This window comes from Vulpes vulpes, chromosome 15 (assembly GCF_048418805.1).
Source record: "Vulpes vulpes isolate BD-2025 chromosome 15, VulVul3, whole genome shotgun sequence".
Lineage (NCBI taxonomy): Eukaryota > Metazoa > Chordata > Mammalia > Carnivora > Canidae > Vulpes > Vulpes vulpes.
In genome coordinates, this window is record NC_132794.1 from 74292755 (window position 1) to 74581112 (window position 288358).

Here is a 288358-nt window from a genome sequence, read left to right on the forward strand (position 1 = left end):
CTCTACCAAGCAGCCTGGGCCCAGGTAGGATTCCTTGTGATGAGCCACATGGTTCTTTGACATCTGCACACGCTATGCTGGCCTCTCAGGCTGCCGGAGCCCCCAGGGGAGCCCCAGGGCTTCCCGGGGCACGTTCAAGAGCTGTGTCTCTCTTCGGCCCCCCGCACCTCCCGACATACCACCCACAGCCTTCTCAGGCAGACACTGACTTTTGTCATGCACCACCTAGGACCTCAGAGCCAGCACTCCCAGGAGGGTGTTTTATTATTTATTCACTGGGCAGGGAATATACACTGGGTCCCAGAGGCCGCCACGCTACCGGCTTACCAAGTTGCCATTACACGACACAACTCCAGGGGCTCTCAGGAAGCCCCTGGGGGACCCGCCGAGGACAGCTCAGGGACCTCCGGGAGGAACTGGGCCCTGAAGAAGAGACCGGCGGCCTGCCCAGCCGTGGGGAGCCTCTGTCCCACCGCCCTGCAGAGCCGGAACCTTCCAGACACATCGGGCATCATCTAAATAATGGTCATGCTGGTTGTTCTAGATGTTCTCAAAACCACAGCGTACCAGACAACTTAGATACATTACAAATATATAAATTAAGAGGTCTACATGTATACAAAATCTTTCGATGGGAACTTAATTGCATTCTATGCCATGCCAGGAGCTGGTATTAAAAATAGAAGGTATTTATATACAGGCCCTGCCTCTCTCGTGTCCACCATGGAACCCTCTGGTGTTGTCAGGGCCTCTGGGCAGTCTCAGCACCCCCACAGGTAACCCATCTGCACTCTGCATCTTTCGGGGCAGCAGGGGGCTCACACCAGGGCTCTTCTCCTGTGTCCCCATCTCAGCCAGGCGGCGCCTCCGAACCCACGGGCTGCCGGAGGGGGTGATGCTACTGTCAGAGGAATAATCCATGCACTTGCGGACGATCTCGGGACTGGTGCTACAGTTCAGCCTCCCCTCCTCGGCCAGTGGGGATTTTCTGGAAACGCCTTTGCGTTGAGCCAAGGGGCTGCTCCAGGGACTGGAGCACGGGGAGGCGTTGGGGCTCAGAAAGAGATTCTGGTGGCCAGAAGGGCTGAGCTTGTTGGTGATCACATGCCGCCGGCCAGCCATGGGGGACGTGGGGTTGCTCTCGGGGTCGGAGGAGCTGTTGGCGGAAGACTCGTCACCCATGTACTGCAGCTCCTCAACTCTCTTGTTGAGGGACTTGTTCAGGTGGATGCTTGCAGTGGGCTCCTCATCCTGGTTCTTGTCTTTGAGAGGTTTCTTTTTGGGTGGCTTCATGCCAATCAGGATGGCTTTCATGTTCTCCCTGCCCTGAGATTCTGTGCTCATAAACTCATGGGCTTTTATGGCCGCCTCCACCTCCTCAAACTCCACGATGGCACATTCCTGAGTCCCCACCTGGCTGTACCGGCTGCTGATCCTCCGGATATCAGGGGGCAGCTCCCTCCCGGGCTTGAGGATCCGTACCGACGAGATGACCCCGAAGGTCCCGAAGAGCTTGAGCAGGTGTTCCATTACCTTCTCCTGCACCCTTCCGTTCTTCGGAGGGGTGGCCAGGGCCCACAGCTTGGGGGACAGGTGGAGATCGTAGACCAGGAGCATCTTGCTTGGGAGGTTCTCGTTGGGGAAGAGCGGGACGGGGGTGGTCCTCCTCACCTTCCGGTGGTCTTCATTCAACTCGAGGGTCACCGAGTACTTCAAGGCATGCGCCGTGGTTCTCCAGTCCCGGGTAAGGTGTTTCACCTGAAGAAGACAGAGCACATCTGGAATGGTACCTATCGTCCTCACCCATCCTGCATCCTCTACAATCCCCCCCACTCCTTTCCTCACCCCTCTGGAACATGCATAGCTAGAAGCACCAGCATTCAAAAGTCTAGTGAGTCAATGAACACGCTTCTGGCAATGTCAAGCAGTGCAGCACAGTATAGACCAGTGCCGTCCAACAGAACTTTCTGCGGTGGTGGAGATAGGTTAGTCCACCCAAGTTTAACGGCTAAAGCTGCAGGTCCTGCAACGAGGCTGTTAGATACGCGAGTGTTAAGGCCCACCTCTGGCTGCCGGTTAAGACCTGACGTTTTTCAGCCTCCCATTGCCTCAACGCCCTCCTCAGCTGTCAAATGGAGAGGCTAAGTGTGTCCACCTCACAGAGTCGCCATGAGGATCAAACGAATAAATCAATAGATACAGATCGACCTCCGGACACACGTTATACAGACAGATGCAAAACTCAGTGTCTAGCTCATAGCGGGCACTATCATGAGCTACCATTCTGACGGGATTCAGAGATTGTAACACCCACATGCCTCTCTGAAGTCATGTTTCTCTGTTTACGCCATCTGATACACAGACAGTTCCAAAAGTTCTTTCATATTCCACTGCGGTATGTCCTGAAAACGATGTGGACTCTTTCGACTTGGAATAAAACCCAACTAGGGCCCCACGGAGAATGATGAAACAGTCCCTCCCTTCCTCGTCCTCCCTGAGTGGAAATTGTGCATATCGACGTGCAGTATATGAAGGCTATATTTATATTGTAAAACAGTAATTTTCAAGAGGCCCACTTCCGCTGGAGGGAATGCCAGGGAAAATGAGTCATCCCATCCCACAGCAACAGTGGAGGTGGGTGGGGTGGGTAACCTGAGCCAGGAATGGCAAGATCACCCTGAGTGCTCTGAGGCCAGGCCAGTGCAGTCACTGCAGAGGAGCCCTGAGACCCAACAGGAACTTCCCAAAACTCAAGAACAGAAGCTCGCTAACAGGGCGGCATGGGGGGAACCTGCAGAGCTACTGGTACCGGCAGGCTCCTGCAGGCAGTGCGCCGTCCACTCTAGCCTGTGGGCTGTGCGTGAAAAGGCCCAGATGTGGGCTTGGGTATGGGAACCACAAGTCACCTGCACAATCAATGAGCTGATCTCTGTGACACACACCAAGGACAGAGGGTCAGCAGAGGTCCCAGCAAAGGGCAGCTTTCAGGTGATCAGAGTCGATCAGGGATCCAGAAGGGGTGAAGATGAGGACCAAAGGTCACTGCCAGGTTGTAAGGAAGTCAGGCAGTAGCTCTCTGAGGATGAAACAAGGGGGAACCTTCTCTAAAACTAGGCAAGAAGGGAGCAGTCAGGAGAGGAAGAAAAGCCACTGCCTAAGCCTGAAGCCTGAGCAAGGAATGCTCAGGGGAAGGCCAGCGCTGCCTTACTCCAAGGGCCAGAGAAGCTGACCGGAGGCCACATTCAGTGGAGAGGGAAGCGAGCTCTGGCAAGGACCCAGCACCCCTCCAGAGCCAAAGTCGCTGGGCCACGTTGGTTATGGCCTGAGCATCCTCAGCCTGCGTCCACGAGCCTGTAGAAGGAGTGTCCGGCACCATCTCGGACCAGGATCCAGGGAGGTGCTGTCCTTGTGCAATTTACTAGAAGAACCTTGTAAGATTTTCAGAAACTGTCATTTCCGTGCTTGTCCTATGTGTCTCCTATTATGATTAGCAGGAAAAGTCCTTAGAATGAAAAGGGCCTTTGTTCTCATTTTGGAGGTGTTGGGGAGTCCATGTCTACTCTGGCCAATTTTCAACAGAGCAGAGCCCTCCCAAATACAGTCACAGTGGCAGCTTCCAAAGGAAGGGAAGGGAAGCCCGGGTGGCTCAGCGGCTTAGCGTCGCCTTCAGCCCAGGGCGTGATCCTGGAGACCCAGGATCGAGTCCCACGTCCAGCTCCCTGCAGGGAGCCTGCTTCTCCCTCTGCCTGTGTCCCTGCCTCTCTCTGTGTCTCTCATGAATAAATAAATAAAACCTTAAAAAAAAACAAAAAAGGAAGGAAAGTCAGGCTGGCTCTAAGGGTCCCTGGGGAGGAATAAAGGAATGTGCACTGGCTGCTTTGTTTTGGAGTTTCACAAATACTTTTGTGTAAGGGTTGGCTCACTGTTCTCGGACACATGTGATACCCTGATGTATCATCTCGATGGGACTTGGGGAATTTAACGTTCAAATACTTCCCTGAAGTTGCGTTTCGGCATGTAAGCACTTGATACATACAAGGTTCCGGGAGATCTTTCATATTTCAATGAAGAAGCTCCTGAAACTGGTGGGGATGGTTTCAGCTTGGAATAAAACCCAACTTGGGGCCTTGTGGAGAATGATGAGACAGTCCCTCCCTATAATATACACACATTGGTCTTTATCCCCCTTCTTGGCACTCAGCTGTTGGAATCCTGTCAATTCTTCATACAAGAACACTAGGAGTATCTTTTGTTCTAATGAAGCAATTGTTTTTTTTGGGGGGGGGGTGCAGTTCTGGATGGCTCCTGGTTGAGGGCCAGTCACCAGAAAGACCAAACCATGATTAGAAGCTTGGAATTTCCAAAGACCAAACCATGATTAGAAGCTTGGAATTTCCAGGTGAAGGGGGAGGGGCAGGAAATTAATAGCTGACCATGCCTACATGAGGAGGCCTCCATAAAAATCCCAGTACTGTGGGGCTCAGGGCACTTCCAGGTTGGTGAATACATCCAGATACTGTGAAGGTGACACACCCCAACTCCCCAGGGACAGCAGCTTCTGCACTCACGACCTTGCTCTGCACATCTCTTCAGCTGGCTGTCCATCTGTATCCTTTATCATATCCTTTATTAAACTGGTAAATCGAAGCAAGTGTTTCCCTGAGTTCTGTGAGCTGTGCTAGCAAATAATCAAATCCAAGGGGGAGGAGGTCATGGGAAGCTGTGATTTGCAGCCAAGCTGGACAGAAGCTCTGGGTGACCTGGGGGCCTGCCATTGCCTCCCAGAGTGAGGGCAGTCTTGTGGATTAACCCTTAAACTGTAGGATGTGATGCTACCTCCGAGGAGATACAGAACTGCTCGGCGGGGAACATCCTCCCCCAACATATACATCTGGCGTCAGCGTTAGGAGTGTGGTAGTGGCAGGAGAGCAAAGGAGACACACAGGAGGAAGTGGAGGCTGCTTCTTTACAACATCAAGTGCCCCTTCCCTCCTCCCATACCCTGAAAACTCCTACGCATCCGCCAAGACCCGATTTCAACGTCACCACTTCTAGGAAGACTTCGCAATCACCCAGGCAGGGTTACTCGCTCTGATGAACGCTACTTGTACTCCTGTTCCTTTACTGCCTGTGATCACGGTGCAATCCTTCGCAGACCTCCCTCCTTCACTGGGCTTTGCAAGCGCAGGGGAAATGCCTGCATTCGGGTCGTACGTCCTGTGCCTGCCACAGCGCGCAGGGTGCCCAATGGACATGTTTGGTGAGTGGAGACAGGACAGAGGACAAGAGGACAGACTATATCAGGAGGTGAGGCAGAGAACAGCTTCAGGGACAAGGGCTCCCTGCCAGTGCTCTCCGGCGAGGCGCACAGGCAGCCTGGCTGGGCCCCAGCTCCGACTTAGCCCGTTATGCAACAGGCCATGCGGTGCTTTGCCACTCTAGTAATTAGGCGTCCCCCACGGAAGGCACAGGGTTCTTACTCCAGCTAGTCTGTCCACACTTGGAGACACAGGGAACTCACACCACAGTCCAGCTGCCTACAGAGCAGCAATCATCAGATGCCCCACATCCCCATAGAGGTGAGGATGCTGGTGTCACACTGCAAAGGCTGCTGGAGTCTTAAAGAAGCCTCATTCCCCAGAGTTCTGGGTGTTCCTCCTTCTTATTTATCCAACTGGACAAGTGAAAAGCCTGAGTTACACACGCTTCTAGGCCTACAAGGTGTCTCTCAAGGCCACTGGGTCCCTGTGTCCTGGCACAACATCCTCCTGGCTGCCCACTTGCCTGGCAAGACTGCCTGAACTTTACTCAGAACGAGCACTTTCGTTTCATAAACTGCCGCCCGATGACATTTGTCCCAACACCCAGGCCTCTCTCTCCCCCTCCTTTTTAAAGATTTTATTTATTCATGAGAGACACAGAGAGAGAGGCAGAGACACAGGTGGAGGGAGAAGGAGGCTCCCTCTGGGGAGCCCAACGTGGGACTCGATCCCGGGACCACAGGGTCATGACCTGAACCAAAAGCAGAGGAAGAAGCAGGCTCCATGCGGGGAACCCGGTGTAGGACTCAATCCCAGGACCCCAGGATCACGATCTGAGCCAGAGGCAGACGCTCAACCACTGGGCCACCCAGGCGTCCCCCCAGGTCCCTTTCAACACTGTGGGGAGTTAAAACGATCCTAAATCCCTGTTCTTGATCATTTTTTCTCTATTTCATGCCCCGGGGTTGGGGGAAGGAATCACTAGTCACCAAGGGTCAAGGGAGTAAAAGGTATTTAGGACTGCAGCCCAACACCCCTGACATCGAGTCCACCTGCGAGACGGAAGCCTTACCTTTTTGAAGGACGTGAGGAGCTTGACGCTCACGTAGCCCAGCTTGTTCCTCCTCACGTGCTTCAGTAGGAAGGCGTCCTTCTCCAGATTTTCATCAGAAAAATAGAATTCGATCTGATCCACCAGCTTCCTGATTAACTCTTGGTCCGGGGGCTTCCACTCCTGCTCGCCATCGTCACGCTCGTTTTCGCCCCCACTTGTCGTGGCACCCCTGGGAGCAGAAGGAGAGGCCGAGGGGTTACAGGATGAATCGTTGTCCCCCAACCCACCCCCTAGTTTCATATGCTGAAGTCCCGAAGCCCGGTATGTCAGAATGTGACCTCACTTGGAAGTAGGGCCTTGCAGACGTACTGAGTTTAAGGTGAGGTCACACCACAGGGGGGTGGCCCCTAATCCAACATGACTGGCATCTTATAAAAAGGGAAAATTGGGGGCCATGAGCACATGGGAAGACGGAGGTAGAGGCCGGGGCGATGCAGCAGAAGCCCAGGAACATAGAAGGTTGCCAGCAAACCACCAGAAGCCAGGGGAGTGGCCTGGAACCAACCCATCCCTAGACCCTTGAAGGGGAGAGCTCCTCAGACCCCTTGATTTCTCACTTCTGGCCTCCAGAACAGGGAGGCAAAAAATTATGCTGTGCTAAGCCACCCAGTGGGTGGTGCTTTGTTTCCATAGCCCTAGGAAACCACACTGGGTCACACTTGAGCTGGACTCCTCTGTGGCGGTGATCACCTGGCCACTCGGGGCTGGCTTTTGTCCAATCGGCTAAGAAATCAAGGGAATAAAAGGGAAGGGAGAAGAACTGGGTAGGAAATATCAGAAAGGGAGACAGAACATGAAGACTCCTGACTCTGGGAAATGAACTAGGGGTGGTGGAAAGGGAGGAGGGTGGGGGGTGAGGGTGAATGGGTGACGGGCACTGAGGGTGGCACTTGACGGGATGAGCACTGGGTGTTATTCTGTATGTTAGCAAATTGAACACCAATAAAAAATAAATTTATTATTAAAAAATAAAATAAAAAGAAATCAAGCTTTTGTTTTTGACATGGACAGAGGGTCATTAAAATAACAACATCTTCTACTAACATTTACGTGCTGTTGTGCCATGACAGGATGCTTTTCACATTCCCTTCTCATTCTTCCCTCCCCAGTCCACCCCTAAATCCTGATTTCTAGAAGATAATTTAGCAGAGTAACTAAGAGTCCCAATCCTCGAGTTAGACCATGTAGGTTCGAATCCTGCCATCACCATTTATTAGCTGAGTCAACTCAGGCGAGGACCTCCCCTGCCGTGCCTCAGTCCCATTATCTGTACATTGGGAATCACAATAGTCATTGTCCCAACAGGACTGGCAGAAGATTAGTTGAACTAATACATAGAAATGCCCACATGAGCACCTGGCACACTCTCAGAACCCAGAGGTGACAGGTACATTCATTTGCCCCTCGGACCTAGGGTTGAAACTCAAATTTTCTGTCTCCAAAGCCAACACACATAATACTTTCCACGTTTTGTTGGGTTCCTGCCATGGAATCCGGAAACAATCTCATTCACCAGGGCCCTTCCAAATGAAACCCACACCCACCAGCAGCTCCAGTTGGACAGACTTTCTCCTCCTCTCCCTGAGAATATTAGGGTATGAGAACAAGCCAAAGAAATCCTGAGCAAAGCTTCTTTAGGGAGGCAAATCTTTCACCAAGGAATGACAAAAACTTCAAAGCCATAAACATTTAGGGGGTTTGTGATGATCTTGCATCACAGTTGACACCACTAATGAGAAGCTCCCAAAGTGAGCTCTCTCTGGCATATTTAATCAGCAAATTAAATTATGTATTACACAGTATCATATATATCTTATTCAATAAAAAAGGATTGGTTAAAAATTACATCCAGAAATAAACATTACTGCTTTCCTATGTGGCAGTGAATTCTAATAACATGACTCTCAGACCCAGAGTCTCCATTAACATGTTCTGAGTAGAGAGAGCATCTCCTGGGATGGATGCAAACATCCAGTCTACCGAAAGCATTCAGGGTGCTTCTCCTCTGTTGGGAGGACCTGCCCGGCTCCCCAGAGGGCTCAGAGAGTTCACGACAGCATATTTACACTAGCCAAGAGGTAGGGGTGTCTACTGATGGATGGACGGATGTGCAAAATGTGGTCTATCAATGCACAGGAGGGAATATTATTCAGCTTTGAAAGGGAAATTCTCAAAAAAAAAAAAAAAAAAAAAAAGAAAGGGAAATTCTGTCTCATGTTGCACCATGGACGGACCTTGAGGACGTTGTGCTAAGTGAAATACACCAGTTCCCAAAAGACAAATATTGCTGATGCCACTCAAGTACCTAGAATTGTCCAATTCATAGAGACAGAAAATAGAATGGCAGTTACCAAGGGCTGGGGAGTTAATATTTAATGGGTATGGAGTTTCAGGTGAAAAAGACAAAAAAGTTCTAGAGGTGGAAGGTGGTGATGGTTGCACAACAATGTGAACGTACTTTTTTTTTTTTAATTAATTTTTATTGGTGTTCAATTTACCAACATACAGAAAAACACCCCAATGTGAACGTACTTAACGCCACAGAACTGCACGCTTAATAATGGTTAAGATGGTGAGTTCTGTGTTATGTGTATTTTGCCACAATTTAAAAAAATGTATAAAGGAGGGCTTCAGCACAAAAAAAAGTATGCATGTGAATACTATGTTTCCTCTATGAAGAAGCAAGCAGGGATGCCTGCATCTGCTCAGGTCATGATCCTGGGGTCCTGGGATCAAGTCCTGCATCGGGCTCCCTGCATGGAGCCTGCTTCTCCCTCTGCCTGTGTCTCTGCCTCTCTCTCCGTGTCTCTCATGAATAAATAAATAAAATCTTTAAACAAATAAGTAAATAAATAAATAAGCAAGCAGTTAACATTTCCCTTGGATTGGGATTAAGCTCTTAAGTAAAATAATCAACCAATACACAAAAAGGGGGAGGGGGCTCAGAGTGTAAAAGTCAACTATCACTATGATAGTTCAAAGCTGGAAAAGGTACATACATGTATGTCCTTCAACTCAAGCAAAATTTTCACTGACTCTTAACCCCCCACAACAACAAAAAAACAACTGTGGAAGAGTCAAGATGAGACTAAAAATGGAAATAAATCTGACTCCCAGTTTTTCAAATTTGGAAATTATAATTAGCATAAAAAGTAGGCGTCAGTTGATTTTAAAATGAAGAGTTGAGTTATTTGCCTGCAGATAGTCTGGAAATGGTTTTTGAAATACCACACCGGTGTCTGAAGACAAATGTGTACTGAAGAAAAAAAAATGGTCTGAGAGACTAACTTTAAAAGTATGTTTTTAAAAAAAGTCTTTTAAAAGTGAGATGGCAGGGGGCACCTGGGTGGCTCAGTGGTTGAGCATCTGCTTTTGGCTCAGATGGTGATCCCAGGGTCCTGGGATCGAGTTCTGCATTGGGATCCCTGCAGGGAGCCTGCTTCTGTCTCTGCGTCTTTCATGAATAAATAAATAAAATATTATTTTTTAAAACGTGGGATGGCAAACTAAGGGAATGTATTAAGGCAGCCCATGAGCTAAAACAGGTCAAAGGCAACTTAGACATTAAACAAAGCTGAATAGTTTAGAAGTTTCTAGAAGACTATGGTAGACATTAGTCAGACTCACCCAACATCTAATAGCAAACTCTTTCTCACTTGCTTTCCTTTGTTATGGAGGCTATTAAAAAAAAACAAAAACCTAAACACCTACTTTCTCAGCCTCTGTTATAGGTAGTAGCCATTTGTCATGGGAAAGCCAATAAAACACACCTGAAAATCTCTTGGCCCTGCCTCTTCCCTTTTTATCCGTTTTGAGTGTGGATGTGATGGTTGGAGCTGTAGGAGCTATTTTACTACTGCAAAAAAAGGCCAAGGGAATTCGCCGGCCTGATTTATTGACATTAATGGCTCTTATATTATTGAGTTGTTGAACCAATCCCTCTACTAACCTACCTGCAGATTTCTGATTACATGAGGGAGATAAAATCCATTTGTTTAATTCACTTGTTAGCTGGGTTTTCTATTACTTACAGATAAATATTGTAGGATGGTCATACTGCATTGAGAAAAGTAGTCCTTAAATTATGCCAAAGGAAGGGTCAGTAGAACCATCAATGGAATGAAAAAGGAGAAGATAGACAAAACGGATTTTCACTTTATTAGAGAAAATTTATCCCCTAACTAGTAGTTAAAATAGGCTGAATGTACCATAGACAGTAACTACAAATGCATTGGGAAGTCTGAGCCCCACCGACGAGGATGAGAATAGCTGGAGTCAGAGTGAGGTGTGGGATAACGCCCAGTGAAGAGTTTTGAGGGGACTCAGGTATTAGCAAAATGGTCTAACTTACTACAAACAGCAAGTAAATCAGAGGTGACCAGGCCATCAAAGGGACCCACAGCCTAGTAAGTCCTACTCCCCAACTAAAATATGCTAACATAAAGAGTAAACTCATAAACAAAACATAATTGAAGGATGGGGACATAATTTCTCAATTTCTCCAGTGCCCCTTCTAGAGCCTTCTGTTCTTCCCAAGGTGTGCCATGGGAAGCCTTTCCTCCCTGCAGGTGACTCTCTCAAACTTGATTGAGAAAACGAATCAGACTTGCCCAGAGCTCCCTTGTGCACCCCGCCGCCCACCCCCCACCCCCCGCCGCTGTCCCCACAAACTCGTTCTGTATGTCAGGGCATCTGCCAAAGCATCCATTTGCCGCATCCAGATGCCTTTTCTCCACCTTGGTCCTCTTGCCCCCACTGCAGGATGGGACTCAGCAGACCACCTTCTTTTTAGTACTCCTCTCCCCGGGCTTCTGTGACTTGCTTTCTGATTCTTCTCCCCATTTAACTGCCCTTCCAGACTATTCATTCTGCTCCCGTTTCTCCAAGGATCTATCCTTGACTCTTTATCCCCTGGTGGTCTCTACACTTCAGCCCCTGGAGAGCTCACCCATTTCAGATCTGCCTCCTCCCACCCCTCCATCCTTCTCTCGCCCTCAATTCCTAATGCCAGCCTGATGCCTGGAGAGCCTGTGAATACTTAGAATCCAATACGTCCAGCGTTGAGCTGCCACCTTCTGCAGAGCTCGACCTCGGGAAGTACTGACGTCTAGACCTGACGAGGGACATTCCATCTGGGAAGCTCATCTTTCATGCAGTCTCATGGTAAACAATCCACACTGGGGGTTGGGAGAAGGGGGATGACTCTGTCAGTTATTTGCACCCACTGAGTAGACAGACAGGTAGGCAGGGATTCCAGAACAGGTGGGCAGCCCTGGGGAGGTGATAAAAACTCCTACGCAAGTACAGGGGTGAGCCTCTTGCACCCTAGGACTCCCTCTCTGCATAGGTGCTGTCAGCGGCAACTTGCATCTCCAAAGGGGACCTCAAAAGAGAGGCAAGGCCTGTTTGCATATCTGGGGGGCATGCTGCCTTGTTTCCCGGTTCATGCAACAGCCTTTGAATGAAAAAGACCCCGTACATCCTTTACGAACATCGAAGAAGTTTATATCCCTTAAATATGAACGTTGGTAATGTTTTGCAATTACAACTGTCCTGTAAAGACCATATATCTTCCCTCCCAAACTGCCCCACTAACTACTTTCCCCCATTCACTCTTCTCTGCATTTAGGCTCAAAATCCAAGATGCATCTTTTAGCCTTCTCTTTTGCCCCCACACTGAGCCAATTATCAAGTGTTGATATTATTCTGCAGTGTCTCGCATCTGTTCTCTTTTCCATTCCAACTGTCCTCATTACTTCTCCCTTGGACACTATTAACAGCTCATCAAAAATGAATCTTCAATAGTAAAGCAATACATACACGTAGCAAAAAATAAAACAAAATACTACATAACTTATAAGGAAGCAACGATTCCCCACTTCACCTCTCCTCCCTAGAGGCAACCTCTATTCAACTGTTTCTTTCTTAGAAGAGCTGCCCTGTGGTTCTACAAAACATGCTCATGGTTCTATTTCTCACTTGCCAATTTTCGACATTCTCTATTCATGTCCTATTACATAACTTGAGGGTTTGGGGTCACTCATCTCCCAAAGCTTCTTCTTTTAATATTTAAGTTTTTATATTATTTTTGAGCTTTTTATTAGCCTTCTAATTGTGTTGTAAAATAATACACTTAATGGGGCACCTGGGTAGCTCAGCTGGTTGAGTGTCTGCCTTCAGCTCAGATTGTGATCTTGGAATCCTGAGATTGAGCCCTGGGTTGGGCTCCCTGCTCGGCGGCAGGGAGGGGGGTCTACTTCTCCCTTTCCCTTTGCCCTCCACCCCCCAAAAATAAATATACAATCTTTAAAAATAAAAAATAAAATAATACACTTAAAATTCTGTTTCTTACTCCATCAACGTTAAATGTATTTCTCATTTCCTCATTACATATGATGTATCTGTTATGACCCTATCTTCTTCTTTGCCTCTCCTTCCATTTCCAACCTTTCAAATTCTATCAGATGTACCTTTATTTTATTGTGTATGGTTCATTATGTTTACATTCTATTCTGTAACACATTCCATGTTTTGTCTATAGATACTAAAGGTTGAAAGTCAATTGCTGTACTTATTTTTATGACTATACATATATTGCTCTGTGCAGGACAAAGGCATTTGCTAAGATTATATTTCTTTCTTAAAGTCCTATTACTTGACTGACCACTTGGATTGATCCTCTATGGCTCCTATCCTTTCTTTCATGTGGTCTGTCTTTGTCTTTGTCTTTAATTTAAAGGGCAACAGATGTTCTGACATTACCTTTCAATCTTTCTTGATGAATTTTTTAATTTCAGGAATTATATAATCTCTAAGAACTCTTTTATGTCTTTATATTGCTCCTTTTTAAAAGCATCCTGTTCTTGTTTTGCAGATGCAGTACCTTAAATTCTCTCTCAGGTACTAACCAGAGTATATATATTTTTGTAGTCTCTTTGTTTCCAACATGTCACCTCTATATCTTCTGGGGTCAGTTTTTCATTTAATTTCCAGTAACAGGTTTTCTTCATGTGACTGGTAATCAAATCATCCTTTCTTTATTAAATTTTTTTAAGTTTTTTTTTAAGATTTCACTTATTTATTTGAGAGACAGTGTATTAGGGAGACAGGGCAAGCATAAATGAGGGAGCAGAAGAAGAGGGAGAAGCAGGCTCCCCATTGATTAGGGAGCCCAAAGTGCGGCCTGACCCCAGGACCCTGGGATCATGACCTGAGCGAAAGGCAGATGCTTAACCTACTGAGCCACCCAGGTGCCCCAATTAAACAATTTTTAAACAAACTTATATTAGAATAATTCCAGATTTACAGAAAAAATGTGAAAATAGTACAAAGAGTTTCCATATAGCCCATATCAGGCTTCTTCTATTATTAATATTTTGCATTAGCACAGTACATTTAATGCACACGAACCACAATAAGGTAAAAATAAATGTTTATTTTGTGTATACGGTTCTTAGACCCTGTAAACATTCCACATTATCTATTCCATTTAAAAACTGCTTCTAAAAAGCTGTCTAACCCATTGTGATTTTCTGAAAAGCCTGCTGCTAAAATCCTTGATTTTAATGATAAATATGGGCTGGACAGTAAACAATTCTATTTCTCCAAGTCAATACATTATTAGCTGAAGTCCATACTTTATTCAATTTCCTTAGTTTTTACCTAATGGTCTTTTTCTCTTGCAGGATCCCATCCAGGATACTATATATTATATTTGGTCACCACATCTCCCCGGGCTCCTCTTGGGACAGTTTCTCAGGCTTTCTTTGTTTTTAATGACCTTGACTGTGTTGAGGGGTACTGGTTAGATATACTGTAGACTGCCCTTTCCTTTGGGATTTATCTGATTTTTTTTATGATTAGATGGTATATATGGGTTTAAGGGAAGAGGAATGCAGAGGTAAATTTCCATTCGCATCACATCATATCAGGGGATCAATCAACATACCAGATCATTGTGGATGTTGACCCTGGCTGAAGTCATGTTATCTGGTGTCTCCACTGCGAAGTTACTATTTCCCCTCACTTTCCACGCCATGCACTTCGGAAGGGAGTCACTGTATGCAGTCCACACTTAGGAAGTGGGGAGTTGTGCTCCATGACCATTTATTTTGAAAAAGGAAGGTCTGGGTTGCTTTTTCATGGTGGGTTACGTAGGTTCCCTCCGCAGTCCTATACTGTGACTGATTTTCTTCCTAGATGGTTCTATAGATGTGGGTGGGGGCATGCCAGCTGGCAGGCTTCACTGTAGGGCAGACAGGCAGGAAATTATTAAATATGAGCTTTATATGGAGAAGAACTTACTCTAGAGGTACCAGCTCTACCTTAGCAGCCCTAGCTCACCTGTTAGCTCATTCAATTCCTTTAGAAAATAATCTTATTTCTTCTTTTTCTCCTTGAAAAGTAAATAGTAGGTTGGTTGCTACTTTTCATGGTCAGGAAGAGAGGTAAGGCAATTGTTCTAAAGGCAGGCAGAATTTAAATTGCCCCTCAGATATCAGTATCCCTTTTAATTCCCGCATCCTTCACACATTTCCAGAATCTTTCCAGGGTTCTGTTTTCTGGCCTCCTCCCACCTCCCCCTACTCCACTCCTGTTGTATTTTGAGTTAAGCCTCTTCCACTCTGTGCCTTATTACATGTTTTAAAGAACAGATATGTCACTGCTCTACTTTAATACTAATACTAATGTTTTCTAGTCTGTTAAATAAAATCCTAAGTCGTTAGCTCTTTATTCAGATTCATTTCGAATATGGCTATCACCAGCTTCTACACGTATTTCTGTCTATTTCCTTTCAGATCTGCTATTCTAAAACAAAAGCAAATAAAAGACTAACAGGTCCCTATAAGTGTCACAAGGTTTCTGGACTCTATCCCTTTGTGCATGCTTCCATCACCTTGAACATCCTGCCTCTATCTCTCAGGTCCAAATCCTAACCACACATCAAGCTCCATCTCAACTGCAACTTCTCCTAGCACTTGCCTGTACTTGTATCAGAACTACTCTGCGCATTATCTTATTAGTGCCCTGAGCCCTAAGCCTGAAGGATAGGATTCACATTGGTTTCTTTCATTCTGGCACCAACCCAGAGCCTTGCATATAGTAGGAATTTACAAAGCATCACCAATGTAAAGTGAATAGCTTCTGTAAGGGCAAATCACACCTATCAGGATTCTTGGAGACAGGAAGTATGGTTACTGGTAAATATGTCATTAGTGGCCTTTCAAGAGGACTTCAAAAAAATAATGTACATTTAAGTTTTATGTTTACATTATTATAAATTGGGGGTACTGATGTGTTCATTTAATAGCTGTAAACCTGCTAGAAATGAAAAACAAAGGGTAGAAATAAGGAGGCACATTTCAAAACACATGATTGGGCGGGCTCCAGAGATCAGTGTTGAAATATTTATCGTATTTTAACTAACCTAGAGAAATAAGTACAGCATAAAATCTCCACAGTTGCCTTTCTCATAAAAATCTCAAGATAGGGGCACCTGGGTGGCTCAGCGGTTGAGCATCTGCCTTCGGCTCAGGTCATGATCCCGGAGTCCTGGGATCAAGTCCCATATCGGGCTCCCCACAGGGAGCCTGCTTCTCCCTCTGCCGATGTCTCTGCCTCTCTCTGTGTGTCTGTCATGAATAAATAAAATCTTTTAAAAAATCTCAAGATAATCTGGAGATATTAACTGAATGGTAAGCAAATGACACCTTATGAATAAAAATATTCAAAATAAAATGGTGGAATGATGAGCTCCTGACTGTGGCTTTCAACACAGAAAAGCTCTCCTGGACTCATCATCTATCCTGCAGATGGTCTAATATGGTGCTTTGGCCACTGATGCCAGGAAAATGGTGGACAGAAACTAGGAGGACATGGACCAAAAAAGAGAAAGCATCATTTATGAAAAACACCAGGGTCCGGTACAATCTGTGTATATAGTTCCTGTTGATTTGCCTCTAGAAAAAGATAATCTGAAAAGGCTCTGAAGGTAATACAAGGGCAGATTCTAAAGATGCAGGTTTAGAGACAAGCTGGAAACGTATATGGGGACGTGTTCAACTTTGGATAAGGCATTATGGGAACAATTATATTTTGGATGCCAGTAGCAGGGGCCCCATGCTATGCCTGGTGGCCCCTGGGTTCTTGCAGACTTATTACAGACATCATGATCTTCCTCTCTAACCCCACCTTCTGTCGTGCTATTCTGGCCTAAATCCTCAGGCCTGCAAAAGGAGTACAGCTAGTGGATATCTCTGCATGTCTAAACAGTATAGTTTGTGGTGTGAAGCAGGGATAATGTATGCAGAGCACTTAGTTCCACATCTGGTACATAATTGGCATTAATAAATGGAGCCTTTCACTATCGTCATCCAGAACAGAGAAAAGATAGCTTGTGCAACAACCCTGAAACATCATGGAGAGAAAGGATCCTTGATGATTCTGTTTGTTAAATGAAGGCATGCTTCAGTGATTTTTATTATTCACGATAATATCTGGTATTACGATTTTAAATCATTTTTACACATTGTGAGACAAAGCAAAAAAGTGAACACATTAATGTTATTAGTTTTCAGGATTGTCAGTGCAGAAAAATAAAAGAAGTAAAATAAAACCTATGTCAAATACAAATTGGAATTATCAACATAAACTTATTTTTTTTAACGTATTTCCTAGCTCTGTTGAAAGGGCCTAAAACCAATATTGCCCCAGTAGAAATTAGCACTCTTAATTCCAGGTCTTGGTTTCTAAACACCTTTCCACTAGTATTTGAAAAATACCAGCCACAGGGATACTTGTGGAAATGGCTAGATCCTATGCCGGGAGTAGGAAAAGTATAAGGTGAGCCCAGCCTATCTAGTATCACAAAACAAGAAAGTGCTCAAAGACTCAATGGCATGTTCCAAAAGGCTATGCTGACGCCAGTCTGAAGGGGCTCCCCTACTTAATCAGGGATAGTTTGAACATCAAAAATAATTGTAACTAATTTTTAAAAAGTGAATTAAAAAAAAAGTCCATGAATCAAGGAGGGCCAAAAGGAGGGCTCTGATTTAAATTATTTGATGTGACTATTATACCCATTCCTCTCTTTGAAAACTGGTCATTAAGCATTTAAGTTGCCTTGTTAGGAAGAACTCTTGTTCAATCCCGGATGACAAGGCAAAGCTCTCTTACTTAGAAGAATACCAGCTAATAAATGCACAAAGGATAATAAAATTAGAAAATCACTAATTTGTAATTCCCGGAGGAACTGACTCAGGCAAGGATCATCAGCAGATGCTAAAACCATAGGGCCTTGGTGAAAGAATATGCACAGGAAGCTTACATATTACTTGTTAACTGCAAAGAGAGCGACACATCTTCACAATGAAGAGATCACCTTAGTCAAGTGGTCAAATTAGAGCATCACTTTGGTGAAAGCTGCCTGAGGTGATGCAACAAAAAGTCTGTGGCATCGCCTATGAGGTGTTCTTGCCAGAATGTTTAATCTGAATCGAATCAAGCTCTTAGCCTACCTTCTAATTTACAGGAAACACAGGGTACAAAGGAGCAAGTTACACTAGATGATCAGAACAAAATCAGACCAATTCAAACTGGGAAACATTCAACAAGACATCTGGCCTCTTATTTCAAAATAGCAACGCATCAAAGAAAAAAGTGTGAATGTTCTAGATTAAAAGATCCTAAAGAGACATAATAGGCAAATGCCACCACCTGGATTGGATTCTGGTTGGAGGAGAAAAAGAAAGATCAACAAAATACAATGTGGAACGATTGGGGGGAAACCTAAATATGGAACTTGGCTATTAGATCATTTTAGGGATTAAACCAAGGAATCATTGTTAATTCTCTTTTTATTTATTTATTTATTTATTTATGATAGTCACAGAGAGAGAGAGAGAGGCAGAGAGACACAGGCAGAGGGAGAAGCAGGCTCCATGCACCGGGAGCCCGATGTGGGATTCGATCCCGGGTCTCCAGGATTGCGCCCCGGGCCAAATGCAGGCGCCAAACCGCTGCGCCACCCAGGGATCCCCTGTTAATTCTCTTAATTGCAGTAACAGTATTATGGTTTTACAGGACAGTGTCATTAGCAAGAACTCCCAAATAAAGTGCTTAGGGTACAGTAAGTCTCGTGTATATTTTCAAATGGTTCAGAGAAAACCACCCAGAAGTCCATCAAACAAATATGGCAAAATATTAACAACTGTTAAATCTAGATGGTGTGTGTATGAATGCTCACAATACTACTCCTTTACATGTTATGTTTGAAATTTTTATTTCAAAAAGGTGAGAATAAAAAGAAAGACACCTTTTTGGTGAGAGAGGGGTGGGGGAAAAGACTAAAGAACATTTTTCTTATTTCCATGTATTGCTCGTACCGCAGGGAAAAGCCAAGTATTGGGCTGATACTGGTGGTATATACAGTGAGGACTAAGGCGAGGGCACTGCCTTTAAGGATCTCACTGTTTAGTGGTGGCGGAAAACCACACAAATACTTCAACCCAATGGCCTGATGCAATGATAGAGACATGCATTTATGCAATAACTATTTAGGGGCACCCACCGCATGCCGGGTGCTTGGGATACAATGAGAGCAAGGCAAGCATGGTTCCTGAATTCATGATGCTCATAGTCTTATGAGGGAGACAGAAATATAGAGTTACAATTTAGGTAAATGTCAGGTATAACCTGTGCAGAGTACTACAGCAGCATGAAGGATAGGAAACAAACAGCTTTGGGGTGGGTGTTGGGGGCTGTGGAGATGAAGCGGTCAAGCAGGGTTTGGTTTTGGTTCTGGTTTTTTCAGTTTCAGAGGTAGAATTTAGTGATTCATCAGTTGCATGAACACTCAATGCTCACTCCATCACGTGCCCTCCTCAATGGCCATCACCCAGTTACCCATTCCCCACCCATTTCTCCTCCAGCAACCCTCAGTTTGTTTCCTAGAGTTCGGTATCTCTTGTGGTTTGCCCCCCTCTCTGTTTTCATCTTATTTTATTTTTCCTTCCCTTCCCCCGTGTTCTTGTTTTGTTTCTTAAATTCCACATGAGTGAAATCATATGATCATTTTCTTTCTCTGATTGACTTATTTCACTCAGAATAATACCCTCTAGTTCCATTCATGTCATTGCAAATGGCAAGACATCATTCTTTTTGACGGCCAAGTAGTATTCCAATGCAATGGAATACTCTTCTTTATCCATTCATCTGTCGACAGACATCTGGGCTCTTTCTGTAGTTTGGCTCTTGTGGAAACTGCTGTCATAAACATTGGGGTGCAGGTGCCCCTTTGAATCGTTATGTCTGTATCCTTTGGATAAATACCCAGTAGAAGCAGTGAAGTTTGAAGGCTGACTAGGGATCAATCAATCAATCGGTCAGACCCAGAGGAGGGAATGCAAAGGCATGTAGATGCAGAAATAGGTTCAGGAATCCGGAGAGGTTAGTGCTGTGGGTGCAGGAGTTCTAAGGCAGGCAGGGAAAGAAGCAATGGGCCCAGGGGATGACGTGGGTAGGTGCCACATCTCAACAAACAGCTTTAGGAACCTGGGCTTTCTCCTGAAGGCTCTGGAAGCCGAGAAGTGTCCCCACGGGGTGGAGGCTGCTGCTATGCCAGGCTGGCCCAAACAAGGGGGCAGCACGGGTCCTGTTCTTGGCTGTGTTCTCGTGCTCCGGATATCTGCCTGCTGGGCTCTGCCAGCTGCACTGCCCTGAAGAGCCTCCAGGGATTTCCAGGGTCAACTCTCTGCCAGTGGCAGCAGGAAATGCTTCAAACTGAACGCTCCAGGCGAGTCCAGTCCCTGGAGTTGGGAGTGACAGGTGGCTCCGGAGAGAGTGCAGGGGGCGGGGGCAAGAAGCCCACCCAAATGAGGATCACGTTCTCCTAGATCTCCACAGGGAGAACTTTCCAGGCCCAAGAAATAATACTTAGGGCTTGAATCCTTGCTAGCGGTGCAATCTCAAAACTTAGTCCCCGGTAGTGACTAAGGACTTCCCCACAGTCACAGGCAAAGGAAATCAGAAGGCTCAGCCACTCCGAGCTACTTCACATAACCTCTGAAATTATTTGAGTAGGTGGCCGCCTTCTCCTCAAGATTGAGATGTCAGTGACTATGGACCCATTATTTTTATCCTCAGCGCAGAGGCGAATGAATGAGTGAATGAATCAATCAGGCTTTACAGTATGCGCAGTGCTGATAAGGCTACTGGAGCTACTGTGTCATCTGCTACGACTCAGCTTTTCTGCTTTACACTGTTGGCTTGGGCTTTCCTCCTCAAATACCTCCGTCTCCACGGAAATGCTCTGAATCTCTGGGTCCCTAAACCCAGACCTCTTCCACTGCAGAAGGACCGGCAGTGGCTCTGGGGACTCAGTATCCTCAGGCCTTCAGTTGAGCACTCTGCCCACGAAGGCTGGAGGGTCCTGACGTCTAAAAAGTAGGTGCACTGAAACCCCGAAGAAAGAGGGTTCTTCCTAAGTTCCCGTGGGCATTTCCGAGAATTTGCAAGATGTGCCATTGCTCTACTCTGCTGGCTCCGGAGACTCCATACCCTAGCTCCTTCCAACAGCAGGCACTAAACCACCCACCCGAAAGGCACGGGCGTTGGTGGACGCAAGTCCGAGGTCTCCGGCTGATGACAGAGCCCAGGGCCCAAAGGCACGGTTAGTTAGGTGCCTTCTGGTGCCATAACGGCTCCAGCCTGCCCATCACTCAGGGACCCAACAGGCAAGGCAGCAAGATGATGATGCAAGCACCCAAGTCAGCTGGCGGAGGCTGCGTGAAAATGGGAATCCCCGGCCCGCGAGGGCGCAAGCAACAAGCCTTGAGCTGATCCCAAATCAGAGCAGGGGACACCAGGAAATCACTCCTCGCAGCCCCCCCCCCCCCCCCCCCCCCGCAGCAAGAGTCAGCCGGGCCTGGGCTGCCCGCATCCCGCATCCAGGTGGACTGAAGGCTCGGTGGGGCCGCGCGTGGGCAGGCGCCCGGGCTGGGATCTGGGGGTCTCGCGGCGGGGAGGGTCCTTGGGAAGGTCCCGGGGAGCGCGCGTAGGGAGAGCCTCCCCCGGGGCAGAGGATGGCGAGGGTGGCCCAGGAAGGAATCCCTCCCCGTCCCGGCCCGGCCCACGTCTGGGCCCCTTAGAGCAACGCCGCCACCCCCGGGGCTCGGTCCGGCGACCTAGCGGCGGGCAGCGGGTGCTGGGCCGGCGGGACGCCCGCGCCGCCCTCCCAGGAGCCGCCCCTGCGCCCCCCCCCGCCCCCGCCTGCCCGGCCGGGGCGCTCCCCCTCCCCCTCGCCGCGCACCCCCAGCCCCGGCCCCCCCAGCCCCGGCCCCCGCTGGCCCGACCCCGGGTGCTCCCCGCGCCCCCGCGCCCCCCGCGCCCCCGCCGGCCCGGCCCTTGGGCGCCCCCCCCCCCCCCGCGCCTACCCGTGCCCGCGGCTCGGCTCCTCCTCGCTGGCGCTGCCCCAGCCGGGGCTCAGGTACCGGGCCGGGTCCCCCGCGCCGCCCGCCGCCCCCTCCTCCTCGTCCTCCGGCCCCTCCACGTCCTCGGCCTCCTGAATGGCGACGCGGATCTGCACCGCGGGCCCGGGCGCGGGCGGCGCCTCCTCGCCGGCCTGGGCCATGGCTCCCGGCCTCGCGGGGACCAGTCGGGCGGCGGGGCCCGCGGCGAGGGGCCGGGGAGGGGCCGGGGTCGCGGCGCCCCGCCCCGCACCGCCGCCGCCGCCGCCGCCGCCCCCGCCCCGGCCGCCAGCGCCGCCGCCAGCCGCGCGCCAGAGCAGGCGGGGCGCCTCCTCCGCGCTCCCCGCGCCCCCGCCCGCCGCGCCTGCCCCGCCCGGGCACCCGCCCGGTCACCCGCCCGGTCACACGCCGACCCGCCCGCGTCCCCACCGGGCTCTCGGGGCACAGCCGCCCCACGCCGGGCGCCCGGGACCTCCGGGACTTGGTTCCCCCGCGTCCGGGGCCCGGGATTCCGAGTGCGGCCCCGGAGCCTCCCCGCTCCAGTTAGGGCACCAGGTAGGGACCGTGCGGGGCCCCGGAGCCGCCCCCGCTCCAGTTAGGGCACCAGGTAGAGACCGTGCGGGCCCCGGAGCCTCCCCGCTCCAGTTAGGGCACCAGGTAGGGACCGTGCGGGCCCCGGAGCCTCCCCGCTCCAGTTAGGGCACCAGGTAGGGACCGTGCGGGCTCCGGAGCCGCCCCCGCTCCAGTTAGGGCACCAGGTAGAGACCGTGCGGGCCCCGGAGCCGCCCCCGCTCCAGTTAGGGCACCAGGTAGAGACCGTGCGGGCCCCGGAGCCGCCGCCGCTCCAGTTAGGGCACCAGGTAGAGACCGTGCGGGCCCCGGAGCCGCCGCCGCTCTAGTTAGGGCACCAGGTAGGGACCGTGCGGGCCCCGGAGCCGCAGCCGCTCTAGTTAGGGCACCAGGTAGGGACCGTGCGGGCCCCGGAGCCGCCCCCGCTCCAGTTAGGGCACCAGGTAGGGACCGTGCGGGCCGAGCCGCAGCCGCTCTAGTTGGGGCACCAGGTAGGGACCGTGCGGGCCCCGGAGCCGCCCTCGCTCCAGTTAGGGCACCAGGTAGAGACCGTGCGGGCCCCGGAGCCGCAGCCGCTCCAGTTAGGGCACCAGGTAGAGACCGTGCGGGCCCCGGAGCTGCCCCCGCTCCAGTTAGGGCACCAGGTAGGGACCGTGTGGTGCCCCGGAGCTGCCCCCGCTCCAGTTAGGGCACCAGGTAGGGACCGTGCGGGCCCCGGAGCCGCAGCCGCTCCAGTTAGGGCACCAGGTAGGGACCGTGTGGTGCCCCGGAGCTGCCCCCGCTCCAGTTAGGGCACCAGGTAGAGACCGTGCGGGCCCCAGAGCCGCAGCCGCTCTAGTTAGGGCACCAGGTAGGGACCGTGCAGGCCCCCCGAGCTGCCCCCGCTCCAGTTAGGGCACCAGGTAGGAACGCACATTCCCGGGGCCCACCCGAGCTCCCGAAGCGGGATCTACGACTCTGAACTCCGTGTTATCAACGGCTTGCCAAGCGATGCCCAAGTTCCCTGAACTTTGAAAGCCACTGCCCTTCGGCACTTCTTAATGCGCCCTGCCCATCATATTGTTGAATGTATAAAGGGGGCTATGGAAATGCCAGTATGCTCGCAAATCGTTCCTAGTTAGCTTTAAATGGGTTCCATGGCAACCCTGTAAATGTGACCCAGAAACTAGGGACATAAACACGGACATAAATAAAACCTGAATGTGCTTTTCATGAAGCTCTTAATTTACCTTCTTAAACATAATTAATTATATTAATTTGCCCACCTAGTGCTCTAAAAGAACGGACCCCCTGGACCAATCAGTACGTTTTGCTAGAGGAAAGCCAGTCAGAGAGGCTCCAGAAATGGAGTCTCTTGTAAAACACTGTCCTTGTAAAAGAACACCATGTGTGGCCCCCCTGAGTGTCTGGCTGGGGCCAGGAGAGACCCAGGGGTGTAGCAAATCTTTTTAAGATTTGACTGGAGGAGCACCTAGGTGGTTCTGCGGTTGGGCGTGACCCCAGGGTCCTGGGGTCGAGTCCCCCATCCGGCTCCCCGCAGGGAGCCTGCTTCTCCCTCTCCCTGTGTCTCTGCCTCTCTCTCTGGTGTCTCTCACGAATAGATAAATGAAAATTTAAAAAAAAAATAAATTTGACTGGAAGGTGCATCTCTTTCTTTGCCAGATCTCTTTTGATTGAAGGGGCCATAGAATGAGTAAGTGAAGGAAGAAAGAGACCCCTGGTGTCTGTGCCAGAACAGCTCACAGCCTGCGTCTGAGCTACAAGGAGGAAGAGGCAAGAAGCTCACAAGATCTGTTCCAAGCAAGCTGTGCCTCCCACCAGGATTTTAAGCTGCTATACACCTGGTCCACTGTGATGAGGATCAAGAGGAGAGAGATTTGCAGCCCTCTCCACACCTCCTGTTCTGATCACTTGAGTTCCTGATTTTCACAGAGCAATCCACATTATCTCATTTAAATCCTCTTGTATGGAAAAGACAGCAAAGGTTATTATCCTTATCCACAACAATGGCTCTTATTTGTACCAAGCCCTGCAGTTTATGAAGAATTCGTACATACAGACTATCTCAGAGTTCCCAATTGTTCAATAAGAGAGAACCCTGGAAAATGTTCTGAAAATTTGGACTCCTAGGCTCCTATAGTTTAAGAACTAGCAGTTGGCAGGTGAATCTGGCCTGCAGAAGTGTTTTATTTGGTTGGAGTTTAGAAAAAAATAAATGAAATCAATATGGCCTTGTGTTCAAATATATCTGCCTAAGCTGTCTCTGATGTTATGTATTTCTGACTCCTCATAAAAGAATTTTGAATCTAGGGTGCCCAAGTGGCTCAGTCAGTTAAGCGTCTGCCTTTGACTTAGGTCAGGATCTCACGGTGCTGGGATCAAGTGCCACATCAGGCTCCTTGCTCTGCTGGGAGCCTGCCTCTCCCTCTCCCTCTCCCTCTCCCTCTCCCTCTCCCTCTCCCTCTGCCTGTGATTTCTCTCTCTCTCACCCTCTCTCTCAGTCAAATAAATAAATAAAATCTTTTTAAAAAAAGAAAAAAGAATTTTGAGTCTAGAAAGAATGTCAGACATCATCGAGTCCTAAGCTTCTCCTTTTAGGGAATGAATGAGTATCCCCAAGAGTACAAATCTTTCTGCTAGGGCTCCACTGAAGGAAGAACCACACACACACACACCTTGGAATATACTTGGACTTGAAAGCAAAACTTGCATAGAATTTTTAAAGCAGGGACGCCTGGGTGGCTCAGCGAACAGCGCCTGCCTACAGCCCAGGGCGTGATCCTGGAGTTCTGGGATTGAGTCCCACATCGGGCTCCTTGCAGGGAGCCTGCTTCTCTCTCTGCCTCTCTCTCTCTCTCTGTCTCTGTGTCTCTCATGAATAAATAAATAAATAAATTTTTAAAAAGAATTTTTAAAGCAACTCCACATAAGTTTCTCATTTGTGGTAGTTGGCTTAGTAGGATGCCTGGGGGAGGGAAAGACAGACCACCCCTCCAACTGCATTTCGAGTAGTGCTTCATGGGAGGAGTCCAACTCAGTCCCTCTCCAGATGAGAAAAGTGAGTTCAATGAGGCTCACTGGTATCTGTTGAATGCTTAAACCAATAATCAGTGGGTAAGTTTATTACTGAGAGAAGGACCTCTTTCACTTTGTTACAGCCCCATCCTGTCTCGCAGAAAAGCCCAGCATCTGAAATGTTTGTTGATTTGATTTGATTTGATTTGATTCTCCTACCCACACACCCATCATTTGTGCCACTGGTGAAGGAACTTTTAAAGGGCCCCTCTCATTTCCAGCTCCTTCCTTCACAGAGCTGTGGCCAGAGAGCCAGGCCAGCCCCACCCAGGCCTGTATTGAGCATCGCTGCAGGATTTTTGCATCGGTGTTGAGATGATTAGCAGAGTCTCCAGCAAAATCATGACCTCAGCATGGAATTGGCATCATTCCCTTTCCCTGGAATCCTGAGGGCTCATTTTAAAAGCAAACTCAAAGTGGGAAATCGTACCCCCCCCCCACACACACACACAGCTTCTGAAGATGAAACAAAAAGGAAATACACTGACAAGTCATCAGGATGGACTAAGGTTAAGTTGAAGCAAAAATTCAACCCCGGGAGAACTTTTCTATGAAAAATTGGAAATCAACTGGAAATATTTGTGAGTGCCCCGGGCACCAGAGTTGCAAACCAAGGACTTAGAATAAGATATTGACATGGGGAAAGGGAGTGTGGGCTAAATACTGAAAGGAAAAATTGGTTATATAGGGGTGGGGGTTCAGCAAAAGGTCTGGTTTTAATGTAGGGGAAAGGAGGGTGGTTCATTCTCTCATGTAATCAGACACCAGGCCCTGTGCTAGCCTTAATTTGGTAAAATGACTAAGATGTGATCCATGAATACCAGGAGATGGAGGGAGCCTGGAAAAAAAAATGGCCTTCAATAAAAGAACGTGACTACTGCTCTAAATGCCACAGCAGACATCTGTACGGAGGGCACAGCCAGTGAAAACATCACCCAGGATGTCTTGAGGCTCCCACCAAGTGGTACCTTGCAGTGGAAAAGCCCTCGCTCTCATATCAAATAGACCCAGATCCCCTCACCAGCCTTGCCACGCCTTAGGTGTTCAGTTTTCATACCTGTAAAATGCTCTGAATGATCCTTACCTCATTGAGTTGGGTCTGTAGATAAGATTAGATTGTGGAAGATGTCTGGCGCAGCACCTGGCCCAGGCTGGATGCTCAGTATCTGCTAGTAGACGCGGTGAAGTGGCCTTCTAAGAACCTCCATAGCAGGAAAATCTCAGCCTAGATGGGGAGCACAAACATTCTAGTTGCTGAGATGGATCTTCATCCATTGTCAATTAAGTAATCAGTGTTTTTTGAGGGGTCAGACGGCAAACTCTTATAAGCTGAAGTAGCCTTTCAGAGCCAACTTAATTCTGAATACACTGACAAAACAGAGGCCCTCTCTGGGCAGGAAATCAGCACCTTCCCATAATCCATCTCTAACTTCAATAAGAACTAAGATACCCATCCACAGGCATGAGGTGTTTTATGAGACGGGTCCATCAATATAGTTCTCCCTTGCTTAATAAAATCAATCCCCAGCTGTAGATGGATTCAGAGCCACCTAAGTAGAGGCCACATTTCCCAGCATGCTTTGCATATCGCTATAATCATGCAACTAAATTCTGGCCAATAAGATGTGAGCAAAATGTTTGCTCCCACTTACAGGTTATGTTTCTAGAAATGCAGGGGTGCTTCCCTGGTCTTTTCCCCCCACCTATTAGCTGGAGCAGCCATGTGGGACCCGAGGATGAAAGCACAGGAACATGTTAAAGAGCAGAACCTAGAACACCTGGGTGGCTCAGTAGTTGAGCGTCTGCCTTAGGCTCAGGGTATGACCCCAGGGTCCTGGGATCGAGTCCCTCATGGGGCTCCCCACAGGGGGCCTCCTCTCCCTCTGCTATGTCTCTGCCTCTCTGTGTGTGTCTCTTATAAATAAACACATAAAATCTTAAAAAGAGAGAGAGAGAGAGAACAGAACCAACAACCAAGCCCTGGACTCAGTGGACCATAATCTGGACCATTCTTTGAGGAAAAGAAACTCATGCCCTGTTTGATCCTGTATTTTGAGATATTTTTGTCACGGCAGCTAAGCCTGTATCTTCACTAATACCTGAGGATTTACTAAGGTTGAATGAGATAACGAATGAAAGTACCAAGTACAGGATCCAGGATATAGTAAACACTCAATAAATTGGTATTGGATTTGAATTTGAAAATTTTGACAACTCAGTAACATGTATTGCGTGACAGGAGTATGCACATTATGTGGTAAGAATGACGTAGAATTCAAAGAGGAATAGAATGCGGTCTCCTTTTCTAGGAGCTCATATTCTAATAGGAAAATTGGATTATTTATTCTTTTGTCTCATCCCTTTTTGAAAGTAGCAGGACCAGCATTAGTAGTGGAAGTCCAGCCACTGCCACAAGTGGGAAAAACAGTGGAGGCTTCCAAAAGGCTCTCAGCTACTGTCTCTCACTCCCTTAAGTTTGAGGTCCTTCCCCCCCACAAAGCAACTGCATCTCAAGTTTGGGTCCCACCAACTAAAAGCAACATCTTGCTGCTATGACATTATTGTCGTTGTGGCATATTATCCAATTGTGTTGGCACATACTTCAGAGAGAGTATTTAAGCTTTGCCTGCCATGTATGCCTTGTGGAAGATTAGCTTGTGAAATGGATGGGGAATATGAAACCTTAAAAATAGAAGGGTTTGATGTAGCAGGAGGGAAGCGGGCGTGGGACTAGAAGAGTGTTCAGAAATGGCAGGGGTACAGGTCCCCGGCAGAGTTGCCAAGAAACACAAACAAAAGTGCTCATTATCTTATTGAGGAAAAGCCTGAAGAACTTACACAAAGCTGGACCACACAAAGCGAGAGGGCCAGCTGCATTCTTTCCGAGATGTGAGCCCACCCCTGGTCCTCTGGTTCGTAGGAAGACACGCAGCAGCCAACGCATCTCTCTGATTGGGGTGAGGGCTCTATTAGGTCAGATCTTACATGTTAGAATCACTTGGGGAACTTTCAAACACTCTGATGCCCAGGCTGCACCCCTACTCAATTGGGTTCTGGGGGTGAAACCTGGGCATCAGAATCTTTCAAGGCTCCTGAAGTGATTCCAGTATGCAGCAAGGGCTAAGAACCCCTGTGTTAGATCTTCTGAGCTCTGATTCTCCTGATCCCTCCCCTCAGCGGGTCTGGAGACTGGCTACTGGCTCACCTGACCTCCAGGATGAAGTAACCAGCACAGTTCAACCCCATAATTTTCCTAGAGTTTACTGATATATTGGATGACTCAGAGATTAATTTGTCTGTTGTACCATTTCTTAGCAGGAACAGGCTTCAGACCAGGTCATTGCAAACAGGGGCACATGTGCACAGCACAAGAATCCTTAGCAAAGCAAGTGTAGGGGCCAAGTTACAGCCTAAACCCTGCTCACCAAGTAGTGACCATGGCCTTGGACGTGGTGCAACTAGAAAGGGAAAAGGTACCTATTTCTAGTTCTCACAAAGGAGGTGAAGGGCTAGTACTGTTCCTGGTTCAAGCCTATCCGAGGGTCAAGGCAAAGAGAGATGTAAGGACCATCTGCATCACTATTACCTGGGATCTTATTAAAACACAGGTTCCTGGGCCCCCACCCCAGATCTAATGGATTAGGTATCTGGGGTTGGGTCCTAGAAATCTGTGTTTTAAACAATATCTGAAGTGGTTTCCATCTGAAGTTCAATGACTGCTGGGCTAGTATGGGATGGTCTTTCAATAAAACTTGAGTACCTCTTACGTGCTAGGCCCATGCTGCCTTTCAGGGATTTTAGCGCAAATGAGATCCCATATTTAACTCAAGCATCCCAATCCAATGGGGGACATGAACAGACAGTATAGGCCCGAGGTAGGGTTCAGATGGGTCTGGCCCATACAGAGAATCAGAGAGCAGGCCCAGAAATCTCTACAGGAGGGACTGGAGCTCCTCCCAGGGAAGGGGGAGCCAGGCACCACAAGCCAGACCCACTAACAAAGCCTCCGTTGTCAGAAAGGAGGGGTGAGTTGGGGGACAGCTTAGTGCCTGACTTGTGTTTGCATGTGAGCCAAGGGCCCACTACCAACCCCTGTTTATGCCCCGTGGTTATATATCTGAGTGTGGATTGCAAGGGCGGGGGGGCTTGTACATTAAAACTGAAAGGGTTGAGGGGCTCCAGGGTGGCTCAGTTGGTTAAGCTCCTGACTTTATTTTGGCCCAGGGCATGATCTAGGGGTCCTGGGAGCAAGCCCTGAGACTGGATCTGCACTCAGGGGAGACTCTGGCCCTCTCTCTCCCTCTACTCCTCCCTCCCCAATTCTCTCCCTCTCTCTCTCTCTCTCTCTCAAAATAAATAAATATAAAAAAAAAAAAACCTAAAGGGTTGTTTCCTTATAACTCATTTAATTATCTGGGCAGGAGGAATATGATTTTGGGATCTCACTAATTGAACATAGACACAAAGGGGGAGCCGTCTTTGCCACCGCATACAACATCTCACAGCTCTGGCACTTCCCGTGTCTCTCTTTGGCTGCAGGAGGAAGCCTGTGGCACCCGCTGGACACTGCTGTGTCCAGGGCAGAGGACATTGTTTAGCAGGAAAGTGCTGAGACGGTGGAAGGAGGATAATCTGTAGACACCAGGTGCTGCCTAGCTATACTTGTCCATTCAGACGTGTGAGCTACCCCAGGGAATGCTCACAGGTACTCGGGGAGTGTCTGGGGGACTAAGATCTTACTTATTTTTCAGATTTCTGTTAAAATATCACTTACTTGGGTAGACTTTCCTTTTTGGAGTGAGCAGTTTAGTACACAAGAAGACAAAGTCCATAAACTCAGCTGGGGGGAAATGTAGCTCTTTGGGGTGATAGAAAGTGAGTATCAGTTTTAGGTCAGGCTCTTCCATAACATGGACTTGGATAAAGATTCCAGGCAACTGGTCACCAGTCATCTGTTTGCTCAGGAATCTGCCTGCTGAGATTCCGTGTCATCTGTCAGGGGCTTTCTTGGCTGAGTCAATGCCAAGTTTGGAGCATGTGGATCTTTGCTAGGCTCCCTATGATCCCCTGTGCCTAGAGTCAATACCACTGACATACAATTATTTTCCTCCTTTTTAGTCTTGCTTCCATTCTAGAGGAATCATTTTCTGATTCAAAGAGAAGTTGCTTCATCTCAAACCCTATTCAGCTCAATCATAGCTGATGTCTTTCCCAAAACTTTGTATTACTTTTATACAGAAAGGTTGAAAGAATAATAAGTACACATCCCTGAAAACTCTACTAAATTAATAGCTGTTAAAGCTTTAGGACGCCTGGGTGGCTCAGTCAGTTAAGCATCTCACTCTTGGCTTTGGCTCAGATCAAGATCTCAGGGTTGTGAGATTGAACCTCAGGTTGGGCTCCGTGCTCAGCGGGGAGTCTGCTTGTTGGATTCTCTCTCTCCCTCTCCTTTGCCCCCTCCCTTCTATAATAAATAAATTAATCTTTTAAAAATTGTTAAAATTTTGCCATCAGTGTTGCCTGACTCTGTATACTCCAGCCTATGTCTTCTAAAAAGAAAGGCATTTGCCTACATAACAGCAATGCCATGACCACATCTAATAAAATTATCTATAGCTCCATAAAACTTATCTAATATCTAGTTCATATTCACATTTCCCCTAAATGTTCCATTCCAATAATTTTTATGCTTAAAAATAAACACCAAGATCTAGTGAAGAGTCACGTGTTACATTTTCCCTTTACATCCTTCTAGTCTATTTTGATCGAGAACGGTGCTAACAACTTTCTATGTTGTTGCTGTTGCTGCTTCACAGCTTTGACTTTTTGAAGGATTCGTGTCAGTTATCCTAAGGGACTCAGGCTTTTGGAAACAAAAGCTGGAGAACTCTGCTTCAAATTTTTTCGTGAGGCAAGAGGTGTCAGTAACCTATCCTGTTTTTCTCGCTCAGGACCGAGAGTTTTCTCTGACCATGAGAGTTTCAGTGTCTAAACCAAGAGAGTGCCACTCAAGCAAGGATGACTTGGTCACACTAGGAGTGAGGAGGCATGAAATTGGATATTTGCTTGAATGGTCGCAAGGCATAGGGTAAAACTCTAAAGGTAAGAACCCAATATGGTACAGCCACACTTGGTCAATAAATGCTTTCATAGTGTCCTGTGCTTCCGCATTCAGAGCGCTCATAGATTTCCCTCCTGGTTTAGTGTCTAAACTTCCCAGTAGATAGTAAACTCCATGAAGGTAGGGATATGTATTTCTTCCTCATGACTCTAATCCTACTGTGTCCCCATACTTCTGGTACATATTAGTGCTTGTTAAATATTTATCAAACGAAGGGATATTTGAATGATGTCCAAGAATTTCAGAAGTGAGTGTACAATACAAAATTCAACATCTGATTTTAGAATGACTAGCTATGAAATGTTTAAACAGTAAAACTGCAAGCCCTGGTTGGGAGTCTCCATACCTTAATGACTGAGTATTATAATTAGGATGGAAACCCGATGTGGGACTCGATCCCAGGTCTCCAGGATCAGGCCCTGGGCTGAAGGCAGCACTAAACCACTAAGCCACCTAGGCTGCCCTCTGTACACAGGTCTTAACAAGCATTCTGTGCAATTGTCTTGGTCTTGAGGGTGAGACTCCGAAAGTTTAAACCATCTTCAAGATCAAATTCAGACCTCTGCTTCTAAGTTCTCAGAGGCTTCATGCAATGAGGGGACAGATAAGGGGAGGGACATTGATCCATGTACCAGGGTCCTAAGGACATCAATCAAATTGTAAGGAATTTCCATTAAATCAGGTAGAAATGAAAACAATAATTCTTCTCAGTCTTTGTGTTGTTCTCCAGATTTCAGATCCTCAGCGTCATTAAATGATTGGTCTCTGAGAGGCCAAGGAGGAGTTGGGGTTGGGAGGGCAGTTGACATACAGTGGCATTCTGGACATAGCCCGAGCTTTGGGTCAAGTGTGGCCTTGGAAAGATTCCTGGACTGGGGATTTTGAGACAGACTTGAAGTAGCATTGGGCACCTGTTGGTAAAGAACTCAGTTGGAGGCCGATCTGTGCTAGAATCTTGAAGGCCCAGTGGCTAGGACTGGCAAGGTCCAAGTGGATGACTCCACATCTCAATGCATACTCTCTCATCCCTTTCTCTCCCTCCCAAAAGACAGCTCTGGTTGAGACCCAGGCCAATTCATAAAGGGTTGGCTTTTTGCAGAATTGTTAGCTCATATGCTCACCAGATAAAGAGATGTCGGGGTCACTGTGAAGTATCAAAGAGACCAATAGACAAGAGCATTTAGGGAAGAAAAGAACTTCCTCACTACAATGGGATTTTGATTTGCACAATGAGATTTTTTTTTCTGAGTTTCAACAGAATATTTTGTATGTGTTCCTCCTACTAGGGTAGGGGTTGAGATAGTGAGGAGACAGCAAACCCCATAAGGAGATAAAGAGAATGACCTTTCATGAAGCAGTGACTATGGGCTATTCACATGAGCTTGACTTGCCCTTGCTGCTGTTCCAGTGAGGTCCTGTTCAGAAACTGAGGTTTCACAAAATTAAGTGACTTGCTAAAGATTATGTGCGTGGGAGGTAGCAGAGCACGAAGACTAACACATGTGCTTGTCTGACTCCTGACCTACACTTTTCCTGCTCTACCACCTTGCCTTCTTCTAGAAGTATGATGCAGCTAAGCCTGAACAATCTCAGAAGTTAGCGGGGGAGACGGTTATCAAATCCAAGCAAAGAAGACAGCCGTGGCTGCCATGAATCTGAAGGGCATTGGAAAGACTGAGAATCCCCAACTTTTCCTGTCATGACTACCACACTGCCTTGAAATCCTGGCATGCACTGCTTTGAAATGAATACTGGGGGTCGTGCCTCCCAGGGCCATTCTAAATGAAGGAGCTTGATTGCGAGGTGGTGGGGCGAGGTACTCTACTCCTCTCCGTCATTTGTCATTTCTATTCTGATACATTCCAGATGCTCCAGCAGCTCCATTTCTCAGTATTAGCCGTGAATTTGAGAGCATTGTGTTTTTCCTTCTCTTTGGCTTGATTGTCCTTTGCCCCTGGGGGAGGGGGAAGGGTAACTAATGGCCTGGAGGGTAGCCAGATTATTCCATTTTGCAATCTCCAGCCACAGCTGCTAAAGAAAACTTATATTGTGTTTTCATTCAGCAGGGAAAAACATGTTTTGTTTTGCACTCTTGCGTAACCATGAAACATCTGGGGTAACTTAGCTTAAAACTTCCCTCCAGTGTCTCATTTAGGCTAAGTGATATAGAAAAATGTTCACCTTGAAATGTAGGCTACAACAGTGCAATAAGTCATTATGACGTGTGTTTGGATGCATACCCAGTAGGGAGTCATACGGGATTTATAACTCGGGCCCTCTTCACTAAAACTACTGCCTTTCTCCTATATTGTGCTGTTCTTCTGATGGTCAGGGCCCAGAAAATGGCACTTAGAAGGAGAAAACACTTGGGAGGGCTTAGAAAGGACTCTTCAATCCCTTCAACTGGTGGTTCTCAATCTTGAGCAGGCATCAGAATCACCTATAGGACTTACTAAAATGCAGACTGTCTCCACTCCAGAGTTTCTGATTCAGTAGGTCTAGGGTAGACCTGAAGAATTTGCATCTGCAATCAATTCCAGGTGATGCAGATGCTACTGGCCTGGAGACCATGTTTTGCAAAGCTCAGCTTTAAACTTTGGTCAACCTTTGTGAGGAATTAAATACAATACATGGGATTGGTCAAACCTCTATACAGCGGCAATGTCCAATTTCATGCTTTAAAAAAATTATTATTCATGTATTTGAGAGAGAGAGCACAGCAGGGCGTGGGGGAGTTTGGGAAAGAGGAGCAGAGGGAAAGGGAAAGGGAGAAGCAGGCTCTTCATTGAACAGGGAGCCTGACGCAGGGCCTGATCCCAGGATCCCAGGATCCCAAGATCCCCAGACTCTCAGGGGTGAAGTCAGTCAAAGACAGCCACTGAACAAATTAAGCCACCAAGCACCCCTGTTTTGTTTTCCTAAATGGGTAAAAGCTGGTGCTACAATGAGCTGACCACACAGCCATTGCTGAAGGGGGGACACATTGGTACAAACTTTCTAGAAAACTAATTGGCAGTAGAAAAATATTTATGGGCATTGACCTAGTAATCCAACTTCTAGGTATCTCTAAGGAAATAATCAGAAATATGAACAAAGACTAAGGTACAGGAACGTTTATTGAAGCTTTTGTTAAATAGTGGAGACTTGAAAGTCACATAACTATCTTATAGTTCATATACATACTAATATTCATACAATGGAGTATTAGGCAACCATCAAAGTACTTGGAGAACATTTTTATTTTATTTATTTATTTATTTATTTATTTGTTTGTTTATTTATTTTTAACTATTGATAGATTAGGGCTTGTTTTATTGATTTTTTTGTCTTCTATTTGTTCTGTTTTTTTTCTTGTATATTTTTTATTGGAGTTCGATTTGCCAACATATAGCATAACACCCAGTGCTCATCCCATCAAGTGCCCCCCCTCAGTGCCTGTCACCCAGTCACCCCAACCCCCTGCCCACCTCCCCTTCCACTACCCCTTGTTCGTTTCCCAGAGTTAGGAGTCTCTCATGTTCTGTCTTACTCACTGATATTTCCCATTCATTTTCTCTCCTTTCCCCTATGATCCCTTTCATTATTTTCTATATTCCCCATATGAATGAGACAATATAATGTTTGTCCTTCTCCAATTGACTTACTTCACTCAGCATAATACCCTCCAGTTGGAGAACATTTTTAATGAGAGGAAATGCTTCTCATATACAACTAAACAAAAACCCAAGGCACAGAGATGCATATGTAGCATGTGAAGCATATTAATACACGTATACTGCAGTGAACAGCATAACAACGAACTGAAATGTTAATGGGATGGCAATATAGTTGTGCTATGGATGTCAATCATTTCCTCCCTACCCGGTCTTCTAAAATAGTATGTCCTATGCATAGCCCCACTCTTCTAAATCTCCCCCCCCCCCCAAAAAAAAGATTTTTAGGCTCCTTTCCTGTGATAGGTGAGAGGACCCTGTAAAAACACCTGACCTATCAGGTGAACCTATCAGGGACTCCCTCACAAAACTGGAGTATTAAACCCAGAAAGTGTTGATAGCTGTGGGATGGACATATGTAGACATAGGGCTGTGGCAACCTAGGATGGGACGCCAGCAGAGGAGACTGGCTAGTGCAGATCTGCAGCTCTGTTGGTTATGACCATCTACAGTGTAGGTTCACTAGCTAAGTAGCACATATGCACACACAAAAATTCTCCCTTTAAAAAAAAAATTCGGGGATCCCTGGGTGGCTCGGCGGTTTGGCGCCTGCCTTTGGCCCAGGGTGTGATCCTGGAGTCCCAGGATCGAGTCCCATGTCGGGCTCCTGACATGGAGCCTGTTTCTCCCTCTGCCTGTCTCTCTCTCTCTCTCTCTCTATGTCTGTCATAAATGAATAAGTAAAAAATCTTTAAAAAAAATTAAAAAATAAAAAAAATTCTCCTTAAAGAGTACAGTAGGGAAAGGTTGTAAATATTAAGCTGTAATACTTTTGTCCCTGCTATATAATTGTCCCTTCCAATAAGCTCCCTTTTTTGCCTTGAGGTAAAACCCTCTAATTAGAGAGGGTTTCTCTTCCTTGCAGTTGCATCTGATTTTAACAGGTGACTTTTCTTTGTTTACTCACAAATAGATTTGTTTTATGTTAATCTCCTCATTAATCTGACTGATCTAAACTCTGTCATTTCCCCCAGCAATTCCCTGAGGGTTCCAACAGCAAAGATTAATGCTGAATGAAAGGCGCAGAGCATGGTTCTCCCCATTGCCTCAAAGACTGGAATGGGTGAGTCATCAGAAAAATTGAATTGGGAGGGGTTGCTGCAGAGCAGCCCACACTTTGTCATAAAAATTTTGCTGCAATATCACACGAGTTCAACTGTGGTTTTTCATTTTTAGAATATGAGTGAATGCCATTGAGTTGCTTACCACTGTTTTTTGACACGTCAGATTCCTGTGAAATTGCATCAACCAACCCCAAGGGTAACACAGTTCAGGACAGGACTATTTGGAATAAGCCTGTTAGGTAACTCCGATCCCTCTCAAGGTCATCATCTCTACCTTTCTTCCACCGGGAATCAAATTCTAACTAATGCATGGCTGGAATTGGTTTTCAGAATTTGTAGATACGCTGTTAGATATTTAAGAGAAGGGCTGATTCTACTGTGCTTGTTGGGTGAGTGAGAGACCATACTATGCTGAGAGCTGAACTGAAGGGAGGAGTACTCGCAAGTCACATCCTGAGGAATCCACTGTGGGGACCCAGACTGTGGATTGGTAGCCTGGAATGATGTTGGAGATAAAGTCATGATACAATGTAGAGTTTCCAAAAGTGTGTGTTTTCCAAAAGGATGAGAGGACTGTCAAGAAGGAGAAACTTACTGGCACTTTAGTAAGAGAGGAAATTCAGGGCGCCTGGGTCGGTTTGAGCACTTGACTCTTGGTTTTGGCTCAGGTCGTGATCTCAGGGTCATGGGATCGAGCCCCACAGGGGGCTCCTGGCTCAGCAAGGAGTCTGCTCGTCTCTCCCTCCCTCTGCCCCTCTCCCCACTCTCTCTTTCTCTCTCTCTCAAATAAATAAATCTTTAAAAAAATAATAGAAGTTCAGGCAGAGAGATCAAGTTCCATAGTCAGAATCTAAAAAGCTGTCATGTCCATGAAGAGAATGGTCTGGATCTGAAACCATGCAGTGGATCTGATGAGGGAGCAGAAGGCAGGCTGAGCACAAAACAAGATGACACCCCACAAACCACCCCCACCCCACTCCCACTCCCAGGTGGGATCTGTATGACATTCCTCAGACACTCCTGGCAGCCCTAAAGCTAAGGGAAGGAAACACAAATGATTAACTTACAGAGATCACAGTCCTACAAAGGCTTCAGTCTCCCTCTGTTGATCGATGTCTTAGTGATTAACAAGGAAAAAGCATTCTTATCAATAACCTAACTTCCAGAAGGAAATGTAGATACCTGTCCTTACAACCTGCAGCCATTGGCCAATACTTGAGGCAGGCAGAGTATAAAATTCCTCCAGAAAGCTCCTAGGTGTCTTAGTGTTAATGCCTTGCTAGAGGGGAAAACAACCTTAACTTGACAATGGCAAAGCCTCTGGTAACTTGTAAGTCCTCTTTAGCATATGAAAATTCTTTTGAAAAACCTTCCTTTTTCCTTACCTCTAGCTCCTAAGTATAATCAGCCACCCATCACAATCCCAGGGCGGCAGACCTTCCTGCTGATGAATCCTGTCCCCTGTCCCCTTGCTTTAGTGAAACCACCACTTTGCACCAAAGACGTCTCAAGAATTCTTTCTTGGCTGTTGGCTCTGGAGCCCACAAACTCACCAACATTCCAAAAACGACATCAGATCTGTGCCTAGAGAGATAGGACCTTATTTCTCAAGACGTTCCAACACCTGTGAAAGACACAACCTTTAATGATGGGTTGCCAAGCGGAGGGCACCTAAGTCTAAACAGGCAGCTGACCCAGGTTAGGAGCAGTCATACTCTGCTTGCTATTCCTTCATTAGGTAAAATATCACGTGTAGTGGGAATGGCTAACTAAATCGAGGATGATAGAAGATAGGAGGATGAGGGTAAAGATAAGGCATGAGAGAACTAGAAAATACTGATTGTCATTTCTTTAGGGAGTCTTTACCACTACATATATATCAGGGAGTGTTTCCTAAATACTACGTTACCCCACAATGTAATGACTTAAATAAAAAGCAACCATTGGGACGCCTGGGTGTCTCAGTGGTTGAGCATCTGCCTTTGGCTCAGGTCGTGATCCCGGAGTCCTGGGATCGAGTCACACATCGGGCTCCCTGCAGGGAGCCTGCTTCTCCCTCTGCCTATGTCTCTGCCTTTCTCTGTGTCTCCCATGAATAGATAAACAAAATCTTAAAAAAAAAAAAAAAAGAAAAAAAGATAGGAGGGTTGGTAAAGAAATAAACCGGTAAACTGAACTGTAAAGAAAGAGTTAAAAGGAGACAGTGTTTGGCTATAGAAATTCTTCATTTCCTGGTGTTAGCAAAACAGAACCTGAATGTCAGTCAGTGCAACCAGGGAACACTGTTTAGGGATTACCCTGGGTTATGTTATCTCAGTGCCCAACACACTTTTGAGGCTCTAAATAGAAATGTAAACACCATCTTGGAACAATCCTGGAAGTGTCCTAGATGTCTGGGGTCCTTTATTCTAAACAAAAGATTCATGGCAGCTGTATTCTCCATTTCGAAGGGGAAAAACACCCATTTGATTGATATGAAAATCAAATAGAAAGAAGAAATGGGAAATATGCACCTAGATGAGGGCAATAGGAAGCAGTAAGGGAAAATAAGACAGAGTTACATCAAATTGGGTACTTAGGACATCCAGCCTCATTAGCTGGGGAAGACCCGTGGAGACAGCCAGGCTGGAGTCCCAGTGGAGAGGCACGGGCGGAGCATCCTCCCTGCAGGTGGCAATCCCCATAAGGGCCCCATATATAGGGCAAGGGCGGGGTCTGAAGTTAAACATTTGTTTGCCCACCTGCAGTTCGGAGCGAACTGCATTCCTCTGTTATCATGTCTTTACATATTCAAGGAGCCTGGGCTAGGTGTGTTTGCTTCCCCTCCCGGATTCCATTGAGGGGGTGGTGGGCAGCCCAGCCTGGAGCAGAGGGGATGTAAGGCAAGATTTACAGCTCTTGGTGTCCAGACCAGAATGGTCAATTCTGACCTGGAGGCCAGCTAATGTCAACTAATCAGACTCCCAAGGTCACTTATGCCCCAGAAGTCTCACAAGCAACGTTCTTTAGTCTGTGTGCGTATCTGCAGGCGGCATGGTGGGTTATGCAGGACTAATCACAGAAACGTCCATCCATATGATGCACTAACTAGGCAGGGACAACTTCCTTGGAATATCTGAAAACCCATCCCTGCTGGTTCAGATGGGAAAGAGGACCTACTTTTTCTTCTCAAGGTCAGGGATTAAGAACCAAGAGGGGCAAGTTGTAGATGGTGAGTAGCAATGATAAGGTAGGTTACTGTCCTAGAATCAGGAAAAAGAAAGATATGAATGGTAAGCCTGCTGCTAGTGAGAATCAATCAAAATTAATAATAATCTGGAGAATATGACCTGGAGGAAAGGTTAGGGATCCTTTAAAGGACAGGTGGAAGAAGTGTGATAGTATCTTGAAGTAGACTGAATTTTTTTTTTAAAGATGATAAGCTAAGGGAGAGTCTAATCTCAGCTCTGCCGCTAAGCAGTTTGTTTCGTTTCTGTGGACCTAAATTAGTTTTTTTATTGACAAAACGAAAATTTTTGACTGGGTGACTTTTCCAAAGTTCTCTCCAGCTTTAACTAACATCTTTGCAGAAAGTAGAAAAAAAGAAAAGCATTGATCGACGTACACATGAAGGAATGAGGCCGTGTTAGGAGTAATCCCCTTCAGAGAGCATTGGAACAAGTATTAAGGAAGATTTGAAATCTCTAGAAGTTTGAAAATATGATAGATCCCTATCATGCATTCAAGGAGTGTTAATTGAGGCTGTACCATATGCCAGACAGAACAGTCAGTGAATGATGGCAGCTTGCTCCTGCTCCTGTGGAGCTTATAGGATCATTTGAGTTTGATCAAATGATTCTAGAAAAAAAATCAGAATGGGTAAGCACATCCAGCTTTATTATTCAGTTGTTTCTGCTGAAGGGTGGGATTGGGTTTGCCAGAAACGGGGAGACTGGCTTGCTGAGACAACTGGAGGCAGGGATTACATCAGATAACTTCTCTGATCCTTAGTTTCTTCAACCACAAAATAAAAGGGGCAGACTAGAGCATTCCAAAAGTCTCATTCAGCTCCAAAAATGTAATGTGGCTGCCTAGCAGTTCTTAGGTGCTTTAACTCAGCAACCCCATCTAGTGTCACTGTGTGAACTCAGTAGAAACATCCACTAGTCATCCTACCACGGATGGAGGAGGGGCAGTGAAGAGACCAGACCTAACTGGAGATGGGCTTGAGAATCAAGATATTGGAGTAAGGAAGTGACAGGAATCCTAACGGACACTGATGTGCTGTTTGCTCTGTGTCAGCCGGTGTTCCGGTGCGGGAGGCAGGGGGGCGGGGGGCTACTGTTCATGGAGTTCTCATAGCAAAACCTGTGATAGCACCCCTACTTTCCAGGTGAGGAAACGGAGCACAGACACATAACTTGCCTAGTAAGTGGCAGAGCCAACCATTCAAGCCCAGGTCATGTGGCCAAGGGCCATCCTCTTTACCATACTCTCCTGGCTCTAGCTAAGCGCTGTGGCGTGCTTCCCACCTGCCAGGCACCCTTAATGGATTCATTCATTTAATCCTCTCAGCCAAAATATGATATAGATATTAACATCGTGGTTTTGCAGATGAGAAGACATAAACCCAGAGAGGTGAAGTAATTTGTCTAAGCTCATATAGTCGATACATCGTAGAGCATCAGTACTCAACCAGGGTGAAAACCCAAAACGCGGTCAGGCGGCTGCCACCCCCACCTCGAATTTTTCTCCCATTTTCTCAAATGTCACTGCTTCATTATTCTTGGTACAAATGGGAAGAGGCAAGCACCAAGTGCCAGGCAAAGCTTTGTGTGCATGTGTGCCAATTATCTGAAGAGCAGGTTCCTGAATATTCAGAGGTTGTTAATTCGATTAATGGATAACGCAGGCTTGCATGCATTTTCTTGGTTCTCTCCTACTTCTCATTTTGGAGCAATTTTGCCAGGTAAGTAATGAAGACATTAAATGCCACAGGAGGTTTATAGGCTGTCCTTTAGGAATCTTATATCACGGTCTCAACCATCACTGTTATGTAACTACCTCCCCAGAATATATCTCCTAAACTCACCACTCTAATGGCCTTAGGGATGCATCCCCTATCCCGTTCCATTATGCTCTCAAACTCAACATTCAGTACGTATTTAGCAATACTTACAAGCACTCACCATGTGCCAAACTCCTAATGCAAAACCCTTGGGCTCTCTCTCAGAGCTGTGCTTGGCACACGGGAATACTAAGGAAACATAGTCCTTACTTTCATGTTTTATGGAGCCTCCCGGGGGAGATTGGTAGACAGTCACAACACAACATGACAAATGTTGTAATGGCTTTGGTGTATGCAGTGGCAGTTCATCTAGTCTTAAGACAAGGGTAAGAAGTAGGGTCAGGGTAGGTTTCTCAGATGATTGACCCCCAAAGTTGAAATCAACATCTTTCTCTCCAAACTGGCTGCTTCTTATCTCCACTAATTGTACTGCCATTTTTGAGATTCTCTCTCTCCATCTCCCTTTGTCCCTCCTCCTGTGTGTTCTCTTCCTCTTTCTCAAATAAACAAATCAACAAAACCTTAAAATCATTTTATTCTTTAGGGGAAAAGTAAAATTTGAATGATAGGTGCAAAAACCCCTCTACGTTAATGGTTTAGGTAACTACATCAGAGAAATGCAATATAATTATTTTAAATTGTAAGGGATGGGGTGGGGAGTAACCATTTTAGGGCTATAGTGTGAGATAAAACACTATTCTGAGCTAAGTATATTATAGCAGTGGGGCAGGGTGTGGGATCCCATCAACTTTACCAGAACAGATGATTAATGAAAGTTTGGAGAAATGGGTGGAAATCATATTTACAGAGGGCTTTGTATATTGCCAAAACCTTTTTACTCTCTGTCCTTGTTCACAAATCCAAAGTCTAACCCAATATTCGTGTCCAGTCAATTCTTTTTCTCTGTATCACCTTCGTTCTTTGCCTTCCACTCTAGTTCAATCTTCGATCTTCTCAAGCCAGACTACTGCAAGTCTGTCATCTGAACTCCAGCAAATTCTTTTTTTTAATTTATTTTTTTAATTGGAGTTCAATTTGCCAACATAGAGCAGAAGACCCAGCGCTCATCCCACCAAGTGCCCCCCTCAGTGCCTGTCACCCAGTCACCCCAAGCCCCCACCCACTTCCCTTTCCACTATTCCTTGTTCGTTTCCCAGAGTTATCTCTCACGTTTTGTCACCCTCACTGATATTTTCACTCCTTTTCTCTCCTTTCCTCTTTATTCCCTTTCACCCTTTTTTATATTCCCCAAATGAATGAGACCATATAATGTTTGTCCTTCTCCAATTGACTTACTTCACTCAGCATAATACCCTCCAGTTCCATCCACGTCGAAGCAAATGGTGGGTATTTGTCATTTCTAATGGCTGAGGAATATTCCATTGTATACATAGACCACATCTCCTTTATCCATTCATCTGTCGGTGGACACCGAGGCTCCTTCCACAGTCTGGCTATTGTGGACATTGCTGCTAGAAACATCGGGGTGCAGGTGCCCCAGTGTTTCATTGCATCTGTATCTTTGGAGTAAATCCCCAGCAGTGCAACTGCTGGGTCGTAGGGCAGGTCTATTTTTAACTCTTTGAGGAACCTCCACACAGTTTTCCAGAGTGGCTGCGCCAGTTCACATTTCCACCAACAGTGCAAGAGGGTTCCCCTTTCTCTGCATCCTCTCCAACATTTGTGGTTTCCTGCCTTGTTAATTTTCCCCATTCTCACTGGTGTGAGGTGGGATCTCATTGTGGTTTTGATTTGTATTTCCCTGATGGCCAGTGATGCAGAGCATTTCCTCATGTGCGTGTTGGCCATGTCTATGTCTTCCTCTGTGAGATTTCTCTTCATGTCTTTTGCCCATTTCATGATTGGATTGTTTGTTTCTTTGGTGTTGAGTTTAATAAGTTCTTTATAGATCTTGGAAACTAGCCATTTATCTGATGTGTCATTTGCAAATATCTCCTCCCATTCTGTAGGTTGTCTTTTAGTTTTGTTGACTGTTTCCTTTGCTCTGCAGAAGCTTTTTATCTTAAGTCCCAATAATTCATTTTTGCTTTTGTTTCCCTTGCCTTCATGGATGTATCTTGCAAGAAGTTGCTGTGGCCAAGTTCAAAAAGGGTGTTGCCTGTGTTCTCCTCTAGGATTTTGATGGAATCTTGTCCCACATTTAGATCTTTCATCCATTTTGAGTGTATCTTTGTGTCTGGTGTAAGAGAGTGGTCTAGTTTCATTCTTTTGCACGTGGCTGTCCAATTTTCCCAGCACCATTTATTGAAGAGATGGTCTTTTTTCCAGTGGATAGTCTTTCCTGCTTTGTCGAATATTAGTTGACCATAGAGTTGAGGGTCCACTTGTGGATTCTCTATTCTGTTCCATTGATCTATGTGTCTGTTTTTGTGCCAGTACCACACTGTCTTGATGACCACAGCTTTGTAGTACAACCTGAAATCTGGCATTGTGATGCCCCCAGCTAGGGTTTTCTTTCTTAATATTCTTCTGGCTATTCGGGGTCTTTTCTGATTCCACACAAATCTTAAGATGATTTGTTCCAACTCTCTGAAGAAAGTCCATAGTATTTTTATAGGGATTGCATTATATGTGTAAATTGCCCTGGGTAGCGTAGACATTTTCACAATATTAATTCTTCCAATCCATGAGCATGGAATATTTTTCCATCTCTTTGTGTCTTTTTTTTTTTAATTCTTTATTTATTTATGATAGTCACAGAGAGAGAGAGAGAGAGGCAGAGACACAGGCGGAGGGAGAAGCAGGCTCCATGCACCGGGAGCCTGATGTGGGATTCGATCCCGGGTCTCCAGGATCGCGCCCTGGGCCAAAGGCAGGCGCCAAACCGCTGCGCCACCCAGGGATCCCCTCTTTGTGTCTTCCTCAATTTCTTTCAGAAGTTGAACTCCAGCAAATTCTCTCCTTGCTGATTGTTCCTGCACCACAATACAGGTTCATTTGCCGAACATACTTCCCTGCTCAAAAATCTGAAAAGGTCATTTGGTACCCAAAGGATAAAGATTGATCTTTTTGTTCTGGCAACATTCTGCCTCTAACTTTCTCCTCCTTCCATCTGAATCTTCCACAATTCCCTGGAAAAAGCCTCTGCCTTCAGTCTACCGATAGCACCACCATCCCTGCTCGCCACCCGCTCTGTTCCTCCTGCATTCATGCCTGTGTTGACTTTTTCTTTGCTCAGTTTTTTTTTCTAATGTAGCATATTTATATTCTATTTCTTCCAAGAGGGCAATTCCAATTTTACCTCTTTTGGGAAGCATCGCTTGAAAAACTATAGAACTAGGGGCACCTGGGTGGCTGAGTGGTTGATCACCTGCCTTTAGCTCAGGTCGTGATCCCAGCATCCTGGGATTGAGTCCCTCATCAAGGCTCCCTGCAGGGAGCCTGCTTCTGCCTCTGCCTATGTCTCTGTGTCTCTCACGAATAAATAAATCTTAAAAAAAAGAAAAAAATATAGAACTTATTGTCTATACTAGTCATTTAGCAACTAGCATGTATTGGCCTTTTCTTTGGTCAACTTTATAAAGGTATAATGTACACGACTACAAGGCTACGTACCAATGTAACTATTGCTGCATCAGGATCTTATTTATCTTTTTTAAGATTTTTATTTATTTATTCAGAGAGAGAGACAGAGGCAGAGACACAGGCAGAGGGAGAAGCAGGCTCCATGCAGGGAACCTGATGTGGGACTCGATCTGGGGTCTCCAGGATCACACCCCAGGCTGCAGGTAGGTGGCACTAAACCGCTGCACCACTGGGGCTGCCCTGTGTCAGGATCTTAAACACTCATATTACCCCAAACATTTCTTTCTCTCCTTTGTGGAGAGTATCTTCACTGCTCCAGTCCTAGGCAACCACTGATTTTCTTTCTGTTACTATAGGTTAATTGTCTCTCTTTTTAGAATTTCACGCAAATGGAAATATAGGGTATGTACTCTTATTTGAATCCAAATTTTTTCACTCAGCATAATGTCTTCAAAATTCACCCATGTTTTTTACATACATGCTTGTTCTCTTTTATTGTTGAGAGAGTTCCATTGTCTGGATATACTATAACTTGCTTATCCATTCACCTGTTGATGAACATATGGGTTGTTTTGAGGTTTTGGCTCTTATAAGCATTTGTGTGAAAGTATTGGTGTGGACACGCATTTTAATTTCTCTTGAATACTCAGGAGTTGAAGTGCTTGGTTGAATGATATGGGTATGTCACCTTTATAAAAGTTTGCCAAGCTGTTTTCTAGAATGGTTTTTAACATTTTACATTCCCATCATGCATGTATGAGAGTTCCAGTAGCTCCTTCTCTATCCAACAGTTGGTTATTCTAAACCCTTTGTCTTTCTATATTGTAAATTATATTGATTTTTTTATAAAGATTTTATTTATTTATTTGAGAGTGTGGGAGAGAGCATGAGCTGAGGAAGGGGCAGAGGGCGAGGAAGCAGGTTCTCTGCTGAGCAGGGAGCCTGATGCATGACTTAATCCTGGGGCTCCAGGATCATGACCTGAGCCAAAGGCAGACATTTAACCAACTGAGCCACTCAAGCATCCCATACTGATTTTTTATTTCACTTTGCTAATACAGAGAAATACAGTTGGTTTGTATACATGGTTTTACTAAACTCACTTATTAATTCTATTAGCTTTTATGTAGATCCCATTGGCATTTCTATGTATATGATCTATATTGAGACAATTTTTAAAAAAGATTTTATTTATTCATGAGACAGAGAGAGAGAGAAGCAGAGACACACAGGCATGGAGAGAAGCAGGTTCCCTGCAGGGAGCCCAACGTGGGACTCAATCCCAGGACTCTAGGATCACACACTCCCTGGGCCCAAGGCAGACACTTAACCGCTGAGCCACCCAGGCGTCCCAATTTAAACAATTTTATATCTTTTTAAACTTCTATGCATTTTTTGCCTTTATTGCAATAATTAGGATATTCAGTACAATGTTGACTAGGAATACTAAAGAATGGATGTCCCTGCCATGTTCCTGATACTTGTTCCTGATAAAGCTTTCAGCCCTTGAACATTAAGTATGATATTGATATATACATCCTGGCTGCCATTTATCAGACTGAGAAATTTCCCTTCTATTCCTAGTTTGTGGAGAGTTTTTAATCATAAATAGATGTTGATTTTTGTCAAATGCTCTTTCTAAATCTGAGATGATCATGTGATTTTTCTTTTAGTCTCTTAATTTGGTGATTGCATCAGTTGATTTTTTTTTTTTTTTTTTTTGCATCGGTTGATTTTTGAATGTGAGGCTAACCTTGCAGTGTTGAGCTAAATGATACTGGGACATGATGTACTATTTTTATAATACACTGCAGGATAGGTTGGCTAATAGGGATATTTGCATCTACATTCACATTAGGATATTGCTTTATAATTTCTTATAATGTCTTTACCTCCTTTTGGTAAAAGGATAATGTTGAACTCATTAAGTCTAGAGAAGTATTCCCTAATTCTTTTCTCTTGAAAGGGTTTATGTAACATTTGCATTTTTTCCTTACGTATTTGATAGAAGTTATAAGTGAAGTCATCTGGGCATAAAATTTCTTGTGAAAGGATTATAATTCAATCCTTTAACAGATATAGAGCAATTTAGATTTTATTTCTTCTCTTGTGTTTTGATAGTTTGTCTCTTTTCAACTCCAGAATTTCTATTTGGTTCTTTTTTATAGTTTTTCTCTTCTGAGATCCCCACCTCTTCGTTCTTCAATATTGCTATACTTCCGTGTTTGAACACGTTTGTAATAGCTCTTCTGAAGTTCTTGTCTGCTAAATAAAATCTTTTTATAAAGGTGGGGGCACGTAGGTGGCTCAGTCAGTTAAGGGTCTGCCTTCGGCTCAGGTCATGCCCCCAGGGTCCTGGGATCAAGCCCTACATTGGGCTCCTTGCTCAGTGGGGGTCTGTGTCTCCCACCCTCTCTGGGCTCTCTCTTAAGTACATAAATATTTTTTAAAAATAAAAGCTTTTGTTTCCTAATTACAAGTTCTGGTCATCTGGGTGTTGCTTCCTTTTTGTCTTGATTATTGATCACACTTTCCAATTTCTCCACATGACTAGTAATTCTTAATATCGTACTGGGCATTTTAGATGATAAATTCTGTCATCTTATTCTCAAGCATGACGGATTTTGTTCTGACTGCCAGTTAACTGGGTAGGACTCAAACTCCAAACTCTGCTTCCTCTAGGACGATAAGCAGCTAAGCAGAGGTTTCTAACTGTGCTTTCTGCTGGGACCCCTGAGGTCTCTCAAGGCAACAACACATGTGTACTTCAGTGATCACTACAAGATTTGGGTGGTTTAGAAGCAGATTTGGGTCCTTCTCCCCTGTGGCTTCTACTTTTCCATGACTTGCCCCACTCCAGTAGCCCTTAATTTTCAACTCTTGATTCCTCAGGTGAGCAGGATGGCACCTTTCTGCTGGAGTGAGTGCATTCAGGTGAGAAGGCACACAGAAGACATCTCGCCCACCGTAGCTCACTTCTTTTAAGGCTGACTTGCTACTTCTATTTGTTTTTTTTTTTTTTTTAATTTTTATTTGTTTATGATAGTCACATACAGAGAAAGAGAGAGAGAGAGAGGCAGAGACACAGGCAGAGGGAGAAGCAGGCTCCATGCACCGGGAGCCCAACGTGGGATTCGATCCCCAGTCTCCAGGATCGCGCCCTGGGCCAAAGGCAGGCACCAAACCGCTGCGCCACCCAGGGATCCCTTCTATTTGCTTTTGATGCTCTCCTGGTCTCTGTCAGTTATTGGTTTTCTATAAATGTTATGCGGGAAGGCTAATCTGATACAAGCTTCCTTGCCACTAACAGAATAAATGCTCTATTTGTTTCCATGGGGAAATTTGGGGAGATTTAAAAGAAAATGACATCATCACTACCATAATTTCTCCAGAATTCCCAGAGGAATATTTTTGACCAAACAAGCTTTATATTCACATACACTTGACATAGTTCTCTTCTCTTGCCTCAAGTCCAGTGATTTTATGTGTGAATCCCATTATGTTTTTTCAGTATAAGACATAAATACTGGCAGGTAAGCCAGCCATAAAATACATTTAAAATAGAATTTAAGCCTAGAACAAGATAAAAATTCTTGACAGTGACAGCAAATGCCTTACATGGTCTGGTCCTGTATACCACTCCAATCTCACCTAGTTCATTATCTCCAGCCACCTGAGCCTCGTTGTTCCTCAAATACCAGAGCGCCTGCTATTTCTATCACGTGGAATGCTGCTCTGATCATCTAGGTCTCTGATCAACTATTGTATCTTCAGAGAGGGTTTTCCTGATTTTCTTAACAAGAAGAGCCAACCCTCTTCCCAATCCCAATTATGTCCTAACATCTTACTCTGCCTTGTTTTCTTCATAGCATTAATCACTGTCTAAAATTATTCACTCATTTCCTTGTATATTGTCTGGCTCCCCTCCAAAGGTAACCACCAAGAGGGCAGGAGCTTTGTCTTGCTCACCAATGTATCCTTGGTGTCTAGAATAGTTATCTGGCATAGAGTAGGTTTAATAAACACTTATTAAATGAACAAATGAAAAATAATATGGCAGGTGTTGAGGTATATTGCATTTTTTTTCCCATTAAACTCATCTGGCAACGAAAGAAATTAAGATAACTGAAAATATGCAAAAAGTAATCAGTATCATATAAACTATAAGTCCCTCATATTTAACTTTTTAAAAAAGATTTATTCATGAGAGACACACAGAGTGAGAGGCAGAGACACAGGTAGAGGGAGAAGCAGGCTCCATGCAGGAAGCCTGATGTGGGACTCGATCCCAGGACTCCAGGATCACGCTCTGGGCTGAAGGCGGCGCTAAACTGCTGAGCCAGCCGGGCTGCCCCCTCATATTTAATTTTTAAAAAAACAGTATTTCATTTTACTTTAGGACAGTGAAACATTGTACATTATAACATTATGTGAGTCAACAAACCAAACATAAATTCTCAATTGGTAAGAGGAAAAAAACCCTAACTGAATAGAAAGAAACAGAGAAAAAGGGAAGGAAGGAAAGAAGGAAAGAAGGGAAGGGAAGGAAGAGAAGTTATGGCTGTCAAAGTTGTTTAACATATAGAAATGAAGTAAACTTATGGCAGTGAAATTTGGAGATAAAGGGCATATAACATTCATTATAACTTGAGTTAAGGCAATAGGCTGTTTAAGAACTTGAGACAATAGGTACTTACTGATAGTATTTAGCTTCAGAAGATTTATATACTTAAAAATACTGTTATGTGTTTACATAATCATTGTTCAGGCTCACACTTTTATTAATATTTTATCATTCTTTTTATTAAAATTACACTGTTCAAATTAAGTCACACATGAATTTAGGAAGAAAATCACTTTGGTATATTATTTAAACCTTCTAGAATAAAATGCATGCAAGTTCTTCCAATCATGCACAACTAACAAGATGAGGTACAAAATGGCCATTTATTTTTATTCTCAATAGAAGATCAGAGTTATAATAAGTTTCTCAGAAACCATTGTAACAAATTACTTCATGGTACAGAGTTGCCATAGAAATTTTCCTGGTGAATGGCAGGTGGGACAGCTGTTTCACATGCTTATTTCCCAAATGTAGAATTCAACAGAAAGGTATTAATAGAGGAAAACTTAATTCTTGAAAAGGAATATGTTAGAAATATAATTCTTTTTGCACGTCAATAATTTCAATCTAAATTATTCAAGCTAATTGGTTTGTTGTAATAGGAACCAATGCAAATAGATTTCATTAATAATGCAATCCAAGTATATGAAACTCTACCTCTATTTAAATTAATTCCCTTTGAAAATTTTCTGTAAGAGCCATAACTTCACCAGAAATGCTCACAGGGACTGATTCACAGATCCAACAGTATTACAAATGGACAAACTAATAAATATACAACATAAAAAAATAATAATCAAGGATGAGTCTCCTGGCTCCCAAATCATTTAATAGTATCAGACTTGGCTGTGATTACTATTATCTTCAAATTATTTAGGATAGTGACGTTCTAACTTGTGAATGTCAAATAAATCCCATATGAATGCTGCTTCTGCATTAAGCTTAAATATTCAGTGTTTAATCTTGATCTGGAAATGCTGCTACCGTGGTTTGTTTCATAACTCAATATCCACCAAACGGATAAAAAGAAAAAAGAAACGAGGTGAAAGTGGGAGGTGGGGAGGTTTGTGGGCAGGATAATCTTCATGATCTTGGCAGGTGGGCATATTTTTGCCTTAGAGCTAAACACGTTTTGCTGATATTCAAGTATCCCAAAGTGAAAGATTTACAAGAGCAAAGAAGTAATTATGTGAGCGAAGATTTGAAAATCTATAGCACATCAAGTCATTTGAGGTTGCATTTTTAGCAAGACTCTTCTTTCACTTGCACTGCTATGTAGGACAAATCGCTCTGCTCACTCTTGACATCCCAATCTGCATCTGGGTCTGAGTCACTGGAGTAGGTGTCAAAGAGAGAGGTCCTTCTAGGCTGCAATCCGTCAGTCTGAGTAGTGGCATTACACAGTTGTGTTCCAAACACTTTCACTTTGGCCTGAATACCTGAAAGAGAAAAAACACAACTGCCTGTGAATTACATTTTGCTTGTCATTTATCTTTCATGTACAAAAGACAAATTCAATTATCAATCAGTTGAAGAGTCAAAACATACCAACACTCCGGTGAGGGGGCCTTTTCAGAGACAACTGTGTACTTTTATGCACTGGGCCTTCTTCACAGTGAGTAGGTACTGAAGTGACACTATAAGATAGATTATTAGCAGGGACTTGTGTTTGTTTAACTTCATTTTCACATGTAATCTAAAAATATAAACCAGAGGAGAACTATATTAAAGGCAAGCCTGACTAGTGCAGTTTTATCTTTCAAAAGTGAGTTGTAAAGAGTATAAACAATAGTTTTCAAGGTCACATATTAGGAAGACTGGAGTTTGAACCCAGGCAACTGGTTCCAAAGTCAAAGTTCTTAAGAACACTGCCATGCTGTTTTTTTTTACTATATGCAAATCATAAATTGCTAAGCATTCTGGTTAAAAGGAAATCTGTTATTATTTGCTTACAACTCATTATTTTCCCCTAAATCAATACTATTAGCATTAAATTATTGGATATCATAGCAGTAGCATTATTCTAGAAAACCTAATATAGGCTACTAAGACCCAGGTTAAAGAAACTTTGTGAAAAACTTTTGTGAAGAGTCCCTTTGTAACAGGAATAATTACACCTAATCCTACTGAGGATTCGTGTTTATAAAATTATGATCAATTTCCACTGGCTGTAACTACTTCTAAGCCAAGCATTATGAAAGTCTAGAATAAGGACATATTTCTTTACAAAACAATTTATTCCTGAAAAAACAAATGGCATTTTAGGAATTGAATCAGGCTTTAAAAAATAAATTGTTTCCATTAGAACAAAGATACCTTTGATCACTAAGAAAAATTTGCATCATACAGAGAAGCAAAAATAAACTAAAATTTACCTATAATCTCTTTATTCATAGCTAACAACCTTGTATTTTGGAACTTTTTTGGTCTTTTCTGTGTGGTTTTTTGTTGTTGTTGTTGGGATAATCTGTTGTATAGTTTTGTTTTTTCTCTAATATATCATGTTTTGGGGCACCTGGGTGGCTCAGTTGGTTAGGCACCTGCCTTCAGCTCAGGTCATGACCTGGCTTTCTGCTCAGCCTACTTCTCCCTCTCCTCCAGATCCCCCTGCTTGTGCTCTCTATCTCTCCATCAAATAAATAAATAAAATCTTAAAAATATGTTTCTATGCTATTGAATATTCTACATAATTTTTATCGCTGCTTACAATCTTTTGTACAGATATACTGTAACTGATTAAAACAATCTATATTGGAAATCTTTAGACATAAATCTTTTGTGCACATATCTGATTATTACTTTTTTTTTTTTTTAAAGATTTATTTGAGAGAGCAAGATACAGCAAGCAAGCAAGTGAGCACTGAGTGAGGGGAGCAGCAGAGGGAAAGAGAGAAGCAGACTCTCCACTGAGCAGGGAGCCTGATGTGGGGCTTGATCCTAGGACCCTGGGGGTCATGACCTGAGCTGAAAGCAGACACTTACCCAACTGTGCTACCTGGGTACCTCAATTATTACTTTGTCATATTAACAGAATTTCCAAATTGTATTTATCAACTGGAACATAAGCCAAAAGAAAATATTTGAAATGAGGCAGAGAGAGACAAAAGTTTGGAAAATATAGAAAAGGTGACAAGACAGAGTAGAGAAGATGAAAAAGTATTATTTATGATATTAATTGTAGTACCAGAAGAGAGAGAAAATGAGATAGAAGCACTATTTGAACAAATAATATCTGAAAATTCACCAAAATGGATAGAAAACATTAAGATACAGTTTCACAAAAGCACTATTTGTATTTATCAAAGTAAAAACAAAGGAAGCCATACCTATGCCCTTTACAGTAAAACAGAGAAAAAATTAGAAGCAGTCGCAGGAAAAAGGTAACATTTTCTTCAAAGGGGCAACCATAGGAGGATAATGCCAAAACTCTAAGGATACAGAAAGACTGAAAATAAAAGGATATAAAAAGATGTACTATGCCAACACTAACCTAAAGAAAGCTGATGTTGCTATGTTAGCACTACATAATACAAAAATTGTTAGAAGATCAAATATGTAAACTCAAAATCAGAGCGGTAGATTTTTAACATGCCTCTCCCAGTATTACTTAATACAGTTAAGTAGACAAAATTCCATAAGGATAGAGAACATCTAAACATGATTAATAGACACATATGGATCACTGTACCCAACTGCAGAACATTCACCTCAAGTGCATATGGAATATTTACAAAAACTGACCTATGTTTTGCCTAATACAAATTTCAATACATTTCAAAGGATTAAATTCATATGCTGTATATTCTCTGGCTAAAGTGTAAATGACCTAGAAATCTACAACAAAAATAGAACTACAAAATGCCTGTAGGTCTGGTAATTTAAAAATCTACTTCTAAATAACCCAAGATAAAAGAAATTTACAGTGAAAATAAAAAGGTATTTTAAGCTAAATAATAATATTCTGTATCAAAAACTTGTGCGACAGTTGATGCCATGCTTACAAGGGAATTTATAGTCTTATATACACAGAAGAGTATAAAAAAAATAGGCTTTAGATTGAGGTTATTAACATCACATAAAAAACTATTCCACAAAATATTTCTAATATATTCTCATTTCGGGAGCCAATTTTTACTCTATTAATACCACTCTAGGGAATTCTACAATTAGGAAATAAGCATGTGAAACTCAGATGCCCCTTTGACCATTTATATGAAAATTATAAACCCCATGATCCAATTTAACTTGTTAAGAAGTTAAAAAAGAACAGTAAATAAAAATTTTAAAAATAGAGGATCCAAGAGTGAATTGTAATGTAAACTATGGACTTTGGATGATAGTGATATGTCAATGTAGGTTCGTCAGTTCCTTTCTTTTTTTCCCCCTCAGTTCTAACAAATGTACCACTCTGGTGGGGATCATGATATTAGAGGTACCTATGTATGTGTGGGGGCAGTAGGAATATGGGAAATCTCTCTATAGTCACCTCAATTTTGCTGTGAACTTAAAACCAAACAAAATGAAGTCTTATAAAAATAATTTGAAAATACTGGAAAATTAAAAATTTAAGCAGCTGGGCAAAAATGGAAGTATTTGGTAATTCAATGTTTTGTCTTCACATAAGCAAGTTGGTTATTTTTAAGGTTTTTTTTTGCATGAATATGTACAGATATCTTTGAATGAAGTTTTTACTTTTTAACAAGTTTAATGGAAAAACAGATATGAAAAGATCTCTATTAATCATTTACCTCAGTAATATATAAATCTAACCTATCAACTAAAAAATCAAAGTTGAAGAAATAAGTACAGAGAAGGATGAATGATAGAAAATGGAAAAAAAATACCAGAGAGAAGACCAACATGGCAGTTTATTCTTTGAAAAGACTAATAAAAATCGATAAACACCTGGTGAAGCAGATCTAAAACATAATAGAATGTTTTAAGCATTAAGCAGAAAGATACTGGTAAGTTGGTCGACATTTTTTTTTTTTTAAACAGGGATGGACTTTTTTAAGTAGTTTTTTTTTTTTTTTTTTTTAAGATTTATTTATTTATTCATTCAGAGAGAGTGAGAGAGAGGCAGAGACACAGGCAGAGAGAGGGAGAAGCAGGCTCCCTGCAGGGAGCCCGACGTGGGACTCCATCATGGGCCTCCAGGATCACTCCCCGGGCTGCAGGGGGCGCTAAACTGCTGCATCACCGGGGCTGCCCTAAGTTGGTCTACATTAAAATAAGAATTTCAGTACATCAAAAGACACTATTAAGAGTGAAGAGGCAAGCCACACTGGGAGAAGAGATTTGAAACATATTTAACTGACCAATTTATTAAGAGCCCCAAATCGACAAGAGTAAGGTAATCTACTATAAGAAAGGGCATATCACCAAAGAGGCTATCCACATGTTCAATTAACATTTGAAAAGGTGTTCCCTTACTAATTTCATTTACAAAACGGGAAATGCAAAGTAAACCACCAGTACACCGTGCAGAAGGACTCGAATGTGAAAGTCTGAAAAACCAAGTGAAGGCAAGAATGAGGAAAAATGTAAACTCTCATATGCTGCTGATAAAGTGTGGATTGGTACCACTATTTTAAAAAAATACTTGGGAGTAATTTATTGAAGTTCAACATAATACTATGTCCCAGCAATTCTAAGTATATACATCAGAAATTTTATATGTGCACATATAAAAAAAGTGCACATGTTCAAAAATGCTTATAGCAGCATTACTTAAATTGCCCCCAAATGGTTACAACCCAAGTGTCCAAGTAGAGTAGAACAGATAAAAATTTTTTTGGCATATTCATACAATGGACTGCTATGTAATAATGAAAACAAATTACTGCTATATGCAACAATAGGGATGAATTCACAAATATAATGTTGAACAAAGAAGCCAGATGCAAGAATGCCTACATAAGGATTCCAATTTATGAAGCTAAAAAAAAAAAAAAAAAAAAAAAAGGCAAACTTGGTTTCTTTGAGGAGAGAAGGCTGCAGCTCAGGTGATATAGGGGCCCTTGGGTTGCTAGCAATGATCTATTTCTTTGAGTTATCTTAGTTCAGTCTGTGACAATGACAATATTTGTGAACTTTCGTGCATATTTGTTACACTTCAGTTAAACAGTTTAAAAAATAAAGTTGGATAAAAAACAAGAATGCAAAATTAACACTTATGGAAAATAATAATCATAGCCTCATGAAGCAAAATATCAGATAGTGAACAGTGCTCCTGAGAGCCCCCTTTCTCCTCAGAGAGTCCCTAATCTTTTCTCAAGCTCCATACAGATACAGAACATTCAGTTATATTTATCTACATATAGCATCAAATACCCAAAACAATACAATAATAGCTCCTCAATAACCTGGAAATTTGATTTTTAGTCAGCTGGTCCTGGAATTGGAAAAAGAGTGACTGGGGGAAGGAACCAGAGGTGGTGCAAACAGTCTTAGCAGTGTTACTAGGGTTCTCAATTCAGACCTGGCTAAAAGTGTACTGCTATCAACTCTAAACTCTTTTTAACCTTATATATTTTTAAAGTAACTAGTAATAAAACTAACACAGTTTCCTAATAACTCTATCATAATATGGATTGTTAGAAATGGCTGGATATACACGCTAACTGGAAAACAGGTTTGGTGTGTACTCTGGATTTCCTCAATGCTAGCCTTTGCTACAAAATCTTTGTTTCACTAGCGTGGCTTTTCTTCTCCCAAGTTTTGGTTAGGTGGTATAATGTTGAGGAAGAGAAGCAGTGTAAGGGTGTGCATGGCATGTTTAATGTTTCTATCTTTTACTACATGTTTGCATCATGTATTTATAGATGTACCTATATGTGCTTAGGTAAGGGCTGGGTAAGCAGTGATAGTGGATAAAGTAAGAGGCAGATGTCTTGACTGGTTATAGCTTGGTGAGAAGAGTAACTGGCAGAGAACTGAAGACTATTACAGTGCAATAAAGTGTTGTTCAAATCACATAATCACTCCACAAATATTTAACGAATTCCTAAAGTTTGCAAAATATTGTCTAGATACTGCCAATACAATGATGAACATGTCAGACAGGATCCCTGCTCTCATGGAGCTTACATTCTAATGTGAAGACAAACATTAAGCAAACTACACAATTATTTCATGACAACTGTGCTGTTATTGAAGTATATGTGCTATCGAAGCATATGAAAAATATGAAGAATGGAAGTATTTATTTAGGGGATCAAAGGGGAAGGATGTCTGAATCGATTTTTAAATAATAAGACTTAATTGATGATGATAGGGTACAGGAGGGGCATAATTCCAGTGTATTACATGAAACAAATGAAGTGAAGGCTTGTTGGTAGGAATACAGCATGTTCAAAAGCCACAAAGATCAGCATGACTGGGGTATGCCGAGCAACAAGGACAGCGGCCTTGGATAGGACTGGTATGGTAGGCAGGACAGAAAGCACCCAAGGACTTGCAAACTGTGTTAATAATTTTGCTCTTTATTCTAGTAACTTCAGGATGCCTTAGAACAGTCTTAAACACCTACTACATCCAATGTAGGAAGCGGGCTGGTATTGCAGAAAACGCTTTGTTCTGGCAATTGGACCTAGAGCAAATATTACAGGCTCGTGAAGGAAATTATTAATCTCTTGGATTGGCATCCCTGTCTATACAGTGAATTTGGACTAGATGAGCCCTTAGTTTCCCTTCAGCTCTAAAATTCTACCAAAGCATCTGAATATTTAAAGCAGATACAGATCACCTGACTTCTTGGTGAACTCATCTCTAGGAATGAACATACTTTAGATCCAATTAAGAGTCATAATTTAATCGAGGTAATGGTGATAAGGCTGAAGTCTGATTATCTCAAAGAAGGCTGGGAAGTCTTAAGATGGGAAGTGGGGAAGAGAACAGCGACCAGATGCAAAGTCTAGTCAATGGACTAGTAACGTAGAAGAGGGCAAAGTGGGAAAATTCAGCTGAGATGATTTAACTTAGAGAAAGCCAGTCAAGAGAAAGTTTAGGAGTGGGAAGGAACCGTTATCAGCAAGCTCCATCTTCATCTGGAGCTCGGCATCCTCCTTCCCTCACCATTTCAGTGTTAGTTATAATGAACATTTCTGCTTAGCTAACGTATTATGCACAAACAGTTCCAAGTACACCTTTCCCTGAGATTTGCTCAAATGGAACCCTTTCTATTTAAAAAGTCTGCAGCAGGGGCACCTGAGTGGCTCAGGCCGTGATCCCAGGGTCCTGGAATCGAGTCCTACATAGGGCTCCCTGTAGGGAGCCTACTTCTCCCTCTGCCTCTGTCTCTCCCTCCCTCTCTGTGTCTCTCATGAATAAATAGATAAAATCTTTAAAAAAAAAAAAAAAGTCTGCAGCGGAATTTGAAAGCGACTCTATAACCTAAAGGAGAGTGTGTGTTTACCTGAGTTTGGGGGAGAAGAAGGTACAAGAAGTCTAATTCCACCGTGTTCTTGCTAAGGGCCTGGGGATCCCCGCTACAGCACCCGCCTAGTCTCACGATGGGAGCCGAACGCTTGGAGGTAGGATGAGCTTCCCCAGGTGACACGAGTGGCAGAGCCGAAACACAGTGTGGGGGGCCTTCCACGACCCGGGGGGACTGCGGGGCCCCTCACCTGTGCGGGCGCGGCCCTCCTCCGCCCCGAGCACCGCGGGCTCCTCACCTGTGCGGGCGCGGGGCCCTCCTCCGCCCCGAGCACCGCGGGCTCCTCACCTGTGCGGGCGCGGCCCTCCTCCGCCCCGAGCACCGCGGGCTCCTCACCTGTGCGGGCGCGGCCCTCCTCCGCCCCGAGCACCGCGGGCTCCTCACCTGTGCGGGCGCGGCCCTCCTCCGCCCCGAGCACCGCGGGCCCCGAGCACCGCGGGCCCCTCACCTGTGCGGGCGCGGCCCTCCTCCGCCCCGAGCACCGCGGGCCCCTCACCTGTGCGGGCGCGCCCTCCTCCGCCCCGAGCACCGCGGGCCCCTCACCTGTGCGGGCGCGGCCCTCCTCCGGGCCCCGGGCGGCGCGCAGCGGGCTGGGCTCGGGGGCGGGGCGGGCTGGGCCGCGGGGTCCGCCGGGGGCCCCGCCCCCCCTCGGCCGCCGTCGGCCCGGGGCGCTGGGGCGGACCCCGGGTGCAGGGTGGGCACGGCGCCCGCTACGAGCCTCAGGCGCTGGGAGAAGCGCAGGTTCTTCTGGAGGACCGAGGACGCGTCAAAGCAGGCGGGGGCGAAGTGGTCGGAGCAGATGACCGAGCGGTCGTTGCCCCCGTACCAGTCGGCGCGGCGGCCCCGCACGAAGCGGTCCCACAGCAGCCGCACCGCCCGGTCCTTGGGGAAGCGGAACAGCGACTTCCCGCACTTGGTGGTGTTGCCGCAGTGGGCGGCCACGCAGCGGGCGGGCATGGCGGCGCCCCCGGCCCCCACGCTCCCCGCCGCCCCCGGCCCCCGCGCCCCCGCCTGCACCTCCGGCCACCGGAAGTGCCGAGTTGGAGCCCCGCGGGCACCGCCCCCCGCGCGCCCGCGCTCCCCGAGCCCCGGCGGCGGCGGTGCGCACAGGGATCCAAATTTCGCGCGGGCGGAGCTGAGGCGGGCCGTAAAGGGGGACGGACCGGAAGTGGCGGTTGTCACGGCTACGGACGTGGCCGGCCTCTTCCCCCCATCCCCGCCTGCCCTTCCCCGCACTCCCGCTCGGGTTTGTACGAGGCCAGCAAAAGGAGGACGAGGAAGCGCGGCCGCACGGGACACCCCGCGCCCCCCCCTTGCCGGGCGGACAGCACCGGAGGCTCCAGCGAGGAGGAGCGAGGAGCCTTGGGCGCGGCGATTCGGGGAGAGGACCACACCGGAAGTGGCCGTCTCCATGGTAACCCCTGCGCGGTTGCCTGGGAGATGACCCCGGCCGGGGTCGGAGTCTCCGCGGTGTCGCGGCTGGGAGGGCGCGTCTAACACATCCCGGGCTGTCTCCTGCCATGATTCCCGGCAAGTACCGCTCTGTCTCTGGCCGGGCTGCGAACAACGTAGGTTGAGCGTCCCGCTTTCCCTCTCCCCCCTTCGTGTGGTCCTTTCCGAGGGGCGTCTTTGTCCTAGTGATGGGCTGCGTTCCGGGGACCAGGGCCGCTGGGGCTCCGCTCCCGCTATTGTCTGGCCGAGGCTGGACCAAGGCCCAGGGAGGGCATGTCGTGTCGTGTGATGGGCACTCGAAGCCTCCTCCAGGGTCCTGGCTTCCCAGAAGGTGGAGCTGATGGTCTTCTGCGAAAGGCCGAGAGGTTCATCTCAGTTCTTGTAAGAGGTCAATCTCCCATCCCCCCCTTTTTTTTTAATTAAGAAAAAACAATGTATTATTAATAGGCACCCCACCTCCTTCACCTGTGCCGTTGAGATACTTTCGTAGCCCTGCGATGGGCAAGTGTCAACGACCCCAGGTGCCAAGGTCGAGGGTTAAGTCGCTCGCAGACATGTTTGGAAGATAAATCCCAGCAAAACCTTTTAGATTTCCTCGTGATTTCATTGTTTTCATCCGATCCTCAGAACAAGCTCCTTTACCACCAACATAGAGCAAGCCGCCTTCTGTGTGTTGGAAGCGTTTGTTGCATCCTCGTTACTCGTTTGGGTGGGGGATGTGTGTGTAAGTCAAGAGCATGTTTTATACTTTCATTTTTTTTTCTTTTCTTTCTTTTTTTTTTTTTTTTTTTACATTGCAGGTGAACTGTGGGCTCCACCTGGTTATTCAGACATCATCGCTTCCTGAGAAAAGCAAAGTAAGATACTAGCAGATTCGCATTTAAATCTAAGATATGTTACTTTATGATCTACACAAATAGCGTGATGTAAAGAGTAGAGCTAGAACAAATCTTTATTTTCTTTTTTTTTTATGAATTTATTTTTTATTGGCGTTCAGTTTGCCAACATACAGAATAACACCCAGTGCTCATCCTGTCAGGTGCCCTCCTCAGTGCCTGACACCCAGTCACTCCCACCCCCTGCCCATCTCCCTTTCCACCACCCCTAGTTCGTTTCCCAGTTAGAAGTCTTCCATGTTCTGTCTCCCTTTCTGATATTTCCCACTCATTTTTTTCCTTTCCCCTTTATTCCCTTTCACTATTTTTTATATTCCCCAAATGAACGAGAACATATAATGTTTGTCCTTCTCCGATTGACTTATTTCACTCAGCATAATACCCTCCAGTTCCATCCACGTTGAAGCAAATGGTGGGTATTTGTCGTTTCTAATGGAAATCTTTATTTTCTGACCACATAAAGTCTAAAAGGCGCTTTTAGAAACTCATTCTTATGTCACCAGTTACGAGAGCTGAGGTTTTGTTTTTTAATTTTAATTAATTAATTTATTTTTACATTTAAGCATTTCTTAAGTTAGAATTGTTTTTTTTTTTAAATATTTTATTTACTTATTCATGAGAGACACAGAGAGGGAGAGAGAGTCAGAGACACAGGCAGAGGGAGAAGCAGGCTCCATGCAGGGAGCCGGGCATGGGACTCCATCCTGGGTCACCAGGATCACACCCCGGGCTGAAGGTGGCGCTAAACAGCTGTGCCACTAGGGTTTCCCTAGAATTCTTTTTGAAATTGATGACACATCATTGTGGAATTAGGAAAGTTTTTTCTTTCTTAGTAGTGGGTGAAATGATGGTATGACTTCCTACTGATGGCATCTTATAATAGATTAAATGTGGTAATTTAGGGGGATGCATCTACACACTCCATTTAAAATCAGGAGAAAATAATAGATTAGCAGTGAAAGTATATTGGGCTCAATGCTATTTAGAAGTGAAGCTATGAACATAAAATTATTCTTTCCCAAATTTGCACACGATATCCCCTGGCATTTCCATTATTTGTAGCATTAGATTTGACTTTTGAGATACACACGTGTTTTCCTTTCCCTCCTGTCTCAACATCGGCGTTCAGACATACTCATCAACCTCTCACAGAACTGTCTGAAGACACAAAACAATTTTACCCACTCCAACTATAACAGTTCAGTTTTTTCCCTAAAAGATTGTTCAATAGATGTCACTGGGGGAACTCTGAAGTGAAGGACAGAGTTTATCATCAACAGCATGAGGAGGGTAAGGAGGGGCATGAGGAGGGCTGATGGAAGGACACCATTAATCAAGGAGGCAGCAGTTGATTACATTATGTATGAAAATAAACTCTTGAAAAATAGACCATTTGATCATCTTGAGTAGGTGGCAATTAGCTAGATTAATTGAAAATATTCTTTATTATAATTGGATATGGATCCCCTCTAGAGCTTTGCTAATTGATTTCACTGGAGAAATCCTGTTTTATCATTATAATGTATTTCTAGGGATTATACACCTCGTCCAAATTCTTTTCAAACCATTTGCTTTCTCTAGCGTGGACATATGTTCTGAGAAAATACCATTAACTCATATAACTCATAAAGGTATAATGCAAATGCAGCTATAATGTTTATAGTATGGAGGAATCAGAAGCCTCACAACTCTTTTAAGATAAATATTTAGGGTTTTTTTAGTGGCTAATCATGAGTGCCTGTTTTGGTTCTGTTTTTCTCAATCTTCCTATCAAGTAATTTAAAATCAATTTACAGAAAAACCCTTCTTAGAAGGTTTAGATATACAATTTTATTATAATTGGAGTCTTAAATTCTGATGATAAAAACTGATTTTTCTTCAACAGAATTTACTTTTTGTATGGTTTTTGCTTTTGTTTTCTAGAAAATGGTTCTTTTAATCATTTATTTGTGGTGGGGTTGTGGAGGAATTGCAAGTGGTCTGAAGTGTGGTTTCATCTGACCTCATGAAATTGATTCGGGGTGTGTGTGTGTGTGTGTGTGTGTGTGTGTATGTGTGAAAAAACTCATGACATAAAATTTGTCATTTTAGCCATTTTATGTTGTACAAATTAGTGGTATTAAATACACTCACAAGAGTGTACAGCCATCATCACTGTGCAGTTCCAGAACTTTGTGTCCCTCAAAAGGAGTCCCTGTGCACATTAAAGAATCACTCCCCATTCCCTCTTCCCACCTTCTTTGAAATTCACAAATCTGTTCTCTGTCTCTGTAGATTTTTTTTTATTATCAGTATTTCATAGAATCATACACAATGTGCCATTTTGTGTCTGGCTTCTTTCACTCAGCATGTTTTAAAGGTTCATTTCTTTTGTGGCTTGTGTCAGTATTGTACATAATTTTATAATTCTCTTCATTACTTGCTGTTAAATTTTTCCCCACATGTTTTTTAGGTTGAATTCAAGCTAAATAAAGAAACGCCATCATTCTCTGGTCGACTCTTACAACATGATCTTGAAAGAAACTACTCAAGTAGGCAAGGTATTGTCAGCAAGTGGAGATCAGATTTATCTTCTTTCAGTAATATTGTTTAATAATCTCAACTACCTAAATCCAAATAGACCTGAACTAAAAATGAGATGGTTCTTTATCCAATGGTACATTAGTCAAATTGGTTTGCTATTTATTTGGATCAGAATTGATTTTATGTGTACAGCATAGTAGATTATTTCCAATACAGAAAAAGCAGTTGTACTGTAGTTTGAGGGTGGGCTATGTACAATAGAAAGGGAAAGAATCTTCCAAATACTGTCTTAGAACTAGGAAAAGTGGCTAATTAATGAGGGTAAGCCTATGGGAACATAGATGTCTAGGAAATAAGGAAACCATGGAAAGAGTGAAAGTCAGGAGTAGAAAAGAAAATCTCTTTTCCTAACTAGTGCGTATAACTATATTGTTTTATATCAAAGGCCTTATACTTTGGTGTGCATCACCTGAGATTTTGTTAGAAAGTCAGGTTCTTAGTATTCTCCTTCCTTTCTTCTTCTTCCCCTTTTTGATTTTGTAGCTCTTTAGTGGTATTTGGAAATGTGCATTTTAATGCCTTGAGTGATTCTGATGGATGTGGTTTGTGGACCACCTTTTGAAAAACAATGCCTTATATTATCTGGTTATATTTCTGAAATGTATTTTTCAGTTCAAGGAGAAATTTCCTTTAGCATATCTGAGTTGTCAGTTGGTTGCGAACAACTGCTAGCCATTTGTAATGAGCTAGTGTTAAAAGCACTACAGAATCCTTTTATACTGTACCATCCCTATCTCCTAGGAGTTTGTATGAGAGGGTTGATCTATATAGGTGTGCCCGGATTGTTCATCTCATTACTGCATGAGCATGTGGGCATCTGGAATATTTAGCTAGTTGTTTTGTTTGTTTTGTTACTGCTGGACTTTCCTCTTGGGCCCATCAAATCTGACATGACTTTTCTCTTTCTTATATCCTTCAGTCTTGTCTTAGCCAATTGCCAGATATGGCATCAACCTACCTGCAGTTCCACACTGCAGGAAGCATCTGCTTTGCTCTCTTTGGTTTAGTTTAGTAGATATTTATTGAGTGTGTACTATATGCTAGACACTGTATTAGGAACAGAGTTATAGATATGAACCTGAAAATTCTCAAGTAGGACTTTTTATGTTTGCACTGAGAATTTCCTTCACTTAAAAAAAAATATTCATTGGCAGAGAGAGAGCATAATCAGAGCAAGCAGCAGGCAAAGGGAGAGGGAGAAGCAGGCTCCCTGAGGAGCAGGGAGCATGATATAGGGCTTGATCCCAGGACCCTGGAATCACGACCCGAGCCATAGGCAGGTGCTCAACCAACTGAGCCATCCAGGCATCCCCTCCTTCACATTTTTAATAATAATATCTTGTATTTTGCTTTCTAAGTCGTGAGTCAAATTTATGTATTTTATGCTATTCTCAAGTTAGAAGAGGAAGTTGTTATACAGATTTCTGGATGACTGGCCAAGGATATTTTTTTAAGTGGTAAGGTATTAGTAGATAGACCATTTGGCATGTAGCTGGGGTTTTTGTGACTTCTGTACTCATCATTCTATGTGCAAAGGCATAAACCTTTGGAGAAATTATGAGTAGAACTTTATCAGGAAAGTTTGGGAATCTTTATCTAATAAACTGCATTCTGATACCCAATTATTCTAATTAATTTCACCCCATTTCCCATTTTTTCAAAATTAATTAAACGTATACAATAGCTAATCAGCATAAATTAATCAATGGTACTGTCAGTCTAAAGGAAAGAAGCTCTGTGTTTTAGTCTGATAAGTCTAAAACTTGGCATGTAATTTCTTTTGGACTCCTTAGAATATTATTAACAGTTAATCCCTACCTATATCCTTGAGATTTTGTAAGAGTCAGATATTCCAGGGATATAATAAAATCTCAGTTAATCAGAATTTAATTTATTAAATCCCTTAATTAAGAATTCTAAAATATGTATGTAGAGGGGAAGAGGCAATTTTTCACTCTTAAGATCATGATAAATCAGCAGAAAATCTAGAATTAGTATCTCAAAGATAAGGCTGAGTAGATCATATATAAATGACCATGTTCTATATCATCCATCCACCCATTTTTCCATCCATCCACTTATCCATCCATTCATCCACGTATCTAAGGTATAGTTCAGAAAGATTCTTCTTGAATATAGACATTATTGAAAGAATGGTCAGAGTTTTAAAAAAGATTTATTCATTTATTTGACAGAGAGAGCATGAGGTGGCTGGTGGGGGGCTAAGGGGGGAAGAGGGTGAGAAAATCTCAGGCAGACTCCATGCTGAGCATGGAGTTGGGATGCTTAACTGCACCACCCAGGTGCCTCTGGTTAGCATTTTCATACTAAAATACAAGACTTCCGTGTTTTTTTTTTTTAACAGAAATAGTATATGCAAAATAGATTTCCAATTAACCTTTAGTAAATTGGAAAATCAATTAATTAATTTATTGATTTTGGATTCAGCCAGGAATATAGAGTCTAAAATGAGGTCTGGCTCCCAAAGAACCTATGCCTTTAATTGGGAAAACAGGGGCTTAATATCTAGTAAATTAAATAGTGACATATGAAATAACAGAAAATGTTTCAATTAAAATTTTGCCACATAGTAATATGGTTTATATGTAGGGCGAAGCATCCCACAAATATATATGGGAGTTTGATATATAAATATATGTGCATATATGTGGTTACATATATATCCACATAAATATGTGGATATGTCAATTATAGATCAGTCTAGTTTCCAATCATTTAGAGGATCTTTTTTTGTGTGTCTTAAGGCCTTTCTCCATAGTCATTCTCATTCCTTGCTATTTGTCGTGAGACGTATATCACACTGATGGTGAAAGTAAACTCATCATGGGGATAGGGATTATGACTCCTGTGTATGATAAGAGCTGAAAAATGTAAGGATAAAACTCCTTTAAGCATAGATGAAACTACTCTTGATTATTTCCTCTATACCCCCCAGTCTTTTAAAGTTTAAATCTGCCTCTTAAATTGAGAATTAACATGAAGTTTTAACACAATAATTTAAAAACCTAACTCTGATGCTAATGAGAGAAATCAAGGTGGTCTGTTGTTTGTGGAGTTTTACCTTTATCATCTTTAGCTGACCTGTTACACCTTAATCAGTTAATCCTTAGACTACTTTTGTTCCTTCCTGGGTTTGTTTGTTTGTTTGTTTGTTTGTTTTTACCTATCTGAATTTTGATTTCTAAATCAGTTTACTGAATCATGATTGCCATGGTATCTTGCTACGAGCTAAATCCTGTCACAAGAGCAGTTTACTGGTGAACATGTCAGTTCTGAGTGACTATATTCTAGAACATTATTTTTTTGATGTTTCATGATACTTAGAAAAGTGGAGTATGAGCACTGATTATTTTGCACAAGAAGCTAGATATGTGATACTTCGGTTTATACTTTGTAGACTCATAGAAGCTAGCAAATATCATTGCTTGACAGTTTTTTTTTTAAAAAAGATTTTATTTGTTTATTTGAGAGAGAGAGAGAGATAGAGAAAGAGAGAGAACACGAGTGGAGGGGAAGAGCAGAAGCAGAGGGTGAAGCCAACTCCTCACTGAGCAGGGAGTCCCATATGCAGGGCTCAGTCCCAAAACCATGAGATTATGACCTGAGCCAAAGACAGATGCTTTACTGACTGAGCCACCTAGGACCCCCTCTTGAAAGCTTTTTAATAGTATCTATATAGAACTTGATTTTAAGTTGTCATCATACTGTATGATGGTCTCCCAAGGAGTATGGTAGCTTCCTAGATTTGTGTTATTCTTTTCACCATATTGGTTTGTTTAAGCAGAATAATTCTTTGGTAACCATCATTTCTATTTTACTGCTTATCGCTCCCTTCAACATCATTTGCTTCTTTTAGGAAATTTTCTCTTAATAGGAGAAAACAGTAGATTTCCTCTGATGTTCAGACTGACCCCTTTGACCCCACTACTCAAATCTTACTTCATTTCTGGAATTTCCCAGCGTCTCTTCTCGACCATCCTACATTCTTCTGGGTCTTTAAAATATACTTTAATATTCACCTCCTCCCAAACCCATGTGTAATCATCTTCTTAAATGCCAAATAACTGTCACATTTATGGATGAATATATAACAGGTACTATTTCTTTTATTCTGCATTTCGTTTTACGTAGTCTATTTCATATTGCTTGCCCGTTAGATTGAAAGCTACTTAATGGCAGTCTGGTGTATAGGACCAACAGCCTCTAAACCTCTTGGGAGGATCATATGCCCCGTGGACCCTAACTACAAATGTACAGTGTTTATCCACATCCATTGGTCTCTGCAATATTCTCTACTAATGGTAGCTGAAGATACAAAGAATCTGCTATCCAAAACTACTTTCTCTCTATTTCCAGTAGCAAAGTTATGTATTGTGTAGCTTTGTGATAAACTTTTTGATATTTTGAAGGAGATGGAAGAGTAATAAGCCCTTCGCCTCGTAATAAATCATCATGCATCTCATCCACAACAAACGTGACAGAACTATGTGGGCTGGAAATGAAAACTACCATGAGCTCCTTATCAGCCTTTGGAGATTCTTCCATTCAGACACCTTCAAAGTCCAGAATCCGGCAGGGCTGTCATAGTGCTGGCCCAAATGTATCTGGTAATGAGGGACTATCATCTCAGTTTTAAGAGAGTTAAAATTTAGTACCAGGAGTCAGCATTATAAAGGGGTAAATATAGTGTTAGAGTAGCTCTATACTTTCAACCAATCTGTAAAGCAAGGGAAAAATTATTTGGTATATACAGAACATGTAGTTCAGAGCTGAGGAGGAAAGGAACAAACTCAGATGTAGTAATTAATTTTTTCCTTAGAGAGCTATGGAAACTGTACTTTCCAGAAAAGATATTTGTAGATGCCAAACTTCCCCAAATATAAGGTGACTTTAGTTTCAAGATTTTAAGGTTTTTCTTAATCAAGTAATTTGTATATAATTTTCAATAGGTGATCATATTAATCTGGCAAGCTCATCAATGCCGTCATTTCCCATTTTGCAACGTTCTTCTGAAGAGAAAATTCTGTACTCAGACAGGTTGACCCTAGAAAGGTAAGGACAATTTCTTTTCTTTTTTTGATGAGATAATACATAAACACGGTACAAGATTGGAAAGATAGAGAAGTGTCTCTCTCTTCTCTTGTTCTTTAGCTCTCCAGTTCTTCCACATAGGTATAAACACTGTTACCAATTTTTTATTTATCCTTCCAGGGGTGGGAGGAGGGATTTTTATAGTTATGTAACAGTGCTTACCTATACCCTGGAAGAGTAGTTTAGCAGTTCTAGACTATGACATTGATAAAAATGGATTTTAGGATAGAATAATTTATAATATAGTCCTCATATGGGCCCTTCTAGGCCCTATCCAGTTAAGTTCCTGTTACCTCACTGGCCTGACCTCCTAATTTCTCCTTCATTCACTTTACTGAAATTACACTTGCCTCCTTGGTGCCCCTTAAATACACCAAGTGTGCCTATACCATAGGACTTTTGCACTTGATCTTCCCTTTGCATAGAATACTGTGCCCCCACGTGTCTGTAGGCTCATTCCCTAACTTCTTTCAGGTCTTTACTCAAATGTCATTATGTCGGGGATGACCTTTCCCAGCCAACATCTCCAAAACTACTACCCCTTCCACCCTGACACTCCCTAAGCCCCTTCTCTGCCCTATCTTTCTTCTGAGCATTTATCACCCTCTAATGTATGAAGTATTTTACTTATCAAGTTTATTGTTTATCTCCTTCTACTAGAATATAAACTCCACAAACACTGGGAGTTTTATTCAGTTCTGTATCCCCAGCACCTAGAACAGAGCCTGGGACAAAATAGGCTAAAAATTTTTTGAATGAGTGAATATATTTAGGAATTGATCTTTAGCTTTAAATCTAGGAAGCCTTTGAATCCTCCTACACTGTGGTAGGAATGCAAATTGGTACAGCCACTCTGGAAAACAGCATGGAGGTTCCTCAGAAAGTTAAAAATAGAGCTACCCTATGAGCCAACAATTGCACTACTAGGCATTTATCCAAAGGATACAAACATAGTGATTCAAAGGGGCACATGCACCCCAATGTTTTTAGCAGCAATGTCCACAATAGCCAAAATATGGAAAGAGCCCAGATGTCCATCAATAGAGGAATAGATAAAGAAGAGGTATATTTACATACATATATGTATATATGTATGTGTGTATGTATATATATATATACTGTACATATACGTGTGTACATACATATATATGAATATACATACAATGGAATATTACTTATCCATAAAAAATAATGAAATCTTGCCATTTGCAACATTGTGAATGGAACTAGAAGGCATTCTGCTAAGCGAAATAACTCATTCAGGGAGACAAATACCATATGATTTCACTCATGTGGAATTTTAGAAAGAAAACAGATGAACATAGGGGAAGGGAAGGAAAAATAAAATAAGATGAAAACAGAGAGGGAGGCAAACCATAAGAGACTCTTAACTATAGAGAACAAACTGAGGGTTGTTGGACGGGAGCTGGGTGGGGGGACGGGGTAACTGGGTGATGGACTTAAGGAGGGCACATGATGTAGTGAGCACTGGATGTTATATGCAACTGATGGATCACTAAATTCTATCCCTGAAACTAATAATGCAGTATATGTTACCTAAGTTGAATTTAAATGAAAAAAAAAAATAACTCTAGGAAGCCCTTATCAATACAATGGTAGATGAAGCACCACCATCCTACCTTAGTGCTATAACCAGCCTAGAGAAACTATTTCTGCTATACAGCATAGTAGTGCATTTCCAAGAGCAAATTGTTAAGCAGACTTCTTACTTGAGCAGTGCACACTTGACAGTGAACTGTCATAGACCATCTGTGTGTGTAGTTGGGGAAAAAGCTCTCTGGAGGGTGTGATGTATTGTAGGCAGAGCACCACTTGAGGGCACCAGCTCTCATGACAGTTTTGCAGTATTGTTGATTTTGTGATCCTAATGCTACCTAATATTTGTAACTTTCCTGATATCCTTTTAATGTTTTGAGGGATTTTATGGTAATTTTTAGCTTAGTCTTTTAAGTCCAAGAACAGTACCTCAGTCCTTCAGTTGTGTGTGCCTTGATATTAACAGGAGCCAATGTTTGTGAGATTGTCACATAACAAGTTAGGAGCTTGAGTGGTAGCTTGTGGTAGTTCAGGCAGTTGTGAAGATGGTCCTTGTATCACGGACATCTAGGGTGAAGGTGCAGACATTGGTTAGGTGGAGACTTGCTTACCGAGGAAAGGCAGGATCAGGGGAATTGACTCTGCCTCACAGGCTCGTTGTGAAATGGCAGGATCACAAAGATGCCAGAAGCTCAGGCATAATGTGAGCAGTACCAGAATGTGCAGTCAAGAGTTGGGTTAGCAGCAAAGCCCTTTGGAATCATTATTTGAGAGCCAGTGGTAACAGCAGTGGTTTCCAAAGGCAGATCTGCCATGCTGTACTACTTCTGCGCCAGGAGATTGAGGGATCCAGAGGAGACTCCAGACTGAGAAGAAGTGGTTAGAGAGCTAGACTCTGGCTGTCCTGGGAGTTAGGAGTACCAGCATCAAGTAGGAAATACAGAGGCAGAAATATAGTCTAATAAATACCTGGTGTTAGGGCAGGAGGTATAACAAATCAGGGATTTTGTAGGCAGAACAATCCCTTCTGGAGAGCACTGGCTTATTATGTATGTGTGTTTGCTTGTTTTGCTTCATGGCAGGGACTTAGGGGGCAAAGGGGTGGACACGTGAGCCTTGCAGTTGGGACTTAGTCACTGGATTTGGAATCTGAGAAAGTGACTTTACTTCAAGCTACAGCAGCTTATGTAACAGGGAGGCCAAGATTATTTCTTTTCCTTTCTCAGTGATGACTGACTCAGAAATTGGGTGAACTAGAAGCTGGGGGTATTGGTAAGTTTAACAGAGAAAGAGGAAGACTAAAGCAGGAAAAAGGAGACAAAGTTTTTTGCTAAGTTGATAAGTAAAGATACAGATTTTAAACTAGAAAACTTGTCTTTTATTAATTTATACTTTACAAGGTAAGGAGCAAATGTGGTAGTATTGAATGCATGAATGAATTCTAAGTACTAAGCGCACATTAAAAGATTTCAACCACAATTTCACTCATGCTTGTAGCACTCTTATTTTTTTTAAAGGTTATATTCGCTTGATTTTTACTGAAAGGAAATAGTTCTAATAAGTCTCCACATTAGAGTTGTTCACACGCTGATCAGTACAGCTACATTTTCATGTTGAAAACCTCAGAGTGGAATCATTCCTCTCTGGCCATTTTATTAGAGTAGTAGAATTCTTAAAGGGCCCTGCACATATTTACTTCACATGTAATACACAATAACTTTTCACATAATTGATGCTTTAGTGTTTCAAATACAGCTAAAAGCATGTATTAGTAAGGTTTCATCCTATCCTATAGCATTCTGAATGTTCTGCAAAGTCTAAAGTTAATGTTGAACATGTAAATACTCTTAAAATCTGTGCTTCTAAGGAAATGTGTAATAAGGACCACCTGCCCATTAATGGATTTCAGGATGACACCGTATTCATGAAAGTGAACTGTAGATGGCTGAATTTCTTGCTCTTCCTAAGATGTCATCTAGCTCAGGAGTCTGTGATTCCATGAGAGACCTGTGTATGAGTTGTGTTTTTTTTCCCTTACGACTTAGTTGCCTGGGTATTCTTAGCATCAGTGGATTGATGGCAAGGGTATTTCTCTGGTTATGTGACATGGTTCTTTGAATCATTTGAATTTTCAGAAGGCAATTACATTGAGTGTTTTCTGATGTTATGTCAATTTTATGAGAAATAATCAATATTGGAGACTTTTCTTAATACGAGAGCTTAGACTTAATTTTAGTAATTGCCTGTCAAAGCGTATTGTTTTATAGAAATAATTTATAATTAGATCTAGGATATTCAGGTTCTGGAGGCAAGAAAGGATTCTGTTTATTTTTTTCTTCTCACAGTGTGGGAGCACAAAGATACCATTAATTATATTTGTAATAATAAGAGGAGACAGGTTATCACATCGAAACTATATTAACTTTTTAAAATGTTTTCTAGGCAAAAGCTGACTGTATGTCCTATCATTGATGGAGAAGAACACCTTCGTTTATTGAACTTCCAACACAATTTTATAACTCGGATCCAAAATATTTCTAATCTACAGAGGCTAATATTCTTGGATTTATATGATAACCAAATTGAAGAAATCAGTGGGCTTTCTACTCTGAGATCCCTCCGTGTCCTTCTGCTGGGGAAAAACAGGTAATCTTTATAGAACAGATTTGTTTATTTACTTGGGGCTAATGTTGAGACTTCTGGTGTTTGATAGCAATTCAGAATTGAAGAATCCTTAAGAAACTAATAGATAAAAAAAAAAAGAAACGAATAGACTAAAATTTGGTAAGATTATTTGAATGGATTAAGATTCCGTCATAATTTGTTTTATGAGATTCAGTCTGACAGACCAAATAATATTTATGGAATGCATATTTTATTATTTCCATTACTTCCCAGTGCTCTATCTTACATGGAAGTAAATAGCAGACTTTGGCCTTAACTTTATATTTTCTTGAGCTATCTCATAAGCAACCGTGTATAATTCACTTTCGTCTTGTGTGTTTCACTTATAATCCCTCTCTGTACCTGACTGTGGGTGGACATTTGATATTTCATGTTTGTCAAATTACTGATTGATTCTTGTTCAGATGGTGTTCTCGGTATGCATGTAATATTACATCCTATATGAGCTTCCCCAGTTCCTTTTCTAAGCTCTGTTGAGTAGTGTAGTTACATAATTTCTGACTGATAGTTGTCTATGACTTTTTTCACCATTCTGTTTTACTGGATAGCTTTCACAATGCCTACAAAGAAGGGCTGTTTAGCCAACTCCAAAAATGATTTTTATATGATCAAATGATGAATTTTAGTTACAGTATTACACCCAAGCTTGGTTCCCCTCCCCACCACTTTCTCCCTGACACCATGGATCTCCAATTACCTCTTTATTCTCACTGGTCAGTGGTAATATAAGGTATTTTTCCAATATCATGCCCCAGAATCCCAGGCTCTTGTCTCTCCTCTGTGTTTACGACCAGTATAGTTCCTACCAAAGTAGTTTATTGTCTATACTTGGTTCAAGTGTTATACTTTAAACCAAACATTATGGCAGCTGGAGGGAATTTGGGGAAATTAAAGGAGCATGGAGTATTAGAGCTTAAACTGACTTCAGAGATCAGCTCTCTTATTCACAGAAGAAGAAATGGAGATGTAAAGGGACTTTTGCAGGTTATATATGTATAAACTGTATGCAGTAGGAATATGCCAGCAGAGTAGTTTATGGAGTAAAGTAAGAAGTCAACTTTTCATACATTTAAGGCATTCCCTTTAGGTGCTCCCTGTTCTCTCTCCCAGAGATTTCTTAACTAGTTTCTAGTCTGTGGAGTTTTTGATTTGTTTGCATAGCTTCCATTTGTTTTTTAGCACCATTACTTTATGGCCTCCTTTCAGTCCTGAAGTTTTTTCCTAGTGGCATTTTTAATCTCCTTTGCTAGTTTTAAACATAGTATCTAAGAGCTGCTCCTGGATCCCAGTGTTTTAAATTATCTCTCAACTGACTTTTCTTCCTACATCTCCCTTGCAGCTTCTCTGACTTCTCAGAAATAACCTTTTAAGTTTTTTTTAAAAAATAACTTGTTGCTTGAAGACACCAGTCTATCTGACCTTCTTACCTTTCCAGAGGTCTCTTTGCTCCTCCAAGTCTAAGGGATTTAATGCCCTTTTCTGTATCCTTAAGCTTGGTCTAATAAAACTAATCTGATTAAGTCACTTCCTCTTTCTACTCTTTCTGATTTGTTTGTGTTTGGTTATGTTTTACTTCATTTTTCACATAAAGAAAACAGCTATAAGGAATTTAGAGCATTAGTGTTCTCGAGTAAAAAAGAAAGTCAGAAAGACAACTTTCTGCATTCTCCCAAAATGCATATTTCTGAAGTATCAGAACAAGGCAAATCTGCCTCATGTTTTCTGGTCAGCTATGTGAGCCTTGAAGATGCAAATCTATCCTGAGGCAGGATTTTAGTGAACTTTAGGCAAATCTGGCTAAGGAATGCTTGCTGGAGGAGAGGGCAGCTCATCAGCCACCCTGCCTCCCCAGGTTTGTCTTGGATGAACTGTTGCCCCCTGCTGGGCCAGTCCAGGATGGTTTCTCCCTCTTTGCAAAGCACTGCACCATCTTTTAGTCCAAGACAGTGGAACCAGCTGTTAAAATCCAGGGCAAACAAGCAGCTCCAACAAAGATTTCTGACCAAAATCTAGAATGTCTGTGCTCAGATTCTGTATGTGAGGTTAGCATTGCTACCGAAGAACCCCCAGCCCCTCTGTACCACTGTGCCACTGAAGTTCTTGCCATCTAACTCTTCTACTTTCTGTGTTCTTGTTTATCCTTGTGAGATCTTCTCATGCTTTCATGATCACAGGCTAATGGGTAGAACTTCAATGCGTTTTTGTCTCGTCACCCATGATTATAGATACAAAACTCAACAGGCTCAGGATTCCATATTCCTTTCCTATTGATTCCTGGAAGGTCTCCACTTAAGGATTTGTCTCTAACACCTGAAAAGCCTCGCCTTCATATGTATTTCTGTAGTGTGGTCCTTATGCAGGCATCAGTATCATAATATGGCTTGCAGAGATAGGCTCTGATGTACCCCTGGGGGTCTGTAGCTGCTGATGTGATGGGTAAGGCTTGTCTTTTCCTAGTTTCAGTCCATTTAATGGGTGAACTTCCTTTAAAAAACATCTTTGGGTCGTATTGGGAACTGACTACAATTCTGCAAATTCATGAGGTCAATACCTATTCTGAGCATTGGTCTCCTGGTCAACTGATACCTTCATCTGCCTCTGAATTCTTTAGAATTGAATTTTTTTTTTTTTTTAGGTCATTTCAGGTGCTGGGGGTGGGGGAAAGAATCTATGATAAAGGTAATTCATGAAGACAAGACACCAAGATGTTTGATTGGTCTGGGTTTAACTGACAGTGAATGACTTAATCTATTTCTTTCCCCTATTTCCCTGGGTAGTCCAAATCTGCAGTGAGAATAGTGAAGCCACCATGTGTCAAAGCTAAAAGAATGCCTGAAGTCACAGCATATAGGTGGTGTTTTACTGGATAGCTTAATGGTATGTGAGCCTCTGGTAGAATTCTGTGGGAAGGCTGACGACACAGGCTGGGCTCTGTGATTGGACCACCTTAAAACTGCCCAGAGTTTCTGTTAAACACAGAAACAGAATACATTGATCCTCCAAATCTGAGAACTTTAGGCCAAAACAGTCTCTGTCCCTTGTGTGTAGTTTTCAAAATGTTAAAAATAGAATTCTCAGACAAATAGTAATTATAGGCCAATGTTTTAATTAACTCAATCATGAGGGAACCAGTCAGATAACAAAGCTGGTTCAAAAGGAGGATAAGAGAAACTGATATATAGTCAATGAAAAGCAAAGAATGTCAGAATATGATTAAGTTATAAAATGGGTTCATGTCCTACAAAGCAGTAAGATTATAACCCTCTGAGTTATTTCTCTAACACAGAGAAATAAATTACATTCCTACCTGGCAAAAATCATCATTATATCTTAATCAGTTTTCTACAAGTTAGCATATAACTTTAAAGAGTTTGGGCTCTCATCAGTAGTAAATAGTCAGGTGGTCCTTAGATAGGCTTGTTCACAGTGCTCTGATATGATATTGAGAGGACATGCAGTCAGTCATTCTGTTGCCTTATTTCCAAATATTGGTTATCTACACTGAGTAGCACTCTTTATTCTATACTTAACATATCACAGTTTACAAAATTAGTTTTTATACTATGTTTTTTCATTTCAATATATTAAATTATTTATATCTTCTCATATCAAATGTTCTTTGAGAAACATTTTTGAAAACATTTTTTAGAGCTGTGTAATATATAGATTTGTAGATACATAAATAGATGGATTCACTTAATATTTTCCACTTGTTAGACATTTACATTTGTAGATACATAGATAGATGGATTCACTTAATATTTTCCACGTGTTAGACATTTACATTGTATCCCTCGTTTTTGCTATGATAATGCTGTGAAAAATATCCTTACCCATAAATCTTTGTCTGCCTTTATTATTTCCTTGGAATATGCTTTAGTATTTTCTAAGTAGGTGAGTTCATCCTCATGAAACTCATATGAGAGGAAAGTTGAGATTTGATGAAGGAGATCTATATTTTAAGGTAATACTTCTCAAAATGTGATCTCTGGCCCAGCAGCATCAGCACCACCCAGGAATATGTTAGAGAGGCAAATGTTTGGACCCTGTCCCAGAAACTCTGGAGGTGAAGCTCAGCAGTCTATATTTTAGCAAGCCCTCCAGATGATTCTGATACTCACAGAAGTTTGAGAACTGCCATTTTAGGGAATGTGGACTTGGCAGGATCAAAGAGTTGCATAAAAGGCTTCTCTAATAGCTGGGAAGTCAGATTGCTGGAGAACATCACTCTGTCCTAGCCATATTATTAGGTTATTGTAATTTCCTCCAATTGTTTTAGGTATTTCAAAAGCAAAGCAGTCAGAAGAATAACTTTGTTGATAGTTTTGTCTGTTTTCCTATCTGATAGTGTCAGCTATAAGGTTGAGAAATTCTTTTAAAATACTAAGGAAAAATAGAGATAGGAAGAACAAAAGACAAAATGGGGGAGTAATGAGAGAGAGAAGGGAGAGAAGAACTGCTGTCACATTGTGATGGGGCATAGTGGGTATATGACAGATATTTTTATATACCAAATTGGATTGAATTGGTTGTGGTGATGTAATTCTGGATTTGGCAATGATGTAGCTGAGTTCTTTGGCTGAGGTCACATGGAGATGGAAATTCTCAAAGTTTAAATTGGCATTATGTTTACATAGTGATCAGCATATAATGAAGTTTCAAGGGATGATCCAGATTCTGGAAACATTTAGGAAGGTAGAAATGGTTCTTTGAGGCCATAAGCAGTAGCAACAGAAATAGTGATAGGCAGGTGATGATCAAGATGGACTGCATGAACTTCATTTCTACCCTTTCTTTGCCACTGCTCCCTTCCCTCTACTAAATTATGGCAACAGGAGAAAGTAGGATCTGTAGGAGAGGAAAAAAATAAGAGGGAAGTAGTTTTTGTTTTGTTTTTTTAGAACTGTCTAGTTGGAGGCAGTTAGGTAAGGTAGCCAGAAAAGATAGGAATGAGGAAACAATGGATGGGCCCTATTCATTAAGGAATCTAAGAAGGGACATTTTAATGCTCAGCATCATTTGGCATCAGGGGAATACAAATCAAAACCTGATACCTATCAGAATGGCTAAAATTAACAGATCAGGAAATGACAGATGTTGGCAAGGACATGGAGAAAGGGGAACCCTCTTACACTGTTGTTTGGAATGCCAGCTAGAAAAGCCACTCTGGAAAACAGTACGGGCGTTCTTTAAAAAGTTGAAAATAGAGCTACCCTACGACCCAGCAATTGCACTACTAGGTATATAACCCCAAAGATACAGATGTAGTGATCTGAAGGCACCTGCACCCCAATGTTTATAACAGCAATGTCCACAATAGCCAAACTCTGGAAAGCGTCCAGATATCCATCGACAGATAAATGTATAAAGAAGAGGTGGTATATATAAACAATGGAATATTACTCAGGCATTAAAAAAGAAATCTTGCCACTTGCAATGTTGTGGATGGAACTAGAAGGTGTTATGCTGAGCAAAATAAGGCCATCAGAGAAAGACAACATATGATTTCACTCATATGTAGAATTTAAGAAAATGGAGGAACATAGGGGATGGAAGAAAGAAATAAAGCAAGATGAAATCAGAGAGGGAGGCAAACCACAAGAGACTCTTAATCACAGGAAAGAAACTGAGGGTCACACTGGAGAGGAGGTGGGTGGGGGATGGGGTACCTGGGTGATGGACATTAAAGAAGATGTGATGGAAAGAGGACTGGGTGTTATATACAACTGATAAATCACTGAACTCTACTTTTGCAACTAATAATATACTATATGTTAGTTAATTGAGTTTAAATGAAAAATAGTAAAAAAGGATAAGGGGCATTTTATTTATTTATTTATTTATTTATTTATAGATTTTATTTATTCGTGAGAGAGAGAGGCAGGCTCCATGCAGGGAGCCTGACGTGGGACTCGATCCGGGGTCTCCAGGATCAGGCCCTGGGCTGAAGGCAACGCTAAACCGCTGAGCCACGCGGGCTGCCCGATAAGGGGCATTTTAGAGATAAAATGCTGTGTTTTAAAATTTATAGCAATTGGGGTGCCTGGGTGGCTCAGTCAATTAAGTGTTTGTCTTTGACTCAGGTCATGGTCCTGGAGTCCCTGGATTGAGCTCTGTGTCTGGCTCCCTGCTCAGCAGGAAATCTGCTTCTCCTTCTCCCTCTGTCTCTGCCCCTGCTTGTACTCTCTCTCACTCACTTACTCTCTATCTCTCACATAAATAAAATCTTTTAAAAAATTAAAATAAAATAAAACTTAATAGGAATATTTTAGCTTTTCACAAGACGGCAAATAAAAAATTTCAAATATTCACAAACTGAGCAGTTCTTGTAGAAAACATTTAAGTGGTGTCTAATGTGTCTCTGTGATAAATAATCCTGTTATGAATATCCCTGTACATAAAACTTATCCATTTAGTTAGTATATGTTTATTTATTCATTAAACAAATAGTTGTTGGGTTCCTACTCATTGCGAGCCCCTGTAATAAGTGCTGGGGATGGAGTAGAGAATATGTTGAAATTTCTGCCCTCTTGAAGCTCATGTTTTGGTTTGAGGAAGGAGGTCATGAGAATGTAAACACATAAATAATGTAATTTTAGGCAAGGATAGTTGCAATGAAGTCAATTAAAGCTGGGGAAGGAGAGAGGAGGATAGGAAGGGGGAGTGAACCATGCGAAGTTCTGACTGAAGAACACTGAGGAAGAAGGAGCAACAAAGGTAAACACCCGAAGGCAGAAATGAACTTCTCAGATTAGAGAGAGCAAGAAAGCCCCAAGATGGGAGCGGAGAGAGCCTGTGGTAGGAGCTGTGGTAAGAGATAAGGCTGGACAAGGACTCAGGAGCCATGAAGGTTAGGGCCTTGAGGACCGAGGTGAGGAGTTTAGACCATATTTTGAAGGGAACTGTGCCTTGTCCTAAGGTTATTAGAAGTAGACTTGCTTTTTTCTAAAGATCTGACTCTTAAGCTGTCTTTGGGACATTTCCCCCAGTGGGCATAATTAACTTTATAATTAAATCAACGGGAAATATGTTTTTGTCATATATATATATATGTATATATATATATGTAAAATTACATATAATCTCTCTAAATGTACATATTTACATAGATCTATCGCTGTTTCTGTATCTACTTACCTAAAGATAGAGTAAAATTAAAATTAAAAGAATAAATTAAAGTACCTTAGCGTGTTTTGATTTACAATAAATGTGATACATCCATATTTCTACTCTTAATTCTGATTTTTCAGAATCAAGAAAATTTCAAACCTGGAGAACCTCAAAAGCTTAGATGTCTTGGACCTTCACGGAAATCAGGTATTGTAAAGCCCTTTTGTTTCTTTCTTTTCTGAAAAGAAGTCTAGGAAATTTGGGATTTTAAAGGTTTTAACAATGATACTTGTGTTGAAGTATTTCAAGAGTTATTTTACTGCTTCACTGAAATTTCTAAGGTATTAAGCCTGTTTATTTAAGATATGGTAATTCCTTAGCAGCAAATGACAGATGAAACTTATAAAACCTTTGGAATCCATATAGTTAGGACAATTCTGTTTCTTATTTAGTCTTTTATTATTTTCAAAATACATATTTTCTAACCCTAGCCCAACAACTAGAATATTACTAATGATTTTCTTCTACTTAGATATTCCTCCTTTATTCTGAGGCCACCACTATCCAAGATTTCACATTTATTATTTACTTGTGGATTTTTAAAAAAAGATTTTATTTATTTATTCATTCATGAGAGACACGGCGGGGGGGGGGGGGTGGGCAGAGATACAGGCAGAGGGAGAAGCAGCCTCCACGCAGGGAGCCCGATGTGGGACTCGATCCCGGGACTTGAGGATCAAGCCCTGGGCCAAAGGCAGGCACCAAACTGCTGAGCCACCCAGGGATCCCCCCTTGTGGATTTTTTTAAAGTTAGTTATATCACATATATATGTCTGAATTATACCTTGTTTAGTAGTATTGTGATGTATTGTCATCTAGTGTTTGCTTTTTGCATACAACAGTAGCTGACGGAGATGAATATATTTTGATTCAGTAACTGTAGTTTACTCCTTTTTGTTGCTGTTTTAAGTTTCATGGATTGATTATATGAAAACTTTTTCTCCAGTTTATTATTGGTAGACATTTGTGTTATTTCCTTTTTTTTTGCTTGTTTGTTTCCTTTTAGGAATAGCACTTCTAAGAACATTCTTGTATGTGTTTCTTCCATGTACCATATGTATTCTAGGGTATACATCTAGGAGTGAAACTGATAGATCAGAGGTTAATTTAAATGTCTAAGTTTAAAAGATTATGTCAAATTGTTTTCCAAAGTGGTTGTACCAGTTTATACTCTCACCTGTAATGCAGGATAAGTCCAGTTGCTTCACATTCTTTTCAACATTGGAATTGTCATACTTCTTTTTTTTTTTTTTTATGATTCAGGGATTTATTAAGTCATACATGCAGAACATACTGCTAATTGCATTAGCAAAAGATCAATGTAAAAACACCCCATAATTCTACAACTATCAATTTAAAAAATGTTGTTTTAGTAGTTGAAAGGTCCAACCTTATATTCTTGCCAGTGAGTAAGTTGTATAGAACGTCATTAGCACGAGCACAGGCTTCTAGAACCTCATAGACCCAAAGGAACATGGTTAGGCGGAGCAACAGCAAGTGTGTGTCCAGGAGGGGTGAGGCAAAGAGGAAGGGTCAGCACTAGTCCAAGTACAGTGTTGGTGATCTGGCAAGATAGTGATTTAAGAAAGTTCATAGTTTAGGAATATCTAAAATTCAAAAACTGTCAAGCTGCAACATGTCATTTTTATAGCTAGTATACTGGAAAACTAAGGAAAGCACTTATTAGTTTTGAGTAAAGTAATAAGGAAACAGGAATGTACTTTTACAAATCTACAAAAAAATTTCTAATGCATTGTCAGAGATTTTATAAAACAGGGAGGCATGTTGCTCATTAATAAGGGATTCTATAAGAAAAGTACCAAGTTAGCAACTGTGGGAATGACCAGTTCAAAGATAAATTAAATGCCCAATTTCAGGAGGGATGGCAGCTCTAGGAAAAAGCTTAAAGCAGGATAATACTGATCTTTCCTCATCATTTACTGCATTTGACAGAGATTAACTTTTTAAAATTTTACCTGTGACAGTTTTACTCAGTTTAATTATGATGTGTACAATGAAATGTAAATTAATCCCCATATTTTGTCAAAATAACTGTCTTCATTCTTTGATCACCTCCCATATGCTGCACACACCCCACCCCAGTACACCCACACTAGAGTAGATTCTTCATCAGGGGGATGTGGGAGTAAGAGGTCTTTTCATAATCTCAGCAAAAGCAAATACACTGTGTGTGTATTTTTTTTTTTTAAATCTACTACATGGGTGCAGGAGTGGGATAGTGAGTTGGGTGTCCAACTCTTGGTTTTGGCTCAGGCCATGATCTCAGGCTTGTAAGATTGAGCCCTGAGTGGGGCTCCATGTTCAGTGCAGATTATGGTTGGGATTCTCTTTTCCCCCTGTCCCTCCCCTACTCCCTAAAATAAGTAAATAAATCTTTAAAATAGCTCACTACAAAATCAAGAAGATTGATCCAAATTGTTGAGTCCTTCCACTTATTCTATTATGACATAAAATCTAGCGTTAGGGAATGGATGCAGGCCAATAAATTACTGGGATATTAGATGGCAACATTTTGTGAAGGTGGCTGTGCTTTCTTATTGGAAACTAGTTAGGAAGCATCTGCATTTCCAAACCTGAGACGCTGCAGTCTCTTCTTAAATCAAAGGTCTTGAATGGTTTAGTGCCTAGTGTTCTTAGCAGAACAGTGCAACTTAGTTCACAATCTACTTTGGCAGCTCTTAAGCTGAGCAAGAATAGGAGCTTTTGAAAAATAAGACTTTAAGAAAGCTTACCATTTGAGGACTAAAGTTTATATAATGTGAAAGTCTTAAGTCTTACAGTTTAAACAGATAAAAACTAAAAATGACTGGTTCAAAATGGTTTTATGGAAACAAAAACTTGGCATTGTGTGTGAAGGCTCCACCATTTTTGAGCAAAGTATAACAAAAGTTCTGAGATGGACAGTGCAGGAGAAGGGCCCAGACATTTACAGCAGCAGGCATTTTCTATTCCTCTTCTTGCTGGCAGAAGCCAGAGAACCCTCGAATACCTTCATCAAACAGTGTCTTGAGGCCTTGCTGTGTGAGATCCAAGCACTCCAGATAAATATTTAACAGTTCTGATCTCCTTAGGCATGGCCAAACCCTATGGGTAGGTGATGGCAATCAGCTTCTTCTCCTTCAGTTGCTCAATCACGTGTTTGTCGTCCCTGAGATCAAGTTTAGTACCCATCAGGGTGATGGGGATGTTGGAACAGTGGTGTCGCACTTCTGGGTACCACTATGCTTGAACATTTTCAAATGATGCAGGACTCACAAGAGAAAAGCAAATTAAGACGACATCTGTTTGTGGATAGGATAAGGGATATATAATCTGTCATAATCTTGTCCAGTTGTATCCTATAAGCCCAGATTCACTGGTTTTCCATCAGCCATAACATTGGCAGGGTAGTTGTCAAAGACAGTGGGGATGTATTCTCCAAGGAATCATTGGTTTTACTGATCAGGCAACTGCAGCTCCGTCTCCCACCACCACACACTTGGTGGCCTGCATCTGGGTCACTTGCTGGCCTGTGGTGGCAGCAGGGAGCTGAGGTGAAAAGTGGCAGGCTCAGGGCAAGGAGTGCCAGGGCTGCTGTCCAAGCCACCTTGCCCTCCTCCGACAGGAAGCCAGAGCCCAGCAGTGGCCACCACCCAAAGCTCTGGAATTGTCATACCTCCTAATTTTTGCCAGTTAAATTGTTATAAAGTAGTGTCTCTTTGTAGTTTTTATTTCTTTTCCCTGATTACTATATAATCTGGGCTCTTTATTTCTGTTGGGTTAGTCAGTTTTTCTGCCTCTATGTCTGTCTGTCTGAATTTTTGTATCTAATTTGTTATGTTCCCCCTCTCCCTCAGGGCATCTTGGCTGTATTTTAGTCCTTTGCTTTTCTATTGAAATTTTTGTCTTTGAAACATATTTATTTATGAACAGCCTCATGAGCTCCATACTCATGCAGAAGGCAGAGCCTCTCCTGAAGTGGTATAAGTGTACATTCTGGGATGATTCACGAGTTCCTGCCTGTTGATGAACAAGATCTGTCACTGCCACCTGCAGTTGGTCAAGTGCAAACTCTAGTCTGATCTCTGTAGGCTTTCTACCAGCTGCTAGCCCCAGTCGTTTTGGTGAAAAGCTGATGTAATAAATGAAAACCTTGATAGATCTAGAAAGACCACAGCTGCTAGTGTCTAATCTCACCCAGCCCCTCTGTGTGTCTGTCTGTGTGTGCACTGAATGGGAGGAATGTTGGTGGCCTGGGAACTGTCCAGCTCTGCAGGCTGCCTAGTGTCACTCTAGTGGAGAAGTTATCCAATTGGGTGGGGGTGGAAGGGGAAGAAGAATTAAAGAGTTCTGTCCGTAAAAGAATATCATATGCAAAAGTACTAAGGGTAAAAACAACATGATATTTTTTACTGCCTGAGAATTTAGCATGTATTGAAGAACAGTGAGAAATTAGGTGAAAGAAGTAGGTAGAGGCTTGATTGTAGAGGGCTTTTTTTTTATAATAAATTTATTTTTTATTGGTGTTCAATTTGCCAACTTACAGAATAATGTAGAGGGCTTTTGTATGCCACACCAAGGAATTGCTATTTTATCTTGTAGCCTGCTGTTTTTATTTTATTTTATTTACTTATTTTTATTTTTATTTTTTGTAGCCCACTATTTAAAAAACTATTCATAACTAATTTCAGTATTTTATGGTTAAAAGTTTATTTTAAAATGTATATATGATAAACATATTTATGTAGTTTTCACCTTATAATATACCTTTAAGGATTCATTTAATTCTTTTTTTTTTTTTTTTTATGATAGTCACAGAGAGAGAGAGACAGGCAGAGACATAGGCAGAGGGAGAAGCAGGCTCCATGCACCGGGAGCCCGATGTGGGATTTGATCCCGGGTCTCCAGGATCACGCCCTGGGCCAAAGGCAGGCACTAAACCGCTGCGCCACCCAGGGATCCCAATTCTATTTTATTTTTAAAGCAAAAGTTGAGGGGTGGGGCAGAGGCAGAAGGAGAAAAAGAGAAAATCTTAAGCAGACTCCACACTCAGCCTGGAGCTTGACGTGGGGTTCGCTCTCACAACCCTGAGATCATGACCTGAGCTGAAATCAAGAGTTGGACACTTAACCAACTGAGCCACCCAGGTTCCCCTACCTGTAAGAATTCATTGGGCATTACCCAAGATCTTTGAGGGATCCTGATAAATGAATAGCATATCACTTGATCCAAATGTAATGTGTAGGAATCATTTGCCAACTGTTAAGATGGTGAAAAATGCTCTATTCCTTGTTAGTTGACCTGTATTATGTCATATAATTTCTGCACTGTGTATGTACTTATTCCATGTATAGAGAATAAATATTTGCACCACACAAATTATTTCTCAAGGCTCTATGACTATAAGAAGGAAGTTTCATTTTTTAATTTATTTTATTTAAAAAAATATTTTATTTATTTATTCAGAGAGACCCACAGAGATAGAGAGAGGCAGAGACACAGGCAGAGGGAGAAGCAGGCTCCATGCAGGGAGCCCAACATGGGACTCGGTCCCTGGTCTCCAGGATTACGCCCTGGGCCAAAGGCAGCGCTAAACTGCTGAGCCACCCAGGCTGCCCAAGAAGGAAGTTTTACATGAAAATCCAAGTCTTGTTTCAAAATACCTAAATCCACTAAGCAGAAACTTCGAATATTTCAAAGTAAAGACAGCCTTGGTGACCTTAAGCTTCTAAAAAGTCAGGAGATAAACTATTCAAGATGAAACAATGTCCAGTTCTTAAAAAAAGCATCGGGTAGTTTAAAATCTAAAAGAAGGGGATCCCTGGGTGGCTCAGCAGTTTAGCGCTGCCTTCGGCCCAGGGCGTGATCCTGGAGTCCCGGGATCGAGATCCTGGAGTCCTGGGATCAAGTCCTGGGATCGAGTCCTGTGTCGGGCTCTCTGCGTGGAGCCTGCTTCTCCCTCTGCCTGTGTCTCTGCCTCTCTCTCTCTCTCTCTCTGTCTATCATGAATAAATAAAATCTTTTAAAAAAATCTAAAAGAAAATTAAGTGAATATTTTTTGGTTTTGGAGTTTACTTTTGTTAGAAATAAAGATGATACTTGGTGTACATTGTAAAATAAAATGTAACTGGTTTATGGGTGTGAAAATGGTCTGAGGTCTTAAAAAAACAAAAAAGAATACAGTGGAATCTGGGAGGTTGGCTCTCAATTTCTAAAAGTATTTTTTTAAAGATTTTATTTATTTATTTATTCATGAGAGACACAGAGGGAGAGAGGCAGAGACATAGGCAGAGGGAGAAGCAGGCTCCCCACAGGGAGCCTGACGTGGGACTCAACTCTGGGACCGCGGGATCACGCCCCAAGCTGAAGGCAGACACGCAACTGCTGAGCCACCCAGGTGTCCCTGGCTCTCAATTTCTTTTCTTTATGTGAAATTTTATCTATCTGTCTGTCTATCTATCTATCTATCTATCTGTCATTTAAATTCAATTTGCTAACATATGGCTCTCAATTTCTGATGTAGATTTTTTTTTGGTCTTTCTGAATTTGTTCTCTGGATAAAAGGTTACTTTAATGTGGACACAAATGTGCTTCAGGAGGAATCTGTTCTTTCAAGGCCATCTTTCCTTTGGGGAGAGCTTGCCCTTTTTGTGACTGCTTGGCTGAAAGCAGACATTTGCTCTTTCAGCATTGCTGAGTCAGAAGGTTGTCCTTATCCAGACAGAGCAGTTTGGGTCACTCTTATACATAAAGATGAGACTGGAGTATCCAGCCTTCCTAGATGTATTACGAAGCCCTGCAGTCTATGGGAGACCCTCCCTTTCTGACTAGTAGGACCCATTATTGGGCTTTCTGACATTTCCATCATTTCTTCTTGGTGTGAAGTTTATTAACTAATGGAGAACTGTACCCTCACCCTACACCACCTTTTGCTTGAAATTTTTATCATTTAACCTCTCGTAACCTTGTCCATGGCTGCAATGTGTAATACAATAGGCTCCATCAGAGATGTTGACACAATTCTGGCCTGATTGCAAACCAAGAATCCAAATAATATCCCCGGTGAGTTTTAAAAAAATACCTCTTGATACCTCTGTTTTAGAATTAATAATGTTTCCTTTTCAGAGTTACCAAACTGCGTAAGAAATAACTCTGCAATGCACACATTCTCATGATCAGTCTCACCAGGACCAAGAAAGTAGAGAAAGGTAGTTTTCTGAAAGAAATGCCCCAGGATCAGTAGCAGAAGGGAGAAGACACCTTATACATTTCATATAACAATTGTGGCCCTTCATTCTATGTGTTTATATCTTTCCTATGCTCAAGAAAATTTTATATATTTGAATATTGCTTTCCCTTTCATGTTGATTACTTCTATATTGTTTGTCTTCCATATTCCCATCTTAGCTTTTATTCTTTGTACCTCCATTTTTCCTTAGTATTTTAGGGGAATTTCTCAAACTTATAGATGACATTATTGATTTTCCACAGTGTCTATTTTGCTTTTCACTGATTCCATGCATTTTAAATTCTATCACTTACTTGTTTTTGAAATGCTTTTGTCCATGTCTCACTGTACAATTCACTGTTTCTTCTTTTACAATTTTTATTTATTTTCATTTTACATTAGTTAGATCAAAAGTATTAGGACAAATTTTAAAGCACAGTCAAATGTCATCTTTCTATGTTACTGACTTTATAATAAACATAGGTTTCCCCTTTTGAACCTAGGTGGAATCTGGATGGTATTTCTTGAATGTAAGAGAAAGTCCAATAACAACATACAAACTGAATTATAAATCTAAGAAAAAGTTCTTTTTAGCCATCATCTCCATTGAAGTGTTAAATAAAAATTTTCAAATAATACTGGGATGACAGTACAGATGAGCAAATCTCTAGCAAGTATGGAAACATTTATTTTAATATTTGGAAGAAAAGTACTATATGTTTGACTTATTGTTAACTTAAGTAGTTAATTGATGAATTCCCCCGCAAGGACCCCTACTTATGTGTCGTAGAGAACCATCATGCTGTTGCTCGCTCTGTTACACTAGTGAGGCTTAAAATCCTATTGTGCTCTCATCACTTCATGGGTGTAGCTTTTCTGTACTGTGAAACTCAGAGCTCCTCTGCCATAGGTCAGAGCTTGTGTGTATGTGCCTATTCCACTATGCCGTTCCTCTTGTTCTGACACTTAATGTCCACCATATTGCACTCTGTCTAAACGTTATTGGTCTCCTCTCGTAAGCACTTCCACTAATAAAGAATATCCACCCTCACTCTCCACTCGGGATCCTAGTTCCTTGTATCTTTTCCATTTAGATTCTTGATGGTTTTCAGGATCCTACAGTGTAAATGGAACGAACAAGGGTGGTGTGATAGTGTTCCGTTTCCTTGCCTTTTCTCTCAGGGGGCTATCTTGCTTGGTTAAAACGTTGTGAGCTTCTGCCGTGAATCACAATAAGTTTTTATTTGGCAAGTAGTATGTATAGTTCTTGTCACCTTTATCTGGACCTGGCACAGTATTGGGCAATTAGAGATGCCCCAAAGATGAGTTGTTGATTATTTGATAAAGTTTACTTCAAATATTTACTATGGTGAAGTTATAAAATACATTCCTTTAGCTAATCTTCGCAAGTTAAATGACTTCTTTTTATTTACAACAGAGGAAATTGGAAATACGTTTTTAAGTATCTTCATGTAAACCTGTCACTGATTCAGTGACTATTTTATTTTTAGGGCTTTTATAATGTGCGTATCTGTGACTTATGCCTGCTAATCATCCCTTTCTCATTTTTTAACAGATTACCAAAATTGAAAATGTCAGTCATCTGTGTGATTTGAGAGTTTTAAATCTTGCTAGGAACCTTTTAAGTCATGTGGATAATCTTAATGGGCTGGATTCACTAACTGAACTTAACCTGCGACACAATCAAATTACTTTTGTGGTGAGTAGTGAGTATTAAAATGGAATCAATATGTGATTTCTGCCTTCTAAGTAGGTGAAATAAATGTTATGGCATTTCCTTATTGAAAGTAAGATCTATGGTAATTTAGTTTTTTTTTTTTTTAAGATTTTATTTATTTATTCATGAGAGACACAGAGAGAGAGAGAGGGAGAGAGAGGCAGAGACACAGGCAGAGGGAGAAGCAGGCTCCATGCAGGAAGCCCGATGCAGGACTTGATCCCCGGCTCCCAGGACTAGACCCCAGGCCGAAGGTGGCGCTAAACTGCCGAGCCACCTGGGCTACCTGGTAATTTAGTTCTTTTCTGAATTTAATTGTGAATAAAATTGTTAAGCTTTATATTTTGATAAGGGAAGTGTTAGGTGTTTTCATTTTATTTTTTTATTTTATTTTATTTTATTTTTTTTAGGTGTTTTCATTTTAAAAGATAAATGTAAAATTAGAAACAGAAGTATTATCAATAAATGAATTAGCTAATATAAATAAGTACTGAATGCTTCCCTGTTCTATCATGGGAATAGAATTTAATAAGAAAGAAGGTTACTGGGGACTTAAAGTTAATAAGTTGTTGCACCAGGAGGGAAGAGGCACAGAAAGGAGAGGCTGAAGGCTGTGTAGACATGCATAAATATCATATCCTTTGCAGTGTTTCAAGAGGCAGGCTGCTATAGTGGAAAAAGCATTGTATAGGGCATCAGAGATCTCATTCTTGTCACAGCGTCATCTCTCATTAGCAGGGTGACCTTGACTAAATCATTAACTCTATACGCCTCAGTTCACTTTTCTCTTAATGTGAGGGCCTTGCGCTACATTATTTCTTGGATCCTGCGTAGCTTGTTGAATCTGGAGAAAGACATAAAGGTGCTCAAGAACTGGCATGTGAGCAGAAGGAAAAAAGCACTGTGGGTGCACACACACAGAAAGGCAGCTCTGGAGTACTTGAGGATGAACTTTGTTGGATTTATAGTTTTATTCAAGTTCAGCAATGAAATAACAGCCTGATGCTCAGGTATTTTGTACTTGTGCACATGTGAGGAGCACTAGAAATAGGACTTTGGGCTGTATGATGGAATACAGTCCAAGAAGATATCTAACGGTTTATTAGAACATTTGTTTTTTAAACAAACTTCCTTTTTTTTTTTTTTAATTTTTATTTATGATAGTCACAGAGAGAGAGAGAGAGAGAGGCAGAGACACAGGCAGAGGGAGAAGCAGGCTCCATGCACCGGGAGCCCGATGTGGGATTTGATCCCGGGTCTCCAGGATTGCGCCCTGGGCCAAAGGCAGGCACCTACCGCTGCGCCACCCAGGGATCCCACAAGCTTCCTTTCTTTAAATGCAATAGAAAATACTAGGTTCTCTCTGGATGTAAGTCAAGTACTTTTAAAGGCACAATCTAACTTTTAACTTTTTTTAGACATTAATTTCCTCATTGTTCAGTTTGGTTTCATTTTAAAGTTTTCCCAGAAAATCAGAGCTCAGTAATGCTCACATCTTCTAAGAGGTTGGGATAATTTCAGAATCTTTTCCAAGACCTGGATTCATTCCAGAGCCCCTAAATTCTGTCAGGCCTTCCCCAGATTGGATTTAAAAGTTGGAAATAGTTTGTTTATTTTAAAAGACATCCAGATTGAATTAATCTGTTATATCACTGAGTGTCTAGGAACTGCTCAGGCTAGCCGGACTTGATCTGTCCTCAGGATGCTGGCTGTGGTAAGAATCCAAGAAGCCAGGGACAGCTGGATGGCTTAGTGGTTGAGCGTCTGGCTTCAGCTCAGCTTGTGATCCCAGGGTCCTGGAATCGAGTCCCACATTGGGCTCCCTGCATGGAACCTGCTTCTCCCTCTGCCTGTGTCTCTGCCTCTCTCTCTGTTGTGTCTCTCATGAATAAATAAATAAAATCTTTAAAAAAAAAGGTCCAAAAAGCTTTGGTAGAGTGGGGCACAGAAATCTATTGACTTTTGCATATTCCTGTTTATATTCTTTCATTTGAAAAGTACATAATGTGTATCCAGGAAATTGCTTACTGAATTTCCCAGTGAGTATATCTGATCATTACTGTTATAGCTTAGGCAGCTGCCAACACCTATGAGAAAGGAAATTGTATTAACTTCCAAAAGGTAAAAAGATTTAATAAGTATGATGCATATGTTATCCTCATGATAATAAGCATGCATATTAATTTATAGGAAATTGTAAATGTACATAGAAGAATATATAAGACTGGATCCAACTTTTCTTTGTTTCTTTTTCAAAGCATCCTTTCCTAAAACAGCCAAGAGACTTTTAAATCTAAGGATTCATTTTTCTTTCCCTCAACATCTCTTCTCTTCTCTAGGATCAGTTATCACACAATTCTTTTGCTTTTTTTTTTTTTTTTTTCTTTCATGGTTTTGATTTTCCTGAGGGCTGGTAATCCTTAAATGGAGGGCTGTGCTAAGTACTGGCTGGGTCTCCTCAGCTGAAGAGGTCTTTTTAACTCTAAGCTCTCTCCCTAAAATGATCACTGAATTTGTGTAAGTTGTCGAATCCCACACATTGGCAGGTTTCCCTTTAGAGTGAGTGGAAAGGAAAAGGGATGCTTGCTTTGTAATTGCCTAAATAAAAGGACCAACTCTTTGTGGGGATAGAAGGACTTTACTATCTTCTGTGCTGGGTGCAACTGCCATTCCTTTCTTGCCTCTGGTGCTAATGTAGCAGCTATTAACTGTCTCCATGGACAAAACACCCATACTCTCCATCCTTCCTTGACAGATACTGTGTTTTGTTTAGAAAACAGATCCTGAGACTCCAGCAGAGGGTTTCTCCATCCAGGTGCTCTGTACATTGCCTGTGCGCATGCATGGCAGGGGTGGGGGTGAGGGAGAGATGGGTTTGTTGCCGCTCTGGGAATAGCTGTTGAGTAGATAGACCTTTGATTATACATCTACTTGATTAGCCACAGTTAACCACTGTCCACACCTACTGTCTGCATGTACTGTTTCTGAGCACAGAGTAAAATGGCATTTTGTCAGAGAGGATTGCTATGGCTGTGGTACAGTGTGTCTCTTGCCAGTTCTGAGCCGGGGTTTTCTCTGGGCTTATCACTAATAAGATCCTATCTGCTTTTCAGTTTCCTGAAATTCATCAAAAATGTAGATCTCTTAATGATGACTCTCTTGTTTTTAGAGCCGGGGTTTTCTCTGGGCTTATCACTAATAAGATCCTATCTGCTTTTCAGTTTCCTGAAATTCATCAAAAATGTAGATCTCTTAATGATGACTCTCTTGTTTTTAGCATTTCCATCAATTTGCTCATTTTGTTTGTTTTTATTGCTTCACCCATTGAATCTTGTAGGAGAGATGAAACAAATGCGTTACCTACTTCACTGTCTTATCAGAAAATTTCTCTGAAGTTTTTGGGGTGCCTGGGTGGCTTAGTTGGTTAGACGTCTGCCTTCAGCTCAGGTCATGATCCTGGGTCCGGTCCGATTGAGCCCTACGTCAGGCTCCCTGGTCAGCCAGGAGCCTGCTTATCCCTCTCGCTCTGCCCCTTCCCCTTCTTTGCTCTCTCATTCTCTCTCTCTCTCTCAAATCAATAAATAAAATCTTATTAAAAAAATTCTCTGATGTTTTTGATGTAGAAAAGTTTGTGTTTGTTTATTGTAGTTTAAAGTCACTGATATTTTTCTGGGAGATTTTATAAATTTCAGACCAAACATCCTTTTTGTTTATATGGTAGCTTTCCCTTTTAAACAACTGTGAAACATTTCAGGCATTCTGAAAAGAATGGGAAATAATATTACTACACACATCTGTGTATCTACCAATCAACTTAATAAATAAAAACCCTTCAAATATAGTTAAGGCCTAATGTGTAACCCTCCCCCATCACATTTCCTCCCTCCTTTGCAGATGTAAGCACAAATCTGAGTATGGTGTTTATTCCCATGGCTGTCTGTTTCCTTTTCCATGTATGTATGTGTCCCTCCTTAAACAATATCAAGTAATTGTTTGGCATGCTTTTAAATGTTCTATGAATGGTATCATCATATACATATTTTCTGTAAGTTGTTTTTATTAGCATGCTTTGAGATTTATCTGTGTTGTTATCTGTAGCTCTGGTTCACTAATTTTCAGTGTTATATAACATTCCATTGTATAATTGTAATTAACTATTCCTTCTACTTATGGACAGTAGTATTGTTTCCAATTTTTTATTGTTGAGAAGTGTCACAAATAACATTTTTGTGCATGTCTTTTGGTGAATATGTATAACAGTTTCTCTAGGACAGTGGCTTTCAGACCATAATCTATGATAATCTATGATAATAAATAAAATTTCCGTTAAAATCTAGTTCTTAAATACGCAGTTATTAAATATTTATATGGGTACATTACAAATAATAGAAGGAAGGATTTCGTGAAGCTATACCTACCCTTGCTCTTCTTGCTATACCTACCCTTGCTTTCCAAAACTTGATACAAAACTTTGGTACAACCAAATTACATTTCTATCAGCATTACCTGGGAGTTCCTTTAACTTCACGTCTTTATTGTCAGACCTTTTATTTTTGCCCATCTTTTAACTATGAAATTATATTGCATTGGGATTTTAATTTGAATTTCCAGTGAGGTTGAATGCCTTTCATCTTTCTCTTTTGTGATAATTGCAATTGCTTCTTCTGTGAATAGTTTTATCTTTTGCCCATTGTAATGACAGGATTTTTTTTTTCTTTCTCCTTTTGATTAGTGGTATTTCTTTTGCTTCTGCTTGAGGAACAGAAGTAAAAATCATCAATAGTTTTCTTTACTGTTTCTGGAGGTTTTTGTTTGTTTGAAAAATCCTTAAAGGTTGAAGATATAAAGATATTTTTCTGTTTTGTCTAACAAAAGTTTTGAAGTTGCTCTTCACATGTTTTACTATTTGGAATTGATTTTTGCTTTAGTATGAAATTGAAATCCAGTTTTGTTTTCTTTTTTTCTCATATGGATTGCTAATTGTCCCAGCACCATATGTTGAAAGGTAGACTCTTTCTGTCCTTCCTTCTCCCCTTGGCATTATCTCCCTCTAGCAAATTAAATGTCCACATATGCATGGGTGCCTGACCTCTCTGGTCTGTTCAATTGATCCTTATCTATGTTCCTTTATAGCACTATCTTAATAACTGTAATCTCTATCATGTCCTGAGAACTAATAGCATGAGGTCCCCAATCTTTCTTCTTCTTCCCTTTGCTTTCTATCCTAGCCTTCCATTCTTCCTTTAAAAGAAAGTTATCTTTTTTTTTTTTTTTTAAGATTTTATTTACTCATGAGAGATACAGAGAGAGAGAGAGAGAGAGAGAGAGAGAGAGGCAGAGACACAGGCAGAGGGAGAAGCAGGCTCCATGCAGGGAGACTGATGTGGGACTCTATCCCAGGTCTCCAGGATCAGGCCCTGGGCTGACAGCGGCGCTAAACCACTGAGCCACCTGGGCTGCCCTCATGTTATCTTTTTTTCTTTTTCTATATTCATTCTAGAAATACCATGTCAAATTTCATGAATAACCCTACTGGTCTGTTTGATTGGAGTATTTTAGGATTTGGAGACAATTGACATTTTTGATATTGAACCTTTAATATCATAATATGAACATGGCATATTAGTATGAAGGCATAATATGAATATAGCATATCTTTCAATTCATATGTCACATTTAATGATTTTTATTCTTCTCCATAGATAGCTTGTTTGTTTTTTGTTAGATTTCTTCCCAGTTATTTTATACTTTTTTTGCTATTGTATATTATTTTGATCAGAAATAGATTTCTTACTATTATTACTAGTACGTGGAACCACAGTTGATTTTGGCTCATTATTCTTATATTTAGCAACCATGCTCTGACACTTAATAATTTTAATTATATATCTGTAGGTTACCTTAGACTTTCTATTTAGATAGTTTTAATTTTTTGTGAACAATTATAGTTTTTCCTTAATCATTATATGTTTTATTTCTTTTTGTTTGAGCTAGACTGAGCTTCCAATTTGACCACACCTCTAGTACAAAGTTGAATAAAGAAGCAAAAGTGAGCATCCTTGCCTTATTCTTGATTTTAAAGGAAATATATCATTAGCTATGTTTGCTAAATGCCATTTATCAGTCTGAAGAAATTATCTTTTATTTTTAGTTTGTTTAGGCTTATATTATGAATGATTGTTGCATTTTATTAGATGATTCTTCTACAGCTCTTAGATTGGTCATATGGATTATTTTTTTCTTTAATCTATTGATTTTGGAAATTATAAGATTTTTGTAATGGTAAGTCATCCTAGCATTTTTGGTCATTATGTATTTTATGGGCTATATTTCATATACATTTCTGGATTTTGTTTATTAATATTCACAATATTTAATCTATGTTAATAAGTTTTGTTTATAATTTCTCTCTTGTTTTTTTCTGATATCAAGGTCATACTGGCCTCATGTGCCTTAATGAATGCTTCCTATTTTAATACTCTTTGATTCCCTATTTTGGTTGCCTTGATGAATGCTTCCTATTTTAATACTCTTTGATTCCCTATTTTGGTTTCCTATTTGGTATAAATCTCATTTTATATGAGATTAAAGATGATCTGCTCCTTGTATACTTGGAGGAACTTGTCAGTATAATAGTTTGGGTAGTTTTAAACTACTGGCTCAGTAATAATAGTGAGTATCAGTTTTGATATGTTATAGTTTCCTTTTGTCTAAATTCATTTTTTTCTAAGCTGCTTTCTCTGTAGTCATGTCCCTGTTGTCTCTTTTCATAATGCTTATTTATACTTTCTTATTTCTTGATTAGTATTGCCTGAGGTTTGTTTATTTTACTAGTAATTTCAAAGAACTGGATTTTAGCTTTGTCTGAACTTCTCTTATAGCTTTTAAAAAATTGTATTATTGATTTTTGTTCCTAGCTCTCGTATTTTCTCTATTTGCTTTTTCTTTCTAAAGTTTTGTGTTGGATATTTGATACATTAGTTTTCAGTCCTTTTTAGTTTCTAATATAAGCACTTAAGGCTGTAAATTTCCATCTAAGAACCACTTCAGCTTCTTCCCACAAGTTTTGAAATTTAGTATTTTTTTCTAAATATTTTCTAAGTTCCATTATGATTTCTTCTTTGGTCCATGTGCTATTTAGAAGTGTATTGAAAATTTTTGATATGTAAGAATTAATTATTCTTTTTCTGGTCATTCTTTTCTAATTTAGTTGCTTTGTGGCCAGTAAGTGTGGATTATATGTAATCTGTTCTGTGAAGTTTGTTGAGGTTCACTGTATTGCCGAGTATGCGGTCAACCTTTACAGTCAATACACACTATTAGTATGTTTCCCTAGTATGTGGTCAGTGTTTGAAGCTGGTTCTAGGTGCCCATAAGCCTAAAACTGATGTATCTTCCTGGTAAATTGTTCCTTTTATCATTGTGTATTAACTGTCTTTATTACGGACTCCTTCACTGAACAAGTCTATTATAAACATGGGCTATCTGCCAGGCACTGTTCTAACTATGTAGTATAGGTAAGGAAGTTAATCATACTTTTTTGCCGTAACACTTACTTAGTCTAACGTTAATACCAGCTTTCTTTTGGTTATTTTTTTCCTGGCAGATCTTTATTATTCCTTAACCCTTTTTTAAAATTTTGGCATAATTTCAGAAAAGGATGCAAAAGTAGTATAAGGATTGCTTAAATGTTTGCTTTATCCTCTCTCTCTCTCTTTTTTTTTTTAAAAAAGAATTTATTTATCTGAGAGAGTGAGAGTGCACAGATATGTGGGAGGGGCAGAGGGAGAAGCAGACTCCCTGCTGCAGGGGACTTGATTCCAGGATTCGGGGATCTTTACCCAAGCTGAAGGCAGACGCTAAACTGACTGAGCCACCCAGGCACCCTGCTTTATCCTCTCTTTTGATTATTGTCTCTGTCCTTTCTTCTTATCTAAAAGTCTCTCTCTTTTTTTCTGAACCATTTAAGAGTAAGGTGCAGGCATGATGCCTCTTGATGTCCACATACTTCGGAGTGTATTTTCTGAAAACAAGAATCCTCTTATATAACCACATTACAATAATCAAAATCAGGAAATTAACAGTGATAGAATACTATCGTCTGATCTGTAGATCCCATTCACGTTTTCTTGTCACTAGCGTCCTTTATATACAGCAAAAGAAAATCCAAGATCATGCATTGCATTCCATAGTTAAGTCTCCCTAGTCTCCTTTAATCTGCAGGAGTACTTGCATCGTTCTTTCTATGTCATGACATTGACATTTTTGAAGAATAGTAGTTTATTATTTTGTAGAATTTCCCTCAGTTTAGGCTTGTCTAATGATGCGTCCTCATGATTAGATTCAGATTATGGTTGGCAGGAGTAGCAGCAGAAGTGATGCTAAGTTCTCAGTGAGTCATATTACATATTCTTTTATTTTCAACCTTTTTCTTATAAAGAGTGTACAACTTATTAAATTTATGATATGAAAATCTTTCTTCTGAATAGAGCCTTTAGCTTATTATACTAATAGGCTAATTGTGATTACTGATAAATACACCACTTTGCTATTATTTCATGCTATTTGTCTTGCATTTCCCAGGCATGTGTGTGTATGTGTGCACATGTGCATGTGTACCTTATTGAGGGTTGATGGAGTTTTCTCTGTTCTTTCTTATTCACTTTGATGGTTACTCTTAACATTTTAAAATACACACTTGACTTAAATTATAGAGTTAATATGCGTCCCTACCCTCTTCTTAAATAAGGACCCCAACTAGAATCATTTAATCCAGTAACCCTATGCCATTTTATATGTTTTTGTTTCCTAGGCTTTTCTTTTTATCTTTTTACTCCCAAAACTAGATATTTTAATTGTTGGTGTTTTTAGTCAGTGCTTATTTGGATTCACCCACATGCTTGTTTGGTTTACCACTCTTCCAAAAAGATATAATTTAGAAAAATTTCCTTTAAAATGATTCTGGTGTTAGTAAATTATCTCAGTTTATATTTATAAATGTGTTTATATATGTATAAATGTGTATATATGTTAATAATATGTTTATTTTGCCCTTATTCATGATGGATGGTCTGACTTGATTGACAGTTATTTTTCTCCCAGGTGTTTGAAACTCATATTTAGTTGTCTTTGAACTCTATTATTTTCATTAAACTGTCTACTCTCTTTTTTGTACATGGTCTTCTTTTTCTTTCTCTGGTTGCTTTTAAGATTATAAGATTTCTTTTTGAAGTTCTTCAGATGCATTAAGATGTGTATGGATGTGGAACTACCATATTTTACCAATTTAGGATGCACATTTTTCCATATTTAACCAACTTTGAAATCTGGATATGTTTTATAATGCATGGCCTTTTAAAAATCACTATTGGATAGGCTTAGCTATTTCATTGCTAGATCTATGTGAACTTGGTTATAACTGTTTATACTATGCTCATTTCAGTTGGTACTACATGCTTTGAGGTTAAGTACTGTTCAAAATGTATTTAAAAAGGTTATACCAATGGAGTGCCTCCATGGCTTAGTCAGTTAAGCATCTGACTTTTCAGCTCAGGTCATGATCTCGGGGTCTTGAGCTCCATGCTCAGCAAGAGAGTCAGCTTCTTCCTTTCCTCTGCCGCCCCACCTGCTTGTGCTCTCTCTCTCTCAAATAAAATAAAAATATTTTTTAAAAAATATTATACCAAGTTTAGCATGGAAATGAAACATTTTTGTATTCAGAAAGGCATGAACAGCAAATACATAAATTTAATATTAGTGAAACATACTTTTCACTGGAAGAATGACTGTAATTCTCATTTTCTCGCTAATTTATAATCAAATACTTTAAAAGGAAAGAAACCATGTTTGGCAAAGCTGTGTTACATTTTGTTACTGAGATAGATTCATAGAGTTTGCTTATCACATGCCAAGCAATGCACCTGAAGGCAGGAGAAATTGAGCAAACTCCTTGGAATAGATGAAAGCATTTCGAAGCAACAAGAAGCTGTGGTAGAATTCACACTGGTGTTTTGGAGCATTTGGGCTGCTAGCTATCACAAAATACCACAGACTGCATAGCTTATAAACAAGAGAAGTTTATTTCTACAGTTCTAGAGGCTGGGAAGTCCAAGATCAAGGTGCCAGCATGGTTGCATTCTGGTAAGAGCCTTCTTTCTGGTCCATGGCTGGTACTTTTTCACTGTATCCTCACACGGTGAAGGAGGCTAGGTCTCTTTTATATAGCACTGATCCATTCATAAGAAGTCACCCTCATGACTTAAGCACCTCCCAAAGGCCCCACCTCCTAATACCATTATCTTTGGAGTCAGGATTTCAACTTAAGAATTTGGGGAAGAGATAAACATTCAGTACTGGTATTTCTTTACTCTAACAATATAAAAATACACAGAATGGGTGTCACTAGTTTGGAAGAAAATTCCCTAGAAAATAATAGAGCACACTTTTAGGATATCCAGCATTACCAATGTTCTTGGTGGCACAGAAGACAATATCATGTGAAAAGCATGGACATTATTAGTTGAATAGTGATTCAGAAGATGGACTCTAGGGGTGCCTAGGTGGCTCAGTCGGTTAAGCATCTGGCTTCGGTTCAGGTCATGATGTCGGGGTTCTGGGATGGAGCCCCATATCAGGCTCCCTACTCAGAGTCTGCTTTTCCCTCTCTGTCTGCCCCTCTCCCTGCTCATGTGTACACATGTGCTCTCTCTGTCTCAAAAAAATAGTAATAATAAATAAAAAAAACTTAAAAAAGAAGTTGGACTCTAAAATGTGAAGACTTTTTCTCCATACTTCATGAGGTGTAATTTGGATATAGTAAAATGCACAAATCTTAACTGTACAGTTCAATGATTTTTAAAATGTATTTTCATTTGACCACCACTCAGATCAAGATAGAAAACATTTCTTTTTCTCCAGAAAGTCCCCTTGTGCCCCTTTCCAGTCAGTGCTTTTCCCTGCCCTAGTTTTCTGACTTCTATCCTCATAGATTAATTTTGCTGGTTTTTGAATTTCTCATAAAGTATATACATATAAAATATGTACTCTTTGTGTACTAAACTTGTTTTGAGATTCATCCATTTTGTGGTGTGTATCAGTAATTTTTTTAACTAACTGAGTTGCATTCACTTTTTAATTATAATTTGTGTTTTCGTTCTTCTGTTCATAGGCATCTTGGTTATTTCCAACTTTTGGCCCTTACAAATAAAGCTGCTATGACTATTCTTGTAGTCTTTTACTTATACATTTATTTTGGTGGACATGTACCTCATTTCTCTTAGGTAAATACATAGGAGTGTTATTACTGAGCCATAAGGTAGATGGATGTCTAAATTTATTAGAAACTGCCAAATAGTTTTACAAAGTGATTATACCATTTTACATTCCAACAGCAATAAATGGGAGTTCTTTTTTTTTTTTTAAGATTTATTTATTTATTTATTTATTTATTTATTTATTTATTTATTTATTTATTTATGATAGAGAGAGAGAGAGACAGGCAGAGAGACAGGAGGAGGGAGAAGCAGACTCCATGCTGGGAGCCCGACACGGGACTCGATCCCTGGTCTCCAGGATCGCGCCCTGGGTCAAAGGCAGGCGCTAAACCGCTGAGCCACCCAGGGATCCCCATAAATGGGAATTCTAATTGCTCCACATCCTTGCCAACATTTGATATTGACAGTCTTTTTAATTTTAGTGATTCTTTGATTCTCATTGTGGATTTAATTTGCAGTTCCTTCATGAATGACTAGTGATGTTGAGCATCTTCTCAAGGACTTTTAGGCCATGCTAGCATGTTTTTTTTTTTGAATTGAATTGAATTGAATTGAATTGAATTGAATTGAATTTATTCATGAAAGACACACAGAGGCAGAGACACAGGTAGGGGGAGAAGCAGCCTCCCCACAGAGAGCCCATTTTACGGCTCAATTCCCAGGACCCCAGGCTCATGAACCAAGCCAAAGGCAGACGCTTAACCACTGAGCCACCCAGGCATCCCTAGCATTTTTTTTTTTAAATGAGGTATCAGTTCAAATTTTTTTGCCCATTTAGGAAAAAATTAAGTTATTTATATTTTTATCATTGAGTTGTGGTAGATCTATAGGCTATATTCTAGCTTCAGGTGCTTTGTTTGGTATATGTATTGGGTGTATTTTCTGCAAGGCTTGCTTTTTTGCTTTCTTAATAATGTTTTTGATATGTAGAAGCTTTACATTTTAGTGAAGTACTAATTTTCATTTATCATTAGTATCCTTCTTGCTCTGAACAAGAAGTCTTTGCCTATCACAATAAGTATGTTCTCCTCTGTTTTCTTTCAAAAGGCTTGTAGTTTTACCTTTCATTTAGGGTCTTTGATCCATCTTTTATTTATTTAGATGTTTATTTATTTATTTATTCATGGAGAGAGAGAGAGAGAGAGAGAGAGAGAGAGGCAGAGAAACAGGCAGAGAGAGAAGCAGGCTCCATGCAGGGAGCGCGATGTGGGACTCCATCCCAGGACTCCAGGATCAAGCCCTGAGCCGAAGGCAGATACTTAACCGCTGAGCCACCCAGGCATCCCTGATCCATCTTTTAATTAAATTTTGTGTATGATATGAGGTAGGGATCATGGTTAATTTTTTCCATTCAGGGAGATCTATTTGCTCCACACCTTTTTTTGAGAAGATCTCTCTTTACTCATTGAATTGTTATCTTTGTTGAAATTTGAGTTATAATCAAATGAGTATTTTCTGAGTTGTAATCAAATGAGTCTTTTTGTGGACCTACTCTTCTATTCTGTTTATTTGTATATACCATTATGCCAGAACTACATGGTCTAACTTTATGGTAAATGGAGGTATTTTGGAGTTCATTTATTTAATAACTTTATTTTGCATAATTTTTGTGTATGCATAAGAATGATGTTTGGTTAAAAATATGGTTAAATAAATCTAAAAGAGCTCTTTGAGTAAGAATGAAATAAAAATTTTAAGTGATATTTTATTATTGGTTAATCAAAGTTTTTTCACCAGATGTTACATAGAATAATTATAAGATGGTACCTTAGATTTGATCAAACATGGTAATTTTACTAGCATACCTAATATTTGCCTTTCCTGAATTGCAGATTCTTATCTTTTATTAGTTATGGGAATATACTGAATCTTTATATTTTCAAATATTGCCTCCTTCCATTTTTTCTCTACTTCTTAAATACCTACTAGATATAGTATGGACCTCCTATCCTTTTGATTTTAAAATTTCTGTCCTTCTTTTTTCTCTCTCCTACATCTCTGCATTCTTTATACTTTGTTAGTGCTATCTGTCAGTTAACTGTCTCCTCAGTTTTGTCTAGTCAGATTTTCAGTCCATCTACCGACTTTTAATAATGACCATAATTTTTTGTTTCTAGAAGTTGTGCATGATTTTTTTCATAAATGCCCAGATCTCCTTATTAATAGTATCTTATATTTTTCATGTTTTGATTTCTTTTATTTTTCTAATAATTTTAAACATAGGTCTTCCATAGTCTTTATCTAGTTACTGTATTTTCTTAATTTCTGAGCAAGTTGTATGTTTGTTGCCTGAACTTTCTGTAGACTCTTGCTCATACTTATTTTTCCCCAGAAGTTAGTGATTTGGGATAGTTAGAATACTGTAAACCCTGGGTTGAGTTTTGTGTCTTTCTAGAGAGTATTATACCAGGAGTGTTAGGAGCATGAACACGAGGGATCATTTTTTGTGAGGAGTCTTGTTAGATCACGAATGTGATGGAAATTTAAACTACAAATTCAAGTGAGGAAAGGCTTATGATTATGCAATTGAGGCTTTTTCTCTTTTTCCTCATAACTGTTAAATCTAGCTCTCCTAGATTATAAAGACTGGAATCCATAGTTAGAGAGTATCAGTGCCTACTTATTAGTCTGGTTTTTAGTTTCCCCCCTTTTTTCCCCTATGAGGATTAAATCATGTGTTGAAAAAAATCAGGCTGGAAGACTAGCTTGCAACTAGTTTTGAAAAAAATTTATATATATAAATTTATATGCCTTTGGTAACAGGGCCAGAGAAAAGAGTTTTTTATTTTTTTTAAGATTTATTTATTTATTTGAGAGAGTGAGTGAGCATGTGGGGGGAAAGGGCAGAGAGAAGAGAATCTCAAGCAGATTCCTTGCTGAGTACAGGGCTGGATCTCCTGACCCTGAGTCCATGACCTGAGCTAAAATCAAGAGTTGGATGCTTAACTGACTGGGCCAACCTGGTGTCCCAAAAATAGACTTTTTAAAATCAGCATCTTATTGTATGATTGGACTTGTTGATATGATGGCTTACACATGTAATTTCTCATATAATAGGTGTCTGTGTTAAAAGTGATGGCAGTAGCTAGTAATTTTGGAATTAATTTAATACATCTTTTTATAAAAAAGTACTTTTTTGCTTTTTTTGAGACTTATTCAGGGCTTTGTTAATAAATCTCTTTTCAGTTCTCAAAATTAAAAGAATTACCCTATATATTTATGTACTTATTTTTATTTATGACAGAATAGGTAACAGAATGAGAATAACTGTGATTTTTTTTTAAGTCCTCTTTGTCCTACTTGATGGATGACAAAGCCTCCATCTATTCACCTTTCTTCCTTATTCCTCTGCAAGAAGCTACTCCAAAAATAGCTTCAGTAATAGATGTTCTACACATGGCCAGATTGCTGAATCATTTAGTTCTTTTGTGAAGTTTAAGAATATGGAAAACAGGGTCTGAGCAGAGTAGGACAAGCATGCTTCTCAAGTGGCAAGTCACTGTTCTTTTGGATAAAGAATTGTAATTCTCTGAATAATCTGTAGTAGTTTTATTTAAGTCTAATTTTAAATGATTATATTTTTAAAATAAAATCATTTTGAATCTTCAAAAATGTTTTGAATGTAATCTTAGAATTATGTTTTGTTGGGCAGCCCCAGTGGCTCAGCGGTTTAGCACTGCCTTCCGCCCAGGGCGTGATCCTGGAGACTCGGGATCAGGTCCCACATTGGGCTCCCTGTGTGGAGCCTGCTTTTCCCTCTGCCTGTGTCTCTGCCTCTCTCTGTCTCTCTGTGTCTCTCATGAATAAATAAATCTTTAAAAAAGAAATATGTTTTGTTAAATATAATTTGAGACAATGAACAGATTAATAACACACAAAGTGTAAATATTCCCTTATGTGTAAATATTTTGTCTTCTTTTTCTCGTCTTAGGTATGTTAACATTGTTGGGGTTTTTTTTGCAGTAGTTTCTCTGCCTGTGAAATAGTAGTTTCTCTGCCTCCAGAAAAGATTTGTTGGAAGGGTTTAACAATTGACAAATAAATGTGCTGCCTTTTCCTTCAAGTTTTGAGGATTTAGTTTTCTTTCCTTAGCCCTCCATTTCTTCTTTCTCCATCATTCCAAAAATAATTATATCTTTTGGATAAGTAGATTGTCAAATGCTGGCTCCCCAAAATATCACTGGAATAACATGTTGATAAAGAAAAGCTGAGATTATTACTGACAAGAAGAGCACGCTGCCTTTGACATAGTGATGTCTTCAAGGAGAAAGGCAGGATATTTATTTATTTATAGAGATTTCTTGTGGGTGTCTGGTTTAAGGTAGGTCTTTCAGTGAAGAGGCTTGATTCATATTGATGAATTTATGATATAGTAGATTAGGATTGTTTTGCACAGTAAGATGAGCTTTGCAAAGTTATTATTGGACCATGATACTAAGCCATGAGATGACATCCTTGTATTTCTCTTTGTCTCCCTCCAGTGGTGAATCCCCTTTGTGGATCTTAAGTATATCCATCTTTGGTTTCCTCTCTCATACTAGACATCATCTTTCAAGGAGTCTTTTTTTTCCCTGTATATAACTCACAGATAATTGATGTGATAAATATGTTTTCTTTTTGCCTAATGTAATGCTAGAAATTCACTACAATGCATATCTTAGAATCACTAGCAAAATTAAAGTTGTAATTTTCTTACAGAAATGGAATTTGGAACAACAAAAATGATTGTGGGTAATTTGTTTTTTGAAGTTCTGGAAGAGCTATCTACTTAACTGGCTATAGGGATATATGTAAATTCTGAGCTTTAGTTTTTGAATTTGTTGTAAATATTTGATGTGGGGTTCTATCTCATGACCCTGAAATCATGACCTGAGCCAAAATCAAGAGTCAGACATTTAACTGAGCCATCCAGGAACCCCTGTTGTAAATATTTTTTATAGCTCTATCAAGTAATTATTTTAAATATTTGATAAAGACTTTGGCAAAATTTTATTTTATAAGTGAAGATAAATGTAAAACGTTATCATTTAATCAAATAAACTTTTAAAAACCTTATCTCACAAATTTAACCTGATGTAATTTGAATTTATATTTCAGTAGCAAAAACCTAGGCCTTGAAAGGTGTCTGTAGTCTCTGAAAATGGTAGACTGGAGCTCAAAGAAGCAAATTATTTTTTTTAAGATGCCTTAATTTATTATTTTTTATTTTTTTAAAATATTTTATTTATTTATTCATGATAGACATAGAGAGAAGTAGAGACACAGGCAGAGGGAGAAGCAGGCTCCATGCCAGGAGCCCGACGCGGGACTCAATCCCGGGACTCCAGGATTGCGCCCTGGGCCAAAGGCAGGCGCTAACCGCTGAGCCACCCAGGGATGCCACAGGATGCCTTAATTTAAAGGAGATCCTGACTACTACTACTTACCTTCTCCCAGTCAGATATCAACAAATATTGCTTGTGCCTGGAACTATCTCAAGTAGAGTTCAGGAAGAATTTGGGAGAAGAAAAACCCAGGAGTATAGAGAGGGCTTTCAGTTTGGCGATGATCCATACATTTAGAGACCAGATAGGAAGCAAGCCATCATTTCTTTGGAAAGTAGGGCCCTCGGGAAGCCCAGGTGGCTCAGCGGTTTAGTGCCGCCTTCGGTCCAGGGCATGGTCCTGGAGACCCGGGATCGAGTTCCACGTTGGGCTCCCTGCATGGAGCCTGCTTCTCCCTCTGCCTGTGTCTCTCATGAATAAATAAATAAAATCCTAAAAAAAAAAAAAAAAAAAAAAAGGAAAGTAGCGCCCTGGAATAAAACAAGACCTACCCCTGGTCCATCACTCCTCCACCCCACTTCCCTGTCATTTCTGGCAATATCAGAGAGAGGAAGCTGGTAGAGATGATTCAAGAAGTTGGCCAACATATAGAGCTTATCACCCACTGTGGGGAATTTGGCTGCCTTCCTGTTTTCTGCAGACTTATTCCTTGGTTGTAGTTGAAACTCTAAAAACCACTTACTCACATCTATGGAACAGGCTTTTCAGGGGTGGGCCTGAGAATGGTAATGCCAAATGAATGGTATACATAGCCTATGTTCTGATCACTGACAGTTGTATTCGTTTTATACTGTTTAGGGTCAGCAGGTTTGAGAAAGTATTGGAGAATGGTGTACAGGGAAACTCCATGGAAGAATGTCTTAAGCCAGAATCATTTCTCCTATGCCCTCTCAAAAACCAGTGAAATGTGACTATGCCAAAATTCCATCACTTTTATATTTTCTTTGTATAACGAGCTTTCAAAAATAAATAAGTGGGCCATTTCTTGAAAACTCATGGTTGGCTATAATTTTAATGTACTTGCCTTAATTCTTACTGGGATCTTAGAAATCATAGTTTTAAAAAGGAAGAAGGAAGGGAGGGTGGAAGAAAGTAAATGATTTATAGAAACAGTCAAGTCTTGATCTGGGTTTAAGTACTAGGCACAATAATATGTAAAATGTATATACTTATATTACCATTATTCCAACTCATGTAGCTAGGAATTACTGTAATATTGCCCTCAAAAATGAAAAACATTTATTGTACATCTGAAACTAATATAACACTGTATGTTAATTATCCTTCAAAAAAGAATCAGTGCTAGACAAAAAAAGAAAGAAAGAAAGAAAGAAAGAAAGAAAGAAAGAAAGAAAGAAAGAAAGAAAAAAGAAATGTCTCCTGACTTTTCATACTCTATATTAACAGCAGATATTTTAGCTGGGTCATCATCCAGCAAATTAAAGTGAGTCTTTAAAAAAATTTTTTTAATGAAAAAAAAGAGACAAACATTTTATATGAGAAGTGCCAGTGTGTAGAATTTTAACAGAAGTCAAGAAAACAAATCTTGTCCTGTCTCAGCCTCTAGGGCGGTATGTAATCCCGGGTCATCTTTCCACCTCACTCTTCCTGTCTTTGCAACAGCCTCAGCTGTTCACTTTCTCTCATGTGCATAATGAGGTTGTAGATTAGGTAATCACTAAGCTTCTTAAGATTCTGTTATTCCAGTGTATGGCAGACTTTTCATTTAATGAAGTGAGATAGCTTTGTATTTATTTTGTGATTAAAAAAAAAAATCTGAGCCAAAAATTTCAATATTTGCTATGGATAAAACTACATTTAAACAGCTGTGGTTTGCTTTGGGATGCTGTACCTAAACAGAACAGGGTTGATTTCTAATTCTGAGAATGTCTGCTGTTTGCTTAGATTGGAAATTGCCCTTCAGTGGCACTCACTAAGATCTGCTTTTCGCATTATAGGGGGATTGTCAGCATATTGGTTCATCTGTAACTGGGTGGTGTGTTTTCCCTGGTTTGAGAATAGTGAGGGATATTGCTTTGAAATTCTTGGCACTATTGTGAAAGCTAATTGCATAAATTTAAAATTTAAACCATTTGAACAGCTTCCCTTTAAAAGTGATTTTTAACAAATGTTGGATCATAGTCTATTTGTGCTACACTTGAAATGCTGAAGAAGCATTTTGGCTTCTTTCCCAAAAGCCTGCTTAAAGAGGCTAGCGGCAGCATCTCTCCTTGTTCTCCTCAGTGCTTTTTACCTTGTGAGCGGTGCAGCTCATTCTGCGGATATAGTGCCACCCTCCCATTCAGTCTGCAGTGGAGAAGAATGGAGCTCAGTGTCCGGTAGAAATCAGTGCTCTAGCAAGGTTGCAGGAGACAGAAGTGAATATGTATTTCAACAGCTGAGCAAGAAAATATTTATGATTTTTTTTTCTTTCAGCTGATAAATTTTTGCTTTCTGTTTCCTTCTAGAGAGATGTGGATAATTTGCCCTGCCTCCAACGTCTGTTTCTCAGCTTCAACAATATCTCTACGTAAGTGGAAACTCCCAATTTGTCACTTATTAATAACCTGACTGTGTGGGGTCTAGTGCTTTAAATGAGGATTATAAGCACCTTGGAAAGCCTTATTGTCATTAAGATTTTAAATTTGAAAACAATAGGGCCATATGACAAAGTTCTTCATGGAAAAACAAAGCTCTGGTGCGGGTGAGAGACTAATGCTAAATGATGAAATTAGTATAGCATGTTCTTTTTATTTAATTATATTTTAGGGTTGCTCTTCTGGAAAATGTGTATGTGGAAATTTCAACATATATTTTGCTGTCCTTTGTTTGACACTTACTGCACCAGTCAGTTGAATTAGAATTTCTTCCATAAATTATCATCTACAATCTGTATAGCTACTAAGCAATTTTGATATAGTAGGCTATATTTGTCACTGAGCCTCTTGCTAATTGGGCTGTAACTTCTAACTTGCTATCCCTACTTAGAACTAATGCTGCAAAGAGACTGTATACCAGAGTATATGCATACATTTTTGTCTTCCAAAGATTTAAAGCATATCATCCTTTACATTGGGATGCTGTCTCATTCAGTGTCAATGTGCAAGATTTCAGAACTGGAGCTGAGACAGGCAGTCAGACTTTTCAAAGCAGAAGGACCTCTACTCCTGCCCTCAGTCTTTGCTACTCCTCTTTCCCCCAGCCACTCAGTTTGAACTATGCTTTGTAACTACCCCTCTTTAGTTTAACCTCAAGGCTATTCTTTGAACCAGCTTTTATAGAAGTATAAAAGAGTTCAGAATCAGTCTCTTCCCCAGCTCAAGATCTATACTTCTGATTATTAAGAACCAGTTTAGGGGCATGTGGCTGGCTAGGTCAGTAGAGCATGTGACTGTCAATCTCAGGATCATGAATTCAGGTCCCAAGTTGGTCACAGAGCTTACTTAAAATAAGTAAATAAAACTTAAAAAAAAAAAAAGTTTAGTTTCTGTGCATTTTTTGGTTTGCATATTTTTTCTTCCCATCAGGTCTAAGTGCTAACCCCATTTCTCTGTGCTGTCTCTCTAAAAGTAAGAGATTAAATCCAGATAGTGCACTTTGTATATAGACATTATTTCAAAGAAAATACCCTTATTCTGTCTCTCTTCTCTTCTGTGGAAAAAATATTGAAGTTTTCTGAAAGATTTTTCATATTCTTTTCAGCTTATGTTGAATACTGTTCCAGGGGTCTTTCCAGTTTGTTGGGGAGGTAGGATTTCTTTTCAATGACAGTGAAAGGGATACTTAATTTTCTTTAGGGAATTTCTTCCTGAAGACCATTAACAATTATTTTGAGAAGATAGTGTCTCATTGTCACAAAATTCCCTATTTAAGGTGCTGGAAACCCTTAGATTCCCTCAAATTATGGTGGAACGCATTACTTTTGCTTCTTACCTCAATATGGGGAGTACTTAAAAGAGAGATACAAATTTAGGTGTACAGGAGCTATGATGTTCCCAGGTCCCCAGGATACTTGAACTTCTGAGCTCCTGGCTCTGTAGGGAGTTGGTTTGAATTGCTTATATTTAAGGAATGTTCTTCTCAACCTGGAAAGGAGTTTTACCCACCCAGCAAGACAAAGATATGATTAGTGGGATTAGTATTGATAACTTTCTTTTATAAAAAAAATATTTTTAGTTTTATTTTAGCCACGGTAGGTGTTCCATGAGCTGTGAAAAGCTATACTGCTTGATAATAAATGTATTGATTCTATATTCTACTTTGTAAGTCGGACCTCTAGTTTTCATATACCCCAAGTCAATTATCTTTTGTGCCTTAAGGAGAAAAATTAGCAGAGAAAAATTGTATCCATCATATATATGATATATCCTTTGGCTATTGTCACATTGTCATTAAGGAATATTTGCTTTGTAGAGGTGATTAAAGGTAATCAATGCCATATGCTTCACAGTCCTCCTCCATCCTTTATAACTTTCTTTAAAAAGCATGATTTCCCAAGAAATTGAGCTAGTGGTGAGTTGACAATTTTAGTGGTTTCATTTTCTTACTAATTATTTTCTCTGTGTTTCTACATAGGCTTAGCTCACCTTACTTTTGTACTTGCAGCTCATCTGCTTTTGAGGCTCGGGACATTTTCTGTTCTGTTCCTGTTGACACATGTGGTCCAGGAGATGGCATAGAGATTAGATTTGATCTGCTGGGAAAAAAAATCGGAGAGTGCAAGCCTTGAAAGCATTTGTTAGCTTTACTCAGGACACAAATATCTCAGATAGCTGGGCATCAGATGATTTGTAGTGATAACTATATTATCTTCCAGGGCCCCAGTGTCCTGCTAACAGTCCTGGCATAATAGAGTTGCCTGGTTTTACAGTTCTGTGGTCCAGGAGTAACAGAGGTCAAGAGGAGTAGAAACAGCAGCATAAAGCTGAAAGTACCTTTAAGACTCCCTCTGGAAAACTCACAGATAATATTCAGCAAATGAAAACATGCAATTAATTGTATATCCATTTCAAGGAGACAATAATATACTGACTGTTATATAGTTGGGCTTCCTAATTTTTGACTCAATTGTTGGATTCTTAGAGGTCCATTTGCATGAACTATTAGGTACCTGGTGGAAATTCAGAAAGTTCCAAAATGTGATGGCACCCTATTGAATACAGACTTCCAAAATGGGACAAATAGGTGCCTATATTTAATGTCGCATGTACAGAACCCTTTTTGTATGTTTTCCTGCAGCTATTAGATCAGTGCATTTAGCACTACCAGTAGGCATGCAAGATGTATTTAGAGAATGAATGACATATATCCATGTCTCTGTAGCTGAATAGAACCAGTGCTTCTGGTTAAAATATTCCTCAAAGCTGAGAAGGCAGAGACACAAATAGGTAATTATTATTTAGTTAAACTTAGTGGTGGTGATCTATGGGGATATTAGAAAATGTAAATAAGCCTGGGGAAGGGAAGTAAAGGAAGCTTTCCCACAGGGAAATGGTACCTGGACTTAATGCTAAGAGAAGAGTAGGCCTTAGTGGAGTTAAAGGTACTTGGATATTCCAGGTGGAGGGCATAAGCTGGGCAGAGTTGATGCAGAAGGCTCATGGTGGACTCACCTTGTCTACCCTCTCTGAACCTGCAGTGAGGTCCTGTCTCTCCCTCTCTCCCTCCCCACCGGGCCCTCCTCTAGCCCACAGTACATTTTAGGATGATCACTGTGAGAGTAATATTCTGTGGTTAACCAAGGGGATCCGTTATATCTAATTCATTCTTCAGACATGATCATCCCATTATTTACCTCTTCTTCTGAGGTGCTATCTGTCTATTTTGTTTTTCTTGGCTTTCATGATCTCAATTTCTGAGTAGTCTGATTACATTTGTTTATAATGGCTTATGTTAGTTTATGGATGAGAGAAAGTTTTCTTTGATTTCTAGAATTTACTTTTTTCCCCTCAGAGTTAATCCTGTATTTGTTCTTCAAACAAAAACAAACAAAAATGCTCTTTTTTGGTTTCTTTATTTCTTTGATTTTTGGATGGTAGCTCATATTTACAAATGAGAGTCTAGATGGATTTGTTTTTCAGCAGTAATTTAAAAAAATCACCATGAATGTAAATTATGAGTATAGGATCTCTGTCTACAGAGGATGTAGAGTAGGGAGGAGGCAGGATATTGACCCAGTTGGATGTACAAGAAACTTACCTTCTGGGAATGGGGCCTCCAGAATTTACCTACAACAGTGCCTTTCCTCTCTGGTCATGGTCAATCTTGGGACAATTCACAAGGTAGCTACTCTGAGAGTGAGATGCTGGAAAACTGTTACCAAAGGCTTCAATAATTATCGGACAACTGACCCACATCTGCTGCCAACACTTGCTGCCTCTGATCTTGGGAATATTCTAAGGTTCTGCTGGCAACATTTACAATGTAAATGATTCTGTTCATTTTAGGCTTTTAGCAATTTGGGGTTTTACTGATTCCATCTGCTTTATATCTTCCAGAAATTCCTTAGTGTTCTGGTCTGCTGATGGAACTTCCTGGTTTTCTAGTACTGCTATGGATATTTTCATACTTTTATGTTCATTCATTTCAAAGAGATTTTGAGAGGGTGGAGAGAGGTAAGTGCATGTGCTTAGGCAGCCATTCTCATAACTGTCTTTTCTTTGAGTGATTTTCCCCAAATAGGCTACGCGTAAAAATATCCTTGGAAGCTTTAAAAATACATAGTCACTGGTTCACTGCTGGATAATCTCCTCCAGTAGATTTGGAGTGGAGCCAGGGATCTGTAATTTTTTAAGGCTTCTCAAAGTATTCTGATGTGCATCTCACTGCTAGATTTGGGAGCCAGTGAATTATGACACCCCAAAATGAGACTGTATTAACATAGGCATCATGCAAAATTTCCCTTCATGAGGAAAAGCTTTATAAACAAAAATATTTGTCAAGGATAAAGTAAATATTTGTGACCCTCAGGAGGTAGTTTATGATCTTTAGCCAAGAACTGTAGTGTTCCATCAGCTTCATCTCTTTGACTGAGATGGTTTCAGGGCACTGCTCTTCATTACAAGGTTAAGTTGGGATCGATTCTTCTCTCCAGTCTCTTTCCTTTCATTCTCCAATGTAGAAAGTTTTTTACAAGCTTTAAAAAAAACAAAAACAAACAAAAAACAAAAGGAAGAAGAAGGGTTTATAATTCCAGTATCTTGATTGCCTAAAAGGAAATGGTTGCTATTGCTCGTAGAACTGAGGGAGGACAGATTCAGTATCACTGGGAAATGAGTCAAATACTAGTGAGGATCAAATATCAGCTTAGGACTCTTGGTCTTATGTGTTCCTTTTTTAAAATTGTGGTGAAATACATATAAATGTACCATCTTAATAATTGTTAAATATACAGTGCATTGGTGTTACATTCACATTGTTGTACAGCCAATCTCCAGAACTCTTTCATCTTGTAAAACTGAAACTCTGTACCCGTTAAACAATTCTCCTTTCTTCTCTCCCCCAGCCCTGGCAATCATCATTCAATTTTCTGTCTCTGTGAATGTGATTGCCCTAGATACCTCATATAAGTGGAATTATACAGTATTTGTCTGTTTGTGTCTGGCTCATTTCACTTAGCTTAGTGTCCTCAAAGTTCATTCATGCTGTAGCATTTGTCAAAATTTTCTTCCTTTAAATTATTCTTGAGGTAGTATGGAACATACTAGAAGAGGGAACTTGCAGAATGAGCCATGCCTACCTCTCCACCTTCATTGCCTTCCCATAGTGCTCTGGACTCCTGTTCCACTGAACTTTCTTAAACATAGCATGCTCCCCCTTGCCCACTTGGTCTTTGTATATGCCATGGCTTCTGGCAATAACATTTTTCTACCTGCCTGGTACCTGAATAACTCTTGATCATCTTACAGATTTGGGTTTAAATGGTACCAAGGGTTCTCAAACCTTAATATGCTTAAGAATTATCTGGAGAGCCTACTAAAGTGCAGCTTTCCTGGCCCATCATCCATGGATTCTAATTCAGTAGTTTTCAGTGGGGCTCAGGAATTTACATCTTGTAGCTCACTTAAAAATATCATTGGTCTGTATTTTTCAATCTTCGGGTCAAAACTCATACAGGGATCCTAAAATCAATCTTATGGTTAAGTCTGGGAAAATAAAAATGAAATAGAAAATATCAGAGTTTGTCCCACATTTTTTGGGACAAATACTGTTTCATGAAAATTTTCCAGTTTTAATTATACATGGGTATGTTTATGCAGGAGTTTGTGTGTATATATTATTTTACTATAAATATGTGGGGACTGGGTTGCAATGTATTTCTCAGTATGGATTGAGTTTACAAAGCTTGAACAATAACATGGGGTCTTGCTATGTGTTTTCCTCATAGCTTCCTATACTTCTATAATTATTGTAGTTCCATAGTTTATTGTATTTTTTATTTATTTTTTTAAAGATTTGTTTATTTGTTTTAGAGGGAGAGAAAGAGAGCATGAAGGAGAGGGGCAGAGAGAGAGGGAGAGAGAATCTCAAGCAGACTCCACGCTAAGTCCAGAGCCTCACCCAGGACTACATATCATGACCCTGAGATCATGACCTGAGCTGAAACCAAACTTTGAACACCCAACCAAATGTGCCACCTAGGCATGCCTGAACTTTCTTTTTAAATTGTTCTCCCTGCTAGACTATAAACTTGACAAAGACAGAGGAACATATATAATGTGCCCATTGTATCCCTCCAGCATCTACTATGTAAATAATATTACTGTTGTATCAAAAATTTTTCTAGAGGGGTGCCTGGATGGCTTAGTTGGTTAAGCTTCTGCCTTTGCCTCAGGTCGTGATCCAAGGGTCCTGGGATTGAGCCCTACATGGGGCTCCCTGCTCAGAGGGGAGTCTGCTCCTCCCTCTCCCTCTGACCCTCCTCCCCTGCTCATCCTCTGTCTCTCTCTCTGTCAAATAAATAGAAAAAATCTTTAAAAATTTTTTTCAAGAAGAATTAGTTTAATTCCTCAAGTAGAAATATTTCTCTCTGTGGTTTCAGAACTTGTTTTGATGGATCCTCTTTCATGCCATTACTAAGTCATTTAGACTATGTTTAATGCATGGACAGGTGAGATTTAAAGACTTAAGCGGTCAAGTCTCTTGGCAGTTGTTTCTGGCTTCTAGGTCAATCTATTGGTTTGTCAGTAAAGATCTTGTCCAGAACTTCTAGAATAGAGGAAAATCTGTAGAACTTTCCTGTTAGATGAGTTGTCTCAAGTAGAGTCATGGGTGTGGTCAGCCCCAGGGTACAAGCAAGAATGAGCTGCAGTATCTGTAGGGCATTTTAAAAAAATAATAAAACTGAAAAATAAAAAACTGCTCTCCAGATAATTCTTAAGCATATTAAGGTTTGAGAACTCTTGGTACCATTTAAACCCAAATCTGGAAGATGATCAAGAGTTATTCAGGTACCAGGCAGGTAGGCCTCTCCTACCTCCTTCCCCTCTCTTAGTAGGACAATGCCATTTGAACTGCTTTTTCTTTATGATGCCACTGAAAATTTTAAGCTAGGATTCCATTTTCTTTTTGGGGGCAAGAATACTGTTACAGGTTCTCTAATGATCTCTTTTAGTAATTGTAGTATGACTGAAGCTCACCAAACTGCAAGCTTTTGGTTGTGACTTTTCCTTCATCATCATTCTTCAGGGCCAGAGTATCTTCCAGGCTATTTTCCAAATTTATGAGAAGTGGCTTATAATTTTACTTTTATCAAGGGAATCATTCTCTGCATTTTTTTTCAAGCTCTATTTCAACTTGGTTAGGCATACCAAATTAATTCTATGTCTAGGAAGAAACCAAATGAGAGAAACTCAGATCATCCTGCAGTTGTCTCTTTCAGTACCAGTTGATATTTTCAGGAGGAATTTATTTAACTGACCTACAGAATGTATTGGAAGTTGCTGTGAACTCAGGTTATTACTTAAAGTGATCCTGTAGTTGAGGCTTTACTCTCGTGCTTTCCAGGATTGGAGGTGCTGCTTATGTTGTTTTGGCTTAAGGAAATTAATTTTTGTTAGTTCTGGTATCCAGCGAACTGTTAGAATGCCTTCACTTTTTTTTTCCCTTTCTGGCTCAAGTTAATAGGTAAGCAACAATAAGCCAGTCTTCTTACTAACTGAATAAAACAAATAAATAGAATAACACAGAAACCAACTATTGACAGATCTTTTCTGACTGCCTCCTAAGAAAAGTTTTAAATTTAAGAAATGACTACATACTTGCCAAGGAAATTTCCTATTTCAGTTCTCTATGAAGTGTTTGCCTGATGGTTGACATGTGATTCACCTTCACACAAACATTTAATTGCATTTTCTAAATGTGATAGGCATCATCTAAAGAGGACCTACAAAAAAGCTCTAAAGATAGGGACTCCCTCCCTCCCTCCCTCCCTCCCTCCCTCCCTTCCTTCCTTCCTTCCTTCCTTCCTTCCTTCCTTCCTTCCTTCCTTCCTTCCTTCTTTCCCATTGCTGTTTTACTCCTCTGCAATAAGGAAAACCTCTAGTGTATGCTAAGGCCCAGTCCCTTAGCATCTGATCCTCAGGCCTAGATGTAGCTTTTCACTTCTTTCAGAAAGAAATTAGATGAACAAAGTCCACAACTAATAACAGATTCATTCCATCACTTCAGAAAAACAGACTTTAGGTAAGATAAATTTGTTTTATCATGTTTCAAGTTGACATAATATTGGATCTAAATTTCTTTAGAGCATGGAACTTTTACTAAAATTGTATGTAATCTCCCATGCACAATTTATTTCAATATTGCCTTATTACAAGTGACTTTTCCATTTAGAAATTAAAAGTATAAATTATTCTAAAATACTATAAAATATAAAAATTTTAAAAATTAATTTATCACATTTTTTTCATTGCTTTTAGGACATTCAGCTTGTAGATGACCATGCTATTTGTAATACTCTGCATTCTACAATAAAGTCTTGTTGTATTTTTCTACCCTAAGTAAAGGATTACACAGTTTAGTTAGTTGATTTTCTCTATGGTTTTTTTTTTTGTTGTTGTTGTTACAATCAAAATGACTTTTTCTTTATGTCTGTTTAAGTATTGATCTCAGGCTAGGCAGATTAGTGCCTTACAGGTGGAATATTAACACCAGGATACCATGTACTCTTGTCATGTGGCAGTATTATTGAACACATTGGAGATTGTTTTTCTCATTTAAGGGAACTTAGTTACTGCCATTTATACATTGACATTATAAGATTATCCCATCAGTGTTCTATAGATAAGTGAGCATTAGAAACCAATCTTTTTTCTATATGTCTTATATACCTTTATAGTATTTTATGTTGTAAATTCTATAATTTTTTGCTTTAAGCAACATTTTTAAGTTAACAGTATATTTGCTTTATATCTCCTTTTTTTTAAATAAAGGTTTTTTTAATTTATTTAAGTAATCTCTATACCCAACATGGGGCTTAAACTCACAATCCCAAGATCAAGAGTCACATGCTCTTCCAACTAAGCCCCTGCTTTATATCTTATAATTTTGCATTGCATATTGATTTTACTGCTAAGAGAAAATTACTTAAGTGACATGAATAGAGACTAAAGGCTTCATTCAGGGCAGCCTGGGTGGCTCAGCGGTTTAGCGCCACCGCCTTCAGCCCAGGGCGTGATCCTGGAGACCCAGGATCGAGTACCACATCGGGCTCCCTGCATGGAGCCTGTTTCTCCCTCTGCTTGTGTCTCTGCCTCTCTCTCTCTCTCTCTCTCTCTCTCTCTGTCTCTCTCTCTCTCTCTCTCTCTCTCTCTGTCTTTCATGAATAAATAAATAAAATAAAAAAAAATAAAGCCTCCATTCAGATGTGTTGTCAGGGAACACCTGAAAACCAGGTGACTTTCCAACTGAAGCAGAATCAGAGGTTGTATAGCATATTGGAAAGGTGACTATGGGATCTTGCTGTTTAACCATAGGCAACAGTTTTCCACTTTACCCTCCACTAGTGCTTGGGGGTTATTCCTTTTTTCATGCCTCTTGCTTGAGGACTCCATAACAATGTATTTTTTGTTCTTGTTTTGTTTTATTTTATTAAAGATTTTATTTATTCATTTGACAGAGAGAGCATAAACAGGGGGAGTGGCAGGCAGAGGGAGAGAGAGAAGTAGGCTCCCCACTGAACAGGGAGCCTGACATGGGGCTCGATCCCAGGACCCTAGGATCATGACCTGAGTCAAAGGCAGATTCTCAACTGACTGAGGCACCCAGGTGCCCCTAGAATATATTTTCTGAGGACTGTTTTTGCAAACCTTATGGTTTATTGAAGAGCCCGAGTTCATAGGGCAGGGTGGTAGATACTAAAGAAGAAAGAAAAGGGGACAAAGGTACAAGGCAGTAGGGAAACTGGGGTCTCTGTATATGTTTGTGGTAATTATTTCTTTTGTCATACCTTTGAAGGAGGGAAAGGCAGAAAAGAATCAGGTGGTTAGCAGTTCCTTTTTATTATTATAACAGTCTTATGTTTCCCTATTTGTATCAGCACTCATAATCACGTAAAACATCAGTTCTGGGGATTCCTGGGTGGCGCAGTGGTTTGGCGCCTGCCTTTGGCCCAGGGCGCGATCCTGGAGACCTGGGATCGAATCCCACGTCGGGCTCCCGGTGCATGGAGCCTGCTTCTCCCTCTGTCTGTGTCTCTGCCTCTCTTTCTCTCTCTGTGACTATCATAAATAAATAAATAAAAATTAAAAAAAAAACATCAGTTCTGTGTTTCAAAAGTACATAGAAGTGCTGTCATGGATTTTATTTATAACATTATAAGGGAACTTCACTGGAAGTTTTCCAGATACTTACTGTCATCATAAAGTTTCATTTTTATTAGTGTGGAGGTAATATTTGTGTGTATATGTGTGAGTGTTATTCTCAGAGGAAGGATTCTTTTTTTTTTGTATATTTTTTTATTGGAGTTCAATTTGCCAACATATAACACCCAGTGCTTGTCCCGTCAAGTGCCCCCCCTCAGTGCCCGTCACCCAGTCACCTCATCCTCCCACCCACTCCCTTCCACTACCCCTTGTTTGTTTCCCAGAGTTAGGAGTCTCCCATGTTCTGTCTCCCTCACTGATAATTTCCCACTCATTTTCTCTCCTTTCCCCTTTAATCTCTATCACTATTTTCTATATTCCCTGAATGAATGAGACATATAATGTTTATCCTTCTCCAATTGACTTACTTCACTCAGCATAGTACCCTCCAGTTCCATCCACGTCATAGCAAATGGTGGGTATTTATCATTTCTAATGAGTAATATTCCATTGTATACATAGACCATATCTTCTTTATCCATTCATCTGTCGATGGACACCGAGGCTCCTTCAACACTTTGGCTATTGTGGACATTGCTGCTATAAACATTAGGGTGCAGGTGTCCTGCCATTTCACTGCATCTGTATCTTTGGGGTAAATCCCCAGCAGTGCAATTGCTGGGCCATAGGGTAGTTCTATTTTAACTCTTTGAGGAACCTCCACAAGTTTTCCAGAGCGGCTGTACCAGTTCACATTCCCACCAACAGTGCAAGAAGGTTCCCCTTTCTCCACATCCTCTCCAACATTTGTTGTTTCCTGCCTTGTTAATTTTCCCCATTCTCACTGGTGTGAGGTGGGATCTCATTGTGGTTTTGATTTGTATTTCCCTGATGGCAAGTGATGTGGAGCATTTTCTCATGTGCTTGTTGGCCATGTCTATGTCTTCTTTGGTGAAATTTCTGTTCGTGTCTTTTGCCCATTTCATGATTGGAATGGGTGTTTGGGTGTTGTTTGTTTTTTGTTTGTGTTGAGTTTGGGTGTTTGTTTGTTTTTTGGGTGTTGAGTTTAATAAGTTCTTTATAGATCTTGAATACTAGCCCTTTATCTGATATGTCATTTGCAAATATCTTCTCCCATTCTGTAGGTTGTCTTTTAGTTTTGTTGACTGTTTCTTTTGCTGTGCAGAAGCTTTCTTTCTTGATTAAGTCCCAATAATTCATTTTTGCTTTTGTTTCCCTTGCCTTCATGGATGTATCTTGCAAGAAGTTGCTGTGGCCAAGTTCAAAAAGGGTGTTGCCTGTGTTCTCCTCTAGGATTTTGATGGAATGTTGTCTCACATTTAGGTCTTTCATCCATTTTGAGTTTATCTTTGTGTATGGTGTAAGAGAATGGTCTAGTTTCATTCTTCTACATGTGAATGTCCAATTTTCCCAGCACCATTTATTGAAGAGACTGTCCTTTTTCCAGTGGATAGTCTTTCCTGCTTTGTTGAATATTAGTTGACCATAGAGTTGAGGGCCCATTTCTGGGTTCTCTATTTTGTTCCATTGATCTATGTGTCAGAGGAAGAATTCTTGAACTCACATTAAGCTAAGGACTTGTGAGCAGGCTGTTTACAGACCTCATCTCAGTTGGGCTCACATATACACAGTTGAGAAACTGATAGCTATTGGGGAAAGTGAATCAATATTTTTAAAAGCATTGATGTATCAAAGGCCTTCCTGGGTGGTGGTTTTTGTTGTTGTTAATGCAGTGGTTCTAGAGGTTGCAAGAAAATTTGTGGTGCATATTGCAAAGGGGAATTTTGAGTCTTAAAATTACTTATGATTAAATATTATATTGGGTGGTTGTTTCTAGCTTCAGTAACAAACAACTATGATAAATAAGACCAAAATGTGTTTTGCAATTTCCTGTTTTGTTCTACAAATGTAGGGAAATACAAAGTATATTCAGAAACAAACTTAAGGTATAAATAGATTAAAGCCAAAATGCTTTTAGAAATAAATTTAAGGTATTTAAGTAGTTTCCTAGAGTGCTATTCCTTGTACTTGTCTTATAGAAATACTTCCAAACGGGGTTTGAAATAGTTCATAATAAAAATCCCAAATATAGTGAACATCCACATTTAAAACAAAGGTAAGTGGACAGATATTGAAAGGACTGAACAGGGACATCTGAATGGCTCATTGGTTGAGTGTCTACCTTCATGAAGCTCAGGGTGTAATCCTGGAGTCCTGGGATCGAGTTCCACATTGGGTTCCCTGCATGGAGTCTGCTTCTCCCTCTGCCTATTTCTCTGCCTCTCTCTCTCTCTCTCTGTCTCTCATGAATAAATAAATATTTTTTTTAATTAAAAAAATGGACTGAACACATTGATCGGTTTGCTTCAGGAAAAAAAGAAGCTCAAAATTAATTATACCAGAACTCCAAATGCATACTTCTACCTGGAGGAGCTTCTCTTAATCCTTCATCATCCAGTCCACACCCAAACAAGGAGAATTGTTTCCTTTTTCTGGTACCTGTAATAGTTTTTTTTTATATGTATCCCGTTAGACCACATTTCACTTATCATTGTATTGGTCATATTTTGTACCTTGCAGACGTGTAATCGTTATTGTTTTCATTAATTAATAAATAGAACCCAAGTCTGAAGCTGACGTTTTCCAATATTCATGGATAATTCTTTTTTATGACAATTAGTGTTCTTTATTGAAGGCCAAAAATTACCATGACGTATTCACACCTTGATCATTTTGTGTCTATATCAGATATATATATATATATATATATATATGGTTTTTTTTTTAGATTTTATTTATTTATTCATTCATGAGAGACACACACAAACAGAGAGGCAGAGACACAGGCAGAGGGAGAAGCAGGCTCCACGCAGGGAGCCCGTCATGGGACTCAATCCCAGGTCTCCAGGATCACGCCCCGGGCCGAAGGTGGCGCAAACCACGGAGCCACCCAGGCGTCCCTATATCAGATTTTTTTTAAGTTACATTTGATTGCTGCATTGACAAGTAAAGTATCACTTACTGGAGTATATCCATTTGTGCCCCAGCATCCTGGGCCACCTCCGCTTCAAGTGTCTGAGGCCAGATACTACTTCCCAAAAGCTGTAATCCCTTATCCTGTCTCCCTATCAGCAACGTAATTATATCCCCTATTTTTTCAGAGGCAAATGCATGGATAATTCTTGACAGCCATATTAAACATGTTTAGCTGTCTGAGGACTCATCATGGCTGTCCTCTTGGACAGAGATGGCTAAAAAGTAAATAAGACAAGGAAGACAGTTTAAGATTATTTTACACAGGAATAGGATTATTAGTAACACGTCACAAGATATTCCAACCCAAAGGCTGTCTTCAGTGACTTAAGATTCCTTAAGAAATGAAAATACTTTTTAAAAATTTAAGTAGATTCAAAGTTGCTTCCTGAAAAAGAACTGAGACTTTGCTTGAGGTAGTTTTTAAATCATCTGGTGCAAAAATAAGATAGCCTTCTAATCGAGCAGAAATATGCACCTGATTTTCATATATATGTGAATTACATTTATGAGATATAGAAAAATATAAAATATAGATAGAAATAGATATGTGAGGGATGCTCGGGTGGCTCAGTGGTTGAGCATCTGCCTTTGGCTCAGGGCATGATCCTAGATCCAGGAATCAAGTCCCGCATTGGGCTCCCAGCAGGGAGCCTGCTTCTCCCTCTGCCGATGTCTCTGCCTCTCTCTGTGTGTCTCTCATGAATAAATAAATAAAATATTTTTTAAAAGATATGTGAAATATATAGAATCTATAGAAATATATAGAAATATACATTAAATATATAATATATATAAATACAGAAATACGTTATTATTAATCTTGGCTTGTATAGGAGCTGCTTTCACAGCTATGCTTCTTCTGCAGAGAAGGAGGGGGGGAGGGAGAGAGAAAGAGATAAAGAAGGCTTCTTGGTCAATTACCCTTTGAAATGTAAAGAAATGACTCCAGATATTATTAATTTTTGAAATATAAACACATAGCTCTGGAAGACAAATTTCTTTTTTTTCCAGAGTTGTCTATCTACATAATCATCCTTAGATCCAGGTGCCAACATTCTATTCTCAGAAAATCCTGGTCATACAGAAACATGAACATCTTCACATTGTTTTTCCATGTAGAGTAGCCGTACACGTAAAGCATAGCCTTTCTGGGGCCTCAGCTACATACCCTGAGTGTTCATTGAGGTCTTTCCACTCTGTCCGGTTGGAACCCCAGTGTCTTCCAGCTCCACATGGCCTCTAGGTACTCTTCATCTCACAGCCCTTCAATAGTTCTATTTCCCTGGGCTTCCGAGAGCCTAGTCCTGTGTCAGTGCATCCTGATATTCAGCCAAATATTTAAAAGACCCCTGTGCAGATTTCTAGTTTCTTTTCTATGTAGCTCCCTCTTTTCCCTGCAAATTCCAGCAGCCTCAACAGACCCAAACCCTGACCTCCATTTCATCCATCCAGTGAAATCAATGTTCCCTTTTTAACTACACTTCCCTGTGCTGTGATCTGGAAAGTGCCTCCAGGTGAATGTGGCTTTCTTGTGTCTCTCTTCTCCAAAGATCACAGCCCTATGTTGTCCTATGTTCAGTGCTTGCTTTGTATATTTCGTCCAGTTCCATAGTTGTTTACACTGGGAGAGTGAGTCTCATACTATCATTGCAAATTGCAAATTCTTTCTATCAGATTTTCAGATTATCATCCTATATATCATCTTTGCCATCTATCTATCTGGCTCTTAAAGGATATGAATTCCCTTTAAATTAACAATAGTATGTTCCTGTAGCTAGAAAACAATTATATAATCGAAAACTGAATTGGCAGGTATATAGTTTCTCTAAAAAGACTTTCTGTATTTAAAATGAACAGTTTAGAAATGGGCTTAAAAATATGTTAGATTCGGGGGATCCCTGGGTGGTGCAGCGGTTTAGCGCCTGCCTTTGACCCAGGGCGCGATCCTGGAGACCTGGGATCGAGTCCCACGTCGGGCTCCTGGTGCATGGAGCCTGCTTCTCCCTCTGCCTATGTTTCTGCCTCTCTCTCTCTCTCTGTGTGACTATCATAAATAAATAAAATTTTAAAAAAATATGTTAGATTCTTAAAAAAAAAAAAGTTAGATTCTTTAAACTCCTCTCCAGTATGATATTATTCAGAAAAGTTCTTGCTCTCTCTTTATTACTTTATCTTCCTGTAGAAAGAGTTTTAAAAACTTTGGATTAGCAGATTCTAATTTTTACTAGAGACTAAGGAAAGGACTAACAATCAGAAAACTCTAGCTGGTGAAATCTGCAGTTGAGCATAGATTTTATTATGGGTAAAAGTGAAAAGGAAACACTACAGATGTATGATTAAATTATTAGGATTTTTTTTCAAAAGCACATGCAATAAATATGTTTACATTTAGTTCATTCTTGAGTCTGTATGTGATATTTCAGGATCAATGTCACTTTCAAAAGAAAAATATTTCCCCTATTTGTGATGGAAAAATACAAGTGATTTAAAAGCTGTGTTAAATTAGGGATAAATTTATAAGAATTGTGTAGTTCTTTGGAAGCTCCGTTTAATGTTTGAAGGGATAATTGATAATCATACTCTTTCTCTTCTGCTCTAAATTTTGAACCAATTGAAAGATGTTTCAATTAAATCAGACAAATAGAGTATAAAATAACAGAATGTAGTTTAGATATACATCTACAATCAGACTTCCCAATACACCTGTCTTGAATTGGATGTTTGACTCATTGTGTCACTGGTAGAGGAATTGGAAAACAGAGCTACTCCTCTGAGAGGGGTGAAGCTGAAGAGAATGCCCCCATCCTGGAGACTGGGTAGCCTGAAAGAAAGAGAACCCATGATTATTGTGTTTGCACTTTTGGGAGCTTACCTTTTAGAAAGTGTGTGTGTGTGTGTGTGTGTGTGTGTGTGTGTGTGTGTGTGTGTGTGTGGTGTGAATAGATTATTAAATGGATTGAATTAGTTGCTTTCTCCATATTAGTTTTTAGTATTAAAGATGAGTTTTATGAAGGGCTGAAATATAACTTGGTCAGGAAGGAAAATTATTGCTTGATCTTAAAAGTCAGTGTATTTATAATCAAGCCTTGGTTGAAAGAAGACGGTATTTAATCCTTTAAGAAAGCTTGTTTATAGCCAAGTAAGGAAGTTGCAAGTTGGGATTCCTTGTAAATAAGGAGGATACTTCTGGATTCTTGCCTTGGAGGGAAGTGAATCAGTTAGACTTGTTTGTCCTGCGCACATAAAAAGGTATCACAGTGACTTAAGATACCTTAAAAGGATAGTTCAAAACTGTCAGCTAACTTCTGAGAATTGTTTTTGGTAGAACTTCTTTTCATGGCTTAAAAAGAAATTGACAGTGTCACTTGTAGACCTTGTGTTAGAGACCATAGTTTTTAGGTTAGATATCTCTTATAAAGCACTGCACAAATCTGTGAGATTAATTATATTGTTTGCTAGTTCCTTTGATCTTTGGGACTTGCTTTTTTGCACTTACATACTATCCCCTTTTAATTTTCCAAAGTGATTCACTAGAGGGGTTTTGAGAATGATGCCAATGTTTCATAGCTGCGTGGGTTCAGGATCTGGGGCTATCTTTAGGATATCCAGAGAATGGAAGCTAATAACTGGTCCTCCTCCTCCTTTACAATTTAATTAAAATATCTTCTTAATTTCTTTCATCTAAGAATTTAAAATTGGTTCCCAGTTGGTTGTTGAAGAACACTGATTATGCAGTTCTATATGTAAAACACTAAAGGCATTGTGGGGAGTGACAGACACATTTATGGCTTCTGTTTTCTATGAGTGTGAATATAATCTAATGACAGACACATTTATGGCTTCTGTTTTCTATGAGTGTGAATATAATCTAATGACCAAGAACACACAAAGAACTGGATCATAGAAATGTAAAACAAACACATCCTGTGTTTTGTAGAAAAGCCAACAGGCCCAGAATCACAGTCCATCAGCTTTGCAGCTCTGGTGTAAAGAATACTTCTTCCCTGATAACTCTGGCAGACAGTTTCTGAAGGGCCTTAATGTTCCTAAGTATGACCCTGGACCAGCAGCATCAGCATTGCTGGGGAGCTTATTAGAAATCCAGACTCTCAAACCCTACCCTAAGCCTACTGGATCAGAACTGTCATTTTAAAAAGATTCAAATGTACGTTACAGCCTGGGAAGCCCTATTGCTGAGGACTCTGATGGTACTTATTTAGGTCAAGGGCCCAGTCAGAACTCATCGCTCTGGCTAGGGGTATCTAGGGCACACTGAATGCTCAAGCCTGGGACATATGTTTCCTGTCCCCTAGGGCAGTGAGGGCGGTGGGATCAGTGTGTGGATTGGGTTTACTACAGAACGGAGGTGTTCTGTTGCTAGGGTAAGGGAAGCACCTAATAATAGGTGCCCAATAAACTTATTTCTTCCTTTCATCCCTATGCTCACATTAATGTTGGGACTAGCTGTTCACTAGCTCTTTCATGTTGGGCTGTTTCATCTCATTTTGTCTGTCTGTGTGCACGTGCGTGCACGCTTCAGGGTTCTACTCCCAGCCTCACCTCACAATGCCATCTGTCTGTTTGACCTAGATATGAGGGATCTTTTATTCTTCCACAGCATGGTTCTGCTACCCCACCTCAAAAACATATGAACGCTGTAAGGATAAGCACGCACATACCTGAGCCTCAGTCCGACTTTTGCTTCCTTGCACTCTTGGTAAACATGTGTGCATCACTGACTGCTTTGGTTCTGCTACTAGGTCATTAATCCTTGGAGTCATGCCTTTTCAAGTTGTGAACTGTTAAAATACGTTTGTATTTACTAGGAGTCATACTCTTAGCCCTAAGGAATTATACTCCTAAGTGACTACCTTTTAGAAAATTTTTACATACAGGGAAAGACGAAGTTATAATCATTTACAATTATTACTCATTTTTTTAAAAAGATTTGTTTATTTATTTTGGAGAGAGAAAGAATGCACAGGAGCACAGGGGCTAGGGGCAGAGAGAGTGGGAGAGAGAGAATCTCAAGCAGACTCCCTGCTGAGTGTGGAGCCAGACCCAGGGCTCAGTTTCACAACCCTGAGATCATGACCTGAACCAAAATCAAGAGTCATTTGCTTAACTGACTAAGCCTCCCAGGTGCCCTTGTTATTAATCATTTTGTTGCTCAGATTTTCCCAGATCCCAGATTTGTCAAGCTGGCTCCTGTCCTCTTTGGATATGTCCTCATCATTTTTTAAACTCTTCCTTACTTTCTAGCACATCAGGATATTCCAGGATCATCTTCTGCAGCCCTGGCTTTGGAATTAAGCAGTTTTCATTACTTTTAGTGGAAAATGGTATTTAGAAAGCAAGATTTAAGTGCTAAGGATGTTCATGGTTACTGTGGTATCTTTACTTCTAGGCTTTCTCAATGGATAGTATGTGTGCAAGCGTGCTATACATTTATTTATCTGTGTATATTAAAAGCTGTGGCTTCATACTGACACTCTCCATGAATTTTATCATGAAACTTCCAGTTACGGTCCACTACCACTGGGCTTATTTTAGTCAATCCGCCATGTTTATAACTACTTCTTCTGACATTGACTCCCATTATATGTATTTATTTATTTGGTCAGTTTTTGAATGTATAGAAAATAGTTTCAGAATTGCTAACCCATACTTCTCCGGGAGGAAAAAGACTATTAACCAGGGTTCAATATTTATTTACACTGTTTTGTCTTTCACAGAAAATACAATCAAAGAAGTTCAGAAGTTGCTTGAGTTAGCTCTCCTCCACAGTTTTCAGGGTGGTTATGTTATTCATTTGAACAGTAAAATTTATTTGTTTCATTTGTATTTATTTTTTGTTGTTTTTTTCCCCCTCAACCCTCCTATAATTTGATAATGTTTATTTTTCTCTTCGTGTAATAATGACATGGTACCAAAGCTCAAACCATACAAAAAGCTATCTCTCAGAGATCCGTCACTTTCCTATTCTTTCTACCTCACACCTAACCCCATTCTTCTTTCCATTCTGTTTCAACACACACCTATAGGAAGCCAATTTCATAAGTTTCTGTGTGAGCCTTCTGTTGTTCCTTTTTGCAGAAATCAGCAGATAAGTGAGTACTAAAAAGGAATTTGCACAAGATTTTTTCTTGTGTGCTTTCCAGTGTTTGTATTAGAACCCTGGTCCACTTGGAGATTATTCTTGCATTGTGTAGAGTTTGGAGCTAATTTAATTTTTTTTCACATGTCTATTCAGTTACGCCAGAGCCATTTATTAAAAAGTCCATGTCTGCCCCAGTGATTTGGGGTTCTCTATCTTTAGTATCAACTTGTCTAACTCCATTAAGAAGCTTTGGTATTGGGCAGCCCTGATGGCTCAACGGTTTAACGCCGCCTTCAGCCCAGGGCGTGATCCTGGAGACCCAGGATCGAGTCCCAGGTCGGGCTCCCTGCATGGAGCCTGCTTCTCCCTCTGCCTGTGCCTCTTCCTCTCTCTGTGTGTCTCTCATGAATAAATAAATAAAATCTTTTTTTTTTAAAGAAGCTTTGGTATTTTTATTGGGATTGCAGTAAAATTATAAACTTGGGGAGCTAATCTTTCATATTAAATCATTCTGTAGAAAAAGTGATGTATTTCCATTTATTTAAATTTGCTTACGTGTCTTTCAGGTGTGTTTGGAAGTTTTCCTCATATAGGTTTTGCACATTTCTTGTTATATTTATTCATAAGTATTTTATCTTTCTTGTTCATACTATAAAAGGAGGTTGTCTGTACCATTATGTTTCCTAATGGGTCATTGTTTGCATATATGAAGGCTGTTAACACAGATTTCTCTGTGTTAATTTTTCATTCTGCTACCTTACTGAAGTCTTGTATTGTTTGGGCTAGTTTTATCATTGATTCCCTAGGGCAGCACTGTCTGATAAAACCTTCTGAACAGAATAGAAATATTCTATAACTGCTCAGTTGAGTATTTTGGTCATTAGTCATATGTCACTATTTAAGTGTAAAATAAAATAAGTTAAATAAAAGTTAAATACAATTAAACAAAAAAAATTTTTTTAAAGATTTTATTTACTTATTTATGAGAGACACAGACAGAGAGAGGCAGAGACACAGGCTCTAGAGAAGCAGGCTCCATGCAGGGAGTCCAATGTGGGACTCGATCCTGGGACTCCAGGATCATGCTCTGGGCCAAAGGCAGATGCTCAGCTGCTGAGCCACTCAGGGATCCCACAATTAAACAAAGTTAACAAAATTAATTATTTAAATTTTCAGTCACATTAGCCACATTTTAAGTCTTCAGTAGCTACATGTGTCTAAAGGCTACCATATCAGTTAGACAGCATAGTTCTTCCAGGTATGCTATATGTCATCTGCAAATAGTTTCACTTCTTCCCCAATTCTTATACTTTTAATTTTTTATTTTCTTTTTCTTTTAAATTTTATTTATTTATTCATGAGAGACATGGAGGAAAGGCAGAGACATAGGCAGAGGGAGAAGCAGGCTCTCTGTGGTGAGCCCAGTGGTGGACTCGATCCCAGGACCCTGGGACACCCAAGCCAAAGGCAGATGCTTAACCAGAGTCATCCAGGTGTCCCTATTTTTTTATTTAATTACATTGGCTTTTACCTTCAGTAAAATATTAACTAGCAGTGAAATAGTGGGCATACTGGCCTTACTTGTGATTTAGCAGAAATGCCTCAGATGTTTCCACATTAAGTAAAATATCCAGCTGTTTTTGTTTTGTTTATATTTGTTTATATTTTTATAACAAATATAAACAAATATATTTGTTTATATTTTTATTATGTTAAAAAAGAGTATCCATCAACTTCTATTTTCTGGAGTGTTTTCTTTAAAAAACAAGTGTTGAAATTTTTCAAAGGCCCGTTTCAGTATCTGTGGAGATAGCCATATGATTTTATTCCCTGAGATCTATTAATATAGCATAATATAGTATAGTATATAGATGTCCCAATAGTGAGCAAATTGTACTTTAAGACTAGATAGCATTTGGTCAGGTTGTATAATTTTCTTAATGTGGTATTAAATTTTGTTTCCTAAGATTTTATTTAAAACTCTTGTAACAATACCCGCATGTGATGTTGATTTATCATTTTCTTTTGTTTAAAAGTTCAGTGCTCTTGAACAATTTGTGAAGCATTGGTATTATCTAATCTTTGAAGTTTTGATAGAATTTCCCTGTGAACCTGTGTGTGTGTGTTCATTCAGAGAACCTAGGTTGGCATAATGTCCCTGATTCTTTGCAGGCCAGCTTGTCTCTGTTTCAACTATTTAACTTTGTTTTTGTGCTACATAAACAATACAAAATGGATGAGGAGCACCATGTTCCAATAAAACTTGATTTATGGGGGTACCTGGGTGGCTTAGTCTGTTAAGCATCTGTTAAGCATCTGCCTTGGCTCAGGTCACAGTCCTGGGGTCCTGGGATCGAGCCCCCTGTTAGGCTCTCTGCTCAAAAAGAAATCTGCTTCTCCGTCTCCCTTTGCCCCTCTCCCTGCTCCTTCTCTCTCTCTCTCTCTCTCTCCCTCTCTTTCTCTCTTTCTATCTCTCTCTCTCTCTCTGTTGCTCACACTCTCTCTCCTTCAAATAAATAAATAAAAGCCAGAGCACCTAGGTGGCTCAGTCAGTTAAGTGTCTGCCTTCGGCTCAGGTTATGATCCTAGGGGTCTGGGATCCAGGCCCACCTCCTCTTCTACCCCTCATCCCAGGGTCAGGCTCCCTGCTCAGTGGGATGTCTGTTTCTCCCTCTACCTAGGTCTCTGCCTCTCTCTGTATGTCTCTCATGAATAAATAAATACAATCTTTAAAAATAATAAATATATAAATAAATAAAATCTTTAAAATAAACTTGATTTTGTACAAGATTTGGATTTGGATTTCATATAGTTTTCATGTCATGACATGTCATTCTTTTGAGTTTTTTACAATCATTTAAATCTTTTATATATATATAGCTGTATTATTTCTTTGCATTGTAAGTTGTATTTAGGGCCTCCAAGGCCAATCTGAATTTCACTTTTGATCTTTGTGCCTAGAGGTCCTTACAGTTTTGTTCCTTTTATGTTTTTTCTTTTATTTTTGAAGTCTAAGAATTTGTTAGGTTATGTTTTCAAATGCATCATTCTGATTCATTTTTCCAAGGTACCTGTTGGACCTTTTCAATATGTATGTTTTAGTCTTATTTCCAGAAAATTTTCTTGGGTTATAGTTTTAAGTATTAGTTCTGTTCCATTGTTTTGTTTTTATATTTAAGAGCTCGAATTGCACATACTTGTTTTCTTCTTTGTTTTTCTTCTAGTTCAACTACTTTACTTCTGACTCATTTTATTTCTTTGCTTCATTTTCATTCTCTTGGGTTTTTCCTGGCTTTCTTCAGTGTCCCTTAGTAACATTTTATTTGTATCTACTCTCCCTTGGGGACTTTGTAATTTTTAACCTTTGCGCAATGATTTTCTTTTCATTTCATTCCTAAGTCCAATCAGCTAACTCTCTTGTCACCTCTTCCTGTTTATTGTCCAATCTGCTTTAAAGTTTTGAATTTCTAATTTAAGGTAGATTTTCCCAGCTCCAGACACTTACTTGAAGATATGTGATAGTGTGGAATGTTGTGTTACATGTTTCTTTTTGGGGAAGGGCAGCAGATTTGATTTTTATTTTATTCTTAAAACGCTTTCTATATATTTATTCTGGTTTTCTCAATTCATTTTGTGGGTTTGGGTGATTTTTAAAAATCTTCTATGAAAGGATAGCTGGGTGGCTTTGTCAGTTAAGTGTCTGCCTTCGGCTCAGGTAATGATTCCAGGGTCCTGGGATCGAGCCCCATCAGGCTCTGCACTCAGTGTGGAGTCTACTTTTCTCTTTCCCTCTAACTATCCCTCCTACTCATGTTCTCTGTCTCTGTGTCTCTCAAATAAATAAATAAATAATTTTTTTTTAAAAAAAGAATCTTCCATCAAGGGTGTCTTCTGTCAGTGCAGCAAAGCACAGTTGAGGGGTGTGTGTGTGTGTGTATAAAAGGGGTTGTACATCCTTTTAAATGTTTACATTTTGATTCTCTTTTATCTTGCAAAGCTCTAAATTCCCCCTTTGCCCCTTTTCACTCTGACCATCCAGTCTTCAAGGAGCTCATCTACTTTCCTTTCTACCTTGTCAAAAGCAATGCCTTGTTGAAGACTGCCACCTTGAATCATGTGCTCCTTAAAGTCCCTTCCTTGTAGTACATGCTCAGATCTACTAGCACTCTTCCCATCTTGTTGTGCCTACTGTGGGCTTCTGCTGGTGATTTTACATTGGTTTTAGACTTACCACTAGCTCCTCTTTTCTTTCTTCTACATAGTTTTTTTCCCATATTTGCCCTTGCATATTACCTGTTTACAGGTAACTTGATATTTGGGCCTTCTCTGTCTTTTAGTTAGGTTAGGGGCATTGGTTTTCTGTAATTTGTTCTTAGTAGTTCTGTATTGGTATGGAACCAAACCAGAGAGGGTGGGTTTGGGACATTCATTTCGTCTCTTTGTCTACCTCGTGTGTGTGTGTGTGTGTGTGTGTGTGTGTGTATTTCTCTTAAGGAAACTACATTCTGGTAATATATATATTCCTTTAGAGTAGCAATTCAATCCTGTTCTATTATTCATCTTTTTGTTTTTAGCACCAATCTCCATGCCTATCATATAGTAGTCTTTAAATCTTCCTTTTTCCTATTGATAATTAAAACAAAGTTGCAAATAAACTCACCTAGATCCCTTTTCCCAAGGGCTACAGCTAGGTAAAGGATTGTAACATGAAATTAAAACTGCCTTACCTATTCCCACATCAGCTAGGGAAGCAGCACTGGAGTTCTTACTTGAAAACCTGAATATATAGAAATTGCTATGTTGCTCATGAATGAAGGAATTTGATGCACAGGAGTCTCGTGAGATGATGCCATTCAGTTTAGAGGAAAACCCCATGGTTCCTGAATGACTACATCCTTATTGTTATTCTTATGCTTGACTATGATATGAAATGAGGTGTCAGAAATCTGTTGTTCCAATATGAAGAGAAAACAGTGCTGCATTATGCTACTGCATTTAAAATTGGGAAGGTCAAAAGTGCTACAATGAATATTTAATATTCTGATGAAATCTTAGGGGAAATGATGTTCTATTCACCAATACCAGTTTCACACTGAAATCTTGACACTCAGTCTCATTTATATAGCAAATGAAATGTAATCTCATTTCCCTAAAGCTACCATTTCTTTTTTTTAAGATTTTATTTATTTATTCATGACAGACACAGAGAGAGAGAGACAGAGACACAGGCAGAGGGAGAAGCAGGCTCCATGCAGGGAGCCTAACGTGGGACTCGATCCCCGGTCTCCAGGATCACACCTTGGGCTGAAGGCAGTCGCTAAACCACTGAGCCACCGGGGCTACCCTGTAGCTACCATTTCTATAAGAGATAAAAATACCTTTGTCAGTTCATGATTCAGAAAGAGAAAGTGGTAGGTACAGATATGTGGATCAAACTGAAGAAAATACAGAAAGATTTATTTACAAGTGTTATGGACTGAGTTGTGTCCCCCAAAATTCACATGTTAAAGTCCTAGCCCCCAGTACCTCAGTGTATGACTATATTTGGAGATCGGGCATTTAAAGAGGTAATTAAGGTTAAAAAAGAGGTCCTGTGCTGAGCACTAATCAATTTGATAGTGTCCTAAGAAGAAGAAATTAAGAATCCTACACATACAGAAGAAAAATTGTGTGAAGACTTGAGAGAGATAATGACTATCTTCAGTCCAAGGAGAGAGGCCTCAGAAGGAATCAACCCTACTGACACTTTGGTCTTGGACTTCTAGCCTCTAGAACAGTGAGAAAATAAATTTCTATTCTTTAAGCCACACGGTTTGTGGTACTTTGTTGACAGCCCTAGCAAACTAATACTACAAGGATATTCATCATAGAATTTTAGAGTAACAGCTCTAAATGGAAACAACATAAGTGTCCAACAATGGAGGCATAAGTTATATAGATCTCTAAAACTACCTATCCTGCCTGCTCTGACATTCTCTTTGATGGCAGAAAAGTAGTCAAGGATGCAGGCTGCTGCCATTATAAGTAACCTGAGCCAAGTCATGAAAATTATTAATAGAATAAGCTCCACTGTCTTTCAGTTTATACCTTCCTCCGTGCAATGAGTAGAATAGAAAGGCTCCACAGAATAAGACATTAGTTTTATTTGTCCTGGTCACAAACATGCCAAAGAGAAAAAAAATTGTGCCTACAGATTTTAAACTGCGTTGGCTCAAAATATCCCTTTTCCCCAAATGGTTTTATTCTCTGTTTTCTACACAAATTCCCTCCAAACTCTACCTCAGAGCCTCCTTTGAAATAAGATTTAAACTGTTCAGTATTCTTTTTTATCTTCTCTCCATTATTATCTCTAGTTACCATGCCAAAGCCAAGATATACTTATTTATATCTGATAAGTAACTGTTTTTTGCCAACAAAACCTTACAATATAGTTCCCAAAATTCATTACCGCAAACAAAAGCCAAGATATACTTATTTATATCTGATAAGTAATTGTTTTTTGCCAACAAAACCTTACAATATAGTTCCCAAAATTCATTACAAGTTTACTTCTCATATATGTTATTTTTTATAATTTCTCTCCATTTTAATATAGTAGATTCCTCCCACAGATGAGTAGAATTCAGCAAGTAAATTAGAATATTCCTCAAATATTGAAATATTATGCATGTATTAAAAATAATATGGAAATAATTAGTAACATGAAAAGTGTTGGTAAAATGTAAAGAAAGCTGTATACAAAGCTGTTTTATGTAACATGATCCATTTTGTTAAAAAATATATAAACAAGTCTACCTTTAGGAGAGATGTTACATGGTTTAATTTTAGTCTTACATTTTTCCCGAATCTCCTAATGATTATGTATTTTATAATAAAGAGGGGGAAAAAGAAGAAAGGAACCGCTAGGAAGAAAGCTGCTGATGTAATCTCGTTCCACAGTTAAGATTTTTGTTGCATAATTATGGGGTGAGGTAAGGTTTTTTTAAAAAAAGAAACAACACTATTATTATTATTTCATTCTATATTTGTTATAGCAAAGACAAACATTTACAAAGTGGAAAGTGAGGGGACGCCTGGGTGGCTCAGCATCTGGTTGAGCGCCTGCTTTCAGAAGCCCAGGGCGTGATCCAGAGTCCATGATCGAGTCCCACCTTGGGCTCCCTGCATGGAGCCTGCTTCTCCCTCTGCCTGTGTCTCTGCCTCTCTCTCTGTCATGAATAAATAAATAAAATCTTTAAAAAACAACGACAACAGAGTAGAGAGTGAGTGTGCTATCCCACAACCCCCAGTCTCAGTTGCAGAAGTACGATTGTTAAGAGTCTGGTGAGAACCAATTAAGGAAGGATTCTTTTTTTTTTTTTTTTAATTTTTATTTATTTATGATAGTCACACACACACACACACACACAGAGGGATAGAGAGAGAGGCAGAGACATAGGCAGAGGGAGAAGCAGGCTCCATGCACCGGGAGCCCGACGTGGGATTCGATTCCGGGTCTCCAGGATCGCGCCCTGGGCCAAAGGCAGGCGCTAAACCGCTGCGCCACCCAGGGATCCCCTTAAGGAAGGATTCTAACAGATTTTTGTTCCTGTGCCAATACCACTGATACACGAATAACATTTTTACAAATACAGAATCATGCTTTCTAGATTCTTTCTCAGTTTGTTCTTTTAGTTAGCAATGTATGTAGCAATTCTTCCATGTTAGTACTTGTAGGCCAGGGGATGATATAAAAAATATCATAGGTATAGCATGTATACTATGGCAAGGATAGTGTACTAATTCAGAACTTTTAACCAGTATAGCACAGGCACTGTCCAGTCAGAAGAGATGCTAAACTGGGTCTCAAGGGCCCTACTGTGCCAAGGGTTAATCTTTTTGCTGCCAAAACAACAAAGGTTCAGGACACCTCACAGCTGGGACTGGGACAATGAGGAGGGGCACTTAGGTAACTTGAGGGCAGTGACCTTTACCAACTGGCATGGAAGTATTTCAGAATTTTAACTAATGCCATCAGTTATACAAGGTGCATATCAGCCGTATATGTATATCTCATTCTTTTTAATGGCTACTTTCAATTTCACTGTGTGGATTAATTTTAATTTATTTTCAGAGCCCCTTATTGATGGTTGTTTAGATAGCTTTTCATTTTTTGTTTACAAGCAATGTGGCCAATACACATTTTTGTACATATTATGTTTATGAACATGGACTAGTTTATCACAATGTGACTTTTGGAGAAAACATTTTTCTCCTTAGAACTGTGAATGTTAATATTTCTTTCTTTTTTTTTTTAATAAATTAATTTTATTGGTGTTCAATTTACCAACATACAGAATAACACCCAGTGCTCATCCCGTCAAGTGTCCCCCTCAGTGCCCGTCACCCATTCACCCCCCACCCCCCGCCCTCCTCCCCTTCTACCACCCCTAGTTAGTTTCCCAGAGTTAGGAGTCTTTATGTTCTGTCTCAATATTTATTTCTTGATATTAGTGAAGAATTATAAAGCTCACATTAGAAATTTTTAACTTTAAGGGTATCTTACATTACATTAGTTTACATTAGTGAACTAATGTAAGCCTAACTTTGCCTTAGAATCACTTATAGGACTATCAGAATAATATAACCATGACTCTACCCCTAGCAATTTTGATTCAGATATGGATGGGTTCTAGGTATTTGTGTTTTTTAAATAGCTCCACAAATGATTTTGATGCCCAGTCAGTAATAGAAACTACTGAAATGTGGAGGAGTTAATATTTTAAAATAGGACAAGGTGATACAACTTGGCGATGTGTAACACTTAGAAAAAAATATTGGTGAAGATGTGAAGCTAGTAGAGCTCCTGTACCTGCCAGTGAGAGCGTACATCAATAAATCATTTCGTAAAGCTCTGGAAGTGTATTAAGTCCACTTACTACCATACTTTATGACTCAGCAATAACACTCTTAGGTATAAACTCCACAGAAATGCTTAACGTGTTCACCTGAGTGTTCTTAGTTGCACTATTTAGAATAACTTCAAATACAAACAAGCTAAATTGTGCTCCAATAGTAGAATAGAGAAAGTGAGTTTAATGTAATACTATCCAGCAATGAGAGTCCTTAAACTACAGCTGCATGTAATATGGATGAATCTCAAAACATATGTGAAACTTAAGAAGCCAGATTCAAATAATTGCATATGAATGATTTCATTTACACAAAGTTAATAGAGAGGCAAGTCTTATCTATAGTTAGACTCAAGAGAGTGCTTACTTTGAGGAGTAATGGCTGTAAGGGGACATGGTAGCAGGGAGGCATCAGGGCATAGGTTATGAGAGAGGAAGAATTTTCTTTCTGCTTTTCTAGTATCTTTGGCTTGTTTAATAATTACATTGAGATAAGACAGATTAACAGGAGAAAAACAAATATAATTACATATGTATAGGAGCCCCATGAAAATATGAGACCCAAGGGCAAATTGATCAGTAGAGGCTTGTATGCCATCCTGAGCTAAGGAATGGGATAGTGGCATAGAGCTTCAAAGGGGAGGAGGATGATTCACAGCATGATAAGAAGAGCAGATGTTTGGTAACTAGATGTTTGCCCTGCCATACATATAGATCTTTCAGATAAAAAATTATCTCTTTCTGAGCCAGGCCCCCTTTTTAAGCTCTTTTAAATAGTTAAGGAAAAGGGAAAAGTTTTCTTGGGTCTTAATTGCCTTCAGCTCAGAATAATTCACACACCAAAGTGGCATATTTTGGAGTCATGTATTCTGCTCCCCATCAGTCCCACTTTTGAAACTTCCCCAAGAAGTTTCACAGTGCCAAAATTGACTTGGTAGATTGGTCCATTTCACTGAACCAGTCCCTTAGTCCTGAGAGTAGGTCAATTTAGATAGTCGTGTCTCCGTTCAGTAGGCAGCTATGCATGTAGATTTCCAAAGTTAGGTCTGTGGAAGCCGTCAGGTATTTAGTAAGAGACATTTCTATGGAAACAAAAGAAAAACAGTGATTAATGATTGGAGGAGATTGTAATCCCAGTTTCTGGAATTCTGAAGGCAGCTAGTCAAGAAGATATGTGAATGTTTGGCTCAAAGCAGCTTAAGATAGAGTAAGGGCAGGTGGTAGCAATCTGATAGATTTCCTGATTTGCAGTTGAATGTCCCTGGTGATCTTTCTGAATGGTCATATAGCAACAGGCATGAAGACTGTCCATTCTATTGGGGTTATTTCTCTAAAGTTTATATCAAATTGTTCAACTTTGCTTACATGGCTTCAGAAAAAGAGCAGTTTTAGTTATCAGTGATTCCAAGTCAGAACGGTGGGAGAAAAGTCAGAAATGTTAGTTTGGAGAGTTGTAGTCAAATACTAAAGAAAACTAAAAATTCAGGTTCTAGTCAAGTTTACCAGTACAAACAAAACCTCAAAGACAATTAATAATATTAGAAACTAATATGCAGAAAAGCATATCACTGAAATTATTTTTCTCTTGATAGTCACACCCAGTTTTGTCAGAGAAAACTACAATAAGACTAATTTGTTTGCAAATTAAACCTAGTTTCAATAAACTTGACCTGATTCTTTATATATAAGTGCAGCAAGAATGATGATGGATCATTTAGAATCTTTTAATCTGTTCTGTTGGAACTTTTATTTTTTTTTTAAAGATTGTATTTATTTATTCAGAGAGACACACAGAGAGGCAGAGATGCAGGCAGAGGGAGAAGTAGGCTCCATGCAGGAAACCTGATATGGGACTTGATCCTGGGACTCTGGGATCACACTCTGAGCCAAAGGCAGATGCTTAACCACTGAGCCACCCAGGCATCCCAACTGTTGGAACTGTTTTTTTTTTTTTTTTTTCCAACTGTTGGAACTCTTTTATAAGGAATCTCAGATTCGTCTTTTTAAAAGCCATGTGAGAATAAGAAGCCAAACCAGGATCTCACCATCAGACTTTGTATGTAATACCTATAGAATTGGTTGAGTTCCTTTCCTCTTGAGATCCCCAAAATGTCCTGAGGTTTCTGAGTTTACTGGGAAGTGGCCTTCTTTACACACCTTGTGAGACTGCTGAGAACCCTGTAAGCAAGGTACCAGGCCAATTTTTCCAATGGGTTTTATTGGCTCCATAAAGTCAACTTTAGTTCCTTAAAGCTACTGGCATATCTGATGCTTAGCACATTCTCAAATATGACATTTCAGCCAAAGCCTTGGCAATATAACCAATATTTCCAGTTGTGTTCTATTACAAGGAGAATAGATTCTTACTGAATTTATGCAAATAACTGTATTGGTATGAAAATAAGAGTTCTAAGTTTCCCAATTTTGGAGTGATCAGTAGGGAGAAAAAAGTAATTGTTTCATCTTTGTTCACAAAGATATATCTTACTGAAATTGTTGATAGCTTAAGAGAAAAGAGAAGATTTCCTTAAACCTGGAAAAACAGTATAAAAGAACCGGCAATGTCTCAATGAAAAAGTCATAAAAACTTTAGTCATTTTCATCATCTCATTCTGTCTCATGTTATTAATTCTACTTGAATGCAGCTTTTCCATTAGTTCTGTAAATTGTTACCCAGTTCAGTTTTATGATCTTAAATTATTTGAAACCTGTACATATCAAAAGTCCTTTCCTCAAATCTCTTTGAAAATGAAGTACTTTTGAAGGAGCACTTTTGCAAAGCATCAGCGTAAGACAATAATTATCTGTAAATAACAAACCTTTAAAATGCCCATTGTTAAATATCTGATGAAATTCATTATAATGGAATTGATACAGAAATGTGTTTATTTTTGTGGCCCACAACATTTTGAGATAATAACTGGAATTATGATGATAACATAATCAGCGGTGCTCATACCAAATCTTTGCCAGAATTGCTGTTTCCAAGGAAGTAGTTCCACAAATGTTTTCTCTTGCTAATTTAGAAAATGGAAACGACTCTCACCACTCTCACTTCCATCAGATCTTGTAGGCAGAAATCCAGGAGACTGACATGGTAAGAATTCTAACCTTATGCTGGCTTTTGTCAGAGGTCCCAGCATCTCTCAGCTACAGTATCCATGTCCAGCCAGTGAAGATCCCTTTATGGTCACCAACTGTAGGGAAGGAAAATTTCCCTTCTACCCTGCTAGGTTCTTTGGCTGATTTAATCATTAAATTGACAGATTACCAGGAGAAAAACAAACTTAATTACATATGTGCCGGAGCCCCATGAAAATATGAGGCCTAAGGCAAGTCAAAGTTGAGGCTTACTATGCTAACCTGAGCTAAGAAATGAGATGAGGCGTGAGACTTCAAAGAGAAGGAGAATGATTCAGAGGATGATGAGGAGAGCAGATGTTTGGTAATTAGATGTTTGTCCTGCCATAAAAAGTTATCTCTGATAAAACTATCTTTCTGGGCCAGGCCTCCTATCTAAATTCCTTTAGGTAGCTAAGGGAAACAGTAAAAGTTTCTCTTAAATTTGCTGAGTTTTAAAAAAAAAAAAATTTGCTGAGTTTTGATTGCCTTCAGCTCAAAATAATCCACATTCCAAAGGCCATGATATTTTGGAGTCACATATTCTACTCCTCATTAGGGTAATGTTTTGTTTCTTAATCTGGAGACTATTTACATGGTATGTTCAGTTTGTGCAAAGTCATGAAGCTGCACACTTAGGATTTGTGAACTTTTCTGTATTTGTATTACATCTGATGAAAAGTTCAAAAAATACTGTGAAATCATCAATAAAAGGAAGTTCCTCTATTCCTCTACTAATAACAAAATTATCTCATGATAGAATAATATCTATCCTTCAATTAATTGTAAAAGAGGAATTTGGTCTGCAGTGGTATACTGGAGCCAATATATGTTGGCTCACTAGACTAACGTATATGCATCTTTTCAATTCAGCATCATCTTGGTAGCTTGAAGTTGGCCATGTTGGGAGTATTTACACCATGGAAATTGGTAAATTCTACATCAGTCTGTTATTTTCCCAGAGAGCTGTTTACCTACACAGTGCAGAACTTAGATCTCTTTGCATACAGGAATATTATTTGGCTCGCTTTATAGACAGTGTAATTTTTAAACAATATAAATGTTGAAGGTGGCTAAAATGAACATGCTCTTTAGAATTGTTGTCACACTTTGAGACTGCAAAGAATCCTTCTCTTTTTCTTCTGTAAATTCGTGGAGACTTATTTGCATTCACATGTCACTTTGTAAGAGGAAATAGATCGTGAAGAGCTTTCTTGTCACTTTAAATTTGGGTTCAGTGTCACAAATTAGCATTACAAGAATATTACTATGACTTGAAATCTACTCTTGGTAATTAGAGACATTGTGAATCTCCTGAGACTGAAGTTATGTTGCTTTTTTCTTTTTGCTGCTAGAAAGTGAGTAAGCTAATACAGAAAGTTAATAAAATTGTCACCTGCAATTATGAGACCCTCAGTTCTGTGCTGGTGTCTTTTGTTAGCCAGATTCGTACAGACATAATAGATACTCTCCTTGTTGAATTGTCAATGGCATTGTTGCAGCAAAAGATGCCTAAAGAGACAGTTTAACATTTTCCTCTATTCCGTTTAATTCTTTACATCTCTACCTCCTCCTTTTCACTTCCTTTTTGTTTCTGTCTATAGCCATAGTGTTCTATTTATTTTTCTCTGGTGTCCCTTTAGCCTCTCAAATATTAAATTCTTTTAAATACTGTGACAAAGGCAGCCCCGGTGGCTTAGCGGTTTAGTGCCGCCTTTGGCCCAGGGTGTGACCCTGGAGACCGAGGATCGAGTCCCACGTCAGGCTCCCTGCGAGGAGCCTGCTTCTCCCTCTGCCTGTGTCTCTGCCTCTCTCTCTCTCTCTTATGAATAAATAAATAAAATCTTTTAAAAAAGTAAAATTAAATAAATAAATACATACATACATACATACATACATACATACATACATACTGTGACAAGCAGGTTAAACTATTTTAATAGTTTCCCCGAGGGAAATTTGGAGATCTTCTTCATGTATGTAAAAAAAATTTTGTTTCAACTATATTTTTGCTTCATGACAAAAAAAATAATGGCTTATTAGTAGGTGTCTTTTTTGGATTCTTTAGAACCATTTTGTTTCTAAGAACCCCTTCTACCATTATGCACTAAAAATAATTTTAGTGACTAAGTAACATTACTTAAAAAGGTTCAAAATAGATGATTATTTGTTAAGGAGCATCAAACAAGAAAAACAAAAAAGTGAAAGAAATGTAAAGGGAAGAAAAAAAATGTGTTCTAGTTTTGCTTACTGTAATGTCAAAACTAATTATTGGGTTCAGCTGTTGTTCACCTATTCCATTTTTAATAAAAAACAAAACAAAACAAAAAAAAATAAAGTCCCCCATCTTTTCAGTATTTTAGCAATCATTGCTGATCATTGTCTGGATCCATTATTTCCTTAGGAATTACAAAATAGTGATATTCCATTATTCCTCACCTTTTTAAGCTGTATTTCTTCTATAAATAAAAGTTTTATTGACTTTTTGATTACCCCGAGGAACGGTTTATGCAGGAAAGGCATGTAAATGCTTAATTCCCTTTATTTCCATCCACTAATTTTGTATTTTTTTTACTTTAAATTTTAAAATATTTTCCTACTCTGTGGAAGTTCTGTGTCTTTTCATATCTTCTTGGAGTTTACTCGTGTTTCCAAGCCTGTTTTTCTTTCTTTCTTTCTTTTTTTTTTAAGATTTTATTATTTAAAGAGAGAGAGAATGCTAATAGGGGAAAGGCAGAAAGAGAGGGAGAAAGAGAACCTCAAGCAGACTGTTCTGAGTGCAGAGCTCCACTCGGGCTGAATCTCCTGACCCTGAGATTAGTTTTGCTTACTGTAATGTCAAAACTAATTATTGGGTTATGACCTAAGCTGAAATCAAGAGTCAGAAGCTTAATTCACTGAGGCATCCAGCGGTGGCTGTTTCTAATTCTTGAAATATAATGTTTTTATATCCTATGTTTCATAATCCGGTTATGTGAAAAAAAAGTCGTAGCCAATCTATGTCACCTGTTGTTTCTACTGGCTGTCAGTCAGACTGTTTTCTTTCCTTTTGAACTATGAGCTGTATGTTTTTTGGTATCCTATCTTTAGGAATTCTTTGGGGTCTTATATGAAGGTAAGTTCCTCATTTGTTTCTGTCAGATGCCTAGGCATAACCAGCCTTAGATGTCCTCAAAATATCAGTTCTCTTAAAATACTTTAGACCACCCATTTAGTGTGGATTCAGGCTGCAAATTGCGGTTTGTGGTTACATGTAATCAGGGAAGAATTTTTTTTCCTCTTCCTAGCCCCAGGTTTTGAGATGGGCTATATATCTCGGGTAGTGGGTAGGGAAGTTTATATCTAATGAACTCTATGTTAAAAGTCTAGTCTTTGGGTCTCAGACTTATGGATGACTCCAGTTAGGCTCTCCAACTTGAGTAGCCCCTGGGATTCATCTTCTGTCCCTCAGCTTTGAAGATCGTTATGAACCAAAGTTCGAGTTCATTGGATTCAGTAAATTCTCTTATAGCAAAAAGATCAGTTTCAACATTTTGGTTATCCCTCAGGGGTCCCACTTTTACTTTTTTTTTTAACCTATATATTTCTCATTTTTTAGCAGGTTATGGGTGCACTTGAGAATTTTAAAATATATCTTATGTAGCATTTTTAGTTGTTTTTAGCAAGAGGCTCAGTCCACAAACTTCATTCTATTAGGCATACAGACACCTTCATTATCTGCTCTTTTCTTTAACTGTGCTTTAGTCTTTAATCCTTAATTATATGTTATTGTACAGATTTGTCTAGATATTTTATATCTGTCAGTTGTGTATATTTCATTTCTTCTGAGAACAGGTGATTTATTCTACTGTTCCATTTCATTTCAGCCTACTAGTTACATAGTAACTATCCAGTAAAATTTTCACTGATCACTATAAAATAAGTAGGCTTTCTTTAAGATTATTTCAGAGGATATGGTACTTCAATGGTCTAAAAGAATAAAACCCCTTTTTCTAAAGTACCTAACTTATTTTTGGGAGAATTTTCTAATTGGAGAATTTGACTGATATTTGGGGTTTATTAGTTAAATATCTATGTGGTAAATATACATGCATATATGGGAATTTTATTTTTTCCTCTGCATTTCATTAAGTAAGCATAAAATGGACTGAAATATGTTCTTTTCCTTTTGAAATGTGAATTTTGGTCAGTAGGGACACATTGTTCCTGTAGGTTCTTTAGCAGATAAGAAGCAGATGTGGCATTGGGAGGAGACCACTAGGGAAAGAACAAACGTATGAGTAATCTGGAAAAAGATTAAAGTCAAAGTATGAATTAAATGTCAGCCTTTAGACCCAAGCTTTTCTATTCTTGGTACTCAGAAGAGACAAGCAACTGAGTATTCTTAAAAAGAGAAAGACTGTTCTTAGAAGCCAGTAGTACTTCACTGTACTTACTGTCTTATTTCCAGGTGTTTTTGTTTTACAATCTGATTTTGATTTTCTTTGGTTAGGTAGGATATAACTCTTCATTAGCCTGGATTTGTACTTAACAGTCTTCTTTCATTTTATTAGAGAATGTCTCTAAAATCATATGTACTTTGTCAGTGCATTTCTAGGATGGAAATGAAATTTTGTGAGGAATCTTATGGATCAAATATGGATTTATTTTTACTTTAATAAAATTATTCAAACCATAAAGGCTTCAGTCTGAATATCAGTGCTAGCAGCCAATCCGGAAAGGGTTGCCAGGACTGTACCTGCTAAAGATAGCCATGATTTCCCCACTCCTGGTGTCCCTTTGGTTATGTTTGAATTATAAGCAGACCAGATAGACATCAGCAGGTCTTCTAGATCTCTGAAAGAGTGCTTCATAATGACTACATTCACTGGACATATTTCCTTCTATATTCACTAATGTGCTTTATATATATATATTTTTTTGTGCTTTATATTTTAATTCAGTGAAGATGCTGTGTAGTTTTGTGTTTAACACCACCCAATTGGTAATTATTGGACTAGTTACATTCCCCAAAGGAATACTTGAGTGTTAGGGCTAGAAACAATTACAGTCATTTTACTTTAAAATTATACTTACAATAAGAAATAAATCATAGGGATGTCTGGATGGTGCAGTTGGTTAAATATCTAACTCTTGGTTTGGGCTCAGGTCATGATCTCAGGATTGTGGGATTGAGCCTCATGTTGGGATCTGTGCTCAGCTTGGAGTCTGTTCAGGATTCTCTCTCTCTTTAAAATAAGTAAATAAATCTTTAAAAAAAGAAATCACAGACTCTTTGTAATCCAACTTATAAATACTAAATAACAATAAAATCAGAAATTATCTACAATAAAATGAAGTTTTCCAGCTTCTCTATGTTTGTGGACATATTGTTTCCACTTTTCAGTGAACATACCTGATTAGTGACAGATATCAGATCATAATGACTCCTTTTTGTTTTGTTTTATTTTAGCATAAAGTGAATTTATTAGTGGGTATATAAAAACTCACAGGAATGAAAGAAAAGGAGAACATTGTTTGGGAATAACAGGAACTAGTAGTAGTAAGTTTAGGGAATTAGAAATCATCTGACATTAGGGCTCTAATGCCTTCGCTGGAGGAATCAGCTCCCTTTATTTCTTCAATGCTTAATTAAAAAATTAAAAGGAACATATATTGATTTTATTTTTAAAATTAAATTCAATTAATTAATGTATACTGTATTACTAGTTTCAGAAGTAGAGTTCAGTGATCATTAGTCTTAAATAATATCCATTGCTCATTACCTCATGTGCCCACATTAAGAAATGTCCATCACCCAGCATTCCCCCACCTTCTTCCCCTCCAGCAACCCTCAGTTTATTTCCTATGATTAAGAGTCTCATGGTTTGTCTCCCTTTCTGATTTCATCTTATTTTTATTTTTCTCTCCTTTTCCCTATGCTTCTCAGTTTTGTTTCTTAAATTCCACATATGAGTGAAATCACATATGATAATTGTCTTTCTCCAACTGGCTTATTTCTCTTAGCATAACACTCTCTAGTTTCATCCATGTCATTGCAAATAGCAAGATTTCATTTTTTTTATGGCTGAATAGTATTCCATTGTATATGTATACCACACCTTCTTTATTCATTCATCTGTCATTGGACATCTGGGCTCTTTCCATTGACTATTGTGGATATTGCTGCTATAAACATTGTGGTGTAGGTGCCCCTCAGATCACTACATTTGTATCTTTGGGGTAAATATTTGGTAGTGCAAATACTGGGTCACAGGGTAGCTCTGTTTTCAACTTTTTGAGGAACCACCATACTGTTTTCCAGAGTAGCTGAATCAGCTTGCCTTCCCACCAACAGTGTAAGAGAGTTCCCCTTTTCCATATCTTTGCCAACATATGCTGTTTCCTGACTTGTTAGTTTTAGCCATTCTAGCCTGTGTGAGGTGGTATCTCATTGTGGTTTTGATTTGTATTTCCCTGATGCCAAGTGATGTTGAGCATTTTTTCATGTGTCTGTTAGCCCTTTGTATACCTTCTTTGGAGAATTGTCTGTTCAAGATTGTAATGATTCCTGATAGCATGATATCTTTTAAATAATTCTAAGACTAATTTAAGAAAAATTATTTATTAATGTTTACATCGAGGATAAGCCTTTTTTGAAATTATACAAGTTAATCATATTCTTTCATTCACCAGAACTTTTCTGCATACTTGCTAGATGCTAGACACTATGTTAGGTTAGGTTTTGAGACAGTGGTCACAGCACATTTCTAGCCATCAAGAACCTTACAGTTTAATTCTGTTTAGATATATATGCTGGGCCATTGAAGAAAAATGCTCCTCAGCATGGAAGAGTTCTCTTGCCTCTACTGACTCTGTTGCCTCTGCTTCTCACATTACTTAATTCCTTAAAGGTTGAAATTAGTATCCTACCCTGTGGTAGTTGGAGGAAAACTTAATGAAAGGCTTTTTGAAATATGTCCTAATAGCCATGGATCACCATGGAACAGTATTATAACATACTGTTCCAGATAAAGGAGACCTGATAGATGAAAAGATGATCTGTCAAATATATTTTTTGGTATATTTAAATCTTTGTATTTTTGATTGGTAAATCAATATATTGATATATAATTTACATGTAATAAATAGCAGCCGTGTTAAGTGCAGACTTCAAGGAATTTTGACAAAGTAACCACTTCCTTGTAACCACTACCCAAACATTAACTGACGAAAGAAACCTGGGCATTATTCTAGATTTCCCTTCCTCACATCCAAATAAGTACTAGTTTCTTTACATGCTACCCCCTGAGTTCCATAGAACTTATCCCCTCCTCTTTACTCTCATGGCGTCTACCTTAGTTTTTGACATGTTAAATTCTTCTCCTTTTACCTCTACTTATTGCAGTCTCTAGTTTTTTGCTCTTAACTCATTATTTCCTTTATACTTTCCATAATGTTACTAATTATTCTCATAACTACTAATTATTTTAATCCTATTAGGACCCCTCTCCCTTGCTTAAAATCCCTTGATGAATCTTCACAGTTCTCATTCTCAGTCACTAATTTCTGAGTAAGAGATTGTTTCCCAGCAACTGACTTGGTGACATTAACAGAATAGGAATACACATAGAGAAGCAGATTTGTGGATGGAAGATGACTTCTATGACTTAACAATGTAGGAGAAAGACAAATTTGTCTTGTGTTTCAGTTTTGAAATTATCAGAAACATTTTTATTTGATTTTAACTATGGAATCAACTGTGAGGAAAGAAGAATAGTATTTTAAAAGATCCTTTAAGCACCAGACATTTTTCTGAAATATTTTATGTTGATGGGGAAAAATAACTTTATTAATGCTATATGGGAAAAATTACAATGTTTTTTTTTTAAGATTTTATTTTTTTATTCATGAGAGACACACACAGAGAGAGGCAGAGACACAGGCAGAGGGAGAAGCAGGCTCTATGCAGGGAGCCCGATGTGGGACTCCATCCCAGGTCTCCAGGATCACACCCTGGGCTGAAGGCAAGTGCTACACCACTGAGCCATCCAGGCGTCCCAAAAAATTACAGTGTTTATTCAAGTTTATTTATGCTTGTAATGATTAAGTTAATGAACTCTCATTTTCACTTGTATATACTAGCCTTTTTAAAAAAATGTCTTCCCATTTGATACTGTTCAAATGTCAGTACTACCAAAAGCCATATATAGATTCAGTGCATTCCCTATCAATATTCCAGTAGCATTTTTTACAGGAAAAACACTCCTAAAGTTTATTAGAATCATAGAAGACCCTGAAATAGTCAAAGAAATCTTGAGAAAGAATAACAAAACAGGAGACATCACATTTCCGGATTTCAAACTATAGTATAAAGTCATAGTCATTAAAACAGTATGTTACTGGAATAATAAATAGACAAATAGACCAATGAAATGAAATTAAGAGCTCAGAAATAAACCTAAGTATAACAGGTCAACTTATATTTGACAAGGGAGCCAGTACTACTCAATGGAGAAAAGACAACCTCTTTGATAAATGTTGCTGGGATAATTGGATTCCCACATGTAAAATAATGAACCTAGACTCTTACCTTACACCACTCACAAAAATTAACTCAAAATGGATTAGCGACTTAAATGTAAGCCTAGATGGCTCAGTTGGTTAAGCATCTGACTCTTGATCTTAGCTCAAGTCTTAATCTCCGTGTTGTGAGTTTAAACCCTACATTGGGCTCCATGCTGGGTGGGCCCAACAAATAAATGTAAGATCTAAAACCCTGGAACTCATAGAAGAACACATAGAAATAAAGCTCTGGACATGTGTCTTGGTAATGATTTTTTAAAAAATGACACATAAAGCACAAGCAACAAATAAAACAAATAGTACTGCATCAAACTAAAAAGCTCTGTACTGCAAAAGAAATCATCAACAAAGTGAAAAGACAGTGTATGCAATGCAGTGAGAAAAATATTTGCAAACCATGTATCTGATAAGGTATTAATATCCCAAATACATAAAGAACTCATATAATTCAATAGCAAAAAACAAACAACCCAATTAAAAAATGGGCAAAGGACCTGAATAGACATTTCTTCAAAGAAGATACACACAAGGCCAACAGGTACATGAAAAGATGCTCAACATCACTAGTCATTAGGGAAATGCAAATTAAAACCATAATGAGTTATCATCTCATGCCTGTTAGAATGACTGTCATCAAAATGACAAGAAATAACAAGTGCTGTATGGATTTGGAAAAGGGGAACCCTGTGCACTGTTAGTGGGATTATAAATTCGTATGACCACTATGGATAAACAGTATGGAGGATCTTCAGAAAATTAAAAACAGAGCTACAATATGATCCAGCAATTTCACTTCTTGGAATATACTCAAAGGAAATGAAAACTCTAACTTGAAAAGATATGTGTACCATCCTGTTCAGAGCAACATTATTACAATAACCAAGCCATGGAAATAAGTGTCCATTATGGATGAATGGACAAAGAAGTTATGTTATATACATGCATGAATATATACACAGGAATATTATTCAGCCATAAGAAGTAAGGAAATCCTACCATTTGTGACAACATGGATGCAGCCTGAGGCATTGTACAGTGAAATAAGTCGGAGAAAAATAGATATTTTATGATCTCACTTATATGTGGAATTTAAAAACAAAACCAAGCTCATAGAAAAAGAGATCAGACTTGTGGTTACCGGAGGTAGAAGATGAGGGGAGGGGGAATTGAAAGAAAGTTGTCAAAAAGTTCAAACTTCTAGTTATAAGATAAATGAGTACTGGGGCACCTGAGGGGCTAATTTCATTAAGCATCTGACTCTTGGTTCTGTTCAGGTCGTAATCTCATGGGTCATGGGACTGAGCTTGTGTCAGGCTCCATGCTTAGCACAAAGTCTGCTTGAAAATTCTCTCTCAGCTCTTCCTCTGATTCCCACATGCTCTCTGTCTTCCTCGCTCTAAAATACATAAATCTTTTTTTAAAAAGATAAATAGACATAAAGTACTATATGATGACCACAGTTAACACTGCTATGTGATATACAGGAAAGTTGTTAAGGAGGTAAATGCTATGGGGCACCTGGGAGCTCATTTGGTTAAACGTCTAACTCTTGATCTCAGCTCAGGTCTTGATCTCAGGGTTGTAAGTTCAAGCCCCTCATAGGGCTCCATGCTAGATATGGGGCCTACTTAAAAAAAAAAAAAAAGAAAGAAAGAAAGAAAGAGAAGAAAGAAAGAAAGAGAAAGAAAGAGAAAGAAAGAAAAGAAAAGAAAGAAAGAAGAAAGAAAGAAGAAAGAAAGAAAGTGCTATGAGTTCTCATCACCAGGAGGAAATTTTTTTCTTCTCTCTTTCATTCTTTCTTTTGTATTGTATTTATATGAGAAAATAGATGTTAGCTGAGCCTCTTATGGTCATCATTTATATAACCATTCAGCTTCAGTAGGTTATGTGTATATATATATATATATATATATATATAACAATTATGCTCTTTGCCTTAGATTTATATAATGATGTATGTCAATTATTTCTCAATAAAAGTGGGGGAAAATATCTTCCCATAATTATCTAATAAACATGTTTCAAAAACTATAATGAACTTATGAATTGTGAGATGGTTAAGATAATTTGTAAGGTAAAATAATTGATAGGAAAGGATCTTTTTACCTTGAATGGGAGGAAACAATGGAAGAAATATTTAAATATGACAGTAGAGAAATAATGAACTTTATTCTTGCTGTAGACCTTGCCTTGACCTTAATTGTCAATATATTATTTATTTCCTATGCTATAAATATTCTGTATCCTCTAGCTTTTCTTAACACAGGAAGAAGGGATATTCAATATAGTACCTGAATAAAGGAAATACTTTTAGGTCTAAGTGTTTACATTAGTTATTTGAATAGTCATTGAATGAGAATGATTCTGATGTAAATGATTTTTACTAACCTACTTTGGGGTATATTTAGAAAAGTGAGTGTTCCCCTTAAAAATTGAAGGTCCAGAAAAAATTAAAAATAGAATGGCCTAAAAAAAGTAAAAATAAAACTAAAATTAGTTGAGCAATTCAACTTCTGGGTATTTATCCAAAGAAAATTAAAAAAAAAACTTGAAAAGATATCTGCATATTCATAGCATCATTATTTACAGTAGCCACGCAATGGAATATTAGCCATAAAAAAAGAAGGAAATCTTGCTATTTGTAAGGACATGGATGGAGGTAGAAAAATAATGCTAAATAAAATAAGTCAGTCAGAGAAAGACAAATACCATATGATTTCACTTATATGTGGAATTTAAGAAACAAAACAAATGAGTAAAGGGAAAAAAGAGAGAGTCAAACCAAGAAATAGACTCTTAATTATAGAGAACAAACTGATGGTTTCTAGAAGGGAAGGAGAGCAGTTAATAGATGATGGGGATTAAGGAGAGAACTTGTCATGATGAGCACAAGGTGATGTATGGAAGTTTTATTTATTTATTTTTTTTTAATTTTTTATTTATTTATGATAGTCACAGAGAGAGAGAGAGGCAGAGACACAGGCGGAGGGAGAAACAGGCTCCATGCACCGGGAGCCTGATGTGGGATTCGATCCCAGGTCTCCAGGATCGCGCCCCGGGCCAAAGGCAGGCGCCAAACCGCTGCGCCACCCAGGGATCCCTGTATGGAAGTTTTAAATCACTATATGATACACCTGAAACTAATGCAACACTGTATATTCACTAGCTGGAATTAAAATAAAAACTTAACCACTCCACCAAGCTCTTAAAACTTAGGAAACGACTCAATTAAAAAATGAACATAAGCTAAAAATGCAAAGAAGGTATACAGATGGCAAATATACATATGAAAAAATGTTCAGCATCCTTTGATAGTAGGGAATTGCACATTAAAACAATGAGAGACCACTCTGTACCTATTGGAATGACTAATATAAAAAAAGGTGGCAAATACCAAATGCTTATGAGACTGTGAAGCTGGTAGGAATGCAAGAGGTTAGTTACAGCCACTTTGGAAGACAGTTTGGCAAGTTTCTCACAAAGCTAAACATAGTCTTACTATATAATCTAGCAATTGCACTCTTAAGTATTTACCCAATTGAGTTTGAAAACTTATATTCACCCAGAAACCTGCAGACAAATATTTATAGCAGCATTATTCATCATCACTAAAATCTGGAAATAACCAAGATGTCTTCAGTAGGTGAATGGATAAAGAAACTGAGGGACATCCAGACAATGGAATATCACTCAGTGATAAAAGAGAGCGTGTATGCTATGAAGACACAGAAAGACATGGAAGAACCTTAAATGCATATTTCTAAGTGTCAGAAGTCAGTGTGAAAAGGCTATATTCTGTATGATTCCAACTATATGGCATTCTGGAAAAGGCAAAAATATAAAGCCCACAAAAAGATGAGTGGTTGCCAGAGATTGAGGGAGAGAGGGGAGGGTTGAATAGAATTTCTTAGGGTCATGGAGCTCTTCTATATGATACTTATGCATTTGTCAAGACCCACAGAACTTTACTACACAGAGTGAACCTTAATGTATGCAAATTAAAAATATTTAGGAGTTTAGAGGATCCCAGGAAGGAATGAATATAGACTATGACAAGAGAAGCTAACTTTCAGTTGTATGAAACAACCCCCTGAAGGGGTTGGGGGAGGGGAGATACTGACCTAAGTAACTTTGAAACGAGTATGTAAGACTAAATGCTAAAGGAATTACACATGATGGTTGTATTTAATAAAGTTGTTTCCCATGGGGATTCAGGTTGAAAATTCTGATACCACTATGCATATATTCTGGAATTGAGTAATTCAGTAAATGGATGAGAGCTGATATGAGTCAGATTTCTCCTTGTTGGAGTAGGAATTTACAGATAAGCAAGGGAAAGAGACTAGAATGATCCTTTTGATAATAGATTAGAGTTGGAGAACATCAAAAAAAAAGTTGGAGAACATCAGTGTAAACTCATGTTTAGCTTAATATAGACATAGATGGTTAAATGTTATAGGTAATATGTATACACACAGGTTAGTATACAAACATGCACATCCTTGTTCTATGAGTAGAGGACATAAAAAAAAATAATGCCCCAGTGGCAAACAGTATGCCTAGCCACCAGATCTTTGGTTCCACTGCCATTCTCCAATAAAAGGAACCATGGCTCCTTGGAGGAAGTGGCTGATTCTAGGACTGGGGTAGGAAATATATGATATGAGTCTTGAGAATCTTAAAGTGCCAGAAAGTAAGGAATAAGTGAATTGTAAATAATTATATATTAATTGTAAAAAAAATGTACTCTACTACTACTAGATGTTTATAATAGGGGAAACTGGGTGCAGAGTATATGGGAACTCTATATTCTCAATTTTTCTGTAAATCTAAAACTATTCTAAAATAATAATGTATATTAAATAAATGAAAGTACTATTGGAAGGTCTCACAATAATCCAGTGGTTTCCGTCTCTCCTGCAGTTTTGAAAGTGTTTGCTGCCTTGCTGACTCTTCTTCTCTCTCAGACATCACTTTTGATGGCAATCCAATAGCTCAAGAGTCATGGTACAAACACACTATCCTTCAGAATATGATGCAGCTGCGCCAGCTAGATATGAAGAGAGTCACGGTGAGCGCTCTTATGAAGTACTTATTATATTGTCTTCCTTACTGTGGGTTAGGAGGTTGGGGTGCATATTCTTTGCATGAAATCCTTCTTAGTTTTAATAAACTGTGGCGTATCATTGCTATATAATTCATAATTATAATTACAGATTTTTTTTACCACCTGTGCCTCATTCCCAATGTTAGATAACAAAAAATTGAACTGAGTAAATTTAAGAGATCAAATTGGCTTTATTAATTCATAAATTGAGCAGCATCTCATCTAGCAAGTAGAGGGGACTTCCCAATGACTACAGAAAAGGAATGGTTTTTAAAGGTAGGGAGTGGAAAAAGGGAAATTATAAGCAAAGGATCCATTGTTTTAGGTAAGGTCATCCTTCTGAAGGGAAGAGAAGAGGTCTATCAGTAAATTTCCTAGTTCTGACCAGGAAAATCCCAGGTTGACTGGTTACAGATTACATTTCTGGGGAAGGGGGGGTTTCTAAACTACAGTTAGGTTAAGTAGTAAGTCTTGGTTTACTGGCTTGTGGCCTTAACATAAGTGATGCCATTTTGGGTCTGTGGTTTCCTTTTTAGCAGGTTTTAAAAGTAATAATTAAAAGTAATTAAGCATCATGATTATCTAAATTAATCATCATGATTATTTTTCATTCTGGCTTGATACCCAGCTAAAAATTTACTTTGGAATGGATGAGTAAGAATGTCATTCATAAGTTACATAATGTAATGTTTCAGAACATGGGTGCCAAAGCCAGAGTGCTTGCGTCTGAATCCTGGCTTGACCATTTTTTAGCAAAATGACCTTTGGCAATTTACTTGACCTTTCTATATCTCCTTTTTCTCAAAGTAAAATGGGAGGATCATGATGTCATAGGATTGTTGTCAAGATAAAATAAAGCACTGAATCTTAGAACAGTGTGAGGTTCAAAGTAAGCATCACATGGAACTGTTGTGCTTGCTGTTGATGCCATACCTTTCAAAATAGCTCTTTTTTATTCATTATATCTCCATGTTAGATATTTTCTATATTTCAATTTTTTTTAAGATTTTATTTAGGGGCACCTGGGTGACCTTAGTTGGTTAAGCATTTGCCTTTAGCTCAGGTCATGATCCCAGGGTGTTGGGATCGAGCCCTGTGTTGGGCTCCCTGCTGGGCTGGGAGCCTGCTTCTCCTTCTCCCTCTGCCTGCTGCACCTCCTGTTTGTGTGTGCTCTCTTTCTGTTGAATAAATAAAATCTCTAAAAAAATAAAGATTTAGTTTATTTATTTGAGAGAGAGCACAAACAAGGAGTTTCCTATATGTGTTTATTTCCTTTCCTTCTCTATTTCACACAGTGCCTGAGAATGTAGTAATGTTCAATGAAGTCTTGGTTGAATGAAATTGATCTTCTTTCATGCCAGAAATAAAGTAGAATGATGCTATATATAATCATTGTCTTCGTACATTCTATGAGTTGTGTTTGCCTGATGAGGAAATGAGAGAAAATCACCTGGCATGGGAGCAGGGCTAGCTTTTCTGCTAAACACAGAGCAGCAGTCCTTGTACATCTGCTCCTTTACTGTTTAATTTGAGAAATTTAAAAAAATGTCTTAGTAAAAGCTTTATTTGAGGTATAATGGGCATAAAATTAATTGTACATGTTAAGTGTACAAGTTGATAAATTTCGACATGTATATCACCTGTGAAACATCACCACAGTCAAGCTTATTAATAATTCCCTACCCAACAGATTTTCTTCATGCTCCTTTGTTACCCCTCCTTTCCACCTCTCCCCACCTAACCTCCATCCCCAGGCAACTACTGGAATACTTTTTGACATTATGGGTTAGTTTCCATTTTCCAAAATTAATGAAAACAATTTTAAAGTTACAGAAAAGTTGTAAATACAGTAGAAAAAACTTTTTTTTTCTTTTTCTTTTTTTTAAACTATTTGAGAGTAAGCTGCTGACTGGGTCACCCAGTAGTCCTGAACACTATAGTGTGTATTTTCTCAAAGCAAAGACATTTTTCCTACATAAATGCCACTACATTCTCCTACATAAATGGCACTACAACGAAATTAGGAGGTAAACACTGAATAATTACAATGTCTAATTCTCTCACACTACTCTCAAATTTTACCAATTATGTCAATAATTTCTATATAGTGAAATGATCTAGTTTGGAATTATATATTACATATAGGTGCATTTGGTTGTCATGTCTCTCTCATTACTCTTTTTTAGGAGCAGTTTCTTAGTTTTTCCTTGACTTTCATGACTAACATTTATGAAGATTATAGGTCAGTTTGTAGAATGACCCTTAATTTAGGCTATTTAATTTTTTCTCACCATCGCTTTTTATAGATTTTTGCCTAAATAACACAGAAATGATTTTGATTTTTCTCATTGCATCCTATCAAGTGGTATATAATTTCTGTTTATCCATTTATTGATATTGGCCACTTTAATTAAGATGATGTCTGTCAGCCTTCTCTGGTGAAGTTACTCTCTTTCCCTTTATAATTTTATTCCTCATAAGATCCCTCCTTATTTGTTTATTCATATCAGTATGGACTGAGTATTTAGTCTTACCTTTTGTTTATGACTTTTTAGTAACTTCAGTGTAGAAACTGCATACCTTTTTAAAGATTTTATTTATTTATTTATTTATTTATTTATTTATTTATTTATTTAATTTATTTAATTTATTTATAGAGAGAAAGGGGGCAGCCCGTGTGGCCCAGCAGTTTGGCACCGCCTTCTGCTCAGGGTGTGATCCGGGAGACCAGGGATCAAGTCCCACATCGGGCTCCCTGCATAGACTCTGCTTCTCCCTCTGCCTGTGTCTCTGTACCACCCCTCTCTGTGTCATGAAGAAATAAATAAAAGCTTTAAAAATTTTTTTGAAAAATGAAAGAGAGAAAGGTTGAGAGAGAGCATGTGCAAGCAGGAGGGAGAGAGACACGCATACTCTGTGCTGAGCACAGAGCCCAACATGGGGCTTGATCCCAGGATCCTGAGATCATGACCTGAGCCAAAATCCAGAGTCAGATACTTAACTAACTGAGCCACCCAGGAGCCAGGAAAGAGTGTATCTTTTAAAAGACTTTCTGTTAACAGAGTTGGCAAACAATGGCACCTGTTTTTGTAAACAAAGTTGTATTGGAACACAGTTGTGTCCATGAATATATTATCTATATATGCTTTGATGCTACAATGACAGAAATCAGTAGTTGCTAAAGAAATTATATGGCCTGTAAGTCTAAAATATTTACCATCTGGCTAGAAAAGTTTGCTGACACCAGTTCTATACCATTTTTTTCTCTTTGAAAATGATATCTTCATTAACTTTTATGTAATTTACCATGTAAACATTCCAGCCCATGTGGATTATACAAATATTAAATGAACCTCTGTGCACTAGACCTGTGTGCTGAGGATGCAGTGAACTCGGGAACTCTAGAATATTTATAATTTTCAAGGGAAACACAGTGATTTTGAGATCTGTGAGACACTGAGAAGACTACTAGCTCAAGATCCTTTGCCATTTCAATATGAGATCACACTATATTTACCTCCATGGTATCATCTCTTTGTAAAGCTGAGCTTTCAGTGGTCGTTTTGATAAAACCACCATAATACCATGCCAAAATCAGTATGGAACAGAAAATGAGGTTCCCAGTGTCCAGTCTAAATACAATACACAAGAAGTTGTGTAATGCCCTACAGATACACAGATTTCACTGGTAAGTAATTGTGGTTCTTTAAGAATGGTATATATTTTCTTTCAATTTACATGTATTATTATTTTTTCAAATGGCTACTAAGTTGCTAGAACATGAATACTTGATAAGTTGTTTACTAACTACTTAGTAAACAGAGCTATTAACACATTTCTTTTGACTTAGAGGCACCATGAAAAAATTCTTGAGCATTCTTAGGTGCATTGAACTGAAAAGTTCCTGGACTAGGATCTGTATTAGACACTAGAGATGACAAGATCAGAATCATAATCCATGCCCTCAAGTTACTCACTGTCTAGTGTAGACAGATTATAATTCAAAATGCCAAGCTAGAAAAGATAGCTCGATAATGTATTTATGTATGTACACACACTCACACCCACATGCGCCTGCACACGCACACAGCATGGTAACGCTGAAGGGTAAAGCACCCCTACATCTACCAGAGAAATAGGAAAAGTTCCAAAGGAGAAAATACTTGACTTGGGCTTGAAGAGTGGTTAAAAAGGAGGAGGATATATCTGTGGAGAGTGTCCCAGGGAGAATGGAGGCATGCAAAATGCAGAGAGATGTGAGAGAATATAGCAAATGGATAGCAAATGTACTCAGTGTACACAGAGGACAGGAGTGGGAGCAGGAGGTGTCTGACAGTCAGGCCTAGGCCATGAAGGGCATTTTGTGTCCTAATGAAGAGTTGAGCTTTTCGTCTAAGACATAATAGAAAACCCTTGGAGAGTTGAAGGCAGTTAAATTACATTTGCCTGTTAAAAATTTGTCTTTCTGGGCAGCCCGGGTGGCTCAGCAGTTTAGCGCCAGCTTCAACCCAGGGCGTGATCCAGAGGACCCAGGATCGAGTCCCACATCGGGCTCCCTGCATGGAGCCTGCTTCTCCCTCTGCCTGTGTGTCTCTGCATCTCTCTTCCTGTGTCTCCATGAATAAATAAATAAAATCTTTTAAAAATATTTGTCTTTCTGGATAGCAGCCCAGGGGATGGATTGGGGAGGATAGGATGGATGAGATGAGAAGCAGGAAGATTAGTTAGGGTGAGAGCTTCTGGGTGGTGGTGGTGGGGAATCTGATCCAGAGGAATGGCAAAAGGTAATATGAGGCCAAAAGAGAATATAAATTGATGGCCTCAGTTCTGATTTTGCTTTTGTTATCTCTGTTAAGAAGAATGACTTTTAGTCAGTAAAGAGTAGAAATAAATATTACTAAGAAGAAAATGAAGCCTACGCTAGGTGAATAGATAAGTGTGATCTAGAGCAGGGGCTGGCAAACCCTATCTATAAAGGGTCTGATAGTAAATATTTTAGGCTTTGACAACTATATAGTCTGTTAAAAACTACTGAACTCATTATAGTCTGAAAGGAGGCATAGACAGTACATAAATGAATGAGCATGCCTCTGTGCCAATAAACCTTTACAAAAACAGGTGACAGACTGTATTTGGCCTGCGGGCTGGAGTTTGCTCTGCTTGATCTAGAGCACTGAATAAATGTAGCAAATAAATTGCTAGACCTTTGAAAGTTATATCGGAGAAACAGTGTAGAACAGTAGAGTAGCTGCAGCTGCAAGGTAAGATGAACTAATTGGTCTTTTTATCATAGAAGGAAAGAATATAAATTTCATAAATTATGATAGTAAACTTAATGTTTAGTAGGAAAGAAATATAAATTGGATTATTAGAGTTGTGAGTACTAAGGGAATTGGTCACTAGGAGGCAGCAGTAATTCACTAACAACAATTCATGCCAGACAAGAAAATTAATTTTCTAGTTTGGACATTGTAAATAGGCCCTCTCAAGAGTAGCGTTGGAGATAGTTTAGTGTTTTGGTGTTTAAACAAAGCTTTTGACAAAGTCTTTTGTGATACTGCTTTGAGTAAGTTGTATGACAACATAGTTAAGTGAATTTGTGATTCTAATGTTTCACGGCATAGGAAGCAATGAATTAATGCCAGCCTGTAGAAAATTCTCTACTGGCATGCCTTGAGGATTTTTCCTTGGGCCCCTTTGATTAAGCATTTTTGTTAATGACTAAATGAGAATATTTCTGTTATTCTGATATAGGATGTGATTGACAGAAACTGGAGAACTTGGAGATCCTGATATACTGGTTAATCAAAACAGAATACCAAAGTAGCTCAATGATCTCAGAACAAGGTTTGGCAAACCGTAGCCTGGGGGCCAGATCCATTCTGCATACTGGTTTTGAGCAGCTCTCAAGAGAAGAATGGTTTATATATTTTGAAAGCATCGTATTAAAAAAGAAAAGAAAAACAACATGTGATAGAGATCTTTGTGGGTCACAAAGCCTAAAATATTTACTATCTGGACCTTTACAGAAAAATATTGCTGACCTCTAGTGTAGAAAAACAAGCAGAATTTAGCAAGATAAAAATAGATATATTGAAAATCCCGGACTTTACCCCCTGACAGCAAACAGTTCTCAGCAGAAACACAGATTTATGTGAGATGAGACTTAGCAAATTAAGTTCAAGTTGAGTTAATTGTGAGATGTGATCATTAGAGGTTATAGAAATAGAGAATTCAGAAAAATAGAGAGAGTAGCCCCCATTTTTTTCTTCGATGCTCAGATTACACCTGAACTATTAGTTTTAGAGGGGTGACAATAAACTAGAGTGTTTCCAGAAAACCCGGCACAAATTGGAGAAGACATAAGGAAGATACTATAGTGGTCTTCAAATATATTCACAACTGTTGGTAAAAAAATAGAATAGACACATTTTGGGGGCTAGAACAAGGACAACTATATAGACAATTCTAGGACATGCAGAATTCTCTCCTTTTTAATTTCTAAGGCAGTACTTTGCCAACATAGGCACTATTCTCAGAATTCTGAAAAAGACACAATTTCACAATTTCCAAAGTTTTCACTTCAGATGCACATTTAGTTGGCTTAATATGGCCTTGTTACAGTTTGCCCTCCAAAAATTGGAACAGCCTGAGACACGAGTTTGTTGTGGCAGCGTTACTAACGCTCACTGACATGTTCTGATTTTCCTCCTCTCTTTGGCAGGTGGGAGGATTATATTTCCCTTCCTCCTTGAACTTAAGTGTAGTTGTGCAGTTTGCTTTGGCCAATGAAATGTGAGCAGAAGTGATATATGTAACTTTCAGACAGAAACGCTTTAAAGCCATTGTGTGATTTTCACTTTTCTCCTGTGCGGTGGCTGTCATGGGAGCATATGTGGAGTTGAAGATGCCGTCGAATCACGGCACTCTGGAATACTTAGGCACTACAAAGAGGACAGTTCAGGGTTCTTTGCGTGATCAAGAAGTAAATTTTTGTTCTAAGCCAATATAAGTTTTGAAGTTGTTATGACAGCATAGCCTAGCCTGTTCGGGCTTTTTGCCTCCCCTAGTATTTAACAGCTAATATTCCTGAGCCAAGAGAGTCAGGTGATACAATTTCCACTTTCACTCTTGACATTAACTAGGACCTAGAAAGATCAGTTTTCTCTGCTAAAAAAATTGTTTGAATGAAAAATATGGACTGTCTCTTCTAGATAAAAACTCTGATTTTAAAGTCTGTTTTAATATTTGTTGTACTCAAGGAAAATAGTGTCTTTTATAACTATCCTAGAGTATCTGGTTAAAAACCCACATTGCCATTTATTTTTTTAAATCCCACATAATAAATTACTGCTGTCTATATTAGAACTGCTATTATTTATTTGGAGCAGAACGTCTTCTCATATAAAATTACACATTGTTTTAGAGCCTAAATAGTCTGTTAACAGAGTATAATCTAACTTATCAAACACCTATTAAGTCACTGTACTTCTTAATTGCTTTGAAATCATTTCTCTATTTCATCTTCATAACTGACTGAAGTAAGGAAAAATAATTTGTGGGTCCTAGATAGATCCTTTTCCTTTGCTGTATAAAGGCTATGGCTTTTATTCCAGAAATTGAAATATTATCATGAAAATGCCAGAATTTTACAGGTTTTTTTTTTCTTCTTACCAACAGATTTATAGTTTATCTTTACAACTAAAGGTTTATTTTTGTTTCCCAGTTGAGTTACTCTATAATTATTTAGGCTGAAATGTAATCATCAGATATATAAATTCCTTAAAACACTCAATATTTGAGTTGATTTGGCATGTATCCAGTTTTCGTAGGTTTAGTCTTCCTTTTAAAGTCCTACTGCTTTTAATAGAAGCTCAATTCTTTCTGAAAATCTGATGAAATCATCTCTTAAGTATGTGTAGGACGTGATCCATACAGTTTCCAGGACTGTTTGAAATTGGCTCCTTGAATAACCAGTCTGTTTCTCGTTCACATTTTATAGATGAGTCAACAATTGAACATCAGTATATCTTGCTCTTTTAAAATGTTTGTTCTGAAATAGGCTATACTTAATAGGTACCAAATCAATACTTACTGAACGAAAGCATTTAATATAGTTGTTAGTCCAGCTGTGTTGTGAAGCTAGGAATCAAGCTTCCGAAAGTCTTACTGAGTTCTCCTCAGAAGCTCTACTCAGCCTTCAAACACTAGGAAAAGCTATTTTCCATATCGTAAAAGATTTTAAATTCACCACAAGTCACATTCAATTTCCACTCCCTTTAACACAATGAAATCATAGAGCAGATTACTATTGAATTTTAACCTTACCTTTTATATCTTTCTAAAATCAGTAAAATACATTTAAATATGTCCTTATTATAAAAAATACTACCAGTTCCATTTCTCATAAGCCATGGCTTCTCTTCCTGATCCTGGCTTTATCACTAGCTGTGTGTCTGTGTATAAATTACTAACCTTCTCAGAGTATTCATTACCTTGTTTCTAAAATTAGAGTCTTTCAGTAGATGCATTTCTGGTTTTCTTTTTAACTCTGGGGTAATTTTTCTTTGTGTATTTTTTATGTCCTTTTTTAGTCTAGGTCTTTTCTTTGTTTTCAGAAGCATTTATAATGGCTAACCCCTAGAATATATTTTCATGGCCTCTTTGACCTTCCTTAATTCTAACATGATATATATACTGGTTAGGATAGGCTGGATTATACTGTAGTAACAACTTCTCTGACCTCAGTGGACTAAAGCAACAAAGTTTATTTCATGTTCATACTGGGAACTTTGCTCTGTGTTATCCTCATTCCAGAACTGAGGCCTTCAAAGTACTCACCATGTGGAGCTTTGCAGATTCTATAGCAGAGAGAAAGAGAATAGCCAACTATACATTGTCTTTGAAAACTTCCTCCCAAATAGACTTCCTCCAGAAATAAACACATGTCACTTTTGTTCATATGACATTGGTCAAAGAAAGTCACATGACAGCACCTAACTGATAAGGGGTAAGAATTGCTATCTTACAATGAGGGCCTGGATGTGGGAAGACATAGGAATATTTGGTGAACAGCTCTTATGACCATCTACCATGTTTTAAATCAAATGCTGACTTCTGGTAGGGGTAGAAATCAGTACTATACTTATGGAGGGCAATTTGTAAACATGTCAAAAGCACGAGAAATATGTCTTCCATTTGATTTAGTGGTTCCAGTTTTAGGAAATTATTGAACAGATATATGAAGATGTATATTTAATAATCAATTCTTCAAATGTATATCTATTGACTATGTACATTATGCCAGGAGCTGACATGGTCCATACCTTCAAAGAGCAGTTGGGGTAGGAGAGGGGAGAGAGAGTAGCAGAGATTGTTAAAAAGAAAAGAAACAGGGTAAGTGCTTTAGTGGAGAGTATAGTGTGCTATGAAGGCATATGGGAAAATTTCTTCTGACCTATTTTCCAGTTGCCTGATTCTCTCCTCAGCTCCCTTCCATTGGATTTTTCATTTCAGTTTCCATAATTTTTCATTACTGTAAGAGTTCTCCATCAAATGTGCTAAATTACTTGTTATAGTTTCCCATTTCTTAAGATATTTTCAAGCTCATCTTTTAGGAAGGTATTGTTTTCTCAAATTGTGACATCATTTTGAATACCTACAAATTTTTTGATAATAAAATTTAAAATTATGTGTTTGTACTTTACTAAAATTTGACAATCTTTAGGGGAAAAAGACACAATCCACATTGTGTATACAGGTTGCAACTTGAAAAAATGTGTTTCATGGGAATACTATAAGGTAATACAGGAATGATAGTATGAGTTAGCATGTTGGAATTATGGCTGGTTTTTAATTTTTTCCAAAGTATAATGTTATTTTATGGTTTTTAGAATTTAAGAAATTAGACTGGCCAAATCAACTTAAAAACAAAGTAAAGGTAGTAATAATATTAATGGAGAATAATTGTTAAGCATCAATGGAGAGTTTCATACTCTCCATACAAAAGGCTTTCATACTTAAGTATTTAAAAAGCTCTGATTTACATCCATGGGTCAAATGAAAGTTGTGAGAAGTGTAATTCTTGTTGTTTTCATCATCATAGTAGAAAGTTTTTAAGTCTTTGTATGTGGAACTGTGGTGCATGGCCTATAAGGAAAACCTATATAAACCTGCTCCCCGACCTTTCTTCCTGCTCTTCTCATTCTGGTTTCTTTCTTGTATCAGCTAAGTTCAGCTCACATCAAGAGTTGGGAGTAGATTTAAGAACACACATCTTAGAACTGGGGAGGAAGAACACATTAAAGAGAAAAAAACTAGCTTTTTTTTTTTTTTAAGATTGTATTTATTTATTCATGAGAGACACAGAGAAAGAGACAGAGATATAATCAGAGGGAGAAGCAGGCTCCATGCAGTGAGCCCAGTGCAGGACTCGATCCCAGGACCCAGAGATCACACCCTGAGCCGGAAGACAGATGCTTAACCATTGAGCCACTCAGCCATCCCAAGACTAGCTTTCTATGAGGGCATATTTTCTGTTAGCAAGTAGTATGTTTCTCCCAAAGAAAGCTAGACTTGCAGAACCAAAGAAATAGCACAGAAGAGGTTAAATGCTTAATAACACTTGGAAACATTTTTTGCTTTTAGGAAGAAGAAAGGCGTATGGCATCTATTGTAGCCAAAAAGGAGGAAGAGAAGAAGCGGGAAAGTCATAAACAGTCCTTGCTTAAGGTACCTTCCCTAACGGGATGTGCGCGGGTGTGCGCACGTGTGCACGTGCTCACTGCTTCAACACTTGCTAGTCAGCCAGAAAAGCACTTTCCAGACCTCATAAAGCTTGCGTTCCTATCGGTAGAATTTTTTATAAATAAACACCCTTATAACTTTTATAAGTTACCTATAAATAAACCTGTACTTATGAAATGCGATATAATGTACATTATAAAACACATGTGAAAGCTACAGATTTTAAAAAGAAGGGATAAAAAAATAAAGAGAACACAAGTTACAGTTTTTTTTTTTTCCCCACACCAGTGCATCACTTTGTGCCACGTACCTTCGTTTTGGAAACTACCATAATAGACCATTATCCTTATGGAGATATTTTAATTAGCTCTGACACATGGGTTTCTTTTTAAATAATTGCTTTGTAATTTTAAAATTTTTAAAAAGCTTCTCTTATATAGAGGTGGTAGGGATTTTGAGGATTTAAGAATTAAAATTTGTTTTAAACTAGTTTTAAATGATTTAGCATAGCAGTTATTACTTTCCTTAAATAAATATTTTCTTTAAAAAATGAAAAATATTTTCTTTTAAAACATTTTATATGGACATCACAGAACTATAATAAATGAAGACAGCTTAAAGTTTATAGCTTGTAGTATGCTCATACTATGTTCTAAAACTAAGGATACCGTGCTGGTTTTATCACTCATTCTTATGTAGGTGCTTTCCTTTAAAATGAAAATGCCATTTAGAATTCAAAAGGTGACTAGTAGGGATATGAAGTTGTACAAAACAAACTTAGGAAACAAGGGAACTTGTTAAGGCAATGGAAATGTGTATCTTGATAGGGGTATGGGTTACACAGGTGTATGCATTTGTCAAAATTGATCAAAGCTTGAATCTGTGTGTTTTATTCTATGAAAACTACTCTTAAATTAACAAAAAAGAAAAACAACCCTCTCAGCTCAGGACTACTGCTTCAAAGAGTATTTAGAACTCTTACCCATCATGCTACAATTTTCTCATTTGCTGTTATTTCTAACCTCCTGACTCCTCCCCAACTTTACCTGTTTTCCCTCATCTCATTAATTAGATGTGCCTAGGCCCCCTTTTGATATCTCTTTTTATTGATTTAACTGATAGAATTTTAGTCTTTTCTATATTGGAATATTTCTAAGGGTTGGCCAAAAACACACTTTGGTTTATAGGAAATATAAACCAATATAGGCAAAATTTTTTAAATGTATAGGTAGGAGCAAGATTTATCATTGCCAGATAATACTATTGCTAAGCTTTGTAATGGTTCATTTGGAAAAAAGTAGTAGAGTTGACTCTTGTACAATATGAATTTGAACTACGCAGTTCCACTTATTACATGGATTTTTTTCAATATATACAGTACACTACTGTAAATGTATTTTCTCTTCCTTATAATTTTCTTAATATTTTATTTTCTCTAGCTTATTTTATTATATGAATATGATATATAATGCATATCATATTAAAAATATGTGTTGATCAACTATTTATATTATTAGTAAGGCTTCCAGGTGACAGTAGGCTATCAGTAGGTAAGTTTTTAAGGAGTCCAAAGTTTTACACAGATTTTCAGCACCCCGGGCCCAATCCCCGTGTTATTCAAGGGTCAACTATGTTTCCCATTGTACAGCTGCTGTACATAAGCTGCATAAGTGAATAAAGGAATAAAAATATGTAAATAAGTAAATAGACTAAAACTCTGGGACCAAAAGAACACATTTGTATGAGTTTTAGAATATGGAAAGGAAGAATAAACAGAGAGATGATTTATCTTTAAAGCTACCAGTATAAGTTGAGCCTGGTATAGGTAACAAATTGCTCTGGACTCTGTCTTTGCACTGAATTTTTTTTCCTATATACCCAATTCAGATGCTGTTTACTATCAACATTTTCGGAAATGTGCCATTAAACATTTAGCCAACTTGGTTTTTATACTTTGGAAAATTTTTATGAGAACTTCAAAAAATAGTGAATGCTTCTCTTGAAGCCACTAAATAGAACTCTTCAATTATGAAAGTTATTTAACGTCTAAATTTTTTAATTAGAGGAGAAGCATGGGAAATCAAGAGACCTGGATTCTAGCCCTAGCCCAGATTTGAAATCATGATACTGAAGATCCTCAGCATTTACTGGCTATTATTTCATGTGACAACATGAATTGATTTCATCATTAAATGAATTGATCATTAAGAAAAGTGGGTGGGGATCCCTGGGTGGCGCAGTGGTTTGGCGCCTGCCTTTGGCCCAGGGCGCGATCCTGGAGACCCGGGATCGAGTCCCACATCGGGCTCCCGGTGCATGGAGCCTGCTTCTCCCTCCGCCTGTGTCTCTGCCTCTCTCTCTCTCTCTGTGACTATCATAAATAAATTAAAAAAAAAAAAAAAAAAAAGAAAAGTGGGTGGGTGCTTATGAAGGGACCAGAAGAGTGCATTGACACATATCTTCTGTTGAAAGTGATAGTTACAGAATATACTGGTGCAGTATTGCTTGGACTATGAAGAGTAGACTCAAGTGGCAAAAGCTGAAATTTGGAATCTTCTAAAATAATTGTCACCTTAACACAGGCTTGGCGTTGTATTTTATCTAGCTTTAGAAACATGACTATAACTGATACGCTGAATGCATCCATGATCTTTGAGCAGAAGGTGTTCTTTGGATACCCCTCTTCTGCCTTGTAGAATCTCTAACCTTCTACTTGCTTCTTTTTTTCTTGTACCACAGATACCTAGAGTCCTTATGTGGCCCCTGGCCAGCCAGTGACCCCCACCTGACCCCAGGCTGCACTCCTATTTTAAAATATGTCTTTTCCCTCTTCCTGGCCCCAATAAAAAATAACCATTCTCTTAGTCAACCTGGTGTTGATCTAATTTCAGTAACCCAAATAAAGGAAACTTAACTATGGGGTAGGTATAGGAAAGTGTTTGTATTTTCAGATTATCTTATAAATGTGCTAACATACTCAGTGTATAAAGATATTGTGTATCACTTTTCTAAACACAGCTATATCTGCCTCATTAAGAATATTCCTTTCTGCCAACTCCCAGTCAGCTAGGAAACCAAATGCATGGAGCCAGCATGAGAACCATCTGCTGTTAGCTCACTGCCCTTGCCTCTTTAAAACTGGCCTGGTGGTGGGTAAAAATGATAATACTTAGGTTAAGAATTGGGTTGTACCAGTTATCTATGAATAACTGTAATAGAATTCCTTAAGGTAAGATTTTTTTAGTATAGATTTGGGGGAAAAAAAACGTTTTTATAGAATAGCAGATTCTTATTTGCTTTAGATGAAGAGGACATACATAAAATATCCAAAAGTCACAGAAGCATATGTGTGTGTGTGTATACATGTATGTGTGTATATATATATGTATATGTATGTATATATATACACACACACATATATACACACATATAAATATAATCCACTTAATGATACAGACAAATTTGAAATACCAAGCAACAGAAAAAGAACAGAACTTTTAAAAAGTTTAATTTTTTAAAAGATTTATTTATTTATTCATGAGAGACACAAAGAGAGAGGCAGAGACATAGGCAGAGGGAGAAGCAGGCCTCCCGCAGGGAGCCCCGTAGGGGACTCAATCCTGGATCCCGTGAGCCGAAGGCAGACGCTCAACTGCTGAGCCACCCAGGCGTCCCTAAAAAAGTTTACTTTTAATTAAGGTACTCAATACCATTTTTCAATGCTAAAATTTTAGATATCCCAATATAGGCAAAGAGATGGAACTAAAAGTTTATTATTCTGCATATATGCACTGAGGAAATGGGCAAAGAATTTTCCTAGCAGCCCTTCCTGACTCTGAAAGCAGCAGTAGGAGAGGTCAATATCACCCAGCTGATCGGTCATTGGATGAGTGCTGTCAGTAAAGAGGAAAGAGAAAGTGTCTATTTTCAGCACTTTGACCACATTGACATGCCATTTAAAGATGATAACTTTTGATAATGGATACTTTACTAGAATATTATTTTCCTTATCAATTTATATAAGCTGAGTAGAAACATTTCAGTCAGGCACATTTTCTTTCAGTAGTCTAGCTGCATTTTTCAACAGATTTCTGTGAGAGAATGGAGCCCCAATACCCTAAGTCAGTGGTTCTCACAGTGAGGTCCAAGCAGCAGTAACCTTAACAGCAGCTGGGAGCTTTTAGAAATGCAAATTATCAAGCCTACCTCAAACACATTAAATCAGAATGAGATGAGAACCAGCAATTGGTGTTTTATTATTTTGGGCACCCTAAAGTTTGAAAACCATTGTAAAGCATCCACTGCATATAATGAATTAACTTCTTTCCTATTCATCTAAGATGTACTAGTTGCCTAGAAATATTTCAACTTAGTACAGTTTCTTTTTTTTTTTTTTTAGTACAGTTTCTTTTAGTAGTCTTTATGTAATTATTAATTTTCAGACATTGTAAGTCATCCTGTGAAGCTCGGAACATTGATCAACCCCTCTTCTTCTCCTCACCTCTCAATGGAGATTATTCCATCATACTAGTATGAATAACTGGGTAGGAAAATTAAAAAATTGTTAGTTTTCTTCCTGCTAGTTTAAACACAAAAGCATATAAATTTCTGTCAAATTGAACTTTCAGATAGTAAATTTTCATATCTTTAATGGGAGTAATTATTGTTTGTGTGTAATTTTTTTCTCTTTCAGGATGATAGACCATTTATTGAGATGATTAAGTGCACAGGGTAAATAAAGGCCACTTGTACTTTTAGGGTACCTATTTGTAGCTACTTTTAAGGAATGGGCTCCTTTTAAAAGTATGATAAGTAGTATAAACAACGTGCTTTGGGGATATTCTCCTGCTACAAAAAATTGCTTTCTGTAATTCTTGTCACAATAAACTTTTTCATAGGAGAAGAAAAGGTTAACAATTAACAACGTAGCTCGAAAGTGGGACTTGCAACAACATCGAATACCCAATATTGCTCCAAATCAAGATAGGAAAGTTTCTGACTCTCCTCAGGACCCTTCTCAGCTCCATGGAAGCACCGTCTCTGCATTTCCAGAGGAAACAGGGTATGCAATGGTATTCTTTCCGGGTACTAATGTCTTTGGAGAACTGAATTTGGAGCAAAAATGGGAAACCACTTAACATACAATTATTTAAAAATGGTTTTCCTAAGAAAACCTACTCAAATTAGAAGTTTAAATTTAAAAGGGAAGATGGAAATACTGAAAATATAAACTGACCCGTAATTAAAACACCCTTCAGTGGTTTCCTATTTTTCATAAGAAAACAATCTAGATTACTTAGTGTAATGTAGCCTAGGAGACCCTCTACCTGTTTCACTTACTTCATCCCATACCATCAGCCACTGTTGTGATGCTGCATCAGTGGCTTGCAGTTGTTACTCCCTATCTCAGAGCCTTTCTCCTACAACAGTTGTATTGTCCCCTGACACTACTTCTTGCCTTACTTCCCTACCCTGCCCTAGTTAATGCCAGCTGAAGATTTTAAAGTTAAACCTCACATCTCCTGGAAAGCCTTCCCCAACTGCATACTGGAGACTAGACTCATTCAGAATCCCCTCATCTCTCAGTACTGTATACTTCTTCTCAGCTCTTACCATAACATAATTAAGTAACTAGTGGGTGATTAGTTGTTTCATATCTATCTTCCCTACTAGAGTGTAAGCTTGAAGAGGAAAAGAATCCTGATTCTGATTCCTGATTATCTTGACCTCTTTTGTGTCCCCAGCAGCCAGCACAAAACCTTACTCCTAACTGGTAGTAATTAAGCAATTTTGGCATAAGACCTGAATAATTACTCCAGCTGTGTTGTATAATATCTGTTATTCCAGTGGGCTTATGACCTCTTTTCTTCTGTAACATATGTGTCACATAATATATATCTCCTGTTTTATGAGCAAATCTGAGTGCACTATGTAGATTTTACATATTTCTTTTCCTCTTTAGAAAGCATATTCAAGGGCAGCCTGGTGGCTCGGCGGTTTGGTGCCGCCTTCAGTCCAGGGCCTGATCCTGGAGACCAGGGATCTAGTCCTGCATGAGGCTCCCTGCATAGAGCCTGCTTTTCCCTCTGCCTGTGTCTCTGCCTTGCGTGTGTGTGTCTCTCTCTCATGAATAAATAAATAAAATCTTTAAAAAAAAAGTTAAAAAAAGCATATTCAAATCAAATAAATGAGAGATATAAAGCATATATATATATCTATAGTTTATTTATATTTTAAAGAATCATTTATATATTTATATAAATTTAAAACAAAGCCTAAAAATCAAAGATAGAATGCTTTTCAATTTTGTTTCACTTGATGAAACACCATTATTTAAAGACCTTAAACCAAATTCTGAAGAACATTTCATACTAAATATAATGTAGCTTTTCTTCCAAGTTTTCAGGTCGTATTCTTTAAACTTTTCATATGCAAAAAATGACATGAAGAAAATAACTTAAGAGGCATCACACTAATATTTTGGAAGTTTTCTTGGAGTTGAAGGATGTGACATATATTTAGCCAAATATACTTCAAAAATTTTAGTTATAGGATTAATTTATACTTATATTAATTTATATTGTACTTTCTTCAGCTCACCTGGGTATCATAGCTATATGTAGAACTTCTCAGATTTTTCAGCTAGCAACATAAAGCAACAAGAATAGAAATTTTAATTCAGTGATAATTTATAATTTATATAATAAATATATATCATTCTTATATCACCTTAGAGCTTTCTTTAATATCATTTTACTTGGTCAGAACTATAACACTTTATAAAGTTAAAACTTTATAGTCCTACGCTTTAGATTTATGAAATACGACATGAGTCAGTTTATTTCTGATTGCTGTTTTTTAAAAAACATTTTTTCCTACCTTTCTTAAGTTTTCTTAGATCTGGGGGATCCCTGTGTGGCTCAGTGGTTGAGCGCCTGCCTTCGGCCCAGGGCGTGATCCTGGAGTCCCGGGATCAAGTCCCGTATCGGGCTGCCTGCATGGAGCCTGCTTCTCCCTCTGCCTCTCTCTCTCTCTCTCTCTCTCTCTCTCTCTCTCTCATGAATAAATAAATAAAATCTTTAAAAAAATTTTTAAAAAAGTTTTCTTAGATCCAAGTTTATCTAAATAATCTTATACATTATACCCTAAAATTTTAATAAGGTTTTAAAAGTTAGTTCTTTCTACTCCAACTTTATTTTTATGTATAATGTTAGGTAAGAATCTAACTTGAATTTATTTCATTTGATCAATTTGATAATGGCATTTATTATTAAGGTATTCTCTTTTTTAATGGGGATGCCATTTTCATATTATGTTAAGTTCCTATAAATATTTGTATATATTTCTGGACTTTCTTTTTTTTTAAAAAAAAAAAGATTTATTTGAGAGAGAGAAAGAAAGAGAGAGAGAGCACAATCTGGAGAGGCAGAGAGAGAGGGGGAGAATCTCAAGTTGACTCCACACTAAGTGCAGAGCCAGACATGGGGCTCGATCTGAGGACCCTGAGATCATGACCTGGGCTGAAATAAGAGCCAGATGCTCAGTTGATTGTGCTACCCAGGTGCCCCTATTTCTGGACTTTCCATTACATTTTACTAATCTATTTATCTATTTTAATGCCAATACCAAAGCTATTTCATTATAGTAGTTTCATAGTAAGTTTTAATATCTTTGTAGGGGAAATCTGCTTTCACTATTCAAAGTTGTAATTCTCACACACTTGTTCTTCCATATGAACTTTATTTTTTTTTAAGATTTTATTTTTATTTATTCATAAGAGAGAGAGAGAGAGGCAAAGACACAGGCAGAGGGAGAAGCAGACTCCATGTAGAGAGCCTGATGTGGGACTCGATCCTGGGACTCCAGGATCATGCCCTGGGTCAAAGGCAGGCGCTAAACTGCTGAGCCACCCAGGGATCCCACCCCCTTTTTTTAAAGATCCATATGAACTTTAGAATGACTTAATCTACTGATATAACATTGTATGTTAATTACACGTCAATGATAAGTTATTTAATCTAAATGGAAATGTTAAGAATTGTATTCAAGTGACATTTAAGTTATATATTCAAGTGACATTTAAGTTATATATTTCAGAAGTATTGACATTCTTAAGATAATAAGCCATCACTTTAGAAATCATGGTATACCTCCATTTTTTCAGGTTTTGTTTGGTATCCAGAGGGAGCTCATTAGAAAAGCATTGAAAGATTGAAGGAAAATTCTGAGGAATTAAATGCGGTTAGAGACCATGAAAATGTAGCAACTATAGTCAGATTGTTGAATGAGTCTTCCAGGAGCACAGAGTAGGTAGGTGTAAGAGTAGAGAAGCTATATGTTTGATAAAGAGTAAGGAGATAAAAGATCAAAGATAAAGAATAAAAAATTCAAGTATAATGATAAAAAAATGATTGGTAATATGGTCTGGGGTAGAATTTTTAAAGTATTAAAAAATACAAGGTTGCCAACAGATTAGGAGAAAATTTAGTATTTCTGAAGTTGGAAATCTAAATGAAGTTGAAGATGAGAAGCTTATGAAGTAAGAGGGTGAGTAGCGAGTTGAAATAGTTGGAATTTATGGTCAGAGTTAAGTAAGTTTTTGAAGTGGAAGATTTTGAAGGTGCAACATATCTGAGAGCAACTTGGAGGCCATTGTGGCCATGGGAGTGGGTTGTTGGAGAGGAGTAGAAGTGAGGGTCATCAGAGAGAGAGATCAACTGAAGCTATTATTGTGGATACCGAAATTACTGATAGTAGAGCTAGGTGTGGCACCAGGGGCCAGTGTATTCAAGAGTGATCAGCCTTATCTCCTTCCAGTCTAAGTCATGCATCCTGTGCTCTTGATGCAGGGCTGTTTACTGTTCACGTTTTACTGGGTTGGCAGAATGTCTTTGTTTATTAATCGGCTCTTTTACCTGGCAAAAGATCTCTAATAGATAGGAATTGCAGACTATTAATATGACTTTCCCAACACTTTGAACTTTTTAAGCAGCTATGACCAAAAATTCTGTGACCCTCTAAAATAATTTAAACTTACAGAGTCTTCTCTTTTATGGTCTCAAAAACAAGCATTCAGTTCCAAGACAAAGAGGAAGTATCTGTTAGTGAAAGTTGTTATGCCTTATAGTTACTGCCAAGAGTTTCAGAATTTTTATTAGAAGTTCCACAAAGTCAGAGGCCTTTTAAGCAAGAAGCACAAAAGAGGAGTTTGGGAGAGATGGGAAAAGTGATGTATGGGTTCAGTGGAGAGCAGTAATGAATCACTGGAAAGGGATCCACAATTTCTGGCAGAAGATTTATTTTTTAGTAATGTAAGTTCAAAGTGCCATGGAGACATCATTACATTATCTTGGTCTGACCCTCTTAATTACTTAAAAACTATGAAGTCAAGGAGACATAGATGATATTTGAAGTTAGAAGAGTAAACTGTAAAGATAGTGAATTATTGGCAAATTTTAATGCAAAATTACTTATAACTTCTAGTGGTTATAAATAATTTCTGCAATCTAGTTGTGCTTGTTTGATTCATGTAAAATCTCTTACATCAGAAAGACAGAGCTATTTCTAAAAGAGCTGATTATACCTTGTATGGGTATGCACCAGGGGTTCTTACCGGAGTATACAGATAGACTTTTTGAATTTGAAGTCCTTATTTTATACTTGAACTCTCCACACCATTTGGCATAAGTTAACACTCTTCATCTTGAAAAGCTATTTGCATTGACTTTTATGATGGCACAGTCACCTGATTTTCCTTTTACCTGGGTGGCTGCTGTTTTTGTTTTTGTTTTTTTAAAAATAATATCTTGCTAATTCCTTTTCTTTAAATTTTATTCATTTATTTATTTTTAAGACTGATTATTTATTTATTTATTTATTTGTTTATTTATTTATTCATGAGATACACAGAGAGAGGGAGAGAGAGGCAGAGACACAGGCAGAGGGAGAAGCAGGCTCCACGCAGGCAGCCCGACGCGGAACTCGATTCCGGGACTCCAGGATCATGCCCTGGGCCAAAGGCAGGTGCTAAACCACTGAGCCACCCAGGGATTCCCTAAATTTTATTTAAATTCAATTTGCCAGCATATAGTATAATACCCAGTGCTCATTTCATTATGTGCTCTCCTTAAGCTAACTCCTTTTCTACCAAATCTCTAAATGTATATTATACTTTCTCAACTTATGAGGTTTAGATAGATTTTTTGCTATAATAGACAAGGATTCACTCACTCGTTAGCTCCCAAACACTATATACCCAGAATTCCTTTATTAATAACTCCTGGAATTTACTATAACTAAACCTCTATTTTGTGTTTCATCTGCTATAGATAGTAGCTTTCAAGTTTTCATTATGCAAGACGAGTCTACCCTTTACTTCTCCCACTATTTTACATTGCAACTTTTTATGAGCTATACTTTTCTAGTTTCCCTTGTGATTTCATCATTGACCCATTGTTTAAGAGTTTAATTTCCATACATTTGTGAATTTTCCAGATTTCTATCTGTTACTGAATTCTAGTTTTATTCCATTGTTTTCAGAGATGTTCTGTGTGAGACTTGTTTTGTGGCTTAACATATAACATATAGTCTATTCTGAAGAATGGTCCATGCACACTTGAGAAGAACATACATTCTAATGTTGTTGGGTAGAGTTTTCTATGTATGTTAGATCTAGTTGACTTATAGTACTCTTGAAGTCCTCCATTTCCTTATTATTTTTTCTGTCTAGTTATTCTGTTATTACAAGTAGGGTATTGAAATCTCCCACTATTATTGCAGAACTATTACTCCCTTCAATTCTGCCAGTTCTTTATATATTTTGGACATGAAATGCAACATGTTTATAATTGTCACACCATCCTGATGGATTGACCCTTTTATCGATATAAAATGTCCTATGGACACTTACTGACACGATATCTATTTTGTCTGATATTAGCAGCCACTCTGGCTCTCTGTTGGTTATCATTTGCATGGAATATCTTTTTCCATCCTTCCAATTTCATCTGTTTGTGTCTTATAATCTTGTAGAGAGCATATGGTTGAGTTTTGTTTTTTTAATCCATTCTGCTAAAAACTACCTTTTAGTTGGAAAGTTTAATCTATCAAATCCTGATGAGAAAGCACTTAATTCTGTCATTTTGCTCTTTGATTTCTATCATGTGGCTTTTCTGTTCCTCAGTTCCTCCATTTTACATTTTTTGTGTTCAAGTGACTATTTAGTGTGCCATTGTGATTCTCTTCCCATTCCTTTTACTGTATGTATTTCTTAGCTATTGTCTCAGTTGTCACCCTGGGGATTACATTTAACATCTTAATAACAAATTAGTTTGCATTAATACCAACTTAGTTGCAATCATATATAAAAACTTTGCTTCTATATAGTTTCACTCTGTTTATGTTGTTATTGTCACAAATTTCGTCTTTATACATTATGTGCACATTAACATAGATTTATTAGTATTATTTTATGCATTTGTCTATTAAATCATATAGAGAAAAAGAAGACTTACCAGTCAAAAATACAGTTATACTGGCTTTTCTATTTACCTATGTAATTACCTTTCCTGGTATTCTTTGTTTTTTCATATGGCTTTGACTTACTATCTGATGTCCTTTTATTTCAGTCTAAGTGACTACTTTAGCATTTCTTGTAGGGCAAGTGTACTAGCAATGAACTCTCACAGCTTTTGCTTATCTGGGAATTTCTTAATTTCTTAATTTCAAAGTGCTGCTTTGCTGGATATAGAATTCTTGGTTGAAAGTTTTTTTCTTTCAGCACTGTAAATACAGCATCCCCACTGCCTTCTGCCCTCCATGATTTCTGATGAGAAATTGGCTGTTAATCTTGAGAGTCCGTCAGACGTGATCAGTCATTTCTCCCTTTCTATTTCAAGATTCTTCCCCTTGTCTTTGCTTTTCAACAATTGGAGACGGGATCCCTGGGTGGCGCAGCGGTTTAGCGCCTGCCTTTGGCCCAGGGCGCGATCCTGGAGACCCGGGATCGAATCCCATGTCGGGCTCTCGGTGCATGGAGCCTGCTTCTCCCTCTGCCTGTGTCTCTGCCTCTCTCTCTCTCTCTGTGACTATCATAAAAAAAAAAAAAAAAAACAATTGGAGATGACTTCTTAGGATCTTCTTAAGTCTTTTCTGAGCTGTGCCCAACCCTGGACATGAATGTTGCCTCCTGGATTCCCTGGAATACACAAGTACTTAACAAAGACCTTATTCCCCCAATTCTCTCCTTCCCCAGCCTCAAATTTTTTGCTGTCTTTTGTTTGCCCCATGTGGTGCACCTAGTATACTTTTGTGTTTAAATGCTTTCAACCAATACCATGCAGGAAGCCACCCAGGCTAGGGAAAGCTCTGAGGCAGGTAAAACAAAGGCAGGCTCTTCAGTTGATCCTTCAGAGAACCAGCAGACATGTCAAAACACACAACCCCAATTTTTTGAGAGTAAAGTATGTATTGTTCTTTTACACAAAGAATATGGGCTGCCATCTTCAATATCACCACTGAGCTGAGGAATGGGAGATGTCCACCAGGTAAGTTAAAGTGCACAGAACTCTCCTCTTGAAATTCAGCATGTTTTTCCCTCATTACACATTTCTCTGGTGATTGTAAATGTCTTGTTAGATTCCAGAGCTCTGAAAAAGTGGATTCTGACAGCTTTTGCTAGCATATTTGTTGCTTTTGTGGAGGAAAGGAGTTTGGGGGTTGCTCATTCTACCATTTTCTCTCATTTGGAACCCCAATTTTGCTATATTCTATGAACTATACTTTCACTTATTTCAACATTAATGTGATTTGTAATTGCTCTGTAACCATAACATTGTCAATTGGTAGCTTCTAAAGACTGAAAACCAGTAACACTGTTTAAGTTTCTGTGATTATGTAACTATCTTTTACTTGAGCATTAAGTAGTATACTGTGATTGTATCTCCTTTTCTGCTTCCTAAACCATTCAAGGAAAATATTCTTAGCATCAAATTCAAATGGCCCCCTCTTCTTCACACTTCAAAACATGTTCAAAATCATACCAGACTTTAGTTTGCTTTGCATTTGAGCCATAGTTTTCTTACGTACTTTGTTTTTATCTGGTTTCTGATGGCCTGTCTTTTACTATTATTGTTATTATTATTATTATTTATTAAACAAAGAAATTTGTGCCGCCTTTACTACATTCCAGTTTCTTTGAACTTCTTGTTTATCTATTGAATGGAACTTACTCTTCCTGAAGCCTGCTATCTCCCTGATGTAATTTAGTCTCATGGTTTCCTTTTGGGCCATTGTTCACAGTTTATTATTTTATAGCATATTCCTAGTAGCCTTTTCTTGCCTTGTGTATCTTTCTAATACCCTCAAGTACTTCTATTCTCTCAACCTCTAGGTGGCAGGATTACTCAGATTTTAGTTCCAGGCCTTCTTTTTGCTCTCTACTTTCCCCCATGTAATCTCATATATGTCTTTGCCTTTAAATAACATTTGTGGGGGATCCCTGGGTGGCTCAGCAGTTCAGCGCCTACCTTTGGCCCAGGGCATGATTTTGGAGTCCCAGGATCAAGTCCCGCATCAGGCTCCCTGCATGGAGCCTGCTTCTCCCTCTGCCTGTGTCTCTGCCTCTCTCTCTCTGTCTCTGTCTCTCTCTCTCTCAATCTCTGTCTATCATGAATAAATAAATAAAAATCTTTAAAATATATATATATATTTTAAAAAATAAATAAATAACATTTGTGTTTTGAAGATAACCAATATATATACCTTTCCTTTTATGGTTTACCCATTTGGATTGTATTTAAGAAAAAAAATCCTTTACCACATCGAGATTGTAAAAATATTCTCCCAGTTTGTCTTCCTAAAGTTTTAAAATTTGGCCTTTCATATTTTAGTTTTTATTATATTTGAAATTGGTTTTTAAGTTTGAGATTGAGGTCTGATTGGGTTTTTCTCATATAGGAGGAATTAATTGCCCTAATATATTAGGCCTGATATATTGAGTATTCTTTCCTTCTCCCACTGATCTGCAATGCCACTTGGCCTGTTTTATTGACAGTGGGAGAAGTAGGTAATAGGGTCCTTATATAGATCTTCAATTAATGCCCCTATATTAAGTCTTATTTCTACTCCCATCTTCTATCATATCTATTGTTCTTTCCTTTCCAAAAGTCCTACTGGGCAGTTTGCCTGTCATCTTTGTTTTTGTCCCCAGTGCATATTCCAAGCAACAACTTCCTTTGTTTTTCTTCATCATTCAAAATTCTTTTACTTTCTAGCTTCCAGACATTTTCTGAATCTTCTTATGGCAGGTTGTCCCTCCCTCACCCCCAACTGTTGTACTTCTTGTTGTGGGTTTGCACTAGTTCAATTACTTTAATGGCATTTAGAGGGAGATTTCAAACTCATGTGTTCAGTCTTTGTGCTAGTTTATCTGAAAGTACACAGTGGAAAGTTTTAAATTTTGGAAGTTATGTTACTATATTCTCTGTAAGTCTTTTAAAATATAATTAAATTTCATCTTTCTGGAATGATATAAACCTGGCTCTTTCTGAAGGTAGAATGTCAGAGGGTCACAAAGTCCCTTCCTTAGGGTTCCAATTTGTTTCTTAATACTACATAAGTTTTTCCATTTTTAACAATCCCATTTATAGTCTTTAGTATTTCATAATGCCAAAAAAGTGGCTAATTCTTGTGTTAGAGTGTCTGTGACCTTTGGCTTATGGGTGTGTAACTAAATGCCTGGAAACAAGTATCCATGAAAAAATTATAGGCACATAAAGAGAAGAAATTCTGTAAAACTTTGGTATATCCCATTAATGATTTCACTGTTCACTGTACTTGGGACAGCTCTACAGTAAAATGACATATTGCAGGTTTCTTTTCCCTGCCAGAAATGGGAAAGTACTTGGTGTAATGTTTTCTTTGCTTACATTGGATGCATGCAGTGAAGCTGGTTTATTTTTGGTCATTTCCTGTCTATGAAGACTGTGGTACTTTAGCCAACACTACCATAATAAAATATAATGCATAAAATGAATTTCCACACCTACGAATGTTGTAATAGAAATTCATAAAATACGTTATTATAGGAATCAGCACCACTTATTCATTGGGAAAAGAATCTTCCGAAATATTTTAAGTCTTTCTGTTCTAGCCTGTTATAGAAAACCTAAAGATTTTTAAAAACACACCAAAAAACCCCATAATCCTCTGAAATATTGTCTTTTTTTCCAGTTAGGCATTTAAGAGTATATTCTTTATTTAGCCTGGCTTTCAAGAACTTGTTACTTTATTGCATTAAATTAATTACCTTGTCTTTTCTTGGAGTCTTATACTAATCAAGAAGGCATAGAATATTTTTCTGATTCCTATATTAAGATCAGGTTGATTAAATGAACATTTGTACTTGTAATTAGCCACTTGATTGTGAGGATCTTGGAGAGAATTCCTATTTGATGGCAGGCTGCCTGCTGTTCTATAAATATTTGAAGTGGGAAATATACATGGAAACGTATTAGGCTTCATGGGAAAACAAATTTTAAAACATGGATTCTCCATAGGAATGCTACATTTCTCAGTGTGTTAATTTAGACTAGACAGGGGTAGAAAACTAGACCACTTGACCCAGTCACCTACTCTACAATTTTGAGCCACATTTGACTCTTTCCTTTCCTTTATACTCCAATTTCAGTCACTAAGTTCTGCTTTTATTTTTTCTTAAACATGTTATATCTATGTTCTCTTCTTTTATTGATAATAATCACTAAAATGTAAAATGTATTGAGCTGAGCATGAGATATGGCTTAGAATATTTCTAATCTATGACAACTTTGAAAAAATATGTATTATAATTACCATTTATGTACAAGAAACTGAAACTATAAAGAAATTAAATAACTTGCTCCCAACGTCCTCTGTTTATCAATGACAGGTCTGGGATTTGAACTAAGGTCTGTCTGGTTTTCTTGCCAATTCCATTTCCACTATACCATGACTTCTTTTTTCTTATGCCCTTATATGATCCAGTTGATGCTATAGCACTGGTTTTCCTACTAATCTGTCTTCATCCAGCCTTTCCCTGCTACGTCTTCCACAAAGATGACCAACTTATCTGTCTGAGGTAGATCCTTGAGGATCAAGAAATGTCATGTTCATCTTTATATTGAGCTCCATGCATGGCACATTGGAGGTGCTTAAAAATGTGCATCAAATATGGTCCCGTTACCTTTTAGTTTGCTCTTTTATTCCTTTTTCTGCTCCTCAACCTTACGGGATAAAATCTGACTTTTCATCTTCATTTTCACCTACAACTCTTCCAGTTGTTTCAGTGTTCTAGCCATATGGAAATTGTTCTTACCTGAATATGTTATATATAATTAGGATTCTATACCTTTCTTCATTTAGTTTTTCTTACCTGAAGTGTGCTTCCTCCTATTTCTGGTGAAATTCTACTGTGCATCTTTCAAGGACCAGTTCAAATGCTACCTCCTTTTGAAAACTGACTTATCCCTCCTGGAAGAATTCCTTCCTCTGTATTCTCACAGCATATCATTTAAATATTCATTATATGAAAATGAGCACATTGTATTACTATATATATTATATATATAATCCCAAATATATATGTATTTTATTATATATTATATATATATTATATATTATTATTATATATTATATATATTATATATATAATCATATATATATATATATACACACACATACATATACATACTTGTCTTGTTCTTTACCCTTCATCCATATTGGGAGCTCTGTAAGGGCAAGTAAATCTTAATTTATCTTTATATTCCCAGTGCCAAACATAATACCTGATACATAGTAAGCTCTACAGATAAACCTACTTGTTTAAGAGAGGTTGAGGTCATTTCAATTTAATTATATTTCATGTATTTATTAAATTGATTGCAGAGTATGATTAGAGCAGTTATATTTCTTAGACTATAGCCCTATGAAAGTGAAGAAAAGTTCTGATACACTCAGCACTTGTACATGATCTCTATACTGACTGTCCTTATCAATACAGATGATTTAGTTGCCTATGCCAGAATCCTTAGCAGTGCCCTGTATATAATGGGCTTTCAGCAAATGTTTGCTGAATAAATGAATGAATGAACATATGAAATAATATGTAGTATGTATGACTGCAAAGATGTAGACATATCTACCAAGCATACAAGGAAAACTGGAAGGACAATCCCCAACATATAAACATTTTTGGAAAACTTTCCAAGTAATTTTTTACACAAATTAGAGCACAACTTCCCTGAAGAATAGGTTCCTCTACTCTATATTGGCCAGAGTTTGAGGCTAAATTCAAGCCTCATTCAGAAAATAACTAAAATGAGTTAGCAACAGTGTGACCTAATTTAACAGGTGCTACATTTCCTGTTGCCCAGAAAACTCACCTTTATTTTTTACAAAATGTCCATGTGAGATTTATATAAGTTAGAGATTACCTCTGCTTTCTTTTGTAACCATATTACTATTTTCCTGAGTTTAGGCTTATTATTTCACTTATTTTCCCAACAGACTGCTTGACAAACCTTTCTACAAAATAAATAATCCCTTTCTGATGAAAGACTTTTATCTTGGAGTTTATATTCTTTTATTTTTAATCACATGGAAAAGAAAAAGAAAGGTAACATACTTCCAAAAATGTGATATAGTACATTACCCTTCTCAAAGGATTTATCCATATTTTTGATACATAGCTCTGATTCTCCGTCATTTTTACATTAAAATGAACTTGGTTTGCTGGGTATCATGGCCATTAGGCAACTAGATAGGTTTTTTTTTTTCTTGCCTTGACCTTATGTCTTCATTATTTGCCTTTGCCTTACCTGAGAGCACCTTGCTAACCCTTTTGTATCTGGATCACTGATTCTGCCCGTTTGTTCAAATCATAGCTTACAATCAGAACATCCTTCTTAAGACTCAGTAGACAATCATTAAAAACGTCATAATTGTCTCACTTGATTAATTCATTCAAGAAATATTTATTGAATATAAAATATGCTAGGAGCAATGCTAGATGGTGGATCTACTAAATGTGACAAAGTTGGAGCCCTCAAAGATCACTGTGAGAGAGACAGACAAGTAAGCAGGTAATTGCCATGTAGTATGTTAAGTGTTGTAACAGGGGTATGCACTCTTTTCAGCAAGACGTCTATATTTTAGTAGCAGTGAAATATAACTTCTATCCTTTATCTTATTCCAGAAATAATTATATGTTTACATAGCTCAACACAAAGGTATCACACAAAGTACAATATAAGGAACTGCTAGTTCTATCTTTTTAAATTCTGTTATTAGCCTTTACCTTTATAGGATTATAGGTTATTCAAATACTACTGCTCGTTAAATGTCTAACTACTGCCATATAATAATCATTGTCCTAAGCCCTAGCCTGGCAGAAATCAAGCCTCTTTGTATTTTCTTGGTTGCATATTCACTTCAAATTGACTGATATTATTACCCAGCTTATTATTGTATGCACGGGTGTGTTACGGGCTAACTGATGCCTCCAAAATAAATATACATAAGTCCAGTAAAACATAGTAAAAACAAGGTAATGGTTTGTCAGTCTTTTCCTCCAATATCAGCATTATAAAAAATTTGAAGATCCTTAATTATCCATTTATTTAACATACATTGTGAAAATATATTACTATGCTTCAGTGCCCCAAAGATGAGGAAATATAGTCTTTAGCCTCCAGGAATTAACTGATAGAGAAGGCAAATTGTAAACATATACTTATGATACACTAAGAGAAATGATATATTGGAGAAGTATATTAAAATTCACAGAAGCACAAAGCAAGGCAAAGTACTAATATTAGTAAGGGTAAATAAATACTCTTGGAAGGTAAAGATAGCTGAATGAAAGCATATAGAACAAAAGTAAAATGTTGTTTGAGATTTGAAACCAGGTAAGTAAATAGTTATGTCTCTGTTCACAAATCAGAAAATTTGAGTTGGGTTGAGCTATTTCTTTTCTTCTTTGTCTATCATTTGGGTACCTTTTACAAAAAAAAATGTGGCTTCTACTTTGGAAATAGTAACAATTATTTTCAGTAGAGTATGTGATTTTATGTATATTATATATGTGTGTGTGTCTTTATATACGTATATATATAGAGAGAGACAGCTTTAAATAGTGGATTATTTTTCATTTTTAATTTCAAAACGGGGAAGAAATCTTCATTAATTTTACTACTTATAACTGTAGTATACAATTGCAAAATGTCAACCAACATTGAGGTATTCAAAAATAGAAAGTCAAAGTTACCCCTTAATCTAGCTTCTGAGAGGTAAACTATTGTTAACAGTATTTATGTGTCTTCCCAACTCTTTTATAGACATATTTTCATATGGTTCTTAATATAGAAATAGTGTTCTATAAAGTGCGTTTTTTTTCCTGCTAGACAGCAGAATACTTTATAGATTAGGAAAACATATTTGTACTATCACGAAAAGAATCAGAAAAAGAGAAAAGATATCCATGATATTACTAAGTTGATTGTTTTAAAACTAAATAGGATATCAGTACCTTTAATTGACATAAATAATTTGGGTTTAAAGTGGTATTTTTTTTTTTTTGTTCTGTGCCTCTTTTTTTGAATTAAAATGTATAACTAGAAGAATACACAAGTTCCCAATATTCTATTGAAATTTAGTGTTTGGTGCTCTGGGTTTAATTATTGAAATCAAAAAATGAATTTAAAATTTCAAATACCTTTGCCAACAAGCTTTTATTGTCTATTATTTATTTTTCATGATAAGATTTTCATTGTATGCTGCATTTTCCAGGTCTCTGGACTCAGGACTCACCAGTGCTTTACAAGGTTTATCTGTCACAGACACACACCTTGTTGAAGTGGATGGGGACACACTTTCTCTATATGGCTCAGGAGCACTGGAATCTCTAGATCGGAATTGGAGTGTTCAGACAGCAGGAATGGTGACAACAGTGTCCTTCACTTTCATAGAATTTGATGAAATTGTCCAAGTGCTTCCCAAATTGAAGATTAAATTTCCTAATTCTCTGGTAAACATTTCCTTTTGGTAGTATATTTGAATTATTCTCAGTCATGACTTGTGTGTTCAGGCCAAAGACCTGTTTTAACTTTTATTTATGCAGTTCCTATCTGGCAGGGAGACTAAGCTTTTGTGTTGATTTTCTGGATCTGGGATTTAAATTAGTATTCATAAGTGGCCTTGAAATTCTCTCTATATATAATAATTCTTTGTGGGATATAAAGGACTAATATAATTTCATTCAAATTATGTATTTCTATTTATAAAGCACTCTTCAGGACTTCACCTAATCTTATAGTATGTATCCATTTATTCTACCCAGTATTAATGGGTATATAATTTTTATAGTAGTCTCCTAACAACATTTAAAATAATTTTAGTAGCTCATTTAGAATTAGTTCGAGAAGGAGAAAATGGTGGAGTAGGAAGATCCTAAGTTCACCTCATCCTGTGGATACAAGTAGATAACACCCACATTTGTGTAAAAACCCAGAAAATGACCTGAAGACTGGCAGAACAGACTCTCCAAAGCTAAATGTAACAAAGGGGCCACATCGAAGAGGGTAGGGAGGGCAGAGACAGCTCAAAAGGTAAACCGACTTGTGGGACTGTTCACGGGAGAGGAGAGGGACAGACCCCTATGCCAGGCCTCCCAGGGAGGGAGGGAAGACAAATCCCTCGAACATTTGGCTTTGAAAACCAGAGGGGCCTAACTCCATGAGTTCTTACAATCAGTGGGGATTAACCGCTGGAAATTTAAAAATAAGCAAACACGGCTCTGGGAGAGCCAGTGGGCAAGAGGAAACTAAATCTTTATCTTTAAAGATATGACACAACAAACTGCCCTACTGACATACAGTATAGAAGCAGCAGTTTGAAAAATGCCTGGGATTTATGGGAAGGAGATTTATTTACTGGCCTCAGAGCATGTGCTGGAGGGGCAGGGATCTTGTGGAGACTTTTTCCAAGAACAGAAATGCTGGTAGGTGCCACCCCCCCCCCCCCCCCACTCCAAGCCTAGATACACAGACACATGTAGGAACTAGCACAACACCAGCACTCTCCACCTAGCTTGTGAACAGCATGCACCATCCCCACATGCTTCTGTGAACATGCCCCCTCCATCCTGACCTGGGCAGGAGGTTTCCTGAGTGGCTGCCGGTCCCTCCCTGCAGTGGATGGATGCAGACCTTGGTGGCACCATGTACCCTGCAGCTGTACCCTCCTATGGGACCTGTCCCCTCTAATATGCTCTTGACCAGAGTCATTCCAAAGTGGTGCCACAAACCTGACACTGTGAAGCAGCCCCAAAAGGGGCTAACACTACTCCAAAGGGACTCTTGCCCTGGTCAGAGAGGAAGATAACAACACACACCAGTCTGACTGTGGCACCAGCAATGGGCTGGGGGCAGATATTGGGTCTGAGTGCAGGCCTTGCCCACCAGTGAATGCTTCTCAGGGGACAACAGTGAGAAAGAGCCCTGCTCTGGCAAACACCTGGCCTGACTCAACTCAAGCCAAGACAGCCCCCCTAACTGGTCCACTAACAACATAGGGACCATTTCCCTCTCCCACAACGGGCCAAGAGCCATTGCAAGTGACTGGACTTAAGGCAAACACAGCTCAGCCACAACAGGGCACATGCAACACACACAGGAGATACTACTGAAGTGTACCATGTTCTGGTGAATAGGGGATATTGCTCTGCAAGGGCACTACAGGACTCTTTATTATAAGGCTGCTACTTTCAAAAGCAGGAGATGAGCTGACATTTTCAACACAGAGAAACAGACAAAGAGAGTTAGACAAAATAGGAAACAGAAATATGTCCCAAATGAAAGAGCAGGACAAAAATCACAAGAAAGCTAAATGGAATGGAGATAAGTAATGTACCTGATAGAGGATTTAAAGTAATGATTATAAAGATACTCACTTGAAAAAAGAGTGGAGGACTTCAGTGAGACCCTCTGAAGAGATTTTAAAAAACATAAAAAAGAACCAATCAGAGATGAAGAACTCAGTAGTTGAAATTAAAAATACACTAAATGGAATAAATAGTAGACTAGAAGAAGCAGAAGAACAGATCAGCAATCTGGAGGACAGAATAATGGAGAGCAATCAAGCTGAACAGGGGAGAGAAAACAATAAAATATGAAAATAGACTTATGGAACTCAGCAACACCATACGTGTAATAATCTTCACAGAATCAGGACCTCAGAAGAGGAGGACAGAGAAAAGGGGGCAGCAAATTTATTTGAGGAAATAGTAGCTGAAAACTTCCCAAAGCTGGGAAAACAGAAATCCAGATTCAGGAGGCATAGAGAGCCTACAACAAAATGAACCCAAGGGGGTCCACACCAAGACACAGTAATTAAAATGGCAAAAAGTAGTGATAAAAGAATTTTGAAAGCAGCAAAGGAAGAGAAAATAGTTACATAACAGCTGATTTTTTTTCAGCAGAAACTTCACAGGGCAGAAAGGAGTGGCATGATATATTTGAACTGCTGAAAGAAAGAAATCTGCAACCGAGAATAATCTATTCAACAAGGCTATCATTCAGAATAGGAGAAGAGATAAAGAAATTCCCACACAAGGGTCATCTGGGGCTCAGTGGTTGAGTATCTGCCTTTGGCTCAGGTCATCATCCTGGGGTCCTGGGATAGAGTCCCACATCAGCTCCCCATGGAGCCTCTGCCTATGTCTTCTCCCTCTGCCTATGTCTCTGCCTCTCTGTATGTGTGTCTCACAAATAAGTAAATTTAAAAAAAAATTCCCAGACAAACAAAAATTAAAAGTATTCATCAGCACTAAACCAGCCCTACAAGAAATGTTAAAAGGGACTCTGAGTGGAAAGGAAAGACTCTAAGGAGTAAGAAAAGTAGGAAGCACAAAAGCAGTAAAATTAAGTATATCCATAAAAATCAGTCAAAGTCTCCAGAAAAAGATGTAAAGTATGACACAATATATCTAAAATGTGGAGGAGAGAGGGATAAAAACTTAGTGCTTTTAGAATGGGTTCAAACTTTAGCAACTATCAACTTAATATAGACTACTATATGCATAAGATGTTATATATAAACCTAATGGTAACTACAAATCAAAAACCAGTAATTGGCAAAAAATAAAGAGAAAGAAGTCAGCAAACCATGAGAGAGAGTAAGAGAAGAAAGAAACAGGGAAGAACTACTAAAACAAATATAAAATATACAACAAAATAGCAATAAGTACATACCCATCAATAATTACTTTGAATGGAAATGGACTATGCTCCAATCAAAAGACATGGAATGATGGAATGGATAAAAAAGCAAGGCCCATCTATATGCTGCCTACAAGAGACTCTTTTCAGACCTAAAGACACCTGCAGATTGAAAGTGAAGGAATGGAAAAGTATTTATCATACGAATGAAAGTGAAAAGAAAGCTGTGGTAGCAATACTTATACCAGACAAAATAGATGTTGAAACAAAGACTGTAACAAAAGACAAAGACACTATATAATAAAGGAAACAATCCAACAAGAAGTTGTAATAGTTGCAAATACTTATGCACCCAACATGGAAGCACCCAAATACATTAAGCAGCTAAAAACATAACACCCCATTTATATCAATGGATACATCTTCCAAATTGATAATCAGCAAGGAGAAAGAGGCTTTGAAGGATGCATTGGACCAGGTGGATCTAACATATATTCAGAACATTCCATCCTAAACAGCAGAATACATGTTCTTTTCAAGTGTGCATGAAACATTCTCTGGAATACATCACATATTAGGCCACAAAACAAGTCTCAGCAAATTAAAAAAGACTGAAGTCCTATCACGCATCTTTTCTGACCACAACACTGTGAAACTAGAAATCAACTACAAAAAAAAAAAAAAAAAAAAAAATCAGGAAAGAACACAATGGATGAATACATGGAGGTTAAATAACATGCTACTCAACAATGAATGGGTCAACCAAGAAATCAAAGAGGAAATAAAAAATACATAGAGACATGAAAATGAAAACACAATGATCCAAAATGATTAGGATGCAGTAAAAAGTGTTCTAGGAGGGAAGTTTAGAGCAGTACAGGCCTACCCTAGGAAGTGAAAAAAAAATCTCAAAGCAACCTAATCTTACACCTAAAGAAGCTAGAAAAAGAAGAACAAACAAAACCCAAAATGAGTAGAAGGAAGGAAATAAAAAAAGAGCAGAAATAAGTGAAATAGAATCTAAAAATAATCGATCAATGAAACCAGGAGCTGGTTCTTTGAAGAGAGCAACAAAATTAATAAACCTTCAAGCCAGATTCATGTGAGAGAGAGAGAAAGAGGGCTCAAATAAAATAAAAAGTAAAAGAAATAACAACCAAAACCACAGAAATATAAAGGATAGAAGAAAATATTATGAAAAATATAAGCCAACAAACTGGATAACCTAGGAGTAATTTAAAAATTCCTAGAAACATATAAACTACCAAAAATGAATCCGGAAAAGAAAATTTGAATAGATTGATTACCAGCAATGAAACTGAATCGGAATCAAAACCTTCCAACAAACAAGTCAGGATCAGACAGTTTCACAGGTGAATTCTACCAAACATTTAAAGACAAGTTAATACCTATTCTCAAACTATTTCAAAAAATAGAAGAGGAGGAAAAGCTTCCAAATTCATTCTATGAGGCCACCATTATCCTGATACCAAAACCAGAGAAAGACGTACAATAAAAGAGAGCTACAGACCAATAACTTTGATGAACATAGATGGAAAAGTTATCAACAGAATACTAGCAAACCAAATCCAACAATACATTTTTTAAAAATTCACCATGATCAAGTGGGATTTAATCCCTGTATTGCAAGGGTAGTTCAGTATTTACAAATCAATCAACGTGATACATCACATCAATAAGAGAATAAAAAATCATACAATCATTTCAACAGATACAGTAAAGCATTTGACAAAGCACAAGATCCATTCATGATAAAAACCCTCAACAAAGTAGTTTTAGAGGGAACACACCTCAACATAATAAAGGCCATATACAAAAACTCATAGCTAACATCCTACTCAATGGTGGAAGACTGAGAGATTTGTCCTGGGATCAGAAACAAGACCAGGATATCTACTCACCATTTTTATTCAGAATAGTACTGGAAGTCCTAGCCATGGCAATCAGACAAGAAAAAATATAAAAGCCATCCAAATTGGTAAGGAAGAAGTAAAACTGTTTGCAGACAACATGATACTATACATAGAAAACTAACAGACTCCACCAAAAACTACTAGAACTGATAATTTAGTAAGTTCACAGGATACAAAATCAATATACAGAAGTTCACTGCATTTCTATACACTAATAATAAAGTCACAGAAAGAGAAATTAAACAGTACTATTTACAGTGGCACCAAAAATAATACCTAGGAATAAATTTAACCAAGGAGATGAAAGTCCCGTACTCTGAAAACTATAAAACATTCATGAAAGAAATTTAAGGTGACACAAAGAAATGCAAAGGTATTCTGTGCTCATGGAATGAAAGAAAAAATATTGTTAAAATGTCCATACTACCAAAGGCAATCTACGCATTTAATGCAATCCCTATCAAAATACCACCAGCATTTTTCAGAGCTACAACAAACAATCCTAAAATTTGTATGAACCACAAAAATACCAAATAGCTAAAGCAATCTTGAAAAAGAAGAACAAAAGTGAAGGTATCATAATCCCAGATTTCAAAGTATACTACAAAGCTAGTAGTATACTAGTAGTGTACTAGTAGTAATCCAAACAGTATTGTACTGGCACAAAAATAGATACATAGATCAATGCAACAGAATAGAGAGCATAGAAATAAACCCATGATTATATAGTCAATTAATCTTTGACAAAGGAGGCAAGAATATGCAACGGGAAAAAAAAACCTGTCTTTTCAACAATATTGTTGGGCAGCTACATGCAAAGGAATGAAACTGGACCACTTTCTTACACCATAAACAAAAATAAATTCAAAATGGATTAAGGATCTGAATGTGAGACCTGAAACCATAAAAATCGTAGAAAAGAACAAAGGAACTTAATTCACATGGGCCAAAGCAACTTCTTTCTAGATAGGTCTCCTGAGACCAGGCAAACAAAAATAGAAATAACCTATTGGGAATACATAAAAAATTTCTGCACAACAAAGGAAACAGTCCATAAAACTAAAAGGCAGCCTATTAAATGGGAGAAGATATTTGCAAATGACATATCCAATAAAGGATCAGTATCCAAAATGTATAAAGAACTTATACAACTCAACCACAAATACACAAATAATCTTTTTTTTAAGATTTTATTTATTTATTTATGAAAGAGAGAGAGAGAGAGGCAGAAACACAGGCAGAGGGAGAAGCAGGCTCCATGCAGGGAGCCCAACGTGGGACTCCATCCCAGGTCTCCAGGATCACACCCTGAGCCGAAGGCATCGCTAAACCACTGAGCCACCCGGGCAGCCCCTACACAAATAATCTAATTTAAAAATGGGCAGAAGACATGAACAGACATTTCTCCAAAGAAAACAAACAGATAACCAACAGACACACGAAAAGATGTTCAACATCACTCATCATCAGGGAAATGCAATAAAAAACAATGAAATATCACTTCACACCTGTCAGAATGGCTAAAACCCAAAAGGCAAGAAACAACAGGTGTTGGCTAGGATGTGGAGAAAAAGGAACTTTTATGTACTGTTGGTGGGGAATGCAAACTGGTGCAGCCACTGCGGATGAAGTATGGAGGTTCCTCCAAAAATTAAAAATAGAACTACTCTACCATTCAGTAATTGCACTACTAGGTATTTACCCAAAGAATATGAAAACACAAATTTGAAGAGTTATGTGCACCCTTATAGCCAAACTATGGAACTATGATGAATGGATGGACACTTGGGTGATATTTGGCAAGATTTTATTCTTTTTTAATGGCTGAATAATATTCCATTGTATGTAGGTATGAATGTATATGTATATAAGGATATATGCAATAAACATATATTTCATATATATATATGTATATGTATGAAAAAAAAGAAAGATCAAAAAACAGACTCAACTACAGAGATCAAACTGATGGTCACCAGAGGGGAGGTGGGTGGGAGGATGGGCGAAATAGGTGAAGAGAATTAAGAGTACACCATTGTGATGAGCACTGAGTAATGTGTAGAATTGTTGAATCACTATAATGTACACCCGAAACTAATAGAACACTGTGTGTTAACTGTACTGGAATTAAAATTATTTAAAAAAATAAGGTTGAAAAATTAGCTTTTTCCAGTTTTTCCAATTAGCTTTTTGTGGTACTCTTATATTACTTATTAGTATGTATTTGTATTTGTAGAAACTGTGAGTTCTCCCTTGAGTTAATTGTGTTTTTCTCTGTTAGCCATATAATTTCCTTCACCTGCCCTCTCATAGTTCTTTTTCTTTTGCCACACCATCCTCCATAAAGAAGATAGATAGAAGTGGAGACAATATGTTCAGAAAAGAGCATCCAATTTCACAGAAAGAACACTTACATTAGCATTTCAGTTTTAATGATTTTCCTTTCCCATGGCCAGTTTAACTAGGCTGTGTAGTAATTGGCAAGATACAGGTAATAATGACTGATGCTTCTCAGAAGCATTGTGAGTCCTGTATTTATAAAATTCTGAATGTTTTATTTCTAATCTTTCCTTTGTAGATTTAATTTCACTGTAAAGTATATAAAATCACTGTAATGCCTAAAAATCTGAATTATTGAACATTTATTTACTTTTAAGGATCCTAGTTTGCTAGTAAATGGAGTGCATCCTTTGCAGATGGGAAATCACTTTGAATTCAATACTGGGTAGATTAATGGATTCCATCAATGATGCATCAGATGGATTACAATTACATAAATTTAGTAGATTCAGTTAATTTAATGTAATTGAAAATGTATTAGTCAATCCTGAATTACAGATTTCTTGGGCAGTGATCAGTGAAACTTTAATTTTTAAGATGGTAATTCAATGTTTAACTCTTTTTTATGTTTTATCATTGCAGCACCTTAAATTCAAGGAAACAAATCTTGTAATGCTGCAACAATTTAATGCACTTGCTCAACTCCGTCATGTCGACCAGTTGACAATTGATCCTCAAGGAAATCCAGTTGTCAATTTTACACTCTGGAAATACTATGTACTGTTTAGGCTGAGCCATTTTAGCATGCAGAAAATAAATGGGACCGAGGTAAGCTAAACACCAAGTCAACTGTAGAATGAAAATATTCCATTTTAGGGGAAATAGTAAAAAAGTGGCCAGGAATTTCAGGAACCATGATAGAAATTTTGAGAAATATTGTGGGTCTTTCCCAAATCTTGACATTTACAACATTAAAAAACTAAAAATCTATCAAAAAATAAAACTTCTAAAGCACTAGGCAGCCTTTAAAAATAGCAGCCAAATCATGGTGAAAAGCAAATACTTTTACTGTTGTTTGTAAATGTTCAGAGAAGTAAAATGTTGGTAGGATGACAGTTTTAAAAAAAAAACCACTTAGGTAGGTACTGTGATCTTTGTATGTTTCAAAGTGTTTTGCAGACTGCCGGGCACATGAGAAGGATGGGGAAGTAATACCCAAAGGTCAGCTGACAAGGGTCATGGTAGAGGAAAGGAGGAATAAAGTGAGAAAAAAGGAGAATGTACACAGGGAAAGAAGAATGGTTTAAAAAAGAAAAGATAAGAAGAAATAAGGAAGAAAGGTAAAAGAAGAGAAAGTAAAAATGAGGAAAAAAGGAAGTTAAACAAGCATATGTAAATGTCTGGACTGCTTTAATAGTATGTAACAGCTGCCTATGGATTACCTGCACTGTATAGCTCAGGCCCCGAATATTATTAATGAAGGGTTATTTTTCAGATTGATTCTGCTAAGTTTGTCACAAGGGTAATCTTCCTGCTATCCAAAGACCATGTTCTCTAAATTCTGTTTTGGAAGAAAAGAGCGAAACTATGCTTCTTCCAGTCCTGTGGAATTCCTGCACTGAATTTGAATCATCCTCCAAAGAAAGAAAATCTCTAATATGCTGCCAGTATTATTACAATTATCTCTTAAAATTCAGAAGACCTCCTTATTGTAAAATGAGCTGTAATGAAATTTGCCAGTATAGTGGTAATAGCAACTGTATTTCTCTGCAGCTGATGTACTACAAGTACCTCTGGCCGAGCACTCCAAAAATCTTAGAGCGTTAAGAGACTGGAGAGCTTTGGGTCAGTGTACAACAGCTAAGTGAAATTTGCATCAACCATGGTAGGCTCATGACCACAGTATCAGCCGTCTGTCGAAGATGTAGGATAAATCTGGAACCTTTAGACTACTGATTTCTCCAGCTAGTTCCCAAGAGATTGGGTTCAGTCTTGTGTACTCTTGTATACTCCCTAATACTTTCCCAGAGAGGTTGTGAGTCATTGGTCAGACCTAATAATTACTCACAAAGTTTTCCAAAGCTACCCTGGACTGGAAGTAGAATAGTTGTTTTGGCTCTGGATGAGTAGTCTCCTTCATTAATGGCCAAACTGTTGACTCCATTAACCTAAGTAGTATATTTACCCAGACATGGATCACTATTAGAGGTGTACCAATCTTTGTAAAACCTTGAAATAGGAAGGAATGGTACAATATAATTACATAAAATACAGAAGAATTATAAAGAACCAATATAACTTACTCTGATTTAAAGTTTCTAAAATGTCAGTGCCAGGGATATTTGACTCTTTATTAACAGCCAAAATAAAGCTGCTTATCTCAACCGTGGCAATGCGTAGTAATATTATCCTATGTACCTACTTTTCTTTGTATGTGAGAGAGAGTAATATTGCTTGAGGTAGAATTAAATTTGAATTGTGAGCATCAAGAAAAGATGGAGTAGTGGCTTGCACTGGCCACTAGGTGACTATGTTAGACCAAACAAACTTAGTTGTCAGCTAAAGGAAAGATTTGAGAACTGTGAACTCTGAGGGTCTTAGGGAAAGTGTGAGTCTTCAGTGAGTCATGTATATAAGATGCTTGTGAATTATGGGTTTATTTTTTGAAAAACGACTGTGGAGTATCTTACAGCTAGTATTAATGAATTTTTGTAAGTTCCAAAATTTAACTATACCCAGGTTTCTCAGCCTGGGTATAGTTACCTGTGACATTTTGGCCAAGTAATCCTTTGTTGTGGGAGCTGCCCTGTGCAATATAGAATGTTTGGCAGCATCCCTGGCTTCAACCCACTAGATTCTAGTGGCACCTCTCTGCTAGTTGTGATAACCAAAAATGTCTCCAGACGTCAAATGTTCCCTAGGGGCCAAAATGGCCCCTGGTTGGGAATCATTGAATTATTTAGACAAACAGATAGTATTTAAAATACAAGCAACTGGAGCAGCCCGGGTGGCTCAGTGGTTTAGCACCGCCTTCGGCCCAGAGTATGATCCTGGAGACCCGGGATCAAGTCTCATGTCGGGCTCCCTGCATGGAGCCTGCTTCTCCCTCTGCTTGTGTCTCTGCCTCTCTCTATGTCTCTGTGTGTCTCATGGATAAATAAATAAAATCTTAAAAAAAAATACAAGCAACCTTACTTTATATTAAAGAAAATGTGCCTAGATATTAATCCAAGTCCCACTTTCAGCTTTTATTTTTAAAAATTTTTAAGAGATTTTTTTTAATTTGAGAGAGAGCACACAAGTGTGGGTGGAAGCGGGGAGGGGCAGTGAGAGAGGCAGAAGCAGACTCCTCACTGAGCAGGGATCCTGACAGGGGGCTCAATCCCAGGACCCCAGGATGTTAACCTGAGCCAAAGGCACACTCTTAATCTCCCAGGATCCTGAGATCTTGACCTGAGCTGAAGGCAGACTTGTAACTGACTGAACCACCCAGGCACCCCCCACTTTTAGATTTTAGTACTTTCTTGGTTAACACAGGAATAAGCCCTCACAGAGAATACCTGTTAAGTTAATCCTTATACCTGGCAAGTTAATCCTTGTGGAGAGAAAGGTGGACATAATATTAGACTGAACAAGAGTATCCTTGTTTATCTAATGTTCCATCCCTAAGAAAGGGACAAAATTATTCTTACAGAAGCAAAGTATGAGCAATACCTTGCTTTACCTTTGACATATTAAAATGAGTCTATTCCATTGATACTTGAGAATTTTCACCCTAAATCATTTTACTCCAAGAAACTATAGGATTTCTGAAAAAAATTCATTCAGAATTTAAGTTGCCTCAAGTATAATTCTCAAGGAACACTGCTTTCAGACAGAGCTAACTTATCAACTCTATTGTCCTCTATCACCATGAGCCACATTTATACATCTTCATTCCAATTAAGTTAGGGAAGAAAGTGATGTCAATGAGAACTCTCCTCTCACAGCCCAGGAGGAGGTACTTTCCTGAACTAAAAGAAAATATTCATGCTACAAATTTCTTTGCAATTGCGCTAATTGTGCCAAGCTAGAGACAGTGTCATTTTGTCCCCTCTCCATTGTATCTCTTCAGGTGACGCAGAATGATATGATAATGGCTGAAAGGCTCTTTGGAATCCTAGCACACGTCGCATCTTCCGAGCTACCCCAGTACCGTCTGATTTCAATTCTGGGTGATGCCAGGTAATCTTTAATTTTTATCATTTTTATAGAATTAATGTTGTAGGGCAGCTCTGGTGGCTCAGCGGTTTAGCACCTCCTTCAGCCCAGGGCATGATCCTGGAGACCCGGGATCAAGTCCCACATTAGGCTCCCTGCATGGAGCCTGCTTCTTCCTCTGCCTATGTCTCTGCCTCTCTCTCTGTGTCTCTCATGAATAAATAAATAAAATCTTTTAAAAAAAAATAATTTTATACTAGGAAAAAGGAATCAATTTCACACATCTCTTAATTACCATTTATGCATCCTACAAACATTAATCCTAAGTTTGTCTGTGATTGGCCCTCTTCAAAGTGTTGGGGTATAAAGATGAATAAGACAAAATTCTTGCTCTTGTGTGGCTTATAAGGTAATAATTTAAAGATATATGTAAACAGTTAGAATGTAAATGTTTCAGATTTCAGAGAGGGCCATAGGAGTATAAGAGAAACCAAGTGCTGTTTGGAAGAACATAAGGGAAAGCTTCACAGAGGATGTAACATTTTATCAAGCTCTTTAGGAATGAGTAGGAGTTTTTCAGGTACAGGGTATAGGGGAAAGAGTTCTGCAAAGGTGCAAGGAATTGTAAAAAGTTTAGGATAATTGGAGCATGGGATAATTGTAAATAGTGACAGGAAATGAAGATAGATTTTGGTCTGATTTTTTTTAAAGAGTTTTGTAGTCCATTCAAAGCAAAAATAAATACTTGTGCTTTGTAATTAAGTACAATGATCATGCAATTAGATGTATATTCTGGAAAGGCTGCTATTTAAGCAGACAGAGATGGAAGAACTGGTGACTAACCAAGAGGCTCATCATGATAGTCCAAGAGGGAGATTCTGAAGGCATGAACTAAGACAGCGAGAAGACATATACCTGACACACACTGAGAAATTGTGCATGGATGGAAGGAGAAAGGTCAAGGATGGTATGTCAGTCATGATTCAGCTATAGATAAGAGAATTCATTCTGGCTAGAATTAGCAGAAAATGACTGATAGACAAAGAATTAGTTGTCTATACAATCATTGGAAGGGGCGGGGAAGCAGTCTGAGGACTCCCAGACTAGTAAAACAGAGCCAGCCCACCAAGCAAACTGCCACTATTGCTCAGGGCGCTAGCTGATAAGGAGACTGTCATCTCAGTTGCAACCTTCAGCATCCACTTGGAACCCCACTTTAACTACATTGGGGATCAGGAAATTCCCCACTCCTATGCCCAGAACCTGGTTGCAGAACCATGTTTCCCTAATGGAATTTGTACCCAGAAAATGGGTAACTGTGTGCTACCTCTACTCTCCACTTATCTCAGTTCTGGTTTCAGGTCTTACCCAAGTGTATCTGATTGGGAAAATCTAAATCCCATTAAAAAAAACCTGTAGAATTACTTGAAAAAAGTTCCAAAGGAGAGAATGCTACAAAATGCAAAGTGAATGCAAGAAATAGGAAGCATTGAATTAAAAAAAAACTAATGGTGTGGAAATAAATAAATAAAAATTATAGTTATCAAAAAAAATTAACGTATTAGGAAAAATAATTTAGTAACCTGAAAATAAAAATCCCAGAAAGTCCTAAGGCTAAGAAAGTTAAATTTGCTAAGTTTTTTGCCCCTTAGGAGTAATAATAGGTACTAATTAGCACCAGAAGTTGGTGGAAAAATACATGTTTAACTGTGTATATTAAAATTTTAAGGACTGCCATTAGGAAGAAAGACTAGATGTATAGATTCCAAACCACTAAAAGGAAAAAAGATCAACAAAAAGCTGGAAGGGAAGAAAAAAAATAAACACTAGTTATAATAATATTAATGAATAAAATTCCCCTATTAATAGATAGTAGTCATCAATAGCATTAAAAATTGAGTTACATGTTATATTTGAGAAATACCCCTGAAGAAAACAATATATAAAGTTTGAAAATAAAAGAATGAAAATATGTAACAGGGAAATGCCAACAACAGCAACAAATAAATCTATGAATATTAATACTAGTGATACTAGAATTGATGACACCAAAAGCTATAATCTACAAAAAAAAGATGATAATCATGAAACTTAATGTAACTAAGCTCCTAAAGCTGTCAACAAGTACAAGTATACATTAACAAATTCATGTTATGATAGATACGTATCTAATGGATCAGTAGATCAAATAAACCAAAATGAAGCATATGGATAACACAGTTAATGCACTTTATCAAATAATTCTATTTATGATTTTATTTCCAGACTCTTATTCCCAATTCAGAAACAAATTCTATTCAAATACCTGTGAAATGTTTGTGAAAATTGGACATATATTAAATTCAAAGAAAGTCTCCATGTTTTCCAAAAAACAAACAGATCACTGTTTTCTAATCATATCATAAAATTAGAAAATAATGAGCCAAAAATTTACCCAGTTCATGGAAACACAAAGAAACAGGAGAAGCAGCTTGGTTTCCCAGAAAACAAAATACAATGCCTTTAAACTTAAAAAAGATGTTTAACCTCAAAGTCATAGACATGAAAATTTTAAAACAATAAGACAACTTTGTTGGGGAAAGACTACAAGTTTGATGGTATACAGCATGTTGAAACAGAATTCTTTTACAGCTGGTGGTGTAAGTTGAGGCAATTCTTAGCAATACCTAACAAATGTTAAATTTATGTTCCCTTTGGCTTAGTAATTTCACTTAACGGAATTTTTTTCAGATAGTGTTTTACATGAGCACAAGGATTTTCACTGCAGCCAGTGTTTATAATAGCAAAAATATGAAAACTCACTAGATTTCCACTAATAAAGTACCAATGACTTGCAACTCAAAAAATAGAGGTTCTGATGTGAAACAGTCTGTAAGATGTCTTAGAAAATAAAAATGCAAGTTATAGAGCAATTTTATAGTGTTTTGCAGTTTATAAGAAATGGGGCAGACATTTCAAAGATGTCCTTGTGTAATTTTTAAATATTCGATTTTTAAAAAATGTCTCCCCACATAGGGCTCCACTCAGCAGGGAGTCTGCTGAAAGATTCTCCTCCCCCACGTCCTAGCCCTCCCCCCTGCTCATTCTCTTTGTCTCTCTCAAATAAATAAATCTTAAAAAAAAAAAAAACAGAATTAGTGAAAAATTGATTATTTGAAAAGACTAATGTAAGTGATATAAAATTTATAAATGCATAGCTTTGGTAATTAAAAAGCCAAGAAAATGCAGGTAAAGATCTATATGTTACTCACCTTCTTCTTTATAAAAATGAGAAAATTATACTACCTAAATATCCAAAACAAGGGCCTCATTAGGTAAATTGATTAATATCACAATTGAATTTTATTCATTCATTTAATTCTAATGACATAGAAAATGTTTATTGTATAGCATTGAATGGAAATAGGTATACAACACTGAATGTTTAGTATGATCTTAACTTTTTACAAAAATTCATAGCAAGAGCCTGCAAAAAAAATATATTGAAAGTGAACAGTGTTACAGATTTATAGAGATTTATGAGCTATAGATTTATGATTTTTATCTGTTTCTTCATACTTTTCAAAATGTTGCTCCTTAAAATTTCTAAAATTGCTCTTACGCTTTTAAATTGGAAAAGGGAAAAAAAGTTTTAAAAGATCTATTCCTCTTCTCTTCCCAATCTGTAGTTCAGTTTACAGTAAAGTAGTAATACCCCTTCACTTAGAGACACCCTATGTCTGGTGGACAGAAATCAACCTTCATTAGAGATGAGTTGCAGTTCTCTGTCTAGGCTAATGGGTGTGCCAGTGATGCTCTGAGCACTATTTATGTTCTTCATAATCAAATGAAGTTTCCAGTTTCATTATTTACCTCCTAGTAGGATTTTGCCCCATTATGCTAACACATGGAGGTTTGGGGTTTTGTTTATTTGGGTTTTGCCTAAAAGTTAAACCAGTATACCATCCCATTTTGTAGCTATGAGTAATACTACTGAGCTGCATAATGGAATTACATACTATTTGTGTGATTTATAAGAGGTAATATATGTTTTACAAAAGATAATGACTTAGAGAATTTGGCCTACTACACCTTTAATTGGGTTGTTTTGTGTTCTGTGATTATTTAAATTTTGTATTGATTTATTTAGGGTAGAATTTGTTCCCTTTAGAAATGGTTGAGACATGTTTATGTTGATGATTGGTAGTTATGAAACAAAAGAATTTGGGTTGACAAGCTTAATTAGTAGAAAGATTGGGATATTGAACTGAGTTCAAATAAATAACTCAACCTCATAAAACAGACATTCCAAAAAGCATATGCTTCCCTCGAAAGTCAACAAAAAATAGACACATTTTAATAAATCTCTTGGTAACTCTCTATATCTCCTGTCTTTCTACAGAAAGAAGCAATTCCGGTATCTGCTAGAAACCAAAGGGAAAAAACCTGGACTTGTCAATGAAGAAAACAGCGATAGCAAAAGACTTGTAGGAGAAAACACAAACCGTGCTACGCTAAATTATACCACAAGAGACTTTTATAACGAAAGGCTAGAGGTAAAACCACCATCAGTCTTTGGGATCTGGTGCCTGGATATCTCCCACCAAATGTACAATCTTGGCGGCTGTACCTTCCCCACCCCCCATGCCCCCTTTAATCAGTGGCAGAGATAGCATGTCTGTGTCCTGGAAAGTTAGCCAGCCTTACATTGTGTACAGCTGGAGACAGTAGGCACCATGGCGTTAGGAAGAAGTAGAGCCCAGAAGTAGAGTTCCAGTATCTTTATTTCAGCAGGAAAAAAACATCCCAAAGAAATCTCTACCAAAAATCTAGACCAAAGTGGACCAAGGGTTCTGATCTGTCTGAATTAAGGCAAGAGATACGGGCTTGCTGTGAGTACTTCACTGGCCCATGTCAGGTTGCATCCTTGGTGTTCTCATTCACTGCTTTTCATTCTCCTACCCCATTGACTTCTGCATCCTTAATTGCAGGATATCATTTTAACCCTTTCTGTCTCCACTAGAAAAGCTGGAACTAATCCTTACTTGTGTTCAGAGGTTTATTTGAGGAATATAATGTTAGGGTGCTGCAAGGAAGCTACATAGGAGCTACAAAGAAGAAAAGTATGCAGGGCCTGCCTTGTTGGAACTCATAAGAAAGCTGAAGAAACAAATCCCAAAGTAACAATAGAATGTGAAGTTTCTGCAAGAGATTTTGAGGGGACTGAGGGCAAAAGCAAGACAGAGAGCAGGAAGCACTGATTGAGCATCTTTAATGTGCAGGGCACCATAAGTTATATTTATAGAACTCACACAGCTTTTATATATGTAATATATAATTATAACATATATATATATATACAAACACATATATATATATGGCAGAGAAATGGCCAGGCAAGTGGTTTTCAGATGGTATTTTAATAGCCATGGGACTCTTTATTCAAACCATATTGTAACTAAAAGCCAGTGTGTCAAAACAGCAGAGCAGCTGTTGTTGTCGAGGGAAAAGGGGGGCTTCAGAGCTTCATTTGATTGGATCATCTACTCTTTTCCTTTCCCCTCATCTTACCCTCAATCCTGAAGCATCTCTTTGGAACCCATCTCTAAGGATTACAGCTTAAAAATAAATGCTTGAAAACTCAATGCCATCGATATTTTTATAGCATTCTAAAAGGTGTTCAGATTCTGCTTTAAATTCCTCTAGACTAAAAGAGATGACTGCTTCATGAGGTTTTGCTTTTTATCTGAACATCTCCATTGCTGAAGAAATTCTTATCCATGTGAGGCTGAAATCTGCCTCCTAATAACTTTGAATTCATGATCCTAGAACCATATTTTGTAGAAAAGACAATTAGTCCCTTTCTCATGAAAACTCTTTAAATACTTAAAGTTAATACCTTGAAGTCCCCAGTCCCACCCTGCCCACCACATTCGTGCTTTCACTCATTCAAAAATGATGGTTAAGCACCTATCACACACACTGTTGGGGCTATAAGAAGTCACTGTCCTTATCCTCACAGATTTCACATCCTAATGGAGGAGATAGACATATACAGGGATGGGTATAAATCAGTATATCAAGAGAGTAGAGGAAAGATATCTTACCTAGATCAAGGGAGGCTTTCTAGAGAAGAAGCTTCCTGATTCCAGTCTTAAATGATAAAATGTAGCTATACGCAAAGGGAAAAGGGCAATTCTGAGAAATAGCAAAGTATGAATAAAAGGCATAGAAGCATAAAATAGACAATCACAGAACCAGGAAGTATGAGCAGTTCAGTCTTCAGAAGCACAGAGATTGAGATAGCGGATGATAAGAGACTAGAAGGATAGTAAGATGGCTATGTGAAAGAATTGAATATAATTTTTGGCCCGTGGGAGCTTCCTGATGTGGTCAAAACAGGAAAATGAAAGCCAAACTGACAGGATTACAAGTCCTTGTCTTCTAGAAGGCACTCGGTTCTGTGAGCCAAAAATTAATACTAATTTCAATAAATGACATTTAGAAAAATATCAAAGAACTGCATGCAAGACAAGAACAATTTCATAGAGAAATCAACCAACTCTTTAAAAAACAGACAATTCCAGTGATTTTTAAATTGTTCAAGAGTATTGAAAAAGAAGGAAAACTTCTCTGTTTTTCTTTTAAGTAGACAGTTTAACATTGAATCTAAAACCTGTGAGGATTGGCACAGAAAAAGAAAAGCCAGACCCAAAACCTAACAATATTGATGATGCGAAAATCCTTTTAAAAAAGAGGGGAAGTATCAAAACTATAGCAGAACAATAAATGAATAAAAAAACATTACAGCCAAGTGTAGTTTCTTCTAGGAATACAAGGAAGATTCCTATCAGTAGATTGATCTAAGGTGAGAAGGTGTGGTTATTTCTGTAGACATTGAAAAGCCATTTCACACAATTCAACATCCATCCTAAATTTTTTTAAATCAGCAAATAGGATAAATAGAAATTGGATCATGCTTCATGAGGAAACTCCAGAAACATTAGCATTAATTAATGGTAGGTAGAATTTTGAGTAAGATATTCTCCATGATTCCCACACCCTGGTATCCACACTCTTGTATCATCCCCCTTGTAAATGCAGGTAAAATGTGTGACTTGCTTTTCACCAATGGAATATGGCAAGGGTAAAGGGGTTTTGCTGATATAATTAAGGTCTCTGATCAGTTGACTTTGAATTAATGGAAAGGGAGATTATCCTGCATAAGCCTGACCTAATCAGGCAGGTCCTTTAAAAGAGGATTCCAGCTACTGCTGGCCACCATGCGAGAGGGTCACATAGCCAAGAGCTGCAAGAAGCTCCTAGGAGCTGATAGCAGCAAGAAAAATGGGGCTTCAGTTCTACAACTGTAAGGAACTGAGTCCTGCCAACCAACAGCACCTGGGTTTGGAAGATGACCCAAGCTTTAGAAAGGAACACAGTCTGACTAACATCTAGACTACAGCTTTGTGACGTCCTGAGCAGAGCACCGGGCTTGGCTGTGCCTGGATTTCTGATGCATGGAAACTGTGAGAGGATAGATAGCTGTTGTTTTAAGCCACTGAGTTTGAGGTAATGTGCTGCACGACAGTAGAACCCTAATGCATCACTGAAGTCAGCTTCAAGACAAGGATGTCCCATCTCGCCATATTATTCATCGATACAGACCATGCGAAGAGGCAAGAGAAAGAAATTAGAGGTAACTTGAAAGAAAGGGAGTGAACTTGCTATTTGCATACAACAGTATTGAATCTCTGGAAATCCCAAGATAGTTGAGAAACTATAAAAAGCTGTAAGAAAATTCAATAATGAAGAGAAATCAACAGCTTCGATGTAAGTAAATAACAACTAGGAAGAAAAGACCCAGATGACAGCAGCAACACAAAAAGCTAAAATACCTAGTAATTAACTAATAAATATGCTTGATTTCTGTGAAGAATTTAAAACATTAATGAAGCACAACAAAGATTTACACAAATGGAAAAACCTTACCATATTTTGGATAAGAAGGATCTAAAGCAAAATGTCAGTTTTCCTTAAGTTAATTTTAAACTTTAATATGATGTCAATAAAAATGCCAAAAATTTTCATTGAGGTTTTTAAAGACAAGCTGATCCTATGGTACATATGGGAAAAGCATAAAAACTCTGAAAAAGAATATTGAGAATACTAGCACTACTAGGTGTTAAGTTATAAAGTCATATCAGGGCAGCCCGGGTGGCTCAGTGGTTTAGCACTGCCTTCAGCCCAGGGCGTGATCCTGGAGACCTGGGATCAAGTCCCATGTCAGGCTCCCTGCATGGAGCCTGCTTCTCCCTCTGCCTGTGTCTCTGCCTCTCTCTCTGTGTGTGTCTCTCATGAATAAATAAATAAAATCTTTAATAAAAAACAATAAAGTCATATCAGTTAAAATAGGATGGTCATAAAAAGATAGTCTAATGGGACAGAATAGAAAATTCAAGTATACATTCAAATACAAAAGAAAATTTATTATAAAGAATAATCTCAAGTCATATGGACTATCTAATAAATGACTTAGGAATAATTAGGGAATTAAGGGAAACAAGCTAGATTCAAATATTATATCAGCATAAATTCTAAATGGGTCAGAGATTTTAAAGTTTATAATAAAAATATAAAAGTTCTTCAAGAAACCCTAGAAAATTTATGTGTGGCATTGGCATGAAAAAAGCACCTTTAAGTGGGGAGAATAAGCAAAGACAAAAAAATGAAAAAAAAATTATTTGCAACTAATCTTCCTAAATGATAAAGAACTTTTAGAAATCAGTAAGAAAAGGGGTCAACAACCAAATACAGGCTATGTTACCTATTTTAAAAATAAACTTAAATAATATACCATATACCATAACAATAAATACAGTAGGAATGAGTAATAAAATATGTATAAGCCCTCTATGTAGAATATTATGAAATTTTATTGAAAAACATGGAAGGATAACTAAACTAAATTTCTGTTCAAGGACAGAAATTTTCTACATGGGAAAGATTCTTCCTAAATCCATCCATAAATATAACATAGTTCTAATCAAAATTTGGACAGGGATATTGTAGAATGTCACCAGTTGATCCAAAAGGTATCTGATAGAGCAAAGAACTTAAAAGACACAAGAGTAAAAGTGGGGAAAACTCGCCTCACCAGATATCAAGGATTATTGTTAAACTATACTAATTGAGGCAGCAAAGGAATAAATAAATAGGCCTGAGAACAAAATAGAGAGTCAGAGCTATCCCATGTATAAGAAATACATATATCCCACATATATGGGGATATAGATAGGTATTGTAGATAGTAAAGACAATTTAATAAATGGTCCTGAGGAAATTGCATATCAAATGAGAAATGCAAATGAGAAATGCATGTTGAACCCTTACTTCACACCATGCAACAAAAATGAACTTCAGGTCAAATGGAAACCCAAGAATGAAAAGCAAAACTTTAAAGTTTTCATTGAAAATGTAGGTGAAAATCTTTATGACCTTGATTACATAGACTGATTTTCTAACACCTGAAGGGTACAAAACTAGAAGAAAAAAATGTCATGAATTTGACAAGATCATTGTTTTGTTTTTTTAACAAAGGAATAGTTTCAGTGGAGTGGATGCAGAGTCTCAGCTGAAGTGGTTTGAGCAGAAAATAAGCAATCAGAAAGTAAGGACAAGGAATGTTGACTGCCATTTTGAGAAATGTCAAAGGGAGAAGGAATCTGAAGCCACATAATTTTGGAAAGAATACTTGGCCGGTAGGAGACGGGGATGTGAGCCACTGATTCTACCACTTACTACCTGAAAGACCTTGCCCTGGTCCCTTAATCACACCCTTGACTTACAGTCTAGCATTCCTACATGTAGACCCTGCTCCTCACCTATTGAAAAATATTTAGATCATGGCAGCATAGAGTGCTTAGTCAGTCTCTCTCTCTCCGGTGTATCCTGAGTTGTTGAGGGAATTTAATTATAGTGAGTTCCTCACAAATCAGGCTAAGCAGACCTTCCCATTAAAAATATGATATGTATAATTATACATACGACATGTATAATTCTGTTGCTTGATAGCTGCCCATCCATGCTCCTGACTCATTTTTAAAAAGACCTAAGATGGATGTAGAGTTGGAGAGCTGACAGGGACTAGTGATTCCAGTCCCGTTCTTAGACAGATGAGGAAGACTGGAGACTCAGATGAACTACTCTGGATCGCATGGTGAGTTACGGACGGGGCTGCCTCTAGAACTCAGACCTCCTGATTACTGACTGTGGACTCTTTCACGGTATATCATGCCGTTTTCTGAAGTCTTCCTCACCACAAAAGGCTCTCTCTTCTCTGAACACTGATTAGATTTGCTGTCTAACCATCTCATTCAGCACTTAGTTACTGTTTAATATTTTTTACTTAATATTTTGTATGTGTAGGCCATACACATACATACACTAGTCTCTCCAGCTAGTCTGTAGGTCCTTCAAAGACTAGAGTTTTCCTTGGGGAAGGATTTAGTAGATGATGTGTAATCCTCAGTGAGTCAACTTGTGTTGACCTTAGTTTCCCATTTACGAGATGGAGATGTGAATTCTATCCCAGTACAAGTACCATTATAGCTAAACTTGCTACACAACAAATCTCATCTCTGGCCTACTTTTTTTCCAAACCATCTTCATGACAACAAAGTTTTAGTTTAATGAAATAAATAATTATATGCAGAGTTCATCTCATCAGGATTGAACTTGTACAATACTTGCTTTATGAACCCCACAGGGATACCATGGGATAGGAAAAAAAGTATATGAAAGCATTTGAGAATGGAAAAAGCATTATTCAAAGAGCAATAACTCCTTGACGGGTCAGGGCAAGAGAGGTATCTCTAATGTGCTTTTAACAGGATCGTTCTGGACAGGCAGAGTGAGTCGTCCTGGCAGATACCTGATGAGTTTAGAGTATACTTCATGGAGATGGGAGTAATTGGCTTGGAGGAGAGAGGAAATGATGAAGTAAAACTGCTTTCAAACACAGTTACTGAATTAAGGGTTATTATGGCAGATGCAATTCTGTAGCAACATGTTTATAAAGAAGTGATAGAAGGAGCCTATAGCAAGAAATTTTAAAGCACCAAAAATTGCAATATGCCAATTACAAAAAGTTTAATTTGTATTATGTATAAATTATTTAACAAAATACATCATTTAAAAATTCTTCACATTTGTGTTATTCCAAAATACATCATTTAAAAATTCTTCACATTTGTGTTAACTTACTGTAAAAATTTTTTAGTATTACTGCTAGGACTTTCTTTTTTAAAAAGCTCAAAATTTGGGGGTGCCTGGGTGGCTCAATTGGGTAAGCGACCGACTGGTGATAGCAGCTCAGGTCACGATCTCGGGGTTGTGGGATGAAGCCCCTCATTGGGCTTGGCTGGGCATGGAGCCTGCTTAAGATCTTCTCTTTCCCTCTGCCCTTTCCCCCATAAATACATACATACATACATACATACATACATACATACCTCAAATTGTGTTTTAAGAAACTTAGCAATGTGTGAAAGAGTCGTTCATTAAATATGCTGTATGCCTTTTATTTGTGTAAATGTATTGCACGTTGTAAAATATTGCTTGTTTCAGCTATTGATCAATCTCTGGTGATTCACACTTGTCTTTCTCCCTGGTAGCCCCTGCGTAACCCAGATTTACTGAGTGTTAAAAGGGAACAGCTCAATGCTGTTCTCATCAACAAGCTAACTTAGTGCAGGTGACTAAGTCCCAGGCCATATTTCAGAGTTAAAGAAAGTTAGGTTCATCGGAGAAGTAGCCAGCTGGAACCATTTGTTATTTATCGCTCATCACAATCTGTACATATTTTTATACGAGGTCAACTCATGACCAGTTGTTTTTAGCACATGATCTAAATCAGGTCGGCATGTTGACCCCTGAATGGTGAGTGATTATTTAGAGAAATCTTATATGTCATAAAAAAATTTCCAAAAAATATGCCTTTGTTAGGGAAAGTTAGTGACAATTGGGGCTCATCATTAACTTATGTTAATTAATCAAGAATCTAAAACATGTTTAGTTGCTTTAGAAATTGTAAAAATGTAGAAAGGGAAGAGAAATAAAAAAAGGGAAGAAAAAACACTCATGGCCTCACAACCCAAAGGCAATCTTATTGATACTTCAATATAATTTCTTTCAATAATTTTTATACCTTTCCTAACTTTTTTATGAAAATTTCAAACATACAGCAAAGTTAAAAGAATTTTACAGTAAATACCCATACACCCAAACCTAGATTCTGCTGTTAATACTGTACTATAGTGCTTTGTTACATAGCTATACATTGACCTGTCCTCTCTTCATCATCCATCCACCTTATATTTTTTAATGCATTTCAAAGTAATTGCAGACATTAGCATGCCTAAGTAATTCAGCATGCATATGATTAATCAGAGTTCAGTATTTGATATAGTTTCTTCTTTTGGGGTAAAATTTATATACAGTGATATACATGTGTGTAACCCAATCTCTATCAAAATTTTATTTTGTGTTTTTTTCCATTTAACATTATAATGTATTTCCCTTGTTATTACAAGTCTTTGTAAGTATAATTTTATGACAATATCTGTTGATACTTTAACTCTTCAATACATCTTGAAATTATTTTGAGTTGGAGGTTTCAATATATTTTTTTTCCAAATTAAACGTATTGTCTCATTGACATTTATTATTTATTTCCTCCTTCATTGATGTGAATTGCTTTCCTCTAATTCCGATTGTCTGATCTATTCCATTAATTTTTCCGTATATATTATGGCACTTTCCATCATCATGCCTTAATACTCCTCACAAGTATGAATAGCCAAAATAAATGTTGAATTCTTATGTTGAACATATGGCTTCATTTCAGCTGCTAGGGTGAAATTGAGGCCCAATGCCTGAATAGCTTTAGGCCCCAAATTCCCCTGTTGTGTTTCAGACCCAGATTTTTCATTTGCAGACTTCCAGACCCATAGGTTGAGCAGGAGCACCGTTTCTCTCAAGGCCAAGTTCTGGGTCTCAGACTTAAGTATATTTCCTCTTACTCCTTGTACATTTTTCCCCAACCTTGTCCAAACGGTCTAGGCTAGTGAATCCGTGCAGTGCCACTACACAATTTCCTAAAATATAGACCGAATTCAGAGTATGGTGTTTCAGGTATGCATATGGATATTAACTGGCCCTATGCCAATTAAGATTGTCAATATCAGTGCCCTGATAGACTTACCACTAGAAGCCATGAATCTGTGCATTCATCTGTCTTGTGTGAGGTAAACTCCCTTAACTGAGAAGGGAAAAAGTCTACCAACAGAGAAATGGTAGTTACGATCCAGGTGATTCCAGTAAAGAAACATATCTTCTAGCAGAACTAACACAGGCAGGAGTGGACTGAGAAGTAGAGAGCTCCTTGTTGCTGTCTTTACTCAAACAGAGTAAAAGAATTAAGAGTTTCTAGAAAGTACTCCTGCTCTGAAGGGTGAGGCTCAGAACACATTATTTCCTGTTACTCTGGTTCAGCTAATTATTCTTTTGACTGTTTGATTAATTATGATTTGATGCAAAATTTTCTCTTTTTTTTTAACAGGAAATAAAGGAAAAAAAGAAATTCTGCAAGATGTATATGGAGGACCTTGTGAAGGAAGCCACGGAAATCAATATGAAAAATGAGGCTCTGCAGAAGCTTTGGCCGCAGATGTTCATTGAGCTTGTTAGGGATGCAGTCATAGAAATCCGCAATAAAAGTTCCTACATGAAGCTTTGCCTACAGCAGATAACTGACCAAAAATAGAAATGGCTTTAAGTTACAGTTGATTTTAGTGGTTTTGTGTTTTTGAAGGTTAAAAACAAGTAGGTTAAACATGTTGAAACAACACTATCCTACAAACTAGAAAGCCTAGCATCAAAGCACCATTGCCCACTATTCCTGTAGTTAAAGGGTAGGAAGGAAGGAAGGAAGAGAGAGAGAGAGAGAAGGGAGGATTGACTTCCTCTGGAAGCTGACCAAACAACCCTTGGTGACTAAGCGATCTTGAGAACTAGCTGGGCCTTGCACCGCGTCTCCGGCTCTTGCTTCGTCTGGCGCCCCTGCTGTAGCCCAAAGCACGTAGTGCTTGCTCATGTTTTAGCATGAGTTGCTTCTACCTACTTGCACCTGATAATTTCCAGTTATTTGCTTTTTATTTCATGTCATGATTTCAAAGCCAAAAATACATTCTTTTTTATGAGTGAAGAATAAACTTATTAATAAATTAGTAAAAAAAAAAAAAAAGTGTTTGCCTCCTTCATCCACTCAGGAGTGTCATATTTCTTATATGTTCCTCTTTAGCTGAGTGGGAGCCCTTCTCTTCACATACATAGGAAGAGGTTCCATTCTTCCAGGGATGCATCCACAGGGTTCGTGGGGTCAGTGTGGGCAGAAAATATGGAAACGAGTTCAATGGAAGCAGGAAGAAAATGCTTTGTCTGAAGGGACCCCCAAGTGAGTGTGAAATGCAGTTATAGATCAGCAAATCTTCTCTGAAAGGGTTCTTTTTTCAGGTAGTTATGTGTACCTGTACCCCAGAACTACTAGGGATTTGTGGGTGAAAGGTTCTAAGTTTTTCAATTCTGTTCGAAGATCAAACAGGTAAATATGACGTAAGCGGGGGTTTGTCTTCGTTCATGCTGGTGACAGGTCAATAAATAGGAATCCTCCAGTTTGCTCAGATTTTACCTGGCAGCTCTTACGGCAGCAGGACCCCCAGGAGGTGCGACAGTGAGAGTGGCAGTTTCAGGACAACAAAGTCATACAGAAATGCTTGGAAGGTAAGCTTCCTGTGCAGTTCTAATGAGCTTAGTGCTCAAGTTTAGATGGTTAACGATGTTTCAGAATGCGACCTTTTAAATCATACTGTCCTGGGTTTGTGTGTATCTTGGTGCTTAAGATACCAGTTTACTAGCTTGTGACCCATGTGAACCACACCTGCCTTATAATACTACCTACCTTCTGTGGTGTTGTGAGAAGCAAACGAGAGGATGCATTGAAAGCATTCATCATGCCTGGCACACAGCGAACACCAGTGAATGAAGCTATTCTTTTAGAAACACGTTGAACCACAGAATTGGTGCGCCTGGACAGGCTGAACTATTACGGTTTCTTGATGGTCCTTCAGCCTTTCAAAATTAAAACAGATGAGCCATCTCATCTGGCTGGTAAAGGGTGATTTTTCTCAGGGTTTCTATCTTGTTTGATATGGAAGTGAGATCCCATTGCGAGGAGAAACAAAAATGTCTTGTTCATGGGCTTCAAGTAAATAAGAGGCCAAAACTTGTGATGCCTTGGGCATGATGTGGAGAACTTGCCCACTCGGGGCTCTGCAGGTGAATGGTCTGGCTGTTTAGTAAGTCTTGTCTCCAGCTTCCTGAATGCTGCCTCTTCTCCCCTAGCCCTCCCATCCCTGATGCTAAAGACCTCTGACCCGCATATTCACATGCATTCTTGGCTCTCCCCACTTATTCTGGGAATTGGAGGAACCTTGGGTCAGCACTCAATGACTTGGCGCAAGCCTACAGGCACTGATGGCTCTACCCAGACCTAGTAATAGGATTTCTGTTTTGTTCCTGAAACCAAATCTTTTTATGCCCCAGCTCTAGTCACTTGGTTTCTCATCCTTTTGTACCTGAGCTCTCTCTTGCCTGCCCGCACTATAGTCGATTGATTTCTGCTTCTTCAATCCTTATTTTGCCCAGTCCCAAACTCCCAACGGCTATGTCCTCCCATATAATTCCTATCACCTGCAACTCAACTCCCTCCCCCCCCCCAACCCATTTTGCTTGCTTGAGTTCCTAGGTAGAGATAATCCCCAGATGAAAGGACAAGGGGACCTGAGTCTACTGGGTCTGGAATCCATTGAGGGTCCTATGCTGTTAGTGGTGATTTCCTGGAACAAGTTGTCCTCTCTACTTGGGGTTTTCCAGGGTCTGTAGGAAAGAAGAGATGCACACCCCACAGTCTGAGACTCTCTAGGTCAGTGTGTGCTGAGGGATTGCTTTTGTTTCCAAAAGGAATCTCAAGCAGAAACAGAATATTATGGTTGCTTCAAAAGCAGAAATGTCTAGTATCCCCCATTTGGGGAGACACTGTCCCCCATGTTCTGCTTCAGCAGTTAAATGGTTAAATATGCCACTAGCTCTGAGGATGGTTGCTAAGGTTGCCATTGATCTGAGGCTCACTAGCTGTGCTACTGTCTGAGGCCGTGCTGGTATCAGCCTCCCCCTTCCTAAGCTTCACTCCACTGAAGGCCTGGAACATGCAACAGCAAAGCCTTACCCTGCTCCGGATCTATTCCTGACCAGGGCAGGGAATCTACTGGGATTCATGTTCTCTTCCACTGATTAATAATAATAACAACAACTAAGATTGATTACTGTCTTGTATTATTATAAGCTCTTTACATGCTTTATCTCATTTGATTTCCCAATGTGAGTTACCCCCATTTGAACATTTGAAAACTAAAGCCAGAGAGGTGAAAATCTCACCTAAGGGTATTTCAACCAATAAATAATAGATAGGACCTGTGTTCATAGCAGCTGTTAGTCTTTTTTTTTTTTTTAATTTTATTTGTTTATTTGAGAGCACAAGCAGAGGGAGGGGCAGAGGGAGAGGGAGAAGCAAGCTCCCCTCTGAGCAGGGAGCCCAGGTGGGGCTCCATCCCAGGATCCTGGGACCATGACCTGAGCTTAACCAACTGAGCCACCCAGGCACCCCAGCAGCTGTTAGTCTTAAAGATCTGGCATTTGAGTAAAATAAATGAAAGAGTGAAAAGAAAGGAAAGGAAGAAAAGGAGAGAGGGTGGGAGGCAGGAAGGACAAAAGAACAAATGAAAGAACAGGCTAGTCAGCAAGGCAAAATGCAAAATAGAGCACAGAGAGACTGCTCAGGAAAAAATGAAGTTTAAACCTTGAAGAACAAAGGTTAGTTTTCGTAACCTGCTTTTCTGGGTCAGCTGGAGATGAAATGGGTGCTATTGCCAAGAAGCCCAGAGCCAAGCTTGAAACTTGATCACAGCAACTGTGGTTAACCAGTATCGATGGAATATTTGTTATCTTTGATCCTGATTTTCTACTTAGGTTTATGTGTTTTCCGGCTCATTGTATGTGTCTTTTGTTCCAAGCTACCTTGAATCCTTTGTGGAGAGAGGGTGAGGATATATGACTGAGCTAAAGTATGCTCAAAGCTCCAAAGCATAAATGACTCCTATATTTCTTGGGCAATGGGATAGTTTACAGTTTCTCTTCAGGGGACAAAGAAACTATTTACCCATCCCTCTACCAGTCTCTCTAAGCTTGAATTGGAGAGTTGACTTCTCTTTGTTTATCTTGAAATATTTCAACATGCAGAGGTGCGTGTAGAGTAGTAGTATCTCAAGTAAATACCCTGTATCCACCACCAGGCACAACAGATATTAATATTTTTCCATGCTTGCTTCAGATTTAAAAAATAAAACATTGGACATAAAGATGGAGCCCCTGTGTACTTCATTCCTTTCCTAGAGGTAACCACTATTCTGTTCTTGAAGCTCATTATTCATTCATACTTTCACACCATTTGTATTTATGCACTTAGGCATTGGGAGTTGAGTGGATTTTTAAATATTTTTAAATTTTATAGAAATGGTATCATGCAGTGTGTATTTTTCTGTGCCTTCTTTTTTCCCCCACTCAGTTTTCTGTTTCTGAGTAGAGCTCCTCAGAAACATAACTGATAGGCATAAGCCTACTTTTTTTCTTTTTAACTACTGTTTGATATATTCCATTGTTTGGCCAATAAGGGATTTACATATCCATTTTCCTATTGCTGAGTATTGAGTGATTTCTAGCTTATAATTATTACATGCTGCCTTGAATATACTTGAATAGATATGCTTTGAATATACATGTGAGTTTGGGGAGGTACATAATTACTCGTGGAATTTCTGGGTCATATGCACACATTCAATTGTATTAAATATTGTTAAACTGCTCTCTGAAGTGATTTGTATCAGTTGACATTCCCACAGAAGAGAATACAAGTTCCAGTTGTTCCACATACACATGACCCTTAGATTTTCACATTTGCCATCTGATATATTATGCGAAGGATGTGTGTCCTTGATGGTGGCATTGTGTACAGAAGAGATTGCTCCAGGGCCTTTTCAAAAGATGAAATTTATGTACAGTGAAATGCACTTAAGAGTATAATTCGATTAATTTTGAAACTATGATCAACATCCCAATTAGGATACAAAACATTTTCATCATTTCAGAAAGATTCTTCTAGTCAGCCCTTGCCCTTTGCCCCAAGCAACTGTTTTTCCTAATTTATTTCACTATTGATTAATTTTGTCTACTCAAGAACTTCTATAAATATAACCATACAGTATTTACTTTTTTGTGTTTGGCTGTTTTTACCCGACATAGTATTTTTGAGAATGGCCCGTATTGTTTTATGTATCTGTAATTGATTATTTTCTCTTGCATAGTATGAAGATACCACAATGAGTTTATTGATTCTATAGGGCTATTATGAATAAAGACATTTTTATACACATTTTTTTTGTTCAGTGTACCCGAACATTTTTAAGGTTAACTTTATAAGGAACTGCTATACATTTTTATAAGAGTGGTATAATTTTATACTCACTCTAGCAATGCACAGAGAGTTTCAGTAACTCCTTGTATTTGCTAACATTTGTTGTTGTGAAGCTTATTTTTTTTTATTTTTATCTACTCTAGTGTGGCTTTCTGGGTCATCTTTATTTTATTTTATGTTTACTGATGTCGATCACATTCACATTTGTATGTGTTTTTAGTCATTTATATTTCTTTTATGAAGTAAATGTTTAAGTCTGGTACCCATTTTGAGAATTTGAATTGTATTTTTATTATTGAGTTACATGAGTTATTTATATGTTCTAGATATATTACTTTTGTTTTGAACCATGATAAAGTTCAACCTATCAACTTTTTTTTTATGGCAAGTGCTTTTTTTTTTTAAGATTTTATTTATTTATGCATGAGACACACACACACACACACACACACACACACACACACACACAGAAGAGAGAGAAGCAGGCTCCATGCAAGGAGCTCCATGCAAGACTCGATCCCAGGTCTCCAGGATCAGGCGCTGAGCTGAAGGCGGCACTAAACCACTGAGCCACCTGGCCCGCCCTGGCAAGTGCTTTTTAATGTTCTTTCTGAAATAGTTTGCCTGCCCCAAATTTGCAAAGATATTCTTCTCTGCTTCTTTCTAGAAACTTTATAGTTTTAGCTACTACATTCAGAAATATGACCCTTCTTGAATTAACTCTTGTGAATGCTGTAAAGGAGTGGTCAAATTTCATTTTCTTTTCCATATAAGAACCCAGTTGTTCCAGAACAATATGGGGCAAAGAGTGCCTTTCTTACATTGAATTGCCTTGGCAGTTTCTTTTGTGGATTCCTTAGGATTTTCCATATGAAAAAGCAGTAAGTCTACAAACACAATGTTACAACTTCCTTTCTCGTCTTTACACCCTTTATTTCTTTTTTCTTTCTTTATTGCATAGGTGAAGACTGTCAGTTCAATGTCTAAAAGAAGTGATAAGAGTGTTCGTCATTGTTCCTAATCTTACAATAAAAGTATTCAATATTTTACTATTATAAGGTTAGCTATGGGTTTACATAGACAGCCTTTGTTATGCTAAGGTAATTTCCCTCTAATTCTCAGTTTTCTGAAACACTTTAGCATGAATAAATATTGGCTTTTATCAAATATTCGACATCCATTAAAATAATCATATGACTCTTTTCCTTCATTCTATTAATGTCATTGATTACATTGATCAATTCCTAATGTTAAACCTACCTTGCATTACTAGAATAATAGAATGATATTCTTTAACATATTAGATTTTATTTGCTGGTATTTGCTTAAAGGTATTTGTGTCTATGTTTATTAAGGATATTGGTCTGTAATATTTTTTCTGTTGTATCTTTTTCAGGATTTGATATTAAAATTAAGCTGGCCTCATAGAACAATAGGAAAGTGTTCCCCTCTATTTTCTGAAAGAAGAAGAACCATATCCTTTGAAATATATTCTAAATTTCCATATGATTCATTCTTTGACTCAGAGATTATTTAGAATTGTGTCATTCAGTTTCCAAGTATTTAGCCCCATTATGTGAGTAATACACCTTTTCATGTCCTGTTAGTATGTATGTGATATCAACAGTATTAACATCTGAACCAAAGTTTGGCTGACAGCTCCATCTTATTTCTGAAAGGTGACTATAACATCTGTATATATCATCTTAGGTCAAAATTCTTAAGCATGTTGTTCAAACCATCTATCTTTTTCTTTTTTTCCCTGAGTTTGGTGCATCAATTATTGGAAGATTCAAAACCTACCAGTAAGATTGTGGATTTGTCTATTTCTCTTTGTGTTCTATTATTTTTTGCTGTATGCATTTAAGGGCATGCTTTTAGGTGCATATAAATTAAAAACTGACACATCTTACTGGTGAGATGATGTTTTTGAAATTATGAGGTAATTCTCTTTCATATCTAGAAATTTTTTTGCCTCAAAGTCTATTTTGTTCAATATTAATGTAGCTAAACTAGCTTGCTTTTCATTAAGATTTGAATGAGATTTTTTTATGCTTTAATTTCAATGTTTTTATATCTTTATGTTTTAGGTGGTATGTTTCTTTTACACAGCATGTAATTTATATTTCTATCCAATCCAACAATATAGCATTTTAAAAGGTAAATTTTGTTCATTTATAATTGCTATAATTATAAAATTGAGTTTAATCACTTCAATTTTTGCTTTTACTTACTTCACCTATTCTGTTTTGTAATTTTTTTCCTTTTCAATTGCTTCCCTTTGAATTACTGGGCATTGTTTAACCGTAAATTTTCCCTGTATGGATTTAGGAGTTATACTCTCTGTTTCTATTTTTTGAGTGATTTCCATAAAACTTACAATATATATAATATAAATATATTTTATATTTACATAATAGATAATGAACTGAATGCTAAGGGTAAAATCATCACCAATTCAATAATTTTATATAGACTTACTAATGTATACACCTAATATTCACACTTTTATTTCTCATCTATTCATGTCAAATCATTTTACATGATTCCATTTACCCAGCATATTTATTTTCTTATCCTTTATTTGCACTGAAATCAGCTCACTATTTAAGTTTATGTTATTTGCATTAAGTTAATATGTTCATCATTATTCTTGAACTTCAATAAGCCATTTTTGTGATTTGAGGCTAAACACATTATAATAGAAATGACAAATACAAATTAAGAAAACTCACTCATTCAATAGGTATAGAGTACTTATGAGTATATGCCAGGCACTGTGCTGTGGCTAGGGATTTAAAGTAAGCAATATTTGTAGTCATATGGACAATAGAATGTGAATGATAAGAAGCTACATTCACAGGACACTCGGGTGATTCAGAGGTTGAGCATCTGCCGTTGGCTCAGGGTGTGATCCCAGGTTCCTCTGCCTCTCTGTGTGGGGTGTGTGTGTCTCCCATGAATAAATAAATAAAATCTTTAATAAAAAAAAAGAAGCTACATTCACTCAGAGGAATTATATCGACTCAGTCTCAGCAGAAAACAACTGATTGGAACATAGATAATCTTTAAGAGTATAAAAAGGAGAACATTTCTATACTTCTATGAAAATAATTAATTTTTTGTTCCAAATTTGTGAATATATATATAAAAACAAGTTTTAAAGTGTTTTGACCTCTCTGAAGCTACCAAACTATCTGCAGGCCACTCCTTCAGACTGCTAGGATCCACCAGTAGTCTAGAGAAAAGGGTTTGAGAAATAAACATAGCTGTGTTTTTTAAAATATTCCTTTCCAGCAGAATTTTGGCTGGTGGGATTGACTTCACTTCCTTGCTCTAGGATGGGCCTTGTTTGGCATAAACTGGTTAACACAGTTGCGTGCCTCTTGCTACAATCATTGTGTACTGAGTGAGACCCAAGCTGACCAACATACGGAATTTCTGTAGCAGCAGTAACTGGCTTAGGCAGGTCCAATCAGAGAGAAGTACAGTTTTTTGTTTGTTTGTTTGTTTGTTTGTTTTGTTGATTTGTTTTGTTTTGAATGGTTAGGAGTAAGACAGCTCTCTCTCTTTTGCTCTGAATACAAGAGGTACAAATGTGAAGCCTGGAGCTTCTGCAACAAATTAATACCATAAGAGAAACCAGCCACATCCAGAAGAGGAAAGCTCAGAAATTAAAGAGAAATGGAAACGGAGTCCTATTCAAACCATGCTTGAAGCTTCCTCTACAGCTGAACTTTTACATTGTTGAGTGGCATCTGGGGCCTGAGCCAGGAGGATGCTAAGGCTGGAATCTGGTATAATCTCCAGGTTATTCACTCATGTGTCTGGTGGTTGATCCTGGCTACTGACCAGGACATCCACTGGGTGTTACCTAGATACCCACTTATGGCCTCTGCAAGTGGTTGACTGGGCTTCCTCATAGTATGTGGGCTGGGTTCCAGGAGCAAGCATCTCAAACTCTATCATCTTTTCTGACCTTGCTTTAGAAACCACGTAGCAGGACTTCCAGATCTGAGATCACATAGATTCAGCACTGGACTGGTGGAGTATCAAAGTATATTGTCAGAAAAGCACACAGAATGGGAAATGATGTTCCCACCATTTTGAAAACTATCATTTGCCACACACATCATCTTGTCTCTAAAGTCTTGGATGTTTGTAACATTTCCTTCTACCTTTTTCATCTGGCTAAACCATACTCTTCTGGGTAAGTTGTCCCTAGCAACATGCACACAGCACCCTTATATTTCTGTAATAGGGTTTACTTATCACTTACCTGCTTATGTCTTCCATCAGTCTGTGAGTTCCCTGACCATGTTGTCTTCGTTGCTGTATCTCTAGCATATATAGCAAAAGATATAGATGAGTAACAAAGCTTTATCTAGGGCTTCATGTAGTAAACTAGTTCATTTAAATTGGATCCTAATTTTAGCAACAGCCCTCCATTTTTGCCTTTTAATATCCTCACATCCTGCAGTTTTAAGCACTTTGTGCTGACACCACCAGATGCACCTTCCAGATGCAAAGTTCAGACTTTTATAAGCCAGGTAGCAAAGAACATTCTGAGCTACCTCATGGTGGCTGCTTGGCAGCCAACTGTTCAGTCTTGTAAGCATCACCACGTGTGCACAGCAGAGTGAGTGTAAAAAGGAAAAATATGTAACTCTAATACTAGTGATAAGAAGTGAAACCCCACAGCTACTACAATAAAGATGGAAATTATTAAGCATGTTGAAAATGTCATAAAGAACAAGGACAACATGTAAATAACATATACAAAATGCTGAAAATACATCATCAAAGATGAAATCTAAAAGACAGAGCATTACAATGGATTTCATAATTTTTTAAAGCTTTCTGGGAATGGAAGCCCCTCATAATACATAAATTCTCCTGTTGAACTTTTGCTTTTCTAGCAGACATATAGGGACATATTCTACATTAAAAGAGTGAACCACCTATCCTAAATAATATGCGAAGCTCTTAATTTGATTACACCAACCTTGGAGGTCAAGTTTAGCAGTGTATCTAGGCTGAGATCTGATGTTGAATATGGTGACAGCAGGATATGTAATATGGAGGAGGAAGACCTGAAGACTTGGTGTATCTGTGCCTGACATAAGCAGTCAAAGTATCTTCTAAAACATAAGCAAAAACCTACTGACAGGGGCAGCCCGGGTGGTTCAGCGGTTTAGCTTTGCTGTCAGCCCAGACCTGATCCTGGAGACCCGGAATCGAGTCCCACATCAGGCTCCCTGCATGGAGTCTGCTTCTCCCTCTGCCTGTGTCTCTGCCTCTCCCTCCTTCTCTCTCTCTCTCTCTCTCTCTCTCTCTGTCTCTCACGAATAAATAAATAAAATCTTAAAAAAAAAGAAAAGAAAAAAGACCTACTGACATGACTCAGGGGAACATTTCCCAAAGAACTGCCTGAGGTTGCCCATATCAGAATCGCATGTGGGAATCTTACAATCAGATGCCTGCCCCCATCCCCTTTATTTGGACCAAATCCCTGCAGGTGGATCCCAGCATTTTTAACAGGCTCCCAGATGACTCTTGTTCATACCAAATTTTGAGACTAATGCTTTGGTAGATGGTGACATTGGAGCCATGAGTCCTCTGGCCTATTCTTGAAGTCTAGAAAGAAGTCCACTTTAGCCCCATCACCATGAGAAAGTCAACCCCCAGGTGATAGAAGCCCACCCACATTAACAAGAAGAAATAGTTTACAACAAGAAAATAAAAAGAATCCATGGAAAGTTTTTGTAATCATCTTTGAAAATGCTAACTTTATGCATTTTCAAATGTCTGAGGCCTCTGCCTTTCTCCTCAAGCTGACATGGGGATAGCAGGACTGGATGATCGTTCTTCCAACAAGTTTCCTTGCCACAGTGGTCATGCAGTCCATCTGACTAGAAAACTGAACTATGGGAAGAAACTGGTGGCCAGTGTCAGAGCATTTTGTAAGATTGTGATGCAGAGACTGAAGGCTTTGTGTATTTGTAAGAACAGTAGCACTCTGGCTTCCGACCTGTGGAGCGGACTGCTGGCAACAATGGAAATGGTGACAGGATAGGTCTGATAGCCATGTGTGGGGCAAATGAGACCACTGACCTCCAGCTAATCCCAGCATTAATGTACGACTGCAGAGATCTTCAACACCACAGATAATGGGAAGTGACATCCAGTAGCTGAACTTATGAAGCCTATTACTCTAAGATGGCCAAAAGATGGACATGAAGATGCTATAGCAAACATTAGATCAAGGACCAATGCCCAAAGGAATCAAGCAAAACTGAGAAGGAAAATATGACATTAATCCCTAGAGTTTAGTTCTTCATTTGAATTCAACTAAAACCACTCAAATTCTGCTGGTTTTTTTCTGTAAGTGTATCTGTGGCTTGTATTTACAATATTAGAAAGAAATTGTATGAGCAAGTTTCTCTATCTTTCTGTCTCCTGCTATTTTCTTCCCTTACTGTCTCATCTCTCCCTGCTTTTCATATCTTGCTGTAAATCCTTTCTCAAAATCAGTCACTTACTTCAGATCTATCATCTCTGCCTCCATTTTTCTCCCTTTATTTTTGTCCCAAGTGTTTCTGTACTCTCCTCACATTTTCCCTGCTCCACCCTCTCAGCGTTCTCTCTCTTCGCACACTTTTCATCACCAAGACACATCTCCCTCCCTCTCATTCCATTAATCTTTGTGCCTTTCTTGCTTGTTTCTGGATGTTTCTAGCCACTGCCTTTCTACCTCAGTCTTCCTAGACCTCTTTGGCTATTTTTAAAAATCTCTGTATTGACCTTAATCTCTATGAAGTTATCCTCAGGAGTATTATGTGCCAAGGGAAAGGAAATAGTCTGACAAGTAATGTCTTAAGCCCTATGGCAGAGAGAGTAGAGACATGTTACATCCAATTTGTCTCCTGCTAGAGTGTAAATTCGTCAAGGTAGGGACAGTGCTTGGGCTGTACATACACCTAATGAACTGGCTGTTGTTACTGAGGAAAGTCTTCATATCAGAAAATACCATCGCTATAAGAAGAGTAGGGTACAGCAGTACATCTTTAAATTTGAAAAGCATTGGAAACCATGGTTATTTTTTAAAGTCACATTTTCTAGTGAAAATGGCTGAACAACAGCAGTAGAACTTTTGCTCATCTTTTACATGCATCCTCCCAAGGCCACTGTTTTAATCTACTATTAATCTATTTTAACCTAAGTAAAAGATAGCTAGCTGCTTGTGTTTGAAAGGGGGGGGAGTGGAATCTGAATGAGCTTGGAATATCCTGTTGTCAGCAGAAAGGAAGAATCTTATTCTAAAAAATGTTAAGGGCAATATCAAAAAGCCAAAGGCCCCAAATTTAAGAGCTTCCATTGACCAAGCTGTAACAACTTGAGCACAAAATAGTATTGTCATCATGGTTGCCTGAAGCAAATTGAGTCTATGAAAGAACATGGACTCATAATTATTCTCAAAAGAGGAACATTAACACAATGAGTCCAAAAATATAACTGTAATGCAAAAAAATGGATAACCAATTATGGATTTGCTTCTTGTTAATGAATTTTAACAAATGGCTCTTGTTTATATGTGGATATCTTATTTCCCCCCCTAAATCACTGTTTTTTATAAAAATATACAAATTTTTATGCATTTTTTTGAGGAAAAAATATAGTTATGGGACTAAGTAAACCAATAATCTAGGAAAAAACAGGAACTATCAAGAAGAGAGAGAACTGGTTTGGTTGGCACTAGGATTAACATATAATAATTTAAGTGGAAAGAATATCTAACAATCAGCATCAGTGAGCACACAAAATTACCAAGTAGGAGGAAGTTTAAACATGGTCTTCCAAAAAGATGAACTAGTCAAATGTTCCAAAAAAGAAGAATATACTACCCAGACCCAATGCCCAATGCCTTATCTCATAGGAAATGAAACAACTGGATGGCCCTATACATTTTAATAAAACACCAATAAGGAATACAGGACGTTTTTTAAAAGATAACAAACCAAGTCAATATATCATATGATAGGACCTTGGGTTTTGTAAATCTGGCAAAATGAGACTTAAAAGTACATCATTTCCTGAAAGACACTAGGTCGTAAATAAATAAATAAATAAATAAAATCCCAGTAGAGGTGTGACTTTAAAAATCATTTTTGTGGTAACACCGGAAGTTAACGCAGCCTGATGATGAATCCTGTGCCTAGACCCAAACTGGATCAGCCAATAACCCAGATCCTACAGCCTTGGCTGAGCTGAGCAAGTGTACTTTTTCTTTCAGGTCTAGTAATATTACTCCACCCCTGGGAAGAAATAAAAATATATTACTGAAACTCTAGGAAGATATTAAAGTAAGTATACTAATATCCCCTAGGAAGGTATAAAACAAGCACATAAATTATCAAAGAAATGAATAAGTCCATTGTTCTGAGGATTTAGAATACATTCAAGTGTAAGTATAATAATAAGCTTTGTAGTCACTGCATTTGTGGAACTTTTGTGATGTTCGAAGTGTTCAAGAGTCAGCCATAGCAAGAATGTAATTGCATTTTAAATGATTTAAGAGAATTTAATCAAATATAGCTTAAATTTTCAGGATAATTCATCTTTTCAATAGTTCTTTATCAGGTAGGTGAGCTCAATAATTTGAGCATTACACAAAATGCAATTTCCCAGTTCCTGACAGGAAAATTTAAAAAACCCAGGCTGTGAGGTCCTTTCCCTACCTCTTCCCCTCCCCGAATCATCCCAGAGGAAATTAGAGACAGTGATTTAAAACATTTGTTACATGTTAGAATTACCCAGGGAGCTTTAAAAACTATTGATAATCAGGGGTCCTCCTTGGAGCAATTGTATCAGAATCTCCAGAAAGGAATCTGGGCACCAGCTTTTAATAAATACTCTCCAGGTCCAACTAATACGCAGCCAGGGTTGAGAAACTGGGAGAGGAGGAGAGAAGTGCAGAGTCTGTGGAACTAACAAAAACTTTGAGAAGGCCTTGAGGAGACCAAAGACAGTCGCAAGCTGGTGCAGAGGCTCGTGGCAGTATGGGATGGGGACATTGCGGGGAGTAGGGACAGGTATGGAGGGCGGATTTTGCTGTTCCCCTATACTGCTTGGGCAGGAGCTTTCCTGGCCCTATCTCTTCTGTGGAATGGGAATTCTCAAAAACAGCCCAGATGTCAGGTGTGTGTGTGTAGGTCAAATGGAAGTGTTGGGGGACGTGGGGAGAACACTGGGGCAGCTTCAGGACCCTACTAGGTTGAGAATCTGGTCAGAATACAGGACTAGCTGCGTTAAGGATTTACCTCCTTATTCTCTTTCTCTCCATCCCCTCAAAAACAGTGGATTGCAACCTAAGATAACTTGCTTTTTCCCAAGAATTTAAGGGACATTCTCTGAGTGGAGGCAATGCCTGGTGAAGGAATGGAAATGGTACTAGTCTGCAGGGTCTGTCATGTGTGGTATTCTCATTCTTAGAGACCTTTTCCAGTCTTCTCCACAGAGAGTCCTAGAGATCAGTATCACACAGACTGTGTTCTCTGACCACAACACAATTATGTTAGATATAAATTACAAAAGAATAATTTTTGGACAATGATTCCCCATGGGCCTCATATGGTTCTGTACGTCTTCCGAGTAGAGACATTGTCAGCTTTTGTTCTGGATTTTATTTTCAAGGGTATTCATATAAGCAAATGGCCTTGGAAAATAAAGATTAGTATCTCCCTCTTTGGTACACGGCAGATTTCTTTGCTGTCCAGGAAAATGAAGATAATGTCTCCTTCTGGGGCACAGAATGGGTGGGTTGGCTTATACCTCCTTATAAAGGATCAGAGTTTCCTCATCTCAGGGCCCCTCAACTGTGCAGGTGTAGCATCCTCCTGGGCCCACATATGCATCACCCTCATGGGATTTGGAAGGCAAGGTGAGTCAATGAGAAAATGAAGTGATTAAGTCCTTTGTTTTGATCTAGGAGGCTCATGTCTTCTGCCAGAATTTTTGAAACTGTGACTAGCTGTCTTGTTAGCTTACAAGTAGGGTAAATTCCAAGACTCTTCACGGCTCTTACTAATAATTTTTAAAAATCCCCAAAGTCTGGATATGAAAGAGGGTATAACTAAATAATCTTTAGAATAAAAAGGAACTCGTGAGGATATTACAGAAAACAGAATAAACTGAAAGTATTTTAAGTTAAATTTTACGAACAATAGCTAAAACAGGATTTGGAGGGAAATTTATAAATTGAAATAAATTTATCAGGAATCAAGAAAGATTGAAAACTAGTGAGCTAAGGGTTTAATTCAAGAAGAAGTTAAAAGAAAATTAGAGTAAAAGTAAATGAATCAGAAAGAAGGAAATATAAAGGGCAGAAATCAAAGCAAACAACAAGAAAAACAAAACAAGAAAAACAACAAAAAATGCACTATATAATAATAACAAACAACGGAGATCAGCAAAATTAAAAGCTTTTTTTTTTTTTTTTTTAAGATAAGCAGGAAAGTCTTCTGGAAAGACTGGCCAAAAACAAAAGAGAGATCATACAAAGAAACAAAATGGAAAATGATAGAAAGGAAATAACTGCAGAAGCATAAGAAGTTCTAAAATAATAAAATGTTATGAATGACCATAGTGTAGCATATTTGAAACTGTAAATGAAATAGATTTTGTTCTACAAGATGGTGTATAAACTAATCCACAAGAATATCTTGGGATATCACTGACTCATCACAATGGATACCTATCAATCAGAGAAGTGCTGCCAGGATGCCACACTGGTGCATCCCAGCCAAACAGCTCCTCCATATTTCCGAGATAAAAATAAAATGGCCAGGGATGCCTGGGCGGCTCAGTGGTTGACCATCTGCCCTTGGCTGGGCGTGATCTGCGGGTCCCAGGATTGAGTCCCGCATTGCACTCATTGCGGGGAGCCTGCTTCTCCCTCTGCCTGTGTCTCTGCCTCTCTCTCTGTGTCTCTCATGAGTAAATGAATAAAATCTTCAAAAAATAAAATAAATAAAATGGCCAACTGGAGAAATATACATATCAAATAGGCCAGTGAGCATTAAAGAAGTGAAATGGTAGTCAAAGCTTTCCTCTTCCAAAAAGCCAGAAACCTTTGCAAACTTTTAAGGGACAGATTAATTGCCTATCTCAGGTATTCTCAATGGGATAAAAATTCATTGGTTTTTGTTGAGTGACAAAAACATCTTAGATATCAAAAGAGTTTGTGGTCCTTTAGAGTCACAGTACATAAACAGATGTACAGGGTGTCTGAGGTATTAAAATTTCATGGTGGGGTATTAGAAAAAAAAATCTAAAAAAGCTCCACGAGGAATGGGAGGCTATAATGAAAAAAAAAGTTGAGACACTCCTTAATTTTCTTCAAAAAAATAGAAAAACAGCAAAAACTTCTCAGATCATTTTAACATTCTAAGAGACTCGTAGAACTTTGAATCCAAAACTGAACAAGAAGAACACACATATGTATATATAGCTATCCTCTGCTTTTTGAAAGTTCACATTACATCGCCTTGCTTTTATGAAAGATCTACCTTAGTATCTGTTTCGCTAATGGAAAAAAAAAATCCAAGGATTGTCACTTTTACAAAAAAAAAGAAAAAGAAAGAAAAAAATAGCATTCAGTGTTGGTTTTGCAGCATCATGCACCCCAGGAGCAGCTAGGGTAGCCCCACCAAGCTCCTTCCTTGAAACTACACTCAGCATCTCAACATCAAGTCACCATAGCTTTGAACTGTGTCTGTGAGCGTCTGTGCTTTATCTCGATTTATTTTGTGCATTTGTTAGCAAGATGTGTGCTAAGCTATCAGAAAAGCCTAAGAGAGGTTATTTTTGAGGTCTGAAAATCCTCAAATATTTTTCCATATAAATTAATGGTAATTGCTTCTTTGCTTTATGCCATTTTGGCATATGAAAGGTTTCATAGTCATGCTCTACTTTTGGATAGTGGGGGAAACCTATATTTATATACACATATGTAGGCATTTACATTCAGAAGTGAAAAATGCCTCTTTATTTACACAGAGTCATGTTCAGTTATAAAAACAAGTGCAAAAATCCACCATAAATATTAGATAAAGGAATCCAACAGAGTATTAAAAATATATCATGGAACTAGCTTAAACAATGAGAAAAGCTGGACAAAATATGTGAAACAACAGTTTCAAGATATTGGAAAGATATATAGAAAGATCAGGACTGTGATTCCGGAGAAGAGGTAAACCAGTGTAATGAGTCCTTCGGCGTTCTGCTTGGAGGTGCATTCTGGACAGCAGAGGGGTAGGGAGTTCTCAAGCAAAACACAGTGGTCTCTCTGAACTGGGAAGCAGAGACTCGAGTTCTGGCGTCTGAGGTGGCTGGAAGTTGTAGGGCAGAGTTCCAGAGAGGAGAGAACTACGTGGAAAAACAGCTCAGTCTTTGGTTAACAGTAAGACGTATAGACAGAGTGAAACGCTTTTATATTTATACACAGTGTGTGCCTATATATATATGTATGCATATATGTATACATATGGCTATAATATTATTAGAAGGTAAATTGTAATAATTTTTAAAGAGATTTTATTTATTTATTCATGAGAGACAGAGAGAGAGACAGAGACAGAGACAGAGATGCAGAGGGAGAAGCAGGCTCCATGCAGGGAGCCCGATGTGGGACTCCATCCTGGGGCCCCAGGATCACGCCCTGGGCTGAAGGCAGGAGCTAAACCGCTGAGCCACCCAGGGATGCCCGCAAATTGTAATAATTAAAGCTGTTTATTGTTACCTCTGAAACAACCACTAAATACAAAACAAGAGTTACACATAATAAGTCCTCAAAGAAGAAAAAATGGATGCATAAAAAATTCAGTTAAGCCAAAGGAAGTCAATAAAATAGGGAAAAGTTCACAAATAACAGAAGGAACAAACAGAAACCAAAGAGTGAAGTGGAAGCATGTCACTAATTGCATAAGGTGCAAGTGGTCGAATCTAAAGGCAGAAAGTAGATAATAAAACATCATCCAACTATATGCTGCCTACAAGCATATGCTTTAAATATAAAGACACAATAGATAAAAAAAAATAAAGGAACAAAAAAGATATACCAAAGTAACTATGAAAATAAACCACGAGTGGTTATGCTAACATGAGACTGAATAGAGTTCAGAGCAAATCTTAGCAAGGATCAAGAGGATCATTTCATAATGATGATAGAGTCATTTCACCAAAAGACATAAAATGTTTTTGCACCAAGTAGCAGAGGATCAAGATTTATCAAGAAAAAAAACCTGATAGACCTGAAAGGAGGAACTGGCAGTTACAATTATAGTTAGAGATTTCAACATACTCTCTTAATATTCATAGACTAAGTAGAAAATCTGTAAGGACACAGAAGACTTGGAAAACACAATAAACACTATAAACCAAAATCACTTGTATATTTATAGAGCACTCCCCCCACAAAAAAAGTATTCTTTTCAAATGTACAGGGACACTATACTGAGATGTAAAACAAGCCTCGATAAATTTAAAATAATTCAACTCATTCAAAGTATTTTCTCAGACTACAATGGAACTAAATCAGAAAACAATATGAGAGAAATGCCTGAAAAAAGTCCAAATATTTGGAAACTACTATACTTCTAAGTAACCCATGGATCAAGGAAGAAAACAAACATAATATTAAAAAGTATTTTGAACTAAATGAAAATGAAGACACAACACATCAAACAAATATTGTAGGGTGTTGGAAAAGTAGTGCTGAGAGGGAACATACTAGAAAGCTTTCAAATCAAAGACCTGAGTTTTCACCTTAAAAAATGTAGACCAAATTAAACCTCAAAATCAAAGAGGAAACCAATGAAGCCAACCATTTGTTTTTTAGAAAGTCAACAAAATTGATGAATCTCTCATCAGATTAAGAAAAAAGAGAGTACACAATTTTCTACTATTGAGAAGAAGGAAGCAACATAATTACAGTTTCAACAGACGTTAAAAGGACGACAACAAGGAAATATATGAACAAATTTACACATGTAAATTTGAGAACATAAATGAAATGGACCAATTCCTTTAAAGACACAAATTGCAAAAGTTCATTCACACACACACACACACACAAATGGATAACCTGGATAGCCCTAAATTAAAGAAATGGACTTTTAGGGCACCTAGGTGGCTCATCTGGTTGAGTGCCCAAGTGTTGGTTTCAGCTCAGGTCATGATCTCAGGGGTCATGGGATTGAGCCCTGCGTCAGGCTTTGAACTCAGCAGGGGTCTGCTTGAGGATTCTCTGCCCCTCCCCCCCACTTGTGTTCTCTCTCTTTCAAATAAATAAATAAATCTTTAAAAAATAAAAATAAATAAACTGACTTTTTACTTTAAATCCTTCCCCCAAAGAAAATTCTATGGTCAGATGTCATCACTAGTGAATTCTAATACATATTTAAGAAAAAAAAATCCCACTAATTTTAAATAAACTCTTCCAGAAAATTGAAGAGGAGAACACACTCTCCAATTTATTCTTTAACATTATTCTGATACCAAAACCAGACAAAGTCATTATAAGAAAGAAAATTACAATCAAAAATCCTTCATGAACATAGATTCAAAAAATTTTTAGCAAATCAAATCCAATACTACGTAAAAAGATAACACGTCATGACCAAGAGGCTTGCATCCCAGGAATGTAAGGTTGGTTTGACATTTGAACAATTAAGCAATGTAATTCACCACATTAAGGAGGAGAAAGGAAAAATGAGATGATTGTCTGAATAGAGGCAGGAAAGGTACTTTGTGCCATCATTCACAGCCTCCCCTTCAGGCCCCAGACAGGGGCAGGGGAACGTCAGGGAAGAGGATCCCTGACAGTCTGGGGTGTGACAAGAGTCATTCCTCTGCATAGACATCCAGATGGTTCCTGCATTCTTGCCTCTGGGCTAGCTCCAGGGAGTGGACAGCGAGGGCTCTTCTCCACCTCATTACCAGCACTTCCCAGGCCTGCCCTGTGTGATTGGCCCCACCAGCTTCCCAGTCCATCAGAATTTTAGTCCCTAGTCTAGGCTACTGGTTTCATCAACGGACCTGACAAAATTGGATTTTAGGGTTTCTGGTAGCTAGGTGCTCCTTCCCCAGTCACTGGAACTGACACACCCACCCCCGCTCCATCACCACTGAGCTACTCCCCCACCCCATTTGCTTGATAATGGGTAAGTGGTCATTTTAGGGCTTTGCAATATGTCAGATGAATAGTGTTTACCATTCAACCCTCTCGACTCTTTGGTCATCCTAGATGCCCTACAAAAGTGGGTTTATAGTTTAGTTTCCATGTGCTCCAGGGCCAATGCCTACCTTCTTGCTTTTACTCTCAAATCCCACATAATTTTTCACATGGTTATCCCCATACTCTAATATTTCCACTCATGCACTCTGTAACCCAAGTTCATTGTTAGCATAGTTTCTCCAGTGAGGAGAGGGAGCCTGCTGGCAAGACTGTGGGAAGAGGGCTGCTGCTTTACATTATAATTCCTGGAAGCACTATTTGACTTTCAAGACTGTATAGGTATAATTCTTTTATAAAATAAAGTTAAATCTAAACCAAAAAAAAAAAAAATAAAGACTTGGTGTGCTTGCTGCTCCTCCCCCTCCTGGGCCTAATGCAGGCATCACTAATCCATAAGGGCACTCCTTTCTGCTGACCCACAACCTCCCAACCCCTCGTGATACCAAGCAGGCATGGTATCAACTAGAGTTGACATGAAACCAGTTTTCCAGTCCGGATCAGTCCCATTAGCTCTGCAAACAGATTTTGCTTTTGCTTTTCCAGCCCTGGTCTTTGTGCCTTTTCCAGAATGACTCCAAGCTCCAGCCCCCTGGCATCATCCACCATAGCATAAGGTATATACTGTTCCAAACCAAGCCATGCCTCACTGCCCGGGAACCTTCTCTGGCCACATTTTATGGTCTCTCTGCTCACTGGGGAGGGGGATTGGACAGCTATAGTGTGCCGGAGCAGAGTCATTTCAAGAGCTCCAAACAGCCCGTTACCCCTGAGAGAAGCACCCATTGGGAATAGTGAGAGCTGCTGATGGGACACCTTAATGAGAGTTTCTCAATCCTTTCTTGTTGGTCACAGACAGTGACCTTTAACCTTTCAACACCTTCCTCTTTAAGAGGAGCAGCACCTGCCTACAGCCATTCCAGGTGGTTGGTCTATACCAGGTAGAAAGACCTTGCATTATATGGGGTGGATGTGGCCCAGGGAAGGTTATAGCTGTGAAAGCTGTTACCCTACGCTCCCTCCATCAGGAAGAACACTGACTTTTTTTTTTTTCTATTTCCCCTTGAAAATCTTGAGTCTCAGAAGCAAAGCAATCAATCATGTTGTCAACACAAATAGGCCTCATAAAATTCAAAGTTAAAGTCAGCACTGACAGTTTCTTCACCCATAAAACGAGGGGGTTAGACCAGATAATCTCTAAGGGTCTTTCCAGCTCTCACGTCTAGTGACTTTATGGCTTCAGTCAACAATATAAAACAAGAGTGGAAAGCAAAAGACGTCCTCTAAAATTTAGCACGAGTTCTGGAGAAAAAGAGTTGATTTGAAAGGTGAGAAGCCCAGATGAATTCTGAAATGGAGCGAGATGATAAGAATGTGCTTGTAAAATGTATCACCGCCCATGCGCCTTCCAGTTGGCTCTGGAGAACTTCCAAACAGTGGTATCTGGCTGATAAGCATCTTCCTTTGTTAATGTAACCATGGTTTGTTGTGTTTGCCAAAGGTTGGAAATAAATGAGCCAACAGCTGGAGGCCAGAAGTTCCCCACTCCTGCCCTATACATCTAGACCCTGGGCGTTTACATTTTCTATTACATTGCAAGGCAGTAGCTCTAATTTTTGCCTCTTTGTCCTCTGTGACCATGAAACACCATTTCTCCATGGCAATGAGGGATGCATTTACCTTTACCAAACCTGCTAAAAATCCTTCTAGAACATGCTGTAGCAGGAGTTCGCTTGCAGTTGGGAAGGTTCAGAATGTATCCTGTACTAGAGTAGCTTGCTCCTGGAAGGCAAACACTCCTTGAATCCAGAGATGAAAGAGATCCCTTACAATAAATGAAAAAACTGCAGGGAAGAGAAGCTGGTCTTAGGGTTGGCATAGAATTCAGGACCACCACGTTGGGAGCCAGTGGCACTGAGAAGGGAATGGAGACCTCTAGGAGAGTATGGCAGCCCTTGGGAGCATTCGGAAGGCACAAACACGGTAGGGAAGGGACGTGGAAGGAGGGCAGGGAAGAGCCCCTGCAAAGTCAGGCACCAGGAGAAATGCTATTGACAGGTCACCTCATGGTCCTCATAATAACCTAATGGAAGGTGGTGTTTTTATACCCACTTTGTAAATGAGGAGATAGAGGGGTGGAGTCAAAGCCACTTGCCTTGCATCCCTTGGAGAGGCTTGCCATGGCCTTCTGACTTGAACAGAGGCTGAGTTAAGTCATCAGAAATAAGACCCCTGTTCAGCAAAGAAGCAGCACGACTGAGTGTCTGTTTAGATGTGAGCAGCTTAGGACAATGGGATAAGTTGTGGTGTCAGTATTTAAAGCAGGGCACTCAGGAGTGGTTGTGAATTTTTAGCATAGAACTTCATTTATTCATTCTACATATTCAGTGAAAGTTTTGCTAGAGATATAGCTGCAAGAGCAAAAAAGAAAAAAAAGAGAGAGAGAGAGAAAGACTAAGATCTGTGCCTACCTGGAGCTCCTGTCCTAGTGGGGAGGCAGATAATAAATAAGATAAAGGGACACCTGGGTCCCTTGAACCTCAGATTCCTGATTTCAGCTTAGGTCATGATCTCTTGTTTCTGGCAGAGGGAAGGGCAAGAGTGCACCTGCTGAGTCCGAGAAACCACCCGGAGCCCCCGTGGCTAGCTGGGAGGGAAAAGGCAAGGGAAGTGGGTGGACCTCCCGGGCCTCAAAGACCATCCCAAGGACTTCAGCTTTCCCTCCATGTAGGTCTGGAAGTCTCTGGAAGGTACTGAGTGCAGGGTGACCCCATCTGACTTCCATTTCAACAGTGTCCACATGGTTTCCATGATGGGGTCCATGGTCCTAGGGGCAAAGGTGAAGCAGAGAGAGAATTGGGCAGCAGGTGCAATAATCCAGGTGACAATTGATGGTGGCCCGGTTGGGCAGAGAGCGGTGAGGGGGTGAAAGTGGTCCAACCTAAGCATAGTGGGAAAATTGGGCCAACAGGGTTGGCTCATGGGCTGGATGTGGGGTGTGAGAGGAAGTGAAGGAGGACCTCGGGGTTTTGGCCAGGAGCTGGAAGTGACTCTCACCTAGTGGGGCAGGTGGGGGCAAGAGAGGAGGAGAGGAAAGGTGAGCTGGGGCCTCTGGTAGGCTTGAGGCAGAGCCGTGGAAACCAGGAGGGTAGGACGACTCCACAGAGGCGGGGGCAGAAGGACTGTCGGATCCCACAGAAAGGGCAGGGGACGAGCTCGGAGGGTAGGTAGCTGGATTCTCAGGTAAAGAGCCCAGAGGCGGCTGGAGAGGTGCACAGTGTGCGGTGGGCACCCCCACCCAGGGCCACCTGCCTGGTACTCAGGGGTGGGTTTCTTTGGGCCAGTTCCTTCTTTTCTTTTTTCTTTTCTTTTCTTTTCTTTTCTTTTCTTTTCTTTTCTTTTCTTTTCTTTTCTTTTGATTATTTATTTATTCCTGAGAGACACAGAGAGAGAGGCAGAGACACAGGCAGAGGGAGAAGCAGGCTCCCTGCAGGGAACCCTATCCCAGGACCTGGGATCACCCCTGAGCCGAAGGCACACTCACAACCACTGAGCCAACCAGGCGTCCCCAGTTCCTTATTTTCTATTTTCCCTCCTAGCTCCTTTCAGACTGGTGCTGGCCTGTGCCTGTCCACTTCCCCAATACTGGCTTTGAAGCCTATTTAATTTAATGGGCCATCCGGGGATCTCTTGGTAAGGGTGGGAGGGTACCCTGTCCCCCGTATGGTATTTTTATGTTCATTTTTATGGGGCATTTATTTTTCCTGCTAAAAATATCCTGTGCCTTTCTGGAGGGGGGGGGGGGGAAGTGGAGTGGAAAAATTATTTCAGCATCTCGCTTACAAATCTGCTCAGTGGACCAGAGTCCTTACCTACCGTGGGTTTGAGCCCTGGGTTTCCATGCCTGTCTCTGGATGTCCTCACTAACATATTCCAGCCCAGGCCCTTCCTGTTCTAATGAAAGGAAAGCAGTGCAGTCCCTCCCACTCATCTTAGAAACTCCCTCCGGATGGCCTGGCGGGTTTCTATTCCAGTAGATGGCACAAAACTGGAGTTCATGGAGCACAGTGAGCCTGGCCATCTGTTTCTATGGGTCTACATGATGTCATTTGTCCTGAAACACCCCCAGCCTCACACACACACACAGCCCAGATTCTAAATTTGGAAGGAAACAAAAACCAGAAGGGGAATTCCTACTGGGATAGTGTTCTGGGTGTGGAGAGGCACCCAAACCTGGCTTCCATGAATGGACGGATTGAGTCAGTAGACTTTAGTGGGGCACTCTCTTCTCATTGCCTCCCTAAACTCTGTCCTTTGACAAAAAAAAAAAAAAAAAAAGGAAAATAAACTGGGCAAAATCATTACTATGTGAAATGGGCCTGGGGATTAGGATTTCCTTGGGTCTAAGAGCAATTGAGTCATTACCATTGCATAGATTCAAGGTTGACTTCAGGGTTGTTGAGTTAATAGATCACAGGGCATTTGAGAAACTGTCTAAAGAGAATTTCACTGTGACCCAGTCTGAGCCAAAGTAATAGCTTGCTTGAGAAAGGCAAAAATAAGTAAATAATGTAGCTGTAGAAGGATGTGGGAGTAGAGACTGTTGCATGGAGAAAGGAGAAAGGTGTGGGAAGGCATTTCTATGTGGCTCGGAAGGAAGGGCTCCTCTCTGAGCTTCACTGTGTGCTGTCCCCAGGAGAGTCCCTGAAATAGCTCTCCAGGGTGAAGAGTGTGACTCTCCCCAGGTCTGGGAACCAGGACTTGGGGCCACCGTGCTGGGAAATTTGGGTTTGGAGAAGGGGGTGAGAAAGGGATGGTTTGTGACAATATTTAGCACTCCAAGTCAAGTGGGCTCCCTTTAAAGCTTGGTTCAGTAAGGGTCTGCTGCACATGGTGGTGCAGAAGGCAGGGGTGTGGGTGGACTGGGTATGGGGTGTGTTCTGTGTTGCCAACTTGAAGCACTAGCATCTTGATGGCGGGAGCACATGGGGTCCTCCTGATAGAAAAACATGTCCACAGCAATATCTGGAGGAGTGCTTTACCTTTGGACTTTAAGGAGATAACTAACGGGGACCCCTGGGTGGCTCAGTGGCTGAGCACCTGCCTTTGGCTCAGGTCGTGATCCCGGGATACTGGGATCGAGTCCCACATCAGGCTTCCTGTGAAGGACCTGCCTCTCCCCCTGCCTATGGCTCTGCCTCTCTCTGTATCTCTCATAAATGAATAAAATCTTTTTTTTTTTTTAAGAAGATAGCTAAGAATTTGTTGATGACATTTGAACCTGTGCTTTTTTTTTTTTTTTTTGAACCTACACTTTTGAGTGAGGATTTTATATTGTTGTTCGAGGTATCAGCGGTTTGATTATACGCACCTGTGGAGGAGGGTTAACACAGCAGGCTCGCCGCTGCTCTCTTTAGAAAGAGCAAGGTTGGAGGGTTGCTCGACTGCTTGCAAGGTTGGCCCTTGGCCAGTGCATGATTCCTGAATGGATGTGCAGCTTTCCCTAAGCGATAAGCGCTGCTTACTGTACCTATGCTATTTGTGCGGTGGTAGTTTACGCCGAACACCTGGATTCCTTCTGAGAGTCTGCAATACAGTCGGGCACCTATACGACCCGCCTCCAATAAAAACCTTAGACGTTGAGTTTCCAGTGAGCTTCCCTGATAGACAGCACTTCATTTGTGTTGCCGTAACTCGTTGCTAGAGGAATTAAGCTTGTCCTGTGTGACTCCACGGAGAGAGGGCTTTTGAAAGCTTACACCTGGTTTCTTCCAGATTTCTCTCCATAGCCTTTTCCCTTTGCTGGGGATTTTACTCTGTAGCCCTTCGCTGTAATAAATCCCATGAGTGTGCAGTGAATGCAACCATATGCTGAGTCCTCTGAGTCCTTCTAGCAAATCGCTGACCCTAGAGGTGGTCTTGAGGACTGTGATAGAACACTAAACCCTACATGCTACAGGGTGGGGTTCTAAAATTAATGCACAGATTCCTCTGCACTAAATAATTTTTAAAATCCTTTAACCAGGAGGGTGTTGGTTCCAGTCTGGATAGTTTTGTCCACCTTGTTTTGATGAGCCCTGCTGGTCCTGCCCCATCTCACAGGGTAATTGCTTCCCTGTGTCAGGACCTTCCCTCCTCCTGTGTGCATACCAATCCCAATCATTTTTTCCCCTATAGCCAGATAATTTTTAAATTTTTAAAAAAGATTATATTTATTTATTTGAGAGAGAGAGTGTGAGAGCATGAGTTGGGGAGGTGGGAGAAGGGGAGAAGCAGACTCCCCACTGAGCAGAGAGCCAAACTCAGGGCTTGAACTCAGGATTCTGAGATCAAGACCTGAGCTGAGGGCAGATGCTTAACCTGCTGAGCCACCCAGGTGCCCCCATTCTCGGTCTTGATTCACTTATCTCGGAGCAGAGGCAGATCAGAGATGAGGGAGTATCTGAGTCAATCAGTGGTTGCTGCTGGGAACTCCCTAGCTGCTGGCACTTCACCTCCTACACCCACAGGAGGGTGATCGTGAGGAACCGGCCACAGGTAATGTTCAGGACAGGCTCCCTCAGCAAGGTACGGATGTGCACCTCTCAAGTGTGCCTTTCTCACTGAGGCTTCTCTAGATTCCAAGTTGACCTACTTCTACTTGGTTTTTGCACTTTCCTTCTTTAGATACGGTAACGTAATCAGGTAACACACAAAGTCTTGCTCTGGCCTGTGGGCTTCGCCTTCTGAAAGATGGCAATGTCTGTCCCTGACCTGCTGTGTTGATTTGGCTCTTGAAGAGCAATGTGATCCAAGTTTGGGGGCACTCCTCACTCATGGTCCTTTCCCCCAGCGTAATTAGCATCTTGTATGCAGGATTGCTTTCATCCTTGGTGCCTCTTTGGACATCCTGTAGAGAAAAGCAAGTTTGTATATGCATAGAAAGCAGCTTGCCATGCACCCAGTTCTGGGTTCCCATACAGCCACTCAGATGTGCAGGTTTTCCTGGGAAGACAGGTCTGTTTCTCCAGCCTCCCCCTCTTCTGTACTCATACCATACACCCATGGGATATGAGAAGGTGGCTTGGAAGTACATAGGAGGTAATTCTTGGAAATATGGAAGATTCAATTATGTGGACCTTTGATTCTGAGGGGTGGTTTTCTAAAGTTGTTAGCCCTCATCAGCTCGTCCTTGGGAGAAGATAGTTCGTGGGTCTGACAGCCCTTATAGGGCCAAAGAGAAGTGGGACTCCTGGGTGTGGAGGTGACAGAAATAAGGGAGCAGAGTGTGTAAGTGGCAACAGGATGCATGGGAGTGGTGGGAGAAGGAAGGAGAGAGTGTCTATGGATGAGGCAGTTCCCAAGGGACCAGGAAATCTTAAGGGCTTTTTTTTTTCTTTTATTTCTTTTTTTTTTTAAGAGATTTTTTTTCTGATTGAAGTCTTGTCATCCCACTGGATCAAGGGACCATTCATGATGGTTGACCCTGTGTAGACCCTCATGGCTTGCTAAAGGTGACTTGTTTAAGTGGCTTCAGATTCAAAATGAATGTTCTGCTTCAGCATGATGGATAGCCTGAGAATAAAACTTTTGGGTAAAGTATTGCCCATCCTCCCAACATGATGAGCTTAGTAGGAAAATCTCATAATTACCACTGCAGGAGGTGCTGGGTGACTAGAGAAATATACTAGAACTCCAGATTTTCCTATATGGAAGCTGTTCCTCATTGTTTACTTCAAGTCTCTTTATCACAGGTATTTGGGGTCTAGGCTTTGGGTTTCATTTAGAAGCTTTTAAGGGGACATGATGTGAAGAGGGTCTCCTTTTATATCCGGAGGATCTGCTCTTCATCTTGAATGACTGTGAGCATCAGGCCCCATCATGTCCACTGACACGTATTGGCTATGCACCTGGGTGATTGGGGGAAGCCTTAGAATATTGACTAAGACTTGGCCTCTTTTTTTCAGGGAGCTTGCAATCTAACACATTAAGATCGGTAAGTGGGACTAAAAAGATGCCATATATTTTTTAATACAGACATCTTTATTTATTTATTTATTTTATTTATTTATGATAGTCACATAGAGAGAGAGAGAGGCAGAGACACAGGCAGAGGGAGAAGTAGGCTCCATGTACCGGGAGCCCGACGTGGGATTCGATCCCTGGTCTCCAGGATCGCGCCCTGGGCCAAAGGCAGGCGCCAAACCGCTGCGCCACCCAGGGATCCCCAGACATCTTTATTATCATCAAATATTCCAACTGGTGATGATTTCATTACCAAAATGTTTTGCTTCAAATTTTTAAAATCTTTTAAAAATTTTAATTCCAGTGTAGGTAACATACACTGTTACATTAGTTTCAGGTGCACAATACAGTGGTTCAACAATTCTGTACAATACTCAGTGCTTATCGTGATAAGTATACTCTTTAATTTCCATCATTTATTTTACCCATTCCCCACCCACCTCCCCTCAGGAAACCATCAGTTTGTTCTCTATGGTTAAAAGTCGGCTGTTTCTTGGTTTTCCTTCTTTTATTTTTTCTGCATTTGTTTCTTAAATTCCACATATAATTGCAATCATAAGGTATCTGTCTTTCTCTGACTTATTTCACTTAGCATTATACTCACTAGAGCCATTCATGTTGCTACAAATGGCAAGATTTTCATTCTTTTTATGGCTGAATAATAAAGCCTTTGTGTGTGTGTGTATATATATATATATATATTTCTTTATTCATCTATCAATGAATATTTGAACTGCTTCTGTATCTTGGCTATTGTAAATAATGTGTCAGTAAACATAGGGGTGCATATATCCTTTCAAATGAGGGTTTTTGTATTCTTTGGGTAAATACCCAAGTAGTACAATTACTGGATTGTGGGGTAGCTCTATTTCCAACTTTCTGAGGACCCTCCATACTATTTTCAACAGTGGCTGCACCAAGTTTTATTCCTACCAACAGTGCATGAAGGTTCCTATTTCCCCACCTCCTCGCCAACACTTGATGTTTCTTGTGGTGTTGATTTTAGCCTTTCTTCCAGGTGTCAGGTGATATCTCATTGTAGTTTTGATTTGCGTTTCCCTGATGATGAGTGATGTGGAGCATCTTTTCATGTATCCGTTGGTCATCTGTACATCTTCTTTGGAGAAATGTCTGTTCATGTCTTCTGCTCATTTTTTAATTAGATTATTTGTTTTCAGGGTGTTGAGTTGTGTAAGTTCTTATATATTTAGGATACTAACCAAAAGGATGCCATATTTTTGAACAGAGGCCAAGTCAGTGAACAGAGTCCCAGTTCTCCTTGGTGGAGGGTTCCTTCCTTCCACATTCTCAATCTGCAGACAAATCTGCTCGAAAGACTGTGGAAGCTGTATTACTTCCTCAAAATACTGGCTTTCTGCACCATCTGTAAGTATCTTTTAAGCAGGTCTTCAACAAATGAATTTTAATTTCTCATAATTCAAGTCAATCCAACATTTATTGAAGGCCTGCAAGGATGGAAAAAATGTGTTCTCTGACCTCATGTCCCCTGCTTTTACTGTCTTGGGATTGGCTGTGAACCCCAAATCATTGCTTGGCAGGCAGCACAAAACCTCCAGCCCCCGCTAGCCATTTAATAGGTGCTTAAGTTGAATTTGGGGGAACTTTCTGGAAAAAAAGAAGCAATTGTCCTAAGCATCCAGGAATATTTTATGCAGCTGTACTCCTAGCCTCTGTATTTCTTCTGGTTGCAAAAGATGACCCATTACTGCCTCTATTCAGGACAACTTACCACCTGTGCACAGGTTCTTATCCCTTCTTCCCACTTAAAGACTTGGGATCCCTGGGTGGCGCAGCGGTTTAGTGCCTGCCTTTGGCCGAGGGTGTGATCCTGGAGACCCGGGATCGAATCCCATGTCGGACTCCTGGTGCATGGAGCCTGCTTCTCCCTCTGCCTGTGTCTCTGCCTCTCTCTCTCTCTCTCTCTCTCTGTGCGTGTGACTATCATAAATAAATAAAAATTAAAAAAAAATAAAGATTCTGCATCTTTCTTTTGTATCCTTGATTTTTCCATGTCTAGTGGATCATCCCATTAGGATACCAATACATTGTAACATCCCTTCTTATATTTAAAAATACATCTCTCCTTGACCTCTAACTCCTCCTTTATCTATTACTTTATTTTGCTCTCTTTATAGTAGAACTCCTCAAAACAACTGCTGCTACTAGCTTTACTTCCTCTCTTCCTGTTCTTTCTTTGGCCCTTATCAGTCTCCACAGGAATATTGAAACTAGAATTCTCTTGTCACCAACTCCCATCTTGCTAAATATACTGGTCAACTCTTATTAGCATTTATCATACTGTCATTTCCTTCTTTGGAGACCCTTTCTTTGCTTGAATTTTGGGGTAGCCCATTCCCCTGGCTTTCTTCTACTCACTTGTCACTCATTCGTGCCCTTTGCTGGTGTCTCCTCCTCTTCTTTCCCTCTCAGTTTTGGGGTTCCAAAGGTTTGGCCTTCAGACTTGTTCATCTTCTGTCACTCCTTAGGTGATCTCACCCAGTCTCTTAACCATACTCTAATGTCCCCAAACATTTCTCTAGCCTAGACCTCTCCTCTAAGCCAACCACCTTCCTACCATGTCCACTTGGATGTCCACTGGACAGCTCAAAGTCTGCATGTTCAAAATTGAATTCTGAATTTCTTACAATGCCCCTTCCTCATACCTGTCTACTCTAGTTTGCCTCTCTCTCAATCAAGGGCACCACCACTTACTCTTATACTCAGGCTCCAACCCCTATACATTGTAACTGAGTTTTCTCTTTGCTAGGCCGACACTCCACATCCAAACCAGTAAGCATGCTTGGTTCCATTTGCAAAATACAAGCCAGATTCCAGCATAGCTCAACATCTTTACGTATTTTGATCTTTACTATTGTCTGTTGGGACCACTGCCATCTCTCTCTGGACCTACTCCAGCAGCTTCACCCTTCATCTCTCTTTGTCCTCTGTGCTCTCTCTCCCCCAGTCTATTCTCTCCATGGTCAGCCAGGAGATATTTTATTTTACTTTATTAAAGATTTTTCTTTAACAATTTGAGGGAGAGACAGCAGGAGCGGTGGGGGGCAGAGGGAGAGGGAGAAGCAGGCTCCCCCCACTGAGCAGGGAGCCTGATGTGGGGCTCAATCTCAGGACCCTGGGATCATGACCTAAGCTGATGGCAGATGCTTAACCAACTGAGCCACTCAGGTGTCCCCAAGAGATATTTTAAAAGCACAAATCAAATGTCAAACCCTACTCAAAACTTAGGATGAAATCCAAATGCCTTACTACAGCTGCCTCTCTCTCTCTCACCTTCTCTCATGTCCTCCATTCTCACCACACCAACATTTGTACTTTTTCTCAACCCACTAACTTTATTCTCACCTCATGACGTTCATATTTCCTCTACCCACTGCCTAGAATGCTGCCAAGGATCTTTGCATCATCACGTCTTCACATAATGTAGATCTCGAATACTTACTATTATCTGAAATTATAATGGCTGTTACTGTGTTTACTTGTTTATTGTTGGTCTCTAAGGCAATAGAATATATATTTCAGGGCACGAGTTGAGTCTGTTCTGTTCACTGATATATCACTGGTGCCTGAAATAGGATCTGACACATGGAAGAGACTCAATAAATATTTGTTGAATGAGTGAGAAATTATAATAGCTAGGATTTGTCAAGTACTTACTGTGCGCCAGATACCGTGATAAGGGCTTTACATGTCTTGTCTCATTTAACTCTCAAGCAACCCTATGAGAAGTTTACCATCATTTTACCCAGTTTCACAGAGGAGCAAAGCTCAGCATAACAAGATGTAAAAATCTGCCTAAAGTTACACAACAAGCAGGGGATGGATGCTCCCCACGGGAGATTAGACTACGTGATGAAGGATGCTGGTCTATCGGTTAAAGTCCCAACGAAACTATGTGGGGCTCCCCTGCTTAGGAATCCTGCAGGTGGTCACCATAACGCCCCTGCCAGTCTAGTGGGAATGGCAAGGGCCATCCCTGCTGCTTAGGGAAGGACTCTCGGTCTCCAGTTGCCCCCCACCTCCCCAGGCCCTGGAAAGGGATTCCTATTTCAAGTGTGGGCGGGGCAGGGGAAGAGGAGGGGTGCCGGTGGAATGGCCCAGAAGCAGTCTACCCTGCGAGCTCAGATGTCTGATCTTTCAAGTCCAGGCTTTGACGTGGAACAAATGCCTGTTTCCCTGCTGTGTTCATCCTCCAGCTTTACTCTTCTCTTACTACCCTCCCTTCCTCCTCTTCTGAATGGTGGGGACATTCCCTTTAGGAGACCCTCTTGGTCTCCCAACAGAATGCCCTGGGTCTGCCCTAGAGGTCGTTGTCCACCCAAGGATGTGTGCCTGGATCCCTCCAGCTGAGGGCAGTTTCCAGCCCAGGACGCACATCCTCCTGGTGGGGACAGGCCAGGGGTGCCAAGGGAGTTGGCACAATGACAGTGGCCCGCAGGGGCTGGTGGAGAGAAGCGTTCCCTCCCCCCACCACCACTCTGGGCAGGACAGCTCTGCGAGGCGCTCCCCAGACGGTCCCCCAGGCCTGAGCCCCACTGTCCCCAGCACTGACCTGCTCACTGCCCCATTCCCACCCCCACCCCCAGGCTTTCGTGTCTTCCCTGCCTCCCTCTCTGCCTCACTGTGCTTTTCTTTCATCATCCCGCTGCATGGCCTTCAAGTCACTTTGTCAGTGGAGCTTGGCCCATCCTGCAGAATCACATAGATGCATCTCAGGCTTCTCCTCCTCCTTGGAGGGCAGGTGCACGTGATCCAGAGGTTCTTCACTGTTGGCCCCTCTGTCCAGAAACGCGGGCTGCCCCCCACCTGGGGGGTCCCCACTGTGGGCTGCAGCCAGGGAAGCCGGTCAGGCCCAAGTGCACACTCTGAAGACGGGCAGCCACCTGATTCTGGCGTCCTGGGGGGGGATGGGGGTGGTGGTGCGTGGGCCCTGCCTGCTCCTGTCCTGCTTTCCCCATGACTCCGACCTTTGCTCTTCCACAGTGTGCCAGAGCCACGCCTGCAGACAGTGGCACCACGCAGGCTGTTCCTTCTCGGCTGCAGAATGTTTCCTTGAAGAAACGCACACCTGGAAATGGAATTTCTGGAACGGTTCCTGGATGCTTTCCAGAGGAACCCTGGCAACATGTGCAAATACCCTTTTATTTTCCAGCATGGGAACAAATATTTCCTGTCTTCCTTTAGTGTGGAGGCTGGTCTCAGTAACTACCCAGGTGACGTGTTTCTGGGTGGCATGGGGGGTGGGGGGGGATGGGAATGAGGCTATAAAGTGATACCTGTCAGTCTCGGTCATTTCCACCAGCACGATGTGGGTTATTATTTTAATGTCCCAGTGGGGATTATGGACTGGAACTCAGGGGGAAAAAATGGAAAAGAAAGTTCTGGAGCTATCTTCAAAGAGATGGCATGTTAAATTACGAGAATGGATGTAATCTCTGTGGAATGAGGAGAGAGAAGGAGAGAGGGACAGACAGGAGGGGACTGGGCCTTAGGTACCTTGATCATATAATTGGTTCCCCAAACTGGAACAACACTGGGAGAGAAAGAGGCCACTGTTAATCATGACACTGGGAACTCAGGTGTGTCTTGGGCACACACGTATGGTCACCTAGCAGTAGGGTCACCTCTCTTGAAGGGGCTGGGTGATGACTCTCTTTGCCATAGCCCTGACACATGCTACATGACAGCAGGAAGTGGTGAGGAGATGGTCTATTGCTACAGCCCAGAACATGTGTCCTTTGGTAGGGCCTCGGGAGGGGCCGTCGTGAACTCCCACACATTTTCTTCCCTTGGCTGGCAAAGGCCTCAGCCTTTTGCTTGTTTTCACGTCCTTCCTTGAGGATGAGGCAGATATGGTGAGGAAGGACACAGAGGCGCATGTACTCTCCAGAGGTCTCAGGGGAAGTAGGGGGATAACTATGGGAAAATTGATAGAATTGTCCAAAGAATCTAGTCAGCTACATAAATTGTTTAACCAGAGTTACCATTATGAGATAAAAAATTTTTTAAATTTATTTTTTATTGGTCAGTTTGCCAACATATAGAATAACACCCAGTGCTCATCCCGTCAAGTGCCCCCCTCAGTGCCCGTCACCCAGTCACCCCCACCCCTCGCCCACCTCCCCTTCCCCCACCCCTAGTTCGTTTCCCAGAGTTAGGAGTCTCTCATGTTCTGTCTCCCTTTCTGATATTTCCCACTCATTTTTCCTCCTTTCCCCTTAATTCCCTTTCACTATTTTTTATATTCCCCAAATGAATGAGACCATATAATGTTTGTCCTTCTCCAATTGACTTATTTCACTCAGCATATTTTAATATCATATGAAGAAACATTTAATTTTTATCTCATGAAAGGAGAAAAAAGGGGTAGGGGTGACTGGGTGATGGGCACTGAGGGGGGCACTTGACGGGATGAGCACTGGGTGTTATTCTATATGTTGGCAAATTGAACACCAATAAAAAATAAACATATATATATATATATATATATATATATATATATATATATATAAACAACCATTACCACATCCACATAATTCCCCTCTTCCCTCAACTGAATGACAATGTACTTTGTCCCTACTTTGTTTCTAACCCAGTCCCTCTATTCTCTGCCCTGCTACCTCTTCTGGGGCCTTGATCTTTATTTTTCTTCAAAAAAGAACTATTTCTTAACCCTGACTCTCCATTTTTGATCTGTATCTAGAAAAGTACAGATCTAGCACCTTCCATCCCTGCTCTCCCCACCCCCTTCTCCCTAACCTGGGGAACCTGCATTTCTGCTACTCCCATTTTCTTTAAGTGTATCAGACCACAGGAAGGAGTTCTAACAGACTTCGCCCGGGTCAGTGTGGTTCACAGGAGGCTCAGAGTAGCAAAGCCATGTCTGACTGTCAGGTTTCTAAGGGAACCAGCTAACGTAGTAGCAAATGGATTCCAAGTTGGTTAAAATCAGTTTTAACTGGTTGTAGCCAGGTCATATCCAGCCTCCCGGGATCAAATTGGATAAGGCCAGCTCAAGGAGAATAAAACATTTCAACTTGCAACAAATCAAACTGAGCAATTCACGCTGATTGAGACCAGATAAGCCTGGTTCCCGCGTGCCCTTATTGGGTCAGCCCAACATGAATCACAACAGTTCAGATGAAGGAAACTGGCTTCAGCCAGGTGATACTGCTTCGCATTAGGGGAAAATGGTGTAAAATGATTCTTGGCAGAGAGATTAATGATTCTTAGCAAGGGGATTCTAACTAAATCAAACCAGTTTAAAGTCCCATTTGTCAAAGTAGCCTAGTGCAAACTGGATCAAATCAGCTCTAATGTCAATAATTTTGCTTTTGCTGATTAAAACCAGCTTTGGCCAGTTTAAACCAGATCAACCTGGCAGCGTTGCCAGATGGCTTCAAAAATATATTAACTTTTTATCGAGGAAAAAAAGATGCCATTATCCATTGTATGTTATTTACATTTTGCTTACATAGATCATTAAAAGGTAAACAGTTTTTAAAAATCCAAAGCAAGCTCTTTCCTGATTCAGCACATGATTTGTAATGTTCATTGGTCTATAGCTTTCTCACACCATTAAAATGATTTCTTACACTCTTGAGTGTCCCCAGTTAATCAAATTGGGGCAGTTTATTTGCAAAAACAGAATGATTTTTTTTCTGATTATCTAAAGAGATCAGAGTCCTTCAGTGGGAGTGCACTCATCCCGCCTACCCCCAGTTTCGCTTTCCATTACTCATGGTCAACTGTGTTCCAGAAGCAAATGACCTTCCTTTAATGTAGGTCAGAAGGTCAATAGTAGCCTAATACTATGGCACAATGCCTGTCATGACCTCACTTCATCTCACCACGTAGGCTTTCATCATCTCACATCATAGGAAGAAGGGTGAGTACAGCATAATGAGATATTTTGAGAGAGACCATATTCACACAACTTTTATTACACTATATTATTACAATTGCTCTATTATTAAATATTGTTGTTAATCTCTTCTTGTGCCTAATTTATCAATTAAACCGTATCATATATATATGTATATATATAGGAAAAAAACAATATATTTAGGGTTCAGTATGCCACTTCAGGCATCCCCTGGGGGGTGTTGGAACACATCTGTTGTAGATAAGGGGGAGCTACTATATATTACCAGGCACGGACCTTCTCACAATGTTTCTTGGGGGAAACCTCTTTTTTTCATGGGGACAACACTAAGATTTGAATTACTTTATCCAAAGTAATTACCAAGGAGTCAGGTCCACAATAAGACACATTTTCAAAGAGACAAGATTTCCCCAGCTCTGTGAGGACTCCGTCCCAGGTGGTACTGTTTCTATGAAAAATATGTTGACTATATGAACTGCTGACCATCATTCCATAATCTGATTAAAAACACTTTCACATTTTTTTTTTCTCCAAAGAATTTCTGAATCAGGGGCCCCTGTTTGGCTCAGATGGTTGGGCGTCCATCTGCCTTTGGTTCATTTCCTGATCTCAAGATCCTGGGATTGAGTTCTGTGTTGGGTTCCCTGCTCAGTGGGGAATCTGTTTCTCCCTCTCCCTCTGATCCTCCACCCCACTTATAGTCTCTCTCTATTGCTCATAAATAAATAAATAAATAAATAAATAAATAAATAAATAAAATCTTTAAAAATTTTTATGAATTAAATCCTAACTTGATATAGGGGTATTTGACACTTTTGGTTAGTTACAGACTTCCTGACTGAGCAACAGTACAAACATGAGTGAATTCAAAAGTATGTTGACTGCCTAGACGCCACCTAAATTGATGCATAATCACATTTATTTATCCAAATGGCAAACCAATACAGAAGCAGAAAGAACAGATGTAGAGAATGAATGAGAATACAAGGTGTATTGCAGTGAATGGTAAAACTGAAGTGGAAAGGTAATTTACGTGAACCACATTTAGAACAAATATATTTCCCAAAGAAAATGTTGGAATTTTTGTTTTAAAACTGGACACCTACAAGCCTGCAAACCAGGTCTGATCAGATCAGACTTGTTTAAACAGTTCTATGCAAATGAAATTTATTCTCAATTGTTTAAGCTGCTAGATTAAATTGAATTAAAATGATAATTGCCTTTTCATTTCAAAGTTTGCACTGACCGTGGCCCCATGATGTCCTCTGGGAGGCTAGATGGTAAAGTAGGAGAACACGTCTCCCCTTCTGCACCCCTGACACCCACCACTGCTCTAATTCTCTGGCTCCCTTTGGGAAGAGTTGTTTGTGCATCGGGAGCTCTAGAATGCTCCATGTGTACTTGGAAGGGAAGTGTATCCTGCTGTCGGGTGGAGTGTTCTACAAATAGCAATTAGATTTGGTTCGTGTGTTGTTCAGTTTTTCCACGTCTTTGCTAATTTTCTATTTACAATATCAATTACTGAAAGAGGAGTTTGAAGTCATCAAATCTAACTGTGAGTTTGTCATTTCTCCATTCATTTCTCTCAGTTACTGGTTTTGTATTCTGAAATTCTGTTGTTGGGTACACACATTGAGGATTGCTGCCTCCTTGGTGACTTGACTTTTGTATCATTATGTGATGTCTTCTCTTTATCCCTAGTAATTTTCCTTGTTCTGAAGTCTACTTTAATATTAAAATAGCCATTCCAGGTTTCTTTTGATTAGTGTTTGCATCGTTTGTCTTTTTTTTCCATATTTTAATCTTGAACACACCTATGTCAATATACTTAATGTGGGTTTCTTTTTGGCAATATGTAGTTGTGTCTCATTATTATTATTATTATTATTTTTAAATTCATTCTTGAAACCCCTATCTTTTAACTGGGAAGCCTGATGGACACAATCCAAAATGGTCCCCAGTGATCCCTGTCTCTTAAATTTATGTTCTTGCTTCATCCCTGAGAGTTGCTCCTAACCAATATAATGTGGCAAAGGCAATGGAATGTCAGTTTCTTGATTACATCACCTATGAAACTTCCATCTTGATAGACTCACTCCTTTGCTGCCTTTGATGAAGGAAAGTGCCATGTTGGGGAGACTCGGATGCCAAGGAACTGAGGGCAGGTGTCTGTTAATATCCAGCTGAATACCGAGGGCCTCCGTCCAATAGCCCAAAAGAAATGGAATCATCCCAACAACCATGTAAGTGAGCTTGGAAGCTCCTTAGTCAAACCTTCATATGAGACCACAGCCCTGACCAACGCCTTGGTTGAAGCTCGGTGAGAACCCTTGAGGCAGAGGACCCAGTAAGCCATGCCTGGCTGGACTCCTGATCCACAGAAACTGTGAGATAATATTGTTGTAAGCTAAGTTTGTGGCAGTTTGTTTCACTGCAATAAATAACTGGTATATGTGTTTACACCATTTACATTGAATATAAGACTAAATAGGTTTGTGCTTAAATCACCATTTTATTTGTTTGCTTCTTTTTTTAAAAAAAAGATTTATTTATTTATTCATGAGAGATACAGACTGAGAGAGAGAGAGGCAGAGACACAGGCAGAGGGAGAAGCAGGCTCCTCACAGGGAGCCTGACATGGGACTCCATCCTGGATCCCGGGATCATGACCTGAGCTGAAGGCAGGGGCCCAACCGCTGAGCCACCCAGGCTGCCCTATTTGCTTCTTCTGCTTTTCATTTTCCCTTTCCTACCTTTTCTTGTATGACTTGAATATTTTTTGTTTTCTGATTTAATTTTCTACTGAGATTTTTTACCATAGCTTTTTGAAAGGAAACGTTTTTAATAGTTGCTTTAGGAATTACAGTACACATTGCTTTTCACAGCCCCTGTGGAATTCTATCTACAATTTCAAGTGAATTATAGAAACTTTATCATCATGTAAGTGCCTCCGGCATACCCTTTCATGTTGTAACCATCACAGTATTACATCTATATACATCGACAACTTCATCAGACAGTGTTATAACTTTTGCTTTCAACTGTCATATATATTTTAAAGAATTTAAATTCTATTATGTTTCCCAGATATTTGCCATTTCAGTTGCTCTGCCCTCATTTTTGTTACAAATTTTCCTGTGCTCTAATTTCCCATTTTGAAGAATTTCATTAGCACTTCTTAGAGAATAGGTTTGGTGGCAATGAATTCTCTTTATCTCATCTTCATTCCTAAAGGACTTTTTCACTGGATATAGAATTCTGGGCCGACAGTTCTCTTCTTTCAGCATTTAAAAATGTTCTACTTCCTTTCAGTTTCCATGTTTTTTTTTCTTTTTTTTACAGTGGGTTTTTTTTAAAGATTTTATTTATTTATTCATAGAGATGCAGAGAGAGAGAGAGAGGCAGAGACACAGGCAGAGGGAGAAGCAGGCTCCATGAAGAGAGCCTGACGTGGGACTCGATCCAGGGTCTCCAGATCACGTCCTGGGCTGCAGGCGGCGCTAAACCGCTGTGCCACCGGGGCTGCCCAGTTTCCATGGTTTCTGATGAGAAATGAGCAGTCATGTGAACCTCTGTTCCCCTATAAGAAATACATCATTTTGTCTTTGGTTGCTTTCAGGACTTTTTCTTTGTCCTTATCATTCATCAGTTTGATTATGACCTGTGGGTTTCTTTGATTTTATCCTGTTTGAAGTTTGGTGAGTTTCTTCAAACTGTATGTTTATGTCTTTTGTGAAATGCTTAAATTTTTCTACCATAATTTCTTAAGATACTTGTTTCCATTCAACACTGTCTCCTTTCCTCCTGAGAATTTAATAACAAAAATATTAAATGGTTTGGTATTTTTCCAGGGATTGCTGAGGCACTGTTAGTTGGTGGGGTTTTCCCCCCAATTTTTTTCTGTTGTTCAGATTAGATAATTTTAATTGATTTATTCTTAAATTATTTCCACTCACTAACTTTATTTCAGTTATTGTACTATTCAGTTCGAAAATTTCCATTCACTTTATCTTTATATTTTCTTTTTCTTTTTCTTTTCTTTTCTTTTTTTTTTTTTTTTTGCGGAGACTTTCTATTTTTCCATTTGTTTCTAGAGTGCTTGCCCTTACTTCTTGGAATGTGGTTATAATCACTGCTTTATAAATCTTCTGAGTTAACATCTGTTGCTTTTCTCTGTCCTTGTCACTTGAGACTTTCACAGTTCTTTATATGCGGAGTGATTTTGGTTTATATCCTGGACCTTTTGAATATTATGTTATGAGACTCTGAGTCTGGTTTAAGTCTTAAGAGGAGGATTGATTGATTGATTGATTGATTGATTTTTTGGGGGGTAGGCCATGGACAAGGTATTCTGGCTGTAAAATCCAATATGCCTCTTGGTCTCTGGTTCCAGTACCAGTTCTGTTTTCAAAGTGCAGTGCCATTTAGTTGAGCCCTGTCAGTGTGCTACCCAATGGTGAGTCTTGGGCATGGATCATGGTCTACCTTCTAGTTTAGTCCTCAAAACCTGTGTAGTATGCTGTTTAGGGTCAGAACCACACACATGGGGCTTGGAAGGAGCCTAAGAGTTCATACATCAGTTTGTGTCTTTGTTTTTTCTTGATCTCTCCATTCTCCACGATCTCTCCAACACTGTCTAGCTCCATGGAACCTCCACTCTGAGCCCTCCAGCCAGCAAGCTTGGGCTTTGGTTTCCTTGCTCTGCCACATGCTTCTTGTAACTATTTCTGTATCTAGACCCAAGGGGCAGGAAGACAGAGTGGAAAAAAAAAAGAAGGGAGATTTGCTGCATATTCCCATGATCACTTCTCCTCTGCTCTTATAGAATGGTTTCCCCCATTGGGGGCCTGCTTATTGCCACTGCCACCTTCACCCCCACTGCTGCCACAATATTGTCTGTGGGCAAGACTGGAAAAAAAGAAACAAAACCAAGAGGATTTCCTCCTCTCTCTCTGACTCTTAAGAATACCCTTTCTTGTTTCTTGAACCAGAAAGAGAGGACTTCCCTTGGAGCTCTTCCTGTGTGCCTCTGGAGCACACCTGTAAGTTTGTGACTGCCTCTGAGTCCAGGCCGGGCAACACTGGATGAAGAGAAAAATGACAAACTCACTCTGGTTTAGTGGAACTTTGCATTCTGGTCTCTTTCCCCGACCTGCCTGCTATAGTCTATGCTTTGGAGCTCTCCAATACCTGCTCCAATGATTCTGTCCAGGATTTATAGTTGTATTTAGCGTGTCTTCCCTTATTCTAGCTTTACTGGAATTAGTGTCTCCTTTCGCTTCTTAAATCATCGATCATTTGCTATGTGAAAAATGCTGTCTTTACATATGGTATTTATTGCAAAAAAAAAAAAAAGTTGCATTAAAAAAATCTCAGTAATAGCTCTTTGTTATGGCCTAAAAGAGTTAGGCTGTCCACATCCTATTTTCTGAATCTATAATTAGAGGCATTTTTCCCAAAGACAAATTCTCAAAGGAACACATTCACACTGAGGTTGAACCACAGCCTCATTAGGCCAGCAACAATACTTTCAGTGGTTTTTCTTGTTTGCATCCCCCCTTTCATATTAATGTGGAAAAAATGCTTTGAGAAGACCATGAGAATTCTGAAATTTTGAGCTTGAATGACTGGGAGAGGCTGGCCTTCCCCCAGACATGGAGTACAGGCCTTCGAGGGGTAGGAGCAGGGGGATTTGTTCTATGTTCTGTACGTAACATGTTGACAGGAAGAACCTGCCAGAGTATCTAGGAAATGGGATCCTGGAGTTGAAGGTCAGAAGTCAGATTTGTGTGGCACGAACAACCCCTCCCCAAGAAGTTACTGTGGAAGGTGTGAGGAAGACCATGATGATGGGAGGGAAAAACAGCTGGCATGGCAAGAGAGGAGAGGTAGGGGCCATGTACGGAGGTGCTTATGCCTCCCATGGTCAAGGACTTCCCACCACAGTGCCAGCCTCTGGATCGCTGCCCTGCAAACGCTCCCACCACGGTGCCCTCCCACTTTTTCTCTCACTCCCCAGAGCCTGGTAAATTCCCCAAATTCCCCCTAAGCTGCCCCCTTTCAGGGCCCTCTATATGGAGCTTATTCAAAGGCAGAGGGGGTATTTTGGTCACCATGACAAATCCACCGGGGAAGATTTTTCAGGACCTTCCTGATTCCAGCCCCTGGTGGAGATGATCTGGGGTAAAACTGCAGCCTTCTGTGGCCTCCCTGACCCATGCAAGAATTTACTAGGGCCTCCTAATTAGCACAATAACCTCTGTATGGTAAAGTAACAAGACTTTTCAAGCGCTTCACCACTGCCAAATTGTATTTGCAAATACCATCATGTTTTATTGTAACAACCACGCCATCAATCACAATATGCTGGGTTTTGTTGCAGTGATAAATCCATATCTCAGTGGCTTAACACAACAAAAGACGGTGCACATGTTTATGCAAAAAGGGGTGGTGGGTGCTTTGCTCTTCAGAGACCTCTGAGATCCTGGCTAACCAAGGCCACAACTGAACCATGGCTTCATGATCACAGCACCAGTGGGAAGGGAACATGATTTGTACACTAAGACTTAAAGCATCTGCTTAAAGCCCACTCTTCCTTTCCTTTTCCTCCCTCCCTTTCTTTCTTTTAATTTTTACAAAGAGAAGTCATATTCCATTGGCCAAAGCAAGTCACATGGCCATGCTTAACTGTGGGACAAGGGGACGGGGAAGTTAAAACCTCTCTTACCCCTAAAGGGGAAATGCTGAACCTCAGGAACGACTATTGTGCCCTTAAGAATTATCTCCACGTAGGAGTCAAAGAATTCAGATTCCATTAAGTCACTTTTCCAGAGTCACATAGTTAATAAGAGCAGAGCAGGGATCCAGGTGCACGCTTGTTTAACTATAAAACCCACACACCTTCCATAACTGAGGTGGCTCCTCTTCATGAAACCGTCACATAGAAGATGGTTCTTGTTAGCTTCAAGGGAACCTCAGGTGCTGACAAGTAAAAACTTTGACTCCCAATTAAAGTGAGTCTTGTAAAAATGGGTTTCTTTTCTCTCTTCTTAAAACAACTGTTTAAAAAGAAAAAAGAACAAAAGAAAGAAAGGGAAAAAAGAAGAAAAGAAAACCAGAAAAAGAAAAAACAAGCAAGCCCTTTGGGTTGACCTCTGACCTGCACCACATTATCTAATTGCATGTAGGGTGATTTGGGTGTTTTCTCACTTGTGGTATTTTCCACTCATGGAACTGGGTCAGAAGAAGTTTGTATCTTTACATGCTTGTTCTTGCTTATATTTGTTCTCTGCTGGATCCTGTACCCTTCATCCATCCTTTGGAATGTTCCCATGACAATGGAAGAATGGCACTACAGCTACCCGGACAAAAGGGACAGACTGGGTGCATGGGCCAGCTTCTCTCAGACTTACAATTCTAAAAGGGAAGGTAGAGGCCAGGAGGTACTCTCAAACCATTCCCCACTTGAGAGAAGTCGGCAGCGAGTGTTTAGTCATATTATGCAGATGAGGAAACTGAGGCACAGACAGGTTAAGTGATTAAACCAGATTAAAACAAACTGTTAAGTTTTTTTTTTTTTTTTTTTTTTTGCAAAATTGTAAGTTAGTCTCCTGTTCCCTCTACACTGAAGACTTCCATTTGCCCTCCAACTCCTGGGGAATGTGCCCTTAGGTATCCCAGCTGATGCAGGCGAAGCTCTACTTTGTCTAAAGACTCGTGCCTTCACACGGCTTGCTCTCTGATGGGTACAAGGTGTAAGAGGTGAGGAGGCAGTAAGATCCCTTCCCACCCCTTTTGGGCAGCTGGCCCCTGGAGCAGTAGTCCTCCAAACACTTTAGAAGAAATGCTTCTAAGGTCTCAGAACCCTTCCTGAACAAACCTGAAATCCATGGGAGAGTTCTAGGAAGAGGCATAGGTAATAGTACAAACTCATGTCCATATTGCTGGGTTGAGCCTCTGCACAAGCCCAAGAAGGAGACTTAGCAGTGTTCTTGCCTTAACCCCAAAAAAGGGAAAAAAACCACCACTCAATTAGATTAAATATGCTTTGAGTAGGCCCTGAAGTCCTCAGCCTCGGTGTGTATGAGATGTGGAACTCAAGATGACGTTAGTGGTTGTGATGGCTTTTTCTGAAAGCATGAGACTCCTAGTTTCCTCCATCCGTGGACTTACTAGGGGTGGAAATGAAAGAAACCATTTCAAATGCAGCTTGAAATTTAAAAAAAAAAAGAAGCCACATACTTCTCTGTGTATGTCATCTTTTCCCAGATGGATCCGAAATGAGCCACATAATTTCCCTGTTGCAGAGTTTCTGAGAGAATCACAGATCTGAGAGCTGGAAGGGGCTTTAAGACTTGGGGCGAGCCAGTCCCCTCTTCTTCCAACACATAAATACGTTCTTCCCATTTTATAGACAGGCGACTACTGGTCTGAGGTTGGTGATTCCTATGATGACACGGTCAGTAGGTGACGCTGGTGGAGAGGTTGAGGGGGCTGACTGCTTGCTTTGACTACCTGGAACTGCTCCTTGCAGGTGGGAGACTGCTTCATCATGCAGAGACCAGTGCCACAGGAAACAGTAAAGGAGAAAAAGGAGAAAAAAACATAAAAGGAACATAGTCATGAACATCTTGGTAGCAAAGTCTGGCAAGATGTCACAACCGGCACGCAGTAGGGCCTCTGCGTACCGGAGGGAGGCAAGATGAAAGAGTGGGCAGGATAAAGCAATGAACTTGGAGACTGGCTTTGTGAACCTGTAGCGGCCTGGGTTCATATACAAGCCGTGTCTGGCCAGTGCTCACGGGCTATGCAGTATCTTTGGGACTTTATAAAAATTCATTAATTCAACAAGAAAGCCAGTTTGCTACAGAGAGAAGATTGCCAGGGAGGCCAAGGTGAACAGCGATTTCAGGCGCGGTGTAAGCTGATTGGCCTCAAACAGAGAAGCAGCTTCCTATGTGGAGACCCCCTAACCCCCAGGCCACCTGGGAGGCTTACAGCACTGCTCACAGGGTCGGCCGGCAACGGGTGAAGGACAAGACCTTATTAGGAGAGTCTCCCAGGAAGCAGGGGAAGGCAGACACAGGGCATTCTTTTAGGATGATGGATTTGTTTTATGTTGCATTTATTTTTTTCATTACAAAAGAATTGTGGAATGATGTTTTTGCCTTACCTTTTTTTTTTCTTTTAAATAACAGAGTGGATTTTTTTTTCCCCGCTCTACCTTTGGACAAACACAGATCCGATCATCAGTCCCTGCTTAAACCCCCTCAGAGGCTTCCTCTTGCTCATCTGAAAATAACCCAACTCATAAAAATGGGCATAAGCAAACTTTGACAGATTCGTACAGTATCATTTACAAAATGATAAACTTCTGTATTGGTTGATTAATGGCCGCTCCCTAAGCTGTTCCCTGCCTTCTTCCCCACTGGAACCCCCGAGCCCCCTCAATCCAGCATCTAGGGCAGCGGGGGCTCCAGGACCCCAAGCCTTGTATCTTTTCTGATGGGCTCCCCTGTTGCCTTTGTAGTTGTCAAGGGATTATGAACTACTCCTGCAAGGCTCAGCAGTCAGACCTCAACCCATCCCTGTCCCCCTTCCCTCTTTTCCCGTGGTTTCTGAGTCCTGGCCACTCTTCCTTCTGCTCCTTGCATGTGTGTCATGCCTCTCAGGAAGGCTTCACAAATGTGCTTCCTTTTGTCTAGAATAGTCTCTCCAACCCTGGCCTCTTGTTACATTGGCTAACCCGTAATCATTCATTGTCAGCTTCAATCTGTATAGTTGGGGTGGATGAATAAAAGGATGACCCATCACTCGTGTTTAAGGGGAGGCACTTGCAAGTGGACTTAGTCCATAAATGACAATTATCTTCATCTAAGTGATCGGTCCCAGAAGGAGAAAGGGATTCTGCGGACATGGAGGCTGTGATGTCCACTCTTTCCTGCTCAGTGTTGCCGCTCCTGAGGAGAAGCAGCTTCAATCTGGGTGATGCCTTCGAGCTGTGAATATTATCGCCTGCAAAGAGGGAGAAGAGAAATAATCTGAATATTTGGGATTCCAAAAGTTGTCTTGTACCAGGTAACATGAAGTTTCCTATCTTCTCTGACCAGACATGGGGCAGGAAGGGAGAAGAGTGAAGGGAGAGAGGGAACGGGAATTAGATCATCTGAAATGTAGCCTGTCAACTCTGGTGCTTGATATGCCATCTAGAAGCCGTTTTGCTTCCGTCCTCCAAGCAGGTGGCCACAGCTCTTCTCTTGCATGGTTGTGGATTACAGGTCAAGTAGGGGGCCAGCCCCAGGCAGGGGCATGGGAACTTGGGACTTGCTTTTAGGTTGACATCCCAGATCCCCTGGAGGAGGAAGAGAATGAAATGAATTAAGGAGGCCAGCAGGGGAGGAAAGGCTCCTTAATACTCACCAAGACACTTAGAAGCACTGCAAGGGCGCCTGAGTGGTTCAGTCTGTTAAGCATCTGCCTTCAGCTCGTGATATTAGAGTCCTGGGATCAAGTCCCATATTGGGCTCCCCACTTAGCTCCTGCAGCTCCCCCTGCTTGTGCTCTGTCAAATAAATAAATGAAATCTTTAAAAAAAATTAAAAGAAACAGCTTAAAACGACAGACAACAAGGTTACCAGCTCACAACACGGTCGTATCGTGTTGCGTTTTTGTGCTTTTGCGCTTCCCTTATTTCCTTATTATTTGTTGGGCACAAGCTTGCCCTGACTTCACAGTCGACAAAGGTATACAGCCAAGAAAAATAAGAGGAACAATTTTATAAGCATTGTGATGGGTCCTGGTACCTCGCTGGAGCCTGAAATTAGGGGTTTGGATGTGTGTCTGTTTCCCCTCCACCTCCGCATGCTAACAGAGCACGGATAATACAGGGGTTTCCTTCCCTGCTGGGACACAACCCCCTGAGATGCCATCCGGATGAAAACACTAGTGTTTGTCAAGAGCGTAGAGCAGTGTTTTTCAAAGTGTAATTTTTGGAATTCTAGCCTCAAGAAATGTTCTGCTGGTAAAAGGATTCGTGGTCAGTGCTTATTAGTGAAGTATGGGAGCTGCGCATGTTTCCCTACAAAGGTCCGGTTGTCCCGAGTTGCCTTCCTGCAGTTGCTCCCACTTTGCTCTTGCTCTGGCTGCACATGCTCTGAAATCCCAGCAGTATGCTTCTCCCTCAAGCATTCGGGAGCCTTTGCCATGTGCCAACACCGTGCCCCGGCCTGGGGCACCCTGGGAGGAATGGCTGGTGGCCCGGGACGTGGCTTTCGGCAGCGGACAGGCTTGGCGACGGGTGGGGGGCAGTGCAAGTCCTCTGTGGGACCCGATCATTTCTCATCACAGCTGAGACAACCAGTGGAGTGAAGGGCACTATTAATTTTAATTAACTGATAATTATACCAGGACGACAGGTATTAACTGGGACTGTCCTGCATGTTCCAGAATTGACGCATGACCAGAGAGTTACGTTTTTTTGGTCATCTTGGGAGGCCTGGGTAGCAGTTACAGGGGAGTGGTTTCAGTTCATATGGAGAGGGGCTTGCTAACAGAGAGCCTCCAACAATAGTATGGGCTATTTTGTGAGGTAGTGAGCCCCTTGTCGTTGGGGATATGCAAGAGGGTAACTAACAACTCATGCTCTACAACGTCGGCTAGGGAAGACATTGACATGCCAGGAAGTCACCTGGGCTACATGACCCCTGCTAAACTGAGGTGCCTATCTGACAAGGGTCCCTAGCTTATCTCCTATGCGAGGACCAGATCCTGCCAATCCGACTTATGCATACAGATATACTAGGATAAAGGCAGAAATACAGCAGGACTGAAAGAAAACAAACTTGCTGTTCAGCATAATTAATATTCACCGGTGCCTACGCATATGTAAATATCTCTTTGTTTACAATGAGATTGGATTTCACAGTATAGCCTTGACTTTATTTATTTTTTTAAAGATTTTATTTATTTATTCATGAGAGACAGAGAGAGAGAGAGAGAGAGGCAGAGACACAGGCAGAGGGAGAAGCAGGCTCCGTGCAGGGAGCCCGATGTGGGACTCGATCCCGGATCTCCAGGATCCCACCCTGGGCTGAAGGTGGCGCTAAACCACTGAGCCACCCGGGCTGGCCTAGCCTTGACTTTAAATAAAGAGAACATTTGGGGTGCCTGGGCGGCTCAGTCCGTTAAGTGTTTGACTCTTGATCTCGGCAGCTCAGGTCATGACCTCAGGGTCCTGGGATGGAGCCCTGCGTTGGGCTCTATGGTCAGCAGGGAGTCGGCTTGAGGATGCTCTCCCTCTGCCCCTCCCCTCTGCTCATGCGTGCTCGTTCTCTCTCTGAAATAAATACATTAATTTAAAAAAATGTCTATAAAAATGAATAAAGAGAACACAGGTAAGCCAAATACAGTCACTACAATGTGACCAAGTGTGACGTGGATCAGAATCAAGTTCTGAAGCAGCATCCTAAGTCCACTGGGTCAAGTCTGGTCGATAATAATTGAACTTTGTTTGTGCAAGATGTTGACATTAAGGGAAGAAGATAAAAAGGGAATTCCTTGTACTATTCTTGCAATTTGTCTGTAAGTCTAAAGCTTGCTTTTACAAAATCCATATGCTTGACCTTAAGGCCTGTTCCGACCAGGCCCTGCCTGCAGAACTCCCCTCATCCTTGAAGACTCAGCCGAGACAGAACATCCTACCTCTGCCCCCCCTCCAGGAGTCTTCAGATGCTTCTGCATATCTCCCGATGATACCACCTGCTAGTATAATTTCCTAGCACGGCACCTCTCCCCCATTTACTTCTCTGAGCTACTTTTGGACTGGAACGTCTCTTCATTTCATCTTTAGCAGTAAGTCTATCTTTTTTTTTTTTTTAACATTTTATTTATTTATTCATGAGAGATACAGAGAGAGAAAGAAAGAGAGAGGCAGAGACACAGGCAGGGGGAGAAGCAGGCTCCATGCAGGGAGCCTGACGTGGGACTCGATCCCGGGACTCCAGGATCACGCCCTGGGCCAAAGGCAGGCACCAAACCGCTGAGCCACCCGGGCGTCCCAAGTCTATCTTTTAAATGGATTAATGGATCAATCCAACTTGAACAAATCTTATTAGTTTCGCTTTCTCTGTTGGAATTGTGGTAAAATGGGATACCTGGGTGGCTCAGTGGTTGAGCATCTGCCCTCGGCTCAGGTCAGGCTCCCGAGGTCCTAGGATCAAGTCCCGCATCGGGCTCCCCGCAGGGACCCTTCTCTCCCTCTGCCTGTGTCTCTGCCTCTCTGTCTCTCATGAGTGAATATATAAAATCTTAAAAAAAAAAAAAAAAGTAATTGTGGTAAAATATGCATTACATAGAAATGACCCTTTCACCCGTGTCTAGGTGTACAATTCAGTGGCATTAAGTACATTCCAATGTTGTATAAATTTTCTACCATTTTAAATGATTTCAACTGGTCAGAATTTGCTAGCGCTGTTAGATCCGCTTAATCTGGACCTAGGGGACCCATGACACTCGGAATTACTTAAATCCCACTCACACCAGGTGCCTCCAATCAAAATTTGTTTGATCAAGTGTGGAATTACTTCTTCCCATTTGAACCAGCGTGGATCACTCAGAACTGGCTCTGCCCAGGCTCCTGGCCAGCAGCTGGCCCACGGAGTCGGTTCTCTTTCTTTGGCCCGATCTCTTGGGCTGCCAGTTTCTCTTTGCTCATTTTTTCCCCCTGGGGCTCCCTGCCCCGTCCTTCTCCTTTCTGCTCCCACACACCGTGCTCACCCCTGCGCAGCCTGGCTCTGGGGCAGGGCCCGGCTCTGGGGCAGGGAGTCCCTCCGCGCACCTGCACTTTCAGAACAGCTCCTGCGAACAGGCTTTAGGGGCAGGCCCCACAAACAGGCTGAGTCACAGTGAGGGAGGCTGCCCCTTGCAGTGTAAGGTCAGCCCTCTCCCTCTCCTGGGAGGGGAGGCGTCTTCTCCGTCACTGCTTCCTACCTCACCAGCAGTAACCTTCTTGGTTTGAACGCAAGGAGTAGAGCACTGCGTTAGGAACCAAGCTCTGGTATTTTCCTGCCATTAACTAGCTTCTCTCACGCTGTCCTGGGACCACACTGCCCAATTAGTAAAAGGAGAGGCTTGGCTATGCAGAGGAAGGTTTGATGACGACAGGGATGATGGTGGTGGTGGTGGTTTGCAGCAGGCTTTTTCCTTCCCACGCTGACCCTAATAAGACAAGACAGGGTGCTGGGTCACTCCGGGGTTTCATGCACACCTCATGCCCCTTGCTGGGAACTTGAGGGCCCTCTCTCCTTGGCCTTTGCCTTGCAGGGCCCCAGCAGGTCTTACCTTGTGACCTTGTGCGTGAGCACAGGAGTGAGGGCACCCGGGCGCCCTTTGGAGTCAGGCCTTCTTCCCTGCTCGGGCTCCCAGGGAGACTTTCCTTGGTTCCTGGGCTCAGCCTCAGGCCTATCCTGTTGCCGGAGTGATTGTTCCAAACACAAGGATGCGCGGGTCCGCCTGGGCCCCTCTCGGGCTCCTGCAGCGCATCCCCGCCCGCCCGCCCGCCGCGCTTGCTCCCTTGGGCCCTCGCCGCCCTCCCATCTAGGCCGCCCTCGGGTTTCCGGGGTGCTGCGGGTTCTCCGGGGGTGGGGGCGCTGGGGGCGCTGGGGGCGCCGGGGCCCCGGGGGCGCGGGGTGGGGGCGCGGGCCGGCCCTTCCCGCGGCGGCCGCCAGGGGGCGGCAGGCGCGGCCCCGATGACAGCGGGAGGCCGCGAGCGGGGAGGGGGCGGGGGGCGGGGGGAGGGACGGGGAGGCCGCGCGGGTCCCCGCAGGGCCGGTCGCACACTCGGGGCCCGGCTCTCCGCGCGCACCGCAGCCGCCCGCCGCCCGCTCGGCCCGACGCCGGACCGCGGCGCAGCGGGAGCCCGTGCAGGCGGTGCAGGCGGCGGAGGCGGAGGCGGAGGCGGAGGCGGAGGCGGAGGCGGCGGCGGAGGCGGAGGAGGCGGCGGCCGTCCATGCGGCGGGCTCGCGGCCGCCCGGCTCCGGGAAGCACGCGGGGGCGAGGCGGGGGCAGCCTCCGCTCCGGGACGCCGGCCGCCAGGTGAGCTGGGCGCCCCGCGTCCACCCCGGCCGCCGCCGCCCTCCCCGGGGCGCCCCTGGACCCTGGACCGCGCGGGCGGGGGGCGCGGCGGGGGGCGCGGCGGGGGGCGCGGGGTCCCCGGCTCTCCTCCCTCCCTCTTCCTCCCCCGGGGACCCGCTCCTCCCGGGCCGGCCTCCCGCCGGGGGACCCCGAGGTCGCGCCCCGGGTCGGGAGGTGGGGGGAGAGGAGAGCCGCGGGGGGGCCCGGAGGGGTGTCGGGGCGCGGGGCGCGGGGTCCCCGGCTCTCCTCCCTCCCTCCCCGGGGGACCCGCTCCTCCCGGGCCGCCCTCCCGCCGGGGACCCCGGGGTCGCGCCCTGGACCGCGCGGGAAGGGGGGAGCCGTGGGCGCGGGGCCGGGGGTGTGTCGGGGCGCGGGCGCGCGGGGTCCCGCCTCTCCTCCCTCCCTCCCCCGGGGACCCGCTGGCTCCCAGGTCGCCCTCCCGCCGGGGGGCCCCGAGGTCGCGCCCCGGGTCGCGGGGGCAGGGGGGAGGGGGGGCCCCGGTGCACGGCCGCCCGCGCTGGGACCCCCCGCCCCGCCCCGCGCCCGGGCCCGGAGCGCACGGGCTTGGCGCGGCCTCGGGACACTTCCTCGCGGGCTCCCGGGTGCCTGCAGCCCGACTGGCGTCCACAGACGGAGCTCGCGAGCCTTAGAGAGCTGCAGGTAGGGGAGTTTACCCTGATTGATTGATTGATTGATTGATTGATTTTTACTTTGAAACAACCTCAGCCCTAACTTGGGAAGGGGATTGCCGGCGCTCTCAGGCCCGCTTCGCATCTGGAACTCGTGGGTCCCGTGTTTCCTGAGCCGTCCACACCCAGCACCCCCCCCCCCCACCATCCCAGCCTCCCCTACTGCCAGTTAAATTTGCATGTTTGCATCCCTTCTAGTCTCGGTGACCCCCCCAGCACCCCCAGTAAGTGAATCCGAAACCTCCATCCCGCCTCCAATCAGCCTGGGTAGCTGAAATGATTGTGGGCTGCCTGTTGGAGTTGGGAGTAGGAGACCTGGAGACCGACAGAGGTCTAAGGAATCACCTTGTCCAACCCCGCGCAGCGGCAGGCACCCAGGCACAGAACAACAGTCTAAAGATTTTGCAAAGATCACACAGCTCTTAAAACCTGCGGAGCCTGAGTAGGTCTTTATTGATAAAGGGATGATGAAGGGGCTTAACAGGATCTTACCGGGTCTCAGTGATATAAAGAAGCAAACATTTTAAATACGAGATTTAAATACGGCACTGCTCAATTCCTATAGATTTTTGTTGGCATCAGAGTTGAATTCCTTTAGAAAACAAAATTCTGGGGACGCCTGGGGTGGCTCAGCGGTTGTGAACTGTCTTTGGCTCAGGTCGGGACCCCGGGGTCCCAGGATTGAGTCCCACCTCTGGCTCTTCGCAGGGAGCCTAAATCTCCCTCTGTCTCTGCCTCTCTCTGTGTGTCTCTCTCATGAATAAGTAAAATCTTTAAGAAAAGAAAAGAAAAGAAAATCCTAGGCTTGGAATTAAAGCGAGGAAGCATGTGGGAGTCCTGGGACTTTCCTATAAACCTCTGCAGGGCTGGAGCTGGGATTTCCCAGAGGTCCCGGCCTGGGAAATGAGTTTGGGTGATCACCATCCAGAAACCTCTACTGAATGAGCCCCCTGGCTTGGCCTCTGGCGAGGAGGGCTGGTCTGGTCAGATGCGCTCACGTGACCGCTACCCCCCCCCCCCCCCCACCGCGGGCATCCTGGGGTCATTCTGATTTGTCTCCTCGTCACTATCTCCTGCCCTGAAGAAATCTTTCTAACTGGCTGTTAGGAAAAAATGAGTAAAATAAAATACAGTCCAGAGTTGGGGGATAAGAACAGGGTTGGATATTTGGGGTGGGAGTTTTTTGGGGAAAGGGTTGTTTTGTTGCCTAGAAATGCTTCTTGTGCTTGCATCCAATTATCCTAAAGGGTAGGGGGGCACTACCCTCCCCTCCTTCTCCAGCTCCCCAGCACCGCTTGCCCCCAGTTGGCTGGCAGTCTCAGTGTTTGGGTGTCCTCCGTGCCCCCATTCCATCCCCCATTCCATCCCCCTTGTGTGTGCCGAATTCATTACGGAGTTCCTTCTACATTCTTTTGGGATAATGGCAGGAGGTCACTTTCCTGTCGCCCATCCCTCTGCCCCCTTCCACCATGTAAACCATGTCCACGTTACAGTAATAATCTCCCCTCTTGACTCCTAGCCAGGAGTCACTTTCTTCATTTTAATCCATCTCCTTTCATGCTGACAGATTAATATTCCTAAAATTCTGATTACGCCACATCATTCCTCTCAAGAAATCACAGTGGCTCCCCAGGATTCACTTTTATTTAATTCCTCTCCAACCGATATTTTTGGGCATCTGCTGTCTTCCAGCGACTGCTACTTTATGAGGCTTAAACTGAGAACAGGCCAATATCCTTGCCCCTGGATCTGTTGACAGGCCAACAGATGAAAAATAGCCACCCGGGAGAGAAAAAGGTGTCTTAAAAGAAAAAAAAAGGTAACCACAAAACAATGCAAAACCTTGGGGACGCAGATGAGGGAGATGCTTTTTCTGTGTGGGAGGAGCTAGGAAAATTAGGGCATTAGAGCAGGGCTTTGAAGCACGAGGAGGAGTTCAAAGAGATGGGAGAGGGTGGAGGGGGAGAGGGCATGCCAGGCGGAGCGGAGAGAGGTGCGAGGACCTGGCGACGTGAAGGTGCTGGTGTGGACCTGATAGACGGGACATGACAGCCAGTCTTTGTCTCGGCAGTTACAAATGTCTTGATTCCAGTCTGCCGACCCAAGAGCGGCCCACCTCTTCCCTGCCTGATGTACCCGGTGTCTTTACGGTGGTCTCGCGTGCCCTCTAAGCCACAGCTCAGAAATACAGACCTCCCCTCTGCTCCTCTGAATTCTCCTAGGAAGTGTTCTCCAGTCTGTCTTGCACACACTCCTCTCTCGCCTACATCTTAAGTGCTCCACTGCCTCCTTTGCACGTCCCGTATATGCAGCCTGGACACGTCCTGGTGAGCCAGCCTCCTGTCCCAGGCAGCCTGCGTTGTCTCAGAGTGGCCACTTGGCCTCTCCTTCCTGACCCTTTCCAGCCCACGGCCAGCACCAGCCGGCTTGACCACTTGTCAACGCAGCTGGGTTGGACCTTCCCTTGCACCTGCCCTCCTTTCTCTTCTCTCCTCTTTCCCCACCTTTTTTCTTCTTCTCTGTGTGCAGAATTGTGATATGCATTTACACCTGCGTGGATGTCAGGGTTCCATATGTATTTACTGACTCTTGGTTACCGCAACGGACTGGCCACGTTAGGCCAGGAGCCACAGCATGACCCAGGCTGGCACTGGGAAGAGGGCCTGCGGTGGGAGGCTCTCTGGCCTGAGGACACTTTGTTGACTCTTGCCCTCTTTCAGGACCCCCTGCTCCCCCTACTTCCCTCCTCTGCGGGCCCTGTGGGCTGATGCTGGGACCCCTCCTCACTTCTGGGCCCGCGTCGCCCTCTTTTCTCTCTCCGGCCCTTTAGAACTGACTTCGGTTTCTGGAGCCTCACCAGCCCCGATGAACTCATTCGGGTCACGTTCAGTGAGCACTGGTGTGCGCTCTGCCTGGGGCCTTAATCCTCCCAGCAACCTGTGAGGGAGACAGTATAATCCGCATTTCACAAGGGAGAAAGCTCCAGTTTACTTGCCTTAGGTCATCAGCTCGGGGTTTGAACCTACACCTTGGAACCCAGCTCTCCAAGTCAGGGGCTCTTTCCACTACATCACTGTTTCCCGAACGGGGTTGCCTGTGGAACCTCTGAATCCGGATGAGGATCTGCTGGGAAGACACTCAGATTCCAGGGTGGGTGGGGGCGGGCCTGGGAACTGGCATTTTGCTCTGCAAGCCGGGTTTGAGGACCCCTGCCCCAGCCTGCCTTAACGGTGAGGTTCTGGTGACGGGCGGGGAGCTAATCCACTTTATCCCAGGTCACAGGGGCCTTGACCTTGACTCTAAGGAGGAGCAGGGGCGCACTTGGCCTCGGCCAGGAGGAGACGGAGAGCCCTGTTTTAGTCAAAGGGATCCTCGGTTCGGTCCTGAAAGCCTGCTCCCCATCCCTTCCCTGCAAAGGCACGCCAGCCCAGCCTCCACTGGTCTCCCTGCGGGACCTGAGTGGGGCTGACGGGGGAAGGATCCAGCAGGTTGCTTCCAGAGCTCCAGGTTTCCTGGGGTCAAAAACTGGGCTGGGACCTCCCAGATAGGGCTGATGATGCCAGCCACTCCCTCCCTGCTGGGCCCAGAGTGAGGTCTGGTCACCAGCAGACCTCCAGTATCCTCCAAGGATTCTCCTCTAAGGATTCATAGACTATTTTGCCCCCCTCCTCTGTGTCTGCCTTGCATGACAAAGGGATGGCCGAAGCCTGGGGAGCTGGTGTGGGGGCTGCCCAGGCTCCCAGAGAATTAGGCAGAGGCCTGGCGTGGAGCAGGTGCTCAGGGCCAGTACTCATCCTGTTTCTGTTGCCTTCTCTGTACCTGGACAAGGCCTGATAGGCGGTCGGCCCTCAATATGTGTGCTATAAAAATATATATATAATCTCAGGTTCCCTCAAGTCCAGGGGCTTTGTATCTGATGGGCCGAATGTTACGACCTTATACTCCAACCCCACAAATCAACACCTGCAGCTGTGCAGTAATAATAATGATAATGATGATAATAATAATAATAATGAATTATCCATTCAACGTCCTCTCCCCATCCCACACCCTTCCCTGGTTCCCGTTGGATTCCTCAAGGAAGAACAAGGAAGAGTGTGAGAGGCAGTTGGGCAGCAGTGTTCCCTATTGATGGTTACTTGTCCTGGAAGAGTGGCCTCTTTCTGCTTATGCCTTTCTCCTGTCACCTCACCTTTCCACCGAACATACTGGGCACATCCCAGTCCCCGCCGATGAGTGGAAGCTGGTCACTGAAGTGGTGCCCCGCAGTATCCTCTCCCCTGTCCCTCAACTCTCGGGTGGGTGTGCAGAGGACGGGGAGCCAGGCCCACACCGTGTTGTCTTGTCACAGGAGGGTGACACCGGGCAGCTCGGGGCCTGGGCCCGGACAGCCGGCGGGGCCGCCCCACCCTCCCAGCCAGCTGGCCGGCTGCCTGAGGGCTGGCCAGCAGTGAGGACCCAAGTAATGAGTGATTAATGGGCGCCCCATCTAATCTCCTGCCAGGGGAAATGAAGGGCCAGCCATGGGCTGGGGCTCGTCATGACCTGCTCCAGGTGGGCTTGGAATGCACCCAGCTCAGGATGGGGATTAAGGCTTGAAAGACAGAGGAAATGAGATGTTAACCCTTTAGGCCATGGCCCTCTGAGCCCCAGCAGGGAAATCGGGAGGGAATTATCTACAGGCATCTGATGAAAGGGGAGCATGGCCTTTGATTTATGGCAGGGATGCAGCCACATGACTACCAGGGGCTGGGCGGGGGCGGGGTGACAAGCCAGGCCTTTGACTTAACCATTTTTCTTGGAGGCTCGGTCAAGAGAGATTAATTTCTTAGGAACACGGATACATGGACAGCTGGGAGGCTTCTCTACCTGATTCCTTCTTGGAAACCTTCCGATCCTATCAGCGAGTTACAAATTGGTAGTTGCCAGACAGATCTTTTTTTTTCCTCCTGGAATGCAGTGCCTCTCTGACCACACGTCATGTAATTTCAGGGCAAGAGGAGGGAGCATGGCCCTGGCTGGGCTGCGTCTCTAGCGGTAGGGTCCCCCCCCCCCTTCCTGGGTCGGGCAGCAGCGTGGGGATGCCGAGGGTGCGAGCCCCGTGGAGCCAGTGCCCTTGGGCTCCGGCCTGGGCTTCCCGGGCAGCTGCAGTTTTCCCAGCTGTGAGATGAGGATAATAACAGTAGAGACCCCAGGTGAGATTCCCGAGAGTGCAAAGTGCTTACAGGGTCTTAGATGTGCTGCTGTAATTCCCCCCTGGCTTCTCTGGCTAAACCCTGAGGCCACATCTTCCTGGGAAGGGGAGAAGCGGCTCCTCCTTCAGCCCTGGAAGGCTCCCTGTGGGCGAAAGGACGACACACCCTCTGATTGATCTCACTGGCTCGACCCCTGACCCTCACATGCCTTCCCCCGCCTTCCCCTCCCTTTGCTGCTGGCTCCCTGGCTGTCCTCTGCACCGCCCCCCCAAGCTGGGCAGCCAGATGTGGTGGAGAGGGAGTAACACCTGCCCCGTCCTCCTGTGGCCTGGCCGCTTCTGCGCCAGCCCTGCTGTGCCCTGATGGCTCAGAACTGAGGGCCTGAAGGTGCAGAAGGCAGGTTCTTGTGGAGGAAAACGAACAGTGGAGACAGTGTGATCCGGATGCAAGTCCCAGCTCTGTCCCCTATCCTGGTTTCTCTGAGCTCCCATGGCCTCCTCCTTGATTGAGGCTAATAATAGTAACACTTCTCGAATGGTTGAGAGAAGGGTCACACCCGACAGTGGACAGGAGGCCCTTTGGACTGCGGGGCCCGGGTGGGGGTGCAAGTTACCACTGGTTAGAAGACGAGCCTTTGGGGAGGAGCCGTGTCTTCCAGCTTTGGGTCTGATCCCAGGGCCTGCACTGACGTAGCCTCTGGCTCCATTTGGCGTCTTTGTCAGAACAGACGAGCACCCAGGGCCTGCTTGGCTTCAGTGATGTTTTAGTCAAGGCACAGGGTTTCATCCTGCTTGAAGTTCAAGGGCTCTTCTGGCCTGCTGCGGGGAAGGACCTGCCATTGACCGAGCTCCGTTTCAGGTCCTGGGGACTTACCTGCATTAATTTACTTCACACTCTCAGTAATCTGTGGGAGCCAGACACGATCATTCCCATTCTACAGCCTAGAAACTGAGGCACGGGGAGGCTAAAGGACGTGGAGCTGCTCACACAGCGAGTAGCTGTCACAGTGGATGTTTGGAATTCCAGGCCTCGGGCTGCAAACCAGGGGCTCTGGGGAAACTAAGAGGCGTGTTAGTGCTGCTGTCTCATCGGGACCCGCTGGAAAGCCTGATGGTAACCACTTAAAAGTCTAATTGTAACCCACTTAAAAGTCTTAAAAAGTGTAGTTGTAATTCATATGCCATAAAATTCAGCATTTTAAAGTGTGCCGTTCGGTAGTTTGTAGTTTATTCATGGAGTTGTGCAATCATCGCCCATTATGTGATCCCAGAGTATTTTCATCACCTTCAAGGGAGACTCCGTATCCATTAGAAGTCACTCCCTGTCCTCCCTCTCCAGTGGCCCCTGGAAACCACTTGCCTACTTTCCGTCTCTGGAGGTTCTGGACATTTCTGGACATTTCGGACAAAGTGGAATCCTACACTATGTTGTCTTCTGTGCCTCACTTCTTTCACTCCGATTAATGTCTTCACCCATCTTGAAGCCTGGATAAGTACCTCCTTCCTTTTTATCACTGTGTAGCCCACTCTTCAAGCAAAACCTAGGGCAATATTGCGTGGAGAAGGAGTGGAGTTACACTCTCAAAGCAGATGCCGCACAGAGGGGGGCTGCTTTTTTATTGTGGGCAGATGTGAAAGAACTGGAAAAGTTGGGGCAGGTGGAGCCAGGGCTTCAGCCGAGAGTGGAGGTGGAGGCAGGTGCAGGCCTGGCCGGCCGCTGTCCTCCAGACCCCTCATTGCACCGATGCTGGTGGTGAAGTCTGTCCGGAGACGTCGTGGAGAGGTGATGTAGGTGCCACCTCTACAGTGGGTCCCCCATGTAGTTATTAGAGAGAGCGAGAGAGCACAAGCAGGAGGAGAGGGAGAGGGAGAAGCAGACTCCCCCCCTGGGAGCAGGGGCTCCATCCCAGGACCCTGGGGTCATGACCTGAGCTGGAGGCAGATGCTTAACGGACTGGCGCCCCTCCCGCAGCACTTTAAACTTCAAATGGACCTCGGGGGCCATACTGCATGCTGATGACAGCACTACTGATTTTCTGGTTAAGTTCCTCAATATAGTGCTTGATTTTTTTCCGATTACAAAGGTAAGGGGTAGTCATTGAAGAAAACTTAGGAACTAACAGAAAAACACAGAGGAGCGAAATGAAAGTTCTCCATGATTCCCCAACCAGCGATGCCCATTATTTGTAACGTGTGCCTCTGTAGTCTCTCTCTTACACACACACACACGGTTTTATAAAATTGGTATCAGGCTGATCATAGTCTTTGTTCACTACTTTTTTCATGCAACAGTAAATTGTAAACACTTGCCCTAGATACTAAAATTCAATATTCTTCCAAAGCTTGATTTTCTTAATGGCTGCAGAGTTATTTTTTAAAATGTTACTGTTTGTTTAAACGGACCCCTATCTGGGGACATATGGATCGTTTTTGGACTTTTTGGTATTATTTACAAATAAAACTGTGTGTTTTGTGCTTTTTTTGGGGGGGGGGTTACTTCTGTTAATGCATAGTGCTGTTTTGGGGAAGAAAGATACAAATACTCCAAAGGTATTTGATCCATATGGGCCAATTGGCCTTCCAGAAAGACTGTGTAATTTATGATTTTACAAATGTGTGTTGTTGTTGTTGTTGTTTTTTTTTTACAAATGTGTTTTTTAACTTGACTTTTACTGTACATGTAACTTTACCAAAACATTTCTCCCGTCTCCTCCTCCTCCGCCGCCCCCCTCACGTCTGTGTAGTACATGAGCTGCTTACACGCTTCTGTTTTCTCCTTGATATTTAAATGCCTGTAAGTGCACGCACAGCTGTCTTTTTTACAGACTATCTTGCCCTAGTCAGGCTTCTCATTTTTAGGCATAATGACAATTTCCTTTATCTTAGTTAGTGACCTGGGTAGTTTTTCCTTAATCAACAAATTAGTACTCCGGGACGCCTGGGTGGCTCAGTGGTTGAGCGTCTCCCTTTGGCTCAGGTCAGAGTCCTGGGATCGAGTCCCACATCGGGCTCCCCATAGGGAGTCTGCTTCTCCCTCTGCCAGTGTCTCTGCCTCTCTCTGTGTGTCTCTCATGAATAAATAGATAAAATATTTGAAAAAAAAATTAGTTACTACCAATATGACTGTTCAACTTGCTGTTATTTGCAGCCTCCCCCCACCCCCCAACCAATGTCATGTTGTTTGGAAATTCGGCTCCCAGACAGGTAATGACCAGTCCAGGAGCCATTGTCACAAGGTTCCATGCTGCACTGGGTGCTTCCGAGGATGTGCACCTGGGAGGCCCAGGTGGGGACACCGAGAAACAGAATGGGGGCTGGTTGTCGGTCTCTGTCTGTTAGGTGTTCTGTTCTGTCCTGAGGCTGCACCAAGGGGATGCGACACCTCCCTCCCAGCAAAGGCGCTGTGCAGCGTGGACCCTGAGTCCCACGCAGGGACTTCTGTCGCTGTCCATGTGGCGTTCCTGCAGAAGTGGAATTGGGCCGTAGGTGGCCTTGGCTGCCTGGCTGCTTTCACCCGGCAGGGTGGCGTGGCCGGCTCCGCGGCCTCTGTGGTCCTGGGGCCCTGCGGTGGTGGTTCGGCGGGCAGCACCTGCGTTCCCTTTCTCCCGCAGCGGGGGCTCTCCGACCTCCTGGGCGCTTCGGGGCGCGGCTCCCCGCGGCCACCACTGGTGTGACTTCTTACTGCCCGCGCAGCTGCCCGGGAACAGCTTAGCCTCCTTGAACTTCAGCTGCCTGGCCGCAGGGCCCTAAGCGTTAGAGACAGTGCGTGTCCCTCCCCGCAATGAAACAAAGGGCCTCCGAGGTGCCTCTCTGAGCCTAGGATGACGTCTGTCCATCTTAAAGATAAGAAAGGTGGTGTCCCTGCCTGCGGGGGGTGGGGGGGGCGTGATCAGCACCCTGCAGTAGGAAGGCAGGGGGCCAGGAGCCGGGTGTGGGACCGACTGGCGGGAGTGCAGAGACTCGAGGGGGCCCTCACCCCAACAGGGGACTGATGTGGGCGGTGGGGGGGGGGGTAGCAGCCTGTTGGGTGTTATCCGAGGGCTGCATTCCTGAAGACCTCACAGGATTCAGATCTCTCCTAATTGGCTTTCTCTGTTCCCATAAAATCAATGTAAAGAGCGTGCGGCGTGCCCGACACATGCTCAGAAAGCGTAGTTTTGCTCTAATGTTGCTTTTCCCCCCGTGGGTCAGCGTTACCTTTGACGCTGCTCAGTGGGCTTGCTCGGGAACTGCTCGCTGCGCATCTCAGGACGGCTGTCTGGCTCCCCGAAGGGCCCCGCTGCTGCGGTGGTTGTTCCCACCAGGAGGTCCGTGTGTTTGTTATCCGGCACCACCGTCGGACCGAGCTTGGGACTCCGCAGACCTTTCTTCACATAGGGCCAGACACTTAGTACTTCAGCTTTGCAGGCTGGACGGGCTTTGTTGCAACTCATCACCTCTGCTTCCTGAGCATGAGAGCAGTGCAGGCAATACATAAACACATGGGCAAGGCTATGTTCTCGTAAAACCTTTTATTACGGACACTGACTGCAGTTTAAATGTCGTGTAATTTTTATGTCGTAAAATAGTATCCTGATTTTTTTCTATTTTTTTAAACCCGACAAAACCTACAGTCGGTCAGGTTTGGCCTACGGGTCAGAGGTTGTTAATCCCTGGCCTAGATGACTATACTATTTGAAAATTGTTTTAAATCATAAAAAAGAAAAAAAATAAATCATTAAAAAGAGTGAATGTTAAAATATCCCAGTAGCGGGCAGCCCCGGTGGCGCAGCGGTTTAGCACCGCCTGCAGCCCAGGGCGTGATCCTGGAGACCCTGGATCGAGTCCCATGTCAGGCTCTCTGTATGATGCCTGCTTCTCCCTCTGCCTGTGTCTTTGCCTATCTCTCTCTCTCTCTCTCTCTCTCTCTCTCTGTCTGTCTCTATGAATAAATAAAGAAAATCTTAAAAAACAAAAAACAAAACAAAACAAAAACCAAAAAATATCCCAGTAGCTAACAAAATCACTCATAGAAGTTCGAGTGCTCATGAGAGTGTGCAGCTTACTTCATAAATTCTATCAAGCGATTGTGGTGCCTGTCTCGGATGATCCCAAGGTAGGCAATTACTTCATCGCAGTTTGTAATTCTCTAAGTAGTTATTCTAAACGAGTTAAAAATTTTTAATCATATTATTTCAAAATTTAGGCATCCAATGACTTTACTCACATCGTTATGTCATTCTATTTCGTGATTCCAATGGTATACCGTGAAATTGTTTATTATTGTTTACTGTTGCGGAGCCTGGCAATTCTGCTCGACTCTCAACAGCGTGATGACCTATGGCAAGGGCCGTGAAACTTGATTTTGGCTGGCATTTTTACTGTAGAGGCCAGAGAAAGGCGTGGAAGGAGCACCGAGGCATATGTCTGGCACATGGCGGATGTGCAATAAACTTTTGTTCCCTCGCTTCCCTTTCTTTTCCTCCCCACCCAAAAGTTCTGTATATTTGGTCAGCCCCAAAACATGCTGAGCCTCTTTGAAACTGGTGCTTCGGTTCTTTCCACATGCAGTAAAGTCACTAACCTTTTTAAATGGAAATGAAAACAAAGGCTGTTAGAAAGCACTTTCCCCTCCCGGGTCACCAGCTTTCCCTTGCCGAAGAATAAGCAGTGCTGTGCTGAGACCTCCAGCCAGCCAGCCCGGGCCAGACCAGAGGCCCCAGGCCCGGGGAAGGCGCCTCCAGCTGGGTGCAGACCCAGCTCTCCAGCCAGGAGGGGGGCGCCTGGCCTGCTGGCTCTCTGAGTTCTGCAGCTCCTGGGTGTATCTTGGTTTCAGGGATTCCAACTGTAGGAAGGCCAGGATCCTCTCCAGATGGAAGACCACCAGCCCCGAAGGTGACCGTGATGCTGTAGCTCTTGGCTCGAGAGTGTGCTTTTGCTGTGTGTGTTGGACGGAAGGCCTGTCTTGAGTAGACGTCTGTTTGTGTTGTTTAGAGGATAATGGCGCATAACCACGTGTGCTTTCTGGCCTGGGGTCTGGCAGGGTGTAAAAGGAGGCAGCCACTATCCTTTGGCCAGTGATACTTTTCATTATTACGTTGGCCGGGGGCTGGCATTGTTCCTGTGCTTTAGGAGCCCTCTGGTTTATAGACAAGTGATCTTGGAGCCGGGGCATGGGCGTTGCGTCCTGACTTTGCACGAACTTGCTGTATGACCGCCAGCAATACATTCTCCATCTCTGGGGTCACCAATTCTTTATTCCTCAGTGAATGGGGACAACATAGACAGACCATTTCTGAGGGCTCTTTTCTCAGTTGAGATAGGTGGGGAGTCTGGACTTTCATTCCCACTGAGCATTAATGGGACCACCCTCTTTCTCCCCCACTGGGGTGTTCAGAGGAGGCCTAGTGCAGAGTTAGGACTCTTACCACCACCCAGCAGTAACAAGGCCATTTGTCCCTCTTTCCCCTCCCACCAATGGTCTCAATGGTGCCAATGGAGGCCATAGGAGGCACAGTAGTGAAGCATTCCTACCCCTTCCAGCCAGGGGAGTATCAATGGGACTTGCTAGAGAGCTAGAACTCCCGTCTCTGCTGAGCAGTTATGATGGGTCCCCCACTTCCCCTTCCTATGTCAGTGGAGGCCAAATGGCATATTTGGGCTTCCATCTCTCCTGGCCATCATGATATGGGGTTCTCCTTCCCCTGTGAGAGGAGTGTCAAAGGCAGCCAGCTATAAAGGAAGGTTTAAATAAGATCTAGAGCCTCATAACATGATACCTAAAACATCCAGGTTTTGATGGAACATCACTCATCATACCAAGAACCAGGAAGATATCCAACTGAATGAAAAAAGACAATGCCAACACCAAGATGATGGAGATGTGAGAATTATCTGGCAAAGCTTTTAAAGCAGCCATCATAAAACGTTTCAGTGAGCGACTATGAATGTGCTTGAGACAAATGAGGAAAAAATGGAAAGTTTCAGAAAAATAGCAGACATCAAGAAAAACCAAATGACAGTTTTCAAATTGAAAAATACAATGAAATAAAATCTCACGGGGATGGGCTCAACCACAGAACAAGGATGACTGAGGAAAGAATCAGTGAATTTGAAGATGTAGCAATAAAAATCAATCTGAGCAACAGAGAGAAAATAGACTGGGGGAGGGGAAAAAAAAGGACAGATCCTCAGGGAGCTGTAGGACTATAATAAAGTCTCTGAAATCCTAAGACAGATGAAAGAAGGTAGGACTGAAGAATACTCAGTAAACTAAAACTTCCTGGAGTTAGGCGAAGATACAAACCCATAGAATCTGGAAGTTTTAGTGAATTCCCAACCGGATAAATCCAAAGAAATAAATAATTTCTATTTAATTGTAAAAATTATTATTAATTAATAATTAGAATTAAATAATTTAGAATTATTAATTAGAATTTAATTCTAAATTATTTAATTCTAAAAATAATTTCTCAAAAGAGGAATGAAGTAGGAGGAATTGGCCTGGCAGGTTTCAGGACCCCTATAGCTACACAAATCCAGACTGTGTGGTATTGGGGCTGTGGGATGGGCACATGGGTCAGCGGCCCAGAATAGAGAACCCAGAAACACGCCCATCTGATTTTTGACAAAGGTTCACGAGGGAAGTCAGAGCAACACTAACTGTAATGATCTCAGTAATGAGCGGGATGATGCTGGTGAAAGATGGAAGAGAGAAGAAAGAGTTTATCTGAAAGATAATGTGAACGAAGACTTGAGGGTTGGCAAGAGGCCAGGCCTAGGGCACGCAGAACGCCAGGTAAGCTTTGAGCCTTTATTTACTGGAAGGACGGTGGTGCCACCATGCAAGTGTAGGAAGGCTCAGCAGGAGGAGGTCCTGGTATAGAGCTGGTGGCTGGGTCCTTTTGTTATTTGTCTTGGGTGGGTCATCAGCTGGAGAAAACTGGAAATAGTCTGAATGAGAGGGGTAGGGTAGGTCTTGAGATGTTGAGTTTTTGAGACCTCAGCGTGAGATAACAATCAGAGAGATCAGAGTTCCCGACACCCCACTCCCCCACTTCCATGCACAGCTCATTGGTGGAGGCTGTTATTGTTGATATTTTTCTAGTCCTGGTTTGGATCACAAGGAGAGTCAATGAACCAGACAGAAGAGACAGGAAGAGAACAGATTTGCATGACCATTGAAGCTAGAGAAAAGAAGGTATGGTAATAGTTTCATTCTGCTAAACCCAATTGCCTTGTATTGTCCCCTTTGACCTCTGTGTGACCTTTGGCTCCAATGACTTGCTTCTCTAGATTTCTTAATTCATGACATGGTTCTGTTTCCCATTATCGTAATCTTTTAATCACAGCACCTGATTTCAGCTTTACCTAATACCAGCCCATCACAGAATTGTGTAAAGGAAGGGAGACTAATTTGCTAGGCTTCTGCTGCTTTCCGGAAGGATGTATGGAGCCTTTGGCATAGACTGCACAGCAGCGGTTGCTACAAACCATTGACTAGATTTCTATCACTTAAAAAAATAATGACATAATAATCAGATGTCAATGCAGAAGCCCAAGGGCCCAAGAGCTGAGCAAAAAAAAAAAAAAAAAAGGCAAATCCTTTCCCCTGACGTTCAGGAGCAGAGAGCATGTGGCTGGCTGATTTATGGGGGCCGAGGCATACTGAGCCCGGACGTGTTCCGGACTGACAACTGCGAGCCTGTACTGAGGACATGTCCTGGACTCAAGGCCAGAGCCGCCCTGGAGCCAACAGGGGGGAGCGCAGCCTCACACACAGAGGCTCCCTCCACCAGGGCCCATGCTGCAGCCTGCGTGTTGTGCACCAGGTTACCGTGCGCGTGAGCAGTTTTCCTGGAAATGCGTATTTTGTTTTTAAAGATTTTATTTATTTATTCATCAGAGACACACAGAGAGAGGCAGAGACACAGGCAGAGGGAGAAGCAGGCTCCTGGCGGGGAGCCTGATGCAGGACTCGATCCCAGGTCTCCAGGATCAGGACCTGAGCCAAAGGCACATGCTCAACCGCTGAGCCACCCAGGCGTCCCTGGAAATGCGTATTTGATGTATGACGTCAGGCGGCCTGAGAGAGGGTTCAGTGTTCTGCAAAGACAAGCTGGACCCCAGCCATCGAGTGGCCTGGGTTCAGGTCCCGCTGCTCACTTACTGGCTCTGGGACTGTGGACATACTGCTTCACTGCTCACAGCCTCAGCTTCTCTTTCTGTACAATGGGACTATCGCTGGCACCTGTTATATGTGGTAACTTTTTTCCCTGAAAGAATCCGCATGAGCTGTGTTGCTCCCAGCCCCAAAGTCTCATCTAGACCCATTATACAGACGAATGTGGTACTTACCCTCAATGAATCTGCCTTTTTAGCGTTGGTGTGTCTTGGCACACTCTCCTTCCCCAGTACGTGTGCGTTCATACACCTGCGTACGTGCATGCACACAGCTGTACACAGTGCTTGCTGGAGTGGCAGGTCATTTGCAGGTGGCAGGACCTGAGCTTGTTAGCGGAAGGACAGGAGGTGGACCAGGAGGTTGGCTGAGCTGCCATTAGTCTCAGGGCCACCTGCCTTTGACCACGGTGGCTTTTGAAATGAGCCGGGTCATGATATGGGGAGAGGGCCTGGGCAGCAAGTCTGTGGGAGTCTGATATGGTTTCCTTTGGTAACTACACCCCAGGGATTACAAACTGCTCTTGGCAGAGAGTGCTGGGGAGAGGTCGATTCCCCAGGGTGGGGAGGAGGGCTGGGTGTGTCTCTGGGGGCTTTTGATCCCCAGGTAGGGTGGCTGGCGGCCTGTCACAGCTGTTCATTGCAGGTTGCAGGCTTCGGGAGGCGGCTGCAGAATATCATAGTGTTATTTTCAGAAAGCGTTAGGTTTATCACGTGCTGTAAATCAAATGCCTAAGTAATATTTGGGGAAGAGGAAAGGTCTTCCTCCAGATGCATTTCTGCCTTTGATCCGTAGGATCATGTCATTTGAAATTGAAAAAGCAACTTTGTACAGAGGCAGGAATGAGTGCTGCTTGTTTATTTATTGCCTTCCTGATATTTCTGACCTTGAGTATTTTCCTTAGTTACCTGGGAAACGTTTTTTTTTAGGACTGAAAACAAATGTAAACCCCATCAATGTTAATGACCATGAAAATGATGCAGTTTGTATTATAACCCTTAGCTAATCTGTGCTCATTACCGATTTCTTCAGGTAAGAAAGGAGAGGCAGGCCTTTCCTTTGAGGGAGTTTCAATGGCTCTTCAAACATTTTTTTCCTAAATTGGATTCGGTGGGTTTTTAGGTTACTCTGGGTGAGCCGGCCAGTTTGCAGAACGGAGGTTCGTTGGGAAGAAATGAATTATGTGGCTGGGTTTGCCTTTGACAGAGAAGAAAGGACAAATCCTGTAGGGGGGTAGGAGGCAGAGGGAACTCAGAGGAGTGGGAGACAGAGGGGGTAGGAGACAGAGGGAACGTAGGGAGTGGGAGGGGAATGTTCCTCTGGGTGGCTTCACCCAGCTGGAAGAGGTTGGAAATGTGACCTGGCCTAGGGCTCCTTGGGCCCCAGCCCTGAATACCCTGCTGCCTGGGGCTGGGTTTCCTGCAAGGGCCGTGGGGCATGATGACAGCTACCAGAGGGCTTGGGAGGGTGGGCCGCTCTGTGGAGGGTCAGCGCCTTCCTTCTGGTTCTAGGGCAGTCTGCAGCCGCTGACCAACCATCAGCAGGAGCAGAGAGAAATCAGAGGTGTGATGTCTCTGTTCCGATCATTTAAGTCAGCCCTGTCCGGGTGCGGGTAGAGGGCAGTGTCAGATGACGATGTAGTGCATAAAGTCTGTGATCAGGGTGCTTGGATTTGAATCCTAACTCCCCCACCTACTAGCTGGGTGGCTTGGAAAAGCGACCTAACTTCTCTGTACTCCATTTCCCAGTGGTACCGCCTTCAAGAGGCTGTTGTGTGGATAAAATGTGTATCAAGCATAGAGAATGCCAATTGGCACATGGTAGCCACTCAGTAGACATTTGCTAGCATCCTCGGCCTTGCAATTATTAGTATCTGAAATAATAGATCATTAAATGGCTCATCTTGGCTCCCTTTGTTCTAGGCGATGTTCATGCACAATAAACAATCATGTCCTGAAATGTTTCACTGCCAGCAAATCCTCGAGGCACACCCAACCCCTTAGGAGAGCATCCGTCCGTCCGTCCATCCATCCATCCATTCATTCATTCATTTACTAAATGTCTAGCTAAGCATGAATCCCTGCTACGTGGGAGCCAGAGAGTCTAATAGAGTGGACCAGCTCTGCTGTTGGTGATCCGTTTTCAAGTCCCAGGCCTACCTTCTACCCACTGTGTGGTCTCGGGTTTGCTGTGAGGATTAAACAGCATGACTCATGTCCCATATCAGGTGCTTAGTAAAAACTGCTTCCTTCTCTTCTTCCACGTGACTGATGATGGAAGACAGTTATGGGTTGGACCCTGCTGTTGGGAACCTGCGTTCCAGTATCTTTTTTGTCCACAGACAACTGGAATGCCAGATAGGGGGCGCTGCAGAGGGCCAGCCACAGTTCTGTGAGGACAAAGTTGGTAGAAATAGTGGCGGAGCAGGAAAAGGTGTTGGTGATGTTGGTAAAGGCTGGATGGGGAGGAATGTAGGCCCAGTGCCGACGCTCTTGTTCTAGCAGGGCCTTCGGGGGGGTGGGGTGGGGCGGATGGGGGTTCTGACACTTGCCCCGACCATGTGTTATGATGCTGATTTGGGTCTGGAAGTGCCTCCTGGACTCTCTGGTCCTCATTCTTGCAGTGAGTCCCTTCCAGTGCTCCAGGGGGTCGGGCTCTTGTGTGTCTGGTGGTTGGTTCACATCATGGGAGTTCTGGAGGGAGAAGCCTAAGTGTGAGGGGAAGGCCCAGAGGGAGAACTGGCACCTGCATTTGGGCTGCGGCCTTGGGGTTGGCCTCTCGGAGCCCACATGCGAGAGGCTGAGCAGGTCCTCCTCTTCTGGGGTCCATAGTAATTGGGTTGGTTTTTCCAGGAGTTCTGGTCAGGCCATGAGGAAAAGTGGCAGGAAAGGTGCCCAGAGGTGGGCCTGTGGGTCAGGGGCTGCAGACTAGTGCCATTGTCCAGGGCACAGGGGCATCTTCTGGGGTTGGGAGGCAGTTTTTGCCCTGGGTTAGGCCTGTCATGGCTCCTCTGCCTCCACCATGCTGAGCCCTGGAAGCCCCTGCACTTCCTCCCGGCGTGTGAGGACCATGACTTTAGCCTGACCTGAATCCGGCGACGGTTTGGCCTTCCTGCAGGATTTCTGTGGAGAGAAGAGAGGGGTCGGGCCTTTATCCTCCAGGGCCCACCTGTTCTAAGAGAAATGAGATTGTTGGAATTTTTGATCACTGTCAAGAAAAGTTACAGGTCTACAGAAGCAAACCTCAGAAAGCAGAATCGGCTCCACAGACGGCACATTTACGCAGCTCACCAGCCCGGCACGGTGCTGCCCAGTGAATTTTCAGGAAACCTCACTTTCCTCAAACTTCCCTGCTCCAGAACCTACAATGGCTCTTTCTTGGCCATCTCCTCAAAATTCTCATAGTGCGGCTTTTTGGGGGCTTGGATAATGTGACTCTTGTCTCATGTTCATGATTTTGTTCCCTCTGATCAGTTAGAACCCTGCCGTGCCTTCTGGTCTTTCCGAGCAACGGCATTTAAATAGTCCACGGGCCACAGCGAGCCATGGTTAGCCTCCCCGTGTGCGATGGACGCCAGGGCGCGTCTCTGCTCTTTCATTCTTTTCTATTTCATTTTAAAAAGTGCAGGTAGCAGGGTACCTCGGTGGCTCATCGGTTAAACCTCAGACTCTTGATTTCGGTTCGGGTCCTGATCTCAGGGTTGTGAGATCGAGCTCCGTATCGGGCTTCCCATTTGGTGGGGAACCTGCTTGAGATTCTCTCTCTCCCTCTGCCCCCCCCCCCAAATAAATAAATACATATTTTTTTTAAAGTACAGGATATGACCCACCAAATTGATTTTATGACTGAGTAAGGGGTTGTGACCCAGAGTCTGAAAAGTAGAACTGATTTCACACAAAAGTGATCATGGAAGCACAGGTGAACGCTAGGAAATGACAGAGCTGCTCCTGTCTCTGCCAGAATAAGCTTATCAACCGTATCATGAGATAAAAGTAGTGAATCAAATCTGATTAAGAAGTTGGGGGAGGGGGGTGGGTCCCCGGGTGGCTCAGCGGTTTAGCGCTGCCTTCGGCCCAGGTTGTGATCCTGGAGACCCAGAATCGAGTCCCACGTCGGGCTCCCTGCATGGAGCCTGCTTCACCCTTTGCCCGTGTCTCTGCCTCTCTCTCTGTCTCTGTGTCTCTCATGAATAAATAAATAAAATCTTTAAAAAAAAAGGAAAAGAAGTTGGTCAAAAAACCTTTTACACTAGTGGCCTCCAAAAATTTTTTTGATTGCCTACTGCATCAGAAAAAAAATGTTGACCTCGTATAACTCCCACGTACCATTTGGTTATCCTTTTTTAACCAATGTGTGATATGACCACATAAAGCAAACACCCAAAATATAAATTTTAAAAGGATGAGATTGGGGTACCTGAGTGGCTCAGTTGGTAAAGCATCTGACTCTCAATTTCAGCTCAGGTCATGATCTCAGGCATCACGAGATGGAGCCCCGCATTGGGCTTTGTGCTGGATGTGGAGTCTGCTTGGGGTTTGCTCTCTCTCTCCTGCTGCCCCCCCACTCCTCACTCTCTCTCAAAATAAAATAAAATAAAATAAAAAGATAAATATGAAAGAAACCCTATTTTTAAAAAGTTTTTATTTATTTATTCATGAGAGACACAGAGAGAGGCAGAAACACAGGCAGAGGGAGAAGCACGCTCCCTGTGGGGAGCCCGACTTGAGACTCGATCCCAGGACCCCGGGGTGACGCCCCGAGCCAAAGGCAGATGCTCAACCGCCGAGCCACCCAGGCGCCCGAAAGAAACCCTATTTTAAAATAACACGCTAATCATGGCTTCATTCTATTATCAGCAAGTGTCTGAAAGCAAAATACACATAGAAGATGGGGGGTCCATGGTTCTTAGCAGTGGCTGTAAATCTATTTTCAAATTGTTTTGATGATTTAAGATATTTCTCTGGTTGACCTCTTATCAGATTTGGAAGCCGCTGCTTTGCAACACACCTCCTTTCCTCAACCTTGCCCTTCCTTTCCTGACAACACCAGAAAGGCTCTGTTGGCACCTCGTTTTGCTACTTCCGTCCTCCAGAAATCCGGAGGGAGTCATCCCTGGCACTTCTCTTTCCTTCACGCCCTCAGCCATTCATTGACCGTATTCTGGGGCTCTTACCTCTAAGCAGTCTGCACGGCCGCCTTCTTCCTCCCACCTGCTCCCACGCCCGGTTCCCTCCTCCCGTGATGTCCCCTCCGCCCCGGCCCCCACCTGCTTGCCCCCTTCAAGCCCCAGCATAAAGGCCACTTCCTCTGAGGGGCCCTCCTCTGGTCACTGCCCCATATACTGTGTTAGGCACCTTGGACTTCCTCTCATGGTGCTTATTAGCACAATTTTAATTTTATACTTACTTATGTTCCAGTTTGTTTAAAGCATATAGTCGTCCAGCATCTAGACTCTTAAGTTCCTGGAGGGCAGCGACCCTGCCTGCGGTGCTGGGTGTGTGTGTGTGTGTGTGTGTGTGTGTGTCCAGTACCCAGTTCACCCAGTCTTAGTAAACACTTCATGCAACAGCCCTATGGGTAGTTCCAAACAGTATCCTCACTTTACAGATGAGGAAATTGAGAGACAAAAGGGGTGATGCCAAAGGCCAGCTGGCTAATAAATGAGGATGTTGTTGGCAGACCTAGGCCGTACCGGTTACAATGCGTCTGCTTACACCAGCTGCTCTGGATTGTTCATTTGAAACCAGTGTAGACTAAAGGCTGATTTTATTATGTCCCCTCTTCCTTGCTGATGTCTGACCAGCCCTCTACAGTGAGTCTTCTCTTGAACTAGCTTGATTTGTGCTTAGGGTCTCTGCATAACACTACTTACTTACCTTATGTTTTTCTAGATAGCACTAGCCTTTTCTCAGGCGATTCCATGTCCCTGAATCTTATCTACCAAAGCTAGATTATAAAGCAAAACCCTGCCCTGACTCATCCTTCTCTCGACTCTCATAATAGGTACATAAGTATTAATTAGTTGATTATTATTAGGAGCTAGGCAAAGATTTTTGTCCTACTCCCAAGGTAGGTCCTCTCTTCACATATACCCACTGCCCGGCCAAGACCATGCCTTGGATTCAGAGGAGTTTTAACTGTTCCAGTTTACGCTCGCTGGCTGTCTGCCTGGTGGATCTCAGTGTAACTCTGGCAGAGACCCAAGAATTTGAGGGTCTTCGGTGCCATGAGTAATTCCATGAGTTGCTGATGGCTAATTAGGGGTGATTACAGTTAAGAGGCTTTCCTTTCTTAATAGCCCCCAGAAAGGGCTGGTGGTAACTTTTAAAATCTTGATTATTTTCCCCTGGAAATGGAATGTTCTGATTCTCATAACCGTCTTAAGTCCTTATAATTTATCTCCCCATCCTCACCCCACCCCCTTTCTAGTAAGAAGGGAATCCAAAGTCCTGGGAAGACTGTGGAAACCAATGATTTTGGAAAACTGGTTTTATTGGAGAGGACCCCTGGGCACGCCTTGAAATCTCACTTCCTTTATTTGTCTTTCCCTGAAAGGAGGTGCAGGAGGAGGGGAGGCTGGGCCATGGGTTTTCTTCGCAAGTTCTATTACATTCCAGCCAAACCTCCCGTCCCAGGCTTTCTGATGCTGTTTATAATTTTACCTTCGAAACTGTTACTCATCTGACAGTGGTCAGATGTTCTGTTTAGTAAGGGCTTCTGGGTAAAGAGGTATTTGTCGGTGACGGGTCTCACCCTCCTGTTTTTCCTGTGATAACACATTTGAAGTGTCGCTTGACATCTTCTTGCATCAGTATCAGCAGAGCTCCTTGGGGAGGGATGTCGCCTGGTGCCAGGCCCTGGGCCGAGCACAGTGCATGTGTCCGCTCACCGATTCCCCACCCCTTGTGGCCCTTCTTTAGGCTGTATTTTTAAACAGTTTCATTGAGATATAATTCACATGGCATACCCTTTACTGACTTAACATCTACAATTACATGATTTTTAATCCATTCACAGGATTGTGCAGCCATCACCACAGTGTAATTGGAGAACATTTTTGTCACCCCGGGAGGAAACCTTGTGCCTCTCGTTAGCCCCTCCCCACCTTCCTGACCCTGGCAACCACTACCGTATTTTTTCTCTATAAATTTGCTTATTCTGACCATTTCCTATAAATGGAATCATGCAATATGTCGCCTCTTGTGGCTGGCTTCTTTCACTTAGGATGATATTTTCAAGGTTCATCACACTGTAGCATTTCTTTTTATTGTTAGGCAGTATTTTTGCCTCTATGGTACAGTTGGGGAAACCAAGACACACACAGGTGAAACGACTTTCCTGTGGTCACTTTAGCCTTTAACAAATGGAATCAGAACATTCCATTTCCAGCCTTTCCAGTACAATCTTTTGCCTAATGCCAGCTCTGAGATTAACCGGACTCTGAGATAATTATATGAATAGTAATTTATTGAACATCTTTTATGGATCAATCCCTGTGTTTGTTTGTCCCATAAGTTTGTTACCTCATGTGCATACATAATCGGGTTTCAATTGGGATGTCTTATAACCATAACTGGATGGTGGCATTTTTGTTATCATATCTTCCATTTGCTTGCTTCTGGTTTCATCGGCCCACTTAGGCTGTAGGACCTTCCTGAGCAAATGATGCTGACAATAGTCTTGTTATTCCTTCTGCAGGAGTTGGACACCACTCCCATCTGCAGAAAATTGGTAACATCTCAGAGGAGCCCTTGCTTCTTCCGGGACATCCAGCATCATGGTTTCTCATTTCATGGGGTCTCTTAGGTAAGTGGAAAGCCTTTTAAAAAAGAAACAAGAAAATAGGAAATTTGCTATTTGCATTTTACTATTTAGTCCCATAGTAACTAGCCTTGAGGAAATGCAATATCTTTGATATACTCTGTACATATGTGTAGTAGGTTTGCTATTCACAAGGGCCGCCGAGGCCTAGGGAGCTGTGTACTGTGGGAAGATCTAGGCCCTCGGACCTAGATCCAAATGGCTTGACTTCTACCCCATGCTCTATGTACTCTTTCCTGGGAGACCACTAGGATTCAGATTTTCATCTTTATTTAAGTAAAAACATTCCTGGATCCGTGGATGTTTATCATGGCTCCACACTGGAATTATCTGAAGAACTTAAAAGAGGTTTTGTCCTCTGGCTGCATCACTATAGATTTGGACTTCGTTGATCTGTTGTGCTTTAAAAGTGACCTCTGTGGTTCCTTCTGCTCAAAACATCTTGACCTTAACCTGTGCATAAGAAAACCCTGTGGCTAACTCGTGGATGCCACATTCCTTCCGTACAGGGTCGGGAAGAGAGCTGGGTACTCTGGAACTGTCTTCCATGTCGTGAAGGCTGTTTTCACACATTTCTTTAAGCTGATGATAGACTCTCTTAAAAAATTTTCCATCCAAATGCTATGTAAGATCTCAATATACAAAATGGCAATGGAAGTATTTTATTAAGATCAATTAACCTCCTAAGGTTGAATCTGTAACATTTACACATTATGAGATCAATGGGTCTGTCTTGATAAACACCAAAATTTGAAATCAGGGTGTATGGATGATAGCTCGTACGTCAGCCTCAGCATCTGGATTACTCTGCACTTATCTTAGCTCCGTAGTATTAGGAGAATCTTGATCCCCACAGGTAAGCAATTGCAGTTCCTCAAGGAAGTTCGTCTTGCAAATCTCAAGAGACTCTTTAAATAAATCAACTCAGAATCTAGAAAGTGCGGAAGGAAGAACTTTCTGTTTAAAAGTTGAGTCACAAGGATATCTTGTGCTTTTTTTTTCTTTCATAATTGTACATTAGCCCCGAATGCTTAGAACTTACAATAAAAAATAAAATGGTCTATAATATGTTATTATGGTGGTGCCACGTGTGATTGCCCAACTAGAGGGCTAGAGCATTTGCCAGGCAGATGCTCTCAGGCCAACGCCTGACATTTAATTGAGTGTAGTGTGTATGTGTGTGTGTGTGTGTGTGTGTGTGAGCTTTAGTCTGTAGTTGCTTGTATAATTTTACATGAACTGACATGTGCAGGCCTGAAATCCATAGACCCATGTAGAGCTACAACCTTCTTCATTAATGTCATTCACGAGCGTGTCACAAAGAGTCTGAGAAGGCAGGAAAAACTCCCTTCTGAGGCTTTTGTAAAACCCAGCTTTTCACAGGGCAGCCCAGATCTATTCAGGGTTAATATTTGGTAACTAATCCAAATCAGTATGTTTGTATTTTTAAACGTAGTTTGGAAAAGAGTTTATTTATTTATTTATGTATTTATGTATTTATTTATTTATTTTTAAAGATTTTATTTATTTATTCATGAGAGAGAGGCAGAGGGAGAAGCAGGCTCCATGCAGGGAGCCTGATGTGGGACTTGATCCCAGGACTCCAGGATCCTGCCCTAGGCCAAAGGCAGTGGCTAAACCACTGAGCCACCTGGGAATCCCCTGAAAAATAGTTTAAAAGATATTTCAAGACATGAGCTCTGCATCCTGTTTGTAGAAGCCCCGGTATACTGCTGTATAACCATAGGGGAGTGACACATGCAGTTGGGCCATGGATCACTTCAGACCCACAGCATATCTGCACACCAGGACCCAGTGGGGAACAGAGAAGTGATCATGGTCACATATTGAACTGGATTGAAAATACAGCAGATGACCTAATATGGTAGGCAGGTGTAAGTCTGGCCACCAGCAGAAATGCCTCTACCAGGACTGAGGATCCTCAAAAATGTGGCCACTCAGGCCACACAGGAAGGCCATTACTTAGGAGAACTGCCTTTTGCAAAGTTTTTTTTTTCTTTTGCAAAGAATTTTGGAATTTTAATTGATGCCCCTGCAAAAACATTTAACCTCTCCTGATGACCTGATTGGTGGTTGGAAGCCATCTCCCTTTGAGAGAAATCTGGTGGCTTCACCTCCAGGTTGTACATTATCTTGGAGAAATTGCCACAGGTTAGAAATTAGCAGGGTGGGAGTAGTTGAAAGCTGGATGTGGCCTTGCCACCCTTGGGATGGACCTTTGGAAGTCTTGCCAGACCTTCAGCGTTAGAGTCTTTCCAAAGGGGCTGTTAGAACAGGGCTATGCACAGGATATTTCTTCAAGACTTCTGCTGTAAGGACCTGGAGAGAGCAAATGTGAGCTCTGAGGATTGGCGATTCTTTGTGAAGGCTCAGCTGGAGCTTTCCATGAGGCCCCCTTCATAAGCCAGGTACTTGTAAACCATTTTGCATTCTGTTTCTAGGGTCTTGTAAATCTATTTTAATTTGAAAAAAAAAAAAAAAGAAAAAAAGAAACAACCAAGAACTAGAGACTTTTGTCTTAATGCTTTAGAAAATGTTCTTAGGGGAAGGGCTGTGTTTACTTTAAGAGTGAGATGTCTTTGGTAACATTGGTAGATCACACACACACACACAAATATTAAGGGCTTTTTAATATTTATCAAGGCAACCAAATGCATAAAGATCAATTGGAAAAGCTGGAGGATTTCTCTACCTATAGAGAAAACAGGTCAAGATTAGAAGTTAGCTGCCAAGAAAATCCCTGAGAGGAAAAACCGTTTAAGGGGATTCACAATTCTGATAGGCAGAGATTTTGTTTTAAAAATCCCTCCCCAGTTTTTGCCAAGCCACAAAGAAACAGAAAGCCAGCTTCTCCCTCATTGAAAAAGACAGAGAAGCCCTGAGTATTAACATAGTAAGAGTATCTCTGGCCTGCTCAAAGTCTGCAATAATAAAAAGAATCACTGTTAAACCCAGTAGCAGAAAAAAAAAAAAAAAACACTACAATTTTAACTCTCGATGGAGTTCATTAGGGAGTTCTCATTGAACATTGGACAAACCGGAATGCCATGCAAAATTCAGGGCAGGGAAAATCCATCTGGACCAAAGGGTTGGTTGAGGGTACATTAGGGAGTCTTTGTCACCTGTTACAACTTAATGAGGGAAAGATAGTAAGTGAAGCAAATATACATAGATTTCTTAAAGTCTTGCTCCAAAGGGTACACCCATATTTTTATATGCTACGGGTACAGCTTTATGTGTTTGTTCAGTGATTGAGGGGAAGCAAACACAGTTTTCTGGCCAAATCAGTGTAACAAGTGGGGATGACCACCTACCGTGGCCAGCTGAAAAAAATCTCTCTCGAGCTGGTCTGCTTGGTCAGGGGCTCATTTTGTACCCAGCAATAGGTGCCCCTCCTTCAGCACAGTGGACGGCCCTTACGCGTGAAACGAAAACACAGAGGAAAACAAAACAGTTGGAGATGCCAGACAAGTGGTTAAATTGGCAGGAAGTCGTGTTGACTGGGTGATCCTTATTTTGAATAAGGTGGCCCTTATTTTGAAGAAATGCAGATGTAATTAGAGAGATTACAGAGGTAGATGGTGATTTTTATAGATCTTATGAAGTAGGGTTCTGGATCATTTTAAGGGGCTTACAGGTTGATGGCCCCAGGTCAAGTGTCTGGTTTTAGCCTTCAGAAACCTAAGGATTTTCTTTGCCGTGACATACGTGTCAGTAAAGTAATATTGCTGGAACGCCTGTCAGCTGCTTCACTTAGAAATACAAGCGGAAGTGACTGAGGAAATGAGAAGGAGAAAGGGGGCTGTTTGGGGGCCGACTGAAAAGGATCCTGAATACAGAAAGGAAAAAAAGAAGTGGGTTGAGAAGATGTGTTTGTATGAGGGTGCCCCAAATAGTGGTGTTTGTGGTATGATCAGTGAAAACAGAGACCCCCCCTCAGGGATCAAAGACTATGAGGTAATTGGGAAGGATTGTGGGCTCAATCTGTGTCCCTGTGCCAGTGACCAAGAAATGGGGCAGAGGAGGGGGAAATAGGGGAAGGAAGAAGACAAGAAAGAGGAGGAAGGAGAAAGGAGGAAGAGGAGAGGGAGGGGGAGGGTGAAAGGGGGAGGGGGAGAAAGGGAAGGGGAAGGGTGGGAGAGGGAGGAGGGGGCAGATGGAAAGGGGAGGAGGGAGAGGAGGAAGGACGGGGAGGAGGGGAGGATGGAAAGGGGAGGAGGGAGAGGAGGAAGGAGAGGACAGGGGTGGAGGGGGAGGATGGAAAGGGGAGGAAGGGGGAGGATGGAAAGGGGAGGAAGGGGGAGGATGGAAAGGGGAGGAAGGGGGAGGAGGAGGGAGAGGGGGAGGAGAGTGAAAGAAGTGGGGGAGAAGGGAAGGAGGGGGGAGGAGGAGGGAGAGGCAAAAGAGGAGAAGGGGCCAGGTTTGATTATTGGTGTTAAGCTGTATGGTGCTAATACAGCTGGAGAGACTTTGTGTAGCCCTCATCTAAACCGCCAGCCAGTTGATGCTTAATAAATATCTGTTGAATATTGAATAAGTTAATAATTTTCTTTGGTGTAGAAGCAAGTAGAAAATGTTTCTTTCCTGACGAGGATTGTTAGCTAATTACAAAAGCAGGTTGAAGCAGAAAATCCTACAAATGATACACACACACCTTTAACAGTTTATTTTTAACTTAAAACACATGTACCTTCATTCACTATTTTTTGATGTGGGGCCAAGGACTTTTCTTTGAGCATGGAGCCCTGATTGTCCTTCTTGCACAGACCGCACCCATAAGCATTATCTAAGGTTTCCATTTGAGTTTCCTTAATGTGGAGTGAGAATGTAAAGACATTTGCAAAGCAACCCGAGTTCAGATGCCTCTCGATTTTTATTATTTTTGCCCCTAATCATTTACAGTTGTCTCATCCACACCTAATTTGCCAGCAGTATTTTTTTTTTTTCCTTCTTGGCTACTTGCCTTTATTGGGTCTTTCCAAAGCATTCAGCTTCATTTTTGTAGAAAAAAAACAACAACTACTCTTTCTTTTTGTGCTCTGTTGCGTGGGTTTGTGTACTGTGTGGATGTTTGTATGTACTTTCAAAGCAACTGGCATCAACAGGTTTGGGAACATGGTTGGTTCTGCAGGAACACCACTCTTCTGGTGGGAGCAGAAAGCCACGAGGGTACCGGGGAAGAACCTGCTGGAATCTTTTATGGGAAGCCTGGTAGGAGAGCCATCCGAATGGTAGGCGGAGAGGCTAGGAGGAAATAAAATCGTTTTTTGGAGGGCTGCCTTGGCAAACTGCTACCTATAAAATGATGGCAGGCATTCAGACAGTATTGATTTTTCTTTATGCCTGGCACAGCCCTGCACCTGGACCATGTCCTCATCACTCAGTACTTG

General features: G+C 40.7%; 4 protein-coding genes and 2 long non-coding RNA genes across 15 annotated transcripts in view; 3 read left to right on the plus strand and 3 right to left on the minus strand.

The window, feature by feature from the left end:
* Window positions 1–255: 255 nt before the first annotated feature.
* LARP6 (La ribonucleoprotein 6, translational regulator) lies at window positions 256–22097 on the minus strand. Of its 2 annotated transcripts, none has more exons than XM_072739040.1 (3): window positions 21807–22097; window positions 6334–6544; window positions 256–1758 (listed from the first exon to the last, which is right to left on the minus strand). In XM_072739040.1, the coding sequence occupies exons 1-3, from the start codon at window positions 22001–22003 to the stop codon at window positions 691–693; spliced, it is 1476 nt and encodes a 491-aa protein (XP_072595141.1). In that variant the 5' UTR covers window positions 22004–22097; the 3' UTR covers window positions 256–690. The 2 variants fall into 2 exon arrangements, with proteins under 2 accessions (XP_072595141.1, XP_025871617.1); XM_026015832.2 differs by lacking the exon at window positions 21807–22097 and adding an exon at window positions 14324–14525.
* LOC140595666 (uncharacterized) lies at window positions 18234–24639 on the plus strand. Its single transcript, XR_011997451.1, has 2 exons — window positions 18234–21324; window positions 24072–24639. It is a non-coding gene; the product is annotated as an uncharacterized lncRNA (long non-coding RNA).
* Window positions 24640–49732: 25093 nt separating this feature from the next.
* THAP10 (THAP domain containing 10) lies at window positions 49733–59102 on the minus strand. The gene is made up of 3 exons (XM_072739045.1): window positions 58580–59102; window positions 51148–51295; window positions 49733–51038 (listed from the first exon to the last, which is right to left on the minus strand). Exons 1-3 carry the CDS (start codon window positions 58991–58993, stop codon window positions 50842–50844), a joined length of 759 nt encoding a protein of 252 aa, XP_072595146.1. The 5' UTR covers window positions 58994–59102; the 3' UTR covers window positions 49733–50841.
* Window positions 59103–59145: 43 nt separating this feature from the next.
* LRRC49 (leucine rich repeat containing 49) lies at window positions 59146–209393 on the plus strand. 6 transcript variants are annotated; one of them, XM_026015945.2, is made up of 17 exons: window positions 59146–59604; window positions 60289–60345; window positions 62837–62924; window positions 67398–67595; window positions 67938–68040; window positions 72079–72282; window positions 79572–79638; window positions 88296–88439; window positions 107523–107584; window positions 152514–152661; window positions 163345–163428; window positions 168342–168505; window positions 183268–183505; window positions 191552–191737; window positions 195024–195133; window positions 199491–199644; window positions 208710–209393. In XM_026015945.2, exons 1-17 carry the CDS (start codon window positions 59557–59559, stop codon window positions 208911–208913), a joined length of 2259 nt encoding a protein of 752 aa, XP_025871730.2. In that variant the 5' UTR covers window positions 59146–59556; the 3' UTR covers window positions 208914–209393. The 6 variants fall into 6 exon arrangements, with proteins under 6 accessions (XP_025871730.2, XP_025871806.2, XP_072595144.1 ...); XM_072739042.1 differs by having other exon boundaries at window positions 59214–59566; XM_026016021.2 differs by lacking the exon at window positions 67398–67595 and having other exon boundaries at window positions 59164–59604.
* A 41874-nt stretch (window positions 209394–251267) lies between these two features.
* Window positions 251268–259623, minus strand: LOC112933148 (uncharacterized). Of its 2 annotated transcripts, XR_011997455.1 has the most exons (4): window positions 259292–259623; window positions 258789–259168; window positions 255374–255515; window positions 251268–254968 (listed from the first exon to the last, which is right to left on the minus strand). It is a non-coding gene; the product is annotated as an uncharacterized lncRNA (long non-coding RNA). The 2 variants fall into 2 exon arrangements; XR_003237607.2 differs by lacking the exon at window positions 258789–259168 and having other exon boundaries at window positions 259292–259611.
* A 60-nt stretch (window positions 259624–259683) lies between these two features.
* Window positions 259684–288358, plus strand: part of THSD4 (thrombospondin type 1 domain containing 4) — a 577007-nt gene continuing 548332 nt past the window's right edge. Inside the window, exons 1-2 of one of the 3 annotated variants that reach the window (XM_072739053.1) lie at window positions 259684–260044; window positions 282825–282932. In XM_072739053.1, coding sequence (XP_072595154.1) covers window positions 259699–260044; window positions 282825–282932 — 454 coding nt within the window. In that variant the 5' untranslated portion in view covers window positions 259684–259698. Of the gene's footprint in view, window positions 260045–260646; window positions 260744–282824; window positions 282933–288358 lie in introns of those variants that run through there. The other 2 variants (XM_072739054.1, XM_072739055.1) reach the window with 2 other exon arrangements.

What these genes read in the sequence shown, in the direction of transcription:
- LARP6 (XM_072739040.1), bottom strand. Translation starts at nt 22,003, where the DNA reads ATGGCCCAGGCCGGCGAGGAGGCGCCGCCCGCGCCCGGGCCCGCGGTG. An exon ending in GAGCCGAGCCGCGGGCACGG is followed by an intron (nt 6,545 to 21,806) that starts GTAGGCGCGGGG and finishes TTCTGCTCCCAG; the next exon opens with GGGTGCCACGACAAGTGGGG. An exon ending in TCCTCACGTCCTTCAAAAAG is followed by an intron (nt 1,759 to 6,333) that starts GTAAGGCTTCCG and finishes TGTCTTCTTCAG; the next exon opens with GTGAAACACCTTACCCGGGA.
- THAP10 (XM_072739045.1), bottom strand. Translation starts at nt 58,993, where the DNA reads ATGCCCGCCCGCTGCGTGGCCGCCCACTGCGGCAACACCACCAAGTGC. An exon ending in GGAGGGCCGCGCCCGCACAG is followed by an intron (nt 51,296 to 58,579) that starts GTGAGGGGCCCG and finishes TTATATTTTTAG; the next exon opens with ATTACATGTGAAAATGAAGT. An exon ending in GCCCCCTCACCGGAGTGTTG is followed by an intron (nt 51,039 to 51,147) that starts GTATGTTTTGAC and finishes TTTCTCTTTCAG; the next exon opens with GTATTCAGGCCAAAGTGAAA.
- LRRC49 (XM_026015945.2), top strand. Translation starts at nt 59,557, where the DNA reads ATGATTCCCGGCAAGTACCGCTCTGTCTCTGGCCGGGCTGCGAACAAC. An exon ending in TGCTGGCCCAAATGTATCTG is followed by an intron (nt 67,596 to 67,937) that starts GTAATGAGGGAC and finishes AATTTTCAATAG; the next exon opens with GTGATCATATTAATCTGGCA. An exon ending in TTTATAACGAAAGGCTAGAG is followed by an intron (nt 199,645 to 208,709) that starts GTAAAACCACCA and finishes TTTTTTTAACAG; the next exon opens with GAAATAAAGGAAAAAAAGAA.